This window comes from Schistocerca cancellata, chromosome 6, assembly GCF_023864275.1.
Source record: "Schistocerca cancellata isolate TAMUIC-IGC-003103 chromosome 6, iqSchCanc2.1, whole genome shotgun sequence".
NCBI classification, from domain to species: Eukaryota; Metazoa; Arthropoda; class Insecta; order Orthoptera; family Acrididae; genus Schistocerca; species Schistocerca cancellata.
In genome coordinates this window covers 44,907,501-45,195,858 of record NC_064631.1, presented here as the reverse complement: position 1 = coordinate 45,195,858, position 288,358 = coordinate 44,907,501, and the positions used below count along the sequence as shown (strand labels likewise).

General features: G+C 42.6%; 1 protein-coding gene across 1 annotated transcript; it reads right to left on the bottom strand.

Annotated features, from left to right (window-relative positions):
• Positions 1 to 84,144: 84,144 nt before the first annotated feature.
• On the bottom strand, positions 84,145 to 212,251 carry LOC126191218 (WW domain-containing oxidoreductase). The gene is made up of 8 exons (XM_049932020.1): positions 212,077 to 212,251; positions 185,681 to 185,745; positions 171,047 to 171,283; positions 159,121 to 159,316; positions 154,105 to 154,284; positions 124,903 to 125,164; positions 121,692 to 121,897; positions 84,145 to 84,507 (listed from the first exon to the last, which is right to left on the bottom strand). The coding sequence occupies exons 1-8, from the start codon at positions 212,169 to 212,171 to the stop codon at positions 84,450 to 84,452; spliced, it is 1,299 nt and encodes a 432-aa protein (XP_049787977.1). The 5' UTR covers positions 212,172 to 212,251; the 3' UTR covers positions 84,145 to 84,449.
• Positions 212,252 to 288,358: the final 76,107 nt, after the last annotated feature.

Here is a 288,358-nt window from a genome sequence, read left to right as displayed (position 1 = left end):
TCATTCTACCATCACCAGATGTGTGAATGAGGTTCAAATGGCTCCAAGCACTATGGCACTTATCTGAGGTCATCAGTCCCCTAGACTCAGAACTATTTAAACCTAACTAACCTAAGGACATCACACACATCAATGCCCGAGGCAGGATTCGAACCTGCGGCCGTAGCAGCAGCGCGGTTCCGGACTGAAGCGCCTAGAACCGCTCGGACACAACGGCCGTTTGTAAATGAGGGTATAAGAAAAATATTTCCAGAATCTTGTGTAGATGAAAGGGTGTTTGTGTTTATTTCAGATGCTGATCAAAGCAGGAAAAGCCATCCGAGTATTTTATCCTAATTTGATTCATGCGATTTGCTTTGCTCATGGAGTACATCGCCTTGCTGAAGAAGTACGTTCCACGTTTGTGAATGTAAATAAACTGATTGCATCCACAAAGAAAGTGTTTCTAAAGTCTGCTGCTCGCATTAAGACCTACAAAGAAACACTACCAAATGTGCCTTCACCTCCCGAACCAGCGGTAACTCGTTGGGGTTCGTGGGTCTATGCTGTGTTGTTTTACAATGAACATTTCGAGGCCATTAGAGGGCTAGTAAACGACTTGGATAGTGCAGAGGCTTTGGCAGTTCGCCAGTGCAAGGAAGCTTTTAATTATTCCGGTATTAAAAAAGACATTGCTGTGATTAGTACTCATTTTTCCCATATACCTGCAAGTATTAAAAAGATTGAAACTCGAGGTTTGGCGTTGAATGAATCTATTCAGTTAATGAATAAAATCATTCTTATTGAAAGATTACGTACCAACAAACTCCGGGCATTGTTAATAATCTGTATTAAAATGAAATGAAGCGCCCAATAGACTGAATGACGAAACTATTGCATGAGTACGCGGTCCCATTATGAAGGATGGAGTTCCGTCTCGGAAATGTTGTCTCCAAGGGAATTAATAACTGTTCATTGGCTGGATTAATGACTGGTCATTATTGAGATGTGATAGGTTGAAATGATAAAAACTTGGAAATGCATCGTCTCAGTCCCTTAGGAGCCACATGGACCAACTGTGCTGTCAGGCCACGTTCCTGTCATAAGTGGCAAGGTCCTTGGTGTGTAGGCTGGGAGGCGTGTGACAGGAAAGATAAAAACTGATGGCCAGCATCTTGTACTGCTGGAGCAAGGGTGGGATGCATGCTTCGCCGGAAACTCAGCGACCCTAATGCGCAACGCTCTCCACAAGGCTACGTTGTGTAGCCCTTGCTGCTTCTGTATCTTGTATGAAGCAGCGTAGGCCCGCTCGTGAGCCGCGTATTCCAAAATGGGGCGATATAACTTGATACAATCGTTCACAGTTACCACAAACATAATTTTAGAAAATTATTGTTTCGTGTTTTGAGCGAAGCTTCGGCTGCAATGAAAGTAAAGTTGAGCAACTTCACACAATTGAATTTAATGACATGATTTTTCAGCCTATTGATTCAAGTCCGATTGCGTTCACTACATAAGATATTAATGTTATGCAAAACGTACATTAAAATTTGTTTTTGTGTGCTCAAACAATATTGAATGGTAGGAAAAAGAATTTATTGAAGGAATAGGGTGTCATAAAACATTACAGACTAAAATTGAGAGCTTCCCAAACCCAGAGATAACATAATTAAGTGTATACGTAGTATGGAGGCACTGTATGTTCACTTATCAGCTGTATTTTGTTTAAAAAACAAGTGCTGGAGCCCCAGCAACTACTACTGTCTTTCTTCTTCTGGCGCTTCTGACTGCACAAGGGCAGAAGGTCTCTTTCTTTATTGTATATTTTATGATAATTACAAAAAGTGATATGCATATTGCAATTAATTATTATTTTTAAATGTTCCTCGTCCTTACTTGTTTTCCAAATGTTTTTTCATCAGTTTAGTGGAGAGCTTGAATTAAATGAGACGCCTTAACACAATGATACCTTTGATCAGTCGTCATTGTAGCAGCGTTAATTGCTTATCGTAATGTCAATCCAAGATCCTGCTGTAACACCTACAGCACCTCTTGGTGTTGAAAAAACAAAAATAGCTCCCAAATTAGCTCCCATGTCCTTAAAATATCAATTCACAAAATGACCCAAGTCCCTCCACAAGTAGTAATTACGAAAAATAAATACAAAACAAATAGAGGGAAATATCTAGTATAGAAAGCAAAGGAAAAGAAAAGGAAAATTTAATTATAAATTTTAGAAACATGGGAAGGGGGAAAAACTGTAGAAAATATTAAAATATTAGTTATTCCAATACGTAAGAAAATCAATATTATAGTCATAGAAAGTAGGTCTGGGACACCAAAGATAGTGTTTATTAAAGTATAAATAGTCATACGTTGTAATTTTGATACTCCAGTCTCTAGTCTGTTCTAGTTCCGGAAGTTATTTAGGACGTACAGCTTTAAGGAACAACAATTGGGACTTTATTAAACGGGGATCAAGAATAGATCGTGACGAGATTGTTTTTGAGGATTGTCAATTCAAGACTTTAATTTGGACATTTATCAGATTAGATAAACGGGAAGGTGAATAGTAATCTCTTTGGCTTTAATGTCAATTCGTGTGAATATTTAAACGCTTTACTGAATTGAGAATTTTAACCGGATTCGGACTTTGAATTGTGATAGTGGGAAACTTTAACTTCGCGCAACTAGTGATCATAGTTCTAATGACAGTTTGTGGATATTAAATAGAAATAACGTATTTACCGAAAGTGACAGGATATTATGTAACATATCTGATGTTAGCGGGAATCCTACTTAGACATCTAATTAAATAACTTCTTTGAATGAGATCGTATGGGTGAACCTATTTATTAATAATTCTTGTCAATAAACTGACGTTGTTAATTTGAAACATAATACAAGGCTTGAACATTAATTTAACTTAAATTAATAAACGTTCAAGGTTACGTGATCTATGCCAAGAACAAACTAGCGATTCGTGACTAAAACAATTGAACGAAAGGTTAAAGTATCGTCGTCTGTAAACATTGGTAGTAAAGCTACTAAAGATTTTTTTTCTCTCAGAGTTTAACATTGGGTTTCAAAAGTAATCAAACTGATACTTAGCCGGGACAATATTAAATAAAAGTAAAACCCTTCAATGACAGTCAATGTGTAAAAAATAAAATCAAACTTTCACCTATTAGACGAAAAAGCGAAAACAGAAAAAGGGCTGCTACACTGCCTTCACTTTAAATTTGCTTTACGAAGTCCGATACGTTTTTAGAGGAACCATTTTTACTACTAGACCGATACTAGCACTGAAACTCTTAATTCACTTTTCACGGTCACGCAAAACCTTAATACGACGGAGCGATAACTACTAGTTACGCTGATTTCATGACATGTCTCCTCATCAATATAACCGCACTTTCCCGATTTGTTTACTTTATCATTCACGATCAACAGTTTTGTCCTCATAATTTCTAAATAAAATGGAAAATGCTTTGCCCCTAATGATATGAAAACCTATAGGCGCTCCTGTTAGCGATCCGCCTGGGACTCGCGCGGGTAGCACAAAGCCTCACTGGTGTAGCGGTTTTACGGGACGCAGCGTTTAAGTTATACTGTACATTAAATTCGGGGAACAACGTCAGTTAACAGAATATCATCCGTTCCATTTAACTTGAAATGCTTTGAGCAGCGCACGCCAGTAAATTTGTCACGCATCAATATTATATTTAATTGGCGTTTCGAGTGAAATGTCGTGGCAGTGATGGGAGCACATCATGATGTACTTGATCAATTTACTACCAATGGAAATATTCAGTGAGAATCATTACTGCAAGTGTGTGTGTGCTTTGATACATATTTTAATTTGTTGCGTATCATGTATCGAAGAATGGCTGAGTGAACCGTGTCTGAATGCCACAAAGAAAAGAAAATGAAAAGTAAGAAAACATACGCCTATTATAAACATAAAGCCTTTGACGGCACTCCTGTTGCAAAGCGTAGTGTGCAGTGATTCGTAGTTCAGACTCATTGCTGCAATTCTTTCTCGCAGCCCCTTTGTAGAATACCTTTTCGCCCTGCCACGCAGAGTAATGTGCCCGCATCTATGTTTGATTGTCCACCCCCGGTAGCTGAGTGGTTGTAGTTGGTTTAGCGTAGTGCGTAGCGTTACTGATAAGTACTCGCTTCGGAGGTACATATACTAAAATTGGAACGATACAGGGATGACAAGCGAAATCGTGAATTGCCGGCACGGTAGCTCAGCGTGTTCGGTCGGAGGGTTAGTTGCCCTCTGTAATAAAAAAACTGAGTTAATCGATCAACAACGAACTTAGACGGATGTCTTACGACGTCCGCCCCGAGCAGATGCAACGAACAAAAGCGAACAAAATGAGATTAAAAACAAAAAAGTGGTTAGCGCGACAGGCTGTCAATCCTAAGGGCCCGGGTTCGATTCCCGTCTGGGTCGGAGATTTTCTCCGCTCAGGGACTGGGTGTCGTGTTGTCCTAATCATCATCATTTCATCCCCATCGACGCGCAAGTCGCCGAAGTGGCGTCAAATCGAAAGACTTGCACCAGGCGGGCGGTTTACCCGACGGGAGGCCCTCGTCACACGACATTTTTTTTTATATGTTTGATTCAAGGAAAGCAGAAAGCTGGAAGTGACATCATTTACTGTGCTGCTGAAAAGATTTCTTTATGTGAACGGAGCGAAGTTGCATGCCACGTTTTCCGGGAAACGTTTTACTTTTGTATAAAAAATTGAAACCACAGATTTTAGATTTGCTTGTTTTCTACACTAGCAGTAGTTTTAAAATGATTGCAATCAACTGGATGCCACGTAGACGACTTGCGCTTTCCTAACTAATAATCCAACTGTAGTGCAACTTCGAGTCTGAATCAGGTTGCGTTTCTGGCGAATCTCCACATTATGGAGAGATATTAAAACATAATGTGGAAAAAAAGGGTCCGGTCGGGATACGCTCTCCCAAAACTTTTCGCTTTTCAGACACGTACTTTACCGTGTTTTTATTTTATTTTATTTTTTAATGAAAGACACTACAACCATTTTTATACCCCTTTTTTGTTGGGGAAGGAAGGGGACGTTGCGACTGAGACGGCAGGGGGTCGCTACTCGAGGCCTGGCACTGTGTCTTACTGGTCACGGGCCTGAAACAGGGATCGAAGGGGGAGATATAAAGGGTTCTTATTCTCTTGTTTCTTATTTATTTATTTTTATTTTAATCACAAAGTAAATATCATACTAACTAGGTAAAGAAAACCCTACAACAGCTGAGCGTGGAGATCATCCAAGCCGTCTTCTTGTATGATGAGCAATACTGTCCCTTCTGTACACGGACTAGAATCGACGTTGAATTATGGATCGTCGTTATCCGTCTCTTCTCGCACCGTGAACACCCCAGCTAGCCGGAGAGTCCATGGACAACGAACCTAAATAGTTGGCAAAGCAGGAACGATATGTCGGCCGGCACTGTAAGTCCCTATGTCTGTCCAGCAGGAAGGACTTCTAAAACATGTTTGTCATCGACGCGGAAGAAACAACACAGAGACATTCCTTCATTCCTTTCATCCAATTGACTACGCTTGTCCTGACGTCTGGAAAGTAGACGGCATCGAGGTGGAACAGACCTTCAGAATCAGTCGGCGCGGGCGGCCGTCCAAGAGTAAGGCTAACACTCGTTGTGGGAGTAGCCAATACGCAGCCCCTGTACCAAATGTCAACCGATGTACGGTACGTCAAAATCAGTTACTGCTCAAAGTGGACACAAAGGCGTGTAGACCAGATGAATGGAGTAAAATCGATGGCGATTAGCGAATTTGTCATTCAATACCACGTACCACGAAGTCCACATTTTCGTGGGGGGAAGGGATAGATGGATCGCACGTCACACTTTCTTCCATCGCACGGCAGGGTAGCGTCGTGAACCTCATCGGCGTGTTGGTGTCTTTGTAATTGGCGATAATAGTCCGTCCTGCGCGAACGCGTAGAAAGCAGGTCATCCAGCAAATAACTATAGTCCACGAGGCACGCCCTGATGTGACTAAACAAGGCTCCAGGCCCCGATGGAATCCCTATCAGATTCTATACTGAATTTGCGGCTGAGTTAGCCCCTCTTCCAACTTCATCATAGATTCCTCGAACGAAAAACCGTGCCCACTTCTTGGAAGAAGGCACAGGTCACACCCGTCTGCAAGAAGGATAGCAGAAGTGATTGCACAAAACTACCGTCCAATACCATTGACATCGATTTGTTGTAGAATCTTAGAACATGACATCTTGGGTTGTCGGGTGTTCTGCCGGATATCAGCGTCGTACTTGCACGATATTTCGGTCACGTAGCTCGTGGCCTTCATCAGGTGCGACCTGAGACTGCTCCTCGAGTGGACCTGGTCCAGTATTTATGCCTATGGCCTTCCCCCTCCACCAACGGCTGCAGGCGCTTCCTCTGTGGTCCGCGCCCATGGAAGCGCCTGCAGCCGTTGGTGGAGGGGGAAGGCCATAGGCATAAATACTGGACCAGGTCCACTCGAGGAGCAGTCTCAGGTCGCACCTGATGAAGGCCACGAGCTACGTGACCGAAATATCGTGCAAGTACGACGCTGATATCCGGCAGAACACCCGACAACCCAAGATGTCATTAGATCGCCGGGAAAGCCTGAAGAGTTACATCTTAGAACATGTTCTGAGCTCAAACATAATGGCTCTGAGCACTATGGGACTTAACATCTATGGTCATCAGTCCCCTAGAACTTAGAACTACTTAAACCTAACTAACCTAAGGACGTCACACAACACCCAGTCATCACGAGGCAGAGAAAATCCCTGACCCCGCCGGGAACCAACCCGGGAACCCGGGCGTGGGAAGCGAGAACGCTACCGCACGACTACGAGCTGCGGACAAGAGCTCAAACATAATGAGATATCTTGAACAGAATTACCTCCTCGGTGCCCCTCCCAACCCGCGTGGATTTCGAAAACATCGATCATGTGAAACCCAACCCGCACTTTTCTCGCACGACATACTAAAAGCTCTGGATCAAGGCAACCAGGGCAGATGCAGTGTTTCTTGATTTCCGAAAAGCATTTGACTCAATAACGCATCTACGCTTATTGTCAAAAGTACGATCATGTGGGGTATCGAGAGAAATTTGTGACTGGATTATCGTGGACGGAGAGTCAAACATGGTTCAAATGGCTCTGAGCACTATGGGACTTAACTGCTAAGGTCATCAGTCCCCTAGAACTTAGAACTACTTAAACCTAACTAACCTAAGGACATCACACACATCCGTACCCGAGGAAGGATTCGAACCTCCGACCGTAGGACGGAGAGTCATCGTCAGGTGTAACAGTGACTGCGGGTGTGCCCCACGGAAGTGTGTTGGGACCCTTGTTGTTCATCTTGTGTATTAATGACCAATATTAAAAGTAAAATAAGGCTTTTTGCAGATGATACAATTATCTATAACCAAGTACTATCTGAGAGAAGCTGCCTAAATATTCAGTCATTTCTTGATAAGATTTAAACGTGGTGCAGAAGCTGGCAAACCTGCTCTAAATGTTCAGAAATGTAAAATTTTGCACTTCACAAAACGAAAAAACGCAGTATCCTATGACTGTAAAATTAGTAAGGCACTGTTGGAATCGGCCAACTCAGACAAATACCTGGGTGTAACACTTTGTAGGGATATGAAATGGAATGATCGCATAGGTTCAGTCGTGGGTAAAGCAAGTGGTAGACTTCGGCTTATTGGTAGAATACTTGGAAGTGCAATGAGTCTACAAAAGAGATTGCTCACAAATCGCTTGTGTGACTGATTCCAGAATATTACTCTGGTGTGTGGGACCTGTACCAAACAGGACTAACAAGAGAAATAGAACGTATACAGAGAAGGGAGGCACGAATGGTCACATGTTTGTTTAATCCATGGGAGAGGGTCGCAGAGATACTGAAGGAACTGAACTGGCAGACTCTTGAACACAGGCGTAAACTATCCCGAGAGAGTCTGTTAACAAAGTTTCAAGAACCGGCTTTAATTGATTACTCTAGGGATATACTACAGCCCGCTAAATATCGTTTACATAGAGCTAGTGACGATGAGATTAGAATAATTACTGCACGCACAAAGGCATTCGAACAGTCATTCTTCCCGCGCTCGAAACGTGAATAGAACAGGGAGAAACCGTAATAACTGTTGCAATGGGACGTACCCTCTCCTGCGCACCTCAGTGTTGTTTGCAGTGTATAATGTAGATGTAGATGTAGACGTAGAGCCGGCCGGTGTGGCCGAGCGGTTCTAGGCGCTTCAGTCTGGAACCGCGTGACCGCTACGTTCGCAGGTTCGAATCATGCCTCGGGCATGGATGTGTGTGATTTACTTTGGTTAGTTAGGTTTAAGTAGTTCTAAGTTATAGGGGACTGATGACCTCAGATGATAAATCCCATAGTGCTCAGAACCATTTGAACCATTTTGTAGATGTAGAATGGCGGGGAAATACGGCCGACAGAACAGGAAAGTGCAGTGATTGTGGTGCCACTTCGTCAGTCACGGTGCCTGTCGAGTTGATGTGCACAGAACGCCATAGTCGGCGTTCGAAGAAACGGTGCCTACGCTCTGTTTCTGACACTGGTCAGATCTACACCACCTTCGTGTGAGGGCAATGTCAAGGTGTCGTAACGAATTTTGAAAACAAGTTCGGCACACACAAAATATCCAAATGCGGCTTGTAGCCTCGTAGCAGTCGTAATGGGCATCGGTAACGCATGGTCGAAATGATTTAATTTTGGAGCTAAGTAGACACTGAGATGCTGTGCACGTTTGAAAATGTCCGTCGTGCATCGCGTGTGGAGTCACACCAGTGCACGCATTCGTTTTAACAGTGGATGATGTGAGACCGCTGCAGTCGCTGAATATGGCCACGAAATATGGACCCTGAACATATGAGCACAGGTACTTCAGGGTGACGGGCACTGTCGTTCACGGGGCCGGCCTCCTGCCCACAATCATAAAATCCATCTTCCGCAGATTGATGATACTGCATCCCACAGTATCGTACTGTCGAAGCCATCGTAGCGACGTCTGTATGCCGTCCCCTGACCTAGCCAGGAATACGACATCGCCGGCATATTTGTAACATCGGAAAGACTATGCAGGGCTGGCTGGAGGGCTACTGCAATTAGAACGGCGGACAAGGGGCGTTCTTGCCTCACGGAACGCTCGACAGAAATGGGTTCTGATAGATACAGGGTGTTTCAAAAATGACCGGTATATTTGAAACGGCAATAAAAACTAAACGAGCAGCGATAGAAATACACCGTTTGTTGCAATATGCTTGGGACAACAGTACATTTTCAGGCGGACAAACTTTCGGAATTACAGTAGTTTACAATTTTCAACAACAGATGGCGCTGCAAGTGATGTGAAAGATATAGAAGACAACACAGTCTGTGGGTGCGCCATTCTGTACGTCGTCTTTCTGCTGTAAGCGTGTGCTGTTCACAACGTGCAAGTGTGCTGTGGACAACATGGTTTATTCCTTAGAACAGAGGATTTTTCTGGTGTTGGAATTCCACCGCCTAGAACACAGTGTTGTTGCAACAAGACGAAGTTTTCAACGGAGGTTTAATGTAACCAAAGGACCGAAAAGCGATACAATAAAGGATCTGTTTGAAAAATTTCAACGGACTGGGAACGTGTCGGATGAACGTGCTGGAAAGGTAGGGCGACCGTGTACGGCAACCACAGAGGGCAACGTGCAGCTAGTGCAGCAGGTGATCCGACAGCAGCCTCGGGTTTCCGTTCGCCGTGTTGCAGCTGCGGTCCAAATGACGCCAACGTCCACGTATCGTCTCATGCGCCAGAGCTTACACCTCTATCCATACACAATTCAAACGCGGCAACCCCTCAGCGCCGCTACCATTGCTGCACGATAGACATTCGCTAACGATATAGTGCACATGTTTGATGACGGCGATATGCATGTGGGCAGCATTTGGTTTACTGACGAAGCTTATTTTTACCTGGACGGCTTCGTCAATAAACAGAACTGGCGCATATGGGGAACCGAAAAGCCCCATGTTGCAGTCCCATCGTCCCTGCATCCTCAAAAAGTACTGGTCTGGGCCGCCATTTCTTCCAAAGGAATCATTGGTCCATTTTTCAGATCCGAAACGATTACTGCATCTCGCTATTTGGACATTCTTCGTGAATTTGTGGCGGTACAAACTGCCTTAGACGACACTGCGAACACCTCGTGGTTTATGCAAGATGGTGCCCGGCCACATCGCACGGCCGACGTCTTTAATTTCCTGAATGAATATTTCGATGATCGTGTGATTGCTTTGGGCTATCCGAAACATACAGGAGGCGGCGTGGATTGGCCTCCCTATTCGCCAGACATGAACCCCTGTGACTTCTTTCTCTGGGGACACGTGAAAGACCAGCTGTACCGCCAGAATCCAGAAACAATTGAACAGCTGAAGCAGTACATCCCATCTTCATGTGAACCCATTCCGCCAGACACGTTGTCAAAGGTTTCGGGTAATTTCATTCAGAGACTACGCCATATTATTGCTACGCATGGTGGATATGTGGAAAATATCGTACTATAGAGTTTCCCAGACCGCAGCGCCATCTGTTGTTGACAACTGTAACTACTGTAATTTCGAAAGTTTGTCTGCCTGAAAATGTACTGTTGTCCCAAGCATATTGCAACAAACGGTGTATTTCTATCGCTGCTCGTTTAGTTTGTATTGCCGTTTCAAATATACCGGTCATTTTTGAAACACCCTGTAACATTTCACCATTAACCTCGAATGCGCTCTGTGAATGAAGCTCAGGACTACATCTACAAATATGTGGGAGAAGGGGGGAGGGGGCATGCGTTCCACGACTGCACGCAGGAAACTACGATCGACGCGGTCAAATGCGTGGTCAAAATCCACCGCAACATGGGCGTCCCGGAGGTTGCACGCCAACACCGGGACAAGACACCAGTGCCATTATGTCCTTATACGATCCCACCGCCTTGTGAACATTGCCCTTTGCCCCAAGGCTCGGTAGATCGGCATGCATTGCATCCTCGACTGTGGAGTGCAGATGGGTACGAAGGATGTGTGTGAAAGCTTACACTAGGCTTTAACAATGATATGGATCCATAGTCCTGTGGACGCCGCCCGTGGCCATGTTCAGTAGCAGGGCTCGTGATGCCTTCGTAAATTCGGTGGGGACTCGGAGGATGGGCGTCAAAAGTTCGGATTGGTGTTGCGCCCATAAGATTGGAGAAGGAGCGGTAAAACTCAATAGGGAGCCAATCGGGCCCAGGTGATTTGTTCAACGTACCAATCTCAAAGGCCATACCTAGTTTGCCCGGAGTAACGTCTGCCAGAAACATGTCGTCGTTCTGCACAGTCTCGGTTGCTTGCATGTTGTGCAGAACATCTGCTAGCCCCATGCCACTTCTTGGGTCCTCAGCATAGAAGTTGCGATAGTATTCGGTGAACACTAGGGAAGTATCTGTTTGTGTCACAGCTTCCGTTCCCTCCGTCGTTTCGACTGTTACAATAAGCGTGGGTCTGCACTGATGTCTTTCTCGTACTATGTGATGCACCGATGCTCGTTCGCCACGAAGACCGCCTTGCATTGTCGCACGGCCTCTGTCGCCTTCCTACTGCACCGCAGTGAGATGGAGCAAGCGGGCTTTGATGCGTTGGACGGCTCGTTGACGGTCTGGTGATGGTGGTTGCATTGCTAGTCCCCTTAATGCTGTGTAATATAATTCAGAAGTCGTCCGTTGCCAGCCGGTATCTCTGCCACAGCCGATAAATGCCCTGCGTATGGCAAGTTTGACACAACCAATCCACCACAGCAATGTGGAACTGTAAGCTCGTTGGCGCCATTAGCATCGGCGCCAAGTACTCTCATTCTCACAGTGACAGGCCTCATCACAGAGGTGGGAAACGTTCCGTTTCCATACTCCCATCCTACGTCTTGTCTGTTGCCGAGGCAAGGGAACGGCGCAGGCATAACGTTGGTGGCCAGTAAAAGCCGTTGGCCCTATCTCAGTGCCGACTCTCGCAATGCGGAGTCTTCGCCATACGTACACCGCATCAGAGCAGCTGGCCGAGTGGCTGGTAAGGTATTTGTACCTGCAATAGTCGGTGTGCTGTAGGATCCAGGTGTCTTGCAGCGCAAGTCCTGTACTGCTGTGTGCAACGCTTGGCAAGGGACGATGGTCAGTTATTGTTCCCAGGAGTGCAGAACATCGTTGAAGTCGCCGCCCACTATATAATGCTCTACAATTCCTTGAAACAACGAGGTCACCTCCTCAGAGTATGTAACACCATAGCTCTAATGCTCTACTCATTTATTTTGCTTTTTTTTCCATTTAATTTTACATCGTTGAGAACCTGTAAATGTTTTTGATTGAATAGATAACACAAAATTGTATACTCTTTTCTTTGTTAAAACTTTGATGTCGTGGTTTGTTTCAATGCAAAGTAGTGTATCTGTACTGTAAATGCTTTGTCCCATTTGGAGGGAACAAAACTTACTGTATATGATTGTAATTTTGTGTGAATAATTTTTTGTAGAGATGTCAATATGTGTAAATGTTTTGTTTTATTTAATGTATTTGGTTGCTGTTATGTAAATTGCTGATCCTCACTTAGGGTTGTTAGTTAATTTGTATGTAAAAGTTGTTGTGGTTCCCCTCGGGAACGGAACTTTGTAGCGCGCGCAAATTGTGGTTGGCTACGTAGAAAAGGTGGAACTGATAGTCAGTCGGGGACGAGCCAGCAGTCGGAGACGAGCTACGAGTCCGTGCACTGCCAAGTAACAGATGCATATTGTGATGGTTCCGAGAGAGGCTTTTCCTGCCGCTTTCAAATGCCTCGGATGGATGGATAAATAGCTGGAACTATTCTGGAATTTGTATCTGTCGTCGCTGCCAAGAAATGACAGAGTCCAGCAATTCTGTCCACGAATCCACCTACCAACATGCAGTTGCCACCACGTTGCGCAATCACTGTAATGTAATACTATAATGATGTACAGTGAAGGATCAGCTTAATGGATGTGTTAGTGTGCTGAAATATATGGTAATTTATATCTGAATTTATGTACCTACCTTGATTTTTCTCCTCATCATAACACCTCTCAGGTTCCTCTCCGTTTGAGCTAAAGTGATATCCGAGTGTCCTTACTAAAAGAACATTTATGACCAATGTTATGCAAATCAATTGCCTCTTGAACTTAGTAAAAAGAAAGTTAAAGTTAATGTGGCAAGAGAGTGAGTTAAAGTAAATATTGTTTGCTGAAAATAATTTTCCTATTAAAACTGCTTATTAAAGTGCTGTTGCCAACTGCAAAATTAAAAGTTCTTAAGATTGAGGCTTCTAAATCATCTGTTTAGCAAATGATCACCTTGACATCTGTAGTAAATTCAAAAAGGTGAGTTAGTTTCTTGAAATTTTGTCAACATTGTGTTTCGCTGTAGTAAAAGTGGAAAACTTCAGTTGTGAAACATTATATGCTCATGTTTGTTAAGTGTATGTCTCTCTTGTGTATTGGAAGTGCATATTAATAATATAACAAGATCCACAGTTTGTCTATTGTATTAATGCTGAGTATCAAGTAACGGAAAGACCACTAATTAGTAAAACCATAATTTATGTAAGCCTGAAAGTAATAGGGTGTTTCGGTATCTCTTGTAAATTTTGCAAATAGTTTGTGCTGCTCCAGTTGTTATTTCAATCTTAAAACATATGTGTGTCAGAGTTCACTGCACTCCCGTGTAACAAAGTATAGGTTGTGTTTATCCACTAAAATTACTAATAAATATTTTCTTGAACGAGAATGTTAATCATTCTCTTGCCTAGTTAGGCTGGCGACCATTTTCTTTATCCATTAAACAGTGCAGATAGGCAAAATTCCGTTTCTTACTGTTCAAATATTTAAGTAATTCTGACTTTCATTTCCGATAAGCCACCTCCGTTAGGAACAACACGGTCAACATAACAAAATTCCTCTCAGAGGGTAACACTGCTCTGTTGCTTTATACCATAATTGTTATAACTAAATAATTCTGTTTTGCAAACTGCCTCCAGCTTCGAGGTTAAGGTGTAGCAGTAACAGACAGGAGTGTTATAAGTAGAAGATGGTCCTTTCTCAGCGCTTCGACGGTCCTGATGGTGCACGAACGCTCATCAAGCCTTCTGCCCAGACTGACAGCGCGACACCACGCGCCGGTGGAAGGTCAGTCACGTGCGACGACTCAATCCCTTCCCTTAACAGTATGGCCGTGGCACGACTACCTCCGCCAATCGGTAAACTATAAAGTCTAATCTTGTGTCAGGGCGCACCTTTTGGAGGAAAACAATATTGTGCAGGGACGCTGGGAAAAAACAAAAATTGTAATGTTTATATTATCTGCCTTTCAACTTCAGTTAACATAGAATACCTGCTTGGAGTTGACCTGGCCTGGCTACCCACCGCGGCCACCTCACGAGCTGTCCACGTGAATGTCACTCAGCTACCCGTGGGTAAAAATGCAGAGTGCATGATGTCGCTACTTCCGCTGTCCGCTCACAGGCAACTACTAGTGTGCGAGGGATGTATGAAGTGAGACACAGCCATGAAGGCGACGTTCTCTTGTCTCTGGCACCCAAACCGAACAGATGCACCTACCGTTGTCTCCCGCACGGCTTCCTTCCAGCCCCACTGTTTCAACACCCCTGTACACCGAATCGGAATAAATTTTCATTATGATTTAACCTGACATTTTGCTTCAAAAAAAAGGAGGGACGCCCCAACCTCGCCTGCCCGCTCCTGACCGTCCTGAACAGTATCCATGTGTGCCGCCCGCAGCGTTTCCCTCAACATTTGCACCTTTACCAGGATGCGAATCCTGTTGATGTCAGCGGTAACTACAAGCGTATATTTGTGGCATTTGAATTAATTAGGTGGGCTGGAAATGATCGCGGAATTGCTGTGACTGTGGATGGATCGTCATCCCGTCACTGGGTTGGTCGACACGCAAGTTAAAGGTCGCCCTGCGTGCGGGACATGTCCGACGCAATGTCGGCGAGAGGAGTAGGCTGATCATCTGTCCCTGCACCACATCGTTCAGTTCCACGCCATTAGCCCAGTGTCTCAGTGAGTATCGTGGGATGAGTTCCGTCCCTTGGCGCGCTGTCATCCTGCTGCATAGTAGCCTCCATCTCGCCGCCATGTGCTCTAGGTCAGCCTGTGACAGCTGTGCATTTAATCCAGCTGCCAATAACGTCTTGGGCTCGTCCTCGTCCTCCGGCAGTGCACCTCCATCAAGCAGCACTTCTTCTGTGAACAGCCATCTATTCTTACACCATTTCGGGGACTTTTGTTTCTACTGATGCGTCTCTGTATTAGAGATGGGGGATCCGCTCCTGAACTGATTCATAGAGTTGAATCTTTCAAAGGAGTGAACAATCAGTGATTCAGAAAAAAAGAACGGTAGCTCCAAACGTTTCCCACGGCAGAGAGAGAGAGAGAGAGAGAGAGAGAGAGAGAGATGGAGCATATCAGCGGCGCCTCTGCTGGTCAGAGCACAGTGCACGCCACACAACACAGCCGGCGCCGGCCTCTGCTCTGCTTCTACCTTGGCTGCCTGCATTGTGCAGTGCCCCATTGGATTTTGTGTTTCACATATGCCGTGCCGTCTCTGTGCGTGCTCTGCCGCGTGCAGTGTCTGGCACAGTTTAACTTAGCATCGCACTCTGTCGGCGATCGTGTCAGTCGCACGTCCTGCCCTCTGGGCAGTTGATGCGAGCAACAGGACAGAGAGCCTCCTAGCAGAGAACGTAAGAACTACTTGCAACAACCTGCTCGCAAGAGAACGGACGATTTGTCTCGGAGCGGGTGACTGGTGGCCGTTCACCACTCCCCCCACCCTCGGAACTCGCCCGCTCAACGCTCACCCCACCGTTCTCGACTCTAGCCAGAGCGTTGAGCAAAGCAACTCAGGTGTCACTCTGGTCTCTGCGGTCTTAGTCACGCAGTAATACAGCTCGCGGCTCGACCTGCTTGACTCAGCGCCTCTGCATCGGAGTTCGTCTCTACTGGATATTGTTCTTCTTAGTAATACCACTATGTATATTACATTATTATGTTATGTATACATCATTTGTTTTTATTTTATTTCTATTTGTTTAAACTGATCAGATTAGGTCCCTGACGACTCCTCTTACTATAGGATTTTTATTATGGACACTCGAATTTACGCTTTAATTACGAGCGAACCGATAAACGTATCGCGAAATGTGATACACCAATATTTTCCTTGTTTTATTCTGCGTAAGGCTATATGCAGCACTTTAGTCTTACAGTCAAATTTATATATATTTTTTTCTTATTCTGGTACGGATTTTGCGATTTTAGGCGTCTTTGGAAGGAAACGTTCACTTTAAAAATATATGGCATGCGATGTATTTCTACGAGGTTAATGAAATTTTAATACATTATAGCCAAATATATTGTTAATGTGAATCTCAAGTTACAACATTTTCCAATCACCCAAAAACCACGATAGTGCAAAATAAATTAATAATCAAAAACTTTGTCATGTCGTGGAAATTTCAATAAACAATACAAAATTCTTACTCATTATCTGTGTTACTTCAAAATAGGATCAAATAAGATCAAAATACAGGTATAGTACTGGAATAAACCAAGTTTAAAGGGCAATGTGCCTTCCATTTATTTTCTATTGTGAATGAGTGGTGAGTCATGAAAAAGAGCTAGTTCATTTCAGGGAGTGAACAGTTCTGATCCGATCTCTGAAAAGAACAGTTTTGCCCATCTCTACTCTGCATCGGACATGGGTCGCGGGTCAGTATAATCCCCCCAAACTGCCGCTTCCACATCAGGAGAAAGGGTCGACTGTGCCACCACTTGTTCCTGACCCTGATGTATTTCAGGGGTGACGGGGCGGAAATACTGTTGGATCAAATATGACTGCTGCAGCGAAGGATAGAAGGAAAACTTACGATCACCTTCGTTGAGGGCTGGTCATTGTGAATGCCCACATCATTCCTCAATGCCTCCACATACGTGAGAGGGAGGGGCGTCGTCTGCGGCCCCGATCTCTGTTCTACATGAGATACCTGCACGAGAACTCTCTGGAGGCAGTCTGAGTGAACATGTCCTTCTTGGCCACAACCGGAGCAGGCCCTCGGCTGTCCGTCATAAATGACGATTGAGCGACATCCACCGATGGACACACATGAAGGTATGTGTTTTCGGAGATCAATACGGTCTTGACATACTCCACTGCAAGGCAATTTCGATAGTCAGGTTGCAGGGCTGCAGCCCTTGGTGAGCCTTGGCTTCTTCAACGATTTTGCTCCACATTTCACGGTTGTTTGCTGCTCTGTTCCACCCCGGACTCGCATACTTGTGGTAGCCACTATTACATCGTCAGTCCATCTTCTTCTAGGTCTCCCTTTTCACCTGGATGAGTGGATAATACTTTTCATATTTTTTTTTTTTTTTTTTTTTTGCATTTCTATCCTCTGCACATTCTCTTCACGTGTACTAGCCATCGAATTCTCTGTGATTTCAATAATTTTACCATGTCCCTACCTTGTATTAATACTTGTAATTTGGCATTGTAGCGTATTCTCCAGCCTTCTTCCTCCTTATTGTATCATAGATGTCGCGTAGTATTTTCCGCCCAAAGGTTCTTAGTTTATTTTTGTCATGTTCTGTCAACGTCTATACCTCTGACCCGTATGTGATAACTGGGCGGAATAGGGAGTTACATATTAGTACTTTTGTTATTGTTGTAACAAGACTGTTTTTGAAAAGTTGCATACTTACAAAGCAGTCTGCGTTTCCTGTTTGTTCTCTTTCCCTTATGCCCCTTCCAATACTGTTATCACTCGTTATTAGAGCTACCAAGTTGTTATGTAAAAGGGCACACTCCTTTGAAGCATTTCCTATTGATGTTTAGTCCTTTAGCGGTTCTTCAGGCCTCAGATTGCGACATTACCATATACTTTGTTTTGTTTTTATTTGCTATGAAGCCAATTTTTAATGCTTTTGTTTCCATTGCCGAGTATGTTTCTTGGAATGTATTGATATTTCTTCCTATTATAGTAATGCATCAGCGTATGCACATTTCTGGCTAGTTTTCATAAATATTGTGCCTCTTTCGTTGATTTTATTTACTACAATGTGCAGGACTATATAGAACACGGCAGTGGAGAGACTATCACCTTGCTTCACGCCTTTATTACAGCCAAAGCTTTCACTTGTTCTGATAAAGATCTTTACTTTTTATCTGGTCCCTGTCAATGTCATTCCAGTTAGTCTTATTAGTTAAACACGTACGCCAACTTATTGCAGTACTCTGCGCAGTTTCTGCTGCTTCATGCTATCAAAGGCTTGTTTGAAGTCGATGAACAAGAAATGCAGATTTACACTAAAGAACCAAGGAAACTGGTACACCTGCTTAATATTGTGTAGGGCCCCTGCAAGCACGCAAAAGTGCTCCAACACGACGTGGGATGGACTAGACTAATGTCTGAAGTAGTGCTGGAGGGAATTGACACCATGAATCCTGTACGGCTGTCCATAAATCCGTAAGGATACAAGGGGGTTGAGGTCTCTCTTGACCAACACGTAGCAAGGCATCCCTGATATGCTCAATAATGTTCATGTCTGGGAATTTTGGTGGCCAGTAGAAGTGTTTAAACTCGGAAGAGTGTTCCCGAAGCCACTCTGTAGCAATTCAGGACGTGTGGAGTGTCGCATTGTCCTGCTGGAATTGACCAAGTCCGTCGGAATGCATAATGGACATGAATGCATCCAGGTGATCAGACAGGATGCTTACGGACCTGTCACCTGCCAGAGTCGTATCTAGAAGTATCAGGGGTCCCAATTCACTCGAACTGAACACGGCGCACACCATTACAGAGCCTCCACCAGTTTGAACAGCACCCTGCTGACATGCAGTGTCCATGGTTTCGTGAGGTTGTCTCCATACCCGTACACGTCCATCCGCTCGATACAATTTGAAACGCGACTCGTCCGACCAGGCAACATATTTCCAGTCATCAACACCAAAGTCGGTGTTGACGATGCCAGGCAAGTTGTAAGGCTTTGTGTCGTGCAGTCATGAAGGGTACACGACTGGGCCTTCGGTTCCGAAACCCCATATCGATGATGTTTCCTTGAATGATTCACACGCTGACATTTGTTGACGGCCCAGCATTGAAATCTGCAGCGATTTGCGGAAGAGTTGCACTTCTGTCACGGTGAACGATTCTCTTCGGTCGTCGTTGGTCCTGTTCTTGCAGCATCTTTTTCTGGCCGCAGCGATTTCGGAGATTTGATGTTTTGCCTAATTCTCGATATTCACACTACACTCGTAAAATCGCCGTACGGGAAAATCTCCATTTCATCGCTACCTCGGAGATGCTGTCTCATCGTTCGTGTACCGATTATAACATCACGTTCAGACTCGCTTAAATCTTGATAACCTGGCATTGTAGGAGCAGTAACAGATCTAAAAACTGCGCTAGACCCTTGTTGTCTCATATAGGCGTTGCCCACCACAGCGCTGTATTCTGCCTGTTTACATATCTTTGTATTTGAATACGTATGCCTATAACAGTTTCTTTGGCGCTTTAGCGTACATCATATTCACAGAACTTTTCCGTCATTTGTCCTATCACAAATATCTGATCAGTTGTTCCTCTGCGTGGTCGAAAGGCACACTCACACGGCCCTAGTATGTCCGCTTCGCACTTCTGTATCCTTCCGTTTAACATACTTGTGAAGATCTTATAAGCTGTGCTTAGGAGTGTTATATCTCTATAGTTTTCACATGCTGTTCTATCCCCTTTCTTATAAATGGGGATTATTATTCCAGTTATCTTACATGGTTTCCGTTTCCTATACATCTGACATTAATGTGTGCAGTTCCTCAGCTTTAGTTACCCTATTATGAAACACCAGCAAACTCCCGAATTCGTAAAGAGTCGCACTTTCAAGTATAAAACAGCTTAAATCTTCTTATTACTTTGTAAATGAGTTGATATTTTAAACATTTGTAAGCGAGAAAATTTTAGAGAAGATTTGAAATTATGTTTAAAAATTTGTTAGAAGTCGCTAAGCTTGGCTGTCTCTCTATCGGGTTGTGAATATTGAATGTTCTTACACGCTCCTTCTTGCAGTACCGATCCTGGACGCTTAAATACTCAAAGTACTCCAAGTGAGGTTACCCGTAGGAGGTGACTAAAATAAATGCCCAGTGAATGCGCAATAGTTAACTAAAATCTTGGCACAGATAAAATGTTTTGCATCTGACAGTGTAAATATGGTGTTCGTCCCTGAACGCAACATGTAAACGTGGCAGTTCGCTAAGCGTATTTATGAGTTCCAAACAGCAACTGACTATTTCTTCACTTCGTTCCTGCTATCAACAGAAATAGAACTGATCAGCCTATTAAACTTCAAAATCAGTACTGACACTGAAATATGCTACCACTTCAATAAGACAAAACTACCAGTCACAATAGTATAACTGCTGTAACACATTCGAAGTATATTGCATTTTCAAATAAACTTTACGCACAGTGCACTGCATTGTTCCCATACTGACGGTCGTCCTAGGGAACCATCACAAAGTACTCATACACTCCTGGAAATTGAAATAAGAACACCGTGAATTCATTGTCCCAGGAAGGGGAAACTTTATTGACACATTCCTGGGGTCAGATACATCACATGATCACACTGACAGAACCACAGGCACATAGACACAGGCAACAGAGCATGCACAATGTCGGCACTAGTACAGTGTATATCCACCTTTCGCAGCAATGCAGGCTGCTATTCTCCCATGGAGACGATCGTAGAGATGCTGGATGTAGTCCTGTGGAACGGCTTGCCATGCCATTTCCACCTGGCGCCTCAGTTGGACCAGCGTTCGTGCTGGACGTGCAGACCGCGTGAGACGACGCTTCATCCAGTCCCAAACATGCTCAATGGGGGACAGATCCGGAGATCTTGCTGGCCAGGGTAGTTGAATTACACCTTCTAGAGCACGTTGGGTGGCACGGGATACATGCGGACGTGCATTGTCCTGTTGGAACAGCAAGTTCCCTTGCCGGTCTAGGAATGGTAGAACGATGGGTTCGATGACGGTTTGGATGTACCGTGCACTATTCAGTGTCCCCTCGACGATCACCAGTGGTGTACGGCCAGTGTAGGAGATCGCTCCCCACACCATGATGCCGGGTGTTGCCCCTGTGTGCCTCGGTCGTATGCAGTCCTGATTGTGGCGCTCACCTGCACGGCGCCAAACACGCATACGACCATCATTGGCACCAAGGCAGAAGCGACTCTCATCGCTGAAGACGACACGTCTCCATTCGTCCCTCCATTCACGCCTGTCGCGACACCACTGGAGGCGGGCTGCACGATGTTGGGGCGTGAGCGGAAGACGGCCTAACGGTGTGCGGGACCGTAGCCCAGCTTCATGGAGACGGTTGCGAATGGTCCTCGCCGATACCCCAGGAGCAACAGTGTCCCTAATTTGCTGGGAAGTGGCGGTGCGGTCCCCTACGGCACTGCGTAGGATCCTACGGTCTTGGCGTGCATCCGTGCGTCGCTGCGGTCCGGTCCCAGGTCGACGGGCACGTGCACCTTCCGCCGACCTCTGGCGACAACATCGATGTACTGTGGAGACCTCACGCCCCACGTGTTGAGCAATTCGGCGGTACGTCCACCCGGCCTCCCGCATGCCCACTATACGCCCTCGCTCAAAGTCCGTCAACTGCACATACGGTTCACGTCAACGCTGTCGCGGCATGCTACCAGTGTTAAAGACTGCGATGGAGCTCCGTATGCCACGGCAAACTGGCTGCCACTGACGGCGGCGGTGCACAAATGCTGCGCAGCTAGCGCCATTCGACGGCCAACACCGCGGTTCCTGGTGTGTCCGCTGTGCCGTGCGTGTGATCATTGCTTGTACAGCCCTCTCGCAGTGTCCGGAGCAAGTATGGTGGGTCTGACACACCGGTGTCAATGTGTTCTTTTTTCCATTTCCAGGAGTGTATTATCAGACATTGGATGTGTATAGCGTGAATAACTTTGGCGCTTCACTTTAGGTAAAAGCTAGTTTTTCACTCATCTCAGTGTTTATAACGTCATATCTCCAAAACTATGCGTCGTACAACGATGTAATTTTGCAGGTACAGTCAGTCGTATACACTATGTGATCAAAAGTATCCGGACACACCCCAAAAGATACGTTTTTCATATTAGGTGCATTGTGCTGCCACCTACTGCCAGGTACTCCACATCAGCGACCTGAGTAATCATTAAACGTCGTGAGAGAGCAGAATGGGGCGCTCCGCGGAACTCAGGGACTTCGAACGTGGTCAGGTCATTGGGTGTCACTTGTGTCATACGTATGTAGGCGAGATTTCTATACTCCTAAACATCCTTTGGTCCACTGTTTCTGATGTGATAGTGAAGTGGAAACGTGAAGGGCGACGTACAGCACAAAAGCGTAAAGGCCGACCTCGTCTGTTGACCATCAGAGACCGCCGAAAGTTGAAGAGGATCGTAATGTGTTATAGGCAGACATCTATCCAGATCATCACACAAGAATTCCAAACTGCTTCAGGATCCAGTGCAACTACTATGACACTTAGGTGCGAGGTGAGAAAACTTGGATTTCATGGTCGAGCAGCTGCTCATAAGCCGCACATCACGCCGGTAAATGCCAAACGACGCCTCTCTTGGTGTAAGGAGCGTAACCACTGGACGATTGGACAATGGAAAAGCGTTGTGTGGAGTGACGAATGACGGTACACAATGTGGCCCTCCGATGGCAGGGTGTGGGAATGGCAAATGCCCGGTAAACGTCATCTGCCAGCGTCTGTAGTGCCAACCGTAAAATTCGGAGACGGTGGTGTTATGGTGAGGTCGTTTCCTTGGGGGGGGGGGGGTAGGGTCTTGCACCCCTTGTTGTTTTGCGTGGCACTATCACAGCACACGCCTACACTGATTTCTTAAGCATCTTCTTGCTTCCCACTGTTGCAGCGTAGCAATTGCTGGACCCCAACATCAGATGAATTACGACAAAAGCGACATATTCATTATTGTACCGTAAAATAAACACCGAAATTAGACAAGAACTAAATGTAGGACTCATAATATCTGTAACTGAAAAATGTAGACTGAACCGGAAAGACCATGTGCAACATATAGTAGGATAACTAAAGCGGAATTCTGTATTGCTAAATGGCTCACCGAAGAGAAAATCCCAGTTGCAGGTTGCGTTCTTATGGGCTTCTGTGTGTAACAAAAACTCGACCATCAGGATTTTACATAGTTAATGACCCAATTTAAAAATTTAAAATCCTGTCATTAAGAGTTATAATCCTATGTTGCGAACAAATTTAGTAGTAAAACAGTAATAAACTAAAACTTGGTGGCTGATGCTGCAGTTTTACTGCATGAACAGCGAAAATGTAGCTTTTTCCTTTTCATCTTTTTCTGGGGTTTGTCACGGAGAAAAAGTTACGATAATTTGTGGAATTATTTCCAAAGTTTGCAGGAAGTCACAAGGTGCTCTCATTCTCAAATACTGCATGAATATGGTCTCGGTTATTTGCGCGCCATGGGTTGGACTGCGTCAAGACAAATACAGAGTTTCTAACTGTAATACTTGACTTACTGTGTTAAGCCTTTAACATAAGGTTGTAGCTCTTAATGCGTACGGTATGACAGGATTTTAAGTTTTTAAATTCGGTCAGTAACTGTATGAAATACTGAAGGTAAAATTTTTGTTGCCCATGGAAGCTCATAAGTAGGTAGCCTGCAACTGGGTCTTTCCCTTCGATTTGCTGTTTGGTAATATATAATTCAGCTTTAGTTTAAGTAAGGTTCCTTTCCGTACGTTGTATTTTAATGTATATTACATGGTTCCACAAAAACGTCTCAGTCTGGCCAATTTTAGCTCTACATCATGACTCAGGAAATTTAAAATTGCGCCCTGTATATTTCAGCACCTATACTTGTTCAGTTACTTATCTATCTATAACAATTTTGTCTCTTATTGTTTCCAATCTTTGAAATGCTTAATTTTTTTATCTGTCGATCATCTCATCCTTATCGGAAATCTGAAGCTTTTCTTCCGGTCTTCCTATTACAAGCTGACCATCAGCAGATAGCAGCGCCGTGAAATTAAAATTATAGCTTCTTAATGTGTCGTTTAATACAATCAACAATGTATGAATCATATCGTCAGTGTAAACATTGAAATGGTTGAGAGACAGCGCGCAGCCTTGTATAATTCCTCGATTAATAGCGGTACATTCTGTCCCAGCCTTTACAGTACGGATACTTCCTTTACTATTTTTGTATAATATTTTTTGTATTGTGTGTAAACAATATTATTTGCGTCACCTGACGACATTAATAGTGGTTCGTTCGCATCAAAAATGTGGCTAATGGTAAGGACAAAGAAGATGAACTACGGGTGAACCATTTGAATAGAGAATGTCCACCCACACTGCAGATATTTTCACCATTGTATCAACTGTTCAAAATTCGTCCGGAACACATTCTCGGTTTCGAATGACGCAACAAAATTTCTAGTACATTTTTAATATACTGAACCATAAATACTTAACACTTTACGATGATTTATTTCTTGCGATATTTTTTTACTACTGTTATTAATGACCTTAGTTGTTCAACTGAAATTTTCATAATTAGCGCCTGATTTAGTTCAGAAGTACATACAGAAAATCCAGGTGAGGCAGAAGCTCCTACGAAAAAATGTCAATCTACAGTCAGAGGAACTGCGCAGTGTGCAACTGTGACTGAGTAGTAAAGCTGGAAAGCAGGTTGACAGCGCAGCAGGCTCGTCCGCTGCATCCAGCATTCCTAGTAAGCCCGTACATGTCAAGCCAAAATACTTTTGATCACTCTGTAACAACTTCCTTCACGACATAATCGTACTAAAACATACAAAACCAAAAACTCACTATTCCACACATGGATGTGTCACAATACTTGAAACCACCGCAGAGTTCGCATATTACAGTTACAATGTGATACTCATATAATTAATGACGACAGTGTCTCTGTTGATGGATTAGTTGCATCTATTACTGTACAAATTTCTTTCATAAATGCATGCATGCATGCACGCATGCCTGAACGAACACATACTACCTTTGACGATTTGCAGCTGTGGAAGTGATGAAATGGATTCCACCAGGAAAGAGGTACACGACTCGTGTTGTCTGTACTTCAACAACGCCTAGAAAGTCAGTACCGCGGTTCGATCGCGTTCGCATTGTTAATTTGTGCCAGGAAGAGCTCTCAACAAGGGAAGTGTGCAGGCGTCTCTGAGTGAACCAAAGCTATGTTGTTCGGACATGGAGGAGATACAGAGAGACAGGAACTGTCGATGACACGCCTCGATCAGGCCGCGCACGGGCTGCTACTGCAGTGCATGACCGCTACCTACGGATTATGGCTCGGAGGAACCCTGACAGCAACGCCACCATGTTGAATAATGCTTTTCGTGCAGCCACAGGACGGCGTGTTACGACTCAAACTGTGCGTAATAGGCTGCATGATGCGCAACTTCACTCCTGACGTCCATGGCGAGGTCCATCTTTGCAACCACAGCACCATGGAGCGCGATACAGATGGGCCCAACAAGATGATGAATGGACCGCTCAGGATTGGCATCACGTTCTATTCACTGATGAGCGGCGCATATGCCTTCAACCAGACATTCGTCAGAGACGTGTTTGGAGGCAACTCGGTCAGGTTGAACTCCTTAGACACACTGTCCAGCGCCGGCCGCGTTGGTCTCTCGGTTCTGGCGCTGCAGTCTGGAACCGCGGGACTGCTACGGTCGCAGGTTCGAATCCTGCCTCGGGCATGGGTGTGTGTGATGTCCTTAGGTTAGTTAGGTTTAAGTAGTTTTAAGTTCTAGGGGACTAAAGACCTCAGATGTTGAGTTCCATAGTGCTCAGAGCCATTTGAACCATTTTGAACACACTGTCCAGCGAGGGTAGCAAGGTGGAGGTTCCCTGCTGTTTCGAGGTGACATTATGTGGGACCGACGTACGCCGTTGGTGATCATGGAAGGTGCCATAATGGCTGTAAGTTAGGTGAATGCCATTCTCCGACAGATAGTGCAACCATATCGGCAGCGTATTGGCGAGGCGTTCGTCTTCATGGACGACACTTCGCGCCCCCATCGTGCAAATCTTGTGAATGTCTTCCTTCAGGGTAACGACACCGCTCGACTAGAGTGGCCAGCATGTTATCCAGACATGAACCCTATCGAACATGCCTGTGATAGATTGAAAAGGGCTGCTTATGGACGACGTGACCCATCAACCACTGTGAGGGATCTGTGGGGAATCGCGGTTGAGGAGTGGGACAATCTGGACAAAAAGTGCCTTGATGAACTTGTTGATAGTATGCCACGACGAATACCGGCATGCATCAAAGCAAGAGGATGTGCTGCTTGGTATTATAGGTACCTGTGTGTACAGCAACCTGGACCACCACCTCAGAAGGTCTTGCTGTATGGTGGCACAACATGCAGTATGTGGTTTTCATGAGGAATAAAAAAGGCGGAAATGATGTTTATGTTGACCTCTATTCCAATTTTCTGTACAGGTTCCGGAACTCTCAGAACAGAGGTGATGCAAAACTTTTTTTGATGTCTGTATATAGGACCGCCGCTGAAGTTATTAAATCTCAGTCATCCTCTGTGAGGGCGGGGCGTGGGGGGTAATGGTAGCATATCATATCTTGAAGAGAAATCCATTACTAATGTAATATACAAAGGCCGTCTGCATCTGCTGTGTGATCACTGTAGTCATCAGTAGGATCTGGACCAAGTGAGGGAACTGGGACACCATGTAGGTGTTAATGAAGGTGACCTTTTGGACCATGGAGGAGATTGTCTCAGATACGAATACTGAGCTCTCTTGAAAGGTATTTTGTAGTTCATCATTATTGTATGGCAGACATATCTCGTAAATAGAATGTGCAAAACACTGAAGTGTATCCATCTACCACAGAGGGGTCACACTCCCCTCTCAGAACCCTCTGCCGATTTCCGTGGAATGTGTCTTGAAAAGTTAATGTTGCTGCCTGCTGTATTCCCTTACCACTCGAATCATCCTAGCGCCTTCCAGATCTTCTCTTTAGAATGGGCTAAAAAATGAGATCGTTCACAGAACCGTGACATTCGAAACAACGCGGGTCTCAGTGAGATAACCAAAAGATGTTTCACTGCAGATAGATATGGATCTGCTACTATTCCATTGAGGATCATTGAGAGGGGACAACCTTGTTGGACCAAACATAAAATTGGGGTAGGTCCTTCCAACCTACCATTAATCATCACCATCAATGAGACACCATGGAGAATGCAGGTAAAGGTAGCAGGGAAGGCCATATGATTAATCATGGCAGTCAGGACAGAATGTCGCACTGTATCAAATGCAAAATCAAAGTCCTCAGAGACCAGTACAGCATGCAACTGAAAGGCTGAAGTTAGGGTAAACACATCTGAAGAGTCGTTAAGGGCCATCTGGATATTATTCTCTTCCTCCCACGACTCCATCCTAAAGACATTTGTTCACATGAAATAACTTGGCGCGATACTCTCTTGAGACGCATCACCAAGATTCTGGTGACGATCTTGAATTTACAGTTAAGAAGGATGATTGGGTGGTAATGTTTGCAGAATAATGTGACCTCCCATAAAAGCCAATCTTATGGGGTCTGCTAATGACAGCAACTCTTGAACTCGTGGTACATCTCCTTAGACCGTGGGGCCATCAGATTCCAATAGTCCAATGGCAATCCATCTGAGCCTTGCGATTTATTAACTGACTTTGGCAAAAGTGTCTGCAACATCATTGCTCGTGATCGATTCCAGAAGAAATGCCAAAGTGTATCATCCAGCGTACAAGTGAGTGTCTGGGAGACTACTGCAAAGGCTGCACCATCATGGTTCACCTCCTAATAATTCAGTGATAGTGATTGATGAATGTATGTGCAATATTAACCTGGGTTGTCACTCTGAGATCCAGAGGGGGCATCAATGTCCGTCGCCTTTATCATTGTTCGGAGGGAATGTGGTACGTAGAGAAAGGTTCTCCGCTGATCCTTATCCTGGCATCTCGTTTGTACCAGAACTTCAAGCCTATGGTGGGCAAAGGTGAGAATCTTCGCTTTGGAGTGACAGATCTCCACCTGGGGATCTGGGAATGATGGGAGCACTGGATACCTCAGCAGTCGACAATCACATGAGGCCTATATGGACTCGCTATTAGTTGCGTACATTCCTGTTCCCATAGGAGTTCCACATTCAGTTTCAGCAATCCCCAAGCACAACATCTCTCTCTGGAGGTTAACTGAGCTCATACATGCACTATGGCTCAAGAAAGCCATGGATCAGTACTTCGTTTCCAGAACTGCCGTCGCTACGTCAGAGGAGACGTACATGCAATCAAGTTTGCTGGTGAATGGCTGGTCACGAGAGCAAAGCCAGGGAAATCACCATGTCATACCGCCCAAGTATCATCATGGTGCAGGTCTTGTACCAAGAGACACAACTGGGGTCTGGAGTATAGTTTGGCTCTTGATCATCCTGAGACAGCACAATAGTTAAGCCTCTGTCAATAATGATGTGGTCATAGTGCTTCAAGAAGAGAGGCATAATTTCTTCTCCATAAAGCTGTGACCAGTTCCGCCTTTTATCTGTCCCAGAAGGAGCACAGACATTAATAATTCGAGTCCCCTTCATACTGAACGCCAGTCCCATCGCCAATGGCAAGTACATCACATTGGTTATCTCTGTTCCATCTCACACAAGAGCAGCCATTCCACTGTCTCCCGTAGCATCAGGGGTAACGTAAGCAGTAAACCCATAGACCTCTGGAAAGGTCTCCAGTCGAACTTCCTGCATTAGTGCAACATCCATTTCTGCTGCCTTGAGCATATCGTACAACAGCTAAAGTTTGATACATGTGGTGATCATGCTGAGACAGATTGAGGAAATCTTGTAGGATTGCGGGCAGTGATATATTCATAACAACATAGGTAGGAGGCGTAATTGCAGCAGCAGATCAACCACATCAAGCTGTCCCTTCACTGCACAAAATATTCTATCGATTCTGTGCCAGTGAAGCAACAGCTGTCTGTGCATCCTCAGCTGAAGATTCTGGGGCAGTATCATCGATTCATGCCATTGTATAAGTGGCAAGGCCTTTAAACGCCTCCCAGGTGGCATGGCAGTTGCAGCAGTACTTCGCAGGACACAAGGCATGATTCATCACGTTGGTCGGAAATCCATAGCTGCACGTCTGACATTAGCGACCAGTGGCTGGCCCAGTGTAAGGACACGCATCACAGTCCAGTGTGGAGGAGTTCGTCGAAAGCTCACTGCGGTGGTGAGAGATCACATAGGCTTGTGACTGTGTCATAGACACACTGGCGGAGGTGATCCGTCACTCCTTATGCGTCCTTGCAGACCACTGTTTCTGAGAATGTGGCTCTGTCAGATGACTGAAGTTAATCTTGACATCCAGCACAAAGGTGGCAGTGGGCACAACTACTGTATCAACTTCCATCCTGACATGGGGCATCTCTTCACCACCTTCCAGAGCTGGCAAAGTAGGGAAGAAACCGTGTTAGGCATTGGTCACCTCTCCTTGTCCCATCTTGATACCGCTGTTTGTGAAAGACCCTGTGAGTGGTCAGGCCCACGCACCACTCTGGTATCCATCCAGAGCGCCGCTCTGTATGTGAGAGCTAAAGATATAAGGGCATTGGAAGACATCATCTGTGGTTTGGAGCTGGGCAGTCCATCACTGCAGACACTCTGAGAAAATGTGGCCCTCTTTTCTGCAACCCGAGCAGGTCTTCAGCTGGTCGTCATACATGATGATCACTCTGTATCCCCCAATGTAGAGGCAGGAGGCAAAATGTTTACTGAGGTCAATGTGTATCTATCAAATTCCATTCAGTACAGGGTAGTTTGTGAAGTGTGCCAATTTCTTCACAATTTGTCCGTGAATCATTCCATAGGGCCAGAGCACAGACACCACATCGTCCACTGGCACTTTGAACGAGAGTTAGAAGATGAAGGTCGTCCTGAGAATGAGACCCGAATGATCCACACTCATTGGACTAATATTGCCATCCAGATGTCAGAACTTGAGCTCATCCTTCGTCTTCTCTAAAATCGTGTCGCACGGAGCATCAGTTACTAATTTAACAAAAACCACGCTGCTCACAATTAAGAGGTGGATTCCAACAAGATCAGTGTAGGGGATCTTCATATCATCTCGAAGCAGCTGTTCTACTTCAAGCGCACTGAACGTGCATGTTCAGTCGAACAGCTGAATTTCAGCGTCGATTTTCGATAGGAATTGGTTATTTACTTCAAAAGACATTCACCTACACGAAGGATACTGAAGCACATAAACAAGTTGAAAGCATGCAATGCAGTGATGGTGTAAGAAGCTCCATCCACACTGTTTTGCAGACCCTTCAAACCTACATATGTCACATAGTCACAATCCAGATGGTCGCACATTAGTGAAACTAAGCATTGGAAGACTATTGTTATTTTCTGTATCGTCATTTTAACCCCATTAGGCGTGATTATATCATTAATGGCAACAGTGTCTGTGTTGATGCAGTATCTACATTGCACATAATAGAGTGTTATTCACACATCCAGCAGACACTGTCTTTAACGACTTGCAGCTGTGGGCATCATGAAATGGATTCACATATAGTGAATACAATTCAGCGTCAGCCACTTAGAACCAATGACAATTTGTGCTAGACACGAACTCGAACCCAGATTTGCCACTTGTCATGAATGGTCGCCTAAACCAGTCGGCTATCCGAGCATGCTCCCAGTGTTAGTCCAAACCTCCAGTCACTATCCAAATGCTCCAAAGTTCATGAAATTTAGCATGAAAGACTATTGTTATTTTTGTATTGTCATTTTAATCCCGCCAGTCGTAATCATATTATTAATGGCGACAGTATCTGTGTTGATGCAATAATTGTGTTTATTACAATACACATGCATGCCTGTCTGAAGGACATCGTATTGTAACAAATGCAGCTACTGCGTCAAAAAAGACACTGTCGCCATTAACGATATAACCACGCGTGACCTGGCTAAAATGACTATATGAAAAATAACACTGTTCCTATGCTTAGTTTCACGTATGTGAATCATTTGTATTGTGACTGTGTGACATGCGGAGGTCTGAACCAGCACTGGGAGAGTGGTCGGATAGCCAAAGTGGTTAATGAGACTGCTCATGACAAACAGGATATCCCAGTTCGACTTCAGGGCCAGCACAAATTTTCATTTGTCATTAGTAGCTGATGCTTATACGTGTTCACCTTAAGGGAATTCATTTCATGGGTCCCACAGCTGCAAATCGTCAAAGACAGTGTCCATTACTTCAGACAAGCATGCATGCCCAGTCTGCCTTTGGCAGTGAAGCTTCATGGTAGTCCTGTTTACATCCCTGCTGTGATAGCTCGTGGGCATGTTTTTGAGTTTTATACTTATCTTCATGCGACTTACTTCCTTCAGTGCACCATGACAAGTTCACAACGAAAATCGACACCGAAGTTCAGTTTTAAGACCGAGTATGCATGACAAAAAGCGTTGCGAGTTGAACAATTTGTATGAGATGACGTTCAGCTTGCTTATCATGAGCTGGTAGGGATTCAGTTTTCCATCGTGAGCAGTGTGGTCTGTGTGAAACTGGTGGAATATGCGGCTTGTGAAAGGATCCTCAATAAGATGGTGACATCTGGATGCACACATTGGCCCTGTGAGAGTGGAAGATGTGGGTCTTAGCCAGAGGTCGATCTGTGTATCTGAGCTGCCATTTGAGGTGCAAGGAGATGGTGATAGCAGGGTTGCGACCCTATAGAACTGTGGTAAGCCATATGGGAGAAACGTGGGTACACTTTACCGTGTATACAATTCTATATGGGATGTACCAGATGCACATAGACCTTACTATACATAGCCTGTCCTACTTGAACATAGGTGACATGTCATCATAATGAATAACGGACAGCTGAAGATGTGCTCAGGTTGTAGGCAAAAGGGACATCAGACCAAGCTGTATGCAATGTTGAATCATGAAACTTCTGTCAGGGGAGGACGCAATATTGTCTGATGTGATGGTGCTCGCATTAATGTACATGGGGGCCCTTTGGTCTGTACCGACTGATCATCGACTGTCGACAAAAGCATTTCCCCCATTGGACCCTGACTAGCCCTCGATGTAGTGGAAGTGCATTAAGGATGGACTGTCCATGCTGCACAAGAACCCACCCCAGCACCAGCCTTGCAATGCGAAGGGAGAAGAGACCCAGAGGAGACGTTGGACACCATAGACTTGGTGGTAGGGACCAACGCTTTTGTCCCCCTATGCCAACGACCCCCAGCAGTTGTCAGATACCAACGATCTTGTCTGAAAACAAATGCCAGTGAATACTGGAGAGGACCTGTTGTTGACAGTGGCGCCCTCTTCGGTTCTCCCACTTCCACCTCTCCAAATGTTCACCGACAACACAGCCTCCTTGTGCCAGGCCTAATGGATTGGCACAATCAGTCTCGGTACCATTAGTTCAAGGATCAATTGCATATATTTCAGGACATGGTGCATGTGGAAGATCTCGACATCGCACTCCTACAGGACGTGCACCTCAACCACTTTCTATTTATCAATACGACTTTCTCCAGGCTCTGTGCATGAACAGTTGCAGCAATGTTACCCTCCTCATGAAAGAAGGTGTTGCGATGGATGGTGTGACCTATATCGTATTAGCACGAGGACTTGCTATCATGTTTTGGGGTATCAGGATCGTGAATGTGTTTGCCTACTCTGGTATGGATAAGAGGAGAGAGACTGCTAGCAGTTTCATGTAGAGGAGATCGCGCGCTTATTCGAGGGATATTATGATCATATCATCCTAAGCTGTGACTTCAGTTGTGTCCTGTCACCAAAGGACCAAATGCCGAATTTTAGCACATTCGGGGAACTGCAATGTCTGATGCAAGACCTTTGGGTCATCAAGACATGACGGAGTATTCAAGGCGTCAGACAGGGGTACACATACGTTATTGGACATCTGGCGAGTCGCCTTGACCAGGTCTACGTCTCCCAGGGACTTATAGCAGAGACACTCGATGCTGAGATATGGCCGAGACCCTTACCAATCATGAGATATGGCCGAGACCCTTACCAGTCATGATGCCTACCTCTGCAACATCTCCCTCTCAAGACAGAGCTTGTGGTGGTTTAGGAGCTTGTGGAAGATGAGTACTGTACTCCTTGAGCATCTAGTGCCAGCAAAAGACAGTGGAACGTGGAGCAACTGGAAATGGCACCCAATGTCTCTTTCTGTGGTCCAGTGGTGGCTCAGTTGCGAAAAACCTACTTTGCGACGTGCTGCGATGCACTATGGTCGAGAGGTAATGAGATAGCAATGGCACACTACAGAATATAATTTTATGCTACTACAGGAGATATCCATCTAACCATCATTGGCAGGATGTCAGGCTGAGGTCTGGCGACTGCAAGCAAAGATCACTGCAGTTACATAACCCTGTCTCGAAGGCACATTTGTTCGCATGTGTAGTCACTACTGGACCAGGAGTGAACTGCTGCCCATCCATCACATTATCTGTGATCCGCATGCTGGATATGCAGGAAGGCCAGCGCCTGACGGGTCAAAAGTATGGAGTGTATCAAAACCAATCATCTGATTAAAAAAAAATCATAACTATTATGCTATTTGAGATATGTGCGTGAACAACGTACTATTGGAAAGAGAAAACTCTTGAGTTTTAAATACACTCCTGGAAATGGAAAAAAGAACACATTGACACCGGTGTGTCAGACCCACCATACTTGCTCCGGACACTGAGAGAGGGCTGTACAAGCAATGATCACACGCACGGCACAGCGGACACACCAGGAATCGCGGTGTTGGCCGTCGAATGGCGCTAGCTGCGCAGCATTTGTGCACCGCCGCCGTCAGTGTCAGCCAGTTTGCCGTGGCATACGGAGCTCCATCGCAGTCTTTAACACTGGTAGCATGCCGCGACAGCGTGGACGTGAACCGTATGTGCAGTTGACGGACTTTGAGCGAGGGCGTATAGTGGGCATGCGGGAGGCCGGGTGGACGTACCGCCGAATTGCTCAACACGTAGGGCGTGAGGTCTCCACAGTACATCGATGTTGTCGCCAGTGGTCGGCGGAAGGTGCACGTGCCCGTCGACCTGGGACCGGACCGCAGCGACGCACGGATGCACGCCAAGACCGTAGGATCCTACGCAGTGCCGTAGGGGACCGCACCGCCACTTCCCAGCAAATTAGGGACACTGTTGCTCCTGGGGTATCGGCGAGGACCATTCGCAACCGTCTCCATGAAGCTGGGCTACGGTCCCGCACACCGTTAGGCCGTCTTCCGCTCACGCCCCAACATCGTGCAGCCCGCCTCCAGTGGTGTCGCGACAGGCGTGAATGGAGAGACGAATGGAGACGTCTCGTCTTCAGCGATGAGAGTCGCTTCTGCCTTGGTGCCAATGATGGTCGTATGCGTGTTTGGCGCCGTGCAGGTGAGCGCCACAATCAGGACTGCATACGACCGAGGCACACAGGGCCAACACCCGGCATCATGGTGTGGGGAGCGATCTCCTACACTGGCCGTACACCACTGGTGATCGTCGAGGGGACACTGAATAGTGCACGGTACATCCAAACCGTACATCGAACCCATCGTTCTACCATTCCTAGACCGGCAAGGGAACGTGCTGTTCCAACAGGACAATGCACGTCCGCATGTATCCCGTGCCACCCAACGTGCTCTAGAAGGTGTAAGTCAACTACCCTGGCCAGCAAGATCTCCGGATCTGTCCCCCATTGAGCATGTTTGGGACTGGAAGAAGCGTCGTCTCACGCGGTCTGCACGTCCAGCACGAACGCTGGTCCAACTGAGGCGCCAGGTGGAAATGGCATGGCAAGCCGTTCCACAGGACTACATCCAGCATCTGTACGATCGTCTCCATGGGAGAATAGCAGCCTGCATTGCTGCGAAAGGTGGATATACACTGTACTAGTGCCGACGTTGTGCATGCTCTGTTGCCTGTGTCTATGTGCCTGTGGTTCTGTCAGTGTGATCATGTGATGTATCTGACCCCAGGAATGTGTCAATAAAGTTTCCCCTTCCTGGGACAATGAATTCACGGTGTTCTTATTTCAATTTCCAGGAGTGTAGATCTGGTTCAGCATGTCTTCCTTTCCTCTTGCTACGTAGATTCACTGGCGTAAAGGTTCCTACATCTGAATAGCAGTGCTTCACACTTAGTGTGAAGGTATCGTTAAACTCAAAGCTAAATTGAGTCGCTTCGCTAAAACGAATGGGATCGCCAGATCTAAATAGTGTGAGTATCGAGATTAATGACTTCAGATCACCCAAATTTCTGAAGTCTTGTCTGTGCATTTTCGTCACAATGAAATTTTTTAGACTAGCAAACTTGACTACTTCTACCCAGTCATCTGGCGTGTATACTATTGGACGTCTGTTTCTCGCATGAATTTCATTGCAACCAAAATCACGATCGCAAGGAAGTCTAATATGACCTAGCACAGAGAAATAATCCTGCACAGATTCAACTATTTTGGTGGCAACGCGAGTCCTTTCCAGGGCAATAAGAGACCAATTATTTGCCTGACCCTTACAGTTATCTGTGATTATGTGGAGATTTTTGGCTTGAGTGTTAGTTACCTCCAAGTATTTTAATAAACAGCTCTCAACTTCATCTGAACCCCTTCCTGCGTCCTTCTCAGTCCACTGAAACATGTATCCCTTATTTGACCCACAATCGTTGATAACGTAGTATTTTTCTCTTGTAGAATGCTGGGCCAGCTGTCAGTTTTGTCGTGGGAAACGTTTATTGCATGTCCATTGCTGTTACATGGTGCTGTTTCACATTCTCTTTAACCAGGGAAGTTAAAGATACGATCATATTTTGTCCGCTATCAGCCTTTCTTAGATGCTTATATGCAACTTATGTTTTTTTTTTTTTGCGTTGTGTAATTTCTTCTGCACATAACTTTGGGTTGCTCGTTGCTGTTACAAAGGCATCACATGTTGAACAGGTGTCGCGTTTCGGCAGTTTGAAGTCTTGGTTAAATTCTGACACAAAAATTGCCCTGAATTTTCTTTGTGATACAGTAGGGTCACCCTTTTCCTTACAGTATTCAGAATAATTGGCCCTAAATATGGGTGCAACTGTGAGATTACATCCAAAATATATATTGTTGGGGTTCTGCTACCTGCTATAGTGACTGTTATATTTTGGTATAGCATTGAGGAAGTCTCTGACACCTTGCACAGCTTCGTCTTAAAATTTATGTGGATGACTGCCATGTTTGCCTCAAAGAAAAGAGCACATGACTTGATACATTACTTCCTGTTATTATTATACTTCAACATTATTTTATTTGCTTAAAATGGATACCTTATTGTAAAATGTAATATACAAACCTCTTCTATCTACTTTTGGAAATGCGCGATCCAACTTCATCTGCTGTTGCAAATGCCTCACTCTTCTTGTGTGGTTCTGTACGCCATGAACCCTGAGGAAAACTTGCTTGCAAATCATGACTTCCATTCCACTTAATTTCACTATGTATGAAAATCTCACAGCTATAGATAAAATTTGCGTTGTAGTCTTTTTTGGATAGCTGTGAAAGAAAGAAATGTGAAGCAGAACAAGGTAATGTAAATTTGTGAGAATTGGTTCATTCGTGTTTTTAAAAAAAAGGGAAACGAACCTTCGCTTTTTTGGTACCAGTTTCATACAACACATTAGTTAAGTATTCTGGGCATTAAAGATTCCTATGTCCCAAAACGAGTGGAAAATATTTTCTTCTTATCCGAGTAATGTCGTATAACACTTATTTGAACAACTACAGGGATTTCCCAAAGATGCTGCCTGAACAGTCTTGTTGATTTTACAAGGCACATACTGTTGACCCGTATTACGTCACCGTTTAGCCTTAAATTTTTTCCACTGATCAATACTACGCTTTCTTTCACTTGAAACGCTTGGTTCCTGGGGTTATACTTCATTTGCTCTACTTATTACAAGCTGTAATATGAATAGAAAAATAGTCACAGAACTTCCGTGAGATATAGTCACAAGCCACACAAATCCTTATATGTCGCTGAAATGGCATTGATAATAAAAATGTTCGTACAAATTTGTAGGCATGGAAACTGTATTATCACCGCAATCAGTGGTCATTAAAATTAGGCTATAAAGGTTTCTTGTTAACAAAGCAAACGACAATCAACTGTGAGAGCAATGTTAAGAGAAACAAAGTCACAAGCCACTGAACAATAATCATAAGTAAAAATAATTTTCTCTACTTACCGAAACATCTTCTGAGCCAGTACTGTTGCTTGATGAACACCAAGAATCATCATCATCACTGTCGAAAGGATCAAAATCCTCATTAACACTACTGTCACTGACATATACGCCTAGAATGTGCGAAGCACCTTCAGATGTACGTGAGCATTGAGCCATTTTGATGTGGCTTGTGACTATGTATTTTCTGAAAAAGACACCAGGTGGCAGAGTATAGAACTACATTACGTCATCACATGCCACTTGTTGGAGAAAGAAGGAACTTCTTCAAACCAAGATGAGGAGTGCATCGTTAAGAATGCCATAGCGTGAATATCTCAATTTCGACATAAATGTGGCTTATGACTATACCTCTCTGACCCCGTCAATTAATTAAAGATATTTAAGGTAAATTGTTGTTGTGTGTATTCCATGTATGTGTCGAGGGCCGAATTATACTTCTGTTTATGTTACAGATTTGTGATCGTCACAGTGTTTCAGAGCCCAAAATATGAAAAATGAACGAATTTATACACTGAAGAGCCAAAGAAATTGGTACACCTGCCTAATTTAGTGTAGGGCCCCCACGAGCACACAAAAGTGCCGCAACGCTACGTGGCATGGACTCGACTAACGTCTGAAGTAGTGCTGGAGGGAAATGACACCATGAATCCTGTAGGGCTGTCCATAAATCCGTAAGGGTAGGAGGGGGTGGAGATCTCTCCTGAACAACACGTTGCAAGACATCCCAGATATGCTCAACAATGTTCATGTCTGGGGAGTTTGGTGGCAAGAGAGAGTGTTTAAACTCAGAAGAGTATTCCTGGAGGCACTCTGTAGCAATTCTGGACGTGTGGGGTGTCACGTTGTCCTGCTGGATTTGACCAAATCCGTCGGAATGCACAGTGGACATGAAGGGATGCAGGTGATCAGACAGGATGGTTACGTACGTGTCACCTGTCAGAGTCGTATCTAGACGGATCAGGTGTCCCGTATGACTCCAGCTGCATACGCCCCACACCATTACAGAGGCTCCACCAGCTTGAACGGTCTCCTACTGATATGCAGGGTTCATGGATTCATGAGGTTGTCTCCATGCCCATACACGGCCATCCGCTCGATACAATATGAAACAAGACTCGTCCGAACAGGCAACATGTTTCCAGTCATCAATTGTCCAATGTCGGTGTAATGGGCACGCGAAGAGTTGCACTTCTGTCACGTTGCAAGATTCTCTTCAGTCGTCGTTGGTCCCGTTCTTGCAGGATCTTTTTCCGGCCGCAGCGATGTCGGAGAGTTGATGTTTTACCAGATTCCTGATTTTCACGATACACTTGTGAAATGATCTTGTGGAAAATCCTCACTTCATCGCTATCTCGGAAATGCTGTGTCCTATTGGTCGTGCGCCGACTATAACGCCATGTTCAAAATCATTTCAATCTCGATAGCCTGCCATTGTAGCAGCAGTTACCGATCTACGACTGCTCCAGACACTTGTTGGTTTATACAGGCGTTGCCGACCGCAGCGCCGTATTCTGTCTGTTCACACATCTCCGTATTTGAACACGCATGCTTGTACCAGTTTCTTTGGCGCTTCCGTGTATGATGGAAAGAAGAAGGATTTAAATTTATGAGAGGAAAAACTACAAATCTGAATATCAGAATACAAAGGACAAGCATAAACAGGTAAAGTATGTAGTGTGGCCACATTAGTCGTGGGTGACTGGCAACATATGGCCATTCTACAAGTAACCAAAAAACTGCTACTGACTATTGGTACGACCCCTCTGGGAAATTTTGTACTGCATGCAAACAACGGTTAACTACATGGGAAACTAACAATTAATGCGATTCTCACCTTCCAGCCAAAACATGTTTATAAAGACTTTGTACTGTAACTTTCTGTGAGAGGACTAAATATTATGAAGTAAAGTAACTGTAAAGAAGTTCAGTACAATGAGTTAGCAAAAACGTAAAAGTTGATGTATCGATCATTAACAGTCACGAAAACTAAACTGATTTGATAAGTGAAGAGCTTCATTGGAACTAATAGTAAAGGAGGATTCTATTGAGAAAGAGCAATTACAACAGTTTGTTGAAAAGAAAGTTGTAAAAGCGGAATGTAACTGTATTATTGATATATGTTTTGTAATTTGTTTGAGGTCACACCACTCACACACTGGAAAGAGGCATGAAAGTGGCACAGATGGCAGATAGATCGAGAGGGCTGGAACTAGTCCGAGGCGTAACGGGCGAACCACCGCTACACAAGCATGCGGCATACAAAACTACGCCAGCCGGGTCGACAGTTGCGACGCGCACCTGAGGGTGCTGCCCGCCAGCTGGGCCAATCTCCCTGCAGGGACAACATGCTCCAGAGTGTACCAGCCCAGTGCTGAATAGGTCCGCGACGCCAGAAAGCTCCCGAGAGACTACCTGAAACACACCACCACCGACCGAATGACCGCACAGCTGGGCATCCTTCAGCCCCACCGCTACACAACAGGCGAACGTCAGCCGCACTGGTTACAAAAAAAATAGTTCAAATGGCTCTGAGCACTATGGGACTTAACTGCTGAGGTCATCAGTCCCCTAGAACTTAGAACTACTTAAACCTAACTAACCTAAGGACATCACACTCATCCATGCCCGAGGCAGGATTCGAACCTGCGACCGTAGCGGTCGCGCGGTTCCAGACTGCAGCGCCTAGAACCGCTCGGCCACTCCGGCCGGCTCACTGGTTACATACGCAGATGATGATGTCATGTGGAACCTTCACGTTGTTTGTCAACAAACCACTGTGTGTTGGCTGAGCGCCATGGTGCAGTGGTTAGCATACTGTTCTCGCACGCGGGAGGACGACGGTTGAAATCCGCGTCCGACCATCCTGATTTGGATTTTCCGTGATTCCCCTGAATCGCTTCAGACAAATGGGTGGACGATTCCATTGAAAAGACCATGGCCGACTTACTTTTCTATCCCTCCCTCATCTGATGGCACCAACGGCCTCGCTGTTTGGTCCCCTCCCACAAATCAGCCAACAAACCAACTATGTGTTGCTCATATGATAAATATACTTATGTCTTCATAGAACACTGAGACTGTGCCTTTACACTTAATGAAAAATGAGGTTGTGTCATCATTGCACACGAATAGGGAGAGATTCTGTGGAGTGAGAGGAGGTCGCTGGTCGCTTCACAATTCACAATGTTGAATGAGTAAAAGGACACTAACAACTCAATGTTTACGTATCTTGCCACGTGATTCAGGAAGAAAGACTCATTGTTTTGACGTCATTTCTACACCTCTACTTAGCGAAATGTTGAGCACTGCTGTTCTTAAATGATTGTAAGAGAGATTGTGGTCACCAGCGCTATCAACACCTGAACTTCTGATTTCGTGTGTGTGTGTGTGTGTGTGTGTGTGTGTGTGTGTGTGTGTGTGTATGTGTGCGTGCGTGTGTGTGTGTGTGTGTGCGTGCGTGCGTGCGACAAGGACAATGAGGAAGGACTCTATACTGAGGACGATCTTGCATCACAAACAGTAAGTCGCCTTGTCAGATGTGCTACAGCAAACCCGACTTATTTCCGAGAACTGCGTACACTGAAAGTAATTGCGTAACTCACGTTCCTAACCAGTGATTTTGCCATTCTTGTGTGACGAACTTGTTCTGTGCCTCAAACTGACGACAATTTTTGAGTGCTTTCCTTTTTTTAGGGACAACTTTTGCACTTTGTTGTGTCTTATATTTTATGTGACAAAGACTGACCTATAGGTCTCGAGATAAACTATATTGATCACGTTTGAAAACTTTTGTGATTTAACTTACGGTATTTGATTTTACGTGGAGAATTAGTATGTGGTAATGTTTGACTCCATCATGCTATATTATTATTCACTTAGAGTTTGAAATATAATTTGCAGATATGTACACCATTTCAAGCACAGTGACACAAGTGTGATTGCTACATGGAAAATTTACTTTGATGTTTTGTGTGCTTAATTTTACACAGTCTTGTGCCTAGTATATTGTTCTATGCGTCTCGTTTTATGGACAACTTCTACCATAAAAGTCTTCTGAATTTTATTTTGTGTTATAATTAAAACGTTGCTTGAATGTTTTGAATTTTTGTGTATTTTGTACTTTGTGTAATCTTGTATGATGATGCGCTTTTAAGGGTTTTTACGATGTTGTTATATATTTTGAGATGGTGAGAGTCTGTGAAATACTGAAAATTGTTTGGAGTGTGAATGAATAAATTCTTACATTACTTTATAAGGTAATTTAGTGTGAATGTGTGTCAAACTAAGAGCTGAACTGCAGCGTAAATCGTAAAGGGGAGTGAGTAAGTCATAAGCTAGTGCATTGGACAAACCTGTAATGTTTGATAAAAGAACTTTGTACCAAAAAAGTTCAGGGCGGTCAGAAAGTTTCTGTTCAAGGGCTGTACAGTCCAGAATAGGTATGCTAGTGAGGCGAAATCGCCGTCAACACTGAGGCAGTCGTCCTACCGGTACAGTACGTAGAATATACCTGTTCGGTGAAACACGGCGTCCTGCTGCGTGAAGAAGTCCGTAGCTCTCTGCTGCACATCCTCGTCGACTTTTCAAGGTCTTTTTTAAGGGACTGAAGACGTGATAAGCTGCGGAGAAATCAGGACCGTAGGTAGTGTGTTTGAATGTCTTCCACTTGAGTTGGTTGAACTTCAGCGCTCTGTGATGGGGACATGTGTTATCATGAAGCAGCAGCAACTGTTGGCGTACTGTTTCACAGCGGTGGTTTCTGACAGACGTACTACCACATACACATTACACATTCCTCATTCTTCAGCAGACGTCTGTGAGTGTTCATCCTTTGACGGCCAAGAAGAAAATATGAAACATGGGACTTACAGAAGGCAGGATTCGGTGTGGACGGGGCCTTACTCAGTTACCGTTGGTTGCTCAGTTTTTTTAAAAATAACGTACACTTTATTTGGAAACAATTGTAAATAAGATTGACAATAAGGAACAATTTACCAAATTTGACTGTTAAGGCACAATGTCTAATAAAAAAATTCTTAAGCAAGTTACACTCAGCTGAAGGCCTTATTGACCAGAAATTCAAATTATCCGTCGGCTGAAAGCCCCAATAGTAAATACTCAAAAACAATTTGACGGCTGAAGGCCTGGATAACAATTTCTTAAGAACAGTTTAACTTCTCCAAGAGATACTAAAATATTTTTTACAAAATACAATCATCAAAATTTCTCTATCAAGAGACAATATTTAATTAAAAATTCTTAAGACAAATTGCATTCACGGCTGAAGGCCTTATTGGCAAGAAATTCAAATTACTTGTCGGCTGAAGGCCCCCAATAGTAATAACTCAAAATTAAAATATGTTTTTAAAAACAATCATCACAATCTGATCAAACCAAGAGATAAGTAGGCATCAGACAGTGCTCCAAGGGTCGGTCTGGGAAAGTCACTCAAGTCGTAACCGCTGAGACAGGCAGCCAAGAGTTGCATTCATTTAACCGTGTGGTACAAATGGCTCTAAGCACTATGGGACTCAACATCTGAGATCATGAGATCATCAGTCCCCTAGACTTGGAACTACTTAAACCTAACTAACCAAAGGACATCACACACATCCATGCCCGAGGCAGGATTCGAACCTGCGACCATAGCAGCAGCGCGGTTCCAGACTGAAGCGCCTAGAACCGCTCGGCGACCGGTGCCGGCTCAACCGTATGACAACTAACCAAGAGTTGTATTCACTTAACCGCATGGCAACTCTCAAACTAGTGGCAATTTATTCAGACCAACACTCTTGCAAAATCTACCTAATGTCTGATAACCAATACAACGATGGAATAACCCAGGCAAGGCGGAACTGGCGGACAGTACTGCGTCTTCAGAATCGGGCGTTCAGAACATCCAGAAGCAGAAGGATCCACTACGACCAAAACAGTCCAACAGAAACAACACATCTGAACCACAATTAATGTGGCTGTCTAACAACACGCCTTACCGGACAGTAGTGGCAAGGCGAGGAAAGGTACACAGCCGCGAAAATACGCTAACTTCCAGGACAGGTAAGTGGGGCGTTAGTGGCCACTAGGCAGAAAAATACCGCTGGTTGAACTTCACCACTAAACACAAGGAATTCAATTATTACAATAAGAAGCGCCAACTCCAAACACTCCACTTGTTGCTCTTCATTTCAGCGACCCTGCGAACAGCAACATGCAAAGAAACGGCGTGATCTCAAAATATTGGAGGTTTCACTACTGGGTTAATGTTCACTCAACTCAAACGTCCTGGGTCCGGTAGACAACGAGGTTGTGGTCGTCGCAACTACAGCCCCTCAATCCGGCAGTGCCTGCGTGCCACCAGTGGCCCCGGCATGTCCTCATGCTGCCGGACCTCACTGCTGCTCCGTCCAAACGAACTAGCCAACACAGCTCGACTCAAAAAACACTTAATGTGCTCCGGAACGCCCTATACTTGCAATGTTAAAATAACGCTTATAAATTACATCTTTCCTCACAAAGTATTTGAGGTAGGAAGTTGAACTTTTTACAGATTATTTATCGGAATATGGGCTACAACTTAACACAGGGATTTTACAAAATTTTAGTTCAGTTATTAAAGATGATTTTTTTTTTCAATTGTAATGAAAATTCACAACATTTTTTTGCAATTTTTTATTTATATATTCAAAAATATACAGTTTTTTGAAAAAAGGCTGTGTTAAATTATGCAGAAGGTACTGTGTAACATTTACTGAAAGTTTGAAACAAATATATTTGGAAGATCCTTAGAAAACATGCAATTAGTATGAGAAAATAAAAGTTTTGGGAATCGAGCGACAAAGATTGGATTAACTTTTTAGTGCATTCCAGGTCCATAGGATCTTCATCCTCTGCAAACTCCTCCTCCAGCTTCCTCTTGTTCCTCCTCCTGTTTACTCTTGCTTCTATTTCTAGACTCTTTACAGCCCTGTCTGCAGCCCGAAGGCGTTCCTTGTCTAAAGCAAGCATCGCTCGTACCATGTTAGAACCTATCTTCATTCCCATATTTCTAAATACCTTGCACCTTACAATGTTGCCATCATTGAAAGTCGCAACAGCAACTTTACTTTTACTCATTATTATACTTCAACAAAACAGAGACTCAAGAAATAGAATTAATTACGAATATTTTCGAGATAACGACAGAGTAAATAAACATGAAACAATCGACAATCACACCAGCGATATATATTGAACCATCACAGGTTAGCCACAACACATACTTTATCTCACATCACTAAAATGTACCTCATGAACACGGACGTTAATAATAATACCATTTGACAGCGTCACAGTGGGTCATGCCCATGTAGAACACATTTCAAAAAAAATTTAAAAATAGTTGTAGTCTTCGGAATTGAATAAATTATATATCTATTAAAAGGTAATAGTCTGCAGATTCAGAAAACGCAAAAAAGTAAAAATTGAACTCTTCATGATTTTGAGCCTTTCCGGAGCCCCTTAAGTTCCTTTCAAAGATGGCACCATGGTACTAGGTATCGATAACCGCTGCTGCTGCCACTTGCAGACAGACAACGCTAGCAAACATAGTGGCGCCAGTAAACACAAGAAGAAAACGAGACGCCACCGTCGCTATTACACGATGCCAACCTACCAACGGCACCAACGCAAGCCATAACACGGCTCACAATAACAGAACGTTGTTCCTGTTAGCGACAAAGCTAATAACGTCGCCATAGTTCACATGTCTGCATTTACCGCACTCATGTTGGAAGGACATGAATGCCACGCTAATGTCTTGCCTGCATATCAGTGCTTATGCACCCACATAGGAGTCATGCTACGTTGCACCAATGCCCTCGAATGGAAACTTTCTGAATGCCCCTTACAAAAGGGTGAGTGGGTAGGGCACATGAGGAATATAATAAATTATTTAAAGGATTGTTGTGTATCCTTTGTAAAATACTAATCCCGAACTGTGTCTCAAATGAGCACTCAATCCTAAAGTCACACATGACAAATTTCTTTGATGAACTTATGCTTAAACAAATGATGAGCACAGCTGCATCTGCATAAATTTAAAAACAGCGGGAAGGGTAGACGTTAGAGTAATGTTTTTTTCCACAACTGTCCCTCAGCTGATATAAACCAGAATTAAACAAACCATTCAAATCAGAATAATTAATCCCAACTGGTTAAATGAGATGTGTACCAGTACCAGTAATTGCCAGTAATCGGTTAACGTAGTTTGCACTTTTATACTGAACTGCATACTTCAACTATATAAGAGGCCACTGAAGGCACACGGAGTAGAGCTGCAAGGTCACTGGTGCGCAGCTAATGGGGGAAGGCAGCCCCTAGGGAGAATTCTCAGAAGGCAGTGGAGAGGGTCAGTGCCATTTGGTCATCTGTCCTTGCTTTGAACAACCGCTCCAGAAGTCACACTAAAGATACAATTTCCCATGCTATAGGGCCATTAACAACCCTAAACTGAATGAGGGAGGAGGTGAAATGCTGTTTTTGGTCGAGGCCCTGAAGAATGTTATTATGAGCAGTACATACACTCCTGGAAATGGAAAAAAGAACTCATTGACACCGGTGTGTCAGACCCACCATACTTGCTCCGGACACTGCGAGAGGGCTGTACAAGCAATGATCACACGCACGGCACAGCGGACACACCAGGAACCGCGGTGTTGGCCGTCGAATGGCGCTAGCTGCGCAGCATTTGTGCACCGCCGCCGTCAGTGTCAGCCAGTTTGCCGTGGCATACGGAGCTCCATCGCAGTCTTTAACACTGGTAGCATGCCGCGACAGCGTGGACGTGAACCGTATGTGCAGTTGACGGACTTTGAGCAAGGGCGTATAGTGGGCATGCGGGAGGCCGGGTGGACGTACCGCCGAATTGCTCAACACGTGGGGCGTGAGGTCTCCACAGTACATCGATGTTGTCGCCAGTGGTCGGCGGAAGGTGCACGTGCCCGTCGACCTGGGACCGGACCGCGCACGGATGCACGCCAAGACTGTAGGATCCTATGCAGTGCCGTAGGGGACCGCACCGCCACTTCCCAGCAAATTAGGGACACTGTTGCTCCTGGGGTATCGGCGAGGACCATTCGCAACCGTCTCCATGAAGCTGGGCTACGGTCCCGCACACCGTTAGGCCGTCTTCCGCTCACGCCCCAACATCGTGCAGCCCGCCTCCAGTGGTGTCGCGACAGACGTGAATGGAGGGACGAATGGAGACGTGTCGTCTTCAGCGATGAGAGTCGCTTCTGTCTTGGTGCCAATGATGGTCGTATGCGTGTTTGGCGCCGTGCAGGTGAGCGCCACAATCAGGACTGCATACGACCGAGGCACACAGGGCCAACACCCGGCATCATGGTGTGGGGAGCGATCTCCTACACTGGCCGTACACCACTGGTGATCGTCGAGGGGACACTGAATAGTGCACGGTACATCCAAACCGCCATCGAACCCATCGTTCTACCATTCCTAGACCGGCAAGGGAACTTGCTGTTCCAACAGGACAATGCACGTCCGCATGTATCCCGTGCCACCCAACGTGCTCTAGAAGGTGTAAGTCAACTACCCTGGCCAGCAAGATCTCCGGATCTGTCCCCCATTGAGCATGTTTGGGACTGGATGAAGCGTCGTTTCACGCGGTCTGCACGTCCAGCACGAACGCTGGTCCAACTGAGGCGCCAGGTGGAAATGGCATGGCAAGCCGTTCCACAGGACTACATCCAGCATCTGTACGATCGTCTCCATGGGAGAATAGCAGCCTGCATTGCTGCGAAAGGTGGATATACACTGTACTAGTGCCGACATTGTGCATGCTCTGTTGCCTGTGTCTATGTGCCTGTGGTTCTGTCAGTGTGATCATGTGATGTATCTGACCCCAGGAATATGTCAATAAAGTTTCCCCTTCCTGGGAAAATGAATTCACGGTGTTCTTATTTCAATTTCCAGGAGTGTATAAAGCAGAGCTCCTTCGAAATGCACCACCCCAACTGGTATCATCAGCAAGCGCAGGGGAACCTGAGAGTTTGATCACCTTTGATAGCATGGCATGCCATCGGACACAGGTCCTACAAAAACCAAAAACACGATGTAAGAACAGCCTACACTGGCTAACGTATACAATTCAGAAGTTAGAAAAACTCGACTGTGCTGCGAAGGTCCCAAGTCATTGGCCACAGACAAAGAGAGAAAGAGACTAGACACAGTTTTTTAGCCAAAGCGTTAGGGAGCAACTACTGGTTAAGTGCCTGAAATAATAGACAGGGAAGGGGGCCGGCTTCTTGGCCATCTTGTTAATGGTTGGCACTTGGAATATTGAAACTCTAGCCAATCAGAATGACGTGGCCAACGAAAGAGTGAAAATACGTGTCTTTCTTTTACGAAGCAGTCGGTACAAAGTCGCTTCACCGCTGGAGCTTTTCATTGCCAGGGCTCTTCACTGTCAGGCTTTTCCCTGCACCTCACCAGCCGAGCAGCTAGGCGCCTCCAAGCAAATGATCTGAGTTGAGCTTAGTCGCAGTCACGACCAATGACTAATTTCTCACCCACTTTAGCCTACACCTAGAGATCTAGCCGCAACAACGAAACGAGCCGTAGAGACAGTCAAATCAGCTTTATTGAGTTTCAGTAACTTCAAGCTTCATATTGAAAACTTACTTGCTGAGTTTACGATCAATATGCTTTCAACTCCAGTCACCGATGCAGCCTACACCCTTCTGTAGCGCTATCTACCTTTTAATACTAATATTTCGGTAATCACGGTAGGATTTCGCGATTATAACTGTTTTGTGCCGATACCTTCTTCTTCATTGGCACTACACCCCTTGATGGACCCTGGCGTCCTCAAAAATCTTCCTCCAAACATCTCTGTTCTCTGCTTTCTTCTTCCATGCTCGGATCTCCGTGTTGATGACATCGACCTTGGCACTGTCAAGTCATCTTCCTCTAGGTCGGTCCTTCCCTCTGGCGGAATACCATCTGCCTTTTACTATTCGTTTGGGCATCCTGTCATCCGTCATCCTCTCCATATGTCCTGACCAGCCGATTATTTGAGACTTAACAAATTTCACTAAATCTCTGCTTGCACAAGCTCTTGTATTTCATGGTTGTACCTTAATCTCCAACCCTCTGCTCTCTCACAGACCCAGACATTTCTCGCGGGATTTTCCTTTCAAATGCCCTTGTTCATATCTTCTTCTGTCATCGTCTACAAAAATGGTTCAAATGGCTCTGAGCACTATGGGACTTAACATCTATGGTCATCAGTCCCCTAGAACTTAGAACTACTTAAACCTAACTAACCTAAGGACATCACACAACACCCAGTCATCACGCATCGTCTACATTTCTGGCCCTTGAATAACAACTGATCGCACATGGAAACAGTGTACTCTTACCTTGGTTGATCTCATAATTAGAGAATTCTTGAATACCTATAAGTTTGTATAATAGGCTGCTTCTATTCTTTCTCTGATACACTGCCTCATATTGTTATCGCAAGTTAAGATGACAGATGACACCTAAATAATGGAAGTAACTGACAGCTTTAAAACATTCATTAGAGATCTCTACGTCATGTGGTGATCTTCTTACCTTAGAACTGGACATTACCATGTATTTCGTCTTGTTTTTGTTTATTGTATGTCCATTTTTCCCTACGGCTTCCATTATTTCGTACAGATCTTTAAAAGTTTTTACATCTCTTGCCACAGTTGCAGTTATCATCTGCATATACGCATATCTGACTGGATTTCCTCATTGTTGTTCCTTTTGTCTGTTTTTTTTTTTATCAGACTATGCAGGTCCGTACATCAATGACTGAAGTGGCGTATCGTGGTTTTACTAACACTTAGTCTTTTGGTTAACCGCTTTGGTTACACTTGATATCCATGCTCTAAGATTTATTCTTTTGTGTAGAAAACACGTTCTCTTGATGAGCTTCTAGCAGAAATCTGGCAAAACGTAACTGTGTACCTTTGCAAATACAAAATGTGCAGTGAGGAAACCATTGAACAAAAGCTTTTACTAAGTCCTTGACGAGACTTCAGGTGATGAAAGTGGTGTATTTGACGACGATTCTGATTACACATTATCTTAAAAAGGTAAGTCTAGATTCGTTTGGCATGCAGTTGTTGCATTCATTTCTAGTATTATTCCCACGAATTGTCCTGTTACGAATTTTTCTCCTATAGGTCCGACAGAAAATCAGTCATGACAGGCTTCTTCTTCTGCATGTAGACAATGGCTATTCAACGCAAAAAAGGTGTAAAAGAGACATAACTCACGGTTTGAAATAGAATGAAGGGCTTGACAAATCAACTGAACTTTTAGACATATTCTTTTATTGCATTGACAACAGCCACGAAAGAACAGGCAAATCGCTATGTAAGGCAAAAACTTGTAATGGTGAGGTCTGATAGTAAGTTTGTACCTAGTTTTAGGCTCAAACTGCAAGATCGAAAACTGCGCCTAAAGCAAAATCCTTTTTCTGTTTTCTTGTATGTGGCAATGACTGAGATCGGTTGGTTGGATGATTTGGGGGAGGGGACCAAACTGCGAGGTCATCGGTCCCAACGGATTACGAAAGGATGAGGAAAGAAGTCGGCCGTGCCCTGAAGCGATTTAGGTAAATCACGGAAACCCTAAATCAGGATGGCCGAATGCGGGCTTGAACCGTCGTCCAGTGTGGTAACCACTGCGCCACCTCGCTCGATCAATAAGTGAGAGACAAGACAAGAATAGTCACTGCAGTACTAGTCCTGTTGTCATTTTTGATTTTTGGACCGCTGTTTTGCCATGGAATAGGTTTATCAACAAATTATCCACGTTTCATTTGAGTGACAACACAGCGGCAAAAAGAAATTTGAAAAAGTGTTTGATGCACTTTATAAACTTACATTTCTTATCTTGCAGCGGAATGGAGGTCGTGGGCTTGCCATGTCTGATCTTCCATTCTGATGCCTCTGCCGGTAGCACAGAGTTCTCTGGTCACTGGTGTGTCGTCTTATACTGCAGCTTGTCGTTTGTTCAACTACAGCTGCAGAAGGCCTTGTCGCTGCTTTAGTTCGTGAACTGTGGCACTGCACAGTGTGCACATGACGGCTAAATGGACATTGACTCCAGTCAGACTTTTTAGAGATTAAAAACCTGACAGTAATGAATGAAATTCACGTACACCACATTGCCAGGAATAAATTCGGCGACATTTACCAAACAGACCAAAGATGAAAAACAACAAACTAATACTCTACAAGGTGTCAGCAGATAAAAAGTTCTGGAGACGTTAATTCATGAACTCTGGAAGTCCCACGGCTTGGCAGCACCACGGATGCTTAACCTGTGGGAATGCCTTCAAAAAAATCAGCTTGCTTCGCGTCAGTATTGAACGACTTGAATCTGAACTACTTATTTATTTATTCGTGTTCCGTAGATCCGGTATACAAAAGAATTGCATGGATATGGAACGAGTCACAATATAAATTATCACAGTAGCCTACTTGTATATGCTGACAAGTGTAAATTGTAATTGGTGTATAAGAAATAAAGTATGTTAATAGTTACAGGCTTAAGCATTTTCTATCAAAAAGAGAGGTATAAGACGATAAAACAATAAATTACAATTTTCCATACTACAAGCTATACATTAGCAGGAATTTGATAGTGCCAATTGCTTGAACACGAATTCCCATACTGGTGTGAGATGTATTAAGTTACAAATTGGCAATAGTAAATATTACAAGTAAAGTATTACATCTAAGTTAAAATGTTACATTAAAGAATTCATTAAGAGAGTAAAACGCTTTTTCCATTTCACTGGTAAGATTTTTTATGTCAGACGGGAGTGCATCAAACACCTTTATGCTTGAGTAGTATACTCTCTTTTGTATCAGACTCAAGTTTGTTCTGTCAACATGAAAGTCATGTTTTGTTCTTGTGTCATAGTCATGATAAGAAGTATTGATTTTGTACATGTGTAGATTCTTAGCTGAAAAGCACATAAGGGGTAGGATATATTGTGAGGTTATTGTTAATATTTTGTGTGTTTTAAAAAAAGATTTCTGCATGAATGATTCCTGTAACTCCACTTATAATTCGAATTGCTCTTTTCTGACTTACAAATAGTTTATTTGCCATTAGTTGGTTACCCCACAATATTAAGCCATAGGATAACAATGAATGGAAATAGCCAATATAAGCAGCCTTAACAGCATCACTATTAGCAGTTTATAGCTATAGTACGTAGACCGTAAGTTGCTGAAATAAGTCTTTTTCTGAAGTCCAAAATATGGCAAGACCAATTTAATTTATTGTCAATGTGGAGGCCTAAAAATTTTGTTGAATAAACTTGATGTATATCTTGATCATTACAGCTTAGACTTATGTCATCCTGAACTTTGTGAGACCCATCGAAATGTATGAACTTTTTGTTTTTTTGTTTTTTAAGATTTAAAGTTAGACCGTTGCATCTGAACCACTTATGGAGGTCATGGAACACCAAGTTGGCAGATGATGCAATATCATTTTCAGGTGTTTTTTCAATTACAAGGGGATGTATCATCTGCGAAAAGAGTAAATTTTATGGAAGCCTTAGAACAGTGAGGAAGGTCATTAATAAAAATAATCTATGAATGAGCTCTCGAATATGGTGGTGTCTCACGCTGATTTGTGTTGTTCAAGCGTGATGCACACCGCTGTGACTGTGTAACGGCACCACTGTTATCGTACTGGCTTTTCACTGCATTTAATACGCAGTTCATGGTAAAGTCCTTCAAAGAGCACAGCACTGCTGTTGACAGTGTATTCGACGTCTGTGGTTGGTAGAGCAACCTTCCCTTGCCATTTAGAATTCCACGAAACTGCTGCTTCAGCTAACTTGAAAATATAGGCAGTCATTGCCATTTACCGAGATGTGATGCCTTTTCGGTGAGTTAGTCCTACACTGACTGTGCCTCTGATGTATCTCATAATTCTTTTGACTGCTTCCCAATGAGTTTTTCGAAAACTGGAGTTGAATCTACTTGCAGTCACATAGCATACGCCGTATCCGATCTTGTGCCTTGAGTTAGCTATAGGAGTGACTCACTAGCCTGCTGATAAGAAATGCGATGTAACACAAGTGCTTCCTCATCTTATAATTTTTCTTCACAGTTTTGTAGCTTCAAACCAAGTTCGAATGGATGTGCAACAAGACTGTAATCTTTCATACCAGGTATCTTCACTATGTTTGCTGCACATTTGCTTTGATCGATGATACTCATTCTTCGTTTTCTTTTTTTTTTTTTTTTTTGAGCTTTTCCTCATTACAGAGGCTTATCCCCAACATAATAATTTACTTGGAAAATACAATACAAACAATAAACGTTCTTAAACTATACTCTCAAAATATTTCTCCAGGTGTTTCGATCTTGCGTGTCCTCTTCCTCTGCGCCCATTCTCCTCATTGTGTGCTGTACATTTTGGAGCCAGGTGGTCACAGGTCGTCCTCTTCTTCTTCTCCCCTCCGGTTCCCACTCCAGTATCAGTTTTGGTATTCTGGCTTCCTCCATTCGTCGTACATGCCCGTACCACTGTAATTTCTTCCTATCCATTACGTCATATATTCTTTCTTTTATTTCCATTCTCCTTATTACTTCGGTGTTCCTTATCTTTTCTTTCCTGGAGATTCTTGCCGATCTTCTCCAAAAGTCCAACTCTAGAGCTTGTAATTTTTTAATGTGCTTCATGTTAATTGTCCAGGTCTCCGTTCCATACAGAACTACACTCTCTAATATGGATTTGTATATTAATTTTTTAGTTCTGCTCATTACATTCCTGCTCCATAAGACTGAGTTAAGCATCCCAATGACCCTCCGTCCGCTACTAATTCTTTTATTGATTTCTTACTCTGATTTTCCCTCGATTTCTAAAATGGATCCCAAATAACAGAAAGTGTTTACCTTTTTGATTTTCTTTCCTTCAATGTATAGCTCATCTGAATCATTAGTCAAGTATTCTGTTTTTTGGTAATTAATCTTCAAACCCCAAGTTTTGTATGCTACTGCTAGTTGATTGCTATTTGCTAGTTGATTTCTATTTCGTTCTATTTACATGCCAAGACACCAACTGAGTTCGCCAAGACCTCTCGTCTTAAACTGATTAATTAATTCTTTGTTCCACCTATTATTTCTATTCGAGAAGATGACCACTCGTCCGCATAAACAGGTAGGATGAGTATATTTAGCTTTTCAGTTTGTAATAAACGCAAAGGTCATATTCTGACTGTTTTAGGATCATTTTGTATAATGTTACATCAAAGTACACTTTCACCATTTGACATTTCTTTTGTTACATCAAAGTACACTTTCACCATTTGACATTTCTTTGACACTGAATCACCATTTAGAATTGATTGTCTATCTGCCTGGTGGTAATTCTGTCAAATTCAAAGTCTTCGTTTTCAAGTAATGACTTACATTCATCGTTTAAAGCTTCCTTCCATTTCCCACAACCGTTACGACACTTTGGTTCTTTACACCTGTTTGGCTCAAAAATATTAGCAAAACAACCGATATTATAGTTAAATATTTAGGATTTCTATTTCAATAACGTGATTATTTTCCAGTTTATAGCTTCAAAGGCTCTATATCTGATTGATCAGTGTCTATGTCGACGTTGTCATTTACTACCCGCTCAGTGTCACTTTATGCCAATTCACGATAAACAGCATTTCTGTCAACATCACTGAGTTGAGCTGATCCTGTTGCCCTTTCAGTGGTGTTGTGTGCTGTGCCATTGTCATCAATTGGATTTCTATTCGTGGTGCTGTTTCCAAGATTTCATTTTGAATTTTCAACGAATTGCACATCACACGTCGTCACAATTATCTTTGGTGAATTTGGATCAGTCAGACGGTACACTTTAGAATCTTCACAATCGTCAGGTTTTTGGATGATGTGGCAAACTCATTTATAACTTCATCATGAAACACGACATAAATACTATTAATAATGTCTTGTTTTAGTGTTCCAGATCAAAAATGCTTCTAAGAATTGTCGTCCTAACAGTGCACAAAGCCTAGCCCCTACACACTTTAAAGCAGAAATATCCTTTCGCGTATTATTTTTGTAAATGCAACAATCAGCAAAGTGCAATATGCAACATTGACCTTCCAGTATGCACTAATGTGTAAATTTTAGCTTACTGAGACAACAGTTTGCAAGTACCAGGCACAGAATTTCAACAATCATGTCTCACCGAAACACAAGTCATAAACTCTCTTCCTGATTGTTATCTGCGTATACGTCAAATTTTAAGAAAACGGCAGCTAATTTGTTTGAGAAAAGACAATGTAGTTCTTTCCTCGTGCAGTGTGTCTCAGGCCTCAGGGTCAGACTTGTTATGTATGAGTATGATGAACTGCATTTACCTTTCACTCCTTTTACAGATGTTGAAAGAGAAGTACAAAACCTAGCCTTGAATACATGATCGATTATCCGCAGGAAATAATAGTGAACTAAAAACATCAACAGGACTACTAATAGAACTGAAGCTCCACAGATGTTCTGCAAAGACAAAAACAAAAGATGGACTGAGAAAGGTTGGTAACAAGTTGCATCATCACAAACCAGCTCACCTGCCCCGCCTCAGCGCTCGACAGAGGTATGTGAACGCCATGTTTGTTTCGTTTAGTACTCATTAGGGACTGCATTACTTTTGAGGTAGGTTGAGGCCATGTTTTTACTTTCGTCAAAGTAAGTAAAGACTTATTAACTAACTGTTCGGTATGCTGTAACTTCATAGGCTTTCCCTGCGTAATAAGTCTTGAAAGTCTCTTCAGGTTTGCTGCCGTATCCAAAAATCAATTCGATTCAATATTTCTCAGCGATACTCATCAGCAGAACCAGCGTTCTCCTGAAGTTCTCCGCGGGACTGAGCAGCAGAAGCAGAGATCTCCTGAAGATGGCGAACAGTTGGACCGCCGAAATACTGAATCGAGTTGATTTTCGGATCCGGCAGCAAACCCGAAGAGACTATTCGGTGTGCTTTTGAAAACAATTCAGTGTTTTAATTTTTCCTCTTTTTCATTTTTTTTCTTATTTTCTGAGTTTTGTTGCTGTTCTATTTGAAATTAATTTTTGTCGCCCTAGGCAACAGCCCTGGTCGATGTCCGACATCTGATGTTTACTGCTCTACTTACTAGCTCTACCGCCGAATCTGTAGTTTCGTTTGTCGAAGCAAATTGCAGTTTCGTTGATTCTGCTATTACCCGCTGACTTATTAAATCCTTAGCTATTAATATTGACCCTTGAACTCTCAGTGAAGGGTTTGAAATACACTTAGCACGATGCAGCTACGAAATCATTTCTTTTTCTTATCAGTACTTCGAATTTGTTGAGTAACTGACTTACTTTTCGACAAATAAGCTTCCATATTTTGCTTGGAATCCAGTAGTCCATTCATCAAACATTGTAGCAGTCCAATATAAATAAATAAACTCTATCTTCGAATGCAGATTGTATGGCTAAATTTTGCCATGCTTCTTTAGCAGTCTTTGCTCCACGAAGTTTTGGATGTACAAATGAATTTACAGTTATTTGTACCTTCTTCGGATTTTCATTAGTGCCAGCAATTGTTTCCCATAGTACCTCATGTTTTAGGTACCAGTACCACACATATCAAAAGTAAATTTCCAGTCTTTGTAGTTAGCCATACCAGTCAAGTTTTTCGAAATCAAACAATGGCTGTCCATCCAAAGCTATCTTAAAAAAACCTACGTCCAGCAGGTCCACGCAAATAAATCTTCAGTTTATGTTAACAAAAATACGATATCACCACGTAGAACACGCGAGAAATACGGTAGTGCCTAACTCACGACTAAAAATGATATTCGCAACAGTTAACGTCACGTAGATACTTGCGATCTTCATTTATCGCTCTCTGAGGAGAAGGTAATTTATAGATGTGGAAATTTCTCCAATCCCTTACTGGACCTACAACCTACTGGATACAGACTCCAATCAGTCCTTTGCGAGGTTAAGGTATAAAACTGACTTAGTAATGAATGCAGTTTAAGTGCCATAGGTACAGCATATTGTCAGGACAACAGATTATTGTAATTGTTCATTCAGAGGTATCTACAAAACAGATCAAAGATGACACACAACAAACTACTACTAAACATGGTGTCAGCAAAGAAAAAATGGAATAGTTCCTACCAGTGGAGGATACAGAAAAACGTCAGGAGGCGGCGCTAAAGATATCTTGAGCTACCTTTACTTCCGCCTTAATAAAAAATAATCAAGTCACATGCAAAACTTAAAAAAGTTTTACTTAAACTGATTATATACAAGACAATGCCATCTTTGTTGTTGTTGTGGTCTTCAGTCCTGAGATTGGTCTGATGCAGTTCTCCATGCTACTCTATCCTGTGCAAGCTTCTTCATCTCCCAGTACCTACTCCAACCTACATCCTTCTGAATCTGCTTAGTGTATTCATCTCTTGATCTCCCTCTACGGTTTCTATCCTCCGCACTGTCCTCCAATACTAAATTGGTGATCTCCCGATGCCTCAGAACATGTCCTACCAACCGATCCCTTCTTCTAGTCAAGTTGTGCCACAAACTCCTCATCTCCCCAATTCGATTCAATACTTCCTCATTAGTTATGTGATCTACCCGTCTAATCTTCAGCATTTTTCTGTAGCATCAGATTTCGAAAGCTTCTATTCTCTTCTTGTACAAACTATTGTTATGTCAGATGGCCACTTGTTACGACTTCCGCAGTACTTGTTAGCCGTTTGCTACTTGTTACGACAGATGGCCACTACTTGTTAGCAGCGGACACAGTGGCTGCGCCAAAGACTGAGACGGCGTAGAGTTTTACAATTATTTATTGAGCTTCCTTTACAATTTCTCCCTCGTCGTCGCTGCCCAGCCCTGCGGATCCTTCCGCCTGGCTGCTGCTGCGTAGATTCTCCGACAATGCGCGCAACGCTCGCCACCAGTGCTCCACTGAAGTCAGGATGCCCTGTGGTTGAGGTGAACTCGTCGCTGCTCGACAGCCCAGTATGGCACCCCCAAGGAGCCGCGTCGCCATGAGGTCAGCTGCCGCCGCCTGCTGCACCGGCGGCTGGGAAGCCGTCAGTCGCGATGTCCGCGAGCTCCTGTCACGGACGGACCATGCGCCGTGGGGCCGGGTTGCCGTGGAGTCCGGGCGTCAATCCCGGGCGACGCCTGTACCCAAGACCGCGCTGCGGCCGGTCCTGCTGGAAGTTCTCGCTGTAGTTAGTCAGCCATGGTGCCGACCGAACTCGGGCCGACCCCCCGAGCTGAAGCAGACGTCTGGTGGCGAATGGATGACTCCTGCGAGCTGGAACAGACTTCCTGAATCGTCACCTACGAAGATTGAACATTTGGACACGGACCACGTCCGTCCTCAGATCTGAACTGCTTCCCAGTGGCTTCTGTCCATTGCTGCCTGCGCTCCACTATTTATATCCGGCAGGAGGACGTTTTGTTACCGTCGGTGGCAGCTTCTTATTATTACTCCCGCAGCATAATGCAGCGTAACTTTGCGTGCTGGCCTCACTTCCCTTACTCAGCACTCTCCAGGCTTCGCTCGGCGCTTGGTCTGCGTGCGTCCTTGCGTCAGCCGGTTGGTAGACTACAACTGTCAGCAAGGGTATCTGTGCCGCTCCTACTTCGCAATGCCGCGATCGCCGGCTGCCTCTGTTTTGCCATTGTCCACTGCGTGAAGCAACGCTTACTACATATGGCCGCAACACTATTTATCGTCCATGTTTCACTTCCATAGATGGCTACACTCCATACAAATACTTCCAGAAACGACTTCCTGACACTTGAATCTTTACTCGATGTTGACAAATTTCTCTTCTTCAGAAACACTTTCCTTGCCATTGCCAGTCTACATTTTATATCCTCTCTACTTCGACCATCATCAGTTATTTTGCTCCCCAAATAGCAAAACTCCTTTACTACTTTAAGTGTCTCATTTCCTAATCTAATTCCCTCAGCATCACACGACTTAATTCGATTACATTCCATTACCCTCGTTTTGCTTTTGTTGATGTTCATCTTATACCGTCCTTTCAAGACACTGTCCATTCCGTTCAACTGCTCTTCCAAGTCCTTTGATGTCTCTGACAGAATTACAATGTCATCGGCGAAATTCAAAGTTTTTATTTCTACTCCATGGATTTTAATACCTACTCCCAACTTTTCTTTTGTTTCCTTTACCGCTTGCTCAATATACAGATTGAATAGCATTGGGGAGAGGCTACAACCCTGTCTCACTCCCTTCCCAACCACTGCTTCCCTTTCATGTCCCTCGACTCTTACAACTGCCATCTGCTTTCTGTACAAATTGTAAATAGCCTTTCGCTCCCTGAATTTTACCCCTGCCACCATCAGAATTGGAAAGAGAGTATTCCACTCAACATTGTCAAAAGCTTTCTCTAAGTCTACAAATGCTTGAAAAGTAGGTTGGCCTTTCCTTAATCTATTTTCTAAGATAAATCATAGGGTCAGTATTGCCTCACGTGTTCCAATATTTCTACGGAATCCAAACTGATCTTCCCCGAGGTCGGCTTCTACCAGTTTTTCCATTTGTCTGTAAAGAATTTGCGTTAGTATTTTGCAGCCGTGGCTTATTAAACTTATAGTTCAGTAATATTCACATCTGTCAACACCTGTTTTCATTGGGATTGGAATTTTTATATTCTTCTTGAAGTCTGAGAGTACTGCGCCTGTCTCGTACATCTTGCTCACCAGATGGTAGATTTTTGTCAGGACTGGCTTTCCCAAGGCTGTCAGTAGTTCTAATGGAATGTTGTCTACGCCCAGGGGCTTGTTTCGACTCAGGTCTTTCAGTGCTCTGTCAAACTCTTCACACAGTATCATATCTCCCATTTCATCTTCATATACATTCTCTTCCATTTCCATAATATTGTCCTCAAGTACATCGCCCTTGTATAGACCCTCTATATACTCCTTCCACCTTTCTGCGTTCCCTTCTTTGCCTGTAGGCTGTATCTATCTTACCCCTAGTGAGATAAGCCTCTACATCCTTACATTTGTCCTCTAGCCATCCCTGCTTAGCCATTTTGCACTTCCTGTCGATCTCATTTTTGAGATGTTTGTATACCTTTCTGCCTGCTTCATTTACTGCATTTTTATATTTTCTCCTCTCATCAATGAAATTCAATATTTCTTCTGTTACCCAAGGATTTCTACTAGCCCTCGTCTTTTTGTCTACTTGATCCTCTGCTGCCTTCACTGTTTCATCCCTCAAAGCTACCTATTCTTCTTCTACTGTATTTCTTTCCCCCTTTCCTGTCAATTGTTCCCTTACACTCTCCCTGAAACTCTGCACACACTCTGTTTTAGTCAGTTTATCCAGGTCCCATCTCCTTAAATTCCCACCTTTTTGCAGTTTCTTCAATTTTAATCTACAGTTCATAACCAATAGATTGTGGTCAAAGTCCACATCTGCCTCTTGAAATGTCTTACAATTCAAAACCTGGTTCCTAAATCTCTGTCTTACCATTACATAATCTATTTGATACCTTCTAGTATCTCCAGGCTTCTTCCATGTATACAACCTTCTTTCATGATTCTTGAACCAAGTGTTAGCTATAATTAAGTTATGCTCTGTACAAAATTCTATCAGGCACCTTCCTCTTTCATTTCTTACCCCTAATCCATATTCACCTACTACGTTTCCTTCTCTTCGTTTTCCTACTATCGAATTCCAGTCAGCCATGACTATTAAATTTTCGTCTCCCTTCACTATCTGAATTCAATTTCTTTTATCTCATACATTTCATCAATTTCTTCGTCATCTGCGGAGCTAGTTGGCATATAAACTTGTGTTACTGTAGTAGGCATGGGCTTCGTGTCTATCTTGGCCACATTCACTATGCTGTTTGTAGTAGCTTACCCGCATTCCTATTTTTTTATTCATTATTAAACCTACTCCTGCATTACCCCTATTTGATTTTGTATTTATAACCCTGTATTCACCCGACCAAAAGTCTTGTTCCTCCTGCCACCGAACGTCACTAAGTCCCACTATGTCTAACTTGAACCTATCCATTTTCCTTTTTAAATTTTCTAACCGACCTGCCCGATCAAGAGATCTAACATTCCACACTCCGATCTGTAGAACGCCAGTTTTCTTTCTCCTGATAACGACGTCCTCTTGAGTAGTCCCCGCGCAGAGATCTGAATGGGGGACTATTTTACGTACAGAATATTTTACCCAAGAGGACGCCATCATCATTTAACCATACAGTAAAGCTGCATGCCCTGGAAAAATTATGGCTGTAGTTTCCCCTTGCTTTCAGCCATTCGCAGTACCAGCACAGCAAGTCTGTTTTGGTTAGTGTTACAAGGCCAGATCAGTCAATCATCCAGACTGTTGCCCCTGCAACTACTGAAAAGGCTGCTGCCTCTCCTCAGGAACCACACGTTTGTCTGGCCTCTCGACAGATACCCCTCCATTGTGGTTGCACCTATGGTACGGCTATCTGCATCGCTGAGGTACGCAAGCCTCCCCACCAATGGCAAGGTCCATGGTTCATGGAGGGAAGAATGCTATCTTATGATATAATGATATGATCTTATGATCATAATGCCACCTTATGATATAAAAAAGTTACAACTGGGGTTCTCTTCCTTAACTGATTAATTCTATGCGCCTATTCTTCCTGGCAAATTGGTTAATTACATCGTCTATAGGACAATCAATGTCAAAGAGAGTCTTCAACAGAGCTAAGCCATTAAGTCGATCCTCCTTTAATGTTTACCTCAGCTATATGTTATGCTCATAATGTCACTCAGTGTGAACACAGTGATAATAGACTCGCAGTTAGAGAGAGAGTCCAAATGAGAATGTTGGCTTTGGCAGATGTTGTTCTATCCCTCCAACACTGTATTTCTTTCACAACTTTGCAAAACTGTTCCGAGATCAGCTACGAATAAAATAACAGCATCATGTCCCTCAACCCATCTCGTTTGAAAATGTGGCTGCAGCGAGTGTTCTAGGTGATTCTTCAATGTTGCGAACTGATTCGTAGACACTGTAAAGAACGATACTGCTTCTCAAATAATATCGAATAAGTTTCTCACACCTGTAACTTTGCAACTGTGGGAGACAGAAGGGTTGAGTTGGTGCCTTTGAGACCGTGGTACTTGCGTATTGATAGCTTTCTTTTTTTGATTGATTTTTTTATTGTAGCCACAGCTCCTTTCAGTTCTGACTTATTAACTGAGCAACCATCACAGTGCCGAAGTACCGTTATCCAAGATGACGGCCGTGACGTCAGCTGATGATGCATGTACTGTTACCCAAGATGGAGGATTTTGGCGGGAAGATAGGTCAATTGGGCTACCTCCACTAGCCTAACCCCCTCCCCTCCCCCAGAAAATGGCGGGAAATTCAAATTCCATCAAGACAATGCAACACACCACAGCTACCTCCACTAACCTAAGTCACTGAACCACCACCTCTTCGTAGGAATAAGTGGGAAAAGAACTCGGCCTGTGCTGGATGATGTAAGTCTTTTGTTTTGCATGCAGTCTTTATTTAAACAAATAGTGGCAGTACCACCATCAAGTGTGTTTGCCATGGAGTCTGAAATCCAACTGACCCAGTACACAGTACCACCACCAGAGGGCACTATCATCCCTTCCATGACATAACCCAAGATGGCAATCTTGGATGGGGGGGGGGGGAAATGGCGGGAAAAGGACTCAACCTGTGCTGGACATATGCCTTTATTCAAACAATTCGAGGCAGTACCTCCATCCAGTATGTCCATCATGAGGTCTGGAGTCTAACTGAACTAATACACAGTACTGCCACTGGAGGGCACTGTTGTCCCTAGGAAAAAGGACTGAAAAATGACTCAGACTGTGCTGGGCTGCTGGAGAGAGGAAGAAGTGTACTTACTTTATTTTTGAGCAATTTATTTAGTGGCGGATTTCACATAGTTTATTTATTACACTGATACAAAACACATGCTCTGACATACTTGGGGTCTAGCCACACAACCTACAAACCTGCAAACTACTCGTAAAGTACCGAAATAACGCATATTAAACGCAAGCAACTCCTAAACTACCTAAATAATGCACTAAACAGCACATAGATATGAAAACTACCTGTAAATAATGCAATACACTGATGTGCAAACACGAAATCTACTCGTAAATTGTCAAAATAATGCAGTACACAGCATACAGACTTGCAAACTACTCGTGAATCACTTAAATAACGCAGTACAATGATGTGCAGACCTGCAAAATACTCGTAAATCACTGAAATAATGCATATGTAATGTTCTGCCAACACACTCACAACGCTTAAACAGCCGGAAATAATGTAGTGCACCAACACTCATTGCACATAAAAACACTTTCGAACTGTCGTCAACATATCAGAGGTTCCAAGTGCGCCGTGGGCGCGCCAGTGCAGATGCCGCCGCGAGCCACCGCCAGATGCAAGCCAGCACAAGCCATCACTCTCACGCCGCTGCCGCCTACAGCATGCAGGTGTAAGTCGTATCTATTTTCGGGTACAAAATTAGAGTTCTTAAAGTGTTATACTGATGTCACACAACTCCAAGGCGCACTCACTCCGGTCCCATACACGAAACGCCTCTGGATATGTGTTTACCGTTGCTAGCGCGACACCTGTGGATGCTGATGTCACAGATCATGGTACAGAAACCTGTTCCAGAACAGCACAGGCTGCTTTCTCCCTCGCGATCCTAACAGTACATACAAGCTGCGTCTAGCCATGCACACGTGCTTACCTCCCCAGCGAGGCTGATGCATCTCTGCGAAATGGCTGCATGGTCACTCACCATCTAAAAGGTACTCATTGTTACACTGACGTCACATGGTTATCTAAAATAAGAGCCAAGTCGTCTTTTGGAAATTTTATACTGTTCCAGAAATAGTTAACAGTCGCTTTTGTAGCAGCTTTTATGATGTCTCAGCTTGTCTCCATGGAAATTCTTTTCCTAACAGAACCTGCTTACGAAAATAGTGCAGAATAACGCCGAATGCATTCCTCCTGATGGTCCTAACATGGCACCCCGTCCATCACGTGTTACTCTTCCTGGAAATCGTTAAGTCGTGCTTTCAACAAACATCTCTGAAACGCAATCGTTCTCACCGCTGTGCAGAGGCTCCTACATCCCAGCACAAGGGATGTCTTGTGAAATGAATGGAGCATTATGATTGGTTCTTATTGCATTTATCTGCCAAATTACTGATTCCGTTGGTGTGGAAGCATCTTTCTTATTTTCTTTCTGCAGACGAGATTTTCAGTGGCAAAAAACTATATTGTATCGATCACCATATTGCACCGACAATTAGACCTTGGAAAGTGGCCTACAGATCGTCAAATACACTGCTGTGCCACTAAGGACAGGAGCTTGAATATTAGAGTGTGAGAAGGTCACCATTTTTACGAATAAGTTTGGCAAACTTCATTAGTGTTTCAGTACCAAGTTTCTTGGCGATAATGGATTTCTTTCCTCCAAACATTTTATTATTCACGAAAGTTGAACAGTTAATGCAAAGAAGTCCCTTTCTAACTTGTGAGAACACCAGCCATGGATATTGTTTGGAGTGATTATCGTGCACTTGTCTGCGTTCAACCTGTCCCCTCTTGTGATCAAAGTAGAAAAGGTATAACTTTTTTCAGGTTTCCTTGGAGCTGTGGGTAGCTTGTGTTTTATATCATCACTAATATTTCCTGACGCTAATATATCCAAATAATTGCTAATATCCGTGGGATTAAAGGAATCAGTGGCTGAATCTTGTTGTGGAAGTTTCGGCGAAGTGCTGGGCTCCGCCTGTACATCTGGCAGTGTTTTTGCAGCTGAATGGTGACCGGTATCTTCAGATGTTTCTACTTTACTTTTTATTACTACATAACGATCCATTTTATTATATTGTTACGACGTCGGAATTAGATACCAATTATTCTCAAATGAACACTTTATTGACACTGAAAAATGCAGCACTAGTCCACTTAGCACTAATACACACAAGGTCACACTCCGGGTATTTATAATATCACTAAGCACAACATTGATTTAAGTCCGTGGTAATAGCCGGTAATCGCAGTTGTTCACTTTTTATCACGTCGAAGTTATCGCGACGATTGTAACTTTCAAACTGACTACCTGTCAGCGACTCTGCTTCCCCTATAGACGTGGCTCGGTTGTTTCGAGAACATTTGCTGCCAGGCTGTTCGTTTCCAGACTTTTATGGAGTGTGAACAAATACCTACCGCGAAAGCGACAAAGGCAATCTGTACCTTACGACGTATAATATAAGTGCGAGTTCCCAATGATGACGTCATTCAGCAATTTATGTGTGTGTAACTTTTATTGTCGATTCCGTTCCTTTCTAGTGCATTTGAAGGAGCGGCTATGTAGTAACAATGCATTTTTAGGTCTCTTCTCGAAAGTCACTACTACCCCGAGATATACGCATCAATAGTTTGTAACTTTCAAACTGACTACCTGTCAGGGAAACAATTGTTACGCTATTAGTAAAAATATTGTTACGAGTCTCGTAACAATATTTTTACTGAGAAATTACTATGAATTACTATTATTAAAACTTCACAATCAATTGATCACTCTCACTCTTGACAAATCTTCACACTTGCACTTGCTACAACTAGGACATTTACTTATTCGTTCTTCAGTCTTAATATGTCTGCTTCTGAATGTAAACTAACTTCCTATTTGGCGAATAGTCCGTATTCATAACGCTACGCATCGAAGGTTCTCTGTACAAGAAAGCAGTACAATATTGGCGATTTTACTCGAACAAATGCCAGACAGAATAACGTATCGAGATCACTAGACTTTTCTCATAGCTATGTGTTAACTATCTATGTACCAGGCAGAAACGTATAAAATATGATGATGCGGACACGCGGGCTTTATAGGAAAGTACAATTACTCGATTGAGTCGAGTCGACTGACGAAAGAAACGAACGAACAGCGTGAGGGCTGACTGGCCAGGGTGGCAATGCGGGTGGCCCCACCAATTGGGGGGGGGGGGGGCAAGGCCGGAGGCCCCCCCCCCCCCCCCCGATATGAATCTGCCACTGGTTCCTATCATATTTAGTTGTCTTACATCTCCGTGGTAGTATGACAGTCATAATTAGCAGCACACTTGCTACATCTCGCTAGACTTTGGCAGTATTTTCCTGTGTGTGCTTCATGTGTCGTTGGAAGAAGCTTCACCATGATGTGGAAGCTCACGAACTTATTCAGCTCACACGCTTTGCCTCATCTATTCTCAGCACAGATCTTTCGTACTACTCCATCTTCTCAGCTTGACTGCCCTTCGCCAAATCGGGCATATGGTAACCATTTCTTCAACACACGAACATGGAAACCCCTGGAGGAATATTCTGACCATTGACAACTTTTGTTTCCTGCTATGTCTTGGCAAGTGCTGAAACAATGTATTTGGGTACCAGGAACTCGATGGCCTTTTAACTGTACAGGTTCTTTCTCTGTTATTTCTAGGAGAATGTCATTGTCCAGACAATTGACACTGAGCTCAAATGGTGTGCATCCCAGAGAGAGCTCCTTGTCAAGCTCTCTCTATCCCTGCATTGAATGTGCAGAGGAGGAGCAATGTTCTTCAACCATTTGTGACATACACCCCATTGTCTACGTGGACAAGAGCAAGCATATTCATATTATATTGGTGTGCATGTAAGAATCCAGGTCGAAGGGTGGCTAGGGTCACCACCTGATGCTCCAACCAATAGTGTCGGTCTGCTGCATGTATGTGCTAAGTGAACATCATGGTGCACATAGAACATTTAGCATAGATTTTCATGTTATTTCAGCTATAGTGAAGGTACTAAGCCTTTGTAGTGATCACTGTGGTGGCATAAAGTAAACATGAGATGTATTACATTAAAACGTGAGAGCAATAATTTTCCGATCATACAATTTTTTCTAAGGAGAACCAGAAGCAGAAAGACGGATTCAGTGTGACACTCATCTCAATATTTCCAGTTACCAAGGTAGACAATGGCATGAGTATGTGATGTGGGACAGAGACAGGAACCACACTGCCAACACAGTCTTTCTACTTGTGTATCTCCATGGTCCTCATGAATGATCTCCCCAGCAGAAACGTTCTATCTTGTTTCTCAAGGTTCATCAATTGTAAGCCAGTGGACCAGAAATTGCAAAATGAGTTTGTTGCTCAGTCAGCTCAGTAAACAGAACTGCCAAGAATCCAATCACTTCAATTGGTGTCACATTTGTTCTTGCCTATGCTACACACCAGTAATGACATTTTAACTGAATTTCTGCAGCACAAATCTGTATGTCTTCTCTCCCTTGTGAAAGAGACCACTTCACAGAAAGTACAACCTCGTAAAGTCAACCTTACTCACGGTTTAGGTCAGCAAGCCAAGCAGATAACTGCCTGCCACAGTCAACAAGTAGTGCTAACCCCAAACTTAAAGAGAGAGTCTTGGAGTACCATATGCACCCTTTCCTTTGTCTCCTGTGTCATCCAAAGCTACATCTTTATTCTGCAAGTCACTACCAAGTCCAAGGCATAGTTATGCGATGTTATACCAATATTATTAAACTTACAATTCCACGATGAACCATCTGGCTTTTGTCTGTTCAAACTAATGCTTTCTAAACTGACTGAACATGGTAGTAACTAGAAAAGTCATGATACTTTTCACACTTAGATGGTACTGTTGTGTATTAACATCCATGTCTCAACCAAAATTGCTGTGCACAACAGTGAGATGTTTATTACACCCTCTATTCAAAATTGCCACATGTGGTGTTCCATGCAGGCTACACACCTTGCTAAGCATGTTGCATCTACTACAAATGACAACATCTATGGCTACTTTAGAGTAAAATGGTAGCACAGACAAAAATAAATTAGCACATATTGGCAGTGGATACACACTCCTTTTTTTCCAAATAGAATGTATTAAAAATGGTCCAAAAGAAAATGTTCTCTTGTGCAAAGCATTGTAAATGAAATAAACAGAACTGTAGAAACTGAAAGTATCCTCTGAAAAATTTCTTTATTATCATGAAGTTGTCCATAAATTGCATTCCCCAGGTACTATTAATTCTCATCAAATCATTGAATATTTTGCTTTATTTGTTCCCTTAATGAATTAACATGGGACAGCTTTGGAGAATTAAAACTGAGGATACAAGGCAGGTGCATTATGCTGGAAATATTACTTGACACCATTTGAATTTAATTCATAACCAACAATATTAAAAATAAAATTATTTCTGAAACTTACTGGCAGATTAAAACTGTATGCTGGACCAGGACTCCAACTTTGGATCTTTTATTTCTGTAACTCAAAGACTGAAAAAATATTCGATCAGTGCTGGTTACATGCTTGGTATTAGTTATAAGAGCAAATGACTATTAAAATTATATTTCTAGATATTGTTAAATCTATAAAATAATTAATTCTTTATTTATCAGCAAGGGGCATGGTTGTTTTGCTATCCTTGACTTATTTCTCAAGACACTACCTACTGCTATTTGTCAGTATAGTTTTGTTAATTATCTATTGAGGATATGTACTCTAAGTGACATCTCCTAGTTGTATATGTATATATATAGAGGGAAACATTCCACGTGGGAAAAAATATATCTAAAACAAAGATGATGTGACTTACCAAACGAAAGCGCTGGCACGTCGATAGACACACAAACAAAGCGAAAGCTAGAATTTTATGTTTTTGTTTGCTTGTGTGTCTATCGACGTGCCAGTGCTTTCGTTTGGTAAGTCGCATCATCTTTGTTTATATATATATATATATATATATATATATGAAGGCTCCCTAATATTTGCACATTAAAGCAGTTTTCACTTCACAAAAAATATAAAACAAATTAGAAATTCCTTCTATGACACTCTTAACAATAATATTAAACGCAAAATATTGGCAAAATGAATTACTATTATGAAAATCAGTAGCGAGCTTTTCAAATGGCACACACCTGCTGCTGATGTTACAGCAGATAGGGTATATTCATTATTATGCTATGGGCTGTATAAAGACAAATCATCTCTCTGGAATCAATTATTGTTGTTGGTGTAACATTTACAGTTGCACATGGAGCTATGACATGTTTGCTTCTGGTATCTAAATCAATCCATGTGGTTGCATTTTGTTTCCTCCTCCCCTTCTGGGAGTGTTATACAATACTGTTTGGAGAGATTTATCCTTCTGTCCTCATTAGTGGCCATTTCCTAAAATAAATTAAGAAAACTAACTACTACAATCATATTATCAATGAAATTTATTTCAAATGACTAGTTTCAGCACATTACTTGCACCATCTTTAGCTCTGCTATAAACCAAGGAGTGCTTTCATTCCTTGGCCCATGTATCATAGAAACCATATAGTACTAGTTGCCATGGACTGCAAACATCAAAAGTGCACACTCACCACAGTGAAGGTACTGGGCAAATGATCAAAAATTTTTGTCACTAAATATTCTGAGCCTCTGATAAGTTTTACTCTCTAGTGTTGTAGACATAGACATCACTGTTCTTCTCAAATTGTGATGAATTTCATTAGTGAATATCTGTATTGTGATGGTGCAGTTAAAATGCTCAACCCCTTGAAGAGGAATCTGTGTGGTGAAGATGGATGAACATAATGTATTATCCCAGATCACGTAAGAAACAGATTGACCGTCCTTACGGCGGAACAGGCAACCGTAAAAATAGTTTTCCCGTCGGTCAACAGATGTCGCAGGCGACGCTACAATGCTAACTGACCTGTCCATGTCGCGGAATTGGCAACGCTGTATCTTCGGTGACGTGAATGACGCTAATTTGTGTTCGGCTAAAGCATTGCGCGCGAAATGCATTCGTCACACAGCTGACTGTAGACCATGATCGGCTATGGCTTTTCCCGAGTTTTCAATCGAAGAATGTAAATTAGCTCCTCTAATTCTACAAACCAAGTTTATTTCTACTGTAGGGATACTTCTCACAATCATATGCGAAATGAAATAAATGAAAAGTAACACACAAATATTTATCGTGAGTTACTGTTTAAATGCAGACTGTATTGCAGTCGCATAGGTTTTACACTCGCTGTCTATTTCCTCTTTGTTATACAGCTCTTCTGGTACGGATTATGGGGGTAAAAAAAGATCTCCACGTGCAGGTTAACACTAGAAAGTTTTCAAAACCTTCTCAACGTCTTTGAAATATAATCCGATAATTTACTGACAAATATTGCACTGAGCAGTGGGTTTCGCGTCCTGACATTACCGACATAATTATTTATTTTGCATAGAGTATGTATTGGGATTAGGTGAGTTATAACGACAATATATTTTTCACATTGAGACTGTAAATAAGTTTAAGAAACAGATTTGCTTCCTTTTTAAGTATTTCTGTAAGCGTTCTTAAGTATAACCACATTTTGCATTTGATTACAGTTTGTTGTAAACGAATATAATTTCATGTACGCACTTAACAACGATATCTTCGAAAAAAATAAATATTGTGAAACTTTAAATGTCGTAAGTAAAAAAAAAAATCTGTGATGATAAACATCTTAACTTTGCGGTCAGCACATCTACTATTGTCACAAGCAGTACTGTTTTGCTCAGATTTAACACATTACTTCTTTCTAGTTAAACGTGGTAGAACGATCAAGGAAAGGCAACGAAACTTATTTGTGCAGCCTAACGGAGAATCTTTATTTGGTACTTAAATTCAATATGAATAAACTACATATTTTTTTATAATTTTCAGTTTTGAGACAGTTCTACTACACTTGTCTTTGAACATTGTTCTGCAACTGAAATACAATTTACATTTCACAAGATGATTCAAAATGAAAAGTCTGTGTTCTCCACATTCCTCATCGTCCAACCAGTGAAAGTTTTCAAGTTTTGATTTGATGTGATTAACAATCCTAAACTTTATATTTCTCTTATAAATCAACTGTAAAAAACAGGACTCATATGCCTGTAAAGACATTTCAATAATGTTGCTAAACTCAACAGTTGGAGCGCTGAGTCCCACTGAAGAATGACACAAATTCCCAGTTGCGTATTTTTTATGGAGAATAAATAATTCCCTCTTCTCTTGAAGCTCACTGCTACAAGTAAGTGTCTCCTTACATTTCAAACAACCATACCTTTTGATGCATATGTGTGCTAAGTAGCCAGCAAAATATGCCACTGAACACTGTTCAGAGGAAAGGTCTTGCTGTGAGGAAGACAAATACTCGTCGCTCTTGATGGTACTCCCTTCTTCATCCGTAGAGGAACCAGGGGTGTTCGGAATTCCGACCTTTCCAGAGCTCTCCAACAGCTGAGATTCATCACCTTCTTTTTGCAACACACAGTTGTTCAGTAACAGCATCTTGTCAGTGTCATTCTCACAATTTGAAGCATCAGAAGGCTTCATTAGTGAGTTAACAGTGCTTGTTCGGAACAAGCACCTTAGTGCTCTGACTGTTGGATTACGGTTGTAGCCTCCTTTCTGACAGTACACAGAAAATAAATTATCAAGAGCGTCTTGATTCAATCTGCTGGTCAGTAAAAATTTAATGCCGACAGTTTGTTCCTCAAGGAAAAACTGAGCAATAGCATTCACAGTCTGGATTAAACCCGTAATGCATGGTGGTGTCGTTATTTTACCTGTCTTTTCTTCAATTTTATTTATGGTACTTAAGACATCTTTTGCATTCTGTAGCGTTTCCATTACTACTGGACATTGTTCTGATAATGCACACCTATATGGATTAGAGGAAAATGCTGTCCTGCTGTTCAAAACGTCAAACAAGTTGTTCATAAATTCTATAACAGTAGCTGTGCTCTCTGCTGTACCACTCTGCAATTCTTTAGTCGCTACACAAGTTCTGATAGCTGCAGCAACAGAGTGGCTGAGCACCTGGACTGCCATTTTTACATTCATTTTCTGGAATGAATCAGGTTGCAAATGACTATCAGTGAGTTTTACCAACATTCTGCTTTTTTTTGTTCTTCTTATCAATGTCATATGTTTTCCTGACATCTTCGAATGAAACAACAGCATTGTTGAAAATGAAGTCGCCACTAAGCAGATTGTTTCGTATGCTTTTGAATAAATGTGGGACATCATAAATGTAAAACAAATTCTGTCCATTTACAATAAAATAAGGTTTTTCAGGCGTAACATGTAAATGCTTCACAACACTTCGATTACTAGCTCCCTGATCACAAACGACTAATTTTGGCTCTAGGTTTGCATTTTGCAATAAAATAATTAGTTCTTGTAAGAGTCCCAATAAATCCACATGTTTTACTCCTGAATAAGACAAAAAATATGAAACAGGCAATTTACAGTTACTGTAGATGCCTCTAATCATAAAAACAAGTGCATAATTTGCAGGAAGTGGTTTCCTTCCCCTATCACCCAAATCTTCTAGACCTTCTACTAAATCAAGATCTTTTGCATATTCCAGATGACGCATTATCGACATCTCATCAAAAGATACTACACATGCCTTTTCTAAATAAGTTTGTGCCTCAAATTTCTTGCTAAGTTGACTAAAAAGGTTTTTATTAAACCCTGGTAGAAATTTTGTGACGCCAATCCATCGTCTAATTGTGGACAGTCCAGGTAATACGATACCCAATTTTCGCAAAAATTTATATGCTGCAGGAGATTTGTAAAACAACATCAGAGAGAGATTTTTCTCGATAGAAGACCACGGGCGTTTTTTGCTCTTGCACTGCATTGCAGCCAGTGCCCTGGAGTAATCAGATGGGAAGCAGAAACTGCTTAACACATGGGCAATATTATTTGAGCTCCTATAATGCAATAATCTACTCTTAACTTTTGACAAGTAGGAAGTTTTGTTTTTCAGTGATCTGTTCATGTTATGTATTTTCTGTTTCAGTTTTTGCTTTCTAGGGGTATCCTCATCATCACGACGTAGCATACAGAGTTTTCTTTTAACTTGTCTCGCAGGCATTTCTATTTCTTTCAGGTCTGGAAATGGTTCACACTTTTGTGGTGTTGCGTTTGTTTCAACCAGAAGGTGACTAGCTGCACTGTATGTTCTCCTTGGAATGTTCACTTTCAGTTCAGGTGATGACAAACAATTCTTATCACTAGTTCCCTCACATACTGCTGAAGAACCAGTGTTAGATGTAAATTTTGTAGGAACTGCTGTGTGCATAAGCCGTTGTCTCGTACTGTTCATGAATGACTTTTCATCAAAATGGACATCACACAGGAGTCTATTGTGCAGTTTTCCTGGGTCCATATCCAGCAGTTTGACATTGTCTGTAACAATAACTATCTATCAGAAAAATACGATATATGTATATACCATTAACAGATTTAGTAGCTCAGTCTACATTAGCATGATAGAAAGGAATCTTTCATTAAATATTTGCTAAGAGGGATCTTTGTGTGCAACCTTTTTTGGACTTTAAATATTATGATTAATTCTGGGAATGTGGTCCTATGGCGTTTTAAGCCTGGTCAACACTGAGCGAACTAAAACAGGAAAAACAGCATTCTCATATGTGTAGACGAATTTGAGCAAACGTCATTCAGTCGTGTTTGGTTCGTAAACTTTACTCGGTGCCCACAGTGCCTCTGAAGTTCCTGCAAAAGTTAAGAAACACTTGATTTCTAACCTCTTCTGCGTGACATTACTTGCTTCGTAATTAAAAAAAAAACGTTGCCTATAATGTTGTTTCCCCATTTAGTGCTTAGCTTTTCACAGTGAGAAACAATTAAGTAGCGAAAGCATAACATCAATGTTTGCAAGTGTTTGCGTGATGAAATGCTGATTCTGTAGTGTTCAATTCCATTCACCACTGCGAGACAATAACATTCAGTCTTTTTCGGTATGCATTCGGTAGTGTTCAGCTGGCTGTCAGTTTTGAAGCAAAGCATCAAAAGAAGTTTGCCTCGTGTCCCCTTTGGCGTTACCAGCACGGAGAGTACTCGTCTTCTTGCGAACTGCTTTATGTTGCTGCTAGTAAATTTCCTCGTCAGGTGTAATGAGGAGCCAGCGAAAGGCGTCAACCGACATATATGCAAAATTCTGGAATAAATCTAAAGAAGGCTGGAGCTGCAATTCAGTGTTAAGTGCACTGGCACTACTTCCAAGCGTTTCACATCTACGTAACAGATTAAGCCACCAACATATTTATTTTCCTACGCCACTTTGTTTGCTTTGTCAAAACCTTCGGGCAAAATAATCTTACCTCAATATCAAAGATTGACATCGTAGCTGTAACTAGAAGTTTGCGCGGACAGGAAAAGTGCCGTCGTCCGTATGTGCACCGCATCCACAAGATCATTATCCACATCTGCCAAGTTGCGTATCCGCATTCTCAAAAATTAACGTTTAGTAAAGCTGTTTAACCCACCATTGCTCTGAAAAGAGACTTGTGCCTGGCCTGAAGTTTTGTCTGCTGATGCCCGCACTCAGTTACGATGCGAATTAAGGCTGGACGTATTTCAGTGACAGTCATTTCAAATTTAAATTCGTTTACTTTGCCTGTAACTTATCGTAAATGATATAAGAGTGGCACAAAACGATTAATTTTGGATTGTTGTTGAAAGGGGGCTGCAAACGCGGTAATATACACTCCTGGAAATTGAAATAAGAACACCGTGAATTCATTGTCCCAGGAAGGGGAAACTTTATTGACACATTCCTGGGGTCAGATACATCACATGATCACACTGACAGAACCACAGGCACATAGACACAGGCAACAGAGCATGCACAATGTCGGCACTAGTACAGTGTATATCCACCTTTCGCAGCAATGCAGGCTGCTATTCTCCCATGGAGACGATCGTAGAGATGCTGGATGTAGTCCTGTGGAACGGCTTGCCATGCCATTTCCACCTGGCGCCTCAGTTGGACCAGCGTTCGTGCTGGACGTGCAGACCGCGTGAGACGACGCTTCATCCAGTCCCAAACATGCTCAATGGGGGACAGATCCGGAGATCTTGCTGGCCAGGGTAGTTGAATTACACCTTCTAGAGCACGTTGGGTGGCACGGGATACATGCGGACGTACATTGTCCTGTTGGAACAGCAAGTTCCCTTGCCGGTCTAGGAATGGTAGAACGATGGGTTCGATGACGGTTTGGATGTACCGTGCACTATTCAGTGTCCCCTCGACGATCACCAGTGGTGTACGGCCAGTGTAGGAGATCGCTCCCGACACCATGATGCCGGGTGTTGGCCCTGTGTGCCTCGGTCGTATGCAGTCCTGATTGTGGCGCTCACCTGCACGGCGCCAAACACGCATACGACCATCATTGGCACCAAGGCAGAAGCGACTCTCATCGCTGAAGACGACACGTCTCCATTCGTCCCTCCATTCACGCCTGTCGCGACACCACTGGAGGCGGGCTGCACGATGTTGGGGCGTGAGCGGAAGACGGCCTAATGGTGTGCGGGACCGTAGCCCAGCTTCATGGAGACGGTTGCGAATGGTCCTCGCCGATACCCCAGGAGCAACAGTGTCCCTAATTTGCTGGGAAGTGGCGGTGCGGTCCCCTACGGCACTGCGTAGGATCCTACGGTCTTGGCGTGCATTCGTGCGTCACTGCGGTCCGGTCCCAGGTCGACGGGCACGTGCACCTTCCGCTGACCACTGGCGACAACATCGATGTACTGTGGAGACCTCACGCCCCACGTGTTGAGCAATTCGGCGGTACGTCCACCCGGCCTCCCGCATGCCCACTATACGCCCTCGCTCAAAGTCCGTCAACTGCACATACGATTCACGTCCACGCTGTCGCGGCATGCTACCAGTGTTAAAGACTGCGATGGAGCTCCGTATGCCACGGCAAACTGGCTGACACTGACGGCGGCGGTGCACAAATGCTGCGCAGCTAGCGCCATTCGACGGCCAACACCGCGGTTCCTGGTGTGTCCGCTGTGCCGTGCGTGTGATCATTGCTTGTACAGCCCTCTCGCAGTGTCCGGAGCAAGTATGGTGGGTCTGACACACCGGTGTCAATGTGTTCTTTTTTCCATTTCCAGGAGTGTATAAGTGAAAGTGTGTTTTTCGAGCATATTTTGGCGGTGTCAACTTTTTTAAAGATAACCCGCAAATATTCGCAACAGACGTACGCTTTTATTGCAACACAGTAATTACTAGGGATATCCGCACTCGCGCAGACCTGTAACTACAGGGCTATTACAAATGACTGAAGCGATTTCATAAATTCACTGTAGCTCCATTCATTGACATATGGTCACGACACACTACAGATACGTAGAAAAACTCATAAAGTTTTGTTCGGCTGAAGCCGCACTTCAAGTTTCTGCCGCCAGAGCGCTCGAGAGCGCAGTGAGACAAAATCGCGGCAGGAGCCGAGAAAGCGTATGTCGTGCTTGAAATGCACTCACATCAGTCAGTCATAACAGTGCAACGACGCTTCAGGACGAAGTTCAACAAAGATCCACCAACTGCTAACTCCATTCGACGATGGTATGCGCAGTTTAAAGCTTCTGGATGCCTCTGTAAGGGGAAATCAACGGGTCGGCCTGCAGTGAGCGAAGAAACGGTTGAACGCGTGTGGGCAAGTCTCACGCGCAGCCCGCGGAAGTCGACGAATAAAGCAAGCAGGGAGCTAAACGTACCACAGCCGACGGTTTGGAAAATCTTACGGAAAAGGCTAAAGCAGAAGCCTTACCGTTTACAATTGCTACAAGCCCTGACACCCGATGACAAAGTCAAACGCTTTGAATTTTCGACGCAGTGCAACAGCTCATGGAAGAGGATGCGTTCAGTGCGAGGCTTGTTTTCGGTGATAAAGCAACATTTTTTCTTAATGGTAAAGTGAACAAACACAATGTGCGAACCTGGGCGGTAGAGAATCCTCACGCATTCGTGCAGCAAATTCGCAATTCACCAAAAGTTAACGTGTTTTGTTCAATCTCACGGTTTAAAGTTTACGGCCCCTTTTTCTTCTGCGAAAGAAACGTTACAGGACACGTGTATCTGGACATGCTGTAAAATTGGCTCATGCCACAACTGGAGACCGACAGCGCCGACTTCATCTTTCAACAGGATGGTGCTCCACCGCACTTCCATCATGATGTTCGGCATTTCTTAAACAGGAGATTGGAAAACCGATGGATCGGTCATGGTGGAGATCATGATCAGCAATTCATGTCATGGCCTCCACGCTCTCCCGACTTAACCCCACACGATTTCTTTCTGTGGGGTTATGTGAAAGATTCAATGTTTAAACCTCCTCTACCAAGAAACATGCCAGAACTGTCAGCTCGCATCAACGATGCTTTCGAACTCATTGATGGGGACATGCTGCGCGGAGGAACTTGATTATCGGCTTGATGTCTGCCGAATCACTAAAGGGGCACATATCGAACATTTGTGAATGTCTAAAAAAAATTTTTGAGTTTCTGTATGTGTGTGCAAAGCATTGTGAAAATATCTCAAATAATAAACTTATTGTAGAGCTGTGAAATCGCTTCAATCATTTGTAATAACCCTGTATAAGTAGTGTTGTTTTCAAGCGAAAGCTGTGTGAGGATTATTAGCGCACAGATAAAAAAAAAGCTATGCTCGTTCTCTTCTATTCTCCTCCCTTCATTCCAGTATAAACCCTTGTTCACACGTATAAACGAATGGCAGTGAACATTGGCGAATTATCTATGAATACTCATTGGCAGCAGTGTAAACGAGGTTTTACACTCCTTCATTTCGTTCGCTCTAGTATATACCAGGATTTAGGACCGATGACCTAGCAGTTAGATGACGGCTATTATTCATTTATTTCACTGTTGCGATTTCAGCTCTAGAGCCATTTTCAAGTACCAAGGGAAAGGTCTTGTAAGGTAATGCTTCTTAAATTGTTTACCAAATGTTACCACACTATGCTTTGCATTTTGTTATCCATATCTTATATTGGTTTCGGTTTTCATATTGCACACAAAAATGCCTCTACACCCAAAATTACGATAGTGAAGTGAATAAACAGTTTAAAAAAGTCTACATCGCAGCAAAGATTTCATTTAAAAATTATATGATATGATTCTTGTACAGGAAGGGCTGCCACGTTATATCAGAATATAAGATCGACAAAATTTAGATACGATCGAATGCTTAGGGCTGTTTATTAGTTCTTACTCTTAACTTATTTATTTATTTACCTGAATTTAAAATCCACTCGCGTAACCTTTCTTTATCTTTGACGGGAAATCTGAACAATTTCAATTCAGGATTTGTTCGTCTACTCCTTCCACAGTTGATATAATCGCAGGCCCTCGGCATGACGACTCGATCCACTGCCACTGGTATGTCAGAAACAGCTGTACTTCAGACGCCAAATAGTGGAAAGCTGCACGTGTTCGGCCGATGTTGCCACATTTTTCACAGAATGGAGTGCCATCTAGTGGTTGATTCCACAAGTAAGGGTGTGACGCTGTTGCCGCCTGGTGGCCGTTCCCTGAAAAGGGTTGCCTCCTAGACCAAGCGATGGGGCAATCTGTTTCTTATGTGATCTGGGGTATTATTCTTACTGCTCACTTTTGTGCAATCAGTACTGTCTAAGTGATGAGTAACTCCAAAAAATTATTTCATAAGACCTTACTGAGTGGAAGTATGCAAAATATGTCATGAGGCTGATTTTTTTGTGTCCCAGAATAGCAATTGTATGAAGAGCGAAAGTAGCTGAACTTAACTGTTTGAGAAGCTTAGTAATATGCTTCTTTGAGTTCAAGTTTTCATCAGTATGTAGACCCAAAAATTTGGAGCATCGTGTCCAGTTTACTGACTCCTGTTCATGCGCTACATCAATTTTTAGCATGACTATTTATTGTACAGGATTGAAACTGGCGTTTTTTCTCAAAATTTACAGAGAGCCCATTTTCAAAGAAGTACTTCAGAATTCTTGGCACATAATCATTGACTGTTTCTTGTATTGGTTTCTCTCTAATGGAATTTATTATAACACTAGTATCATCTGCAAAAAGTACCAATTCTGCTTGTTGAATATTTTATATTGATACTGTTCAGCTACAGAAGAAATAGGAGTGGCCCCAAAATTGAAGCCTGTGGGTTCACTTTGTAATTTCTCCCAAGACACTAAAATTTTCTATATGTCCAGCATTGTTTGAATTATTCAGCTAAACATTTTGCATTCTGATTCAGATCAGTTATGTGTAAGGCCATCAATTCCATAAAATTTAAGATTTATAACCATATAACAGGAACTGCATGATCTAATGCTTTGGAAAGATCACAAAAAATAGCAACTGGTGACTTATTATTTAAAGCTTGTAATATTTGGTGGGCAAATGTGTAAATATCATTGTCAATTGAGTAACTCTTTCCTAATCCAAAGTGTGATGTGCTAAGTAAATTGTTCTCACTTAAATGTGAGCCTACTCTAAGAGTACTTAACTTTTTTGTACATTTTGGTAAAAGATGTCACTAAGGCAAATGGATGAAAATTATGAGTCTTTCTTGTTACCTTTCTTACAAAGAGCCTTAACAACTGTGTATTTTAACCTGTCTGGAAAAATACACCTGTGAGAAATAAGGACACTATTTATTAAGTTAGAACAACTTCTCAGAAATCTCTCTGAAGTTCCAGCAACACAACATGAGCCTTTGTTTTTTTACAATTATTATAACTCAATTTCAGTGTAGGATGCTGATGCTACTTCTAGTTGTTTAAAGTTTTGTAGAATACATTTTTAATATATTCTCTTGATGCTTCAACTGAACCACTTAATTCTAAGCAATTGTTGTACTTACAACTTATAAACTAACAGCCAAAACACTATCATTTAGTTTAATTGTTAAGGTATCACATTCACAGATTGGCTGATCAGTCACCCATTTGACAATAGGCCATAAAGTTTTAATCTTATTACCTGCTTTATTGATTTCTGCTAGGACATGCATACTTCTGAGCATTTTACGATTTTCCTTAAAATATAACATAATTTTTTGTTGTATGCAAGTAATGCCAAATATTGACTTGGAAAAAAATTCTAGGTGGTGTGATGAATGGCATTTTACACTAAATGTAGAAAAATATAAGTAAATTCGAATGAGTAGGAAAGGCAGTTCTGTAACATTCGAACACAACATCATTAGGATGTAGCTTAACCAGTCACTTGGATTAAATATCTAAGTGTAACAAAGCAAAGTGATATGAAATGAAAGGAGCACATCAGACTGGTAAGAAGGGAAGTAAAATGCATGACTACATTGTATTGGGAGAATTTTGGAAAAGTATAGCTCATCTACAAAAAAGACAGCGTATAGAATGATAGTGTAACCCATTCTTCAGCACTGTTCAAAAGTTTGGGATCTCCACCAGGTCCGATTAAAGGAAGATATCAAAATAATTCAGAGGTGTGCTGCTAGATTTCTTACTGGTAGGTTCAGTTAGCATGCAAATATTATGGAGCTGCTTTATTAACTCAAATGGGAATCCATGGAAGGAAGATGATGCTCTTTCTGCAAAGCACTATTGCACAAATTTAGAGAACTAGTATTTAAGGCTGACTGCAAAACAATTCTTCTGCTGGAGATGCACAGGGCCATGAAGATAAGATGCGAGAATTTTGGGCTCATACGGAGGCTTTTCGAAAAGTATTTTTCACTCACTCTATTTGTGAGTGCAACAGGAGAGAAAATGACTAGTACTGGTGTGGAGTACCCTCTGCCATGCACCACATCACCACATGGTGGTTTGCAGTGTTGTAGGTAGATGTAGACTCTGGCCTTTATATAAATTTCTCTCGTTTTATCCACAGTTTACTTGTTTTTTTTTTTTTTTTTTTTTTTTTAATGGAATTTCTGAGTAACCTTAGGAAACCTGCTTTCAAATATTGACACATATATACTAGGGAATAAATTTAATTTGATGTTTGCATCTCTTTCTATACATACTTCATCACATATCACAAACAATACATCCTGTTCTCATTAATGTGCCTCACTGCTTTGTATGAACCTGCCACATGAGTAAGAGGTAGTGTTTATTTCTGTTAATTGTGCATCGTGATCAGATAGTGCATTAACAACTGGGTACACATTAACTGTTTCAACTTGAGCACTGTCAACAAAAATTTTATTAATATGGGTCCTTTTATCTTGCTGGACACTGAGTTGGAAAATTAACCTTTGAAATCAGATTGAATAACTCAAATAATGATGCCAGTTAATTTTTCCTGTCTGTATATCTTAAGTAAACTACAACAAAATCTCCACAGTATTAAGTGTTTCTTCTTGTCTGACAGGTAGCTCAACAATCCATCTATATTTCTCATGAATATGTAAGTATCCTAGAAGGGATCTGTAAACTATTACAATTACAAGAGAAGCATTCTGCAATAACTACTCACAAGCACGTCTCCAGGTACTGATCAACATACAAACGGTTAGTTTCAATATTTTTGACTTGCATCCAACTTTTACATATGTTGCATTTCCTCCTTTTTCCATATTCATTCCACACAAAAATGATGCTAGTTTACAATCCCTTATATTTAACTTTTCTACATGATTTTCAGACAGGCAGACATCATTCCATTAGGATTTTCCATGTCTTCTAGGCATAAAAGAAGATCATCTATCTTGTTTTTCAGCCCACTAATGTTCTGATGAAGCAACCTAATTTCACTTTTCTGGAAACTGTTACATACAGTATGGCCCTGCTGTGCTCAAATTCCTTTCAAGAAAGTCTGCCTGTAACCTGACTCTGATATAAAAAATGAGTTCTCTGATTCCATTAACCACAGGGATTTTATCTAGTGTGAATCCCCATCTCCCAATTGCAGCAACAGCTACAGCACCAATATGAGGCTATTGCAGTCTGAAGCAATTCACTCAGCTTTTTGTTAAAATGGCTAACAGACTAACGGCTGGACTTGGCACATCCACAGACGCAACGACTGTGCACTTTTTCTGTACCTATTTCCTACAGATCACCTTAAATACTCTTAAGTTGCTAGCCAGGTTATTTCCTGCTCTTCCTACCGTAAGTACCTGATCCTCTCCATCGAAATCTTTGCACAAGCTCCTACGTTCTCTGTCATCTGGCTACAGTTAGCACTAGGTTTCATGAAGCTTGTGACCTAGTACTCTATTCCTAGCTATTCCTGTAGCATTTCGGCAACACCCATCCCATGGTTGCTTCCTAGCAGCAGGAGTCTTTCCTTTGTACTTCACTTTTCTACTGACCTAGTCCTCAAGTTGTTTCACGAATCTTCTGCACTCTCACTCTGCTCAAAATCTGGTTGAGACTCTTCCCTATTTCAAGTAACAACTTGAATTGATTGCTAACCAGGGAATGAAATGTGATTTCTGAGGTTTTCTCCTTTTGTTTATTACATATATCTTTTTCCCAGGTCATGTTTTTTTCTTTCCCCCTTCAACTTATCAAGTTCAGATTAGGTCATTTCTAATTCTGCCTAATGGGCACAAATCTTTTTTCCCCATTCCACAATTCTCGTCTCTTGTCTAGATAATCCCCTACTCCATGGAAGAGCCTCATCTGACACTTTAATGGCTTCCCCGCTACATTCATCCTAGTGAAACAGCAACCTACAGTTCTGACGAGCACCTCCCATACTAATTAACCTACGGCACCACTCACAATATCTCATATGACACTACTTTTATCAAAAAATTGTAAAGCACTAACACACACTTAAACTGTAGCAGAGTAAGATTTAGTTAAAACTTACCTTACAATGCACTGCACAGCTAACTTCAAGATGTCAGACTGAAATAATAACACATGAAGCGGGGACCAGAGAAGGCAAAAGGATTACACATTTGCACTGGCAGAGTAGACGGTGTGTGTAGGGCTGGCATGGGTGCAGGTAAGGAAATAGGCAGGTGGAGGACAGGGACTAGTGAAGTTTGAGGTCAGGGGTTATTGGAACGAAGGATTGTGGTAAGGAGAGTTCCCACATACGCAATTCAGAAAAGCTGGTGTTGGTGGGAAGAAACAAGATGGCACACTGACATTGTGCACATCATGTTGAGGTGAATGCTCAGCAACTGGATGGTCCACATCTGTCTTGGCAACAGTTTGGTGGTGGCTCATATCTCTGCAACAGACATAGATGCAAGACCTATCCGATACATCCTCAAACTACCACTTACTCCAGTTGTCACAGACATCTCCTATCCAATGAAAAACAAGGGCAACTGTGAAAGCAGCCATGAGATCTACCAACTTAGTGCAACTACTGTGCTGTATTCTAAGAGGACATGACCACTAGAAGGCTATCAGTTCACTTGAATGGCCACTGCCAATTTGTGGCCAAGAGACAGTTAGATTACCTAGTTGCTGAGGATGCCACCCAACATAATGTGTTTGAGTTTGGCGATTGATTCACAGCTTGTGCTGTCAGAATTCTTCCCAACAACATCAGCTTTTCTAAATTGTGTAGGTGGAAACGCTCCCTGCAACAATCCCTCATTCCCATAGTCCCCGGGTCTCAATCTTCGTCGGTCCCTGTCCTCCACTGACCTACCTTTCCTTGCTCCCATAACAGCTATGCAAACACCTTCTATTCCACATACACACCTTCATAGTCCTGTCCTATTCCTTACTTCTCTCTTCTGCCCTTTTCCATCCACAAGTACAGCCTCCTGATGCTGCACATTGCAGCCCAGCCTACTACACTGTCCCATCATGTCCCTCGGTGCTCTCACAGGCAACACTACAGTCCAATCCATGGACGACGACAGTTTGCGCATGTTGAGGCACAACCGGGGATGGCATTGTTGATGATTCCAAGCGACAGTTGCTCTACGTGCATGAGCGTGCTTTCCGCTCAAAGGAAGCATATATCCTGGAAATTATGTCCCTCACTTGCTTATGCAGAATTTACCACTTACCACCAGATCAGCGATAACAAAATGTAACAGATGAAATAGAAATTCACTGAACAACTCGCTACGATCATATTTAATGCTCACATTAGCTACGGCATTCAGATCAGAGCACTCAGACCACTACTGAACACTCACTGGTTGCCGAAGTGTGCGTGACGTAGGTGTGGAGAACAAGCCTAAACGACTGCCTTCATTTGTGACTCCAACTATAACATCTTCTCCTACCCCTACTCTAGGATCCCTTCCTTCCCCCCTACTCTATGATCCCATCCCTCCCCTTCGCACCCAAATGCCTCTTCTGTACCCCACTACCCATGCAACTGAAGATTGCTGTACCACCTCAGACACTGTTGGGAATTAGTGGCCGGAGATGGCATTGGCCATGTGTGTGCTAGCTGTAAATGTGTGTATGTTTTGTTTTGCCTACATCTGATGAAGGTCTTAGTCCAATAGCTAAATGTGCCTGCCTGCCACCCAACACCTCTATGTGGTAAATAGCAATGTAACCTTTCCACATCATTATCATCACTCCTGGATTTTCCATTATTTTATTTGTATGAAACTGTTTTACCAAGCAGATAAAGAAGAATCCATGAAACAAACACCATTGTAATAAAACAAAAAAATTGGAAATCATGTTTTGATTTGTACATAATAAAAGTAATATATTTTACATCAATTGTATAAAGTAGTGCTTCTGTAACAAACAACTGAATCCATTTCACATAACTTCTCCAGACATGATAATATAAAATGTACAATTCATTTAAATCTGGGTTAACTGAGCTATGATTTAATCTACTCTTAAACAAGAAGTCATGGTTAAGATTTAGAGAAACCACCACATGATAAGCAAACAATTAATACCAAATGTATATACAAAAATTGAGTATGCTTATATAAGTTTAAGTCTATCACAGCCTGCATATTACAAAACACATGTTTATAAATTCTGGCCCACGTTTGTTTCATCATCAGAAGAAGCCTGTTCAAAGACTGGGCTGCAACAAAGAAGTAATATACATCAGTCTGTTTATACAAGTTATATGTATGATTAATTTTAGCAGTGCTCTCTAACTCTTTTCTCTAAAAGTTCAGGTCTTTAATGTCATTACCTGAAGATTATTGTTCCACTATATGAGTGAAATACCAGATAGTTCTCTCCAGTTTCAACTTTATGATTTCACACAAAACTGTAAATTTCATTTTGCATGTTGGCTTTTGTCTCAGTATCTTTGGCTGACATTCTTTTTAAGGTCACCTCCATGCTGATGGCAGATTGGAGTCAAGTCCACAGCCAGAGATTGTGTGTTCCTGTTGTGCCAACATCTGAAGCCCTTTCGTTGGTCATTACTGTTGTGGTTCTGCACTTATTTGTTGCAACTGTCATTTACTGCAGCACAGGAATCCAAAATCAACTTACCTTGAGATTTCTTCTTTATTATTACAACTATTGTCACGTTTATGAATTTCAAGTGCTTCCCTGAACAAACAAGTGTAGCAGCTCTCCTCCTGCAATACTGTTTATATTCAATGACCCTGGTGTTAACGAATCATCTGGTTATTACAACACAGACTATTCCACATGTCCATGATATACAGTACCAATATACTCCTAACATTGTAAGTGGCTGTCTTTTGTCCTATACGCTTCTGACATAGTCTCCGATCTTCTTTGTCAGTTTAAAAATAGACTTCACTATATGTTTGTGCAACATATGACCAATTCTGTCTGTCAACTTAAGAGACAGATGGCCATATCTGATATTTCATCTCTCAATATGTCACTTTGCTGAGTGCTGACTTTCATATAATAATATGATTGGTGGATTACACATAGTTCCTCACAACACAATCCCAGATGTCCTTGAAAATCATTAACATGGGGTAAAAGGGGAGTACCACAGCAGCAATGACCAGGGAAAGGCCTTCAGACACTGACATGACAGGTACATTTAAATTACGCCTTGATTCCAGTCCACCATTTATGCTGCCAAAGCATCAGAAAAATCAGTATATATTTTGAGATGAAAGCCAACAGTCAAATCATCAATAACTGACCAAAAAGTTTCTACAATTTTATTCATGTCACTGTTGGGAACAAATAATGGTTCTTCACTCTTTAATAGCAAAAAGTTCTATTAATATAATAGAATATTTGCAATCCATTCAACTATCAGAGTCTGTTAGGCATTCAAAGTTTTTGGAGGAAGAATTGAGAATCAAATATACATTTTATAAAAAAAGACTGACAGATGGCGCATGTCTTTTTCAGATGGATCACCTGAATTTTTACATAAAATCATAGTTTTGTAAAATCATAAAGATTTCATAAAATTATCATGAACAAGAACATTCAAGAATGTGGCTCCTCAAACTAAACAGGGTGAACATTAATAAAACTGATAAACTCCAGGGATGGATTCCTGACTGAAAATGGAAGGAAAAATGTCCTGCGCACGAAAATGCCATTTTTCAGGTGGTCATACCTCAATTTCTACTCATCACAGATATATGGGATCAAGTGCTTTGGAAAAGCCTTGACCTGGCAATAATTTGTACACCTAATGGAAGAACAGGCATATTATAGCTATCCTTCAGTAGAAGGTCAAAATTTAAACACTGCACACTTTCTCCAAGCCAGTAAATTGAGCAAATCAGTTGGTTATTTTGTGTTAGGTGTGGTCTAGGATGGGCCTTGATTTTATAAAAACATCATTTGTTCACCAGTAATTCCTGAGAAAATCCTGATCTTTGGGTATGAAAAATACCAATTGTGGGGATTGCAACTTCTATAATTTCTACTTATAGCAGATTGTAGAAAATTTTACCATTTCTTCTTTACATGTCACTCATGGGAAATCTTGAAACTTTCTTTGAAATCATTATCAGTCACTGACGACCAGAGGTTCGAAGTTACCGAACTTACACAGAAAACTGCAAATATCTATTTTCAGCCATTTTTGCACCATGGGTCACAAGAATCTAAGTAACTAATCACAGCAAGAAGCTCAAAATTTTACTGTACATTCTTTAGAAGTTCAACTATAAACCTCATTTTTGAAAATCTATACCTGTTATGAAGATTCTCTCTCTCTCTCTCTCTCTCTCTCTCTCTCTCTCTCTCTCTCGCAAACATTCCACATTCCACGCGGGAAAAATATTTCTATCAACATACCAACACTTTCTCGTTTGGACACACACACACACACACACACACACACACACACACACACACACACACACACACACACACAATTCGAGCTTTCACAACCCACGGTTGCTTCATCAGGAAAGAGGGAAGGAGAGGGAAAGACGAAAGGATGTGGGTTTTAAGGGAGAGGGTAAGGAGTCATTCCAATCCCCGGAAGCGAAAAGACTTACCTTAGGGGGAGAAAAGGACAGGTATACACTCACACTCACACACATATCCATCCGCACATACACAGACAAAAGCAGACACCTGTAAAGGCAAAGAGTTTGGGCAGAGATGTCAGTCGAGGCGGAAGTACAGAGGCAAAGATGTTGTTGAATGACAGGTGAGGTACGAGCGGCGGCAACTTGAAATTAGCGGAGGTTGAGGCCTGGTGGGTAACGAGAAGAGAGGATATACTGAAGGGCAAGTTCCCATCTCCGGAGTTCTGACAGGTTGGTGTTAGTGGGAAGTATCCAGATAACCCAGATGGAGTAACACTATGCCAACATGTGCTGGCCAGGCACTAAGGCATGTTTAGCCACAGGGTGATCCTCATTACCAACAAACACTGTCTGCCTGTGCCCATTCATGCGAATGGACAGCTTGTTGCTGGTCATTCCCACATAGAAAGCTTAACAGTGTAGGCAGGTCAGTTGGTAAATCACGTGGGTGCTTTCACACATGACTCTGCCTTGATCGTGTACACCTTCCGGGCTACAGGACTGGAGTAGGTGGTGGTGGGTGGGTGCATGGGACAGGTTTTACACCGGGGCGGTTACAAGGGTAGGAGCCAGAGGGTAGGGAAGGTGGTTTGGGGATTTCATAGGGATGAACTAAGAGGTTACGAAGGTTAGGTGGACGGCGGAAAGACACTCTTGGTGGAGTGGGGAGGATTTCATGAAAGATGGATCTCATTTCAGGGCAGGATTTGAGGAAGTCATATCCCTGCTGGAGAGAAACATTCAGAGTCTGATCCAGTCCCGGAAAGTATCCTGTCACAAGTGAGGCACTTTTGGGGTTCTTCTGTGGGAGGTTCTGGGTTTGAGTGGATGAGGAAGTGGCTCTGGTAATTTGCTTCTGTACCAGGTCGGGAGGGTAGTTGCGAGATGCGAAAGCTGTTTTCAGGTTGTTAGTGTAATGGTTCAGGGATTCCGGACTGGAGCAGATTCGTTTGCCACGAAGACCTAGGCTGTAGGGAAGGGACCGTTTGATGTGGAATGGGTGGCAGCTGTCATAATGGAGGTACTGTTGCTTGTTGGTGGGTTTGATGTGGACGGACATGTGAAGCTGACCATTGGACAGATGGAGGTCAACGTCAAGGAAAGTGGCATGGGATTTGGAGTAGGAACAGGTGAATCTGATGGAACCAAAGGTGTAGAGGTTTGAGAGGAAATTCTGGAGTTGTTCTTCACTGTGAGTCCAGATCATTAAGATGTCATCAATAAATCTGTACCAAACTTTGGGTTGGCAGACATGGGTAACCAAGAAGGCTTCCTCTAAGCGACCCATAAATAGGTTGGCGTACGAAGGGGCCGTCCTGGTACCCATGGTTGTTCCCTTTAATTGTTGGTATGTCTGGCCTTCGAAAGTGAAGAAGTTGTGAGTCAGGATGAAGCTGGCTAAGGTAATGAGGAAAGAGGTTTGAGGTAGGGTGGCAGGTGATCAGCATGAAAGGAAGTGCTCCATCGCAGCGAGGCCCTGGGCGTGCAGAATATTTGTGTATAAGGAAGTGGCATCAATGGTTACAAGGATTGTTTCTGGGGGTAACAGATTGGGTAAGGATTCCAGGCGTTCGAGAAAGTGGTTGGTGTCTTTGATGAAGGATGGGAGACTGCATGTAATGGGTTGAAGGTGTTGATCTATGTAGGCAGAGATACATTCTGTGGGGGCTTGGTAACCAGCTACAATGGGGTGGCCGGGATGATTGGGTTTGTGAATTTTAGGAAGAAGGTAGAAGGTAGGGGTGCGGGGTGTCGGGGGGGTCAGGAGGTTGATGGAGTCAGGTGAAAGGTTTTGTAGGGGGCCTAAGGTTCTGAGGATTCCTTGAAGCTCCGCCTGGACATCAGGAATGGGATTACCTTGGCACACTTTGTATGTAGAGTTGTCTGAAAGCTGGCTCAGTCCCTCGGCCACAAACTCCCGACAATCAAGTACCACGGTCGTGGAACCCTTGTCTGCCGGAAGAATGACGATGGATCGGTCAGCCTTCAGATCACGGATAGCCTGGGCTTAAGCAGTGATGTTGGGAGTAGAATTAAGATTTTTTAAGAAGGATTGAGAGGCAAGGCTGAAAGTGAGAAATTCCTGGAAGGTTTGGAGAGAGTGATTTTGAGGAAGAGGAGGTGGGTCCCGCTGTGACGGAGGACGAAACTGTTTCAGGCAGGGTTCAATTTGGATAGTGTCTTGGGGAGCTGGATCATTAGGAGTAGGATTAGGATCATTTTTCTTTGTGGCAAAGTGATATTTCCAGCAGAGAGTACGAGTGTAGGACAGTAAATCTTTGATGAGGGCTGTTTGGTTGAATCTGGAAGTAGGGCTAAAGGTGAGGCCTTTGGATATGACAGAGGTTTTGGATTGGGAGAGAGGTTTGGAGGAAAGGTTAACTACTGAATTAGGGTGTTGTGGTTCCAGATTGTATTGATTAGAATTTTGAGATTTTGGGGGGAATGGAGCTGGAAGTGGGAGATTGAGTAGATGGGAGAGACTGGGTCTGTGTGCAATGAGAGAAGGCTGAGGTTTGCTCGAAAGGTTGTGAAGGGTGAGTGAGTTGCCTTTCCGGAGGTGGGAAACCAGGAGATTGGATAGTTTTTTGAGGTGAAGGGTGGCATGCTGTTCTAATTTGCAGTTGGCCTGTAGGAGGATGCTCTGAACAGCCAGTGTGGATGTGGGAGAGGAAAGATTGAGGACTTTTATTAAGGATAGGAGTTTGACAGGTGTGTTAATTGGCTGAGTTGATGTGTAGGTGAAGGATTAGGTGGGTGAGGGCAATGGATTGTTCAGTTTGGAACTGGTATAGGAACTGATGGAAAGAAGGGTTACAGCCAGAGATGGGAACTGTAAGTGTGAGGCCTTTGGGGGTAATGCCAAATGTCAGACAAGCCCGAGTAAATAAAATATGGGAGCGTAATCTGGCTAGGGCAAAGCCATGTTTGCGGAGGGAATGTAAATAAAACTTAATGGGGTTGTAGTGGGGATGTTGTGAGGGTGACATGGTATTAGATGGTGGAAAGTGTAACATGAGGCTGAAATGAAAATGAAAATAAAAATATATGGGGAGAGATAAAGGTGAACTAGAAAGCAACTGGAGCTCTGGTGTGAAAAAAGTCGAAAAAGTGTTGGTTAAAGCAGAGCTATGTTGATCCTGTGGTGAACTTGGGTTGGTAAACAACGATGTGCGCAAAGGTTAGGTGGTTGTGTTGCCGCCAAAACACGTTAAAGAGTGGAGAAATTTGGGAAAATTTCGAAAAAAACTGCGTGTAAATGTATTAAAAGGAGTGGTTTTGTGGTGGCAGATTATGAAAATGAGGCTAACAATTCTCTGACAAAGAAATAATGACGTTAAAATCTGTGGGAAGCAGCTAAAAATGATCAGTGATGTGGGAAAAACAGAAATGGAAATAAAGCGAAAGTTATTAGAACTAGCCGAAATGGTTGTTTAATAGGTGAAAGGAACTGTTTGTGAACTGGAAACGGTGGATTTTATAGCAGCGGTAGTTTTGAAAGCGGAGAAAAAAAAATTTTTTTTTTTTTGTTATGGTTTGGAAGTGGGTTACGTATTATTGAGTATATATAGGCGGGAAAAAATTGTATGGTAGATTACGGTAAAAAGGAGAAGGTCAATACAAAGTGAAACTACTTGCAAAAACAGAAGGAGAAAGTAAGATGACAGAAAAGATTTCGAAATGCAACAGTGACAATAACAAACGTAATTGTTGGGTTCAAATTAATGATATGAATATAATAGAGGGAAACATTCCACGTGGGAAAAATATATCTAAAAACAAAGATGATGCGACTTATCAAACGAAAGCGCTGCCATGTTGATAGACACACAAACAAACACAAACACATACACAAAATTCGAGCTTTCGCAACCTAAGGTTGCTTCATCAGGAAAGAGGGAAGGAGAGGGAAAGACGAAAGGATGTGGGTTTTAAGGGAGAGGGTAAGGAGTCATTCCAATCCCGGGAGCGGAAAGACTTACCTTAGGGGGAGAAAAGGACAGGTATACACTCGCACTCACACACATGTCCATCCGCACATATACAGACACAAGCAGACATATGGGAAGGCAAAGAGTTTGGGCAAACGAATCTGCTCCAGTACTGAATCCCTGAACCATTACACCAACAACCTGAAAACAGCTATCGCATCCCGCAACTACCCTCCCGACCTGGTACAGAAGCAAGTTACCAGAGCCACTTCCTCATCCAATCAAACCCATAACCTCCCACAGAAGAACCCCAAAAGTGCCCCACTTGTGACACGATACTTTCCAGGACTGGATCAAACTCTGAATGTTTCTCTCCAGCAAGGATACGACTTACTCAAATCCTGCCCTGAAATGAGATCCATCCTTCATGAAATCCTCCCCACTCCACCAAGAGTGTCTTTCCGCCGTCCACCTAACCTTCGTAACCTCTTGGTTCATCCCTATGAAATCCCCAAACCACCTTCCCTACCCTCTGGCTCCTACCCCTGTAACCGCCCCGGTGTACAACCTGTCCCATGCACCCACCCACCACCACCTACTCCAGTCCTGTAGCCTGGAAGGTGCACACAATCAAAGGCAGAGCCACATGTGAACGCACCCACGTGATTTACCAACTGACCTGCCTACACTGTGAAGCTTTCTATGTGGGAATGGCCAGCAGCAAGCTGTCAAAAATGGTTCAAATGGCTCTGAGCACTATGGGACTCAACTGCTGAGGTCATTAGTCCCCTAGAACTGAGAACTAGTTAAACCTAACTAACCTAAGGACATCACAAACATCCATGCCCGAGGCAGGATTCGAACCTGCGACCGTAGGGGGCTTGCGGTTCCAGACTGCAGCGCCTTTAACCGCACGGCCACTTCGGCCGGCCAAACAAGCTGTCCATTCGCATGAATGGACACAGGCAGGCAGTGTTTGTTGGTAATGAGGATCACCCTGTGGCTAAACATGCCTTAGTGCCTGGCCAGCACATGTTGGCATAGTGTTACACCATCCGGGTTATCTGGATACTTCCCACTAACACCAACCTGTCAGAACTCCGGAGATGGGAACTTGCCCTTCAGTATATCCTCTCTTCTCGTTACCCACCAGGCCTCAACCTCCGCTAATTTCAAGTTGCCGCCGCTCGTACCTCACCTGTCATTCAACAACATCTTTGCCTCTGTACTTCTGCCTCGACTGACATCTCTGCCCAAACTCTTTGCCTTTACAGGTGTCTGCTTTGTCTGTGTATGTGCGGATGGATATGTGTGTGAGTGTGAGTGTATACCTGTCCTTTTCTCCCCCTAAGGTAAGTCTTTTCGCTTCCGGGGATTGGAATGACTCCTTACCCACTCCCTTAAAACCCACATCCTTTCGTCTTTCCCTCTCCTTCCCTCTTTCCTGATGAAGCAACCTTAGGTTGTGAAAGCTTGAATTTTGTGTGTGTGTTTGTGTGTCTATAAACATACCAACGCTTTTGTTTGGTAAGTTACATGGGGGGGGGGTCAGAAAAAGTACCAATTGTTGGGATGGCCACTTCTGTAATTTCTATTGATGATAGACTGGTGAAAATTTTATCATATGTTCTTAACATGATATTCTTAAGGAATTGTGAAACTTTTATAAATATCATTATCCGTTACCAAGGTCCAGAGGTTCAAAGTTATTGTACTGATACTGTAAACTACGCACATAATATCTGGTCCGTGATGTAAATGTTGTTTTAACTGGTGTAATGAACACATGGCAAGGGTTCTAGGGTCACTGCTATGGTTCTGAGGTCACCGAACTATGGTTTTAGTCATTTTTTCATCAATAAAATTTTATGGTGCAGTGTCTTTGTATAATGAACACTTTATGCCTTCACAAATATGCTTTAAGTGATACTGCTGTAACAAGAAACAGGCTAAAAAGGTATCACCATGCCTGAAAAGAATTTAAACTGACTGCCACAAATTATGGAAAATGGGAAATTCAGTAAAATATCTTTAATTTTTTATGATACATATCATTAGCTAAAAACAAAGATGATGTGACTTACCAAATGAAAGTGCTGGCAGGTCGACAGACAGACAAACGAGCACAAACATACACACAAAATTCAAGCTTTCGCAACAAACTGTTGCCTCATCAGGAAAGAGGGAAGGAGAGGGAAAGACGAAAGGATGTGGGTTTTAAGGGAGAGGGAAAGGAGTCATTCCAGTCCCGGGAGTGGAAAGACTTACCTTAGGGGGAAAAAGGGACGGGTATACACTCGCGCACACACACACATATCCATCCACACATATACAGACACAAGCAGACATATTTAGCTAGGCATTTTCACTGAACTGCTATCATTGAGTTAAGTGTTTAAAAAAATGCATAAAGCAAATGTCTTGTGTTAACCTTGTATTATGCACAGTTATTCGTAGTCATAAACTGATAGCCAAAACATTATGACCAATGTTAACCACGACGTTGGGTGGTACCTGGTTCCATTTCAGACTGTGACATGTTAACAAAAGTATGTAAGTGGAGCAGACACGGATGGGGAATCACCCTAGGGAAGATATGGGCTACAAATGTGCAAGTTCATTGAGATAAGGACTTTGACAAAGGGTATATTATTATTATTATTATTATTATTATTATTATTATGTAGAGCCTGTGAACAAGAATTTCAAAAATGGCGAAGATAGTCGAATGTTCATGTGCTATTGTCATGAACATCTACGGAAAGAGGTAGAAGAGCAGTGCTCAATGGTTGACATCCATGACTCTTCACAGAATGTGGGGTTCAGAGGCTTGTCTGCTCTGTGAAGTAGGACAGATGGTGATCTGTGGCATCTCTACTGAAAGAACATAATGTTGGTGCATGCATAAGTGTTTTAGAGCACACCTTCCATCGTACATTGTTGAACACAGAGCTCAACAGTAGACCACCCCTATTTGTTCACATGTTGACCCAACAACATCAACAATTATGACTGCAGTGGGCAGGGGACCATCGAGAATCATCTGTTGATCAGTGGAAGCATATCGGCTTTTCAGGTGAATCTCATTTTTGGTACACTGGGTCAATGGTCGTCTCCACAAATGGCATCATCAAGGTGAACGGCAACTCGAAACATGCCGCATGCCACGGACACAGGCTGGTGGGAGCAGTATTATGCTTTGGGAGCAGCACTTACGTGGGACCCGTCGTAGTCATCGAAGACACACTGACAGCTGCAAACCACCTGCACCCCTGCACGTTTAATGTCTTCTCCAACTTTGATGTCATCTATCAGTGATATAATTCCCATGTCTTGGAGCCAGAACTGTGCTATAGTGGTTTGAGGAGCATTATAGTGAACTCACATCAATGTCTTGTACACAAATCAGCAGCCTGTCATTTACACAAATTACATGACCTATGTGTAGACATATAATGCCACATACCTTCACTAACCTACTAATAATCTGTCACATTTAATTCCAAACACAGAAAAATAAGTTACTAAGTGGGTAGTCATAATATTTTGGCTCATCAGTATATGTGTCAAGGTATATAAATGTGTTGAAGTACACAAATAAGCTTTCAAAACTTTTCTGACCTACTGAATTTATTTCATATACTTGTAAGCTGCATAGGCTGCTGTAGCAGGAAAAAGAAGGGAGCCAGCAGAAAAATGCTCATGTTAGAGCACAGAAAGGCGAGTATGTTCCTCTTGAAGAGATTCTGACAGGAAAGTGGGGAACCAGCTGCCCCAATCCTCATTCTGTCTTCCTCACCACAAGTTTTGGCATGCAAACGTATCTGCACTTTTTGTGCTAAGAGAGAGTAGTAGATAGACAGTGATGGCGTAAGACAGAGGAGACAGTGACTGATGGAGACAGAAAGTGTCAGTGAAAGAGAATTGGGTGAAGACAATTGCTGTGGGAGCCAAAGAGAAAGGAGATATTGATGGTCAGTGAGAGAGAATGGCAGTAAAATAGAGGGAGAGGATTGGGAGGAGTGGGGGAGAGAAGGGAGAAGGATAAAGAGAGAGGGAGGGAGAGGGGGGAGAGGGGGGAGAGAGAGAGAGAGAGAGAGAGAGAGAGAGAGAGAGAGAGGGAGAGGGAGAGAGAGAGAGAGAGAGAGAGATGCATGCAGATAGAGGCAATGGGAGGAAAAGAGAGGAGACACTGGAAATTAAAATGAAGGATGTGTAGGAGAAAAATTAAGTTGTAACCCCCTGCAAGGAAAGACAAAAGAAGATAGTGTAAATGAGGGGTGGGGGCCAGTGGTTGTGGGACATACTATACTGTAAATCAATGGAAAAAAACCAAGGCAGTGGCAGTGAGACAGACACTGGTAGTGAGAGGGAGATGTTGAGTATGATGGTTTCACTACACAGAGAGACTAGATAAAAGGATGTAGAATGCACTATGTTAAAACAGCACAAATATGTTCAAATGCCAAAATTTTTGGCGAGGAAGGTGGAATGAGGTTTCAGGCAACTGGTTTCTCACTATTCTGTCAGAGGCTTTTCAAGAGGAACATATTCACCTTTTCTGACAGGAGCATTTGTCCACTGGTTATACTACGGTAACATATGTTGCACAAGATATTGCCATCGCAATTCGAGTGAATTAACAGTTGCAATAAGTTAAATCAGAGTATGTGGTAGTATACACCTCTGTATCACTGAGCCACTACTATCAGTACTAACTTCAGTTGCAAGTTGTACACAGTGTAAATGCTATATTACAGAATGTGTGAACATTTGAGGAAGTTATACAGACTTGTCACTGCATTGTATTTTGAAAGCTGATTCCCACAAAGCAATAGTGCAAAGTGTTCCGACACAGAGCAGAAAGTTTATGTACAGGAGTATCAGAGTGTCCCTAATTTTCTCATGTTGCAGAGGACAGAAATGTGCAGATTACTGGTACTTATCAGTATTACAGTGTTTGCAAATGCTTAATTTTCTACACAAAAGCCAGAGCTCACCACTCAGGTCTTAGATGCTTTTGTTTCAGCTGTAATTCTTACCATGGAAGCAACTACTGGGGTTAACTTGTTGTTATAAGTTACAGTATATCTTCTGCGAAATTTATTTACTTAGTTGCAGGTATTATAATATGTAACATTGTTTTCCTACAAAAGCATGAAAAGACAGGCTCCCTAATTACAGAACTGACACAGAAAGTTCAATTTCCTGCCTCCAATTCATAATTTTTTTCCGAGCACATTTTCTACATTCACATGTCTGCTTTCCATCCACATTTTCAATCAGAATTAGACTGTGGCAACTGCAAATTTCAATAACATTTATAAATATATTTGTAATTTTCTTTGTATTTAATTATAATAATTTCACAGAAAGAAAATAATTAGTAGCGCACATGTGTGATGTGCCCTTGCTAAGATCAAGCATTCATTTTGCAATGAAGTCTTTCCAGCACTTTTATTATAATATATAACATTCTTCATCCCAGTGAAAGTTCAAAACGATGCATAACTGGATACTGTTTTATCAAGAAAAATGTTTAATTTCATGCCTTCTATTATTTCAGAAAACGTAATAGCTATTATGATACACCTTGTATAATGTTCTGTTATAGTCAAAATTATTTAGAATTTAGGGGAAAAAAACAGACATCAATCATGTCTCCAGTTTCTCACTGCAGGTTTGAAAGAACTAACACACGAGGCGAATCGTGAATGAGTGTGCAAAGGTAATATATGTTGTGAAAGAATACTAGCACCATCATGCTTTCATGGAGTAGGACACTGAAAGAATTAAAATAAATTGGTAACAAAAGTAATGACAAAGACTTATCAGGAGCCCAAGTGGACGATAGCTCAACCATGGCGTACAATGCAAGGTAGAAAGCTGATACGACTGAGTAACTTACAAGTTCAGCTTCAGATAATACTCAACAATGAATTACTGTAAAATACAGGTATGTTTCATTTATTTTTATTTTTAAATTGCTTTATTTTACTTTCACTCCACTTTAAAACAAAAGACTAAGTATATGTGATTGCAGTCTTTCTCGGCATATTCCAATAATGAATTCTTCTCGGGTTATCAGCCATCATATTGTCGCAACGTTTCAATGAGTTTCATACCCATCACCTTCTGGAGAAGTTGGCTGATAACCTGAGAAGAATTCATCAAAAGACTAAGTCTTATAATGATTTGCTTATTGATGAAATGTGTGGTGCCAGTAACAATGCGACAGGAGTGTTCTGATCTGACTCATTCCCTGGCGTGCCCACAAACTTCAGGAAACAGACATCAGCACATTCGCACGTAAATCCCAATTAGTCAAGCAATGGGTAGCACAGTAGAACCAACTTGACTATAACTTTGTCAATGGCACTTTGCAAGCCTTTTGTTCAGGAAATGTATGAATCACAACATCAGAGTCTAGTTGCCTTGCCTATTATATTCAGTTGTCTAGGTCCCCAAATCAGTGAGACATCAATGATACATAGTTGATCTGAGACAACTTTACAGTCACTGGAAGAGTGTAAAATTTGCACAAAGCTGTGGAAACAAGCTTAAAATTTTAAGCTTTTGTCTCTTATTCAAGGGTTCCAATGGTTCCAAAGTAATGCATTCTAAGTTTGAAGAACGAGTTGTTTTCAAATATTTAATATCATCCTCAAAATCTGTTATGACATCTTTACAATATTCTTTGATAAATAACGGGCATAACTCGGTAATGTGTTCGCTGGTCATCTTTGAGTATTTCCATAAAACCCAAATGTTTCCTCTAAAATCTTAAGTGTTTGATATTGGATTTTTGAGTTAGACACTAGAGTGCCAATAATGGCATAAAATAGACTTATCTTGAATAAATTTCCTGAATTCACACCTGTCACTTCATTAGTGGTTTTATCATGAAATGACTTCCTCTTCTTAAGGTGCACCTCCTGAAATTCAGGACTGATATTAATTACACCGGCAACACCTTTCAATCAGGGATAATGGCGTTCCAATATTCATTAAGATATGTTAATTCATTTAATAAGCTCTCAGAGTGTTCTACCTCAACATCAATGGTAGTGTTTCGAGCTTGTAGTAACTGCTTCTGTAGTCAATTGGCACCAACATATTTAGCTGAACTGATGCCATGATTAAACACTTGAATGATCACACATAACCCAAAACACCCTGTACCACAGAACATGTTTCAGCTGAAAAATTTAAGTTACTGAGAGTCTGAATAATTTTATCAAAGTACGCTGCTGTTGATATTGCAGCACCAGCCTGAGCACTGCAGCTGGTATCAGACATAAAGAACTACTAATACACTGTTTCAGAATTTACCACCATTGTGGACTAATACTGAACAAGTTGAAAAGAAGTTGAAGCAATCTGAAAAAGTATGTGCTTCATGACAGCTCTCAGTTGCATAAACTCCACATAAAACCATGACAAGCACATACAGAAAATTTTGCAACAGGATTTCACTGAATAAATGTGTCTGAGCTGCTTTGTAATATCACTCAATCTAAGAGTGGGCATGTGATCTCTCCCAGGCCTTCACCCTACCTACATTTTAACTCTTCCTGGTGCTGTCTGACTTTGTGTTTATCCTTTTACCATCTGTGTTTCTCTTTCCTTGTGCTTTTAGGCTGGAGATTTTAGTGTGTTGCAGAGTGGCTGGTTCATCCTTTCTAATCCTTGCGATCAGCCAGACCAGGCTATCTGCTATATTGTTTTACCACCTTCTACCACTTTTTTCCTTTCAGTTAATGTTTTCACTTTTGGCTTGCTTCTTTCATTTTCTTCTTCTGTGTGGTTACACAGCTCAGTTCATTTCCCCGATTTCAAGTGATAGGATTCATTTTCTTCCAAGACCTGACAATCCAGCAGTTTAGTCTCTCTACTCCCCAAACCAATCCTTTGCAAGATCTCTAATATTACTTTCATTATCATAACCTTGTCTGCAGCGCCCACTGATAAGAACTGAGTGTTTCACAAGTGTTGATTGAATTAAATGTGCCTCAGCAATTCTCATTTTCTGATTACAATCTATGAATTCCAAACACTGTACATTTATTTCATATTCATCAATTTCTTTCTTGAAGTAAATACAATGCACGATGAATGCTGTCTGTTCAATATGATTTGAATCAGAGTTGCATCAATAATAACATTTCTCTTTCTCTCTCTGTTCTAAGATGGCACCTATGACACGATGCGCACAACTAAAACTAAATTTGTTCTAAGCTTCGCTTGACACATAATGCACTTTTACCCGCTTCCCACATTCTTGTGAGGCTCTGACATTGCTAATGTGCTTTACAAGAAATGGATCACAGTAACTTACAAGCTCTAATATTCAAGCCTCTTTGACCAAGAAATAATATCACATCAAGTAACATGAGAGTTCCCACATAAGTTGGCTGTTCTACGGACAACAGAAGGAGGACATTACCTCTTCACATCAAGAGTACCAGCATGTCCTATGTACCTCTTTCATATTAATTCATTTTTTCCCTTTTATTATTCTTACAGGACCGCTATATACATATAGAAATATTTTATTTTGTGTTTACTGGTCAATGCAAAATATTTTTGTATACTTCTTTTTCGTGTAAAATCACCTTTTGATGGAATAAGAAGTGTCTTATCTCTGATGCTTTTGACAAACTTACCAAATTATAACATTTCATAGCTGTTGCTCTGCACATTTATGGAGACATTTTTTTTGGCAGGATTTTCAAGAATAATGCGGATTTTCAGCTCCATACAAGGTGGTTTTAGTGCACAATATCTACAGAAAATATAGTGCAGTCATCGTTAAACATGAAATAGAATTGTGCAAGATGGTTTTAGTGCACAATATCTAAGGAAAATGTAATGCATTCAAGATTACATACAAAACAGCATTATATGCAACTGGCCTGAGAAACCTAGATTGGTCATGCTGGTGCTGGAGTAATGTTCTTTTATTTATTGTATAATGCAAAGTTTATTTTACAATAGCAATCTGCTATTTGTCAAATTTGCATGTTGGGCGATACGAGATATCGAAAGACTTGTGCCCCACATGAGGCTTGGGCCACTCTTCCCCTCATTGGGTCTGCCAATTTGTGCTCAATTGGAGATAGATCTAGGGATCAAGCAGGCTAAGGCAATGTGTCGACACTGCAATGCATGTTGGGTTACAACTGCAGTATGTGGGCGAGCATTGTCCTGTTGGAAAACACCCTCTGGAATGCTGTTCATGAATGGCAGCACAACAGTTCGAATCACCATATTGACACAGAAATTTGTAGTTAGGATGATGAGAGTGCTCCTGTGGTCATACGAAATTGCACCCCAGACCATAACTCCAGGTATAGGTCCAGTGTGTCTAGCATGCAGACAGGATGGTTGCAGGCTCTCAACTGGCTTCCTTCTGATCAACACACGGCTATCACTGGCATGTTGTAGTTGCAGTATGATGCACCAGTGTCATATGTCGAACACAACTGTCTTCCCTCTTGGTAATGCCACGTGGCCATTGGGAAGCCAGTCTTCTTGAGACTGTACATTCTTGTGATCACTGCTGCCAGCAATGATTATTGGCTACGTATCAGCAAAGTCTTTCTGCCATATTGCACAAGGCACATCCAGCTTCTCATAGCCTTGTTAAAAGTCAGTGATGTGTTGATAATGTTGTCTTTGCCACCTTAAGGGTATTCTTGGCTAACACCAACTCACCATTCACCATGTCGAATTTCAATGGTAATGCTGTTACAGCATGTTTTTAAAGCAAACCTGATTTACATCCTCATATTTCTGCTACTAGCACCACTCTTATGCAACTGGCACAAAATATGAACAGACATCATCTTTCAGATTTAGAAACATGCCTACCAATTTTGTTTATGTTGCACAACACATTCTTGGCAATGCAATTTTTTTCTGTCAGTGTAGATTTAGTTTGTAAGGATGAGTATCTTCATGTACTCAACTACAGCTTCACTTTTTAACCAAGGATCAAGACTGTTGACTAGAAGTCATCTCATCTCATCTCACTGATAATTGTGAGACAAATGTGTATTCAATGGTAGCCATCATCAAGTGCAATTGCTGCAGCTTGAACTTACTATACTAACTTCATCAATCTAAAATTCCAGTCTTCCACAGTCAATGACCCTTTGTGATGCCTGCAAGAAGTCCCATTTAAAAGTAACGCTACAGCTACTTTATGGTAAAACGACAAATTTGAAGGACTGCATTCTTTTGCTGAGGCCTTACAAATCCGTCACCCAGGAATGGTAGGACTGACCCGGCTGCTTGTGGTATTGATGGAACTCCAAGCGAGATGCAACCACGTGGTATCGCTGGGAATAATAGTTAGTTAGCAACACACAGATCTCGTGAAAGGAGAGAGCCACGGGGTCGGCCAACGGTGCCAACTTGCGGAGCAAGAAAAACGTGTCCGGTGAGGCCCAAGACAAGAAGAAATGTTGCTTCAGACGATGCAGGTACGTTTCCCAATCCTCTTTTGTGTCGTCGAATGGTGGGAACGACGGTGGATGTGGGAACGTGTCTGAAAGCGGGGCACCTGGGGAAAGAGGTGGGAGGGAATCCCGTTTATTGACCCTGTCCGAGAGCAACTGCAGTGAGGTCTGTAAGACCTCCAACTGCTGCTGCTGCTGCTGCTGTCGCATGAGCTGCTGCTGTTGCTCTAAGAGAGTGAGTAATTTCTCTTCCACACTCCTATGTTCCGTTTACCTCGTCGCCAAATGTAACCACAACCAACAGTGGGAATGCCTTGGGCTGCGGATCGGAGCCGCCAGGTGGGGAAGCCGCCGGCAGTGCAGCACGCACCACCGGGTAAACACACGACGAGTCGGACGACAGAGCAACGACAACAACTGACCACGACTGACTATGAGCGACACAACAAGGAAGAGAGAAACAACGGAGGCTTGTGGAGACCACAACACCAAACACCAAACGTAAATCCACTCGGAACCAGAGCCAGGCAAATGTCAACAACGAGCAACGACCAGAACGCAGCACTGCTGAGATAGAAACAAAATCCAGAGTGAGTACCAGACTGGATGGACTAGGGCAGAGCGGGTCCCTATATACGAAACCGGAGGGAGTGGCTATAGGCCGCTGTCTGCACGTGGCTTAGCGGTGGCGCCCTCAATGCGCGAGAGCCGCTGCGCGGAATAGCCGCCGCGGAGGCAAAGCCCTCTATGGGCTGACCACGTCAATTTGTTCTGCCGCGTGTTCGACTTCCGCGGCAGAAGGTACTAGACATAGTCAATTCAGGATTGGACAACAGCTCTGTAAAGCTGCAGCAGCGTACAGAGATCTGCACCCCAATTGGTGTTGCTCAGGCAACGGAGGGCATTGAGGTTCTGCCAGCACTTCTGCTTAAGCTGACGAAGATGAGGGAGTCAAGTCAATCGAGCATCGGAAACCAGTCCTAGGAACTGATATGTCTCCACTACAGTGAGTGGATTGTCATTAAAGTAAAGTGCGGGTTCCGGATGAATGGTACGACGCCAACAGAAAGGCACGACACATGACTTTGCGGCTGAAAACTGGAAGCTGTGGGCTAGAGCCCATGACTGCGACTTGTGGATGGCTCCCTGGAGGTGCCGCTCAGCAACAACAGTACTGGAACAACATTACGAAATGCAGAAGTCTTCTGCATACAGAGAAGGTGAGACGGAGGGCCCGGCAGCTGCTGCTAGACCATTAATGGCCACTAAAAATAGAGAGACACTCAATACGGAGCCCTGAAGGACTCCATTCTCCTGGATATGGATGGAACTATGGGAGTCATCAACTTGGACACTGAAAGTATGGAGTGACAGGAAGTTTTGGATAAAAATTGGGAGTGGTTCCCGGAGACCCCACTCATACCATGTGGCAAGGATATGATGTCGCCAAGTCATGTTGTATGCTTTACGTAAGTAAAAAAAGATAGCAATCGGGTGTTGCCGTCTGGAAAAGGCTGTTCGGATGGCAGATTTGATGGACACAAGATTATCAGTGGTAGAGCGACCCTGGTGGAAGCCGCCCTGACATGGAGCCAGCAAGCCACATGACTCCAGGATCCAACCCAACCATTGACATACCATACGTTCTAGCAGCTTACAAAGAATATTGGTGAGGCTGATGGGGTTTTTTTTTTGTTTAGGGTGCACAACTACTAAGGTCATTAGCACCCAGTCACAAACGTTAGTACACTAATAGCGTAGAGAAACGCAAGGGGGCACCACCAGGAAGTATTTACAAAGACGCAGAGAAACAGAATAAAAGAGGTAGATCTTTTTGGACAAGTCCGTCAGTGTAATATAACTAAGGACACGAGCAGTTGCTCAAGCGTCATCAGCTAAAAGTTCCTGTAAGGTAGACGGCAGACACAGGACAACACGAGAGTGAATAAAACGGGGACAGGACAATACAACATGGCGCACTGTCAATGGATGACCACAGGGGCACTGCGGGGCGGGGTCACCGGACAACAGGTAGCAGTGGCCAGATATACTGAACAGCCTGATAGAGAGCAAAAAGCTCAGCTGTAAAGCTTGAACACTGGTCAAGGAACTGGTATTGAAAGGTATCATCCCCAACGACAAAGGCACATCCGACGCAAGCAGTAGTCTGGGAGCCATCTGTGTAAATAAAGACGTTATTAGTGAGCCTCAAATGAAGTTTGACAAACCTCGAGCGGTATATAGAATCCACGGTCCTCTCCTCTGGGAGAGAGCTGAGTTCAAGGTGAACGCAAACCTGAGCCTGGAGCCAAGGTAGTGTCGGGCGCTCACCCACTCGAAAAGTCGTAGGGAGGGTAAAATCAAGTTGCTGAAGCAGGCCACATAAGCGAACTCCAGGAGGTAACAGGGCAGAGACATACAGCCCGTATTGGCAGTCAAGAGAGTCGTCAAAGAAGGAGAAATATGACGGATGGGCGGGCATTGACATCAGCCGGCAGGCATACCGACAAAGCAACATATCACACCAGTAGTTTAGCGGTAATTCAGCAGCTTCAGTGTACAGACTCTCAACAGGGCTGGTGTAGAATGCTCTAGTCGCCAGACGTAACCCCCGATGGTGGATAGAGTTTAGACAGCGTAAGATGGACGGCCAGGCAGAAGAGTAGACAAGGCTCCCATAATCCAGCTTTGATCGGACAATGGACCGATATAAGCAAAGCAGGACCATTCGATCTGCTCCCCATGACGTACCGCTGAGAACACGGAGGACATTTAGGGAACGGGTACAACGGGCAGCCAAGTAAGACACATGTGGAGACCAGCAAAGTTTCCTGTCAAATTTAAGACCTAAAAATTTTGTTGTCTCCACAAATGGGAGAGCAATGGGACCGAGATGTAAGGATGGTGGAAGAAACTGTTTGTAACGCCAGAAGTTCATACAGACTATTTTCTCACCAGAAAAACGGAAACCGTTAGCGACAATCCAGGAATATAGACGATCTAGGCAACGCTGAAGACAGCGCTCCAGGAGACATGTTCTCTGAGCACTGCAGCAGATTGTAAAGTCGTCTACGAAAAGGGAGCCTGAAACGTCAGCTGGAAGGCAATCCATTATTGGATTGATAGTTATGGCAAAAAGGGCTACATTCAAAATGGAGCCCTGGGGTACCCCACTCTCCTGGCGAAAGGCATCTGACAAAACAGAACCCACACGTACCCTGAACATTCGATTAATTAAAAATGCATTAATAAGAAGAGGGAGGCGACCGTGAATGTCCCAAGTGTGCATCGTGCGGAGAATGCCCGCTCTCCAACAGGTGTCGCAAGCCTTCTCCAAATTGGAGAATACAGCCACCATCTGGCGCTTATGCAAGAAGTTGTTCATAATGAAGGTCGACAAGGTAACTTGGTGGTCAACAGCAAAGCGGCGCCTACGAAAGCCACATTGGACATTGGTAAGGAGGCGTTGAGATTCAAGGAGCCAAACCAATTGAGAATTTACCATGTGCTCCATCACCTTGCAGACGCAGCTGGTAAGGGAGATGGGGTGATAACTGCAAGGAAGGTGTTAGTCCTTTCCTGGTTTGGGTATGGGAACAACAATTGCTTCATGCCAGCGTGTGGGAACATGACCTCCAGTCCAGATGCAATTATAGGCATGAAGAAAAAAGCCTTTACGTGCAGGAGAAATGTTCTTCAGCATCTGAAAATGGATACCATCGGGCCCCGGAGCAGAGGAGCGGGACCGGGTGAGTGAACTTTCAAGTTCACATATAGTGAAGGTGGCATTGTAACCTTCACAATTCAAAGACTGGAAAGAAGGTGGCCGTGCCTCCTCTGCTTGTTTTCGAGGGAGGAAGGCAGGGTGGTAATGGGCAGAGCTTGAAACCTCCACGAAAAAGCAGCCAAAGGCATTTGAGACATCCTCAGGATCCACAAGGACTTCATTCGCTACAGTCAGGCCAGAAATCGGGGAGTGGACCTTGGTGCCAGATAGTCGGCGCAGGCCACCCCAGACAACCGAAGGAGTATAACTGTTGAATGAGCTGGTGAAAACCACCCAGCAAGCCTTTTTGCTTTCTTTGATAACACACGACATTGTGTACGGAGTCGTTTGTAACTGATACAGTTCGCCATTGTAGGGTGGCGTTGGAAGGCGCGTAAAGCACGTCACCGAGCACGAATAGCATCGCTGCATGCTGTAGTCCACCAGGGGACTGGGACTCGACGTGGAGAAGAGGAAGTATGAGGGATGGAATATTCAGTAGCAGTGAGAATAACGTCCATGAGGTATGCGACCTGACTATCGCAGCTGGAGAAGTTTTGATCATGAAAGGTCGCCAGGGAGGTGAAAAGCCCCCAGTCGGCTTTGGAGATGTTCCAGCTAGTGGAACGTGGAGAAGGGGTGTGATGCAGGAGATGGATTACGCAGGGGAAATGGTTGCTTGAGTATGTGTCAGACAGAGCATACCACTCGAACCAACGTGCAAGTTGGATAGTGGATATTGAGAGGTCCAAGTGGGAATAGGTATGCGTTGCGTCCAAAAGGAAGGTAGGTGCACCGGTATTTAAGCAGACTAGATTGAGGTGGTTGAAAAGGTCTGCCAAGAGGGAGCCTCTCGGGCAGGATGCTGGAGAGCCCAAAAGGGGATGGTGGGCATTAAAGTCTCCAATCAACAAAAATGGTGTAGGAAGCTGATCAATCAGTTGTATCATGTCTGCCCTAGTAAAGGCAGATGATGATGGAGTGTAAACAGTATAAATGGAAAATGTGAAAGTGGGGAGAGTAATTCAGATGGCAACTGCCTGCAGATCTGTGTGCAACGTGATTGGATCGTAGTAGACATCATCCCGAACCAGCAACATGACCCCTCCATGAGCCAGAATACCTGCCACAGGGGGTAGGTCAAAACACACGGAGGTATAGTGTGCCAGGTCAATACGATCGCAGGGGCGTAACTTCGTTTCTTGGAGACCTACGGCAAGCGGGCAGTGCATTCAAACGAGCAATTTCAATTCCTCTCTGTTGGACCGAATGCTGTGAATATTCCATTGAAGAAGTGCCATTATGAAAACAAAAATAAAAGAAGAAACAAGAAATGGTCACCTTGATGGCCGCTGAGGGCCTGGCTTCAAGGGAGCACTGCTGCTGCAATCGATAGGTAGTGATTCATGGTCCATCAACTCAACAATTGCACCTGCCACCTTCCTGAGCTTGTCAGGAGGGGCAGCTTCCTCCGCTGATGAAAGGCCAGATGATCGGCTACCAGCGGTGCGGCCTGGCGAAATTGAAGATGGCCTGGGACGGCAACGGCTGGGTGGCGCACGAGAAGAAACGCACCTCAGCAGAGATGCTGTGAGCCTTCTTTGAAGAATTACGTATTGTCGAAAGAACAGTTGATGGCTATGAAGTTTGTGTACGCAAGAAATCTTCACATGTTGGTTCTTTTTTGAAGGTCCGAGCATCTGATTTAGAGGTCCTCATCTTAGCAGTAGCAGATGATGACGTTTGAGCCTTAGGATTGGTGGGAAGAAGGGGAGACATTGATCGGGCGATCGTAGCACTGGCCGCCCATCTGACGACCGAATAGCTAAATGCTAGATCGCATGTCTGTGTAGCTACCTCACTGGTAGGCCGAGGAGAGGTGAGAACGGTACTGTATTTACCCGCCGGAAGCACAGTGGGCTTTCTGCTATTGAATAACTTGCGAGCAGTCAAGGTCGACACCTTCTCTTTCACTCAAATTTCTTGTTCATTTTTCTCATCTTTGTAGGCGGGGCAGTCGCAAGAGGAGACAGCATGGTCGCCCATACAGTTAATGCAACCGGGGTACGGAGGTGGACAGTCACCCTCATGGGAGTCCCCCCTGCCACAGGTAACACATTTAGCCGCACTTGAACAAGACTGCAGTGTATGGTTAAACCACTGACATTGGTAACACCTTGTAGGGCTGGGTACATACGGCCGAACAGAAATGATCTTATAACCCGCTTTAATTCGTGAAGGCAGTTGCATATTGTCGAATGTCAGGAATATGGTTTGGGTCGGTATGAGGTCCTTGTCGACCCTTTTCACGACCCGATGGATGGCCGTCACTCCCTGATCAGAGAGGAAGGGCAGAATCTCCTCATCAGTTAGTCCGTCGAGTGACCTGGTATACACCATGCCACGTGACGAATTCAAGGTGTGGTCGGCCTCCACCCATACAGAAAATGTGTGTAAGAGAGGGGCTCAAAGTAATTTTTGGGCCTGGAGGGTGCGCTCTGCTCCAACAGCAAGGTACCGTTGCGCAACCGAGTACAAGATTTCACTGGTCCTACAACTGCATCTACACCCTTCTGAATGACGAAAGGGTTGACTGTTGAGAAATCGTGACCATCAGATCTTGTGACAACAAGAAACTTCGGTGCTGGTGGTAGAATTTCTGGAACAGGAGTTTCATCTAGATTTCTTTTTTGGGCAGAAGACAGGGAGAATAGGGCAAGGAGAATGAGGCAGAGATAGAACGAAGGGCATGAAAGCAAGGAGAAGAGTGAATGTGGGGAAAGACCAATAGACGAAGAAAGCGTGAGGATGGAGAAAAACAAAGGAAACAGGATCTTGGAGTTTTCAAACGTCCGTGTCCGGACAAAGGCTCGATACATTACTCCCAAGAAGAGGAAGTGTGAAAGGGTGGTAAGGGGGGGAGGGGGGGGGGGGGGAAGGATTGGGGACGAGGAGGGATGGGGAAGGGCAGCCTGGAAAGGAAGGAGAACTGCAATAGCTTGGGGCGCCGTGCTCGCCACGCACGTATCCGCAAAAGAGTTGTAGACCTCCGGGGGGAGGGGGCGGGGGCTGATAGCTATCCGCATCAAGCGGGTTTTTACCGCCATTGCGAGGGAAAGACGTCATCACACCAGAGCCGGTTGAAGATGACGAGAAGATGTCGCTTGTAGTCTGATGAGAGACGTTTAATCATCTGGCTGTGGATGCAATCAGGCCCAGGAGCTGTGTCAGGGCAATGTGCAAGGGCAGTGAGGAGCTCCCATTCTGTAAATGGGGCGTTATAGGATTCATTGCAGCATGTAATGAATGAGAGGACGTTCCCTTCCAGCTGCCGTTTGAGTGTGCGAAAGGCTGGGGGTTAATTCTCCGATGCAGAGGCTCGAAAAAAGTGCTCAGCAAAGTGCTCAGCAATCGTGTTTGCCATTTATGGTAACACCGTGGACAGCTGTTGAGACCCGGTACCTGAAAAGACATTTGATCTTTGCCCAGACTTACGAAGGTGACGTGTGGCACCCAATGGTGGAGACTTATCTCTCCCTACACTCCTCCTTCCGTTGTTTGATAAGGCAGCGAACATGGGCACGGAGCTGTTTAAAGGCTACGAGGCGCTCCAGGGAAGGGTGCTGCTTGTGCCGCTGTGGAGCTCGCTGACACTCCTTAATCACTTCAGTGACTTCCGGTGACCACCAACGGATGGCCTTACGCCTCGGGCACCCTAAAGAGTGAGGGATCACATTTTCTGCAGCAGGAACAATTGTGCTAGTTTCCTGCTCACCCATCACATCAATGTTACCGTGTGGGGGAGATTCAGCAGTGACAGCAGAGGTGAAAGTTCCCCAGTCTGCCTTGCTCAAAGCCCATCTGGGAAGGCGTCCGTGTGCCTGATGCTGGGGCAGTGACAGGAAGATGGGGAAGTGGTCACTACCACATGTGCTCTCCAGAGGATGGATGGGTGAATTCCTGGGCTGCAAATTGATAAATCATGGCTGAGTAACTACCACGAGACACACTGAAATGTGTGGCAGCCCCAGTATTTAAGAGGCAAAGGTCAAATTGCAACAGTACAGTTTCGACATATCTGCCTCGGCCAGTAAGCATGGTACCACCCCAGAAGGGGTTATGGGCATTAAAATCTCCCAGAAGTATGAAAGGTTTAGGGAGTTGATCGATCAGTGCAGCTAATACATTCAGGGGTATTGCAGCATCTGGAGGAAGATATACATTGCAGACAGTTATTTCCTGTGTCATGCCTATTCTGTCAGCCACAGCTTCAAGAGGGGTTTGAAGGGGCACACATTCACTACAGACCGAGTTTAGAACATAAACAAAAACTCCACCTGACACTTGATGATAGTCACTATGGTTCCTGTAATATCCCTTATAGCCGTGGAGGGCAGGGGTCCGCATTGCTGGGAACCAAGTTTCCTGGAGGGCAATGCAATTAGCAAGTGTAAAGCTTAACAGCTGCTGTAGCTCAGCCAGGCAGTGAAAGAACCGCTGCAATTCCACTGGAGGATGACATCATGAGACTGGGAAGGCATGAAATATTCAATGAGGCAGTTTATGCATCAGAGTCACCTGCTGCCACCGATTTATTGCCTGAGCAGTCTATATCCACCGTGTCTGTGAGTCTGGTGAGATCTAGGTCTTCAGCGGACGCCAAAATCACCACCGTATCCTCAGCCGCAGAGCATGTAGGTAGCGGTGGTGTGGGTGCCACCACATTTTCCTTGGTCTTAGGGGTTTTCTTTGTGCATTTCTCTTGCTGCTCCTTGGGTTTCCCTGTCTGGGAGGACTTCACTGGCTCCGTCTCCGGGACTGAGGATGAGCGTGAAGCCCTACGACCAGCTGCTTTTGGGCTCTTCAGTTACTGGTGGGTGTCGTCTTTCCCACTAGAAGAAACATGGGAAGGGAGTGACCCAAGGGACCCCTTCCTAGCGAGAGAAGCTGAAGAAGACTTAACGCTTCTCTGGCTCAGAAGTGGGGATGGACATCTGTAGTGGACTGACAAGACAGCCAGTCCACAGTGACGGGTAACCGAAGGCACGCGTACACACACGCCGACTGGTGTGAAGTCTGGAACAGGATACTTTGTGAATGCTATAGAGAAAAGTATGCAGCTCCTCAGATACTTAACTTTATTCCATCATTGTGGTACATCGCTATTGTTAATACAAGTGAGACTGTCTCCAGATATGGTTAATGGCGCCTTGCTAGGTCGTAGCCATGGACTTAGCTGAAGGCTATTCTAACTGTCTCTCGGCAAATGAGAGAAAGGCTTCGTCAGTGTACTCGTTAGCAAAGTCGTCGTACAACTGGGGCGAGTGCTAGTCCGCGTCTCTAGACCTGCTGTGTGGTGGCGCTCGGTCTGCGATTACTGACAGTGGCGACACGCGGGTCCGACATGTACTAATGGACCGCGGCCGATTTAAAGCTACCACCTAGCAAGTGTGGTGTCCGGCTGTGACACCACAACATCCCCGATGGTTGGGGAGGGGGGGGGGGGTGCTCCCAAAGTAGGTGGTGCAGGAGCAACAGGGAGGGAAATGCCCCCCACCATCAAGAGGACAGGTGTAGTCTACCAGCTCTGAGAAGTGACCTGGACTGGCGGAACTGACGGTGCCAGAACTGTTGTAGCGGCGGCATAAGACGATGTCATATGTACAGGATGCAGGCGTTCAATTTTTCTCATAGCCTCAGTGTAGGTCAGTCTGTCCAGGGTCTTGTATTCCATGATTTTCCTTTCTTTCTGGAGAATCCTGCAGTCAGGTGAGCAAGGCGAATGGTGCTTCCTGCAGTTGACACAGATGGGAGGCGGGGCGCATGGAGTATTGGGATGTGATGGGCGTCCGCAGTCTCGGCATGTGATGCTGGAAGTACAGGGGGAGGCATACAGCTGAACTTCAGTACTTGAAACACTGCATCAGGGGAGGGATATAGGGCTTTACATCACACCAGTAGACCATCACCTTGACCTTCTCAGGCAATGTATCACCCTCAAAGGCCAAGATGAAGGCACCGGGGGGCAACCTGATTATCCTTCGGACCCTGGTGGACATGCCGGACGAAATGTACACCTTGCTGCTCTAAATTGGTGCGCAGCTCATCGTCGGACTGCAAAAGAAGGTCTCTGTGAAATATGATAACCTGGACCAACTTTAAGCTCTTACGGGGCGTGATGGTTACAGAAACATTCCCCGCTTGTCACAAGAGAGTAACTCCCATGACTGGGCAGAGGATGCTGTTTTGATCAAGACTGACCCAGATCTCATCTTGGACAAACCCTCCACCTACCCGAATGTGTCCTCTAAATGCTCAACAAAAAACTTAGGCTTCATCGTCATGAAAGATTCCCCATCAGCTCTTGAACATACAAGGTACTGAGGTGAATAAGATCCGCTGCCATCCTTAGCCTGACGTTCCTCCCACGGTGTGGCCAGGGAGGGGAACGATTTGGGGTCATACTTCCATGCACTGAATTGAGCTCGTGATCGCTTAGAGACTGCTGGTGTTTCACCATCAGCAAGACACGATTGACTACGCTACATTGCGTGTCATCCACCATGATGCCACCCACTCTGACCAGGGGCCCTCCCCACAGGCGCCACCCAGCCAAAGCAAAGGCCACCGGCAGGATGGCCATTGCCGGGAGTCCCTATGCCCCAGGGGGATGGGCATCTACCCCTTGGCATACGTGGGAAGTTAACAGCGCAGGCATCAGCAGAGCAATCCGTGTGTGGTCAGGGGGCTACAACCAATGGGGTACAAGGCGGCCCCACCACAACGGACTGGCTACCATGCTGGATATCAGGTGCAAAGAAGTCCATGGTCATCGTCGACACAGAAATCGACACTGCATAGTACACGGTGGAAAACGCACCCAGAATTGTTTACTCGCCCAAGAGATGGAGAATGGGCAGGACTGCAATGCAATGACAAGAAAGTGGGCTAATGATCTCAATGCACTATTGACATGATGCACCTTGTAAGGTGCTCTACCCCAATTGGCTCGCTCTTCGGGAAAATTTTGAAGAACGGAGGCCAAACCCTATAGGGGACCATCACATAAAGGCTGAAATGTGTGAAACTCCTTTTAGTTGCCTCATACGACAGGCAGGAATACCTCAGGCCTATTCTAACCACTGGACCCGCAGGGGGGCATGGCTCATTGAACAGACGCACACACAGCTATAGGTGTGTAGCTCTGATGATGGCCAGATGTAGAATTTCAGGACACATTTTATGACCTTCCTGTGTGGGAAACATCTCCTCTGCAGATATTGAGATACGATTCCACAAAAAACAATCGTGTGAAACCCAGCTTACTCTGTATTTCCACAAGACCTAGAAGTCAGCAGATACCGACACCCATGTTGATGTTGCATTTCAGAAGGCATCCGATACAGTTCCACACATTCACCTAATGAACAAAACACAAATATCATGCCAGCTTTGTGATTAGATTGAAGATTTCTTAGAAAGCAGAACACAGCATGTCATTTTTAATGGAGAGAGATCTTCGGAGTAAAATTAATGTTAGGCATATTCCAGGGGAGTATAATAAGAGAGACTGTATACAGAGAAGTCACAACAGTAGAAAATTGTAGTGAAATGCAGGAAGACGTTCAGAAGGTTGATATTTGATGTGGAGATTGGCAGATGACCCTCAATATGAACAAACATAACATATTGCATATAAATAGGTGGGAAGATCCATTATTGTATGGCTACATAATTGACAAACAATTTCTGGAAGCAGTACATTTATTAAATATTTGGGAATCTGCATATAAAGTGATTTAAAGGAAATAACCACATAAAGCAAAACCACAGTTAAGGCAGGTGCCAGAATGAGATTCATTGGAAGAATCATCAGTAAGTGTACTCCATCCAGCATTAAACATTCTCGGCTGACCAATATTTTCGATATTACTAGTCAGTCTGGGACTCAAACAAGATAGGATTGGTGGAAAAATAGAGAAGATCCAAAGGCAAGCAGCATGTTTCATCACAGCTTTACTCAGTGAGTACAAAAGTGCCACAGGGATGCTCAATGAACTCCAGTGGCAGATGCTACAAGAGAAGAGTTATGCATCACAGTGTGCTTTGCTGTTGTAATTCCAAGACCATTATTGCTTCCTCCTACGTACATCTCAAGACAATGTCATAAGCTCACATGGCTGCTTACCAACAATCATTCTTCCTGCACACCATTTGCAATTCTGCAGGAAAATGAGTAAGTGACAGTGGAACTCAAAGTGTCTTTCACCACGCTCTATAAGATGCTTGCAAAGTATATATGTAGATAAAAGCTCCACATCATAAACCATGGACATTAGGATGATTCCTGTACCTCAACAATACATACAGCCAAACCATTGGTGCAACCACAAGCATACCGGTGGAGAAGCCAGTCTAGCTTCTGGTTCTGGAAGATGAACAGCAGCTTTTACAGTAGTTACACAGGCAAAAGTCTGGATGACTGGCTCATCTGGAACTGTCACATTACCGTATTTACTCAAATCTAAGCCGCACTCGAATCTAAGCCGCACCTGAAATATGAGACTCGAAATAAGGGGAAAAAAAATTCCCAAATCTAAGCCGCACCTGAAATCTGAGACTCGAAATTCAAGGGGAGAGAAAAGTTTTAGGCCGCACCTCCAAATCGAAACAAAGTTGGTCCATTGTAATATGAGACACAATTTAGGTCGAATGAATGACGATACAGCCACAGTCCAACATAATGTTAGACTGTGATACAGCTACAGTAGTTTGGTTAGAGTCGAAAGCTTAGCAGTTAAGCTTTACCAGGTAGCCATTGCTATGCATCAGGCGCTCCATCCGTATTTATACGGATACCCTTCCTTTTTCACGTGCTTTGTCTGGTTTGAATCGATTGCTTATTTTGCTTTGATCTGATAAGTGCCGTTTTCAATGTTATAGGTGTTTACGTCAGTCACTCTAAGCTGAAAATGCATTACTATACTGTGTCATGAATTGTTTGTCGCATTCTGATAGTGCGTGTTTACGGCCTGTCACTGCTCGCGGCATGGCTTGCTTTTGTGCGCGCTACCGCCGCCTACAATTAAAAAAAAAGAGAGGAATCGTCACATTAGCGAAAAAATGGCAAGAGACTGCTATTTGTTGTTACTTACACTGCTGCTTTCTTTGATAATGATCAACAAGAACCAAATAATAGACTACGTATGATATAACATGTTCTGAACGAGAGTTTGGCGAAAATTTTTCTCCGTTTGAAAATCTTTGCGGCCGCTTCTTTAGTACATCAAATTCTACACAGAAATTAGTCATCTTAGATTTAAAAATCTAGTCAGTTGCCGTGCTTCATTTCTGACTGTATCACTATTAGGCATAAGAGTAATACGAATATAAACATGACACGATACGTATATTCTTCCGCGTTTGCTGTTGTCTCACTCTAGTTTCGTAGTTTATTTGGCAGACAGGATTTAAATGAGACAGAAGCAAACACAAAAGAATACATGGCAAAATGTTTATATTTGTATTATTCTTGTGGTGAAGAGAATACTGCATGTGATTCAAATTTCATCAGGTTCCTATTAGCAACCATCTCTTGCCACAGGTAGGAAAAAATTCAGAACGTAGAGTTGGCCATATTGACAAAAATCCCAGTATTACCAGTCGGATTTTCGTAGTACATTGAAATTCGAAGTAGAACAATACGGAATTTGTATTTACTTCGTTGGATAATGTATGAAAATGCAGTGGTCGAAACTCGGGCGGAGAAAAATGCTCGTCTTCCAATTTTTTTTTAATTTTATTTACTGACGCAGAGGTTTTGGCACCAGTATTTATCTTTGTGCCTACAAAGGATGCCTGTGTAGCGCTACATACATTCGACGGCAGAAGTTAGTTGTGGCGGCACCTATCAACATTTTTCAGAACTTCCGCTTGCTTTGCACTCGATTCTAAGCCGCAGGCGGTTTTTTGGATTACAAAAACCGGAAAAAAAGAGCGGCTTAGATTCAAGTAAATACGGTAGCTAACATGGTATTGACATGCTGGTACTGCAAATGGCTGAAAACAAGTGGGAAATGACAGCTGTTATTTTTCCCAAGGGCATGCACTACTGTATGATTAAATGATGATGGCATCCTATTGTGGAAAATAGTCCAGAGATGAAGTAGCTGGGAAGGAACAACTCTACAGGATGTCATCACACAAAAAAACAAAACTATCATTTTAAGGATCAGAGCATGGGATGTCAGCTCTTTTAATCATGCAAGTAGGCTAGATAAATTAAATAGGGAAATTGATAAGTTGAGGTTAGATATGGTGGAAACACACAAACTCAGAAAGAACAGGACTTCTGGTCGGGTGAGTACAGGGTTACAGATACAATATCAAATATGGGTAATGAAGGAGTGGATCTAATTATGAACAAGAAAATAGGAATGGGAGTAAACTTCTATGAACCATATATTGAATGCATTATCATAGCCAAAACAGACACAAAGCCCATACCCACCACAACAGTATTAGCTTATAAGCAAACTAGTTCTACAGATGAAGAAATTGAAAGAATGTATTTTCACATAAAAGAATTTATTCAGATAGTTAAAGAAGGCGAGAATTTAAATGTGGTGGGAACCTTAACTCAATAGTTGGAAAAGGAAGAGAAGGAAAAATAATAAAGAACACTGATTGGAAGAAAGACATGAAAGAGGAAGCTGCCTGGTAGAATTTTCTACACAGGATAATTTAATCATCATTAATACTTTGTTTAAGTATCAGAAAAAAAGGTTGTATATGTGGAAGAGACCTAAAGACAAAGGGAGAGTTCAAATAGATTATACACTCCTGGAAATTGAAATAAGAACACCGTGAATTCATTGTCCCAGGAAGGGGAAACTTTATTGACACATTCCTGTGGTCAGATACATCACATGATCACACTGACAGAACCACAGGCACATAGACACAGGCAACAGAGCATGCACAATGTCGGCACTAGTACAGTGTATATCCACCTTTCGCAGCAATGCAGGCTGCTATTCTCCCATGGAGACGATCGTAGAGATGCTGGATGTAGTCCTGTGGAACGGCTTGCCATGCCATTTCCACCTGACGCCTCAGTTGGACCAGCGTTCGTGCTGGACGTGCAGACCGCGTGAGACGACGCTTCATCCAGTCCCAAACATGCTCAATGGGGGACAGATCCGGAGATCTTGCTGGCCAGGGTAGTTGACTTACACCTTGTAGAGCACGTTGGGTGGCACGGGATACATGCGGACGTGCATAGTCCTGTTGGAACAGCAAGTTCCCTTGCCGGTCTAGGAATGGTAGAACGATGGGTTCGATGACGGTTTGGATGTACCGTGCACTATTCAGTGTCCCCTCGACGATCACCAGTGGTGTACGGCCAGTGTAGGAGATCGCTCCCCACACCATGATGCCGGGTGTTGGCCCTGTGTGCCTCGGTCGTATGCAGTCCTGATTGTGGCACTCACCTGCACGGCGCCAAACACGCATACGACCATCATTCGCACCAAGGCAGAAGCAACTCTCATCGCTGAAGACGACAAGTCTCCATTCGTCCCTCCATTCACGCCTGTCGCGACACCACTGGAGGCGGGCTGCACGATGTTGGGGCGTGAGCGGAAGACGGCCTAACGGTGTGCGGGACCGTAGCCCAGCTTCATGGAGACGGTTGCGAATGGTCCTCACCGATACCCCAGGAGCAACAGTGTCCCTAATTTGCTGGGAAGTGGCGGTGCGGTCCCCTACGGCACTGCGTAGGATCCTACGGTCTTGGCGTGCATCCGTGCGTCACTGCGGTCCGGTCCCAGGTCGACGGGCACGTGCACCTTCCGCCGACCACTGGCGACAACATTGATGTACTGTGGAGACCTCACGCCCCACGTGTTGAGCAATTCGGCGGTACGTCCACCCGGCCTCCCGCATGCCCACTATACGCCCTCGCTCAAAGTCCGTCAACTGCACATATGGTTCCCGTCCACGCTGTCGCGGCATGCTACCAGTGTTAAAGACTGCGATGGAGCTCCGTATGCCACGGCAAACTGGCTGACACTGACGGCGGCGGTGCACAAATGCTGCGCAGCTAGCGCCATTCGACGGCCAACACCGCGGTTCCTGGTGTGTCCGCTGTGCCGTGCGTGTGATCATTGCTTGTACAGCCCTCTCGCAGTGTCCGGAGCAAGTATGGTGGGTCTGACACACCGGTGTCAATGTGTTCTTTTTTCCATTTCCAGGAGTGTATAATGGTAAGCCAGAGATTTACAAACTGGATTTTAAACTGCAAAACATTTCCAGTGACAGATTGAGGACTCTGACTACAGTGTAGTGACTACGAAGTGCAAAAAAACCGAATAAATCGGTAAAAGTTAGGAAATTAAGGAGATGAGACCTGAATAAATTAAAAGAACCATGTGTTGTTGAAAGTTTCAGAGGGAGAATTAGGCTAAGATTGACTGAGATAAAGGTAAGGAACACAACAGAGGGTGAATGAGTACCCTTGATATACGAAATAGTGAATGCAGCAGGGGATCAAATAGGCAAAACGACAAGGCCACATAAAAATACTTGGATAATGCATGAGATATCGAACATAACTGATGAAAAGAGAAAATATAAGAATGCAGAAAATGAAGCAGGCAAAAGAGAATATAGGCAACTAAAACTGAGAATGACAGGGAGTGCAAAATGGCAAAAGAGGAATGGCTACAGAATAAATACATGAATATATGAGGGTTGGAGCTTTAATAGTGGCAACTATTTATTTACAGCTCGTACAATATAGATATGTACAGTTGTAGGTTGTGTTCCAAAAGTGAACAGCATAGAGACATAAGTGATGACACTTTCTGCAGGACCTGACCATCATTTTGCAGGACAGTGCTCAAGCACGTACAGTGCAAGCTGTTGCTGATTTGTTTGACTGATGGGGCTGCTAAGTGCTATACCGCCTACTGAACTCGCCTTACTTAAGCCCTCGTGAGTTCAACTCAATGTCTAAACTGAAGGAAACACTTCACAGCATTCGCTTCAGAACTGCTACAAATTTGTTGAGCAATAGACTGCGCCACTCAAACTGTCAACACAACTGGAACTGCTGAGAGTATCCTATGACTTCCACATCACTGGCAATGGGCTATACACAATGGTGGTGACTACTTTGATGGTCAGTAAAACTTTGAAACACATACCTATTTTTTTGTACGAGCTGTAAGTAAACAGAAACCACTATTAAAGTTCCAACCCTTGTACCAGCATGCATAACTAGGCAAGAGATAGGAAAATTAAAGAGAATTATGGAGAAGAGGGGCAGCAGCCTTTTCAGTAGTTGCAGGGGCAACAGTCTGGATGATTGACTGATCTGGCCTTGTAACACTAACCAAAACGGCCTTGCTCTTTTTTTTTTTTTTTTTTGGGGGGGGGGGGGGGGGGGGGGGGCTAGGACGTTATTCTTGTTCCAGATTCTTGTCACAACAACTATCATTGCTGTAACTACAGTTCCCTGAATCATCAAAATATTTCCTATTGCTTTTAATGTTTTTATAGCTTTTATTTCAATGTCAACAAGATTTGAATGAATGTCCAAGAAATTAAAAGCAAATCATGCATATGTAGGTCTTGATTTTAATTGCATACCACATGCTTCACATTTCACCTTTGAAAGACTGAGAATATTGAATGATTTCTACACTACTGTGACACCCAGGAACCTGCAAAGATGCTCTTATAAGGCATGGGTGAAGGAAATTCAATGAATATTAATCCAGTTTGAAAGCCACTCCTACTCTGGGTTAAAGGAGTGTTTGAGTTAATTGGGTGTCAAAAGTTCTAGGGATCAGACTTGTAAATTATGATAGACTAGAGGGAAAAGAGGGGGGGGGGGGGGGGAGGGTTGCAGGGTTATGCACAGGGTACACATGTCAATTTATATCAAAGTTCCTAACCACGTACCTACTGCCACATGTCCTATCGCAACTACTACTATTTCTGTTCATAGCTTCACACTGAAATAATTAAATATTTTGGAATTATGTTAAAACCATTTCAATGAACACCCGATTTCTTGTTCTTTACACACAAGCAATGTCCCTATGTGTCTTAATCTCACTTACTCTATGGTCACACTCAGTCACTTTACACAATTCAATTTCAGTTTCTATTGCTATTCAATTCCTTGTAGTCACCTTTAAATTCAAATGCTTTTGCCAATCACCAAATTAAACCCATTCTTCAAATTATGCAATTTTATACCGCAATATCATGCACAACTCACCCTGCAACCCACTTGGCATGGTGACTAAAGCCACACTGATATATGCGCCGAAGATTGGTTGGCATAACGAGTAAGGGCGGATTCAACCTGTAGAGTACAGAATCAATATCTGCATCCTTATGAGCTTTCTCCTCCACTGTTAACATGTACAAATACTGTAGCAAGAACTGGTAACTATTGTTATTTATGGATATTAAATGGGTTACAAATTCATGTGTGTAGTAAATGTGGACAGTTGTGCCGAAGAAATTATCATGGAAATGGAAGTTCATCTGACAAACTACGACTAGGGAGTGTCCTGTTATCTGTATACTGATGCACTCTCAGCCAGGGATTTGTGCCAGCTGTGCTGCACTTGCACAGTGTGTTCGAGCTCTGTTAACACTACACATTTCTCCAGCTGCCTGATGGCCAACAGTGATGGCAATTGTCAACAGTTACTTTTTTAAATGTTTGTAGAGTGTCTTTATCAGATAAACTTTTATCAGCACATTCATTTTGTTGTATTTTGCAAAACATTTCACAGCAGATATCAACAAGTCTGATGAGATCAATCTCTCATTACACTAAGCAAACACAAATAGTTTAGAACTTCAGAATAATTACTTATTAATGCAGTTTTTAAGAGCTACTTCACTCTGCTAGTTAACTCTTGAGTTATTTCACATCCTGCAGGTTTTACTTCAGGATGGGAACTACAGAAACTACAGATATATGAATGAATAGCAGGGTGTGAGGGTGTGTTTACTTCTGAAGGACATGGCATAAAATTTTGTAAGAGTAGCAGTGTGTGTGTGTGTGTGTGTGGCGGGTGGGGGGGGGGGGGGGGGGGGGCTCACATGCACATGCTTGTGCGTGCATGACAGAAAATGTGAAACTGTCCTGCTTGTAGATGATACAAGAATAAGAATAAAAATATAATACCAAACATCCTAGTGAAAGGGCAGCTAATGAAATCTCTGCAGGATAGTGTGCACCGATTTGAAACTTCCTGGCAAATTAAAATTGTGTACCAATTGATGACTTTAAGCTGGGGCCTATGGCGTTCACAGGCAAACGCTTCACCTATAGAGCATCCAAGCACAACTCATGACCTGATGAGGAACTGGTGGTAGTAAAGCTGTGAGGACGGGTTGAGAGTCATGCTTGGATAGCTCAGTTGGTAGAGCACCTGACTGCAAAAAGCAAGGTCCTAGGTTTGACTCCTTATCCAGCACACTGTATTAATATCCCAGGAAGTAAAATATCAAAAAATGGTTAAAGTCAATGGATTATCATTAAATGTCAACCAGACTCTGTACATACAGGTCAGAAATTCTCATAGTCATAAGCTATAAAAATAGACTTTTCAAACAACGAAGTACAAGAAGTAGAAAGGGATGAATTTTTGGAAATGTAGATAGATCACAGTCTCAACTGGATAAACACATACTAGAATTAATGAAGCATGTTAGTTCAGCTACATTTGCAGTACACATGATACTGCCATAGGTGATGTAAAAATGAAGAATCTTGTTTATTCTCAATATTTCCTTTCATTAATGAGGTAGACAATCATTTTCTGGGGGGAACTATACTTACAGGGATAGATTTTCAGAATACAGAAGCATGTTAAATCAATTATATATTATCTTTATTCTACAGCATCCTCTAGATCTCTCATTCAACTCATGGAAATAATAAATTGCAAATGCTTACGTGGAGTGAAGTAGTCTATATGCACTTGAACATGACTGAAAATAACTGTTGAGCTTTTGGATGATATCTTCCTCCACAGCTCACCGGCATAGAATTAACATAAATACACATTCATACCTATTGTTGTCCTGAGTAACTACTTTGTGCTGATACTGTAGCTTGACTGGGAGGAGAGGTTGTACTAGGTGGAGCAGAGAGTTTGCCCTGCAGCAGACAGTGGGGCATGGACAAGGAGATCAGATGGTTTAGGCCAGCAGGACTGCAGGATATGTTGTAAGAACAAACCTCATCTGTGTAGGTCAGAGAAGTTGGTTTTTGGATGGGAGGGATACATATAGCACAGGTTGTGAAGCAGCCACTGATATCAAGCATATTGTACATGTTCCACTACTGGGTTGTCAACTCTGTTCTTGGTCACAGTTTGGTAGTAGCCACTCTCATCTGATGAAGGACTTCATCTGAAAGCTGATGTTCCAACAATCTAATTTTAAATGAGTCTGTCTGTCACTCAATGTCTCCTCTATGTTTTGAATGGTTGTAAGTCAAACTGATATTGTTATTCCATTCCAAATTTCCCATTGCCTTAAACATGCTATTGACTATAAGGAGCAATACAAACCTCTTACGCATTGGTAGAACCATTGCAGACCTTCCCATTGTGTCTCCCACCATTTTCATGGAAATTCGCCATAGTTCTTGAGCCAAATCGTAATCTTGAGCAGCTTCACTGGGTTCACACCGACAACAGTTGTTAAAGTACATTCCTGAGACTGAATCTAGGTCTGGAGCTGTTGCACAGTATACAGTTGTTGCTGCTGCTTGTTGCTGTGTTAAAAATTAAATAAATAATGAATTACTTTCTCTGTAATTTAGTGTGTTGATTGTCTTAAATTATTTTAAGACAGAAAAAATGCAAATTACCTGAAGCTGGTGCTCTGATTTAACTGCAATGCCACTTTAGATTTCAGAACTATTAGTTCCTTCCTCAGTGGAGAAAGATGGATAGACTGAGAAAGTTGGAAAGGAGGGCAGGTCACTCAGATCCCGGGATGAGAGGGAGGCACTTGTTGTGGACAGGTAGGCACTCACTACCCAAAGATAAGTTGTGACCAACCCAGGGCCACTTCAGGAACATTTTCTCACACACCTGACTTATCATCTAGTGCCCTCCTTTTCCCCTTTTCCTTTGTACAATTTCACGTACATCAGTTTTAGCTACGATCTGTGATACAAACTGTACACAAATCTTGTACCTGGGTGCCCCTCTCAGCACGGTGACCCAAGTGGCTGCTACTAATTATGGTATGCCTACATAGAAATAACACAGTTATGGTGACTCTGGTGTCCCTCTCAGCTTGGTGCCCCAAGAGGCAGTTTACATAGCTTGGGCCTTGAGCCATTCCTGGGCCAACCATTGTCTCATTATGATTTTACTGTTTTCTCAATTTCTTTTCCTTATATTTTCATGCATAATACACCCATAAACAAACACACTAATGAGCCAAAACAAGATGTGGCAAGAAAAGTATATATGTCAAACAGAGATGAATGATAAATCCATTGACGTAAACGATTTTGGCAAAGGGTAGATTGTAATGCCTATAGCTTGGGCACGAGCACCTCAAAAATGGTGAAGCTGGTCTGCTGCTATAAAGTTTTACTGTCCTGGGCATCCATGGACAGTGGTTGAGCGATGGTGAGCCCATGAGCAGATGACAAGTATTAGCTGTTCATGCCTCACAATAAAACATGGATGCTGGAGGTTTGCCCGCTGAGTAAGAGAGATTAGTGGCAAGCTATAACAGATCTAATGACACACAACAGTGCTAGTGCAGGCACGAGTGTTTCGGAGCACTCTATTTGGCATGCACTGTTGAACATGGGATTCCACAGTAGATGACTCTCTAAGTTTCACATGGTGACCCAATGACAACAGCAAATGTGATTAGCCTGGGCACAGGATTAGTAGGATTGATTGCGGCTCTATTGAAACATGGTTGGATGAATTACATTTCTTGCTACATCATGTCAATGGACGTGTCCAGATTAGCTGTCATCCAGGTTGACGGCTGTTCAAAACCAGCACTACACCAAGTACACAGCATGGTGGGGCCAGTAATACTGTATTTACTCAAATCTAAGCTGCGCTTTTCTTCTGGATTTTGTAATCCAAACAACCACCTGTGGCTTAGAATCGAGTGCAAAGTAAGCGGAAGTTCTGAAAAATGTTGGTAGGTGCTGCCACAACTAACTTCTGCCGTCTAATATATGTAGCACTATACAGGCATGCTTTTCAGGCACAAAGATAAATACTGGCACCAAAACTTCTGCGTCAGTAAATAAATTTTTTAAAAAAGTTGGAAGACGAGCTTTTTTTCTACGCCTCGAGTTTTGACCACTGCATTTTCATACATTATCCAACGAAGTAAATAGAAATTCCATATTGTTCATCTTCAAATGTAGCAGCCTTTCAAATATTCGTAGCAACAAAAATAAATTTCTTTTAGGATTGTTGCACGAGTTGATACGCTGTGACTCATTAAGATTTCACATAGCGGCACCTATTGCTTCGTGGAATTTTGTGAAGTGCTTGTTGGTGTTAATGAACCATAATGAAGTGCTTACATTATAGTGCCAAATTCATTTCCTTATAGTGCCAAATTCAAGAGGGGAGTTATTTCTTTTGCGGAACAAAGTCCTAATCACGCTGCAGGTCTTCGATACAGGATTGATGAGAGCAATGTCAGGCGATGGTGACTGCAGTGAGACAAATTATTTGAATGTTCAAGTAGCAGGAAAGCATTTAGTGGGCCAAGTGTGGCTGATATTGTGCACTAGCAGTGATTTTAAATGAATTTGTTAAGGTACAGCATCAGAAATTCCTGCCTCTGAACACCGAAATTTTAAAAATTAAGGCACATGAAATCGCTAAAGAGCAAAAAATTGAAAATTTTCAGGCTAGTTGCAGCTGGATTGGTCTGTTTATGAAGCGCTGGGGTTTTTCACTTAGGAGGCGAACTTCAGTTGCACAGAAGCTGCCAAAAAATTATGAAAAAGAACTTGTGGAATTTCAGTGCTTCATAATTAGGCGGCACACAGAAAAACAATATCTTCTTGGTCAGATAGAAAATGCTGACCAAACTCCCCAATATTTTGACATGCCATCAAATTATATGGTTGACGCCAAAGGAAAGAAAAACATAAGTGTTCTTACATCAGAACATAGATTTGAGTGCAGCTTAGATTCGAGTAAATACGGTATACTATGGTGGACACTGACCTGGGCTTCCATGACACCTGTGATTGTAATCAAAGACACTACGACAGTGTGGACCACCTGCATCCCTTGACCCTTGATGTCTTCCCTGATGGGGATCTTTGTCACACAGCCAGAAAAGTGCTACAATTGTTTGGAAAGCATCATAGTGAACTTGTGTTGATGTCTTGGCCATCAGTTTCACCTGTTCTGAGCCCAATGGGACACATCTGGTATGCTTTCAGGTGGCAGCTCTGCGCTCACAAAAGAGAAGCTCAGCATTTACATGAATTGTGTGACCTGTGCATAGACACCTGGTGTCGCATACGTCTGGAAACCTGCCAAGGACTTTTTGAATCCATGCCACACATAACTGCTGGTGTATTACATCCCAAAGGTGGACTAACACCCTAATAAGCAGGAGGTCATAATGTTTTGGCTCATCAATGTACATTACGATAAGTTTCATCAGAAAAATGTTTTTATCTCATTTAAAAGCTGTTATGAGTTTATGAAATTCTGTGATGTTAAAGAAGTCTGCTACTGGGAGACAATGATTTTGAGTAATACTCACCAATGATTTTGTAAATGGCCTGACTAAGGTAAACAGAAGCCGATAAAACCACCAGTGTCGAGGTAAATCTGAGCTCACTAAGTTTCCAGGATGCAAAGAATTCACACATACTCCCTTATCTAAGCATCTGCGGGCCAGTTCATTGGCAAACAGAATGTTACAGAGTTTTGAATGATTATAAGCCATCAAAGACCAATAATGACTCCCCGAACTGGGAGACAATTTACTTTGTGAAATATTGTTGAGAGACAAATCCGAAGACCTGCAAAAGAAACTTCATATCAGTTTCTGTCTTACAGTGGATTAAGACAAATGAGTACTTAACACATTGAAAAAATCATACAACTGGACATAGCCGAAACTACAAAGCTTTAAAGTAATGGAATGAGGAGATGAAACTAACTAAAGATGGTACTTATCACACAAAATTAAAAATATGTTGTACTTCATTTTTAATCACTAGACAGACATTTTGTGACCATTACTTATAAATATAATAATTCTCCGCGAAAATTCACCATCAGCACATTAAGATACATGGAAATACTGTTACTGCTACTTGTAACTTGGAGAAATTAGAACTTCACAGACCATGAATCATTCCATTAAAAATAATGAGTTTTGTCCCCAGCTTTTAATACTCTGTGCTGTTGCAATGACCAACTTTTAGAACAGCATGGGGAAATTGCAAAGAATGAAACAAGGTCACAGCAACAACAAAAGGACCAACACATGACTCAGTCCTGAACAGGATTGTATCAGAAAAATGTTTCACACATCACATTATTCAGTAGCCTTTCTAATCATATAAAAAAAATATAGTTTTCTTTAAAGTTGTTTCTCAATGACAATAGCTTTTACTCAGTTAAAACATTTCTTCAGCTCTGAACCATAGCATCTGAAATTTGTAGTATATATGCTCTTTCTGGCTCTTGATCTTTCTTAACAAAATCTTAAAATGACATATCTGATATCAGATATACTTATGTCAGATTATTTCAATAGAAGGCCAGAGTATGTAGTGTTTCGGGGTATTTGTAAACACATCACTGGGAAGCCATCGACAAGAGATGCTCGTGAGTAAGTTGAATAAGGATAAATGTAGTGGGAAAGAGAAACTGTGTGTTTTCCTTTCTTATATGCAGTGAATGTGGAGCAGTGGTGGAGCCGGCAAGACGGGGACCAGTAAAAATGATATTGCAACCATTGGTCATCTGGGAGTCATTTGGGCCATGATGCAGCAAGTGCCTGAATACAAGAGCCATGGAGTAAATGACGCACCAACAAGGGCATAATGAACATTTGAACAGCAGTAGTTTTTTATCTGTGTTTTGTTTGCTCTCTCAGGTCCTAAAGTATGCACGTACAGATGTTTTTCAACGTACTCAAGAGGGTGGTATTACCGTAGCAATTTTTTGTTGTGTTGTTAAAAGAAATAATGAAAATGTTTGGCAAAATATACCGCTGTTTGTGGGAAGTGTAGCTATTTATTTAGTAGCGCAGTAGAGAGAACTTGCGGAAGCATTCTAGGAACCTTAACTGCAGTTGGATCGACAGGGAGGTGGCACGGAAGGATCCGGACCACCAAACAACTACTCCCAGAAGAGAGGATAAAGGCAATACTACTTTCATCTGGTGGTGTATTAGGGTCAGCAAAATATTGCCCAGTTATATTGGCCAGGGACACAACTTCCCACTAGTGCGGATATAAGACCCACCGCAAACCCTACAAAATATACATCAGCAGGAGAAGAGCGAAAAATACACCCCAAATAGGATGGTGCAAAATGGGAATGACGTACTGTTGAATAGTTCATATACTTTCAGTTGGCAAGAACTGAATGGATATGGCAATGAAAAATACAGGAATACCTTCTGTTAGTGAAGACATAAAACCAGCTTAGTCCTATGGAGCATTATATCCGAATAAGGGTACAGTAACATTGGGAGTACAGTAATGTGGGGGTGATTACACCCTATAGGGTAAAATGAAATTTTCTGAGGGGTAGAAACAGATGGGTTCAATTATGTTTCGCTCAAAAATTTTGATTATTTTTGAAATAACTGTACTATTATCACTATTTCATAAGATTTCTGATTACATAAGTTGCCAATAATTACCTTTTTTCCAAAAACTAATGTAATGCATGACACAATGTAGTGAAGGCTGCAGCTTGTGAAACAGATGTATGAATACATGGTTCCTCATGTAGTCCACTCAGGACAGACATACTTTACAGTACTTTGTATCATGAATCTACGACAGTAAAATTAGAATACATACGTCTCATATGTTTAAACATCTTAACAAAATTATCTTCTCCATGTTGTAGGTAGTTCCCGCAATGGACCAGAAATTGCTTCATTATGCACTTTGCAACAGATTCACAAACTAATGGACAGCATAACACAAGAGTAACTATGTAATTGTTACTGGACTGTTGTAGAGAATGCGTATTATTATTTTCGATTATTCCCATTTAAAGAGAGTGTTTGAACTTGAATTCCTTTATGATGATTGTATATGTTTTTTCTGAGCCCAAATTTTCTTCATGTTTTCACTGTGTTGTTTCTTTCACTCCGCTGTCCATTTGCATCCTGGTCTCTTTTGTGTTGTGGTGTCAAATTTACGTTTTTTGATGATGTTCCTGAATTCAGTTCTATTTTCTGCATTGTTTACTGTTATGTGTGCTTGTCTGAGGTCCTCTTCAACTTCTTTTATCCATTTTGTTTTTCCCTGCCTGAGTTGATGACTTTAAGAATTCACTTTGAAATTCTGTTTTCATTCATTCATCCTGTGGATATGTCCGTAGAACTGCATTCTTCTTTTCCTTATTGTATCCGTAATCTTGTCTGTGTATTTATACAATTCTGATGTTGGTCTCTTCTTCCAGATACCTTGCTCTTGTATCAGGCCAAAAATTTTCTTGAGAATTTTCCTTTCTTGTTTCTCTATTTCTTTGATTTTAGTTTGCCCATCTATTTGTGTTGTTTCAGATGCATACAATGCCTCCAGAAGTACGACAGTGTTGTAGTGCCTCAATTTTGCATTAATGGATATGGACATTTTGTTATAATAGTTCCACGTGAGTTTATATGCTTTCTGTAGTTTTTTTATTCTTTCCTCATTGACCTTTAGGTTGATCCCTGATGGCTGGATGATTTCTCCCAGGTACTTAAAATGTGGTACTTGTCTGATTTTCCCATGGGTTGTCACAATAGGAAATTTGTCTTGTGGCACTCTTTCTATGTACTGGGTTTTCTCATATGAAATTTGCAGGCCAGTTCTTTGTGTAACTACGTGTAACTTCTTTATGGTGTTAGTGGCTTCTTTTCTATTATTTGTGAGGATTGCAAAATCATTTGCAAAAGCTAAACACTTCACATTGAATCTATTATCTTTTCTAATGCCAATTTGGATTACTTTGACTTCTTTTTCCCATGTCCTGATAATTTTTTCAAGAATGATAGTAAAGAGTAATGGTGAAAGCCCGTCACCCTGTCACACTCCAGTTTGGATTTCAAATGGTTCAGAGATATCCCACACAAATTTAACCTTGGAGACTGTGTCAGTTAATGTTTGCCGAATTATTGCTCTTGTCTTTCTGTCAATGCTGAATTCTTCCAGCATACCTATTATTATTATTATTATTATTATTATTATTGACTTTTTTTTCTCAGACTTAAGTCTGTTTAAAAATGGAACGTGACGCGGACCTCGGTCAAGCGTGACTTCCTTGTAACTGTATGGTATATGTTATATTGCATTTAGGAACTTTCGGGTAATTGAACATGTATCAATAATTACAGATTTTTGTAGTTGTATATATATGTTTGGATGTAGCTGTATTGCATTGATGTACTGGTGAATATTGTGAGGTATGACTTCTGTAGTTGATAGTATAATTGGGATAATGTCGACTTTATCCTGATGCCACATGTCCTTGACTTCCTCAGCCAGTTGGATGTATTTTTCAATTTTTCCTCCTGTTTTCTTCTGTATATTTGTTGTGTTGGGTATGGATATTTCAATTAGTTGTGTTAATTTCTTCTTTTTATTGGTGAGTATGATGTCAGGTTTGTTATGTGGTGTTGTTTTATCTGTTATAATGGTTCTGTTCCAGTATAATTTGTATTCATCATTCTCCAGTACATTTTGTGGTGTGTACTTGTATGTGGGAACGTGTTGTTTTATTAGTTTATGTTTCATGGCAAGTTGTTGATGTATTATTTTTGCTACATTGTCATGTCTTCTGGGGTATTCTGTATATGCTAGTATTGTACATCCGCTTGTGATGTGATCTACTGTTTCTATTTGTTGTTTGCAAAGTCTGCATTTATCTGTTGTGGTATTGGGATCTTTAATAATATGCTTGCTGTAATATCTGGTGTTTATTGTTTGATCCTGTATTGCGATCATGAATCCTTCCGTCTCACTGTATATATTGCCGTTTCTTAGCCATGTGTTGGATGCGTCTTTATCGATGTGTGGCTGTGTTAGATGATACGGGTGCTTGCCGTGTAGTGTTTTCTTTTTCCAATTTACTTTCTTTGTATCTGTTGATGTTATGTGATCTAAAGGGTTGTAGAAGTGGTTATGAAATTGCAATGGTGTAGCTGATGTATTTATATGAGTGATTGCTTTGTGTATTTTGCTAGTTTCTGCTCGTTCTAGAAAGAATTTTCTTAAATTGTCTACCTGTCCATAATGTAGGTTTTTTATATCTATAAATCCCCTTCCACCTTCCTTTCTGCTTAATGTGAATCTTTCTGTTGCTGAATGTATGTGATGTATTCTATATTTGTGGCATTGTGATCGTGTAAGTGTATTGAGTGCTTCTAGGTCTGTGTCACTCCATTTCACTACTCCAAATGAGTAGGTCAATACTGGTATAGCATAAGTATTTATAGCTTTTGTCTTGTTTCTTGCTGTCAATTCTGTTTTCAGTATTTTTGTTAGTCTTTGTCTATATTTTTCTTTTAGTTCTTCTTTAATATTTGTATTATCTATTCCTATTTTTATTATTTTTATTTTTATTATTTTTATTATTTTTATCATCATCATCATCATCATCATCATCATCATCAGCAGCAGCAGCAGCAGCAAATTCTTTCAATAAATGGAAGACATTAAGCAAATAAATCTGTCAGCTTTTCTTTAGGTTCTTGTTCTTCTCAACATGCTTTTATTCTTTCCGAGAAGGCTTGTTTACGTTCTTCTGACCACTTTGGTCAGTACTGCTTTTGTTTCGTTTGCTCTGACCCAACTTCCCATTTGTCTACTTTGTGTCTGAAGGTGTGTGTATCTAAAATGCCAGTTGGTGTCATATTTGAATTTTTGAGGTTTTTTCAAATTTCGTTCAGCCAAGGCATTGAGTTCTTAAGTGATGGTACATTGTCTATTATACTTTTTGTCAATTGCTTTTCTGGTAGCTGTTGGGATGTCCAAAGAGTTTCATTTGCATTTTTTTAATGTCAATTTTGATGTTTGAAAATTTTTCTGTTAATTCGACTGATTGTAGCCTGTAACCGTCTTGGGTATGTCACATTCCTAACATTTTCCTAATGATCTTTCTCTCTCCTTCTTCGATTTCTTCATGTTCAAGTTTTCTATTAAGTGTCAGTGATTCACTTGCATAGAGAACTGTTGGTTTTATAACTGTCTTGTAGTGCCGAATGTCTTGACATGGATATTTTGATGCAGAGGTTTTAGATTAGCTATAATCTTACTCCTTTTTGGAGGTGATTTTGCTGTGAGATTTTTTCTAGGCCTGTCAGTTTCGTGAATTCTCTGAGATATTTAGAGCACACGACCTTGTTGACTTTACTGTATTTTGTTTTCAGGCTCACAATTTCTGTCTTCAAACATAAGAATTCAGTTTTCTTGAATGTGATTTGAAGCCTTGTTTTTTCTGCTAAGTATCTCAAGATGATTCACGGCAAGCTCTTCGTACTCTGGAATTATGGCCAAGTCGTCTACAAATATGAGGAATAGTATGAACAGGTTGTGTTTGGAGGAAGCCCAGTAGAACTGGCTTCCACAACCCAGGTTTCTTGAGTTCTTTCTCCCATTCTTCAATAACCTTGTCTAGGACAATGCTGAACAGAACAGGAGAGAGTCCATCTCCTTGCCTCACATCTGTACGAATGTCAAAGGTTTCTGACATCTCCCTCATAAATTTTAATATGGATTTCGTGCCATTCAGTGTTTATTTTATGAGACCTTGTGTTTTGGTATCTAGTCTCCCACCTTCTAAAATTTGGAATAGTGAGGGCTTGGCTATGTTTTTGTAATGTACATATGTTTATACTAGAGGTTTTTGTCCAAGAGTTTGCATTTTGAGTATGGTTTTGTGATTAAAAATTTGTTCTGGGCATGATCTCTGCGGTCTGGATCCAGCTTGATATTCTGCTAATATGGGTTCTAATCACTTTCATGCTCCAGTGAAGAGACAAGCTGATAAAATTTTGTACGTGACTGGTAAGAGGAGAGATAACTCTATAGTTGCTTACATATGATTTGTTGCCTTTTTTGTAGCAGATGGATTAGAACAATCTTGCAGTCAAGAGGGATTTGCTCTCGTTTGCCAAATGTTTCAGATTATTTGAGTGAGTTCACACCTAGCTTTTTCAAGAGTTCAGCTGCAATTCCACCATCCCGTGATGCTCTGTTGTTTTCTAGTTTCATGAAGTGTAAACAACTACTTCTTGTGTTGGTGGTGACGAACTTTCTGTTGGGACTCCTGGCTGTATTTTCAGGAATCTCTCTTTGGGTTTTAGGCAATTTAAAGGCTGTGAAAAATATATGGTTAGTTCTTGGCAACTATCTTTTTTTTGTCAAGGTTAATTTACCATCTTGTTTTTGAAACCAGAGACAAAAGTCTTGTAGAAGTTGTGTGTTGTAACTTTTTAAGTTGTCTTTGGTTGACTCCAGATGGTCTTTGATACATTTCTGTTTATTTTGTCTTATAACCTTGGACGTTTGTTTGTGAACTCTGAGGAATTTCTTACGCGTTTCTTCTGCATTTGCAATTTTGAAATGCCTTTTTTCTTTCTTCTAGTGGGTTCTCACATTTTTGCCCTACCAAGGATATTTTGGTTTTTTGTGAAGAGGAATCAGATCTTTTGTGGTTTTTATGATTTCAGTTTCAAATTTCTCCCAGTCTTCTGCATGTTGTTCTTTCCATTTTTCTGTTATTTTAGAGCCTTAGTGGAACAAATTTTGGGATCACCAGAGTATTCTTGTTGAATTTTCTTTTGGATGTGAATTTAATTTTGATTTCGGTTAAATGATGATCCGAATTTCTGTTTGTACTCTGCATACTTGCACATCACGAATTTCTTTTTGATAGTCACATGATATAGCCACATGATCAATCTGAAATTCTTGTAAATGATGGATGGGTGATCGCCATGTCTTTTGGCTTTTTTGGGCTTTTTGCAAAGTGAAGTCAACATAATTTTTAGGCTATTTTGTTGGCATACCTCACCGAGCCATGTGCCATTCTTACTGGTCAACTTGGGTGGAGGATAGTCTCCCACTGTCCTCTTGTATTTGCGTCCCCTGTCAAATTTGGCGTTAAAATCACCGAGTAGATTTTCGCATCATCTTCTGGAATTTTGGCCAACTCTGTTTCAAGTTCTTCCCAGAATCTTTCTGGTTTTTTGAGCTCTCTTTTATTGTTACCATTTGCTGATACATGCACGTGAATAAAGATGTAGTTTTTGTTTGTGTGTTTGATTCTTAAAGTCATAAGTCACTTATCAATGGGTTTCACTTCTTTTACTGAATGCAGAACTTTTTTTGCCTAAATGAAGGCAATCCAAACAGTGCTGCTCCTTTGCCAAATTTTTTGTTTGTTCCACTTTTTAAGATTCTGTAATTATGGTAGTCAATCTTTTCTGAATCTTTGAAGTGTGTTACTTGAAGGGCAAGAATTTGGATTTTCTGTTTTGTGAATTCTGTAGTTTTCCTGCTCAACTGAGTGAATGTAGAAACTGCCAATCTAAGTACTTGCTTTTTGTGGAAGTTTACCAGAAAACACCAACTTGCTCTGTTGTGTAAGTCTAAGCTCCCCAGAATCCAAATGCTTGGTTGCCACTTTGGAGTGTGTTGTTTGCCCACCTGGTGTAATTCTGTCTTCACTTGTATGGGTCATGTTTGCTTGTCATGAATTTTCTACCTTCTGCTAGTGGCGTAGAACCACAGATTGTGAGTTCCTGGAGCACGTTTACATCCATACCTCCTGGTGAACAGACACTGATTATACTGCTCCAAGTCACAAGCAGCATGGACTTTGGTTATAATTTTGGTCTGCGGGTGGTATTTGATTTCCGACTTACCCTGCATATCTGCCAAATCTTTCCCTATCTGCCCTCTGGGGACACAACAGATGGGGCTGATAAACCCCACCCTGGACTCATTATTATTATTATTATTATTATTAGTGGCAATGATTAGACACAAAGCATTAGCATTAGCAACTTTAAGTCTTCTAGTTTCTGTCAGTTTAGAAGTAAGAGGTCTAGCAGTCAAATCATTATAAGTATGGTGCTCATAATTTAATTGGTTGATTTTAAATTAGGGTGCACAGTGTGGGTGAAGCAATTGTTGCTAGGGAGAGGAGAGATGCATAGGAAGCGTGTTTTGTAACAAGTGTCTACTCATGTCTACCCTTGACGCGAATCGTTGGCTTTCTTTTCTGTGACGTAATTGTAGGTAGCAATCACAATGTGTTGATCATAGCTTCATCATCATTATATATGTGGCAATAAGCAGTATCAACTGTTTGTTGACGAGGTGATGAGGTTTAGTTAATATGTGGTTTGCCTCAAGAGTAATGGTCTCAGAAAGCTTGGGAACTACTGTCCCCTATTTCTGCCTGCATGTGTTGACTCACTAAGGCAGAGGTGTGGGTATCTGACACTTGCCACTGGTGAAAAAAATTCTGTTACGTGGATATGTATTTCATGAGGCATAGTGCACTACTGTTGATTTATGTAATTTAGTAGTCCACTGACCCTATACTCTATGGTCAGTAGTTTTGTTGAGTTAACTAATATTCCCTGTGGGTCATTAATACGATGTATTGCAACGAAATGGAATGATTTGCTTTACAAATTATTTAATACAATTTATATTTAAGTATGGCTGAATGTATTATATTTATACAACTACTTCTGCTTTTTCCTGGGCATATCCCCAGTCTTCATGGGGCCAGCATGTTATTCTGGATTTCGCATTGCATGTTATTCTGGATTTGGCATTGTTAGTGGCAGAGAATGGCTACAACACATTCCCCTCCAGCAGTCAACCCCCCCCTCCCCCAATGACGAAATTCGTGTATGCCATCCGTCTTCATCTAGTATTATTCCATGTGAAAGTGCAAGAATGTTTTTCAATTTGAAATATTTGCAAATTGCTTAACAAAGGTGGGATACAGGTACCAGCCTGGTGTTCACCTAGTCAGATGTGTCTAAACACTTGAAATCACATCTGGGCTCACTGGCAGACTGGCCCTCATTAATCCATGGGACAGATTCTATCTAAAGTTGTGCTTCTCTGAATACCACAAGCAGTGTGGTAATGCCTACAGTTAACTATGTGAGTCTAGATGTACTGATAGAACAGTAACAAATGCTTAATTTAGTAACATCTGTAAGCAAGCTCATGAGACAAATATTAGTTAGCACCTTAAAAAGGAATTGGTAATTTTGGAGCTTGGCTTAGAACTGGTGCCCAAAAGTGATGAGACCCTGCACCACTGATGTATGTCATGACACTGAAATGGCATGTACATGGCAGTTGGCTGTATGGAATCAGTGCTACAAGAGGTGATAATGTGGGGACGTGACATAATTACAGAAATGAGCTACCATGTATAGATGTGCCCATGACTATACAGTGAATAAAGTCACCTGATTTATTAGTGTACCAATGTGGGCAGTTGATTCTGTGTACAAGGAATGGGGTGCCACTTGCAGCCATGTAATACAGTGTAAGAATAGTGGCAATAAAGAGATCCTAACTGACAAAGGGACTGGATACAAGTGTCATGTCTTCTCAATGACTTTTCTTTTGTTCCTGTCAGTGAGTAAGGGTCCACCTCGAACATTGTGAAGGGAACACAAGAGATGTTACCGTATTTACTCGAATCTAAGCCGCACTTTTTTTCCGGTTTTTGTAATCCAAAAAACCGCCTGCGGCTTAGAATCGAGTGCAAAGCAAGCGGAGGTTCTGAAAAATGTTGGTAGGTGCCGCCACATCTAACTTCTGCCGTCGAATATATGTAGCGCTACACAAGCATGTTTTGTGGGCACAAAGATAAATACTGGCGCCAAAACTTTTTTTTCTCCGCCCCTTGTTTTGGACACTGCATTTTCTTACATTATCCAACGAAGTAAATACAAATTCCGTATTGTTCATCTTTGAATGTAGCAGAATTTCAATGTACTACGAAAATCCGACTGGCAAGACTGTTAGGGATGTTTGTCAATATGGCCAACTCTACGTTCCGAGTTTTTTCCTACCTGTGAGAAGAGATGGTTGCTAATAGGAACCTGATGAAATGTGAATCACATGCACTATTCTCTTCACTATAAGAATAATACGAAAATAAACATTTTGCCATGTATTCTTTCGTGTTTGCTGCTATCTCATTTAAATCCTGCATGCCTAATAAACTACGAAACTAGAGTGAAACAACAGCAAACGCGGAAGAATATACGTATCGTGTCATGTTTATATTCGTATTATTCTTATGCCTAATAGTGATATAGTCAGAAATGAAGCACGGCAACTGACTCGATTTTTAATGTAAGATGACAAATTTCTGTGCAGAATTTGATGTACTAAATAAGCGGCCGCAAAGATTTTCAAACGGAGAAAAATTTGCGCCTAACTCTCGTTCAGAACGCAGTCTATTATTTGGTTCTTGTTGGTTATCAAATAAAGCAGCAGTGTAAGTAACAACAAATAGCAGTCTCTTGCCATTGTTTCGCTAATGAGACGATTCCTCTTCTTTTTTTTTTTTAAGCGGCGGTAGCGCGCATAAAGCAAGTCATGCCGCGAGCGGCGACAGGCCGTAAATACGCACTATCAGAATGCGACAAACAATGCATGACACAGTACAGTAACGCATTTTCAGCTTAGAGTGTCGTAAACACCTATAACAAAGAAAACGGCACTTATCAGATCAAAGCAAAATAAGCAATCGATTCAAAACAGACGAATCACGTGAAAAAGGAAGGGTACCCGTATAAATATGGACGGAGCGCCTGACGCATAGCAATGGCTACCTGGTAAAGCTTAACTGCTAAGCTTACGACTCGAACCAAACTACTGTAGCTGTATCGTCTTTCATTCGACCTAAATTGTGTCTCATATTACAATGGACCAACTTTGTTTCGATTTGGAGGTGCGACCTAAAACTTTTCTCTTCCCTTGAATTTCGAGTCTCAAATTTCAGGTGCGGCTTAGATTTGGGAAATATTTTTTTCCTTTATTTCGAGTCTCATTTTTCAGGTGCGGCTTAGATTCGAGTGCGGCTTAGATTCGAGTAAATACGGTACTCAGAGTGGCACATAGAGCTGCATGTCTTCAATTCAGAGGTGAATAAATCCTGTTCTATTCTATTATATTCTAAATTCGAAAGCAAACAGAGAATGATTCTTCTGGAAAATTACTGTTCAATAGAAGAATAATTATTTATAAACTTTCCTCGATAGTGGCCTCGTTCAGGCATTGAAGATTGTCCATAAGTTTCTTCAACATGAAAACTGAACAGCAGGTAATTGAAGGAGTATAGTGTGGTACGACAAATCACAATATTGCCTTTTTTTCAAATTATGCAAAGTGTCAAGTGCACCAGTGGGCAATAAGCCATTTAACTCATAGTGTGTGGAGTGTATAATGCAGACCAGAGGAATAGTATGTGATATTTTGGGGATGTTTTTCATACCACAAATTGAGCTCACTGATTCAGGTTACAGCGAACGTCAACCGGGATGTTTTTTTTTTGACAGTCTCAGTGACTAAGAGTTGCCCTTTATTTTACAGCTTCATGATGAGTATGCTGTGTGTACTTCCTCTCCTAAGATTACAAGAGCTATGTTCAATGGCAGACATGGTCGCAGTTTCATGAACACTCAAGCACTCTATCATAGCTCGACTGGGTTGTTAAATCCCCTGATCTTAATCCCACAGAAAGTGCCTGGAACCATTTAGAATGATGGATGAAAGATAGCAGCCAATATTCCTCCAATTTGGCAACTCTACTGTGTCTAATTATCAGAGGATGGCTTTAGCCAGAAACAGCATACTTTAAGAAACTTGTGGACACTCTTCCTTGCCTAAACAATGCCACTATCAAGGCACAGTAGCTCTTTAGAATAATCTTCCTCAGTTTGCTTTCAAACTTAGAATAAAATAGAACAGAAAAGGATTTATTCACATTTGAACATGTTTGAATGTAACTGGTGCCATGAAATTTATTTATTCTGGAAACTGTGTTAAGTAAAGTTAGTATGAAAACTTAAAAAATTGTCATTCTACACTAAATTTGTATGCCACAACAACTAATTATTCATATCACATTAAATGATGGTGCATGCTGTTACAGCCTGTTGTTAAATGCCATTCATCATCATTAAAATTCCATGTCAACTACGAGGGTCATTCCAAAATCAAAGTCTCCTATTTTCATTAATGGAAACTATAGGAGATACATAAATCATAACAGCACAGCTAAATAGAGCAACATTTCAGTTACACACTGTCATTTTTTCACAGTCACCATCATTCGTTATGAACTTTTGCCAACGATGAACCCGAGCCTGCATGCTGTGCTTGTAAAAATCAGAACCAACTGACACTAACCACTTCCTTACAGCTTTGACAACAGCATCTGATTCTTGAAAACAGTCACCACCTAGTCTAGCTTTCCAAGGCCCAAACAGATGGAAGTCTGAAAGCCCTAAATCGGGACTGTACGGTAGATGTGGTAAGATAGTCCTGCCAAATTTTGCAATGAGTTGCATGGTCAGAAGACTGGTGCGGGCCCCAGCTTATTGTGTTGCAGGTGAAAGTTAGTCTCTTTCTCTCGCCTTACCCTGGAAATTCAGACTTTCAGCTCAGTCAGTGTTGTCTTGTAGCATGCTTAATTAACAGTTCTCCAGGCTCCAGGACATCCGAAACAACCACACCCTGGCTATCCAGAAGACTGTGCACATCGTTTTGCCTGCAGACAACAGTGTCTTGAATTTCTTCTTTGATGGAGAATTCACATGTTGCAATTCCATGGTCTGTCTTTTGGAGTCCAGCTCGTAGTCGTGACACCATGTCACATCTCCGGAGAGGATGCTATTCAGAAGATTGTCACCTTCAGCTTCATATTGTTCCACTATGTCCTGACAAATTTCCATTCGATGAGTTTTTTGCTCTTCTGTAAGCAATCACAGGACCCATCTCGCTCAGACTTTGCAATAACCAAGATGTTTCAACATTGTTTCCAAAGCATTACAGCCAATATTCAGCTTTGCACACAATTCTCTGGTCATTATCCACTGATCGGCACAGATGAATTGATCAAGATGAAATTCATTGCAAGGGATGAAAACTGTGCAGGTTCAACTGGACCACAGCTAGTCATGCACATCCTATTCACCACCTTGAAAATGCTGTACCTATTGCCTCACATTGGTCATGTCTATTGTATCATCTCCACACACCTTTAACAAGTGTTGATCAATTTCGATTGGCACAATTCTTCAAAAGTGCGGAATTAAATCACACATCGCTGGTTTATACATGCATCCATATCAGACTCCATTTTGGAATACTTCTCTGCTGATGCCAACTACTGCAAAACAATGGAACCAGCTACAAATGAAAGGAATGGCTACACCAACGATGTGTAACGCAGACATCCTGAGTCACACACACACACACACACACACACACACACACACACACACACACACACACACACACACACACACACACACAAAAAAAAAAAGGGGAGGCATTACCTTCAGAACGACCTTCATATTATATGGTCCTTGAATACTAAAACTGAAAAATGTGCCTTGCTTTAAAACTATTTAGCTACTCTTGTTTTCAATTCACTCACAGACGCTGAAAAGGCTCTTCTAAATAGTCTGTTAAAGAAGGCAGGGTCAACTACTGTGAACTTTTGCCAACTTAACATGTAACACATCAATCATATGTGTATTCCGCGTGTTGTGGTGTTGTACTTTTAGATTAGATTAGATTAGTTTTTTGTTCCATAGATCCGTGCTGAGGAGATCCTCATGGATGTGGAACATGTCAATATTTTTTTTTTCTTTCTTTTTTTCTTTTTTCTTTTTTCTTTTTTTTTTTTAAGCTGAAATAACAATACTAATAGAGTGAATATATACAATGCAGCTATATAGCTGGATAGAGTGATTGCAGAGGAGCAGTTCGGATTTAGAAGAGGAAAAGGAACAAGAGATGCTGTTGGTCTGCTAAGAACTATAGGGGAAACATGTATGGAAAAGGGTAGAGAAGTCTTTGCTGTTTTTATAGATTTAGAAAAGGCTTTTGACAGAGTTCAGTGGAACAAGCTGATGGATATCTTGAAAAGGAAAGGAGTAGATTGGAAAGAGAGACGACTGATACAGAATCTATATTTACACCAGAAAGTAAGGATAAGGGTTGGAAATGAAATGTCAGAAGGAAGCAGCATCGGACGAGGTGTTAGTCAAGGTTGTTGCCTTTCACCACTGTTGTTTAACATATACCTTGAAGAGATTCTTATGAAAAGCTTAGATTGGAAAAGAGAAATATGTATTGGTGGAAAGAGAATAGAATGTGTAAGATTTGCTGATGACATGGTATTAGTAGCAGAAAGTGAGCGGACAGTGAATAACATGCTCAAAGATCTGAATGAAGCTTGTGTGGAATATGGGATGCAAATAAACACAGCAAAAACCAAGAGTATGGTCACCAGTACAAGACGCAGACTGTCCAATATTAAAATTGGACAATCTACCATTAGCCAAGTAAGTGAATTTAAATATCTCGGAAGCACAACAACTGAAGACTTGAGATGTCACCAGGAGGTGAAAACTCGAATTGCCACAGTGAGGGAGGCATTCAACAGAAAGAAGAGACTCTTATGTGGCAAATTAGATAAAGGACTAAGCAAAAGGCTAGGCAAATGTTTTGTCTGGAGTGTGGCACTATATGAGGCAGAAACATGGACACTGAGACGAGAGGATGAAAAAAGGTTAGAAGCATTTGAGACGTGGATGTGGAGGAGAATGGAGAGAATAAGCTGGATGGAAAGATTGAGTAATGAAAGAGTATTGGAAAGGGTAGGTGAAAGAAGATGTCTGCTGAAGGTTGTAAGAGAAAGGAAAAAGAACTGGTTAGGACATTCATTGAGAAGAGAGTGCTTGCTTGTAGATGCTTTGGAAGGATCGGTTTGTGGGAGAAGACTGAGAGGAAGAAGGAGATACAAGATGATAGATGACATAAAGGGAAGAGGAAATTATGCAGACCTGAAGAGGATGGCAGAAGACCGGACAGCTGGGAGAACTACTATGTGAAAACCTGCCTTTAGACAGAACACTGATGATGACCATTTGTTTCTATTTAAAAAATGGAGTAGAAGGAGTTGGCCACTAGTAAGTCTTTCAGACTCCTTTTAAACTGATCTTTATTTGTAACTACATTTTTTATGTTTGCTGGCAAATTATTGAAAATGAGTGTTCCTGAGTAGTGGACCCCTTTTTGAACTAAAGTGCTTTTAAGTCCTTGTGCATATCATTTTTGTTCCTGGTATTGTATGTATGAACTGAGCTGTTTGTTGGAAAAAGAGATATATTATTTAGGACAAATTTCATTAAGGGGTAAATATACTGAGAGGCAGTAGTTAGTATACCCAGTTCTTTGAAGAGGTTTCTAGAGGACGTCTGTGAATTTACTCCACAAATAATACGTATTACACGCTTTTGGACTCTGAAAACTTTTGTTTGACTTGGAGAGTTACCCCAAAACATTATACCATATGACATTATGGAATGAAAGTAGGCAAAGTATGCAAGCTTTTTTATTTTTATGTCACCTATGTCTGCTAACACTCGAATTGCAAACACAGATTTGTTAAGGCGTTTCTGCAGTTCTGTGGTGTGCTCCTCCCAACTGAATTTATTATCAAGTTATAATCCCAGGAATTTAAGACTGTCAACCTCTTCTACCTGCTCTTCTTCATACTTTATGCATATGCTGGGTGGAAACCTCTTACAGGTTCTGAATTGCATATAGTGAGTCTTTTCGAAGTTTAATGTCAGTGAGTCGCCTTTAAACCATTTATCCATGAAAATATCATTAGCAGATCTTTCTAGAACTACACTTGACATACTATTTACTGCAATACTTGTGTCATCTGCAAACAAAACGGACTCTGCTTCTGGCAGTGTAACTGATGAGAGATCATTAATGTACACAAGAAAAAACAATGGCCCGAAGATGGATCCTTGTGGGACACCACATGTGATTTCTTCCCATTCTGATGATGACTTAATAAACTAGTCCCTTGCACTGACACCCTTTGTTTCCTGTTAGCGAGGTATTACTTAAAGCAGCACTGCCTGTGACACAATAGAATTCTAATTTATTTAAAAGGATGTTGTGGTTCACACAATCGAATGCCTTTGACAAAATCACAGAAAATACCTGCTGCTTGTAACTTGTTATTTAATGAATTAAGTACATTTTCACTGCAAGTGTAAATAGCCTTTTCGATATCAGAACCCTTCAGAAATCCAAACTGTGTTCTTGATAATACGTTATTTGTGGTCAGATGGTTGAGAAGCTGCCTGTACATTTTCTAAAATTTTTGACAATGCTGGCAAAAGTAAAATTGGTCTGTAGTTTGATGGTATCTCTTTATCCCCTTTCTTGAACAGAGGCTTAACATCTGCATATTTCAGCCAGTCAGCAAATGTCCCAGTTATAATTGACTGGTTACACAAGTAACTTAGAATTGTACTAAACTCACAAGAACATGCCTTAATTAACTTTGTTGATATTTCATCGTAACCATTAGAATGCTTTGTTTTCAAAGATTTTATCATGGAAGTTATTTCTTTTGGTGAAGTGAGTGACATATTTGTAGTAACCACAACCAACAGCGGGAACGCCTTGGGCTGCTGATCAGAGCCGCCAGGCGGGGAAGCCGCCGGCGGTGGAGCACGCACCACCGGGTAAACACAGGACGAGTCGGACGACAGACCAACGACAACCGACCATGACCGACACAACAAGGAAGAGATAAACAACGGAGGCTTGTGGAAACCACAACGTCAAACACAAAACGTAAATCCACTCGGAACCAGATCCAGGCAAATGTCAACGACGAGCAATGACCAGAATGCAGTACCGCCGAGATAGAAACGAAATCCAGAGCGAGTACCAGACTGGCTGGACTAGGGCAGAGCGGGTCCCTATATACGAAACCAGAGGGAGCGGCTATTGGCTGCTGTCTGCACGTGGCTTAGGGGTGGCGCCCTCGCTGCACGAGAGCCGCTGAGCGGAATAGTCGCCGCGGAGGCTGACCACGTCCATTTGTTCTGTCACGTGTTTGACTTCCGCGGTGGAAGGTACTAGAATATTCATGTACCTGAAGCTATTTGTAAAGGCTAGTTTCAGATATTCAAGGGCATTCTTTACTGATCCTGACAATCCCATTCTTTCAGTAATGGATATAAAGTACTTGTTAAATAGATTTGCCACACTATGACAATCGGTTACTAATGTGTCATCTACCCTTAGTGCTATTTGCTCCTATTTCTTTCTGGTTCTACCAGTCTCCTCTTTCACTATATCCCATATTGTTTTTATTTTGTTCCCTGACATTGATATCTTCTTCTTGTAGTGCATTTGTTTGGATGTCTGAATTACTTATTTTTAATATTTTACAGTATTCCTTGTATTTAGCTAAATAATCAGCATTGGAGCTATTCTTGGTCAACAGATACATTTTCCTTTTTGTCTTACAGGAAATGTCTATAAGGAGTACTTCCGGAGCACTTCATCAACATTATAAGAAACTGTGTCAGAAACTGTATGCACACCTGCTCTCCATAACACTGTCACATGTGGTAACCATTACCTCATTTGCTTAACCTGCTACCTACAAATAGAGAAAAAAAACTGCCATATTTTATGAAAGGTCATCAATATCAGGAAATGAATCTTTTTAAGCAAATTGGAATATTACAGTGTAACAGGAAATGCTGCAAAAATGGTTCATATCCTATATCTCTGACAGAAAACAAAAGAGTGTCAATAGGAAAGATATGTGTATTAAGCTATCAGGCATCACCCAGCTGGAAACCAATAACATGTGGTGTCCCCAAAGGTTCCATTTTAGGACACTGTTGTGACAGTGCCACGAGATTTAAAAGTGCCGCTACGTCAGTACGCAAACACGGCGATAGAGGCGCTCCGCAGCTCGGCTGAGCGCGGGAGTGCCACCTAGCTATGAATGGCGCCGGCCGCATGTCACGGCACGGCAGTTGAGTGACAGATACGGAGTTGGTAGTATGAAACTCACTATTGTTTCTATGTTTGTATATCCACGCAAATTATTAGTGAATTAAAGGTTATAACACTTTTTGGCGACGAGGTCGGATATTTTTTTCCCTGCGTTGGGGAATTGTGCATTCGTGTCTGGGCAGACATGGAACAGCTTCTGCAAGCGCTCATTGAACAACAAACACAGCTGACGTCTTCTATTCAGGCGTTGCCGACGTCGCTTACTCATCGTCTGTCTTCCGCTTCTCTGCCTCCGTTCCCTCCTTACGATGAGGCCGCTGAAGACTGGGAGGATTATGAGAAGCGTTTGCGGCAACACTTCTTGGCTTAAGGCGTTGTCGACGCTTCTATGTGTAAGTCGTTATTTCTATCTTGGATTTCCCCACGGATCTATCAGCTGCTATCTCAGTTAGCCCCTCTGCGGGAACCCGTCTCTCTATCCTTCCAAGAAATGTGTGACTTATTGTCTAACTATTACCAAAAAAACACCCACGTCATTGCCGCCCGCGTGGCGTTTTACCGGTGTCGTAAACAGCCCCACCCATCTTACTGGGCTTGGGCGGCAGAACTACACGGTCTGAGTAGGAAATGTCAGTTTGTCACGGACACTCATCATGAGTCTTATGCTGATTCAATGGTTAGGGATGCTATTCTACGGCTTGCTCCTGATAAAGAAGTTCGGAAACGTGCCCTACAACTGCCAAACCCGTCGTTGTCAGAAGTTCTAAGCATCGCTCAATCCTTTGAAGTGTCTCACGCTGCTGGCGCGCAAATAGACGTGTGGTGTGATGTAGGCGCTGTACAGTCAACTTTCGACACGGACAATTTGCCTGTTTCCCAGGAGAACGAAGATGTGGCGGCGGTTCACTCGCGTAAACAACGTCGCGTTGGGCCGCAACGCTCGCAGCGAAAACAGCAACCACAGAAACAGGTTCGTTCCGCCCTTCCTTCTTGTCCACGTTGTTTCGTACAGCATGACAGGGCCACGTGTCCAAAACGTTGGGCCACGTGTAATTCATGTAGGAAAAAAGGCCACATTGCTTCTGTGTGTCAGTCCCCTAAAGTTCCTGTCGACGAGGACGAGGCATCGGACATGGATGTTAACTGTGTGCTTTCTCAAACAAATAAGTTGTTTGTTACTGTTCGTGTTCTGGATAAAGACATTCGCATGCAAGTGGACACTGGCTCTGCAGTAACTCTCATTAATTCTCGCACGTGAGTTGGGCTTCCCTCCCTTGTCTCCAGTTATGCGAAATTTAACTTATAATAAGCAGAAAATCCCTATCGTTGGCCAGTTTGATGCTTCCACTGCCTACAAGTCTGTTGTTAGGCCCCTCACGTTTTATGTGGTGGATCATGCGGGCACTGAAAATCTGTTCGGTTATGATGCTTTCCAGTTGTTTGGGTTCTCCATTGATGATGATGTGCACCTCATATCCGAGGATATTCCGTATCAACAGCTGGATGGATTGTGTTCTGAATTCTCGTCCGTGTTCTCTGCTGGTCTGGGTCGTGCCAAGGATTTTGAAGCCCACATTACTCTTAAACCTACAGCTCGCCCTAAGTTTTTCCGGGCACGCCCTATCCCGATGGCGTTGCGTGCACCTGTCAAGGCTGAGATAGACAGGTTAACAGCTTCAGGGATTCTCCTTCCTGTTACCTCCAGTGAATGGGCATCGCCAATCGTGGTGGTTTCTAAACCAAATGGGAGTCTGCGATTGTGTGGCGATTTTAAAGCCACTGTCAACGCTCAGAGCCTCTTGACACTTATCCTCTTCCCCTCCTGAGGAGTTATTTACCAAGCTCGCTGGGGGCCAGTTCTTTTCCAAACTTGACTTATCGGAGGCGTACCATCAGTTGCCGTTGGATGAATCCTTCCAAGGAATTTCTCGTCATCAACACTCCTTGTGGGTTGTATCAATACCAGTGGTTACCTTTTGGTGTCGCTAGCGCGCCGGCCATTTTTCAGCGGTTTTTGGAACAGCTCACGGCTTCCGTTCCTGGCTGCATCAACTACCTGGATGACATTGTTGTCACGGGGGCCTCCACTGAGGAGCACCTTTGCAATTTGCGTTCCTTATTTCGAGTTTTGTATTCAGCTGGGTTGAAGTACAATCTGGACAAGTCACAGTTCTTCCAACCCTCCATTGTGTATCTTGGTTTCCACTTGTCCCGTGAAGGTATACGTCCTCTACGTCAGCACGTTGCGGCCATTACCGTTCTCCCCCGGCCGTCTACGGTCAAAGAACTACAGGCGTTTCTAGGCAAGATTGCTTATTATCACAAATTCATTCCATCCGTGGCGGCGGTGGCTCATCCTCCGCATCAGCTGTTACGCAAAAATGTTCCTTTCTGTTGGTCCGACGAGTGTGAGCAGGCTTTTGTCCGCCTGAAGGCTCATTTGCAGTCGGCGCCTTGCCTTGCCACATTCCGTCTGGGTCAGCACTTGGTTCTGGCGACTGACGCGTCACAGTATGGCCTAGGGGCTGTTCTCGCCCATCGGTATGAGGATGGGTCGGAACGACCCATCGCCTACGCTTCCAAGACCCTCAACGATGCCCAACGGCGTTACTCTCAAATCGAAAAGGAGGCGCTCGCTATCATTTATGCTCTAAAAAAGTTCAGCATTTTTTTGTATGGTTCTAAGTTTCACCTCATCACCGACCACAAGCCGCTGGTCTCTCTGTTCAGCCCCTCGGCGTCGCTTCCAGATAAGGCAGCTCACCGCCTGCAACGTTGGGCCTTATACCTGTCTCGTTTTCACTATGAGATTCACCATCGCCCCACGGCCCAGCACGCCAACGCTGACGCGTTGTCGCGTTTGCCGATGGGCCCCGACCCGGTTTTCGATCGAGATGAACTACTCTGCTTCCATATTGATGAGGAAGAACGTCGTGCGGTCGAGGGTTTTCCGCTTACAGGTTCGCAGGTCGTGTCGGCTACTGCACGGGACCCGGTCCTGCGTCAGGTGATCGGTTTTGTTCAACGGGGTTGGCCGGACAGGACCAAGGACCGGGCATCGGATCCCCTTCGCAACTACCATGCCTTGCGCCTTCGTCTGTCTGTTCGTGATGGTGTTGTTCTTCTGGCCATGGATGGCGCATCTCCACGGGTCGTGGTGCCAGCTTCTCTTTGCAAAGATGTTCTCAAACTATTGCATGAAGGCCATTGGGGGATTTCTCGGACTAAGTCCCTGGCCCGCAGGCATGTTTATTGGCCCGGTATCGATTCGGACATATTCCACATGGTCGCTGCGTGTGGTCAGTGTGCTCAACAACTGGCTGCGCCCCGTACAATGCCCTCTCCCTGGCCTGATCCGGCGCAGCCATGGGAACGGGTGCACGCTGACTTTGCCGGCCCCTTCCTCGGCACTTATTGGCTACTGTTGATTGACGCCTTCTCGAAGTTTCCGTTTGTGGTTCGATGTCCGTCGCCCACCACTGCGGCGACGACGCTGGCTTTGTCCAAGATCTTTACGCTAGAAGGTCTTCCATCCATGATTGTCACGGACAACGGCCCTCAGTTCTCTTCGCAGGCCTTCCGTGATTTTTGTACTGGACAAGGGATTCATCATGTTACAGCGCCGCCCTTCCATTCCCAATCGAATGGGGAGGTCGAGCGCCTTGTCTGCACTTTCAAAAGCCAGATGAAAAAATTCCTTACTGATTTTTCTACCGATGACGCTCTGCTGCAATTTCTGAGTTCTTATCGCTTCACGCCTCTGGGTGATCGCAGCCCTGCTGAACTCTTGCATGGCTGCCAACCGCGCGCTCTACTGCACCTGCTTCATCCTGTCAGGCCTAGTACTATGTCCCCTAGAGCGGGAAAATACTCGGTGGGCACTGACGTGTGGGCACGAGGGTATGGATCTCGCCCTAAATGGATTCCGGGGGTGGTCAAGGCTCTTCGCGGCCGCCGGCTTTGTGAAATACATACGGACGACGGCATGGTTGTTCGCCATTACGACCAGATGCGCCCACGAGTGGTGGACAAGCTTCCGTCCTGGACATTTTCGACCATATTCTCGTGTTTCTCCGCGGGATCTTCTCGGGGTCTCCCAAGAGGCCATGGATGACTCCGCACTGTCCGTGTCTCCAAGGAAGTGAGTGTCCTTTTTTTTTTCAAGGGGGGAAAAGTGTCGTGACAGTGCCACGAGATTTAAAAGTGCCGCTACATCAGTACGCAAACATGGCGATAGTGGCGCTCCGCAGCTTGGCTGAGCGTGGGAGCGCCACCTAGCTATGAACGGCACCGGCCGCATGTCACGGCACGGCAGTTGAGTGACAGATACGGAGTTGGTAGTATGAAACTCACTATTGTTTCTATGTTTGTATATCCACGCAAATTATTAGTGAATTAAAGGTTATAACAGACACTTACTTTTTCTTGTGTATATCAATGACCTTTCATCAGTAACATTACCAGATGCTAAGTTTGCATTATTTGCAGATGATACAAACATTCCAATAAACAGTAAATCAAGTATCACCTTAGAAAGGTCAGCTAATGAAATTTTCATGGACATTAATAAATGGTCCCTAGCCAATTCTCTGACATTAAACTTTGAAAAACATACTACATGCAGTTCAGAACCTGTAAAAGATTTCCTGACAGTATATGCCTAAAATATGACAACAAGCATATAGAAGAAGCTGACAATGTTAAATTTTTGGGATTACAGCTTGATAGTAGATTTAACTGGGAGGAGCATACCACAGAACTGCTGAAGCACTTAAACGAATCTCTGTTTTCTATGCAAATGTTGTCAGAGGTAGGTTATATAAAAATAAGAATGTTTTCTATGCGAATGTTGTCAGACATAGGTTATATAAAAATAAGAAAACTATCATAGTATGCTTACTTTCATTCCATACCGCCAGACGGGATTATTTTCTGGGGTAACTAATCAAGCCAAACTAAAATTGTCTGAACCCAATACAAATTATTTCTGGTGTGAACTCAAGAACATCCTCAGAGGGCTGTTTCAGGAATTGGAGTTATTAACTACTGATTCCCAACATATTTATTCCTTACTGAAATTTGCCATTAAAAATATATCTTTTTCTTCAAACAGTTCAGTTCATGGAATAAATACTAGAAATAAGAATAACTTTCACAAAGATTTAAAGTAACTTATTTGGTTCAGAAAGATGTTGACTATTCAGCAATACACATTATCAATAACATGTTAGCAGCCATACAAAGTTTAACTAATAATCAAGTTCAGTTTGAGAATAGTCAGACCTGACTGTTGTGTGCATGTTGTTAACAATATTCAGGGTTGCAACAAGTTTCCCCAAGTGAAATTCCCTGATATTTCCCTGATTTCCTGACAATTTTTAGCATTCTACCCTGACAAATTTTGAGATCTCAAGGGTAAGTAAGAGAGAGAGAGAGAGAGAGAGAGAGAGAGAGAGAGAGAGAGAGAGAGAGGAGTAGGGACTTCTGTATTTCTAAACATGTGAGCAAAAATCTTAAGTACTAACATCAACATCTTTTGTAATGAACTGTTTCTAGATAGAGAAAGCAAGCCAAAAGGTATATATGTTTTGTTAAGACCACTGATGTTATTTTATTTCAATAAAGCAAAACATATTTGATGACAAAGACACACATTTTGTTGGAGTCGGAAGACAGATTTAAAATACTTTCATTGCTTTCAGAAATAACCTCAGAAACAAGTAGGCACCTCAAAAGAAATGTATAAGATGGGGAAGAGTTGTGTAAACAAACACTATAGGTGACCACCAATAAAATGTAGGTTGTACTATGTATGAGGGTTGTCCATAAAATAAGGTTCCCATGGCGCTACATTCCCGAAAAGCACTGTTACGGTGGATCCCACGATTCTTTAGTGTACCTTGGTTCCCCCACTCCAAATTCCCTCCCTAGCAAGTTGCGTGTGGAGCTCAGTCTTGGCTTGGAAGCCAAGCTATCGACAGGGGATCTCAAGTTGATTCCGTATTTCTAGATTTCCGGAAAGCTTTTGACACCATTCCTCGCAAGCGACTTCTAATCAAGCTGCGGGCCTACGGGGTATCGTCTCAGTTGTGCGAATGGATTCGTGATTTCCTGTCAGGAAGGTTGCAGTTCGTAGTAATAGACGACAAATCATCGAGTAAAACTGAAGTGATATCAGGTGGTCCCCAGGGAAGCGTCCTGGGACCTCTCCTGTTCCTGATCTATATAAATGACCTGGGTGACAATCTGAGCAGTTCTCTTAGGTTGTTCGCAGATGATGCTGTAATTTACCATCTATTAAGGTCATCCGAAGACCAGTATCAGTTGCAAAGCGATTTAGAAAAGATTGCTGTATGGTGTGGTAGGTGGCAGTTGACGCTAAGTAATGAAAAGTGTGAGGTGATCCACATGAGTTCCAAAAGAAATCCATTGGAATTCGATTACTCCATAAATAGTATAATTCTCAAGGCTGTCAATTCAACTAAGTACCTGGGTGTTAAAATTACGAACAACTTCAGTTGGAAAGACCACGCAGATAATATTGTGGGGAAGGCGAGCCAAAGGTTGCATTTCATTGGCAGGACACTTAGAAGATGCAACAAGTCCACTAAAGAGACAGCTTGCACTACACTCGTCTGTCCTCTGTTAGAATATTGCTGCGCGGTGTAGGATCCTTACCAGGTGGGATTGACGGAGGACATCGAAAGGGTGCAAAAAGGGCAGCTTGTTTTGTATTATCACATAATAGGGGAGAGAGTGTGGCAGATATGATACGCGAGTTGGGATGGAAGTCATTAAAGCAAAGACGTTTTTTGTCGCAGCGAGATCTATTTACGAAATTTCAGTCACCAACTTTCTCTTCCGAAAGCGAAAATATTTTGTTGAGCCCAACCTACATAGGTAGGAATGATCATCAAAATAAAATAAGAGAAATCAGAGCTTGAACAGAAAGGTTTAGGTGTTCGTTTATCCTGTGCGCTGTTCGGGAGTGGAATGGTAGAGAGATAGTATGATTGTGGTTCGATGAACCCTCTGCCAAGCACTTAAATGTGAATTGCAGAGTAATCATGTAGATGTAGATGTAGATCTCCCCCTCGCTTCGCCCGCCAGGTGTGAGCTGCGCCCGGTGATCCATTTCCTGTCTGCCAAAAAACACTGCGCCGGCAAAAATCCATTCCCAGCTATGCGAAATCTATGGAGACAAGTGTATGAGCGTACAACACATGTGCAAATGGTGCAGAGAGTTCAAGAACGGGCATACTGGTGTCCATGGTGAGGAACGTTCCGGATGACCATCTGTTTCTGACGAAATAATCACAAAAGTGGAGGCAGCGGTGCTCTCAGATCGAAGAGTGATGGTTTGTGAGCTCTCCGAAATGATCCCTGATGTCAGCAAAACCTCTAGTGACAAGATTTTGATGGAGCATCTAGAGTATGCTAAGGTTCGCACGAGGTGGGTACCAAGAATGTTGACCAAAGGCCAAACAGCAATGTGTTGAAGTGGCCCAAGAACTACTTCAAGATCACGGAACTCATGGCGGGGATACCCAGACTCCATTGTCACTGGAGATGAAACTTGGGTGCACTACCGCAAACCTGAAACCAAAGAACAGTCCAAACAATGGAAGCAGCCATAGTCGCCGAGATTGGGAAAATTCAAACAAATGTAAAGTGTCGGCAAAGTGATGGCAACAGTGTTTTGGGAGAGGAAGGGGGTATTGTGCAAGTTCTTGCCCAGCAGTACAACAATCAATGCTGCCGGGTACTTCGAGACACTATAAAAATTGCGCCATGCAATTCAAAACAAGAGGAGGGGTATGCTGTCCAAGGGGGTGCGTTTGCATCAGGATAACACTTGACTGCACACCGCTAAAGCCACCAATGAGCTCATCGCAGAATTTGGATGGGGTATTGTCAAACACCTGCCCTACAGCCCGGACTTCGCCCCAAGTGACTACCATCTCTTCCCTGACATGAAGAAACACCTGTGTGGATCGCATTTCAGTGACAGAGAAGAGTTGGAAGAAGTGCTTCTAAGGTATCTACTCGGTGGCAGATTTTTTTGACTCGGGCATTCAAAAGCTCGTACACCGCATGCAAAAATGTATTGAGCACAGTGGTGACTATGTAGAAAAATAGGTTAAAGTCTGAACTTTCCAAAAATGTATGCATTCATGAAATAAACATGTTTTACACTGTGAAAAAAAAATTGGGAATCTTATTTTACAGACACCCCTTGTATGTTATTTTGGTTATTATCCACTGTGTTTTGTCTATTATTCTACAGGTATTGTGTGATTTTTCTTTCAAGAAATACACGACTACATAGCTTACAAACTGCCAGCAACTGCCACAATTTTCTTCTTCTTCTCGTCCATACTTTCTAATATATAAACCACTTTCGAAGTGCCAAAATTTACTAGAATAAATAAAATGTCTATAAAATGCCACACTGTACAATGTACTTGGGATGAGACAGTCTTAATTCCTGAAATCCATCGCCCATGGTCTCAGTCCTGCCGAGGAGCACCACAGTCCTGGGTTCATGGATAAGCCATGAAAATTTGCCACATTACGGCACAGATCAGTGAGACTAGATCCAACAGGCAGGGCCTGCACATTAGTGCGAAACTATGGGCTTCAGATTGGCAGGCCCGATCCATTAGAGATACCCACAGAAATGGCCTACAGTTTTGGCCCATCATGGAATTCCACTCGTGTGGCCAGCTATCGACGTGTCACAGACACCATGTTGATGCAGTGGGACCATGGTGATCACCAACACAACAGATATCTTGTACAAATACTCTGAGAATCAATACTAATGAGGATAGGTAGCAACTCACTGTAAAGATGATCGCTGAGCCACAAACAGGCACACAGAAAAGACAGTCACACTCTCAACTAAATTTTTGGCCATAGCATTTGTCAGAAAATGACATCACACACACATTCACAAAATCATTGTGATACAACTCATGCACACATGACCGTTGTCTCCAGCTGCTGCTTCAACAAGCTCTGAGAATCAGACCTACACAAACTATTCCTCACACCCGCACCCCTGCCCGTCATCGGCAGCTGCTAGGCTAGCAGCAAGGAGTGGTGGCAACACTGACTGCAGGGGGGGGGGGGGGGGGGGAAGTGGAGTAGCAATAAGAACGACAGAATATGGAAGCAGTGCACATACTCAGACGCGCCCAACTAGTGATGAAGGATGACATCTCAGTAAACAAACAATTTCATGCTACACAGAGAAATCGAGATTTTTTCAGCGTCCCCCCCCCCCCCCTGATACGTTTGAAATTCCCTGATATTCACTGATTTTCAGAACCTGCAGCAACCCTGATATCAAATAATGTGAATATTATCTACAATCTGACTTCTGTACAAGTTTTGTGCAGTAATGTAATCATTGTAAATAAGTGCCGTGAAACATTTTTTTAAATTTTATTCTTTTATTTGATGATGTGTAGCTACAATAGCCAAAGAATTATCATATGCACCAAAGTGTATTGAACATGTAATGACCAGTTTTATATCCTTTTGAATGTAAATATGCTTAAGATTTTCCTTGACTCATTCCTCATCACTAGAGGAATTTCTTTTGGTTTCTGTGGAAGGTACATTAACATACCTGTTATTATTTTGTAAATATTTATTGTGTATTCTTGTTTCACATCCCAAAGAATCTCCTCACTATGGATCAATTGGAACGAAAAGTCCGTCTAATCTACTTCAATCCAAAAATGGAATCCTACAGCACGCCTCACTACTGGAATCAAATTTGACCCTTATTTGTTGATGCCTGAGGACAACCTTCTGCTTCCTGCATTCTTGATAATAATGGAATAATTTATGAGTACTTCCCTAATTTCATTATGTACTGACTCATACAAAGTGTACCCTACCATTTAGACCTGTTAATGCCTTACACACAAAAGATTAAACTATCCTTCCTCTCAATGCTACTTTCCCGAATCCAAGTCTGACAACAAATTGCATGTTTTGTGATTGTGAACTTCTATTCACAGAAAATCTTCTCAAAAATCTTCAAAAACTTTAGTAATAAGACAATCATAATGTAATAGTCCCCATTATCTCTTTTTCTCTTTTAATGATAGGGTTTTTCTAACTAATATTTTAATATGTTTGGAAACTGACTGTACCTGAAAGACGCATTGTACAAATGGCTGGGTGCAGTAACTCATAGTCTACTTGATATTTCATTGTGCCTATGAAAGTAATTTCTCTTCAGTGATTTAATAATGGATTCACAATCTTTGTTGTTTCCTGCTATTTCTCATGATCTACACTGCATCTGCAGGCTGCTGTTTGGAACCTCATTTCCACATAAATGTCTCCCAACACTAGTATGAAATCTCTAGAGTATCTTAATCAATTAAATTTGCCTCTGAAGTAGCATGCCCAAGATAATGTGATCAGGTAAGAATTCTTGATTCTGTGAAACACTGAGTGTACTGCACTCAATGTACTGCAATCAACGTACGAGCAGCAGGAAGACAGAAGAACAGAGTAGAAGGATAGAGTTGAAATATATGATATGACTATGTGATTATGAAGAAGTAAGAAGGACATGACAAACAGGATTGGGACATATTACAAACCCCTCCAATGGATAATTTGCAGTAACTTACCTGTGGGATTCCGAAGACACAACAATAACTCTAGATGATGAATGCAGCGATGACAGAAGCAGCAGTGTGAGATAAAAGTGACTCAAGTGGTTTACTTGAAACAATGTTTCATATCCATCCCCCGTCAATGAGAATGGTAACCCAATAACCCCTGCGTTAAGAATGAGATAGTCCAATGACCTGCGAATACAGTAACAGTTTAGTATCAAGTAGTACATGCAATCATTTCATAACAATAGAAAAATACCAAAATCTGAAAACATAGGGCAATGGCAACACCAAGAATGGTCAAATATTTCTTTTTATACTGAAAACACATTACTATTTTAAAAAAATTTAATTAATTACTCAAAAGCCTTTCTTTCTTTACATTACCAAATAATAAACTGCAGATAAATTCTGTTTGTTAATGACATTATGAATAACTTGCTTATTTCTTTCAGTGTGTGGCAGTTATAACTCAATGGGTGGTATGAACTAAGACAGGAGATACATCCTGTGCTTAACAATGCCTGCCACCAGTGACACCCTTCTGCTATTTCTTATGATCTGAACTGCATCTGCAGGCTGCTGTTTGGAACCTCATTTCCAAACTATGTTGTCAACTTTACCCTTTGGCATTTGGCAACTCAGAAGCATACATCTTCAACAGCAGCACTCATCTGCAAATTCAGTTCATTGATCATTGAATATGGTCAGATTTGGAGATAAGTGATATGCTGTGTTAAAGCTGCGGATTCAGAAGAACCCCTGATAGTCAAGATCGCAAATGTAATTTTATCAGTTACTACTTTTGGCTTATCTACAAGCCATCTTTAGATCTGTAATATGCAAAATAATAGGCTAAGGCTCTCTCTTCCAATTTTGTCTTTTCACATACAACCCACATTACATTGTATATGCAGATCTGAGGCTACAAGCAACTTTTGAGTTCCTTGTGTATACCAACATCAGATGACTAACTGTCAGTCAATATCGACGTACTGTATTACTTTCATAACTTTTTTATGAGAAGGAAAGTCGCTACTCACCATATAGCGAAGATGCTGAGTCGCAGATAGGCACAACAAAAATATTTTTACACTTAAAGCTTTCGGCCAATGGCCTTTGTCAACAATAGAGAGACACACACACACACACACACACACACACACACACAAAACTGATACCACACTGCGAGCAGCAGAACCAGTGCATGATGGGAGCGGTGATTGGGTGGGGGGGAAGTAAGAGGTTGGGGCAGGGAGGGAGAGGGATAGTATGGTGGGGATGGTGGACAGTGAAGTGCCGCAGGTTGGGTGGCAGGCAGAGGAGAGGTGGGGAGGGGGGGGAGGTGACGTAGCGGAAAAGGAGAGAAAGAGAGATAAATAAATAAATAAAAAATAAATAAAAATAAAAAAATAAAAAGACTAGGTGTGGTGGTGGAATGACAGCTGTGTAGCGCTGGAATGGGAGCAGGGAAGGGGCTGGATGGGTGAGGACAGCGACTAACGATGTTTGAGGCCAGGATGGTTATGGGAACGTAAGATGTACTGCAGGGAAAATTCCCACCTGCACATTTCAGAAAAGCTGGTGTTGGTGGGAAGAATCCATATGGCACAGGCTGTGAAGCAGTCATTGAAATGTTCAGCAACAGGGTGGTCTACTTGTTTCTTGGTCACAGTTTGTCAGTGGCCATTCATGCGGACAGACAGCTTGTTGGTTGTCATGCCAACGTAGAATGCAGCACAGTGGTTGCAGCTTAGCTTTTAGACCACATGACTGGTTTCACTGGTAGCCCTGCTGACTGACATCCTGGACCAGTAAGTGCGACATACAGAGTGGAGCAAAATTGTGTCACGAAATTTTAGCTCTGGATAGCTGATGCCAGTAGGAACCAAAATTACTAATGTTTTGTAGGTCAACAACACACAATTTTTAAACTACAGAAACTTGGCGCCATCCGCTCCGATTGGCAGTGGGATTGCCCTGTTGCCAAATGCTCTGGACAATGCATGACCACGAATGATTTGCCTGCCGGAGATTGCGACGTATCCAAGCCTTCCGCTCTGGGAGCCAATCCGCCGGGATCCCTGACACATCCATTGTAGTTTCATGGTAAGACATACCAGGAACAAACCCGTCAACAGCTGTTAGCACACATACCAAAAGCCTTTTACAAATTATGTCAGCCTTTTGTAGCTAGGAAATTGTTTACTTAAAGCAGATGCTCGAACTGGCACACTCTGACCACCCTTGTGACTCAGTACCATCCAGGACTGCAGCAAATGAATTACATTCTCTGCCAGGGTTCCGGTTACCTCTCATCGTGCACTGAAATGGGAAATGTCCTGCCCACTATCCTTCCCAATCCTCTCACAGTGGTATTCCGCCATCCACGGAACCTACACAATGTACTCGTCCATCCTTACACAACTCCTGCTCCCAATCTCTTACCCTTGTAATAGACCTAGATGCAAGACTTGTCCCATACATCCTCCCACCATCACCTACTCCAGTCCGGTCAATAACATCACCTATCCCATCAAAGGCAGGGCTACCTGTGAAACCAGTCATGTGGTCTACAAGCTAAGCTGTAACCACTGTGCTGCATTCTCTGTGGGCATAACAACCAACACGCTGTCTGTCCTCAGGAATGGCCACCAACAAACTGGGCAGGAAACAGCTGGACCACCCAGATGCTGACCACACTGTCCAACATGACATTCTTCATTTCATATAGTTTTAAACATAGGAAACACACAGACAACTGGGTGCAAATAACTGTTTGGTACATTAACCTAGATTTTGATCATCTATGGATGTCTTCATCAGAATGAAATTTTAAGAAACCATAAAGTTACATTGCGAGAAGGTAGAGTTTCAAGCAAATATGTTTAAGTCAAAAATTTAAACTAAACATGTTCCAGCCTTTGCCATGTATTTCAATGACTGCTTCGTTGTCTGTGCCATCTGGATCCTTCCCAACAACACCAACTTTTCTGAACTGCACAGGTGAGAAATCTCCCTACAATATATCCTATGTTCCTGTAACCTGCCTGGCCTCAACCTTTGTTAGTCATTGTCCTTTACCCAGCAATCCCCTTCCCTGTTCCTATTCAAGCAACACATCCCTTTATTCCAACAACAAACCCATGGTCTTTTTACTTCTCTCCTTTTCCACCCTCCCCCTCCCCTGCCTTCCATCTAACCTTCTGACTGCCCTAGCTGCTCTACCCTCTCCCAATCTTGTCCCTGTATGCTCCCACAAGCAGCACTTTACTGTCCTCCACCCCAACCTTGAATTCCTCCCTCTCTCCACCTAAGCCTTCCCTTCTTACCCCCAACACTCAGTTTGCATCTCCAATCATGTGCTGCTGCTCACTGTCCGACCTTGGCAACCAGAGATTGTGGCCGTGTGTTGTGTGTGTGTGTGTGTGTGTGTGTGTGTGTGTGTGTGTGTGTGTGTGTGCGTGCGTGTGCGCGCGCGCGCGCGCGCGTTTTGTCTAATTCTGATGGAGGCCTATTTGGACAAAAGCTTTGCTTACCTTTCTGCGGCTCAGCATCTCTACTATACGGTGACAGCAATTATCCTTTTCTAGTTTTCTAATTAATATTGTCATTTTTGTAAGTTATTAATAAACAGAAACTGGATTTTCTGGAGATTTGTAACCATGTGTGTGTGCACATGAGCATGTGTTTTTGGTTTTGTGTTTCATGCAATGCTGAAAATTTTGGTAGTTTAAGTATAAAGTACAAACTACACAATTTGAGAGTATATTTGAAGGACACTTTGAAACACTGCATACATTTAATGAAAGATAAAATTCTTATTGTTGATGTTCTACCTTCTGTGATGACTGCACATTCTTTAATCTGTGAGATCAGTTGGTAGCAAACAGCTACATAAGAACAGTCAGTGAAAACTTCCAAACCTAACTGCTTGATGAGATAAGTATTGTAACAGCAATGATCGATACGCTTTGAGCAATGTAGAGCTATAGAAAACACAATTTACTTTGCGCACAAATTCACTTTTTTAAGCAGCTACTATACTAATACAATGAAACAAATAAATATGCTGTGGTTTTTTTCCTTGGAGGCTATCATAAACTGCTACTGTGGAATACAGTTCGAGAGATTGCTTTTCTGTAGCAGTGTGCTTTTCACAAATACAAATCTTCCTATTAGATGCAGAGATTGAGAGCATTAGAAAAAACTGTTACCACAATATTCACCCTTACTGCAAATACATGGAATGGAATTTCGAGGATGTTGTCAGCTCCTTTTGCCCTATGATGTTATGAACTCCACAGCAGTGTCTAATTTGTTGCAGACTACTTGACCCACCTTCTGGTACATGTGTAAATTCTGCCAACTTATGGAAGATTTTGGATTCATTTTGTTTTGTACATATATAGCAGAAACTTTACCATTACGAGCAGTCAGCTGTTTAAACTCCTACATACAATGAGGTTTCAAAAGCTGTCACTGCTAAGGATTACAACTCAATTGACACAATTTGAAAACAGAGCATTTTACTCCTTTATGATGTTCTCACAGACTCTGAAGATCTGTGCCCATAGTATGTGGAACAGAATTGAATGTGAGCTGCAAGTTAAGGTACAGCATCAGTGGTAGTGACTTATGTATCGGCTTAAATAACTATCATAAGGAGGGGGTTACTACTATTCCCGAAACTAAAATGATTTAGATGAAGATGGGCAACGCTGATGGTTGCTTTAATAGACCACCTGATTCAAGTTTTACAGTAACAGAATACTTCACTATAACTTAAAATATATTACACACAAATTTCTCTTAATGATTTCGACTTTTTAGCTACAGAGCAGAAGACACACACGGAACAGGCAGCAGGGACATAAGCATGTGTTGTGTGAACCTGTTTCATGCTACAGGGACCAACTTGCTGAAGCAGTGAGACACTTCTTATGGCCAAATTGGAATCATAGCTTTCACTCTCAGTCTCTAGGTACTAAGAAATGATTAAACATAAAAGTACAGAATTAAACTTACTGGTATATGTGTCTAAAATTGACGACAAACATCTTCACACTTGCCAGTGAACAAAGATCTAACTCAATGAAATTACACCGAGCATTTGGTCTTTCAGCTTGAATTTTTGCTATAGCTGCCTCAGCCCTCGACTGACTGCGACAAGCAAATACTACGATGCATCCATGGAATGCTAATGATCTTGCTGTTTCATAGCCTACAAAAACAAAAAGCGCAGATTAATATTTAAATACATGACACAGACACTAATACAGTGTGCCTCAAACCTTTTGGGTTAAATTGAAACGGGTGATAGTGGATAAAAAAAGTGATTTTATTGAGACAGGGAACCAACAGTTGGAAATGCATACTTATTGTGTTATGGACATACATAGCATACACCGTATAACAACAACATAGCTCATAATAATTGTTCAATGTGACGACTGCCAGTCTCAATGCATGCATGGCAACGGTGTATGAAGTTCTGCCGCACTCTTTCAAGATCCCTAATGTCTGTTGTACCAGGAGACACAAAGCTTGGACCCTATTGCAGGTCTTCATCCACTTCTAAGGTGGTTTCACACACCAATGCTTGACATAACCCCAGAGGAAAAAAATCCAGAGGTGTGACACCCAGTAATCGTGCAGCCCATGGAACAGGACCTCTCCTTCCAAACCAACGATGAGAGTATGCATTGCTTAGGTACTCATGGGCATTAACATCAAAGTGGGCTGGTTCACCTTTGTGTTAAAACCATATCATTATGTGGACAATAAGGGGTACAGTCTCCAAGACCTGTGGCAACACATCTCGCAGGAATACCCGGTAACACGGACCAGTGAAACAGGAAAGCAGCAAATAAGATCCTATTAGGTGATCTTGGACAATACCCACCAATATATTTGGCAGAGAATCGTTGCTGGTGGCCACCAATGTTGGTGGAGTAGGGGTTGTCCTCACTCCAGAAATTGCTGCTGTTACTGTTAAAAACACAATTATGGGTGACTGAGGCCTTCTCTGTAAACAATACAAACTGTACAAAGTTCTGCACTACAGCACTGTGATGGATAAACCATTGACAGAAGTGGCTGCAGGGCTCACTATCTGTTGACCCCAGTGCTTGCACATGTTCTATGATAGGGATGCAATACTTGTTCCACCAGTACCCTACACACTTTTATTTCCAAGTGTGCATTTCATGGGCACATTAATGGGTGCTTATTGCTGGATGGTTGGCCACACAATCCAACACTATGTCCTCAAAGTCTGGTGTCTGGACATGTCTTTGGTGGAAATCTCGGCCAGCTCTCTGATCCGTGAACGATCCCATCTCTTGTAAGTTTGTATCCATGGAGACAGACTTCTTCCAATTAGGACCCCCACTGGGAAAACATTCTCTGTACATTTGTGCTGATTTACAGGCACCACATCCTGCCTCACTGTACATTAAATGCATATCTGCCAACTCTCATGATGAGTAACGTTCCATCTTTGACTGTATACAGTAACACAACTCACTATAGTCACATCACAAACTGTCTGATGCAATGGGCAACTGAAACCAGGGATACTTGTGTGCATGTGGCCAGGTTAAAGCGCTGATGTGATGCTTATGGTCATTACATGACACATGGTATGAGCTAAGTTGTGTACAGTATGTATGTTTGGTGGTTATTGGTGTACGCTGTTTGTCACCCACTGCATGCTCCAGTGTACAAAAGTCACCTGGGGCCTTAGCGAGATTGTGGGAGAACGGCATGCGCTGTTGCAATACATGCATAAGACTGGTGGTTGTCACTTTGAACAATTACTATGAGCTACATTGTTGTTATGCAGTGTATGTCCATAATACGATAAATACTCATTTTTGACCATTGGTTCCCAATCTCAATATAATCAGTTGTGAACCCATAGAAACCTGTGTCAGTTTGGCTCAAAAGATTTGGGACACCCTGTATTTTACTCTTGTCAGCATTGTGTTGATAAACTGTGACAAGTTAAACAGAGTGCTAGATTATAAACTGACTGAGACAACTGATTTTCACAAGCTGTACCAACTGAGCCACCTACCAGAAAAAGAAGCTATTGGGCTGGCAGAAGTATATCAACTTAAGGATGCTCTCCTGTAATGTTGCAGCCCTACTTCTTCCTCGTGGTCTATACTGCCTGTTTATCTTAAACCCCAATATTTTCAGATGGATCTTGCACTCATATTAGAGTGATTTGAAAAGTTCTTGGAATCACCACGAGAGAGGTCAGCAGTAGTGCAAGAAGTTGTTCACATGATATTCATTGGACTGTTGCCTGTAAACACATGCCACATCAGTGCTCTTGGAAGAGAGCTGTGGCAGTGACGTGGCTCTGTTGTTGTTCCCATGTAGCTATTTGCGAAGATAGAAAAAAATCTAGCTTCAAGCAGTGATTAAGTACTTTGTAGATAAAGGTATGAAAGCAAAGGACATTCATGCTGATTTCCAGAATACATGGGGGACTTTGCTCCTTCATATGAATTTAAATTTGGTCGGGAGAAGTTAGATGATGATCCATGCAGTGGTCGGCCAATATGTGTCACTACTCGAGAAATCATTCCAAAAGTGCACAAAATGGTCATGGAGGATCGCCAATAGAAAGTGCGTGAAATTGCTCATGCTTGCCAGATGTCAACTGAAAGGATATATCACATTTTAACTGAAGAATTAGAAATGAAAAAATTATCTGCAAGATGGGTGCCACGACTCTTGACACATGCCCACACACATTCTTGAACAACTTTCCCTAAAACACAACTGAACAGAATTGGGGAGAGTCCATCACTCTGTCAGACACCAGTTTTAACTAAATTAGTTCTCACATGAAAATTTACTTTTGAAAATAGCTGTCTCAAAGCCTAAGACATCAAACAGTACTTCCCAATCAATCAAATAACAGGCTTTTTGGTTGTCGACAAAGACACTACCCGATCCTTCAAGATGTAATTTTCCAATACTCTTTTCAAACTCCAGATATGCTCAAAGCAGGATCCGCCTATCCTGGCTCCAGCTTGATCAAGATTACTGTATGCAGCATGCAAGTCATACTTCTGCCACATGGTTGGAAAGATGTTTATGAGCAGTGTTTTGGATTTGGTCTGTAACATCGCCTATGACAACCAGACCTTTATATCATGACCTAAGCACAATTCAGCAACCTGAAGGTGTTCAAAGAATTAAATCATCATAACACAATATATGTGTAATAATACAGTTGAGGTAGTTAAAATTGACCATTAACAACTTGATAGTCACCTATTTATGATCTAGTGTTTCCACCAATGTAACCTGCAGTGCTTTGGAGAATACCTTGTAAGTTTGGGGTACAACAGAAATGTCATGGTAATTGTTGATGTCAGTTTACTTCAGCATACTCGAACAGAGTTAGCTAATCAAAATGTTTCTTAGCTTTCTCAAGTTCACAGTTTACTTGTTTTGTGTTTTTTTTTTCCTCTCATGTGTTTCTTTTACATCAAGCCATATTTTCATAATACCTTAGAATTGACTTTTATTACATCACAGCATGTGAAGAGCCCTTTCTTATCATCATGGATACCTGTCTAACATTTTGGGCCTAAAAATATAGTCTTCCATTGCCAGGACAGGAACATTTAATCTTTCTGACAGGCTGACCACATGTACGCTGAATTTTGAGTACGTAGTACCAGAAACTGATATGAAATGAGTTGATCTGAAATTCTGTGTTCGTGTGGCAGTTGACCTGGTGCCGTAAGAATTATTACTTTTTTGTTCAGTCAATGATATGTTGGCAGTGAACTCAAACAGAACTGATTTTTGCACATGCACAATTTTTTAAATAGACTGGGAGATGGATGGTAGCCAGTCTGCAACAGAGTGAAACTAGGTTCTCTAATAATGGATTGCCATAAGCATCCTACATCTCACAATGTCTGTATTAGGTATTATACTGTTCATATATACGACATGCCAAAGTGTAGACATAATATTCACAAGACTGGTAACAAAGCTTGGTACACACTGTTAGACATCAAAAAAAGCTAGCATTTGTAATCAGAGTTCCCATCATTTGTTGAAAGAGAGGGAAGTGATGCAACAGAACCAAAAATAGAGATCAAGCAGAAAAATTCAGGACCTCAGAGCACTAGGCAATAGGACAGAATAAACAGAAGATGCAAGTACCTTGTCTTCACTTCAAATTATTATCTTAACAGTTAAGATCTCAAATGGTTTCCCACATCTCATCAACCAGTCCCACTGTAACTTAATTCTCTTGAAAAGCATGGAGATCATCTCTTGTCTTTAAATATTTTCACATTGTAACTATATTCAAGTCCAAATCTGAAAGCAAGGTCATCACTGAAATACAACACTTAACACTGAAAGCACATTTATTACTGTAGTTCATTCATGGCAGGACCCCATCATAGTTGGCCATTCCATTTCTGCACATCTGCATCCTGTGGGTTGTCAGCTCTTGGCCTGCAGGCATTCCTTCTTCAAAGACTGTTATGTTCCTTGCTAGCACATCACTTGTTTGGATTTGGTGCTGACAATGTATATTCTGTTAACAGGCATAATGCTTGCAGACACTACCAGGAACGATTATCATCGCTCGTAGGCAGCGCCTACAGCAACAACAGAGGTGCTGCTGCTGCAAACTAGCTTCCATCTGTGGGTCAAACGGTTATCAAGGGCCTACTGCTATTACTCCACTGCAGTGTACTGAAGCCTTGGTGCAACCACCAGCAGCAGCTGTAGTCACAGCTGTGCTTCAGGCCATTAGTGCTGATCACCAACGGCCTCCCATCTGTTGGGATTCAAGTGAATCTGCAGCACATGGCATCACTCTACTGTGCCACCTAGCAGCCAGCAGCCATCTTTCTGGGGACTTGGTGCTACTGTGTAGTTGTTCTATGGCAATTACTGAACAGATGTTTCTTTGGACTGTGAGTTACTTATGTCTCACCAAGGGCGATCATTTCTGTTATGTCTGTCTTATGAGAGATTTTACTTTTCTGTGACGATGCTACAATAACTGCACACTGTCGGACTACTGGCAAATCCTCCTCCTTTGTTGTACTGTTCACTATCCTCATATTGGGCCGCATCAGAGATTTGGATACACTATGCTATTTGGATTTCCCTGTTGTATTCTGTGTCATCTTATGCTTGGCTCAGTATACAAGTTAACTGTTCAACCTTCTTTTGTACTGTGTGCTGCATTACAATTAATGATGAGGATTATTGGTATTGAATTGTTTTCTGCAGACCGATTTAGTGCTTCTCAGTCACCTATCTTTTGTGCACTTCAGACTCTGGTCATCATAACTGACAACTGTGGACTCAGCTTACATGAGCACCACCTACAGAACCTTGAACTTTGCATGTGCTCCATCACTCAGACTGTGACAATTTTTGTGCAGTTTTCAGAACTGCGAACCTTTCTTGAGTACTATAACTGTGAATTCTTTGACAGGTCAGTACCTGGACTGTGAACTTCTCTGTGATCTGTGGACCTTGGTCCTCTGTGCTTTGAATAGCAAACAGTACTTGTTATTTCTTCCTTTCAGTCACCACGGACAAACCATCTCTGGCAGCCATTCTGCAGCACCGGATGAAGGGAAAGTCAGCTCTTGGGTGGGGAACTGATTCCAAAACAGGCAGCCAATCCTTTGGCAAGGCCCACTGCCATTCTTCTGTTTGAGCAGCTTAGTGTTCTGGATGTTGCCCCTTCACCATTATGAATGCCACAACTTCTGATGCTTCAGGTTCACAAAGACACTTTGGAGCCAGGGTCCACCATCCTTCATCAGCTTTTGTGGTCTCTGTCACCAACAAGGCTGTCACAAAAAAGTTCTTCTTCACATCTGGTCTGGCACTTTGGCTTATTGCCTTTTTCTGTCCCTTAATCCTGGAGTTCACCTTTTTTCCTTTCTTACACTCAATTTTGGGAACAGCTCATGGCTCATTATGCTGCCCCCACTGTCTCTCATGCTTCTGCACCCCCTTCCTCTTCCAATGCATCTTCTCTGTCCTCTCTGGGCTCCCAAGCACCTTTGTTACAGGCTCCATTGCCTGTTGCCACTGGCTCCTTCACGGCCGGCTCTGCTACTACCCAGGTGTCATGTCAGACTCCTGGAGAGTTGCCTTTCGCCCATCTTCCACTGGCACCTATGGCAAGTTTCGATGAGTCCTGCACTGTCAACATGGCCCTCTCTCCAGTCAACATGTGTGGCCTCCAGCACCGCCGGCCCCAACACAACCTGTCCTTCTGCACGTGTTTTCCTTCTTCCGACTTCCATTTCTCCTTCTGTTCTGTCCTTGTTTTTGGCTTCTTGCTTCCTTGTCCCCTTTATTCCCTCTGTACCCACTTGCCTCCACAATACCAAGCACACTTCCACATGCCTCGAAACACTGTCAGTACCTGCTGCAGCCAAATGCGCGCTCGGTCATTCTCTCTTCCTGCTCCTTGCAATTTATGTTTTCCACACCTTTCAGTGTGCCTTCCTTGCTGCCTTGATGCTGTGCCCCCTCCCTTGATGCCTCTTGACCTGTTCCTCATCCTGCTTCCATAGCTGATTTTCTGTGCTTCCTTATACATAGCACAATCTGCATCTTCCTCCACCCCCTCTCCTGACACACCACCCATGGCGGCCACCACCGATTCCACAAGGACATCCACTGTTGTGGCCGGCTCTCCTGTCGTTTCTGGTCCAGACAATGCTGGCTCTGTCACTGCTGAAGCCAGCCCTGTAACCAATGACGTAGCCTCTCTCATTGCTGACCCATTTGTGGCCGGCTTGGTCCGTCTTGCCGCCACCCTTCCTGCCACCACTGCAGTCGGACCTATAGTCCAACGCGAAGTTCCATCAGGCAGTGATGTGTACACCTGTGAGCAATTCCACATGTACCATGATACAGTCCCAAGAACACTTGCAAATGGTGTTTTCATTGTTTTCCTCATGCTCCCACACTATGCCTCATATTCAGCTTTTCTCATTCTGCAGGTGGTGCCATCTCCACTATGGCCTGGTTCTTCTGCCACAGCTGCCCTTGTGCTGCCTGTAACCTTCCTGGTAAGGCCCTCTTTTATTGGAGGGGGGGGGGGCGGTATATACAGGGTTGGGCCCCCGCTTAGTCGGCCATTCTGTTTCCAGCACGATGTCTATGCCCTGCAGGCTGCCTCCTCTTGACCTACTGCTACTACTACTCCTTCTCCTTTGGACCTGTTATATGCCTCACCATTACATTGTGTGTTTGGATTCAGTGCTAATTCCAAATATTCTCTTTACAGGCGTAATTCTTGCAGGTACCATCGGGAACCACCATTATCGCTCACAGGCAGTATGTGCAGCAACAACAGAGACTACTTGCTGTTCATAGGACATATGGTCATCAAGAGCCCATTGATAGTCCTTCAATGTAGTATACTTAAGCCACAGTGCAACTACCAGCAGCAGTTGTAGTTGCAGCTTCGCTCCAGGCCACTTGCGTCATTTGGCTATGGAATCCTATTTGTTGGAGCTCAACTAAATCTACAATAATCCGCATTACTCCACCATGCCACCCAGCAGTTACCAGCCTACTTCCTGGGGACTTAGTGTTACTGTGCAGTTTTGTTACAGTGATAACTGAACCGAAGTTTCTTAGGACTTAAGCTATATTTACATCTGGTCAAGCATGATCATTTCTGTTATGACTGTCTGTACAATAACTGCATACTGTCAGACAATTGCAGACTACTCATTCTTCGTTGTGCTGTTCACTGTCATCACACTGGGCTACGCCCTATGTTTGGATAAACTACGCTGTTTGGACTTCCCTGTTATTGTATTCTGTACCATCTTATGTTTAGCTTAATAAGCAAGTTAACTGTTCAACCTTCCTTTATGTTGTATTCTACAATAGTGATGAACACCAGCATACATCCAGAACAGAACTGACTTCCTGGATGGACAGTGCAGATACTTGTAAAACACAGAATATTTTCAGACTCCTGGTATTCATAAAAACATCAATAATTCCAGAAAACAGTAACATTATGAACACAAAATATTTCAAGAACCTTCCAGAAATGATAAACACTAAATTACAAATAATGGCTCATGGTCAGTTTTGAACTGGCAACATGTAGCAGAGCAGCCAGTGACACTAATCACTACATCACACTATTGCACCACAGCTCACAGCGGACCCTTTCCTGAAAGTTAGCATGCTCTTCTCCTCTCAGTGTTAGAAGGGTACATCAAATGAAAAATATAAATATCCAGTAAAAAAAGTGAAGATGGTATCAGCAACCTGTAAGTTTGCAATCATATTCTAGATAGTGTGCTCAATATTTGTTAGGTGGCAGTGTTATCAAGCTGTGCAAACAATAGCACAAGAACCATAGGAACTTGCTTCAGGCATAACAACATCTGATTCCTCATTTATAATTTATAAAATTATTTTAAATTATGATCACACTATCCTTTATTCTTCCCATATCCAACATCAGCAACCCATTTCCTTACTGCACAAATCATATCCTTGTTACGGCTCTTGTTCTGATACTGATTTTGTGCACCCTTCTCTACTGTGGTGGACATTGGTTCATTGGTAGGATGCTGGGAAAATGCATTTAATTTACAAAGAAGATTGCTTGTAAAAATCTGAGTGCAAAACAAAAACTGTATGTCATCTCTCATTTAGAGAAATCATAATGGCATGAAGCACTCAGGATGCTGCAACCAGAGCCTCTAAATATCATTCCATGGATGTTTCTAGCATGTTTCTTCTCATGATTTACAGGCTATCACCAAGGCATCAATAGAGACTGCTGTGGGATTTTGGAAAGCTAGTTTCTGACCATCTTACAGATATGTGAGATGAGAAGTCAGAGAAACATGTACGCCAAACACCAGTGGCACTAGCCATTATCTGAAGGAGGATTGCAATTCTTCATCACATGAGGCCTAGTATTATTTCGCTGAAGTGTTATGTCTATTCAATATGGCAGTCAATAATGCTGACTGCTGGTCATAGTCATAATGGTAGTGCTAACATTTAGCTCAGTAATAGTGGCTTTCACATGCTCATTTCTTTATGAGATGCTTTTGGTCCTGAGCAATGGAAGTGGATGCAATGGCATGTATAGCACCAGTCTAGTTCCTATACAACAGCACCAAACCATCAATGCAGATAGGTTCACTTTTTTTTGTAGTGGTCCAGCTTCAAGCCAACACTGGACAAATCTGCACATTTCACTGCAACCATGGAGGCATGATGGTAATCCTCCCATGGTGCCAAATTGTGAAGTACAGCAGACAATCATCACAGCCGTCATAGTACGACAAATCTATTCCCTAGAGACCTATCTTTCTTACCAGTTGAAACTTGCTCAGTCAGTCTAGTATTGCTACCTTTGACACCGCCTAGGCATCCAGGCACTTGCTATCACATTCCCACTCTGGTGGTTCTTCATAAACCAGACTCAGTGTTACAAATGTTTCTGATCACACAGGAGAGATAACTGCCTTGATATATATGTATATTATTTTCTTGCAATCTTCATTAGTCACAATTGGTACACCATTCCATATAACCTTCAAGTTTTAATTAGTTTAGGCCATTATTTCTGAATTTTGTAATGTCCACAAATGTTGGGGAACATCTTACTTAAGTTCCATTTTTTTGGTAATTTTCCTTAGAGATAATTACCTAACAGTATTTCATCAATATGTGTCTGTAGTTTTGTAGAAATATAATCACTTCACCGAGCTGCCAAGAAATGCAAATCAGTATTCTGCAGAACTGTAAGACTTCCTTTCAAATGCATTTCAAACAAAGACGATCTGAATACGTTCGAGGCAGTGCCTGGGTCTCGTTTATGCACTGGCATAGCCAGTACCCTAGTGAGACTCTGGTGCCATCTCAGAAAGGGTTAACATTTTAACAAACCGAATCATTCACAAAAATAGATTCACCTTCATCATTATAGTGTCAGAATCCCTAGAAAACACTGTCACTTTATACTTCTTTATAGGTCTAATGATGTCACTCTCACTCGAATCATACTCCGAACAATAAAAACATTCATTCACAGTATCATGCGGATCTTCAGTTACCACTAGAAATCATTGCCAAAAATAACTGAAAGTACTCGAGAATCATTAATTTCCATCTGTTTTCTGAATAGGGCCATTTCTAAAAGCAGGAGGAACTTCAAGATGGAAATAATAAATATTTGAAACATCAAAGGATAACAACAATTTTAATAAGCAAAAATTACATGAAGACAATCAAGTCTGATACACTGACTGATGTATATACACTTAAATAAACAAAGTATTTAAAATTATATCAATGCAGATGGCATCTACAAACAGCATGCAGAAAACACAAGTTATCTACAGTGTGTGAAATGTGAATAAGCTCGAAATCTTTTGTGTTTATAAAAACACACACAAATCAACACATATTGTAAAATTACAGACAGTAGCTTTCAGAAGCGAAAATCTAGTACAGTGGAGACTTGATTATCTGGACCTCAGTTGCACGGATTCACGATTATTCAGATAGTCAACCATGAGCAATTACCTTCATAGTCTAGTCCATGCATGCATAAACATGTTGACTGTCACCACTGCACCTGCAGCCCATGCAATCTTTGCCCTGTGTGTTTAATTACTGTTTGAGTTAGACAGTTGCCAATTGCTGCACCGCTGCACCATGTTGCATCTTTGCTTTGAAGTGGAAGAGAGTACTATTATCACTTAAAGACAAAGTAAACATCATTGATTCATTTAAAAAGGAGAACTTGTTGCAAGTTAGCTGATAAGTACGGTGTAGATACTTCTACGATAAGCGATATTAAGAAGAATACTGGTGGAGTTTTGAAGTACATCTGCAAACTCGATAGTGAAGATGGCAGTAAACATTGAAAAGTGATGAAGAAATGAAGTTTTGGAAAAAGCTGTACATTGTTGGTTTTTACAAAAATGATCAACTAATCAATCAATATCTGGTTCTTTGCTCTGTGTAAGGCATTACAGTTCTATAGGTTATGGTTGTTCATCAAAGTGGCAGTTATCTTGGAAGCTCCTTGTTCTTTGTGCTTGTAGTAAAAAATCATTCAGGTGAGAGAGGTGCACTACCTTCTTTTTGCTTGCTGCTCCATGTATTGTCTGTATGGCAGCTGTGTTTTCTTCTGCTGGATGATATCATGTACATAAAAAGATCTTTGGTGTCCTTATTGTACGTTGCTTCTGCTTCCTGGCGGCTATCAATAGGCGAGTTTACATCTGGAGCTGGCAAAAGTTGTGCTTCATTCAGCGTAGTCCTTTGTTGTTTAAACCACTTTGTAACTTACATCAGACTTGCAACTTGACTGTTTGCTTCTGTCCTTTTCAGTTTAAACCACTTGGTTATTTGCATCTGACTGATGACTTTATTGTCTGCAACTCGCCTGAAACACTTTGTCATTTGCATTTGTTTGCCACCTTTTCCATTTTCCACACTGTTCCTCAAAATATGAGTCAATGTTTTGTCAACAAGTAACTCCTTTCTTGACGAATTTAAATGAATATTGTGGACTCTATGGAACATTCACTCCGAGCTGCTTACGTCTATAGTATCGACATTCTTGAAGTGAGTACATATTGTGGCAATACACTTGTTTGCAACACTAATTTTGCACTTCACACGTGAGCAGGATACTAAATCATGATGATGCATGATATTCACAATCAGTACATTTGTATGGATTACATTATTTAAACATTTCCTCAATTCTGTGCTGATGATTTCTGTGAAGCCAAAACCAATTTTCCGTTCCAATAAAATATAACTAACTAATATAATGAAGTCTATGATCCATTAACATACCTATGGCTTTGATTTTCTTTAAAGGTAGAAGCTGCCTTATTTCATGAATATAAATCTTCAATCTTACCTATTCCTGTGTTAGCACCTGTTATTACAGCAACTTTTCCTGTCAAATCTCTGCCATGTAAAATCTGTAAAGCAGTAGTTGATCCATCATATCGTTGACGAAAGTCGTGTGGATGTTCCTTCTCTTCTGTTGCAAATGCCAGTCTCGGGTCAGTATATGTTGTACGACGATTTACATGATCGACATAAAATATTTTTCCATCTTCAGACACACATTTTTCCCATCCAAATGGAAGATCTGCAATAAATTCATCTTAGTATTAGATCCCTCAATAATAATTCAATAAAACTGATATGTGGAAATTGTTAGTTAAGACATATATACATTACCATAAACATTCTTTTTGCTAAGAGAAGCTTTCACTAAATAAATATGTAAAAGAAATGATGAAAAAATAATAGAACTCTACAGATTTGTGTATAAATTGTAGATGTCTTCCCTGCTCTTTTCTCCCACTCATTATATCTTTTATGCCCCAAGACCCACCACAACAGGGAACTTCACTTGTCCAAGTTGGGCCACTGTGTCTGTAGGGATGGGTTGGGAAGGAGGAAAGTGATAAAGGGGAGCAGGGTCACACGTATTTCCTAGTTCTATAAAGGACTGTGGAAGTTCAGGTTGTAGTTATCCTGTTATACAAGCTTGTTTGATGCTCATGTGAAATGTGATCCACCAATTTTATTCAAACTGACTTATCACACTGTAAGTAGTGAAGTGACTAAATATCCAACACTGTTTCCTACTTAGGCCCATTAGTATACACAATGATACAATATGGAGTAAAAGGTTTGTTTTGAAACATATCTGGAGCACCTGCCTTCTCGGACTTTATAAAATTCAAGGACAGCCTGTGCTTCACGATTTATCCAACTCTGTGAGTAAGGAAGCATTTAACTTCATCACTCCTATGTTACTGAGGTGTTCCATCCCTTAGATAACAAGTGGCCTGTTGGTTACCCATTTCACTGTATCTGGCACCAGTGCTGCGGTGATGAAAGTTGTAAACTTGTTGCACCACAAACAGTAGCCTTTTGACACAAGGATGCAGCTAACTAGGGAAAGGATTAAGAGCTCAAACTGTAGCCATCAATCACCAGCCTTTGCCATCCACAGTGTACAATGATTAGTATTTGTAGAGTTAAATCAGTCATAAATAACAGAGACACAGCCAGGTGGGACAAAGTAAATGTTTCATGCCACTGCAACATCTGGCACCTGCCTGCCTGCTAAGTTCTATGCTAATACATACAAGGATGTTTAATCTCCTTCCTTTAAAAACCTTACAAATGTGATAAAATGAGTTTCTCACCAAATCTGCAACTCCGGGACTTTGTCAACATGTTTCTGCCAACAATGGTGTCCCTCAAGTTCAAGTACAATAACTTGTAAGATTTTAGCAGTAAATTAGATTTGTGGACCATCTATTTTAGAATCCAAGTTGGAACTGGCCCTTTCTGACCAGTCCTCTGTTCTCTGAAGAGTCAACAATAACTGATGTGCTTAGTTAGCAGTTTGGAGGGCATGGTGCAGAAATGGAAAATTACCCAGATATAATGATCAATATACCAAGTTTTTTCTTGTGGGTATTGTGCTCCTTACTGGAACAAGAAGCACATTTGCACTTAAAATATTTCTCAGATGAAGAACACTTCTTATTTGGGAAAATTTGTATGAAATGGATCTTCAGAGTTCATGACAGACAGAAGAATAATCTAGCCAAGAAAGAGCACAGAAAGCTGGCACATATCCACACAAATTACCATAAGCTTTGTCGCTGTTGTCAAAAAATTATGTGAGGTAACATTTGTGTAATAAAGTTTCTCATATTAGTACCTTCAATACACTTCGGTTATCAGGAGTTGAATGGAACTTCCTGAATCCCAACATTTGAAGCAGTTGATGGTTCTCCTTTTCTCAAGAACACAGGATCGATAATAATACATCATCTTGTTCGTAAGTCGTCTTCACACAGCTCACTACAATATCTTATGGTAGAAAATTGGTGTTGAATGTCTTCTGAATGAACAATAACATATTTTAGTGTACTATAATGAATGGGGTCTTTCTCTTGCACTGTGTCACCAGCCACAGACAAATGGAATTCTCGTTTCCACCTGCAGAAAGGGCAATTGTGTGGTTCTTTATTGGTGGAAATGAATGTATGGTTCATATAAATAAATGCAATTCAGTCTATTCAAGACATCAACCACTCTGTAGCATCCTTGTGTTTTGGACAGGAAATATTATGTATTAAACAGTTGTTTCCATAGTTATAAAAGTGGTGGTAAGAATTCATGAAATTTGCAGGTGTAAGTTGTTCTGTTCCTATACTTTATAATAAGAGACTTCACTGTTACAAATGATCAGCCAATGGAATTTTAGTCTAATTGGTTTCTTTGTTATCTACATAATGAGGTGAGTGTAATACACATTCCTGTGTATGTTGGGGCCACAAATACACTTACCACATTGCCCTCTCATATGACCTTTTAGTTTGCTTGTTTTCTTAAAATTTAATTAACAAATTATTATTTTGTAAAATTTTTTGACACTTTGTATATTTGTGCACTGTAATGGATTTATATTTAATACTGTTGTGTGTGTTGCGTATAGCACATCTGAAGATGAGATTGTTTACTTTTGAAATCAATCAAGCAAATTAAATAGCATACATAAAACCCAATACAGAATATTTATTGAATGATAAACATAACTTCAGCATACCCTAAACTAACAGAGATACTGTAATGAACTACACCAATGACAAATGACACCACAAGAGGTACATCGCAAACAACAAGAATGCCACTAGAGCTGTCCATTCTAGCAAGCAATTTGCAACTAGTGTAACAAGTTTAGCCACACTGCTCTTGTATGTGAAAGCAAAAGTAAAACAAAGGATCATCCTAAAGAGCAAATTGATTTAATATCAATACTCAGACTCGCAGACACAATTTGAAATTTGTATTCATGGATCTTGGATCAGGAAAGTACATTTTGAACAAATACAAGAGCAGCTAGTACTTAACAAACATACATGAGTTAGGAGTTCCACAACTGTCCCTCACAAAACATGGTCTATTCTAAAGCTGTCCAACATACGGCCTGCAGGCCACAACATGGCTCCCAGCCACGAAGAATATGGCCTGCCATAGCATGATGAAGTAGTTGTTTTCTCAGACACGGTAGCGAGGACAATTTTTAAAATTAACTTGTTTTGTTGATTGTGTATGGGCACAAACAAACATGCATATGAGGTGAGGGGGTGGTTGCCTACCTGCTAATCTACTAACTGTCCTCTTCCTTACTTGCTACCTACTGCACATTTCCCAACCAGTGACTCATTCATGTGCTATTTGGGCCACATGGGCAATGAGTGAAAGTGTCCTCACCTGCCCTCACTTGCTTTCTTTGTTTCCGTTCAGTCAGTCAGTCAGTCAGTCAGATACACTCTACGCTGTTGCAGTGGCTGTGCGCTGCTTAATAGTCAGCAACCAAGGAGATTAAAGGTACATAATAAATATATGTAATCTGCCACACACAAGCATGATTTTTCTGGCAATGTGTGGTCAGAAGTAGCGCCATAGGACCATAGAGCTGAGTTGCCTGGCTTGTGTGTGCATGTTTCTGGGATTGCTGTGAGCTGTTAAGATGACGCCTAATATGCCAGCCATGTTGGCGGTGATATCGCTCGTTCGGTGAACACTTGTGGTAACTATTGTTTATTAGCCACTCTTTTGCATATTTTTGCCTCTGTTGCACATTTCATGGTGGCTTCCATGATTTAGTATGAAACAGATGGTGGAAACATTGCCCAAAAACAATGCTCATGCCCAAGCTCCATAGCCTCTTAAACTGATAGTGCACTGTATCCTTGTGAACTGGTGTCAAACTATACATACATACATCCCTCTTTGATGTGTACAGGTTTAGGAAAGAAGAATTCAATTTATTGTAATTCAGGTTTCTTAGAGACTGACTTTGCCTCTCAACTGCTTGTTTACCTACATTTTATTCGAGTTTTGACTGACCAATGAGACTAATGAGAATATTCATAATTTTGTTCCAGAAGACACACATGATTATGAAGATTGTTATATTTGTTGGCTGGTCAGCACGCCATGTATAAAATACCAAAAGAAAACTCAGAGACTGTAACAAAACTAAGCTTTAAGGCAACAGAAGTCATTGCCAAAAAGAGGAAAACCTTTATCTGATGGAGAATTCATCGAAGAATGTTTGGAAATCTTTGCATCAGCATTACATCCAGAATGGACATTATTAGTGAAGAATACAAGCTTGTCACATCAAACTATAGCACTGAGTTGATAACATAGCAAAATATACTGAAATTTCACTCAAAACACAATTAAAGTAATGTGTGCTTTACAGCTTAGCACTTGATGAAGTGCTGATGTTTCAGATGACAGTCTTTGTAAGAAGAGCGACAGAGAACTACACCATAATCAAGGAATTATTTGACTTGCATTCAATGAAATGTAAGACAATGGGACATGACACATTTGAAGAAATAAGTTGTTTGGAAAAGTTTGACCTTCAACGTGAAAATCTTTCTGAGTTAACAGATGGTGAGCCACTGATGACTGGGAGAACAAACAGATTTGTGGCTTTGATGAGTAATCGCATGACACACACAATTGAAAAACACTACTACATTATTCACAAAGAACAGCTGTGTACCAAAGATCTTGATTTGAAGAATGTGATTAAAAAGGTATATTGTCTGTCAATTTCATATACACAACAGGACTAAATCATACACAATTTCAGACCTTTCTGTCAGAAGCAGGCCCAAGGCATGATATCATATGGCTCAGCAGATCAGTAATGCTCACACAATTTTATTCTCTGTTGGGTGATAAAAAACCTTAATGAGACCGACAAAGGACAAAATTCCAGGTTTTTGGAGAATGAACAATGGTTGAATGATTTGGCTTTTTTAGTTGACACGACTACATACCCCACCATCCTAAATATAAAGTTCCAAGGTAATATGTGTAGAAATGCATGGACATATTCAAGCATTTATTTAAATGCTTATCTTGTTCAAGAGAAAGGGAAAAGACAGTTGGGTCACTGGGAGATCTCGTCTACATGAAATCAAGAGATACTGGATTTCAACATGTATGTGTCTTTGCTGCAAATAATAAGGAATGAGTCTGATGATAAATTCACAGATTTTAAAAATCAAGAGCCCTATATAAAAATGTTCCAAAATCCTTTTGAGGTTAAGAATGAAGACATCATGTTACACATATAGACAAAGTTGACTGAACTTAAAAGTAATGAAACCCTTAAGACAACCTATCAGAGTTGCCTGCAGAATGGACTGATATAATTTTATATAAAAATGTATCAGACCTGATAATCATTCCAATCTATCCAAGTTAGCACTTCAACAGGTACCCATACTTGGAAGTACATATATCTGCAAGCAATTTTTTTGATGAATGACAAACGTAAAATCTAAAACAAGATCTTCAATGACACATGGCCATCTCAGCATAATTCTCAGAACTTTGGTGTCAAATATATCTCCAAATAATGAAGACCCATGGGGAAAAAAAAAGGTTTTTGCTCATTGAATATTCTTTTTTTTTTCATTTGGGCAGGTAAAAGACTGTTTTTACTTGGTGTTTCTTCAACATGTATCCAGTTTTTCATGATAGTTGATAGTGTGCCAGTGTGCAGTATAAAAGCAGAAGCTGCCTCTCCCTCTGTGACTTCTTCTGTTTCCGCAGGATATATTGTTTTGGTGGGGCGAAAAGTGTGCCTAATCTACCATTCTAAGTACTCTGGGAACACCTCATAACTGTATTATGGAAAAAAAACAGGTACCCAGAATGGTAGATTAGGTGCGCTCTCTGCCCCATCGTAACAGTAAAAGCTATGGAAGTGGAAGGAGTCATGCAGGAAGAGGCAGCCACTGACACTGTACCACTTGGAAAAATTGGACACATATTGAAGAAGCACTGAGTAAAAACTGTCTTTTGCCTACCCTATAAAACACCAGCATTCTTGGGAAATGTCAAAGATGATCTCGGTCTGCAGAAGGCCGCTATATACCAGATTCTGTGTCAATGTTGAAAGACATATTGGACAGACAGTGTGCACCATGAAAGATCATTGCCAAGAACACTAGAGGCACCCTTGACTGATGTAACCCAACAAGTCATTGGTCGCAAAGCACTGTTTGCCTTAGAACCACGCGATTGAGTACGAAAGCACTGAGATTGCAGCTACAATCTTAGCAAGGCTTGAGAACCAGTACTGAGTTTAATTAAGACAACTCTCAGGAAACAAAATGATCTGGCGACTGAGATAGTGTCTCCGCAGTCGCAGGTGTAGACCATGGAGGGAATGGTTCGTGGGGGGCATGGGATGCAGCTCAGCTGCATGTCCTCAGGAGATAGCTCAGTTTTTCTCAAGTAACATTATCAGACAAGTCCTTCCACTCCTAGAGCCTTCAACGTACACCTTCCACCTATCTGCACTTTCCTCTGCATTTGACAGTAGAATTCCGCTTGCACACTTAATACTGATTCCTTGCCTTTCAATGTTACTGCAAGTTGTTTTGAATCAGTCCTGAATTTAAAGTAACAGGGATATTGTTCGGTTTGATGTGGAAAGCATGAAAAATTATTTGTGAATAATGAAACACATCTGTCCACATAATGATGAAACAAATTACTGGCTTTCGCCATTTATATTAAAATGAAACATTTACTTACATAAAACTTGCAGTGCCTCGCAAGTAACTATAGTTTACATATTGGGAGGGCTGTGTGCGTATTTCTTTATCTGCTTTTGAAACAACTGCTACACATCTGATCTTCATTTTCAAATAAAAATATACAGCTTTCCTCAGTCTAAAAGTTGGTATGAACGCCACAGTGTTTTACAAGGCATCATCCTGTAGGAGGTGGAAAGCCCTTTGCCTTCTTTCAACCTTAGAAATCACTCACCAAGCCAGTTATGGCAGGGGGTGGGACCTAAATTTTAACAGTGTAATGTGGATTTGGTGACAATGTTCATCTTTGCATTTTTCACATTAACAAATCATTGCCACTGCTGAAAGAAGCAATAAGTGATGGGGAAAATGTCTCAGGAAAAATTGGAAATTGAACACCAGACCTTTGGATTTGGATTGTGACAGTTATTCACTGGGCCACTCCATCTGAGTTTATATTTCGTGATTAAATATGCAATAGTGTTATCAGAATAAATGCTGCTTTATCTGACATACATAGCAACACAAAGTGTGAATGCCCATTTCCACTTTTTCATCAGCTGGAAGAGGCCTTCCATTTTATCACAGCCTCCTATGACAGTACTGGAAATACTCACTGGGAGCATGTGAGTGAGTAAGGTCACTTCTGCTCCACTCAAATGGCTACCAAGATGAAGCAAAATTTATGGTCCAGGTGCATACTATCCATGGAAATTCCAAAATCTTGGTCATCTTAATGAAATGACACTCGCAGTACTATATCCACGTTCATGCTGACGCCTTGGGAAATGCACAAGGTGCCACTGCTATCACTGAAAAACAAGGCCATCAGCTGAGCTGCCTGCCTAAGTTATGATGACAATGAAATGCCACCAGCTGCTGGAAGCCCAGGAAACTGCACTCATAAGGAAAAGAACACTGCCAAGGATATGATAAAATTCAAGGACACAGCTGACAGCGAGATGTCATAGAGTGTTAAACCAACATAGTGGAGTGATGTAGTGGCTCTGGCAACTTTACCTCATCTGCCTTGATTCTAGCTGGGACATTTCAGACCCTATTGCCACTTTCAAATGGGAGTACTGTTAAGTATCAGGAAATCTATGTTGTAATGACAGAGGAAGCAGTTCATCTAAGGAGAACACTGTCATAGAATTTAATCAGTACCAAAAGCTCCAATTGTGGCACATCAGAATAAGCCACAACTCACACAACACACAACACACTGCCATTAAAATATGGAGCACAAACTGGTCTCTTCACGTACTGGTATTTGTTTATTCTGTACTCATAGCTTTGCTTGTAAGAACACTTCATGGCAGACTACATGATTCTAAGATACTATACACCAAGGATTATAACAAGTTGTGCTGTAGACACCTATTAGTAATAATGCCAGACAGTACCTTGGTGAAATTCATATTTGTGACTGTAATCCAAAGTGATCATGACAACAGATTGGACATTACACACAAGAATAGATGTTTTCTTTGGTTCCTGTTAGAAATGCTTCCCTGAAGTACAATCTTTGCCTTATGACACACTAGTATAGCAATTGGGAGAAGTGTTCATGGTGTAGCTGTATCAACTATCATTAAAAAAGCTACACAGAGTTACAGAAACAAACATAAAGGTCTACATGCAGAGCAAACTAGACATGCATGTATTTTTATTATTTCTCATACAGTATTCAGAATCATTAAATTCAGGTTAAGGGGACATAACTATGACTTGTGTTCAGGCAAACAGCTGACCGAGGTGTAGGAAAATAAGCACATAGCAGAACAGTTGAAGACTCCGAATCCTCCAATGTTTGTCAATAAGGTTAGGCATAATACTTTCTCTGGTGGTTGATCTGTACGCATTTTATATTTATAACATGTATTAGTTGTAAGAATGCTGTTCCATGGCTTAAGATACACCCACAAGAATTTGGCATTTCATTCGTCTCAGCAAAATTGACAATAAAATATGCAACTGAAGGTTCTTCTTATACAGAAGTATATTCATATTGTAACCACTGAAGCACTGGCTTAACAATTATCCATTAGGAAGTATACTATCTCTCAACATGCAGCAAAGTAATCTCTGACAGTGACACACACACAAATGGTTAGAGCTTCAGAAGCAAACGACCAAATTATGGTTCAAGAGGGAAAAATAAAACAAAACAATACAGATTGAACTGAAATGAGAATTAATGTAGACAACATTAAATAAATAAAGGGCACACAGTTGCCAATCTGGTGCATGTCTTGATATCTTTCGCATGTTTCCGACAACACAGCAAACTGCTTTGATCAAATTCCACAGTTCATTGATACTTCTGATACAGAAGTCAGCCATCAGCCTCTGTTGTTGAAGCACCAGGACACTAGCAAGTTTCATATTTAGCTTTTCTGTTGTGTTCACAGTTTACTTCTTAAATACTTTGTGTGCTTTTATGTGCCTCCAAGTTTAATTCATAGATTCATGTAATTGAGAGGTGTTGTATTGTGTTTCAATAATGGTAATGTGTATATTCGTGCAGTCTGCAGCACAGTAGTCATTTGTTTGTTCCTTCTGGATGGCCAGTAACTATTTGCCACAACACAGTCAGCTACCAGCCTTCATTGGTGAAGCTTCAGTAAACTCGCAAGCCAGATATTTAGCTTTTTCTGTTTGTTTCACAATTTAAATCTTAAGTTAGTAGGACGGGTAGTGTGTGTGAATGCTGTGGGTGGGTGCAGGAGGAGCTGGGCACAGTATGCGAGCACAGATGGAGACGCTTATGGCAATGGTCAGCCACCTGCAGGCTGCTGCTTCTGGGTATAGCGGTAGCAGAGCATCTGGTGCATTGCATGGGACAACTCAGGTGTCACTCGTTTCGCTCACGGGCTCTGCTACCAAGGCACCTTGCGGTGTACCCATTGCAAGGGATTCATGCTCACCACAGGATGAGTTGCAGGTTGTAACATATTCATGCTTATTATGGTGGATAGCCAATGTGGAGGCTGGCTGTCTGGCCTGACCTATTCATTCAGTGAGCAGACAAGTGGCCATTCCTACAGCAGGCTCTGGCTCCAAGTAGGCACAAGGGGGAGGGCTCACTAGTTATCAGAAGCTCCAATGTTAGGAGCCCCTAAGGAAAATAGGGTCCCAGGCTGGCACTCAGTATGTCTGCCAGGGGCCTCATCGGAGATTTGGAGGGGCCCTGCCTGCAGCAATCAAGCGTGCAGGGCGCAATTGTCTGCAAGTTGCAGTTCGTGTTGGCACCAATGACATCTGTCGCTTGGGCTCCAAAGCCATCCTCAGTTCGTACAGGCATCTAGCAGAAGTGGTGCAGACTGGTGGCCTCGCATGTGGGGCGCGAGTGGAGCTCACAACTTGCAGCATCATTCCTAAAGCTGATTGTGGTCCTTTGGTTTGGAGCCAAGTGACGGGTCTCAACCATGATGGTATTTGCTGCAGATTTGTAAACTCATATTATGTGGTGAAGGATTATAGTATACCCCTGATAGATTAGGGGTACACTACACAAAGGAAGTAGCTACTTGGTTAGCAGAGTACTTGTGGGGTGCACATGTTTTTTTTTTTTTAGGCCAGGTGGTAGTTTGAGAGCCTCTGATGAAAGCTCACCAATCAGTTTACAGAGAGTGAAATCAGAATGCTTACAAAGAAGGTACACTTCAATGTCAAAATTTTAACAGTCAGTTGTTAAAGTATTCATAATAAAGTTCTTGAACTTACTGCTCAAATTATTCTAGGAACTCTAAGTGGAAAGGTCCAAAATATTTAGTAAGGCATAGAGTGTACATCAAAATGACAGATTCGATGCCATAGGAGGGGGAGCATTGATTGCTGTTGAAATAATATTCTCTCTATCAAGGTCGAAATTGACTCTGATTGTGAAGTCATGTGGACACAAGTAGCAGGCCTAGGTAAACTCAAGTTAATCAATTGGTTTCACCATCCACCTGATTCCTATGTGACACTTGTAGGATCATTCAAGGGAAGACTACACTCAATAGTGCGGAAATACCACGATCATGCAGTACTAGCTGGAGGTGACTTTTAATCTACCTAGTATAGGCTATATCACAGACACAGTCCCTTTGACTGTTCAGAGATGTCGCTAAACCCACCCAAAGATGTAAACAACCATGCATGAGCAGCGCCTCTTAGATGAAGGGGGTCAGACGGCCGATCAGTTCCAGTCATTCCACCAGGAAGGAGGTACATGCCTCGTGTTGTCTGTAGTTCAATCATGCCTAGAAAGTCAATACCACGGTTTGATCACATCTGCATTATTATTTTGTGCCAGGAAGGGCTCTCAACAAGGCAAGTGTCCAGGTGTCTCGGAGTGAACCAAAGTGATGATGTTTGGACATTGAGGAGATACAGAGAGACAGGAACTGTCGATAACATGCCTCACACAGGCCGCCCAAGAGCTATTACTGCATTGGATGACCGCTGCCTAAAGATTATGGCTCAGAGGGACCCTGACAGCAATGCCACCATGTTGAACAATGCTTTTCAAGCAGCCACAGGATGTCATGTTACAACTCAAATTGTGCGCAACAGACTGTATGATGTGCCAACTTCACTCCCAACATCCATGGTGAGGTCCATCTTTGCAACCATGACACCATGCAGCAAGGTACAGATGGGCCCAACAACATGCTGAGTGGACTGCTCAAGATTGCCATCACGTTCTCTTCACCGATGAGTGTCACATATGCCGGTCGGGCTGAACGCCTTAGACACACTGCCCAGAGGGTGCAGCAAAATGGAGGTTTCCTGCTGTTTTGGGGTGGCAATATGTGGGGCCAACGTATGCCACTGGTGGTCATGGAAGGCGCCGTAACGGCTGTACGATCTTGAATGCCATCCTCTGACCGGCAGCATATTGGCGAGGCATTTGTCTTTATGGACGACAATTCGTGCCCCCATCATGCACATCTTGTGAATGACTTCCTTCAGAATAATGACATCACTCGACTAGAGTGGCCAGCATGTTCTCCAGACATGAACCCTATTGAACACGTCTGGGATGGATTGAAAAGGGCTGTTTATGGATGACGTGACTCACCAACCACTCTGAGGGATCTACACTGAACTGCTGTTGACGAGAGGGACAATCTGGACCAACAGGGCCTTGATGAACTTGTGGATAGTAAACCACAATGCATACAGGCATGCATCAATACCAGAGGACATGCTACTGGGTATTAGAAGTACCGGTGTGTACAGCAATCTGGACCATCACCTCTGAAGGTCTCACTGTATGGTGGTACAACGTACCATGTGTGGATTTCATGAGCAATAAAAAGGGCAGAAATAATGTTTATGTTGATCTCTATTCCAATTTCCTGTACAGGTTCCAGAACACTTGAAACTGAGGTGATGCAAAACTTTTTTTGATATGCATATTTTAGACCCAGTAGCTACAAACAATCCAAACCCAATTTCCTGTATAGGTTTCAGAACACTCAGAACTGAGGTGATGCAAAACTTTTTTTGATATGCACATTTTAGACCCAGTAGCTACAAACAATCCAAACCTTATCGACAGGGATTGGTGATCATGCTATCATAATGATGACTGTTAATAAATTCATCAAGAAGGCTACCTGAGTATTTATGCAAGGAAAAGCAGATAAGCAGTTGATAGCATCCCACTTAGACATCACTTATTTCCTGTACCATGGATGTTGATGAAGTTCAAACTGTCGTGCTTTGGAGGTGTATACACAAAGTAAATGGATTAAGGGTGGGAAAGACCCTCCATGGTTTAATGATCGAACTCAGAAAATGCTAAGGAAACAGAAATCATTGCACTCTTGGTTCAAGAAAGAATGTGCAAATGTTGAAAGGCAAAAGTTTGTAGAAGTTCCTGAGTCCAAAAGACAATGTATGTGGGAATTATACAACAGCTTCCACTATCATACCTTAGCAAACATCTTGCTGAGAAAATTCTGGTCATACATAAAATCACTAAGCAGATTGAAGGCTTACATCCAGTCACTTGTCGACCAGTCTGAAGGCGGAAGGCAGCAAAAGGAAAGCTGACATTTTAAATTTCGTGCTTAATCATTCACACAGGAGAGTCATACCAATAAACCATTGTTTGATTGTCACACGGACTTCTACGTGGAGGACATAAAAATAGGCATTCCCGGCACAGGGAAGTAACTGAAAGTCCTCAAAACAAATAAGTTGCCAAATTCAGATGGAATCCCAATTAGTTTTTGAACAGAGTACTCTGTGACACTGACCCCCTTACTTAGTGTTCATTTAGTGCAATTCTCTCATACCTTAAGAGCTGTGAGAACTTGTTTAGAAGCGAAGATGAACAAGTGCTCAAAGCTCTTAAGGCATTTTAAAGCACATGTTTACTAAAGCTTTTTGCTTTGGATGATTGCGGCTGTTATACCTCTGAATACTGGCTACTCCTCCTGGGGTACCCTGTAAGCCATGAAATGATATGTTGCACTGGGTACTTGGTGTACCTAAATAATTTTCCCAGCTTGTAATTATGTTCAAACATTAGGAACAGAAAGTATTTATTTTCCTTTAGCTTGTACCTAAATTTCTCTACTTTCACCATAATGGTCATTACAAGAGATAAAGTAATGTTCTGCATCTCATACAGGAAAGTGGAACATGTTTTCCAAGGGAGTTCATTGAATGTTATTGACACTCTTGTATTGACTAAAACTCATTACAAAACGTGTAATTCATCCTTGAAAAGTCTATTTCTTCCATTACTCCAGCTTATTAAGCATCCCAGACCAGGACAGAACACTTGCACACTCACTGACTGCAACATCCATCAAATGTGAATCACATTTCCTTCGGATTCTTCCAATAAATCCTAACTCGGCATCTGCCCCTCCCCATGGCTACATTTATGTAGATATTCCCCTTCAAAAGACTCAGGACAGATACTACCCAATACTTGACAAATGTCACTGACTTCAGAGACTACATGTCAATTGCATAAACTACCAATGTGGAGCTTTATGTTTGTTTACATGTAACACATTACACTTATTTGTTGTTGAGGGTTGGCACCTACTATGAACAGCCTCAATTAACTATATATCTACTTGCCACATCCTTTATATAAATGGTGAACTAACCACACTGAGGTACAATGGACACTAACAATGTAATCAGAACTGTTAATCAATTTATTGTCACATGTTTACACTTGCTTATTCTTAATTGTAGATTATGGAAAATAAGTCTTATCATGGTATTTCAATCATATGCACCATGTAAACAAAATGAATTATTTTGTATAAAGATGTTCATTTAGTACAACACATTACTTCACAAGAGCAATAAATAGTTGAAGAGTTTCAGAAGCTGCAACAACATGACAACATACAGCATGATGAAAACATTGTGCATTTCTGAAACATTGTAATGATTTGCTTTTGGCAATGGTGAAGTATGTAAGCGTGAAGCATAAGTCCGAAGAGTTGAGAAATACTTTAAACCATGCAAACACTTAAGGAATACAAGAAGTAATAACTCAAGTAACACTCAGAACGAAATCCGTCCTTGGTACCTACGAAAAAGAAATATCTTCAATTTCTGATTCAAGCAATATAAGGACTGTCAAGAATGTGCAGAGAAATCAATACAACAATTTCAGGCTATTACAATTAAAAGAATAAGCATAAAGAATATTACATAAGCAGAAGATGACAGATCATAATGGAATACCTGTATGTCTTACACAAAAATGTGGAAGAGTAAGAACTGAAAACACTGCAGTAAGCATAGTGTAAGTGAAGAGAGCAATAAAGAAAATGACATTCTTTCTTCACTAACACAATACAAGACTACTGTAACACATTTTTCCACAACATGATGAAAACAGAGACACTAACCTCCTGACACAACTTTCTTCTTTCCTGTCCTTGGGTGTGTCCATTGTGTTCCTTTTGTTGCATGGCTGCATGAAAAAATTATATTACAAAACCAATCCAAACACAATAAAACAACAATATCTTAAGTGCACAATATTTATCATGTACGTAAGAATGAAGACAGAAGATTTATTTTGTTTTCAACCAGACATGTTCCACCTATTTGTGTTAAGCATTATCAGGAAAGCAGATTGCTACTAAAATGGGTTAATACCATATTCTGCATGTGTCAGGCACGCTGTATTTGTATTCTTTCTCAGAAAAGATGTCTCTGAGATTATTCCTGGAAATTACATTTCAGTCAAACCTCAAGGTCAAAGCTGTTGGTAGATTCTACGAGAAAATTAAAGTCAACCACAGAATTTCAAATGGGAAGTTACAAAAACCTTACACTCATTACACCGAGCTCTCAAAACTGAACACTTCTTTTTAATGCTTTATGATATGTCACATCAATTTGATAATGTCACCAAAGTTCTTTTTCAGTTTGAAAAGTTCAAAAACATACAAGGGAAGAAACAGGATTTTGCAAGGTAAAGGACATTAGACAGACCTTTACCTTTCCAATGTCGGAGAGAGGGGTAAAAGATCTCACATAGTGAGAGAACAAGAACTGAATCTCCATTTTTCAATATTTTATTTAACTAATTAATTATTTATTGTGGAGAGAATATGGGAGGAATACCTTCACAGACACCAACTGCCAACAGTGTTCTTCTGTGAGAGAAGAATGAAACACCAAACATTTGGGTAGCATGCTGGTTTTAACAGCTACAGAGACAATACTGTTCTATTAGTTTCAGACTTCACAGAAGCTGCCATGCATATCTTACTGGACAAGTACCTTAGAAAAAAGGATAACACAAAGAAATGGCTTAGTACAGCCTAGAGATTGTTTCCAGAATTAATCTTATGAATGATGCCTCAGCGCAGTTTTAATTTGCAGAAAGTTTAAAAACACCATGTACTTTGCTACCAAGTAAAAGGTTCATTCAAAAAACAATCACTAACCAGGGTGTAATTCTTTTATTATCAATATTATTAATCCAGCAAAGTATGCAGGAGAGCATCTAAGAAGCCTAGAAAGTAAAAGAGAGGTACTTGCAGGACAAGCTGTGAAAGCAGGTCACAACTCGTTCCTGAGTTCAGTCAGTAAGTCATGAAAGGCACGGTTCTGGGTTCATGTACCAGTCTGACACAATTTTAACCTGCCAGGAAGTTTCAATACATTGCACACACTGCTGCAGAGGAAATACTTTGGTGTATATGAAGGGGTCAAATAATTAGGAGCTCACCTGTATTTAGAAAAAATGAAGAGCACTTCAAAACACTTACTCAACAATACCTAAAAGTTATAATGTTTGTACTGTGAAGTGGCCTCATATCACACATAATTTCATTTTGCATCTTCAAACATTGATTACTTCATTCCATAAAGCTGTTTTGATAATCCAGCAATGGGACTAAGACTCCAATTTTTTTTCAGTTTTGCGAATTCTATTCAATGGTGACAATTTGCTAGTATCTTCCCAGTTACAACTGATTAAATTACAAAAAGTGCACTTTCCTTTTCTTTTTATTAGCACAATATTTAGCTTTTAGCAAGGATGAGAATATACACAGTAATAGATGGAAATATTTATTTATTCATCCAGATATCATCTGATGATGATATAGAATTTGTCAACATAAAAGAATGAAAATAACTAGCTGAAATGTACACAGACATAGAATATATCTGGACGAGGACATGACAGGTGGATGGCCATAGTGCTTCTGAATGAACCATCTTGGCATTTGGCTGAAATGATTTAAAAAACCACAGAAAAACTACATCAGAATGACTACACAGAGAAAATTTCATTCTCTCAAACATGCGGTCAGAGTCTTAATGATCCTGTGGTGTCACCGCCAGACACCACACTTGCTAGGTGGTAGCTTTAAATCGGCCGCGGTCCATTAGTACATCTCGGACCCGCGTGTCGCCACTGTCAGTAATTGCAGACCGAGCGCCACCACACGGCAGGTCTAGAGAGACGTACTAGGACTCGTCCCAGTTGTACGACGACTTTGCTAGCGACTACACTGACGAAGCCTCTCTCTCATTTGCCGAGAGATAGTTAGAATAGCCTTCAGCTAAGTCCATGGCTACGACCTAGCAAGGCGCCATTAACCATATCTAGAGAAAGTCTCACTTGTATCATCAAGAATGCTGTATACAAATGATGGATTAAAGTTAAGTATTCCAGCAGCTACCTACTTTTCTTTATAGCATTCATTACGTATCCTGTTTCAGACCTAAGCAAGCCGGCGTGTGTAAACGCGTGCCTTTCGGTTACCCGTCACTGTGGACTGGCTGTCTTGTCAGTCCACAACAGTTTGGCGACGAGCTAAATCGTGTTTGTGCCAATTGCTGCACTAATTTACTTGTGTGGTGGCTTCGCCACATTCTCCAGATGTACTGTCCGAATTTTATCGCTTGCAGAATCAGCAGACGCAGGCCTTATTGGATGCCCTTGGACAGCTCGTCCAGGGTGAACGTGCACTGCAAAACGATGTGGCCGCCGCTGCTTCATCGCTACCGCAGCCACAACACGCAGTTGCACCACCGTTCCGTTATTTTCAGCCGGCCGAGGAAACATGGACGGAGTGGTCACGCCAATTTGGATTCCATCTCGCCGCCTACAGAATTCAAGGTAATGAGCAGCAGCCGTTTTTGCTTTCGTGTGTAGGTGTGTCCACCTACCGTGTGATAGTGAAATTGTTTCTCCGACGCGACGTAGCAACTCTGTCCTACGAAGAAATTTTGTCTGCTTTAGATGTCTATTTCAAAGAAACAGTCAATGTAGTTGCAAAAAGGTATACGTTCTTTCGTACAAAACGTACGGCCGATCAGACTAATAGGGAGTGGGTTGCAACATTGCAAGGCCTTACAAGGGATTGTGCTTTTGAGTGTGAATGTGGACTCCCTTATTCAGATACTATGGTGCGTGATGCAATTGCACAGAATGTTTCTGATGTTCGTATATGGGAACAGATTTTGAAACTAGTCAATCCCTCCCTTCAACAAGTGATAGACATATTGGATCGGCAAGACACACTTGACTTTGCTCAGGAATCCTTTGAAACTTCACCAGCTGTGTGTCACATTAACCGGCCCGCCGGGCGAGCTGCACGGAACTGTAAACAGCCCTCGCGCATGTCCGCGCAGCCATGTGTCCTGCGAAAGCAAGCAAATGCAGTGAAATCATGCCCGCGGTGTGCAACTAGACATTCGCGTGAGAATTGCCCGTCACGCCAAGCTATTTGCTTTTTCTGTAATAAAAAAGGACATGTTCAAAGTGTTTGCCAGAAAAAGCTTAGATCGGACACTCACAACCATTCCCGGCCCTTTGCTTCACGCCGGAATCGACCCAAGAACACTCAGGCTCGTGAACCTTCGCCCATGGACATTCATGTAGTTAATTCCACACCGTCCAGTGCTACTCTCTCTAACAGTGCCTGTGTTAGTCCCACACACAGTGTGCGTCGACGTCGACGGAAATCCCGTCAAGTCGCCAGTGCTTCTGTCCCAGAAACAGTTCACGTTGCACGAGACAGTCGCTCTTGTCGTCAGCAGAACAATAAACTTTTTGTTGACTTGGAAATTAATGGCAACGTGATACCATTCCAGCTCGATACCGGAGCTGCAGTTTCACTACTCAATCACGCCACGTACAAACAACTGGGCGCACCTCCGTTGCATGCCGCAAATGTTCAGCTCACTAGTTATTCAGGACAGCATATCCCTGTGTTAGGACAGTGCAGCCTTCTTGCAACATACAAGGGACAAACAAAACTTGTGTCATTTTACATTCTTCGTTCTTCTTCTACAGTGACCTTGTTTGGTTTAGATTTATTTCAGTTGTTTAACTTGTCAATAGTCAATCAGGTCCTATCAGTGAACCAGACTGTGCCTTCCGCCAGTGTTTCTCGTCTATGTGAAGAATTTGCAGACATTTTTGCACCGGGCCTTGGTTGCACTAAGAACTATGAAGCACATTTGGAACTGAAAGTAAACGCGCAACCGAAATTTTTCAGAGCGCGCAATGTTCCCCACGCATTGCGTGATGAGGTCGCAAGAACATTAAATGATTTAGAATCACAAGGTGTAATTGAACGTGTGCAGGCTTCTCTCTGGGCCTCACCCTTAGTAATTTTACAAAAACCTTCCGGAAAATTGAGACTTTGCGTGGACTTCAAGGCAACAGTGAATCCACAACTAGTGACTGCTACTTTTCCTTTACCCCGCCCGGAAGACCTTTTTGACAAACTGTGCCCGGGTAAATACTTTTCAAAGTTGGACCTCGCAGATGCGTACTTGCAAATACCGGTGGACGACGAATCCCAGCACGTATTGGTGGTTAACACGCATCTTGGATTGTACCGATTCAAAAGACTGCCATTCGGGTGTGCATCCGCCACTGCGTTGTTTCAGCGATATTTACAACCTGTTTGTGCGTCGGTCCCTACTGCAGCAAACTATCTGGACGATATTGTGATCTTCGGAAAGACAGCAGAAGACCATTTAATCAATCTATGAACATTATTTCAGGTCTTGCGACAGAATGGTCTTCGCTTGAGGAAGGACCAATGTGTGTTTTTTGCCCGTGACTTACCATATCTGGGACATGTAATCAATGCCCAAGGCATACATCCGAGTCCAGAGCACCTCCGTGCTATACAGGACTTGCCTTCGCCGCAGAATTTGAAGCAGCTACAGGGTGTGCTGGGAAAAATTAATTATTATAACCGTTATATCGCCCATGCCTCTTCCATTTCAGCTCCGCTTCATCGCTTACGCCGTAAAGGTGTTCCGTTCGTCTGGTCGATGGAATGCGAACGCGCCTTTCGCCAGTTGAAATCGGCGTTGCTTTCAAATACTTGCCTTACGCCTTTCGATCCCCAGAAACCCCTTTTGTTGATGGTAGATGCATCGGATTTCGGGATCGGTGCTGTGCTTGCGCACAAAGATGGTTTGCATGATCGCCCTATTGCCTTTGCGTCTAAATTGCTGTCGTCTGCGCAAAAAAATTATTCCCAGATAGAGAAAGAAGCTTTGGCTCTCGTGTTTGGTGTTACCAAGTTTCATGATTTCTTGTATGGTCATCACTTTACCATCAGCACAGACCACAAACCTCTGACATCGCTTTTTCATCCAAACAAGCCTGTACCTCCACGTACAGCGCAGAAATTCATTCGCTGGTCTATTTTCCTCTCGCAGTACCGCTACGATATCTTGTATCGGTCCTCTGCTAAGCGCGGAAACGCCGATGCGTTGTCCCGTTTGCCTGTTGTTGAGGATAGAGCATTCGATTCTTCTGAACTTGCTTGCATGTTCATTGATGCGGAAACCGATGACGTGGTCAAATCGTTTCCGATTGATTTTCGTCGTGTAGTTGCAGCCACAGCTGCCGACCCTGTCCTTGCTACCGTTTTGCGTTTTGTTGCTACGCAATGGCCCTTGTCCAGGTCCCGGATCGAGGATCCGTTGGTTCGCCGATTTTTTGCTTACAAAGAGAGACTTTTTGTCCGACATGGTGTTTTGCTGTTGCGTTCTGATAATGAACAGTCTAGGGTCGTGATCCCATGTTCGTTACAGTCCTCTGTCTTAAAGCTTCTCCATCAAGGACATTGGGGTATAGTGCGAACGAAACAACTTGCTCGTCAGCACTGTACTTGGTTCGGAATCGATGCTGTGATTACGCATATGTGCTCTTCTTGCATGGCGTGTGCCGAACAACAATCCGCACCACCGCGGAAATTCTTTGCATGGCCGAAAGCCACTTCCCCTTGGCAATGCTTACATATCGATTTTGCTGGTCCATTCTGGAATGCTCGATGGTTGGTTGTTGTCGATTCCTTCAGTAATTTTCCTTTTGTTATCCGGATGTCTTCCACGACATCATCTGTCTCAATCCAAGCGTTATCCGCTATCTTTTGCATTGAAGGTCTTCCACAGACTATTGTTTCCGACAATGGCCCACAATTCATGTATGCAGAATTTCAGTCATTCTGCAGGGCCAATGGTATTCAACATCTGACATCCGCGCCGTTTTCGCCTCAGTCAAACGGTGCCGCTGAACGATTGGTCCGGACTTCCAAGTCACAGATGTTGAAGTTGAAAGAGTCGCATTCTCGGGAGGACGCGTTGTTGCGCTTTTTGTCCTCGTATTGCTCTCAGCCCCGAGATGGTCGCTCGCCGGCTGAGTTGCTCCATGGTCGTCCTCATCGAACCTTGACGTCTTTGCTGCATCCGCCGCATCAGGTTCCTGTGCAGCGGCAGACTCCTGCTTTTGCTCCAGGCGACGTTGTATTCTATCGCAACTATCGCGGTCCACGGTGTTGGCTCGCAGGGCGCATTCTTCGCTGCCTCGGCCGCGCGATGTATTTGGTTTTGGGGGCCTCTGGTGAGGTGCGTCGGCATCTCAATCAGCTGCGCCTCTGTCGTCGCACGGGTTCTGCCGCTCCCTGTCTGCTTTCAGCGACGGTGCCGTCCGGTCAGCGCCCTGGGGACCAATCTACTGGCTCGCCTCATCCCCAGGTGTTACCGACGATGCCTTCCATTTTGCCCCATGGCGACGCGCCGCCGCCGCCGCCGCCGCCTATTCTCCCGCCGGCGCCGCCCGCAGTGGACGCTTCGCTGCAGCCGCCAAGCGCCTCCCTGGGTCACGCGCCGCCGATCGCTTCCCGTGACCAGCTGTCCTCCGCCATGGAACTCTTGCCCGCTCCGGACCACATGGCGTCATCGCGCGTCGGATACCCCGACGCAATGGAGGTCGACCCTTCGGCCCCTCCTGTCTCTTTACGGGAGCATCCACCGCATGTTGACGTGCACCCTGGACTAGGTTTTCAGGCGTTTCCTAGCTCCCCTCGGACCGAATGGCCGGGTGCGGGTGGCACAGCCTCGCCTGTTGTTAGGCTCCCCATCTCATCACATACGTCAAAATGGGGCCCTCCCCACGGCGGGCGGAAGCCTTATAACACGACCGTTCGCCGATTTGCGGGGGAGGAATGTGGTGTCACCGCCAGACACCACACTTGCTAGGTGGTAGCTTTAAATCGGCCACAGTCCATTAGTACATGTCGGACCCGCGTGTCGCCACTGTCAGTAATTGCAGACCGAGCGCCACCACACGGCAGGTCTAGAGAGACTTACTAGGACTCGTCCCAGTTGTACGACGACTTTGCTAGCGACTACACTGACGAAGCCTTTCTCTCATTTGCCGAGAGATAGGTAGAATAGCCTTCAGCTAAGTCCAAGGCTACGACCTAGCAAGGCGCCATTAACCATATCTAGAGAAAGTCTCACTTGTATCATCAAGAATGCTGTATACAAATGATGGAGTAAAGTTAAGTATTCCAGCAGCTACGTACTTTTCTTTATAGCATTCATTACGTATCCTGTTTCAGACCTAAGCAAGCCGGCGTGTGTAAACGCGTGCCTTTCGGTTACCCGTCACTGTGGACTGGCTGTCTTGTCAGTCCACAACATATCCCACTACCTCAAGTTGGTCTGTTATACAGCATTCTTTTGTTTATACACAATTTCAACAAGATAACTCAACACACACACACACACACACACACACACACACACACACACACACACAGTCAGGAGGGTATTTACGCGGGTGGACTGATGTTGCGATTGTGTAAAGAGCAATGGGTAGAAGGAGAAAAAGGTGGGACGCAGGAAGAGGGGTTGGGGATGGGCAGCTAGCAGCTCTGAGAGGGGCAGCAGATGTGCTGGCATGCAATGTTGGAGAGAGGGGCGACAGGTGCACGAGCTAGACATTAGATACACAGTATCAGAACTGGTGTGGTGCATCATACAATGAACATGATTTGGAGGTGTGGATTGGGAGGAGGAGACAGTACAGAGAAAGGGGAAAGTGTTGGATAGCGGGTGTTGGGCCAGTGGGATTATGGAGACTAAGGCCAGGAGGATTATGGCAGCTGCAAAAATTCTCTCTCTCTCTTTCAGCAAAATATCAGGTCCCATTTCAGTATGGCCTCACCACCTTTGACGATATCAGTGCAGTTGCTGCTATTACAGGATGCCATTGCTGCCACTTCAAGCCAAGCCCATTATCAACCTGCTGACATCCACCCAGTGCATCAACAGCTAGCAAGAACCACCAGTCCGTCACTTTCAGTTGAGCATATCAGCTTCTGCCAGCATCCCACCTGCCTGTTGCGTGACGCAATCAGCTCCTCCGCAGCCACCCTTGTTGCTGCACTGGTGTCATGTAGGGACCTGAAGTGATGCTTTCTCCTCTGGTGTCTCTGATGCTGTTTGCAGGTTCAAATGAGTCTCTAGCCACTGTCCCTACCACCATGTTTCCAGCTGCAGCCAGCCTTGCTGCTCCAGGCTTCTTCGTTGCCATCACTATCGATGCGACGGTGTCAAGTTGGGCGCCTGTGGAAATGCCTTTTTGTCCGTTGCTCCTAGACACCACTGGCAGGTTACGAGTTATTGGCCACCACTGCCACCGCCAGTCTTCTCGACATTAATGTCACTTTTTCTGCAACACTTCCTTCTCCCTTTCCTATGTTTTCACCTCTGCCATATCACTCTTGGTCGAGGCATTGTGCCCATGTACTATCCTTTTCCGGTGGCATATTCTTTGAAGCTGCGATGTAAAATCCTGGGCCACACCTGGTTGTGTCTCCGACACAGCCTTCAGACAGCTGGTTTCCCTTCCTCAATGATGAGCACCCTGCCTGTCTGTTGTTTCCAGATCCCAAAACATGACAGCCTTTCGAGTTGTCCACATCAATGCCATACTGGATGTCTATCCAGCATTGGCATGTCTAGGGTTGCCACCAATAAGCACTGTCCCCTCATTGGTCGCCAACGCATGCTGATGGTGCTTCTGCCCCACTGATCACATGGCATCTTCTCCCACTGGCAGCCCCTTCACCTTCGAGATGGCTTTTCCACCTCTTTTGTCCCCTGGGATCCACCAGTATGCAACACAGGTCTGTACTACAGGCTGCTGCCCCTCCAGGCTGCTAGCAATACTTACTATGGAGATGCAGGATAAATGGTACAACCGTAACATAAGTACACCACTTCTGTTGTCAACTGCACCTCCCGCACTCACCACGGTAACACATAGCAACACCTTCACTGCTAGAGGCCCTACAATTAGTGCTGTCATCGTGGGCATCAATTCTTCTACCACAGATCACGTGCCTCTCAATCACGACAGTGGGATTTTTCCACCGGGCAGCTGTAATGGACGCCATCTAGCTGACCAGGGCTAGTTCACATTGCAAGTGGGAAAGTGCTGATCATATTTTGCCTGTCCGTGAATCGGAGCTCCCTTTGTCCAGAACAGCCTTTGCTCTGAGTCGCATCCAAAGCCGCCACTCCATGTCTAGCCCAAGTTCTCCACATCTCGCCCGAGTTCTTCACACCAGCTGCTCAGGTCTTTGCTACAAGCTGTGCCCAAATCTTCACTCCACTAGTCATTTGAGTTCAGCATACTGGCCACTGATGCCTCCATTCCAAGGTACATTCCTAGCCTGTGTCTTCTCCAAGATTTCCATTTTGGGCTCAACATCAGTTGCACCGATAGCTTGCTAGTGCACATCTCAGTCACACTCCCGGATTACGACAGACATGTCCTCGGCCCAGCTGATGGAGCTCATCTCTCTGCAGTAGCCACACTACCTCCAACGAGCTATGAGCTTCTGCTTCACTGGGACCTATCTTCTGGACTGTCCTCAAGCCCTACCACTTCCCACTGATATGGTTGCACTGACAATACCCTTGTCATGATGCCTTCAGAGGTACATCAGTGACTATCAGTGGATAGGAAATAAGCAGTGTTGATAGGAGTCCAAATGATTGTTTTGTTGTGTTCTATTTATGAGTGTAAATAAAGTTCATTTATTATTGCTAGCTGGGGCACGTTAAGTGGCATGGCTCTCAAGGCGACAACACAAAACACAGCTTTTGATGAAGCCACTGAAGCTGAACATGTGCTCAACTGCATATTGTGCTACTAGGTGGTCAAATTTGTTTTCGGCCACGGTGTGGAGCTGATCAAAGGATTTCTTCCAAAAGCTAGCAAAGTTTTCAGTCCCTTTTGTGTGTGCCTACAACAAGTCAACGTTTATGCTATTTGGTGAGTGGTTTCCTTCACTTCTAAATTATTTACATTCTGCCAGAACTTTCCTTACTCTATTTACAATATAAAAAATAGTTTTTCTTTGTTTCTTTGTCTCTCTCTGCACTACCACTGCTCACACACTATGAACATGCGCTGGTAACTTCATGACGACAAACATGTACCTAACCCCTTTGCACTCCCTTCAGTCCATCCACAAAACAGTCCCCTCAGGAGAATGATAAGGCTTTAGTATAGGACATGACTGACTTGTAAAAAAAATACATTGTGATCAAGTACTGAAAGATGACAGGGTGTCATAACTGTTATCTTCTATTATTAACTCCCACTCTTGGTCCTTTTTAAACAGATGTATATATAACAAATCTTCTAGGAAAATTTATCATATAATTTTATTCCATGATAGAAAACATTATTTCAAGTTTTTTGTTCATTTCTCCTTGGTAAATGTGGGTCCAAGCTGGATCCTGTTCTGTGATTAGGTACAGAACAATTACTGGAATCACTTACTTTTTATGTCTTCCTTCACATGCACAACAGATTAGTAGATGCACTCGCTTGGTGCATACTAATACTCAGATTCTTAAATAATCCTTTACGATGAGCCTGCCTGCTAACTTCAGTTATTATTATTGTTGTCCTTTCTGCAGTTTGAAAACTGCTTCCATGTTTTGTGACTTTGACCCTCAAAAAAGAATCACATACCTACATAAATAAGAACTGAGTGGACATAGGAATAATATGTCACCACAAGACATTGGCTGTTACACACTGATGACATTATTTTTGCTAGTAACTTTGTTTGTTCATTCCATATTAACTAACAGTGAAAATCATTCTTAATTTATTTTTCTTTTTTTTGGGGGGGGGGGGGGGAGGGTTTAAAAAAACAAGTAAGGTGATATGCATCTATATCAGAACCTTAGAATACTAAGATGAAAAAGGAGTAAAAAGCGATTACATGTTACGCCCAATAGACAGAAGGAAAGACAGCTAAAAACAAGGACTTCCTCTTTGATAAAGGTCCATAAAATACACCATTGAGACAGCGAAGGTCCTGAACTAATGATTAAATGTCCTTTACCATATAGCTATGATGGATAAAAAGTAAAACACAGTTGACAGCCAGTATGTCATTCACTAAAACGGCCGATAACTCAGATGGCAAACATCAATTAGAATAGTGGTTAAAAAAAGGGCATTCAGTCAGGAACTAGCAAATCATCAAAGGCTGATGACAATGAGCACATAATGTTGGGGATTGCCACTTAACAAATGGCGATGGCCAAAACAACAGTGCCCAATATGCAACTAGCTAAAATGATCTCCTCATTGCAAGAGGGCAGAAAGGAGGTCAGGCAAGCAGTTGGGAGAGGTGTAATTCCCAGAAGCTTGTTCCCATGAAGGGATGCCAAATGGACACCACCTGCTGACAGTCTGCAACACCGAGATCGTGGAAAGAAATGGAAGAACTAGTTGGCCGAGATAGGAGGGCTGCAGCCTTGGCAGCAGTGTCAGCAGCTTTGTTTCCCGTCAGACAGACATGACCAGGGACCCACATGAACTTCACAGTGGTTCCATCAGGAGGGAACAAGTGGAAGCTTTGTTGGACCTGTTGCACTAAGGGATGGACTGAGTACAGCACATAGAAGCTCTGAATGGCACTAAGAGAATCGCTGGATGTATTGCATGGCCTGATACAGGGCAAAGAGTTCTGCTGTAAATACAGAGCTGTGTTAAGGAAACTGATATCGAAAATAGTCGGGGCTCATGATGAAGGCACATCAAACACCATGGTTAGTTTGAGAACCATCAGTGTACACAAAGGTACTACCGCTAAGTTCCATGTGACGGACAAGAAACTTATGAGAAATCGGAGCAGTGTCCTTAGGGAGTGAATGAAGTCCAAGACGAACATGGGCCGCTGCACAAAGCCAAGGTGGTGAGGGGCTCACATCTATCAAGAAAGTGGCAGGTGGTGTGAATTTGAGTAGCTGGGGCAGTAGTTGGAAGTGAACTCCAGGAAGTAACAGAGATGAGGGACCCGCCCCATACTGGCAGTCAAAGGAGTCATCAAAGGAGGAGGTGTAGGATGGGTGGCCAAGCATGGCAGACAAAAGGCATGCATATCTGCTGAGGAGAACATCACATCAGTATGACAGTGGTAGTTCAGCAGCTTCTGCATACAGACTCTCAACTGGGCTAGTGAAAAAGGTGCCAGTAGCCAAACGGATGCCACGATGGTGGACTATATTTAGATGGCATAGGATCGATGGATGTGCAGGCGCATAGTCTATTTTTGAAAGGATAGTTTCAGTGAATGGTATAGCAACAGGCCCAAGAAGTAAAGATGATGAGAGAAACCCATTGCGCCACCACAAATTCATATAAATGGTTTTGTCAGGGGAAAAGGAAAAGCCATTGCCAATGCTCAACAAGCAAAGATGATCGAGACACCACTGAAGACACTGCCCATGGAGACAGCCATGGAGAACTGCAAGAGATCACAAAATCGTCAATGTAAAGGGAACTGGAGATGCCTAGCAAGAGACGGACCATAACAGGGTTAGCGGCAATAGCAAAGAGGACGGTGCTCAGAACGTAATCCTGAGGGGCACACACTTTTCCTGGGTGAAGGTGTTCGACAAGGCAGAACTCATATGTACCTTGAAAACTCAGTCTTTTAACAATTCCTGAAGGAAATGGGGTAGGTGGCTTTGGAAGCCCCACCTGTAGAATATGTAGGATGCCAGTCCTTCGACAGAGGTCTTAGGCTTTCTCCAAATCAAAAAACATTGCCACAGTCTGGTATTTCCACAGAAAACTGTTCATGACATGGGTTAAAGTGATGAGATGGCCTTCAGCAGAATGGCACACTCAAAATCCACACTGTGCAGTGGTTAGTAGATTACGAGACTCAATTCACCATACCAGCCACGCATGAATCATATGATCCATCACCTTGCAAACACAGCTGGTGAGAGAAAGGGGGTAGTAGCTAGAAGGAAGGTGTTTGTCCTTACCAGGCTTAGGTATGGGTATGACAGTGGCTTCATGCGAGCATCTGGGAAATGTGCCATCTGCCTAGGTATAATTATATATATGAAGGAGGAAGTGCTTGCCCTTAAAAGAAAGGTGATGCAACAACTGAATGTGAACACCATCCGGCCCTGGGGTGGAAGTTTGGGAGGAAGTGGGAGCATGATCTAACTCCTGCACAGTAAATGCAGTGTTGTAACATTCACAATTCTGAGAGGTGAGGGTTATCAGCCAAGCTTCCTCCACTCGTTTCCAATGGAGGAAGGCAGGATTATAGAGGGTGGAGCTCGAAACCTCCACAAAATAGTAGCCCAAGGTGTTGGAGATAGCAATAGGGTCCACTATGACATCATCTGCTATGATCAGGCCGGATACTGGGAAATGGACCTTGCCCCCAGAGAGCTGTTGGAGGTTATTCCACATGACTGAAGAGAGAGTGGAACTGTTAAAAGAAATAGTTAATGAAATCCAGCAAACCTTCTCACTACCTTGAGGAATGCTACAACTTTGGGCTTGCAACTGTTTATAACAAATGCTGTTTGTCATTATAGGACGATGGTTAAAAACATGGGGACTTGATTGCATTGCAGCACGCCTCAGTCCACCAAGGGACCGGGACATGGCATGGTAAAGGTGAAGTGCACAGAATGGAAGGTTCTACAGTGATAAGAACAATTTTTGTAAGGTATTTTACTTGGGGATCACAACTGGGGAAATGTTCGTCGAAGGTGCCAGCGAGGAGTAAAGCCTCCAGTCGGTCTTAGAAAGCTGCCGACTGGGTCTGCACATAGGTGGGGTAGCAGTCAGCAAATGGATAGCACACAGGAAATGATTGCTTGAGTACGTGTTAAAGAGAACAGACCACTTGAGATGATGGGCAAGCTGGGCAGTGCAGAACGATAGGTCCAAATGGAAATAGGTGTGGCTGGAGTCTGAAAGGGATGTGCATGCTCAAGTGTTAAGGCAGATGAGGTAGAGTTGACTGGGAAAGTCAGCCAAGAGGGCACCTCTCTGACAGGTCCTGGGAGAGCCCCAAAAGGGATGGTTTGCATTAAAGTCACTGAGCAGCTGAAAGGGGTGAAGGAGTTTCCCAATAAGCTGGAGGAAGTCCAGCCTTGTGACACCAGATGACAGAGATGTAGATGGTACAAAGAGAAAAGGTGAAGTGAGGAAGGAAAATGTGGACTGCAACAGCTTGCAGGCAGATGGTCAGTGAGATGGTTCTTCTACGATCATCATCCCAGATGAGCAATTTTATTCCCTGTAGGCATAAAACAAGTGCACACTGTGATTCCAAGACCAGCAGTAATTCCTCCTTGTTGGATCTAACACTGTGAACAATCCATTGGTGGAGAATCATGATGGGGAAAGGGGAGGAGGGTAAAAAAAATGAAGAGTTGTCCCCTCAGCAGCTGCCGAGTGCCAGACTTCAAAAACTCAATGCTACAGGGTGCAGAGGCTAAAGGATCCTTCTCCAAGAGATCTACAGAGGTGTCAGCACTCTCACAGGGTTGGGCAGCAGATTCCAGGGTATAGAAACAGTTGGTGGTGTGCACTGTCTAAATGGAGATAGGCCAGGTGAGGGTACAACAGGAGGACACTGTCATAGAGGATCTCCGAGTTGGTGAAGGAGAAGACCGTTTGTTTCGTTTTTTGCAGTCTTTGCAGTTGGCAGCTGAAGACTCACGTGTCTGTTGGCTGTAGGGACGTAAAAAGTCTTCGTGGGAGTATTCCTTCTGTCCTTTCTGGCCTGCCAGATGTGTAGCAGGTGATTTCACTGCCAGAAGTGAAAATCTGGTGAGCTGGTACACAGTCAGAGAAGAAGATGGGGATGATACAGTGACATTGGGTGATTTTAAAACCATGGTGCTGAATTTGAGGTCACAAGTCTGTGTGACTGTGTCCTTCGTGGAGCTAGGCGTAACAAGAACAGTACAGTAAAATGCATGGCTTCTGAGTAACCAACAACTTGTGAGCAACAGGATAAGGCACTTTTCCATTCATGGGAAATTCTTGGAATGAGGCTGCATGGTCGTCATTGTAATTGGTGGAGCGGGAAGGAGGAGATGGTCAATCGCCCTCGAGGGCATCCCTACCACAAGTAACCCATTTGGCCGGGTTTCAACAGGACATTTGAATGTGGTTGTAATGTTGACACTGGTACCAGAGAATCAGGTTCGGAATGTACAGTTTTTATGTTTTTTGTTTTGTTTTGATGTTTGTTACACAATATATATGTTTGTCATCTATGCTTTATGTGTCAAGTTGTTTTCCTTCTTTATGCTGAAGTCCATGCCATCTGTTTTCTTATGTTGAATGTTAGCCTACTACATACAGCCCAATTTGTAAACATTCTCTAGGGTTTCATTTGACTTCTCTATTATGAGCTCTGGCATTTTATCAGTGACTATGATAATGTTGTCAACAGATACTAGAATTCTTCCCACGTCTATTATAATAAGAATGGAACTGGATCCAGTGTATTACTCTCAGGAAGACTTATGTTAGTATGTTTCTTGCCTGACAATTGTTTACTAAAAAAATATCACAAAGAGAAGTGTGAACTACGTCAACTTTTTGCCTATTACTATCATTTGCTATTCTTCTTGCACCTAGCGCTTTTGGTGTGTTGAGCTGTATTTTATTGTCAGTAGTGTCAAGTCTAAAAATATGTCTGTGACACAGTCAGCTTTGTTACGAGCTTCAAGTACCACATTTGAAAGCTTTAATGGCAGCAATTGTACATGCAAAGTTTAGCAAAATATTTGCTGTAGTAAACAAAGTGAATGGGCAGTGCTTAAGATATAGCTGGATTAAAAACCTATAGGGGTGTGAGATGTAAATAATTTGTTGTGACTGACTGTCTTCTTTTCATAGGTAATCTTTCAGTTCCATTAGTATTATTCCATAACAATCAACTGTCTGTAATATTTCTTTTATTTATACTTACTATTCTGTAAATGAAATAGCTGACAAAGTGAAATAATAATAGGGTTAAATAAAAAACTGTATTGTTAACATAATTCATATATTTTTCACACAGTGACATAGAATTTTGGAGACATATTCACTGGAAAGGTAATTCTCACTAATCAATATTTTAGTTGCCTTAGGGAGAAGAAGTCCAAAGAAAAAAGAAATAAATTAAGACACACATGTAAAGCTTGGTAATTTTGTCAAAATCAAGGGGGAGGGTTGATAAGAAAATCATCATCCTAATTGTGTTAGTCTAAATTGTCAAGCAAATTTTAACATGAATCTGGTAGTGAAATCATTTGTTATCAAACTGATAATATAATAAAAAGAAAGATGATGAGACTTACCAAACAAAAGCGCTGGCAGGTCGATAGACACACAAACAAACACAAACATACACACAAAATTCTAGCTTTCGCAACCAACGGTTGCCTCGTCAGGAAAGAGGGAAGGAGAGGGAAAGACGAAAGGATTTGGGTTTTAAGGGAGAGGGTAAGGAGTCATTCCAATCCCAGGAGTGGAAAGACTTACCTCAGGGGGAAAAAAGGACAGGTACACACACACACACACACACACACACACACACACACACACACACACACACACACACACACACATATCCATCCACACATATACAGGCACAAGCAGACATTTTGTCTGTTTGTGCCTGTATATGTGTGGATGGATATGTGTGTGTGTGCGCGCGCGAGTGTATACCTGTCCTTTTTTCCCCCTAAGGTAAGTCTTTCCACTCCCGGGATTGGAATGACTCCTTACCCTCTCCCTTAAAACCCAAATCCTTTCGTCTTTCCCTCTTTCCTGACGAGGCAACCGTTGGTTGCAAAAGCTAGAATTTTGTGTGTATGTTTGTGTGTCTATCGACCTGCCAGCGCTTTTGTTTGTGAAGTCTCATCATCTTTCTTTTTAGATATATTTTTCCCACGTGGAATGTTTCCCTCTATTATATTGATAATATAATAACTTTAATAAAGAAATGAACACTAATCTCGTTTACTAATTTCCAGGATTCTGGGAGGCATGATGTCAACAACTGTATGATCTACCAAATTACGCAATAAGTTGCTGAGAACCGTCAAAGTTGCAATATTAATTTTCTTTATTACTTGATGATTTGTTTCAAGCCTAAGTTCATTATCAAATCATCCACTAAGCTATGCAATAACATGCAGCATGCAATTAGGTGAATGAACTTCAGCCCTGCACTAATTTACAAGATACGTTTAACTGGAATGAATAGTCGTGTGGTTTAGGCTCAGTACTAATCATCAAGTAACAAAGAAAATTAACATTGCAACTTCGATGGTTCTCTCCAGTTTATTGCATAATTTAGTACTAATTGCATTGTTAAAAGGCTATACAAGTGGCTGCAGCTCCCATAACAGGATCAGCATTTGGTCAGATTTTACTCAATCCTGGTTTAATGATAACAGAATTTGTTTGACTCATTTTTTGTAAATAAATGTGAAAAATTAAAGTACTATGTGTGCTGGATTTTTTGAAATAAAAATTAAAAGATTTACATAGGAAAGCAATGTGGGAAACCAAGAAACACTACAGTGAAGTATCTGATACTGGGATTGATGTACATCCCAATCTATAGGTAGCAAATACAACAAACGCCTCGTGAATTTTGTTAACTTTGTAATTCTTAATTTTACGAAAACACGAGTCTACAAATGTCATTACACATAAAAAAGCATACTTTTGGATGTCAACTTAATATTATTCTACATAAAACTGATTTTTTTAGATCATTCTGGAAAGTTTAAAAAATTATTGGTTCTCTTTAATAGCATTTCCAAACTGTACATTTCGAACACAACTGTTAAATTATTAATCATCAAAACAAAAACCTATGAAAATGTTAGTATTAAAAGAGCAAATTTAACTAATGTGTAAATTAGAAATTTTCTCACTTAATTGCTCCAGAAAAATATCATTAAAATTTGTACTAAAATGTTGGTTTTCCAGGATTTTGTTTGTATAAAACATACCAATGTATTTAGAAATGTAGTACCTGTCAGTTTGTGTCAGAATTGACGTATTGTGGTAAGTTATATTCAACAGTGTCAAAATTTATTAAAAAACAACCAAATGATGGTGATTATTACCATGCATGAAAGATACTTCACACATGAACACCTATTGTGTATTATCTGCAATGAAACAATTATGACAATCACACTGATGACAGAAGATTCAGAAGTTATGTAAGAACATTGTCACCATTCACTACAATTTTTATGAACAACTGTAAAAAGCTTCAGAAATTATTTTGAAGCAAATTACAAGTTAAAAGTAACATCAGCTTCTTGTACAATTTCTAGTGGGCTGTTACAACACATCCAAATGAACAAGATACACACAAATTCTTCAACAAAATGACTGCTGCTCCAAAAAACATCTTATTAATTGCTTGACCTACATGAAAGTAGGAACATTTCAATACCTATATAAGATCTCCACTCTTGAAGCCCAAATCTGTGTCATATCATGCTCATTTGCTTTGCCAACTTCTGCCTGAAATGCCACTTGCCAACCTAGACCTTGGGTTATATTACAGGCCAAACTGTCACCACAACCTCCACCCTGAGAGAAAGCTGCTTTTTATGTGACAAATTCATTGTCTTCACCAACTCACAATTAAATTACAATTTCGGTACTATGAATACATTTCTTTTTTTCTTACCACTCATTAGTTATGTAAAACTATCATTCCATTGGTGTTGAGAAAATGAAACTTTGGCAACGTAGAAGCAGTACAGAAACAGGCCCAGATCTAGATTTGAGCCCTAGCACACATTCAACTTCATTAAGCACTTAAATCAATTCCTGTTCGCTTTCGGTCATGACTGTTGCTCTGACTCATGTCAAGACAATCCTCTACTTCTCCCACTGAATCTGCAATACATAAATTATAAATCAGTTATGAAAACGAGTAACCTAGCCTCACACATTTCCTGATTTTAACCTCTTCTACCATTTCACCAGTGCCAATTTCTCCATTCCACTTCACCTGAAGAAAATGATTAACCTCTTACCCATATAGTTGACACCACACAACCTAAGAGTAAAAAGATTTGATTCGATTGCATTTTAACAAAAGTCTTCTTCAAAGCTACAAATACAATGCAAGTTTCCTTATTTATACTCAATTTGTTCTTTTACAGTCACAGTGCTAAAACTGCTTCTCAAGTGTCCCTCATTCTCTTGAGATGAAATTGGTTCTCTTTGATGACATATTCTTGTGAATATTTATGATGTCTTTGACACCAGACTTACAGCACCAGTAATTCTTACATCTAAAAATTATATCTTCTGTACCACCTTCCTGCGCATTGCCCCTATCCTAATCAGCCAAATTACTTCTTAGCAGCTACAAAATGTCTGTTTGAGCAGTTGCCAGACAGTGACAGACAACAGGCTGTACTGTGCATGTACAGCTACAATGATGTAGGCAGCCTGTGCTAGGTGCTTGCTCTGGTAATACCCTTTTCGTTGCGTTTCTGTGTGGAATTTCGTACATGGTGGGGCATCACATGATCATGTGCAGCCCTGTGGCATGTTGTTGAGAGGAGCTAGGGAGATGTATGTGGAGCAATTGTTTTATCAGTTCTACCCAGATAAAGAATGCAAAACTAGACTCCACAGCTCAAAGTACCATAACATTTTGCTATGTGTTGACTTTGACAGATTTTTTTTTTTTTTTTTTTAATTCTTACTCTGCAATATTGTTATGTAGCATTTCCAATCAGGTTTACATCTACACAGCACTGCAAAAAGCTAGTATGATGGAATACAAATTTCTTCCAAAAAATTAAAAAAGAAATGTTTCTTGTGAAGCTAACATCAGAATAAAGGACAATAAATTTCATGAATATTTTAAAATGTGTAAAAAATTAACAAGGGTGTCTGTGAGGCAAAGAAACTGTACAACTGACAGTTTATATTCTACTCTAGGAATAAATATAAAGCCACGTGGGGAGTTAAAAATGATAAAACATGGTATGCTGGAAGTCAACAATTTAGCATAGAATGGCATTCTATAACTTTAAGATGTAAACACAAATTAAGAAATAACTTCCGGCCTAGAGGAAGTACTAAAGGAGTGCCTTGTGATCAAAAAACACTGTTTCACATAAGGCAGATTTGTAAAATTCTGCTGCAGCTGTCAGTATATTTGAAACAAAACATTTAGTTCAAAACTACTGACCAAATTAGCCCACTTAGTCAGCTTCAAGTCAATGGTTACATATGTTCGTACATATATAGCATTAAGACATCTTACAGTGTCATAAAAGGAACAGGGCCTCTAGAGACTTCTCCAAGAGTAACGGGATTTCGTAAACCATACTAAAATGCTTAATTCAGGTTACAGTGCACATTTGTATATTCAGATTCACTGTGAAGTACCTGACATTCAGCTTTTATGTATGGTTTTTGTGATACCAATTTTCTTGGTGGTCCAGTACTGTAATCTCAGGTTTGGTTCTTATGGTATAATGTCATTCGTCCCAGAAAATGAAAATTTGCACTTGAAATTGAACAAAGTTGAAAGTAACCAATAGCGCAGAATGAAACACTGTTTCAAATAAACTAACTGCTTCAGCGGAAAAAATTAATAGAAGCAAATTTCTCTACAAAACTGATAGAAATAGACATTAATGGTTGATTGCTAATAACATGGAAATAACATAAAATCAGAAAATTGAAACTACTAACTTATTTGGGTCTTTTATATTTATGAGAATGTATATTAATTCACTTGATGGCTCCCAGCCACAGAAATCTGTTTTGTTTTTATTTGACGTGGGAGCTGTAAACGAAGAGACCAGCAATATCACCAAACATATACATGGGTCACGTGGAGAAGGATCCTCCCCCCACTATAGCTCAGCTTGCTCTGCACATGCTGAATCTGGCAGCTTGGACGTGCTGGAAAAATTTTTCCAGGTAGCATCTTGCTACTTGCTGCTACTGCTCATACGGCAATGCTTGAAGTAGCCAGAAGCAGGAGAAGGCACTGCTCATACGCGAATTCAGCTCTGTACATGCGCACGAGCCTGCTGGAAACTGCTCAAATGAACCTAAAGTCTTTCCCAATGTGTATTTTGTGCCTCCATTCCCCAATTCTCTTTTTCGTCCCTTACCTTTGTGCTTTTAACATGACTGTTCATTGTTTTGCATGCAGCATCTACATTTTCCTGTTTTTATTTTGTAACTATCCAATACTATGATACTCTTCAGTTTTCCTATCATCTGCATCTGTGGTTGACACGTACAATTACAATGTCAATTACATATCCAGTCAACTTCATCACTGACATTCTTTTTGTTTGCTGCAAATAATCCTTTTCTCTATTGCCCGATTACATTATTATACCTACCATTGATTTACTGTTATCAAATTCTGTTTCATCCTAGAGGTATGTAGCAGTTCCTCTATCAGTCACAGCTGGCAACTGTTTGTTTTCTGCAGTCTTCTGCCAAGATGACTTAATTGCTGTAGTACTGCAACGTGTAGGATAACCGGAAACTATCACATTATCTTGCCTAAAGACAATGAAATTTCCTACCAAAAGTATCATGACAGCTTCCTCCTGGATAAAATATTATGTAGGTTAGATAGTCATACATTTGAATGTCCAGCCACAGGAAACTTGAGAGAAAAGTTTATGCATTCATGAACCATGGACTTTGCCATTGGTGGGGAGGCTTGCGCGCCTCAAGGATACAGATAGCTGTACAGTAGGTGCAACCACAATTGAGGGGTATCTGCTGAGAGGCCAGACAAACGTGTGGTTCCTGAAGAAGGGCAGCAGCCTTTCCAGTAGTTGCAGGGGCAACAGTCTGGATGATTGACTGATCTGGCCTTATAACACTAACCAAAACGGCCTTGCTGTTGTGGTACTGCGAACGGCTGAAAGCAAGGGGAAACTACAGCCATAATTTTTCCCGAGGACATGAAGCTTTACTGTGTGGTTAAATGATGATGGCGTCCTCTCGGGCAAAATATTCTGGAGGTAAAATAGTCTCCCGTTCGGATCTCCAGCCAGGGACTACTCAAGAGGATGTCGTTCTACGGATCGGAGTGTGGAATGTCAGATCCCTTAATCGGGCAGGTAGGTTAGAAGATTTAAAAAGGGAAATGGAAAGGTTAAAGTTAGATATAGTGGGAATTAGTGAAATTCGATGGCAGGAGGAACAAGACTTATGGTCAGGTGAATACAGGGTTATAAATACAAAATCAAATAGGGGTAATGCAGGAGTAGGTTTAATAATGAATAAAAAAAATAGGAGTGTGGGTAAGCTACTACAAACAGCATAGTGAATGTGGCCAAGATAGACACGAAGCCCACGCCTACTACAGTAGTACAAGTTTATCTGCCAACCAGCTCCGCAGATGACGAAGAGATTGATGAAATGTATGGTGAGATAAAAGAAATTATTCAGGTAGTGAAGGCAGACGAAAATTTAATAGTCATGGCGCACTGGAATTCGAGAGTAGGAAAAGGGAGAGAAGGAAACATAGTAGGTGAATATGGATTGGGGGTAAGAAATGAAAGAGGAAGCCATCTGGTAGAATTTTGCACAGAGAATAAATTAATCATATAACACTTGGTTCAAGAATCATAAAAGAAGGTTGTATACATGGAAGAATCCTGGAGATACTAGAAGGTATAGATAGATAATATAATGGTAAGACAGAGATCTAGGAACCAGGTTTTAGATTGGAAGACAATTCAAGGGGCAGATGTGGACTCTGACCACAATCTATTGGTTATGACTGTAGATTAAGACTGAAGAAACTGCCAAAAAGTGGGAATTTAAGGAGATGGGACCTGGATAAACTGACTAAACCAGAGGTTGTACAGAGTTTCAGGGAGAGCATAAGGGAACAATTGACAGGAATGGGGGAAAGAAATACAGTAGAAGAAGAATGGGTAGCTCTGAGGGATGAAGTAGTGAAGGCAGCAGAGAATCAAGTAGGTAAAAAGACGAGGGTGAGTAGAAATCCTCAGGTAACAGAAGAAATATTGAATTCAATTGAGAATGGAGAAAATATAAAAATGCAGTACATGAAGCAGGCAAAAAGGAATACAAACGTCTCAAAAATGAGATCGACAGGAATTGCAAAATGGCTAAGCAGGGATGGCTAGAGGACAAATGTAAGGATGTAGAGGCTTATCTCACTAGGGGTAAGACAGATACTGCCTACAGGAAAATTAAAGAGACCTTTGGAGAAAAGAGAACCACTTGTATGAATATCAAGAGGTCAGATGGAAACCCAGTTCTAAGCAAAGAAGGGAAGGCAGAAAGGTGGAAGGAGTATATAGAGGGTCTATACAAGGGCGATGTACTTGAGGACAATATTATGGAAATGGAAGAGGATGTAGATGAAGATGAAATGGGAGATACAATACTGCGTGAAGAGCTTGACAGAGCACTGAAAGACCTGAGTCGAAACAAGGCCCCGGGAGTAGACAACATTCCATTAGAACGACTGACGGCATTGGGAGAGCCAGTCCTGACAAAACTCTACCATCTGGTGAGCAAGATGTACAAGACAGGCGAAATACCCTCAGACTTCAAGAAGAATATAATAATTCCAATCCCAAAGAAAGCAGGTGTTGACAGATGTGAAAATTACCAAACTATCAGTTTAATAAGTCACAGCTGAAAAATACTAACGCGAATTCTTTACAGACGAATGGGAAAACTGGTAGAAGCCGACCTCGGGGAAGATCAGTTTGGATTCTGTAGAAATGTTGGAACACGTGAGGCAATACTGACCTTACAACTTATCTTAGAACAACGTTTAAGGAAAGGCAAACCTACGTTTCTAGCATTTGTAGACTTAGAGAAAGCTTTTGACAATGCTGACTGGAATACTCTCTTTCAAATTCTAAAGGTGGCAGGGGTAAAACACAGGGAGCGAAAGGCTATTTACAATTTGTACAGAAACCAGATGACAATTATAACAGTCGAGGGGCATGAAAGGGAAGCAGTGGTTGCGAAGGGAGTGAGACAGGGTTGTAACCTCTCCCCGATGTTATTCAATCTGTAGGCCTATATTGAGCAAGCAGTAAAGGAAACAAAAGAAAAATTTGGAGTAGGTATTAAAATCCAGGTAGAAGAAATAAAAACTTTGAGGTTCGCCGATGACATTGTAATTCTGTCAGAGACAGCAAAGGACTTGGAAGAGCAGTTGATCGGAATGGACAGTGTCTTGAAAGGAGGATATAAGATGAACATCAACAAAAGCAAAACGAGGATAATAGAATGTAGTCGAATTAAGTCGGGTGATGCTGAGGGAATTAGATTAGGAAATGAGATTATTAAAGTAATAAAGTAGTTTTGCTATTTGGGGAGCAAAATAACTGATGATGGTCGAAGTAGAGAGGATATAAAATGTAGACTGGCAATGGCAAGAAAAGTGTTTCTAAAGAAGAGAAATTTGTTAGCATCAAGTATAGATTTAAGTGTCAGGAAGTCATTTCTGAAAGTATTTGTACGGAGTGTAGCCATGTACGGAAGTGAAACATGTACGATAAATAGTTTGGACAAGAAGAGAATAGAAGCTATCAAAATGTGGTGCTACAGAAGAATGTTGAAGATTAGGTGGGTAGATCACATAAGTAATGAGGAGGTATTGAATAGGATTGGGGAGAAGAGGAGTTTGTGGCACAACTTGAAAAGAAGGAGGGACCGGTTGGTAGGACATGTTCTGAGGCATCAAGGGATCACAAATTTAGCATTGGAGGGCAGCGTGGAGGGTAAAAATCGTAGAGGGAGACCAAGAGATGAATACGCTAAGCACATTCAGAAGGATGTAGGCTGCAGTAGGTACTGGAAGATGAAGGGGCCTGCACAGGATATAGTAGCACGGAGAGCTGCATCACACCAGTCTCAGGACTGAAGACCACAACAACAACATAATGGCTTCCTTGCCAACTGCTTTTATCTTCCTTCCTTCTACTATCTTAGAATGCTGTGGTAGTGTCAGCTCAGACTAAATCTAAAAGTAGAAATGGAGGGGATGTAGCCACACATTTGAGAAAATGGTGAATAAGACGGGCAGATTTGAGGAGTGACTTCCAAGATGCTAAAATGATACAAGCCCAACAAAGTTTAGAAACATTTTTCAGATCCAACATATAACAATATACGAATTTCTCAGGGCAGCACTTTAGAGTCAATATTATTCATATACAATAATGACTTTCTGCACAATATCACATACAAAGAAGAAAGTCTTTGCTGATGACAGGAACATTATAATCACAGATAAAATACCAGATCTGCTGGCACAGAAAAAAAAGAATGGTGTTTTTAGTGAGTTGGAAATTTTAGCTGGCCTATGTGGATAAATCTATCAGTTTATCATGCAGATTAATTGCTACATCGTCAGCTTTACCTGTGATTGTGGGGCAAGAGTCAAGCTGAACTGACACTTCAGAAATAAGTTTCATTTTAAGAAGAAACTGCGTGAATAACAGCTACAGCTGTTGCTGCTACTACTACTACTACTACTACTACTACTACTACTAAACAATGCAGCAGGACAGTATGTTACACGTAACTATTGGAATGTGAGATCTCACCCATACATTAAGATTTATTATCTCTCTCTGTTGACAATAATATAACACGAGATAGCGCACTTACCCAGGTGGGCCTAAATAGCTCACAGCATTTATCTGAATTAATTTTAGGGAAAGAAAGATAACCAAGATAATATACGAATACATGAATTTGAAGTGAAAGCAAGGGCATAACAGAAATTTGACGGCATCATTGATTAATATGCTTCTCTTTCTTTTAATACTGCAATAGTTTTGTGATAGATAACTCTCATTGTCATCAGAAATCCAATTTCATAGTACGTATAGGATCTACACAAATTTGTTACTAACAAATAGATAATACTCTGCTAGGTACTCATAATGGAACTAATACTTTTGCTTCGCTAAAACATCTCTTTTCACTCTTTCTGCTACTTATCATCGGAGTTGATCTTCTACGACGTGTATAACACATATTCCTATGGGGCTTCACGGACAAACTAGTTTGTCAAAATTTTCGACACATCAAACTCTTTAAAGTATTTTGCTACGAGTGGATCGTAGTTCGACATACTTCACATAGTAAACACTGCCGTCAACCGTGGTCCTTTCTTCCCATCCCGGCGGTAATTCGTCTTCGCTATCAGAATCTGGCAGAACAGCAGCCATACTCGTAACATAAACTTCGGAACATGTGACAAGTAGCGGTATTTATCGATAGGAACACTCGTTTCCTAGGCAACAGAACGAGTTGTAAACATGGATGAATCGCTACTTCATGAAGTTGCTCTTCTCCTGCCATCTATCGTCCCTTCATAGAAGACTAAACTTATCCCGATTGACCACTAGGTGGCAGCGGATAACACTAGGCTTACAGAGACGATCTCTACCTGGCTGTGGCGCATTGTACGAAAGCTCGTGTATTGGTCGCTTCAGAAATACGCTGTTTTAGTTCAAACACTGTGTGAAGCAGATAAAGTTAGCATCCAAAATATCTTTTGGTACTGAATGACAAAACTATTGATAAAAAGTCTATATGGCTAACGGATAACGCGGTTCATGGCCCCATCCCAATCGCTGGTTGCCTATCAAACGGCTTCCACGAACAAAAAAAATTTTTACAAACAGTATTATATAGAGTTAATGACCAAATTTAAAAATTTTGAATGCTTTTATAATCTACTCACTAAGAATTATGTTACAGGTTGAACACAGTAAGACAAATAATGCTGTTAGAAACCGTTTATATATATTGAGGCAGCAAAACGGCGCGGAAATTACTCAAACTGTATTCTTCCAGTATTTGAGAATCAGAGCCCTTAGTGACTTGCAACAGACTTACATAAAACTTCAAACTTTCATGAAATTTTTTTCTCGTTGACACTTCTAATAAAATGATGAAACGAAAAAAAGTTTATCGCTTACTACATTTTCGGTGTTCGTACAGCAATGCTTCCGTATCAGGCATTGCGTTTTAATTTATCACTCAATTTATATACTGTATCCACAGATACTACTGAATGTAACTGCAAAATTATACCACTATGTCCCGAACGACTCCTGGTTAACACTATGAGACGCCATAAACATTTAGATGCGTGATAAACTAGTTTTGTCTTAAATCGGAGAGCAAATTAGCCAGACTACAGAAATTCAGTTTTTCATCTCTTCGCAACTGCCAACGAACTTTAAAAATAATTTGTTTTTCCAAACTTTTCCTCGCTTACAGCCTTAACGTCAAATATTTAACACTTTAACTTGTGGCAGTGATATTTTTCATGTCTGGTGCAAAGTGAGATCAAAAGTGCGCGAGAGTTTTTTTTGGTCATGTGTTGTTTTTTATCTTTGCCGTAAGACTATAGGATCTCCTAGTTTTTGTTACTTCTCTGTTGTTTTTAGTTTCTTCTCATTGTGAGTTTTCACGAATAAATATTACTTCGTTAACTCATTATACCGGACGGCTATGCAATTATTTGTTGTAGGCAAGTCGCCTACATAATTGGTGACCTCCGATTAAGGAACTTTAAATCTTTCGTTAGCTACGTCGAACATTAACTGCAAAAGCAATGACCGACGACGGCAAACGATACGGTTCGATAACGGAAGAAATTCATAGGCTTCAGAATGAGATAGAAACTTTACAGTTGCATATTTCGAAAGATATGAACTTAAAGCATATACCGGACCAAAGGAATGACATTGGTTCAACAACCATGGCAGCACAACCACAGCAAGTAACAGCAACGGAAGTTCCCGCTGATTTCAACGCTTCACCAACTCAACGGTTGCAATTACGGGCGCCCCCATTCATGCCTTCTCAGCCACACACATGGTTCGCGGTAATGGAAAACATGTTTCTACAACAAAGAATATTCAGTGATCACGAGAAGTTCACCTTGGTGATAAGTAATTTGGACCATCAGACCTCGGTTTTGATATCTGACATTATAGTGAACCCGCCTACTGAAGGAGCATACTGTAGACTGAAAGAAGAATTAATTTCTCGGTGTGTGAAGTCAGTCGACATCAGAGTCAAACAAGTACTGTACCAAGAGAAACGGGGAGATAGGACCCCGTCAGATACTGGCGTCATTTACGCAGCCTGGTAGATAGATCGACAGTCTCTGATAGACTGTTACTCCACGTATGGCAACAACAGTTACCGATGCAAGTAAGACGGGGTTAGCGATTTTCTCTGCCTCGTGATGACTGGGTGTTGTGTGCTGTCCTTAGGTTAGTTAGGTTTACGTAGTTCTAAGTTCTAGGGGACTGATGACCATAGCTGTTAAGTCCCATAGTGCTCAGAGCCATTTGAACCAGTTTTTGCAAGTAAGAACTACACTAGCTACATACGACGAAAGATCAGTTGACGAACTGCTGCTCGCTGCAGACAGAATCTACGAGACGCACGAGCCTACTGCAACAGTCGCAATGACGTCGACAGATGCCACGTACGGTAACTACCATTACCAGCAAGACCAAAGTGACGATATAACAGTAAACTTTGCCGCGGTCGCAACGCGACAAACAACAAAAAGTTCAAACGAAATTAGAGATTTAAAAACTGCAATAGAGGATTTGCGAGCGCAACTACGCACGCTACAACGACCACAAGTTATCTTAAAGCGCAAGAGAGACCGGGCTGGGCGTGAAACACGAAGTCAGCAAGAGGACGAGCGTAAGGTGTGTTGGTACCATAAACGTTTTGGGAGAGATGCTACAAGATGTACATCACCATGCGCCTACTCAGACAACCAAGGTATGTACAGAAACAGTGCAGTGTTTTCATGTCAGCGACAACAGTCGTCAATACATATGCCTCCTGCTTCGAAAAGATTGTATGTATCAGACGTACTTACGGGTACAAGGTTTTTGGTGGATACCGGGTCAGACATTAGTTCGCTTCCTGTCAGCCATGCGCCACACAACGAAAAAGACATACAGCCACGTTTGAAGGCAGTGAATAACTCGGTGATTAACACGTACGGATGTAAAGTGTGCAAGATTGATGTGGGTTTTTCCAAACAGTTTACCTAGTCTTTTGTGATAGCTGGTATATCAAAACCTATTTTGGGCGCTGATTTTCTGGCACATTTCGAGTTGGCGGTCGACTTACAAGGAAAACGTTTGTTAAATCTGACGGACAACGGTGCAATATCAAGCACTAAAGGGCATACAACTTGTGAGAAGCTACAGGCGATTGGCAACTCTGTAGCCGAAGAGCTACATGACGAAGAGAAGATTCGGAGATGTTCTGACGGACAGACAAAAGAAGTTAAACATAGTACGGTTCACTATATTCGTACCACGCCAGGACAACCAGTTTCACAACGAGCACGTAGAATCGCACCAGAGAGATTGACAGAAACAAAGGCGATATTCGAGGAAATGTTACAGGCGGGAATAATTCGCCGGTCAGACAGTCTGTGGTCTTCACCCCTACACTTAGTACGTAAGAAAGATGGATCATGGAGACCGTGTGGGGATTACCGAGCATTAAACTCAAGAACCATTCCAGATAGATACCCAGTACCTAATATACAGGACTTCACATGTGCTTTGGCCGGCGCGAAAATTTTTAGCGTCCTCGATTGCAAGAAAGCATACAACCAGATACCGGTGGCTCCAAGAGATGCTCAGAAGACAGCAGTGATTACACCATTTGGATTATTCGAGTTTTTATTTATGACTTTTGGCCTTAAGAACGCAGCACAGACTTGGCAGCGATTTATCGACGAGGTGATAAAGGGATTAACATTTTGCTTTGCTTATCTTGATGACATTTTGGTTTTCTCTCCGATTAGTCAAACACATGAACAGCATCTGTGTCAACTTCGCAAGCGTCTATCTGACTACGGAGTCGTTTTAAACGAAAATAAATGCGGCATGCACAAGAACCAAGTCACTTTCCTCGGCCATACTGTGTCAAATGGCTCTGAGCACTATGGGACTCAACTGCTGAGGTCACTAGTCCCCTAGAACTTAGAACTAGTTAAACCTAACTAACCTAGGGACATCACAAACATCCATGCCCGAGGCAGGATTCGGACCTGCGACCGTAGCGGTCTTGCGGTTCCAGACTGCAGCGCCTTTAACCGCACGGCCACTTCGGCCGGCCAGACTGTGTCATCAGAAGGTATATTGCTTCTGCCAGAGAAGATGGTGGCGATACAGGCCCTTCCGAAACCGACAAACTACCAAGAGCTACGGCGATATATGGGATTAACACATTTTTATAGACGTCACCTACCAGCAACGGCTGCGGTGCAAGCACCACTCACTGATGCACTCAAGGGACACGACGCCAAAGGTCGACGAATAGTTAAGTGGACACAAGAAATGGACAAAGAATTTAATGATCTTCAAGCAAGCCTCAGCAAAGCAGTGTTGCTCGCTCACCCGGTTCACTACGCACAATTAGCTATTGTAGACGCAAGCCAGTCAGCATAGGGGCGGCGCTGCACCAGCGTGTAGAAGGGCAATGGCAACCACTACGGTTTTTCTCTAAAAAGTTACAGACTGCACAACAGAAGTTGAGCGCGTATGACAGAGAATTGTTCGCGATCTACGAAGCAATTCGATACTTCCGCCCACAAATAGATGCTAGACCAGTGACTGTGTTTACAGACCACAAACCCATAACATCGGCTTTTAAAAAGACCAGTGATAAATGCTCACCAAGACAGTTCCGTTATATTGAGTTCATAAGTCAGTTCACGACATATATACGCCATTTAAGAGGCGCAGAAAATTTAGTGGCTGACTATTTTTCACGTATTTGCGGGATTTCAGAAATGATAGGCTATGATAAACTTGCAGTGGAACAGACCAAGGATGCAGAGCTACGACAGCTGTTAAACGACCCGTCTACAGGTCTGAAGTTCGAGCAAATTCTGGTGCCTAACTCCAAGCGGAAGCTGTGGTGCGACTTTTCTCAGGGCAGATCAAGACCATTCATTTCAGAAATATTGCGCAAGACGGCATCCGACAGCGTCCACACACTATCGCACCCAGGAGCCAACGCTACAATAAAGCTGCTGACAGACCGCTATGTGTGGCCTTCTATGGAAAGAGACGCGCGCCTTTGGGTACGTTCCTGCATTCCTTGTCAACAGAGTAAAGTAGGACGACATGTGCGTGCTGATATTGGAGATTTTCTAGGTACCTCTGCTAGATTCGCACACGTTCACGTGGACCTGGTTGGACCTCTCCCACAGTCAGAGGGTTACAGATATTTGTTTACGGCCATAGATAGGTGCACAAGATGGGCAGAAGTAACTCCAATAGTCGATATTTCAGCCGAAACTACTGCTAAGACGTTTCTGTGTACGTGGGTTGCCCGTTTTGGATGCCCCCTTCATGTCACAACTGACCAAGGACGTCAGTTCGAATCTACGTTGTTCCTCGAGCTATCCAAAATGTGCGGTTTCCAACGCCACCACACGACTGCCTGTCACCCTGCCAGTAATGGTATGTTCGAACGATGGCACAGAACACTCAACGCAGCATTGATGTGTCATCAAGAGAGATGGACGGAAGCATTACCATTACTGTTGTTAGGCCTGCGGACAGCTCACAAACCCGATATTGGTGCATCAGTTGCCGAGATGGTTTACGGCGAGCCGCTACGGATTCCTGCAGATTATTTAGTAGCAACCTTACTACCTGGATCAGAGGGCCTCACACACTGGGTGCAGCAGCTAAAACGTCACTGCACAAATATACGTTGCCCGCCACCTTCTCGCCATGGTAACCGTAAGGTGTTTGTACACAAAGACTTGTACAATTGCTCTCACGTAATGTTGCGAACAGACTCAGTCAAATCGCCTTTACAACCACCATATACGGGCTCACTTCAGGTGCTGAGTAGAAATAAGCGTACCGTGGACATAATGTACAATGGTGTTCCGACAAAGGTATCGATTGAACGTGTCAAGCCAGCATGGGTTTTACCCTCTCCGACCTCTGACACCACGCCTGTGCATCAACACTTGATGGACGCAGAGCATACCAAAACACTGCTCAGTACATCGTCCGAGACAGGTGAATCACCACCACAAACAACAACGTCACCGCCCCCGAGACACCCGACGCACACCAGAGCTGGACGTCGAATAAAATTCAAGTATCAACATATCCCTGGGGCTCCGCACTTTAAGGGGGGGGGGGGGGGGCTGTGTGGCAGTGATATTTTTCATGTCTGGTGCAAAGTGAGATCAAAAGTGCGCGAGAGTATTTTTTTTGGTCATGTGTTGTTTTTTATCTTTGCCGTAAGACTATAGGATCTCCTAGTTTTTGTTACTTCTCTGTTGTTTTTAGTTTCTTCTCATTGTGAGTTTTCACGAATAAATATTACTTCGTTAACTCATTATACCGGACGGCTATGCAATTATTTGTTGTAGGCAAGTCGCCTACAAACTCATTTGTAATGTGTGATTCTGTTTTTTAGTCCGGAGTTCGATTCATTAAGGAACGGGGTCAATAGTGTTCGCCTACAGAAATACGGGGTTATAATGAAATAAAGAATAATTAATTTTATGAAAGTTCGTAAGCACTGAAGTCTAAAAGTATAAAGCGTGGATCCGCGACATAAAAGAGAGGATAGGCCTGCTAACTCTGAAGGATGCGGCTTTAAATATACGCCTAAAATCGAAAAAAAAGTCCAAGCTGATACGCAAGTAGATATCACATCTTTCATTTAAATCTTTTTGTGCATTTCCGATGCAACGGCTAAAATGTTTATTACCTGGGACCCATCCAATACGATAAGTGAATCAGTATAGTTTTTATAATAAAAGAGAACGTGGTTACGAAAGGCTTGAGAAAATTATTCGTAAGGCATAATCAAGCGAATTAAAGCCATCGCCTTTTTAATGAAAGGGTCAACAGCCCTGTGTCTGCTGTCATTTAATTTATAATGGTGATTGGAGCAGCAGTTTTCATTTTATTTTTGTTCTCTCTCTCTTTGTAAAGGGACTGGCCTGGACGGATATAGAGACTTCGACACAAGTTCTGAACGTCTGTGGCAATTCTGTGTTACAAATCGAATAGAACTGCAGTCATTAAGGTATTCAACGTGATTTATACGAGATGATAAAATAAGTATTTCAGACAGGAAAATTTTGCCTATGTTTAATACAAATACATTACTTTAAAAAAAAATTAACGTTGTCTCTATCCTTTGCAAGTCTAGTCAGTTCCAGTCAAATTGAGGTCGAAGAACAAGAAATTTTTTGTTAGCTCTTGGTTCAAATATATTTATACAAATACAGGAATATATAGAAATTCTCTCTTTGGTCTCTTACCTATTTGTTCACTTGAGCATTTCTGTTCTTTTTTACTTTCGTTTGTAATCTACTTCTGGAGCTTCTCTCATGACAGTCCAACAAAAGTCTGCAAGCACATATGAGTTCACTTGTCCATCGCTGAAACGTCTTTATGGAAGCGCTCTTTTTGCTCATCACTCATAGTGCCACTATTGCTTGGAAAGAAGTTGAGGTGGGGGTCCAAAAAGCTGATCTTGAGCGCCATATTACAACCCAGATCTAGATATGTGCGTAGAAGTTCATTAACAGCTACATTTTAATTTGCCTATTTTTGATTTCCGAAGAAATATTCTGGAGGTATGGATGGGATCAAGTAAACTTTTTCCATGTGGTGCTGGACGTGTAGCTGATATCAAAGATATCCACGACGGTCCACCTTTTCTTTCTCCTCATTCCATGTTTAAGAGGAGGCACCATACAAAAATAACAATCACTGACATGATTTGAAGCTTCTCGCCATGTCATGGGAACTACAAATGCCACTGACTTTACTGTCTTGCTTAACGAACAGAGATTTACTGGACATGAATTATAGCAGATATTTGATGACCAAGGTTTAATGTCATCTGTTTTGCAGTTGAAGTAATGGTAATAGGCTGTCTTTATTAATGGAGCCAGTTCACATTTATGAGAAGCAAAAGTCACTTTACCACACATATAGCAAAGGTTATTCACTCTTTTAACACATTTATGTGGCATCTCAGAGCTGAATTAATGTGAAATGCTAACAACATAAATTTGCACAAGAAAATTTAAATTATGAGTATGTCTTTTGCACCCGTGAAGATAAATGAAGGTTTGCGCTTGATTTATTATTTATCTGTGAAAATTTAACTTCAAACACAGAAAATTACTTAAACAGTTGGAGTGTGGATGATGGCTGCAGTAGCGGCTGAAAATTCTGAGTCCAGCTCGGTCATGTATTCTTCTCCAATCAGAGACATCTCTCTCCCAGCAGTAAACTGTCCGCGTCCGGTAGCCGAGTGTTAGGAGCGCCGTGGTCCCGTGGTTAGCGTGAGCAGTTGCGGAACGAGAGGTCCTCAAATGGTTCAAATGGCTCTGAGCACTATGGGACTTAACTGCTGTGGTCATGAGTCCCCTAGAACTTAGAACTACTTAAACCCAACTAACCTAAGGACAGCACACACATCCATGCCCGAGGCAGAATTCGAATCTGTGACCGTAGCGGTCGCGCGGTTCCAAACTGTAGCGCCTAGAATCGCTCGGCCACTTCGGCCGGCCCCAGAGGTCCTCGGTTCAAGTCTTCCCTAGAGTGAAAAGTTTACTTTCTTTGCCGGCACGGCGGCTCAGCGTGTTCGGTCAGAGAGCCGGTTGGCCTCTGTAATAACAAAACTGAGTGGAAGGATCAACCACCGAACTTGAACAGGATGTCTTGCGACGTCCCCAACGACCAAACACAACGATCAATAACGAACAAAATGAAAAAAAAAGTGGGTAGCGGGACAGAATGTCAATCCTAAGGGCCCGGGTTCGATTCCCGGCTGGGTCGGAGATTTTCTCTGGTCAGGGACTAGGTGTTGTGTTTGCCATTTCATCCCCATCGACACGCAAGTCGGCGAAGTGGCGTCAAATCGAAAGACTTGCACCCGGCGAACGGTCTACCCGACGGGAGGCTCTAGTCACACGACATTTACATTTACCAGTATACAGAGGGGTCCAAAAAAATGTATCCACTGTTTAGAAGTCCATAACTGGCAAACTAATTGACGGAGTTGGCTCATCGTTGGTAGTGTAATAGTTTGTAGTTCCGGCAATCGCCACAAAAGCGTTGTATTGCGTTGTTTTGTTTTGTCAGACGACAGTCGACAAATAGTCAGTGTTTTGTTCTTAGTTGCACCTAGTTTCTCGAGTAAACATGGCTGGCGCAAGGCTTACATTCGATGAAAGGAAGTCAGTTTTGAAGTGGTATTCTAAGTACGAAAACATTAATGAGGTTCAACGGCAATGGCGAAATGAGTATCAAACAGAGCCACCGACACGTTTCACGATTCGTCGCATTCGAGACAAATTTGAAGCCGAAGGCTGTGTTAAAGATGTACACAAACAACGATCTGGACGACCTGTAACAGTAACAAGTCCAGCTAACTCCCGTCGTGTGTTACAACAATTCACTCGCTCACCACAGAAGTCCGTGAAACTGTGTGCCCGTGAAACTGGAGTAAGTCGCTCAAGTGTTCGGCGAAGTTTGAAGGCAGCAGAGTGAAAGTGCTACATCCCACGATTGCTACACGCAATGAACGAGGACGACCCAGATCGTAGAATGAAGTACTGCGAGTGGTTTACTAACATGGTGCGCAACGATGAAGAGTTTGCAGAGATGATTGTGTGGTCTGATGAGGCACAGTTCAAACTCATTGGTACAGTAAATCGCCACAATTACATCTACTGGGCCGCCGAAATTCCGAACGTTCATGTAGACAAAGCCGTGAATTTGCCAGGAGTAAATGTGTGGTGTGGGGTGTCTTACCGGGCCTTGATTGGGCCCTTCTTCTTTGACGGCACAGCTACCAGAATCTTCATACATCCATTTTACCTGCCATCCGATGCTTGTATGGAGACGGAAAAGTTTACTTTCAACAAGATGGTGCCCCAGCCCACTAGAGCGTATCTCGACGAAACTCTACCAGGAAGATGGATAGGCCGTAGAGGTGCTGTGGAGTATCCACCACGTTCCCGAGACCTAACTCCTCTGGACTTTTACCTGCGGGGAACGATAAAGGACGTCGTTTATCGACAAAAGCCACGCACATTGGATGAATATCGAGAATCCGTCGTACATTCATGTGCAAATATCCAACTGAACACGTTGCGGTCAGTAGTTCGTGCTGCAGTTCGGAGGCATCAGATGGCTCTAAGCACTATGGGACTTAACATCTGAGGTCGTCAGTCCCCTAGACTTAGAACTACTTAAACATAACGACGTCACACACATCCATGCCCGAGGCGGGATTCGAACGTGCGACCGTAGCAGCAGCGCGGTTCCGGACTGAAGCGCCTAGAACCGCTCGGCCACAGCGGCCGGCTCGGCGGCATCGTTTGTGTGTGGATGTTAATGATGACCATTTCGAACACCTACAGTGGACTTTAAGCTACACTTTCACCAAAAATGAGACAACTCCGTTAATTAGTTTGCAAGTTACGGACTTTTAAACAGTGGATACATTTTTTTAGACCCCTCTGTATTCTTCACTGTCCTTGAAGCAAGCGTACTCTTCGACGTTTATGTAGTAAGTATATTCTGACTACAAAACTTAGCTGGTTCTGCCAACGTCAGAATATTACCAGCGAATTCCAGAAGACCTCTCTCGTTCTGAACAAAAATAGTGTTTTGTAACGGTTAATCAACATTGGTCTGGCGCGGGAAGGAAGGCAGAAACTGTATCCCACTATAAGACAGATTTCCAAACCTGGCCAGTCAAAAGCGTTGAACATAGGCTTGTGTGTGAAATAGTACCTTCTACTGAAATAAGTACTGTGAGCCAGTTACACACTGTTTACTTAAATTCAAATGAACGTTCCTACTTTGCACGCCAGCATTCAGTGTCCAGTCTCACGGTCAGAAGCTCCATGTTTTACACCTCTTATCTATCCAATATGGCTCCTTTTCGCGTCTGACACAATGTAGTTTTAATGGGACATAGCCTGCCCTCTCCTACGGGGACACAGAAAGGCTGCTACTTCCCTGTCCTATACCTGTGCAGGGATGGCTTTCAGTGCCAAACAAGTTTATGACACTCCGGTCCTACTAATTTAACTTCTCTGCCATGAGCCAACTAAAAAGCAGCTCAAGGTTGCTGAAAATAACAGGTCTCCCTCATTGTAATAAAAGAAAAGAAGAAGTAATTAGCAGTGAGTTATTGGCAGTAGCGAATATTGTCTGTAGTTTTCATGCAGCTCTAAGGAACTAACTATGCTGTCTATTGGAATGTGCATATTACAGTATAAAATGTGTTGGGTGATAGTTTGGGCATAAACTGCCAAGTAACAAAATGAACAAATATTTGTGCAAACATTAACAGAGACATAAAAGCCTTTATTTTACACGTTTGAAGTGACATGTGTTGGCTTCAGATAAGAATGCTGAAGCAAAATTAATCTCTCCCTTTTACAACTCCTGTAAAAATTAATGAAATAGAGACATAATAATATCAATGAATAAATGCATACTGAAAAAAAGTTTTGAATACCATCAAATGTGTTTACAAAAAATTTAAAGGCTTGCTGGAGACTGCAACTTCAAATTGTTACAGAAGCAACTGTATATGAATTTGTGGAACCACACTTAGGACTAAATATGTTAAGCAACAGAAAGACTGAATAATAGTTTAAAAAAATTATACATTAAAAACAGATTTAGTTTTGGATTGAATGCATTATTAATGAAAATAAACTAATTGCCTTTGGCGGGAACTTTCAAGTGTCGAGGCAGTCCGTCAGCAGCAGTTACAATGCTGCTTTATTACCGTGTGACATCTTGAAGGTGATGTCGTCGTTCTACGACGGCAACGAGCGAAGTGGCGCAGTGGTTAGCACATTCGGGAGGACGACGGTTCAAATCCGTGTCCGGCCATCCAGATTTATGTTTTCCGTGATTTCCCTAAATCGCTCCAGGCAAATGCCGGGACGGTTCCTTTGAAAGGGCAGGGCTGATTTGTTTCCACATCCTTGACACAATCCGAGCTTGTGCTCCGTCTCTAATGACCTCGGTGTCGACAGGACGTTAAGCCTAATCTTCTTTCCTTTGGTAAAACTGCGCTTATTCTTGGTGAAGAGATTCGACAGCTTTTCTTATTACAACAGCGGCAGGAGATATAAAACTAGGCAACCCATGGCTTCCAACCCCCGTTTGAATGTACACCTATATCGCCAGCAGCATTTAACAAGCCCAGTGATGTCGTGAAAATGACCTTTCGCAGAGGCGCCTTCGAAGCGATACTTAACCTTAAAGAAGAATTAATAAAATAGAGGAACTTAATAAAATAGAGGAACAGAGAAGTGTTCTGCCAACTAGACGAAGTCTTTGGTTCTCCTTCCCTGGAACATTTTCTGTGTGATCGTTCCATTATCATTTGTTCGTAATTGTAATCCCTAGGTATTTAGCTGAACTGACAGCTTGTAGATTCGTGTGATTTATCGTGTAACAACAACGTATAATTCCTTTTAGTAATCGTGTGGCTGAGCACACAGTTTTCATTATTTACAGTCAAGCGCCGCTTTTCACAACAGACGGTAAACGATAGCATCATCGACAAAGAGTCTAAGAGGGCTGCTCAGATTAACTCCTAATCGTTTACACAGACTATAACAGCAGAGGGCCTATAACACTTTCTTCGTGTCGCTCGAGATGGAGCGTCAATGTAGAGGCTGGCCTTCCGACCTCGCCCATTCACCCTGTGAATGGACTTCAGCAGGTCTGAGCTGGCACACGAGAGGAACGGTTTGCTTGTTATCGGGAGCTCCAATTTTAGGCACCTTATGGAACCCCTTCGGGAAACAGCGTCCAGTGCTGGAAAGAAGTCCAATGTCCATTCGGTATATCTGTCGGGGGACCTCGTTTGAGACGTGGAGGAGGCCCTGCCTGCGGCTATTAAGGGTGCAGCAGTCTGGAAGTTGTGGCTCATGTCGGCGACAACGACGCCTGTTGCTTGGGTTCTGTGGCCATCATCAGATCACACGGATTTCTGTTGGTAGTTGTGAATACTGTTAGCCTCGCTCGTCAGGTGAAAAACGAGCAGCATCGTATCGAGAATTCACCGGGGTCGTTTGATTTGGAGCCGAATGGACGGAATCAACCAAAGGTTCCGTCGATTCTGTGACGGGTTTAGCTGCAGGGACCTGCGTTATGGGATAGAGAAGTGTAGGGCTCCTCTTGATAGATCAGAGAAATATAACACAAAGAAAGCACTTATTCAGTTAGCAGACACTTTGTAGAAAGTAAAGAAACTTCGATTGTCAAAATTTTAACGGTAAATTGTCGAAGTATTCGTAACAAATTTCCTGAATTTGTTTCCATCCAGCAAAGTTGAAAGTCGCGAGCTCTATATGTTCTTATCTCGTGTTTTCTACTGAAAATCTCGTGCTTGTACTCTTGTTACTTTATTTACTATTACAAAGATCGCCTAAACTTTATTTTATTTATTTTTTATTGGTCCTGTGCGCAACAAATAACTTACAGGATGACACAGTTTGACAGTGTTGGCAGACTCAGGGACCTCGTGTCCACTGACAACCACACGTCACTGCGTTATTGCATAAGTACCTCCTCAAACTTATATAGTACAAGTCTCGGTCGAGTATTTCTCTATACTGAAAACGTCATATTTTATAGAAAATAGATTAGCCAGCCGCGGTGGCCGTGCGGTTCTAGGCGCTCCAGTCCGGAGCCGCGCTGCTGCTACGGTCGCAGGTTCGAATCCTGTCTCGGGCATGGATGTGTGTGATGTCCTTAGGTTAGTTAGTTTTAAGTAGTTCTAAGTTCTAGGGGACTGATGACCACAGCAGTTGAGTCCCATAGTGCTCAGAGCCTTATAGAAAATAGATTCTCCCTTTAAAATACGATATCTCTAACCTAATTACAGAAATGAAGCAAGGAATGATATCATATAAACAGGCTTGTGAGCTCTGAGCTCATTTAAATGTTTTCCTTAACTCTATTGCCACAGCAAATACAGATTTGTGGCATATATCTCAAGACATGAATAATGTGAGGCTCACCACATGGTGGCAAAGTCAATTTTCTTTAAGGGTATACGGAACGCCCTATGCTTACAATGTTAAATTGAGCTAAAAGTTAGGAACATTTTCTCATTTGTTATTTAGACGATACTCTTGATTTTTTCACAGAACACAGAGATATGTTCTGCTTTTATGCTGAATTATTAATTTTGAAAAAATAATGTATAGTTTTTCAGATATTTTATTTTTTGTAAATGTTAAAAAAAGTTATACATTTTAACAAGTATTTTAAAATTTACATCCATTAATAAAAAATAATTCCACATATCTTTTAATCCAGATATATTAGAAGGTCTGCCGTGCAGTTCTAGGCGCTACAGTCTGGAACCGCGAGACCGCTACGGTCGCAGGTTCGAATCCTGCCTAGGGCATGGATGTGTGTGATGTCCTTAGGTTAGTTAGGATTAATTAGTTATAAGTTCTAGGGGACTGATGACCTCAGAAGTTGAGTCCCATAGTGCTCAGAGCCATTTTTATTAGAAGGTCTTAAGGAACAACTACAGAAAATTTCATCTTTCTACTATAAATAGGCCCTGAGAAAATGAACCTTATACACAAAAAAACTGAAGTTACGGGAAATTAGCTTCAAAGTTTTTACTTCAGTACAAGCCTGCTCCATAGCTTGTATCATCAGAATCGTCCAACAGCTTCCTCTTGATGGCTCTACTATGCTGTCTAGCCATCTTTGAATATACTTTTATGGCATTATCTGAAGACCTGAGCCGTTCCTTGTCCAAACAAAGCATAGCTGCGGCAGTTTGTAGTCCTACACAGAGCCCCAACTTCTGCAGATCTTTGCACTTTGTTATATTGCCCTGATTGAATGATGAAACAGCATCATAAACGCCAAAGTGAAGTGTGTTTATACCCACAAACACAGTTTTAGGTAGTCTATTCCATATCACATGGTTCACACACTCATTTGGATTTAGAGTCCGGCCGCGAAGACATTTCTTTAGTAGACTAATATCTGCGAGGTCTCGGAATATTGGTTTTATTTCATTCATTATGGCAGGTGGCAAGTGATTGTATTGTTTCTTAGTTACCTTGCCTCTGTTGTACTTGCACCAACTATCGTCTCCTTTTGGACATAGTCCATGTTGGGGATTCTCATTGTTTGAAGCTGTATGAAAAAACACGAGCCCAGACTGCTCTTCTCATTAATTCTGCATCTGCTGTATTCTGTCTTATTGCTAGACCATAGTGCTTCTGAACATGATCTATTGTAGCATCTGTCAGTCAGTCTATTTTTCCCATCTAAAGTTTTTCCATCGCTCAATTTCTTGCCTTTCATGCTAGCCTTGAGCCGTCAAAGTCTTGATCCCATCCTTTTCTGAACATGGCCAACACACTCCAGTTTGGAAATTTTCACATCGTTACCATAGGGTCTCAGTTCCTCAATTTCTTTGAAAGCCTTTGAGTCACCATCTCCAAGATAATTTATGTATCTAACGTTGTACCATTTTACTGAACGTTGATAAATACTTCTTACACCAGCAACTTCTGTACCACCACTTGACCCATAGTAATTTGCCATGCACTCCTCTTCATGTTTATTTTTCATTTTCTCCTTGCATCTGCAATGCTTGGAAAGTATTGCCACATCAACTACCTTACCAGTGTCCACACTTATAGCTGTTACTACACCATTCAGAGATGTGTGGCCTCTCTTCTGCCAGCTTCCATCAAAAGCTATGGACAAGTAATTGCTATTATTATTTTCAACAACTGCTTCCTCAACAGCATCTTTCATGTTTTCCTGTGCCACATCTTCTACAGCAGAGCCTATTGCAGTTATGTTTGTTAAATTTTGAAGGTGGAGGAGGGAGGTTCATCACACCACACAACATGGCACCTGCAGCCCTGCCCTTTCCTATACACCGTAATCCATAAACCAGTCTAATGTTTATATCGTATAGTTTACCGGTATCTGCAGTAACATGTGAGGAATTGAAGAAAGTAACACTGTGTTTGCAATAACTGCACATCAACTCTAATTCTCAAGCAAGTCCTACATGTAAGTTTGTTTTCAATGAAACACCACATTTTCCACATTGTTTGCAGCACACATTGTTCTCCAAAACGTCTGATAATAAAGAGACGTTAATTACCTCATATTTTGTAGTCCCAGCATTTAGTTTCTTGTATTCTTTTTCAATTCCAGCTAGTTTTCTTCTTGAAGCACTTTCCGGTGCAGTGGCAGCAGCATCACTCACTGTATCACTACCAGTGTTGAGGTTCATCTACATCTACATCTACATTTATACTCCGCAAGCCACCCAACGGTGTGTGGCGGAGGGCACTTTACGTGCCACTGTCATTATCTCCCTTTCCTGTTCCAGTCGCGTATGGTTCGCGGGAAGAACGACTGTCTGAAAGCCTCTGTGCGCGCTCTAATCTCTCTAATTTTACATTCGTGATCTCCTCGGGAGGTATAAGTAGGGGGAAGCAATATATTCGATACCTCATCCAGAAACGCACCCTCTCGAAACCTGGCGAGCAAGCTACACCGCGATGCAGAGCGCCTCTCTTGCAGAGTCTGCCACTTGAGTTTGTTAAACATCTCCGTAACGCTATCACGGTTACCAAATAACCCTGTGACGAAACGCGCCGCTCTTCTTTGGATCTTCTCTATCTCCTCCGTCAACCCGATCTGGTACGGATCCCACACTGATGAGCAATACTCAAGTATAGGTCGAACGAGTGTTTTGTAAGCCACCTCCTTTGTTGATGGACTACATTTTCTAAGGACTCTCCCAATGAATCTCAACCTGGTACCCGCCTTACCAACAATTAATTTTATATGATCATTCCACTTCAAATCGTTCCGCACGCACACTCCCAGATATTTTACAGAAGTAACTGCTACCAGTGTTTGTTCCGCTATCATATAATCATACAATAAAGGATCCTTCTTTCTATGTATTCGCAATACATTACATTTGTCTATGTTAAGGGTCAGTTGCCACTCCCTGCACCAAGTGCCAATCCGCTGCAGATCTTCCTGCATTTCGCTACAATTTTCTAATGCTGCAACTTCTCTGTATACTACAGCATCATCCGCGAAAATCCGCATGGAACTTCCGACACTATCTACTAGGTCATTTATATATATTGTGAAAAGCAATGGTCCCATAACACTCCCCTGTGGCACGCCAGAGGCTACTCTAACGTCTGTAGATGTCTCTCCATTGAGAACAACATGCTGTGTTCTGTTTGCTAAAAACTCTTCAATCCAGCCACACAGCTGGTCTGATATTCCGTAGGCTCTTACTTTGTTTATCAGGCGACAGTGCGGAACTGTATCGAACGCCTTCCGGAAGTCAAGGAAAATGGCATCTACCTGGGAGCCTGTATCTAATATTTTCTGGGTCTCATGAACAAATAAAGCGAGTTGGGTTTCACACGATCGCTGTTTCCGGAATCCATGTTGATTCCTACATAGTAGATTCTGAGTTTCCAAAAACGACATGATACTCGAGCAAAAGACATGTTCTAAAATTCTACAACAGATCGACGTCAGAGAGATAGGTCTATAGTTTTGCGCATCTGCTCGACGACCCTTCTTGAAGACTGGGACTACCTGTGCTCTTTTCCAATCATTTGGAACCTTCTGTTCCTCTAGAGACTTGCGGTACACGGCTGTTAGAAGGGGGGCAAGTTCTTTCGCGTACTCTGTGTAGAATCGAATTGGTATCCCGTCAGGTCCAGTGGACTTTCCTCTGTTGAGTGATTCCAGTTGCTTTTCTATTCCTTGGACACTTATTTCAATGTCAGCCATTTTTTCGTTGGTGCGAGGATTTAGAGAAGGAACTGCAGTGCGGTCTTCCTCTGTGAAACAGCTTTGGAAAAAGGTGTTTAGTATTTCAGCTTTACGCTTGTCATCCTCTGTTTCAATGCCATCATCATCCCGGAGTGTCTGGACATGATGTTTCGAGCCACTTACTGATTTAACGTAAGACCAGAACTTCCTAGGATTTTCTGTCAAGTCGGTACCTAGTATTTTACTTTCGAATTCACTGAACGCTTCACGCATAGCCCTCCTTACGCTAACTTTGACATCGTTTAGCTTCTGTTTGTCTGAGAGGTTTTGGCTGCGTTTAAACTTGGAGTGAAGCTCTCTTTGCTTTCGCAGTAGTTTCCTAACTTTGTTGTTGTACCACGGTGGGTTTTTCCCGTCCCTCACAGTTTTGCACGGCACGTACCTGTCTAAAACGCATTTTACGATTGCCTTGAACTTTTTCCATAAACACTCAACATTGTCAGTGTCTGAACAGAAATTTTCGTTTTGATCTGTTAGGTAGTCTGAAATCTGCCTTCTATTACTCTTGCTAAACAGATAAACCTTCCTCCCTTTTTTTATATTCCTATTAACTTCCATATTCAGGGATGCTGCAACGGCCTTATGATCACTGATTCCCTGTTCTGCACTTACAGAGTCGAAAAGTTCGGGTCTGTTTGTTATCAGTAGGTCCAAGATGTTATCTCCACGAGTCGGTTCTCTGTTTAATTGCTCGAGGTAATTTTCGGATAGTGCACTCAGTATAATGTCACTCGATGCTCTGTCCCTACCACCCGTCCTAAACATCTGAGTGTCCCAGTCTATATCTGGTAAATTGAAATCTCCACCTAAGACCATAACATGCTGAGAAAATTTCTGTGAAATGTATTCCAAATTTTCTCTCAGTTGTTCTGCCACTAATGCTGCTGAGTCGGGGGGTCGGTAAAAGGAGCCAATTATTAACCTAGCTCGGTTGTTGAGTGTAACCTCCACCCATAATAATTCACAGGAACTATCCACTTCTACTTCACTACAGGATAAACTACTACTAACAGCGACGAACACTCCACCACCGGTTGCATGCAATCTATCCTTTCTAAACACCGTCTGTGCCTTTGTAGGTTAGTCGCTACTGGGACATCAGATTCTGATGAAGATGAATCAGACGAATTTTTAGTACACTTTACTTTCTTGCGCCAATGTACACGCTTTCTAAATACCTTCAGACTAGGTCTTGGCATGTTGAAGGAAAGAAAACTCAATGACTTCTCCACATTCGACTTTCACAACAATGACATGGATGTACTCACAAAGGAAACAATACAAATGGTGCAGAATCTATTGTCAACGGTCTAGCAGTGTAGCCAACAGAAAAGTAACTCTCTTGTGCTCAATTATATCTCTGGCAAGGCTGTCTGTATCAGGTATATTTCGCGTCTCATATACAAGGTGCGGAACATCTTGTGTCGAAATTATTTTAAAAAATTATTTAAAATAGTTCTATTCACGTCATCCAAATATTTTATACATGGTATTAAACGGGAGAGTCTAAATTTTCCGAAAATGCATTTACCCGAAAATCGATTTTTTCATCGAAAAACTCATTCCGTATATCCTTAAATTTCTCGCCACAGCAATCACCGATTTGTGGCATGTATTTTTCAATTCAGTCATAATATGAGGCTCAACACACGGTGGCAAGTTAATTTTCTTACGATTAGTTTGGCCAATAACAGTGGCAAAGTTTTGATTGTGACCACGAATCATTACAAATGTGGCACCAACCAAAAATTTTTATTTTAATTTGTTACAATAATTATTATGTACATTTTGGTTATAAAATATTTAAATAATACTGCAAATAGAAAAGTAATTCCATAGTGATGCTATTATATAAACAATCATTTAGAAAAAGTCTGGCCAAAGGCTTGCCAAATCAATTCATACATATATGTAAAAAATTTATTGAATGATTACGTGACTTTGCGTCAGAATTTTTACACTCTAATTACTAAGTTATACCAAATTTAAATTATCAATCTGTAATGACTGTCAATATTTCTGATGTCTAAACGTCAATGTCTGTGGTATAGCGTCTCAATCGTTTTTATATGGAGTCCTCATTGTCTCTGTTTGGAGGCCTCCCTAGTCTTTGCATGAATCTGTGTGGCCATACCTTGGACGGTCACAAAGAACAAGAAAAAGAAACCTACAAAGTACATAATAAAAAAAATAGATTATTTACAAAAACAACACGCAAAACCCCTCCATCTGTGCAGTGGAAACTGAAATAATATTTACACATTCATAAAATATGGCAGATACTCTCGCCTCTTGGTGTAAGAGTCATTCCACTCTGGAAAGAGAAAAGAAATCATTTAATGCACGACATAATTATCTAGGTCATAGCTCAGCGTTTTTGTCACGGCCGACTGTTTCTGGAACGTCTTTCATCTCGCGACCCTTAACGGTAAGCGTGCTACGCTACGCTCCGATCTGAAAATATCGTCTACTACACAAAATTACGTCACGTTAAGTGCTTCCGTTTCTGCAATGGAGAAAACTTCCGTTGCGATCATTTTTCCTGCAAGAAATGCAATAAAGTCAACCTTAACAACAATCATAAGAGAAACAACACTATCATTCTTAACATTCCACAATTTCACAGAGCAAAAAATATTCTTGGCGCTCATTCATCACATAATTTAACACTTTGTTGTGTATTTGTATCAGAACTCCTTTCGTGACTCATAGCTGTCTAACTTTACTGTGACTTAGTTTAAAGTAAGTGTTTCCTCTACCTTAACATTACTGTGACTTAAATTTTACGCAAATGTGTATACGCTATATCTTCCACCATAGAATGCCGTTGTGAGTTTCTTCATCTTTCTTATCTTTTCTTGTTCTATAAATGTCTGCAAAGTGCTTCCTCACTGTGTCACACTATTCATGAGTGGTTCATAAATCCTAATACACCTTACCTGGCAAACTAATAAATACGAAAAATTCACATAAATCATCACTCTTCAAACTACCTCATAAATCAGAACAAGTGTCAGTTAGAAGGTTTCCTAATTATACTGTTGTTGTTGTGGTCTTCAGTCCTGAGACTGGTTTGATGCAGCTCTCCATGCTACTCTATCCTGTGCAAGCTTCTTCATCTCCCAGTATCTACTGCAACCTACATCCTTCTGAATCTGCTTAGTGTATTCATCTCTTGGTCTCCCTCTACGATTTTTACCCTCCACACTGCCCTCCAATGCTAAATTTGTGATCCCTTGATGCCTCAAAACATGTCCTACCAACCGATCCCTTCTTCTAGTCAAGTTGTGCCACAAACTTCTCTTCTCCCCAATCCTATTCAATACCTCCTCATTAGTTATGTGATCTACCCACCTTATCTTCAGCATTCTTCTGTAGCACCACATTTCGAAAGCTTCTATTCTCTTCTTGTCCAAACTAGTTATCGTCCATGTTTCACTTCCATACATGGCTACACTCCATACAAATACTTTCAGAAACGACTTCCTGACACTTAAATCTATACTCGATGTTAACAAATTCCTCTTCTTGAGAAACGCTTTCCTTGCCATTGCCAGTCTACATTTTATATCCTCTCTACTTCGACCATCATCGGTTATTTTACTCCCTAAATAGCAAAACTCCTTTACTACTTTAAGTGTCTCATTTCCTAATCTAATTCCCTCAGCATCGCCCGACTTAATTTGACTACATTCCATTATCCTCGTTTTGCTTTTGTTGATGTTCATCTTATATCCTCCTTTCAAGACACTATCCATTCCGTTCAACTGCTCTTCCAAGTCCTTTGCTGTCTCTGACAGAATTACAATGTCATCGGCGAACCTCAAAGTTTTTACTACTTCTCCATGAATTTTAATACCTACTCCGAATTTTTCTTTTGTTTCCTTTACTGCTTGCTCAATATACAGATTGAATAACATCGGGGAGAGGCTACAACCCTGTCTTACTCCTTTCCCAACCACTGCTTCCCTTTCATGTCCCTCGACTCTTATAACTGCCATCTGCTTTCTGTACAAACTGTAAATAGCCTTTCGCTCCCTGTATTTCACCCCTGCCACCTTCAGAATTTGAAAGAGAGTATTCCAGTTAACATTGTCAAAAGCTTTCTCTAAGTCTACAAATGCTAGAAATGTAGGTTTGCCTTTTCTTAATCTTTCTTCTAAGATAAGTCGTAAGGTCAGTATTGCCTCACGTGTTCCAACATTTCTACGGAATCCAAACTGATCTTCCCCGAGGTCGGCTTCTACCAGTTTTTCCATTCGTCTGTAAAGAATTCGCGTTAGTATTTTGCAGCTGTGACTTATTAAACTGATAGTTCGGTAATTTTCGCATCTGTCAACACCTGCTTTCTTTGGGATTGGAATTATTATATTCTTCTTGAAGTCAGAGGGTATTTCGCCTGTCTCATACATCGTGCTCACCAGATGGTAGAGTTTTGTCATGACTGGCTCTCCCGAGGCCATCAGTAGTTCAAATGGAATGTTGTCTACTCCCGGGGCCTTGTTTCGACTCAGGTCTTTCAGAGCTCTGTCAAACTCTTCACGCAGTATCTTATCTCCCATTTCGTCTTCATCTACATCCTCTTCCATTTCCATAATATTGTCCTCAAGTACATCGCCCTTGTATAGACCCTCTATATACTCCTTCCACCTTTCTGCCTTCCCTTCTTTGCTTAGAACTGGGTTGCCATCTGAGCTCTTGATATTCATACAAGTGGTTCTCTTCTCTCCAAAGGTCTCTTTAATTTTCCTGTAGGCAGTATCTATCTTACCCCTAGTGAGATACGCCTCTACATCCTTACATTTGTCCTCTATCCATCCCTGCTTAGCCATTTTGCACTTCCTGTCAATCTCGTTTTTGAGACGTTTGTATTCCTTTTTGCCTGCTTCATTTACTGCATTTTTATATTTTCTCCTTTCATCAATTAAATTCAGTATTTCTTCTGTTACCCAAGGATTTCTATTAGCCCTCGTCTTTTTACCTACTTGAACCTCTGCTGCCTTCACTACTTCATCCCTCAGAGCTACCCATTCTTCTTCTACTGTATTTCTTTCCCCCATTCCTGTCAATTGTTCCCTTATGCTCTCCCTGAAACTCTCTACAACCTCTGGTTCTTTCAGTTTATCCAGGTCCCATCTCCTTAAATTCCCACCTTTTTGCAGTTTCTTCAGTTTCAATCTGCAGTTCATAACCAATAGATTGTGGTCAGAGTCCACATCTGCCCCTGGAAATGTCTTACAATTTAAGACCTGGTTCCTAAATCTCTGTCTTACCATTATATAATCTATCTGAGACCTGTCAGTATCTCCAGGCTTCTTCCAGGTATACAACTTTCTTTTATGATTCTTGAACCAAGTGTTAGCTATGATTAAGTTATGCTCTGTGCAAAATTCTACCAGGCGGCTTCCTCTTTCATTCCTTCCCCCCAATCCATATTCACCTACTATGTTTCCTTCTCTCCCTTTCCCTACTGACGAATTCCAGTCACCCATGACTACTAAATTTTCATCTCCCTTCACTACCTGAATAATTTCTTTTATCTCGTCATACATTTAATCTATTTCTTCATCATCTGCAGAGGTAGTTGGCATATAAACTTGTACTACTGTAGTAGGCATGGGCTTTGTGTCTATCTTGGCCACAATAATGCGTTCACTATGCTGTTTGTAGTAGCTAACCCGCACTCCTATTTTTTTATTCATTATTAAACCTACTCCTGCATTACCCCTATTTGATTTTGTATTTATAACCCTGTAATCACCTGACCAAAAGTCTTGTTCCTCCTGCCACCGAACTTCACTAATTCCCACTATATCTAACTTTAACCTATCCATTTCCCTTTTTAAATTTTCTAACCTACCTGCCCGATTAAGGGATCTGACGTTCCAAGCTCCGATCCGTAGAACGCCAGTTTTCTTTCTCCTGATAACGACGTCCTCCTGAGTAGTCCCCGCCCGGAGATCCGAATGGGGGACTATTTTACCTCCGGAATATTTTACCGAAGAGGACGCCATCATCATTTAATCATGCAGTAGAGCTGCATGTCCTCGGGAAAAATTACGGCCGTAGTTTCCCCTTGCTTTCAGCCGTTCGCAGTACCAGCACAGCAAGGCCGTTTTGGTTAATGTTACAAGGCCAGATCAGTCAATCATCCAGACTGTTGCCCCTGCAACTACTGAAAAGGCTGCTGCCCCTCTTCAGGAACCACATGTTTGTCTGGCCTCTCAACAGATACCCCTCCGTTGTGGTTGCACCTACGGTACGGCCATCTGTATCGCTGAGGCACGCAAGCCTCCCCACCAACGGCAAGGTCCATGGTTCATGGGGGGGCTAATTATACTATTACCCATCAAATATACCTTCTCAATTCAGAGCAACTTATACACTATATTTTACCTGAAGATAATGTCAATAGTTTCTGTTATTTCATGTTATTTCTCCCTAAAAAACGTACATAGTTATTTCTTGCATTTTCCTTCAAATAAGTCACGAAAATTTCATTGTTTCAGTGAACAGTCGGAAGATGTCAACAGCTGGTATAATCCTCTCGTCAGAAATGTCCCTTTGCAAAGTTCTCATTCTCTCAAATAATACAAATCATTCATAATCATTCATTCTTGTTCTTTCATACAGGATAGTTTTAGTAAAAGATTAATAGATAAACAGGTTAGTCAAAGATTATGAAACAGTACTGAAAATTAAAATCGGAAGAATATACTGTAACGGCTGGGGCACCTATGCTCGCCAGACATATATTTACTAAAGATCAGTAAACCCCCTAGGGCCTTATTCCTTGAAAATTTTAATGTGTGATAAGTGATGAAGACCTCGCGATTTATGTGTTCGTATTGTCTCAAGTTCCACAGCATCTGTGTGTGCAGTGCGTCGTATACGGAAGGGTCCTTCATACACCAAGATAAGCTTCCTACTCAAATATTTTCCCTTATGATATAGTCGATGTGATCTAAGCAATACTTTTTGACCTACTTGTAAATTCTTGACGTTGACTCGTGGATTATGCAGCTTCTTTCTTCTGTCTGCAACTTTCTTGATGTTTTGTAATGCTATAGTTACCACTTCATGGTGTTTTTGCAATAGTTCATCTAGAGTCTGTGGTCTATCGGTTTCACGTTGGATTACAGTGTTAATTTGTCTGGAATTGAGAACCAGTCTAATGGAATTATCCCTTTTCTTAACCATGTGTAATGGGCTATTCCATGAAATCACAGCAGGTTCGATGATTCCCTGCTCTAATATGGATTGTATTTCCTGTTTGACTTTGTCTCTGTATGTCAATGGGATGACGTATGGTGGTAAAAAAAAATTATTATGTTCCTTGGCCTTGAATTCATAAAGAAAGTTACGTATTGTTCCTGTCTTGTGAGAAAAAACTTCACAATTTGATTGTAATATTTCAAGTAACTCATCAGTGCCTGCATTAGGATCTACTTCGTCTCGGTAAACTTTCCTTTTAATTAATTCTTCTGTACTAATTGGTTGTTCTGTTTCACAGTAAAACGTAGTGATGTTATCTGTGCAACTATTAGACAAATTCAGTGATTGTTGTGCCTCCAGCGGAAAGAGAAAACGCAGATAATTCACTTCCTCATCCTCCTTTGTTAGCCATCCTTGAAATTTAAGCGTGACAAGCATTTGATTCCCCCCAAGAACCATGGACCTTGCCGTTGGTGGGAAGGCTTGCGTGCCTCAGCGATACAGATAGCCGTACCGTAGGTGCAACAACAACGGAGGGGTATTTGTTGAGAGGCCAGACAAACGTGTGGTTCCTGAAGAGGGGCAGCAGCCTTTTCAGTAGTTGCAGGGGCAACAGTCTGGATGATTGACTGATCTGGCCTTGTAACACTAGCCAAAACGGCCTTGCTGTGCTGGTACGGCGAACGGCTGAAAGCAAGGGAAACTACAGCCGTAATTTTTCCCGAGGGCATGTAGCTTTACTGTATGGTTTAATGATGATGGCGTCCTCTTCGGTAAAATATTCCGGAGGTAAAATAGTCCCCCATTCGGATCTCCGGGCGGGGATTACTCAGGAGGACGTCATTATCAGGAGAAAGAAAACTGGCGTTCTACGGATCGGAGCGTGGAATGTCAGATCCCTTAATCGGGCATGTAGGTTAGAAAATTTAAAAAGGGAAATGGATAGGTTAAAGTTAGATATAGTAGGAATTAGTGAAGTTCGCTGGCAGGAGGAACAAGACTATTGGTCAGGCGAATACAGAGTTATAAATACAAAATCAAACAGGGGTAATGCAGGAGTCGGTTTAATAATGAATAAAAAAATAGGAGTGCGGGTACGCTACTACAAACAGCAATGTGAACGCATTATTATGGACAAGATAGACACGAAGCCCACGCCTGCTACGGTAGTACAAGTTTATACGCCAACTAGCTCTGCAGATGAAGAAGAAATTGAAGAAATGTATGATGAAATAAAAGAAATTATTCAGATAGTGAAGGGAGATGAAAATTTAATAGTCATGGGTGACTGGAATTCGGTAGTAGGAAAAGGGAGAGAAGGAAACAGTGTAGGTGAATATGGATTGGGGCTGAGAAATGAAAGAGGAAGCCGCCTGGTAGAATTTTGCACAGAGCACAACTTAATCATAGCTAACACTTGGTTCAGGAATCATAAAAGAAAGTTGTATACGTGGAAGAAGCCTGGAGATACTGACAGGTCTCAGATAGATTATATAATGGTAAGACAGAGATTTAGGAACCAGGTCTTAAATTGTAAGACATTTCCAGGGGCAGATGTGGACTCTGACCACAATCTATTGGTTATGAACTGTAGATTAAAACTGAAGAAACTGCAAAAAGGTGGGAAATTAAGGAGATGGGACCTGGATAAACTGACTAAACCAGAGGTTGTACAGAGTTTCAGGGAGAGCATAAGGGAACAATTGACAGGAATGGGGGAAAGAAATAAAGTAGAAGAAGAATGGGTCGCTTTGAGAGATGAAGTAGTGAAGGCAGCAGAGGATCAAATAGGTAAAAAAACGAGGGATAGTAGAAATCCTTGGGTAACAGAAGAAATATTGAATTTAATTGACGAAAGGAGAAAATATAAAAATGCAATAAATGAAGCACGCAAAAAGGAATACAAACGTCTCAAAAATGAGATCGACAGGAATTGCAAAATGGCTAAGGAGGGATGGCTAGAGGACAAATGTAAGGCTCTGGCTGGCTCTGAGGACTATGGGACTTAACATATGAGGTCATCAGTCCCGTAGAACTTAGAACTACTTAAACCTAACTAACCTAAGGACGTCACAAACATCCATGCCCGAAGCAGGATTCGAACCTGCGACCGTAGCAGTCGCTCGGTTCCAGACTGAAGCGCCTAGAACCTCTCGACCACCACAGCCGCCAAATGTAAGGATGTAGATGCTTATCTCACTAAGGGTAAGACAGATACTGCCTACAGGAAAATTAAAGAGACCTTTGGAGAAAAGAGAACCACTTGTATGAATATCAAGAGCTCAGATGGAAACCCAGTTCTAAGCAAAGAAGGGAAAGCAGAAAGGTGGAAGGAGGATATAGAGGGTCTATACAAGGGCGATGTACTGAGGACAATATTATGGAAATGGAAGAGGACATAGATGAAGATGAAATGGGAGATACGATACTGCGTGAAGAGTTTGACAGAGCACTGAAAGACCTGAGTCGAAACAAGGCCCCGGGAGTAGACAACATTCCATTAGAACTACTGACGGCCTTGGGAGAGCCAGTCCTGACAAAACTCTACCATCTGGTGAGCAAGATGTACAAGACAGGCGAAATACCCCCTCAGACTTCAAGAAGAATATAATAATTCCAATCCCAAAGAAAGCAGGTGCTGACAGATGTGAAAATTACCGAACAATCAGTTTAATAAGTCACGGATGCAAAATACTAAAGCGGATTCTTTACAGACGAATGGAAAAACTGGTAGAAGCTGACCTCGGGGAAGATCAGTTTGGATTCCGTAGAAATATGGGAACACTTGAGGCAATACTGACCCTACGACTTATCTTAGAAGCTAGATCAAGGAAAGGCAAACCTACATTTCTAGCATTTGTAGACTCTGAGAAAGCTTTTGACAATGTTGACTGGAATACTGTCTTTCAAATTCTGAAGGTGGCAGGGGTAAAACACTAAAGGCTATTTAAAATTTGTACAGGAACCAGATAGCAATTATAAGAGTTAAGGGACATGAAAGGGAAGCAGTGGTTGGGAAGGGAGTGAGACAGGGTTGTAGCCTCTCCCCGATGTTATTCAATCTGTTTATTGAGCAAGCATTGAAGGAAACAAAAGAAAAATTCGGAGTAGGCATTAAAATCCATGGAGAAGAAATAAAAACTTTGAGGTTTGCCGATGACATTGTAATTCTGTCAGAGACAGCAAAGGACTTGGAAGAGCAGTTGAACGGAATGGATAGTGTCTTGAAAACAGGATATAAGATGAAGATCAACAAAAGCAAAACGAGGATAATGGAATGTAGTCGAATTAAGTCGGGTGATGCTGAGGAATCTGATTAGGAAACGAGACACTTAAAGTAGTAAAAGAGTTTTGCTATTTGGGGAGCAAAATAACTGATGATGGTCGAAGTAGAAAGGATATAAAATGTAGACTCGCAATGGAAAGGAAAGCGTTTCTGAAGGAGAGAAATTTGTTAGCATCAAATATAGACTTCAGTGTCAGGAAGTCGTTTCTGAAAGTATTTGTATGGAGTGTAGCCATGTATGGAAGTGAAACATGGACGATAACTAGTTTGGACAAGAAGAGAATAGAAGCTTTCGAAATGTGGTGCTACAGAAGAATGCTGAAGATTAAATGCGTAGATCATATAATTAATCAGGAGGTATTGAATAGGATTGGGGAGAGGAGACGTTTGTGGCACAACTTGATGAGAAGGAGGGACCGGTTGGTAGGACATGTTTTGAGGCATCAAGGGATCACAAATTTAGGATTGGAGGGCAGCGTGGAGGGTAAAAATCGTAGAGGGAGACCAAGAGATGAATACACTAAGCAGATTCAGAAGGATGTAGGCTGTAGTAGGTACTGGGAGATGAAGAAGCTTGCGCAGGATAGAGTAGCATGGAGAGCTGCATCAAAGCAGTCTAAGGACTGGAGACCACAACAACAACAACCACAATTGTTAAGACCATAATTATCACGTGGGCTCGATGCTCTGTATTTTGCATGAGCACCGCGTTCGGAATTGTAATTTGCGTGTCCGCGCCAATTTCCGTTGTCTCTACCGCGATCATTTCTTCTAAAATAATTTTCATTTCCATAACGCCTTTGCTCTCGCGGTCCGCGATCTCTGAGAGTTCGTATGACCATAAAAAATCATTTCTCTGGCGTCTATGATCTGTGTAATTTGCGTGTCCGCGGCAATTTCGGTTGTCTCTACCGTGAGCATTCCTTCTAAAATAATTGTCATTTCCATAACGCCTTTGCTCTCGCGGTTCGCGATCTCTATTGCTGTACTGGTAGTTCCTATGATCATAAAAATCATTTCTCTGGCGCGTATGATCTGTGTTATACGGTTGATGCCGCATATCGCGCCTATCTTCTTGCGCCTTGTACTCGTGAGGTTCGCCCGAGTTCCATACGCGTTTACGGTTACGCCGCGGATTAGTATTTTCCCAATACTGATGACTATTATCGCTTTGTGTGTTTTCATAGTTGTCAAATTCTAATTCTTGCAAAAGAGCTTGGAATGACTCCAAGTCTTCTTTGCACCTACCTGCCAAAATTATGTGGCGTAATCTGATCGGCAGTTTTGTCAAACAGATACGAATTAATTCCGACTGACTGTACGGATTCGTTAAATATCTGTTCATGCGCATCATGTTTTCAAAATATTGCACTAGACTTGGCCACTGTTTCTATGTTTCGATACAGTGTATCGATACCTGGAACTGTTTCAGTGCTTCGGAACGGCTATGGTTCACTGTTTCGAAACAGTGGTGTTTCATTCCGCCCCTGTCTCGGATCTCGAGCCAGACACAGAAACTGTATCGTTGTTTCAAAATAAGACTGTTTCAGTCCACCTGCGTCTGGAACGGACTAATTGTATCGAAACAGTGATGTTTCATTCCGCTCTGTGTCGGACGAGATTCGGGCTCGGCACAGGTACTGAAACACAACATACCACTTCATGAAAAAGAGTGTCGAAATCTTTTGATAAGCAATAGCATGAAGCTTAAGATATCCGAAAATAAAGCTTCGTTTCTAGCTGACTGTCCTATTCCGAAATGGCGTAACATCTGCTTTATAAACACTAACCAAACAATAAAACAACGCATACTATTCGCATTCAAAATAATAAATATGTGAAAATCATTCAGTTAAATTACACTTTTTTTATAACATACTCTTCTCTGTTCATGTGCAGTAATCATATTAAGAAACGCAAGTAAGACTACAACATTTTAAATAAAAAAAGGCGTAGAGTGACAGTTATTAGACATGTACATAAATTTGATGTAGGTATAATTGCAAGCAATCTGTTTGACATATCACTGATAGTGTAATGGTGAACGGGAAGCATTGTAAATTTATAGTAACGGTTCGAAACACCTTGAAACACAAAATTTTTTTCTGTTATATTTTGTTATTTATTCGAATTATTTGGCGTTATTTGTGAGTATATAGTCACTGTGCCTATTATCCACAATGGTTCCCTTTGTGCAGATGGAAATTATCAGGATGGGTATATTACCCATGCTAACGGAATGTGGGAATCCCAGTAGCATATCTGTTGTTTCTGCAGTTTGCTCCCACCTCCAGTTCCGTTCGTGGTGGGTCTTCTGTCTTCAGCTAAGGCTTTCCTCAGCCAATTGAAAAGTATGAAAGTCACATGACACAAAAGCAGCGCATTTGCTGCAGGAAATACGAAACTGCCAAGACGCCTAAGTGATAGTTTCATACTTTCTGTGTTATGATTAGAGCTCTCGCACCTCATTTGTGTTTATATGGACATACTTATACAGTAGACATTCAAGATGATAAAATGTGTAGGTTTATTAGATTACAAAACACAAACTGTTTCATTGTTTCGAAACACCGTATCGAAACATTACATTGTACTGTTTCATTTGTTTCGAAACATTTACGTGTTTCAGTTTGCCCATCTCTATATTGCACTGGAGTTGAAAATTTCGACTGCTCATAACTTAGCATCTTAATGATGTAATGTTTTACACGATCTTTTGTAGTCTCTGACCAGTAAGCAGATAAGAATGCGTGATAAAAATCACCATGTGTGTGACATTCACGTACTATTGAGCTCATTGTTGTTGCAGGCTCTCCTTCAAGATAACTGCAAATGAATTCCAGTTTGTGGCCAACTGGCGCTGTTGGTGGTAAAGAATTGTCAAATTGTTGTAACCACTCTCGAGGGTGGATTTCGTGACTAGCATTTCGAAAAATTTTAAATTTCCTAACTGTCAGAAAATGCTTATAGTCAAACTCGTCATTTTTCTTAGCGGATGAATTTTCTTTTACAGCAGTTTCCTTCATTACGTCGCGCAAACGTATCATATTCACGAGAAAAGTGGTCGGCATTTCCATAATTAACGCGCTCATTGTCGTTACCAATTTGGTAATTATCGGACCTACCAGTGTCATTGCTGCGATCGATCTTTTCTTCGCCGGCCGCGGTGGTCTAGCGGTTCTAGGCGCTCAGTCCGGAACCGCGCGACCGCTACGGTCGCAGGTTCGAATCCTGCCTCGGCCATGGATGTGTGTGATGTCCTTAGGTTAGTTAGGTTTAAGTAGTTCTAAGTTCTAGGGGACTTACGACCACAGATGTTGAGTCCCATAGTGCTCAGGGCCATTTGAACCATTTGATCTTTTCTTCGATGCTGGCAAGCTGTTCATGTATATTTTTTACGTCACGTTTGTTTTGCTGATTAATTGTTTAAAACGTTGCAGAGACTGAAATTCTTCGGTATCCGCGATCGGTACCGGCTGAGTGTCATCTGACCTCGTATCTAACCCGCTACTCAGTTCCGTCACTTTCATGGATAATTCATCTACCTGTTTAGCTACTGTCGTTAATTGAGTTTCTATCTTTGAAACTTCATTGGTGGTCTGCAATTGCAATGACTCAACATTTTTCGCTAATTCCTCTACTTGCAGTTCTTGTTGTGACGTCTGTCGTTTCACTTCAACAATATCAACATTTTGTACGTGATCAAGTCGGGATACAAGATTGTTAATATTTGATTTGAATTCTTCACGTAGCTGACTTTTTAACTGACTGGTCATTTCTTCAAACTTACTATTTAAATTGTCATTCACCTCACCCTGAAACAATGTGAGATTTTCGTTAATTTCGTTCTGAAGCGATTTGAAATTCTTTGTATTATTGTTGTTAAATTCAGTGAGTTTACTCTCCTGTCTGTCATTAAATTCAGTGTTTACTCTTCTGTCTGTCATTGAATTCAGTGAGTTTACTCTCATTACTGGGGGCAGGGAGTACAACGTTACTCTTCTCTATTAAAGCAGAAGCAGTTCCTGCATTTCCACTAAGAGAAGGAAAGGCAAAATTACTCCGCTCTATCGGAGTGGCACCAGACCTGAATTTCCACCGAAAGTGGGAAAAACAAAATTACTCTGCACTTTTGAGGCGGAAGCAACGCTGGAATTTCTCATAATGAGTTCGGTTTGCGTCACTGTATTGTCATGTCCTAAGTTGCGTGTAGCACACAGTTGTTCATCACGCATTGTTGGCAAGTGATCGCCTACATTCCGATTCTCCGCAGTATTGTTCGAAAATCCCCGGATCTCAATATTCTCAAAAGAATTTTCTACTCTCTGTTCCGAATTTTCGGAAACTGCGTTTGAAACCGATCCTATATCCATGTTCGCAACTGTATCTACGTTCGCGTTTGCAGTAGCATCTGCATTATTTTCCATTTTCTTTTGTGCTCGCGTCCTCATTGTCGCAATACGAACGAAAACATGTCACTAAAATACACCGCTATCCTAAAAATTCGACTGTTCAATTAACTATTACACAATGCACCAACAAATTCAAAGACAAAACTGCTGAAATAAAATTTTGTGTTAATACAAAGCAGTGCGCAAGCGGTCAAAATGCTGTGCCTCCACTAATGATTACTGTTGCGTAAGCTTGCAGTTGGCAGTAGAAAGACGAAGCATATCTAACTACGACTCATAATTTAAAAAAAAAAACAAAAAAACGTATCTTGGCAGGAATGTCGACAGGTGAAAGTCGCGAGCTCTATATGTTCTTATCTCGTGTTTTCTACTGAAAATCTCGTGCTTGTACTCTTGTTAATTTTACTATTACAGAGATCGCCTAAACTTTATTTTACTTATTTTTTATTGGTCCTGTGCGCAACAAATAACTTACTTGGTCTTTCTGCTGCCACTGCTTGATCTGCTGCATTCCATTATTTAACAAAAACATAAAAAAACATATTATTCATGAGTGCAATGCATGTTCTGTATGGCGGCTCCTGCTGTTGCTGCGGCTGCTGCTGCTTACTACAACAACATATAATTCAAGAGAAAGGGTTTGGTCAAATCTAAACTCGATAAATGATAACCCAAACAAAAAACTATATTCTGAAAGCGATTCTTTCTCATTCAATTAACAAAACGCTAGAAGCTCTTTGAACAATCGCTTCGTTTGTAAATCTGCCTCCAGTGGCATTAAAGCAATATTACAAATTAATCAAACTCTTGAGACAGACTGAAATACTTCTCAATTGAATACATAGTGAAACAATTCCCTGACAATTACAAAAAAAATCAATGACAAAAATCAATACTTAATCTAACAATGGTTTCCCTTAAGAATTCAACTCCTATCATTATCAAAATTACCGTCTGCTGCTAGGCACATACACAAACCCTTTTCTTTAAACTAATAAGCGTGCTGCAAATTATAAAAAATATCAACTAAATACCAAATCCTGCGTCGCTGCTGGCGGACACGGCAGAACGGCAGCTCGGCGACGACCCCTCGCCCAGCACACGTGCGCACCACAGTAGGCGGGCTCCTACACTGGCCTCCAAACTGCCACTAGTTAATCCGTGCGCTGCGAAGCGCGACAACAGTATCTTAGATTCCAGAGCTTGCGTATGCAGGGTGTATACGTGTACAAGGAAAAAAAATTCCCGGATTATTCCCGGATTTCTCCCGGATATCCCGTTTAAAAAAAATGCTTTTTCCCAGGCGAAAATACACTTTTTCTGTTCTAAGTGACAGTAGGTTTTCCGTAGATTTTCCCTCGGAACTGTACAACTTATCAATCCTTTGAATGGTTAACGTTTTATACAATCGCATAGAACTTCCCGAAAAAAAAGAAAAGACGGGGCAAAGAAGTTTTGGAGAGACTTTTAATAAAAAAAAGGAGAGAAGTTTTGGAAAGACCTTTGATTTGCAGCAAAATATACGTTGCATATTTTCGTATTACGAAAGTATAAATGCGAATTGCACCAAACAGAGGGCGTTAGTTTCCGGAGCGTTGAAACCGAGGTTGCGATGTTCTTTTGTAAGCGAGTCATATCTCAAGCCACGAGATCTCGTCAGCCGATGACAGCAGCTATTCAGAGCATAGGACACGTGTTATAGTCAGCCAATAGCAAGATCACTGGTTATATAGCGCGAACACGCAAGAGGAAAAGTTAACGGTTTACTTTAATGTACACAGTACCGTATATCTACAAGAAAAGCTAAGCTTTCACATATTATGTTAGTCTCTAAGATTAACACGCTACAACAGAACCTAAGTTTTCACATGTAATATTGATCTTTTTTTGCGTGTGTTCTACTTTAAGACACATCACACAAATGTGCCAAAAAAATTTAAAATTATGACATAAATGTCTCGGCTCCAAATTCTTGCAAGTGGCTGGTCCTCAAACTGTTCAGTTTCGAACGCTCTGTGATTTAGATATCCATCCCACTTTCTCACACGTAACACAATTCATCTTGCGTAAAAAGAAATTTACTTTGAAAGTAACGCTTTTCGAACTACCGTTCGTAATACTATCCGGAGACTGTTAGAAATAGGTTCGATTTACCAGTTGCCAGAGAGCGCCAGAAAACAGGCATTATTGTGCGTGTGCAACTGCCGTGGTATAGGAAGCCCGTATGTTCGTGTGTATAAAGCACTAAGAGAGCTTACATTACACCATAAAAGAAACAGTGCATCAGAGGATACTCCAAAGAGCATCGGAATTTCATAAACCATACTAAAATGCATAATTCGGCTTGAAGTGCAAATTGGCTTTTTCCAGATTCACAATGAAGTAGGTCCCATCTGATACTAAGCTTTTCAGTGTGGTTTTTGGGATGTAAATTTTCTAGGAGTACCAGTATTCTACGATCTCATTTTTGGTTCTTTATTACGGCATAATGCCATATATGGCAGAAGATGATAACGTGCACTTGAAATTGCACTTGAAATTCAGCGAACAGTTGGAACTAGCCAATACTGTGGAATGAAACACTTCGTTTCAAATAAAATGATTGCCTCGGCGGAAAGATTAATAAAGCCAAATTTCTTTAGCAAACTTGCAAAAATAACTTCACTGTTCTGCAAATGCTTCACTGCTACTAACTTGGAAACAAAATAAAATCATAAAACTGAAATTAATAATATACTTTTGCCCTCCGTAATTATGTGAATGTATTTTAATTCGCTTGATAGCTCCCGGCCACAGAAATCCGTTTTGTTTTCATTTGACATGGGAGCTGTACACGAAGAGAAGCAGCGAAATCACTTAACCTTAACACAGCTAACGTGGAGGGTAACCCCCTCCCCACTACAACTCAGACAAATCTGTGCAAGCGTGAATCTGGCAGCTAGGGCGCGCGGAAAAATTTTTCTCGTTTGCATTTGGCTGCTTGCTGCTACTACCGATACAGCTAACAGCCAAACTTCAAGTAGCGGGAGAAGGTACTGCTTAATACTCGAGTCATATGCGTATGTGCAACAGACCGCTGGCTGGTCAAACGAACCTAATGTGAACAGTTGTGACGTCATGCTCATAGCAAGCAGTTTATTGTTACGAAGAATTACAGTCTGCGCCCTACGGCATTTGACATATTTTTGCTATTTGCAGACGCTATGCGTGCACGGTTTTTTGTTGTTGTAAATTGCACATTTCCTTTGCCACTAACGTTTTATTTTTTTCCCTCTCGTTTATATTTTATTGTTGCAGTGTCATTCTCCAGTAGCAGGATATAATAACATTCTTTGCTAGAGAATCAATTCTGCAGTCAAAATTACAAACATTTAACTGAAAGCTAAAACAATGGGAAATTCCCGGAATTCCGAAAAATTCCCGGGTTTTTCCCGGTTTTCTCCCGGATGAAAAAATTCCCAGATTTTTCCCGGATTTCCCGGTTGTCCCGGGTCGTATACACCCTGGTATGCGCGCTGAAGCAAACCTTTAAATCCTAAGAGAGTACTGCCAACTCTCAAAGTAATCGCACTCAAAAAATTATAGGAGAGCTGGCTGAAATCATAGTAGAAAGCTCCCAAATGTTTAGAGAGATAGGGAACGTATATTGATCTGCCAAAACATTACGACCACTGTCCACCGCGACGTTGGATGTCGTCTGGTGGCTTTGTGGGCACGTAAGGAGGTAACGTAAGTGTGTATGCGGAGCAGACAATGGCGGGGACCATCATAGCGAAGATATGGGCTGCAAATGGGGGAAATCCATTGAGATAAACGACATTGACAAATGGTAGATTATTATTACGCAGAGCCTGTGAACTAATATCTCAAAAACGGCGAAGCTGGTCGGATGTTCACGTGCTACTGTTGTGAGCATATATGGAAACAGATAGAAGGACAGTCAAACTACCACTAGGCGCTAAATGTTTGGACTTCTACGACTCTTTACAGAACGTGAGGGTTCTGAGGCTTGTCTGTTCTGTTCATCTACATCTACATTTACATTTACACTCCGCAATCCACCCAGCGGTGTGTGGCGGAGGGCACTTTACGTGCAACTGTCATTACCTCCCTTTCCTGTTCCAGTCGCGTATGGTCCGCGGGAAAAACGACTGCCGAAAAGTGTCCGTGTGAGCTCGAATCTCTCTAATTATACATTCGTGATCTTCTCGGGAGGTATAAGTAGGGGGAAGCAATGTATTCGATACCTCAGCCAGAAACGCACCCTCTCGAAACATGGACAGCAAGCTACACCGCGATGCAGAGCGCCTCTCTTGAAGAGTCTGCCACTTGAGTTTGCTTAACATCTCCGTAACGATATCACTCTTACCAAATAACCCTGTGACGAAACGCGCCGCTCTTCTTTTGATCTTCTGTATCTCCTCTGTCAACCCGACCTAGTACGGATCCCATACTGACGAGTAATACTCAAGTATATGTCGAACGAGTGTTTTGTAAGCCACCTCATTTGTTGATGGACTGCATTTTCTAAGGACTCACCCAATGAATCTCAACCTGGCACCCGCCTTACCAACTATTAATTTTATATGATCATTCCACTTCGAATCGTTCCGTACGCATACTCCCAGATATTTTACAGAAGTAACTGCTACCAGTGTTTGTTCCTCTATCATATAGTCATACAGTAAAGGCTCCTTCTTTCTATGTATTCGCAATACATTACATTTGTCTATGTTAAGGGTCAGTTGCCACCCCCTGCACCTAGTGCCTGTCCGCTGCAGATCTTCTTGCATTTCGCTGCAATTTTCTAATGCTGCAACTTCTCTGTATACTACAGCATCATACGCGAAAAGCTGCAAGGATCTTCCGACACTATCTACTAGGTCATTTATATATACACTCCTGGAAATGGAAAAAAGAACACATTGACACCGGTGTGTCAGACCCACCATACTTGCTCCGGACACTGCGAGAGGGCTGTACAAGCAATGATCACACGCACGGCACAGCGGACACACCAGGAACCGCGGTGTTGGCCGTCGAATGGCGCTAGCTGCGCAGCATTTGTGCACCGCCGCCGTCAGTGTCAGCCAGTTTGCCGTGGCATACGGAGCTCCATCGCAGTCTTTAACACTGGTAGCATGCCGCGACAGCGTGGACGTGAACCGTATGTGCAGTTGACGGACTTTGAGCGAGGGCGTATAGTGGGCATGCGGGAGGCCGGGTGGACGTACCGCCGAATTGCTCAACACGTGGGGCGTGAGGTCTCCACAGTACATCGATGTTGTCGCCAGTGGTCGGCGGAAGGTGCACGTGCCCGTCGACCTGGGACCGGACCACAGCGACGCACGGATGCACGCCAAGACCGTAGGATCCTACGCAGTGCCGTGGGGGACCGCACCGCCACTTCCCAGCAAATTAGGGACACTGTTGCTTCTGGGGTATCGGCGAGGACCATTCGCAACCGTCTCCATGAAGCTGGGCTACGGTCCCGCACACCGGTAGGCCGTCTTCCGCTCACGCCCCAACATCGTGCAGCCCGCCTCCAGTGGTGTCGCGACAGGCGTGAATGGAGGGACGAATGGAGACGTGTCGTCTTCAGCGATGAGAGTCGCTTCTGCCTTGGTGCCAATGATGGTCGTATGCGTGTTTGGCGCCGTGCAGGTGAGCGCCACAATCAGGACTGCATACGACCGAGGCACACAGGGCCAACACCCGGCATCATGGTGTGGGGAGCGATCTCCTACACTGGCCGTACACCACTGGTGATCGTCGAGGGGACACTGAATAGTGCACGGTACATCCAAACCGTCATCGAACCCATCGTTCTACCATTCCTAGACCGGCAAGGGAACTTGCTGTTCCAACAGGACAATGCACGTTCGCATGTATCCCGTGCCACCCAACGTGCTCTAGAAGGTGTAAGTCAACTACCCCGGCCAGCAAGATCTCCGGATCTGTCCCCCATTGAGCATGTTTGGGACTGGATGAAGCGTCGTCTCACGCGGTCTGCACGTCCAGCACGAACGTTGGTCCAACTGAGGCGCCAGGCGGAAATGGCATGGCAAGCCGTTCCACAGGACTACATCCAGCATCTCTACGATCGTCTCCATGGGAGAATAGCAGCCTGCATTGCTGCGAAAGGTGGATATACACTGTACTAGTGCCGACATTGTGCATGCTCTGTTGCCTGTGTCTATGTGCCTGTGGTTCTGTCAGTGTGATCATGTGATGTATCTGACCCCAGGAATGTGTCAATAAAGTTTCCCCTTCCTGGGACAATGAATTCACGGTGTTCTTATTTCAATTTCCAGGAGTGTATATTGTGTTAAGTAGAACAGATGATGATCTGTGGCATCTCTACCGAAAGAGCACAATGCTGGTCCACGCACGAGTGTTTCGTAGCACACCGTTCATCGTGCATTGTTGAACATGGAACTCCGCAGCAGACCGCCCCTACGTGTTCACATGTTCACCCAACGATACCGCCAATTACGATTGCCGTGGGCACGGGAACATCGGGATTCGACCGTCGATCGAGGGAAACGTGTCGTCTCTTCGGATGAATTACATTTTTGCTACACCGAGGTGAACGGCGGTTCGAAACGTTCAGCGCACCACGGACGCAGGCTGGTGGCATCAGTATTATGCTATGGGAGACATTCTTCTGCGTTTGCACTTTGCCTATGGTAGCAATCGAAGACACCTGACAGCTGTGAAACACCTAAATCCCTTCATGCTTGATGTCTTCCCCGAGGGCGCTATCATCTATCAGCAGTATAATTGTTCATGTGTCAGAATCAGAGCCGTGCTACTGTGGTTTGAAGAGCATTATAATGAACTCTCGTTGATGTCTCGGCGACCAAATTCGGCTGACATAAATCCTATGGAACTCTTCTTGGTCGCTTTCGGCCACCATCATCGCGTACGCATATCAGCTTCAAGTTATTTACCCGAATTACATGACCTGTGCGTAGACATCTAATGTCACATATCTCCACAAACGTACGAACAAACTGTCGGATCCCTGGTACGCAGAATCAGCGATGTATTTCGTTTCAGGACGGACATACACTCCTGGAAATTGGAATAAGAACACCGTGAATTCATTGTCCCAGGAAGGGGAAACTTTATTGACACAATCCTGGGGTCAGATACATCACATGATCACACTGACAGAACCACAGGCACATAGACACAGGCAACAGAGCATGCACAATGTCGGCACTAGTACAGTGTATATCCACCTTTCGCAGCAATGCAGGCTGCTATTCTCCCATGGAGACGATCGTAGAGATGCTGGATGTAGTCCTGTGGAACGGCTTGCCATGCCATTTCCACCTGGCGCCTCAGTTGGACCAGCGTTCGTGCTGGACGTGCAGACCGCGTGAGACGACGCTTCATCCAGTCCCAAACATGCTCAATGGGGGACAGATCCGGAGATCTTGCTGGCCAGGGTAGTTGACTTACACCTTCTAGAGCACGTTGGGTGGCACGGGATACATGCGGACGTGCATTGTCCTGTTGGAACAGCAAGTTCCCTTGCCGGTCTAGGAATGGTAGAACGATGGGTTCGATGACGGTTTGGATGTACCGTGCACTATTCAGTGTCCCCTCGACGATCACCAGTGGTGTACGGCCAGTGTAGGAGATCGCTCCCCACACCATGATGCCGGGTGTTGGCCCTGTGTGCCTCGGTCGTATGCAGTCCTGATTGTGGCGCTCACCTGCACGGCGCCAAACACGCATACGACCATCATTGGCACCAAGGCAGAAGCGACTCTCATCGCTGAAGACGACACGTCTCCATTCGTCCCTCCATTCACGCCTGTCGCGACACCACTGGAGGCGGGCTGCACGATGTTGGGGCGTGAGCGGAAGACGGCCCAACGGTGTGCGGGACCGAAGCACAGCTTCATGGAGACGGTTGCGAATGGTCCTCGCCGATACCCCGGGAGCAACAGTGTCCCTAATTTGCTGGGAAGTGGCGGTGCAGTCCCCTACGGCACTGCGTAGGATCCTACGGTCTTGGCGTGCATCCGTGCGTCGCTGCGGTCCGGTCCCAGGTCGACGGGCACGTGCACCTTCCGCCGACCACTGGCGACAACATCGATGTACTGTGGAGACCTCACGCCCCACGTGTTGAGCAATTCGGCGGTACGTCCACCCGGCCTCCCGCATGCCCACTATACGCCCTCGCTCAAAGTCCGTCAACTGCACATACGGTTCACGTCCACGCTGTCGCGGCATGCTACCAGTGTTAAAGACTGCGATGGAGCTCCGTATGCCACGGCAAACTGGCTGACACTGACGGCGGCGGTGCACAAATGCTGCGCAGCTAGCGCCATTTGACGGCCAACACCGCGGTTCCTGGTGTGTCCGCTGTGCCGTGCGTGTGATCATTGCTTGTACAGCCCTCTCGCAGTGTCCGGAGCAAGTATGGTGGGTCTGACACACCGATGTCAATGTGTTCTTTTTTCCATTTCCAGGAGTGTATAAGCTATTAATAAGGTGTTCATAATGTTTTGGTTCCTCATGTGCATCGGAAAAACAGGTTAGGCGCTATAAGAAGGGAGTGTTCATGCAGTCGACAAAAGTGTTATGTCAACCGAGGTCGAAAATCAGTCTGTGAAGTTACCTGGACGAAAGCGGCAGCCCTGGGTGAACTCAACTTAATTATCCGATGTTATAGAACCATTCAAAGAAAGTTACGCTGAACATCGCGGAAATACCCAGATGATGCAGTATTAGTTGGAGGGGACGTTAACCCAACGAGTATAGACCGGAATGCCTGTGGATTCTGTACAGGTTGTACTGACAGACAGTCTTGTGAAGTAGTTTTGAACAAGTTTTCCGAAAACTGTCTTGAGCAATGGAAATATTTTTGACCTTGCAGGTAAGAACAAGCCTGACTTATGGCAGTGTCTGTACAGATACAGGGATTAGTGATCATGATGTTATCATAGCGACGGTAAGTTGATAAACCCATCACAAAAGCTAGGGGAAAACTTTTGCTAGAAAGAGCAGATAAGCAGTTGTTAGCTTTCCGCTGTGGCAACGAATGGGCATCTTTAGTTCTAATATGCTGGACGTAGAGGAATCCTGGGATAAGTATAAACTGACTGTAAATTCTCGCTCTGGAGAATTTTGTAACGGGAAAGTGGATTTAAGGCGAACAAGGCCCGCCGTAGTTTAATCAAAAAATTCGGAAAATGGCGAGAAAGTAGAGACCTTTACACTCTCTTTTCATAACGGGGAGCGCAAATGTCGACAGACAAAAGTTAATAGAAATTCGTGCGTCTATAAGAAGATAGATACGCGACGCATACAACTTCCACCGTCATACCTTAGCAAAATGTCTGACCGAGAACCCGAGAAAATTATGGTCCTACGTGAAATCGCTAAGCAAGTCGAAGGTTTCTATCCAGTCACCTGTTGACCAGTCTTATGAGACAATAGAAGACATCAAAAAGACAGCTGAACTTCTAAATTCGAGTTTAACCAATCATTCGCGCAGGAGGATGCTACAAACACGCCACCGTTTGACCGTCGCACAGACTCCCGTATGGAGGGCATAGTGGTAATAGGCATCCCCGACGTAGAGAAGCAACTGAATGAGTTGAAAAGAAGTAAGTCGCAGGTCGGGATGGAATCCCAATTCGCTTTGACAAAGAATACTCGACGGCATTCGTCTTTTATTTTCGCTGTAGCGCAAAGTTTCAAGAAACTGGAAAACTGCACAGGTGACTCCTTTGTATAAGAAGGGTTAAAGACCAGACCTGCAAAATTATAGACCAATATCCTTAACATCGGTTTGCTACAGAGTGCCTAAACGTGTTCTGAGTTCGAATATAATAAATGTTATTGAGCTTTTGTCCACATATCAGCACGGCCTTAGAAACCTTCGCTAGGGCCAAACTCAGTTGGCCCTTTCTCACATGATGTACTGCGAACTACGGATGAAGGGCAACAGGCAGGTTCCACATTGCTAGATTTCAGAAAGCGTTTGACACGGTGCCCCACTGTAGACTGTTAACAAAGGTCCGGACATACGGACTGGATTCCCAGATATGTGAATTACTCGAAGGCCTGTTAAGTAATAGAATCTGGTACGTTGCCCCCGTCGGCGAGTGTTCATCAGACACAAGGCTCTGAGCACTATGGGACTTAACATCTGAGGTCATCAGTCCCCTAGAACTTAGGAACTACTTAAGGGGAGTCGGAGGTGGTCAAATCCAAAAAATTACGATTTATTTTTTGCTACCGAAAATTAATTGGAACATTCCTCTTTAATGTAAACTTTGAATTATTGTTCTACTCGCCCTAGAAGTGGAGTTATTACCATTTTGCCCCCACGCCTGCAGAGGAAATGGGCGGCCGCTGAATGCATCTAACACCCTCTCGTGACTTCCTGGCGAATTGCTTGGGATTTTCTCGACCTGTTACGCATACAGCGCCTTATGTTACGCATACAGCGAGTGTGCAAGGGTTGGCTACATTGGTTTCTGTGACAAATGAAGCACTAAGAGCGCGGAACATCGTCTCTTTGCTGTTTACCGTTTCGAATTAGTTCAGTGTTGCGCCTGTTGTTGGTAGTATTATACTTCTTGTGTAAAGCGTTGTTCTGGTTACGATGCCACGTTTTAGTAACCGTGTATATAAGAAGAGGAAGAACGTAGGGAAAAGAAAATTAACACTAATACCAAGTTGAGATACTACAATTACTGAAACAGTGCGTTCTTCTGCTAAGCAACACATGGCCAGCCATAGCCCTGTGACATCTTCTAGCAAGAAGCTGACTGGTGGAAGTGACAGATTTCGTGAATATGTTAGTGTCTGTGATGATATTAAAGAAGTACTGAATATTGGATTATTATCTTCTGTGCTGAAAGAAAGTGTTCTGTGCGAAATGTGTTCAAGTGTAGGAGTGGGACTAGAGATAACAAAGCACTTTGGTTTAGCTTGTGAGATGAAGATAATCTGTGCATGTTGCAAGTATCAAGTGACTTTCTACAATTCACATGCCAGTCTCTTTGGTGAAAATGGACGATCTAGAGTATTTGATGTGAATGTTCGACTTGTGTATGGGCTTTGATCCATTGGAAAAGGGTCTGCTGCTGGTAAACTGTTTTGTGGTATTATGAACTTGCCATCGCCTCCAAGCAAATTTGGGTACTACTGTGAACTGGTAGGATCCTCTGTTGAAGATGTGGTTTTGAAAACCGTGAAGGAAGCAGTGGAGGAATCTATAGAAATGAACGGTGGTTCTAGGGATTTGGTAGTGGCATTAGACGGTTCTGGCAAAAGAGGGGACATAAATCCCTGAATGGGGTTGTAACTGCTACTTGTGGTGATAGTGCAAAAGTGATAGATGTTGCAATATTATCAAAACATTTTAGGTGCAAAAATAAAATCAAAGGAGAGCACAGTGGAACCTGTGAGGCAAATTTTAGTGGATCAGGTGGAGCAATGGAAGTGGATGGAGTGAAACAAATTTTTGAACATTCAGTTCCCAGATACAACATTAGGTACAAATACTACCTTGGGGATGGTGACTCCAAAGGTTTCAAGACTATAGAGGAACTGAAACCATATGGAAATGAATTTGTAGTTGAAAAGTTGGAATGCATTGGGCATGTGCAAAAGCGTATGGGTGCACAGCTTCGAAGGCTCAAGCAGACTTTGGGTTCAAGTAAGCTCAGTGATGGAAAGACAATAGGAGGGAGAGGCAGACTTACTGATGAGGTGATTGAACGTCTACAGAGATACTATGGGTATGCTATAAGGCAAAATACTAGTAATGTTAGTGACATGCGAAAAGCAGTGTGGGCATTGTTCCTTCATACTGTCTCTTCCAATGAATACCCTCAACACAGCCTGTGCCCAAAAGATTCCTGGTGCAAATATAATGCAAAAAAGGACTATGATCACAAACATGGTTTGCCAGCAGCTGTGATAAATGCAATAAAACCAATTTTTCATGACTTAGCACAGCCAGAATTGTTACACAAATGTCTACACGGAAAGACGCAAAATCCTAATGAGAGCATAAACAATTTGATTTGGAAAGTGATTCCTAAAAGGGTGTTTGTAAGCATAAAAACACTGCACTTTGGCATTTATGATGCAATAGCAACCTACAACCAAGGGAACAGTGTGAAGTGTGAAGTTCTGAAGGCATTAGGATTTACAGCTGGGGTGAACACTGTACGAGCACTAAGAAATATTGACAGAGAAAGGAAAAGAGGAGCAGAAAGAAGAGAAAGGCATATGAAGTATGATGGAACAACAGGCCAGAAAAGAAGACAGAAGAGGAAGTGTTTGGAAGATGAAGAAGAAGACACTGATTATCCATCCTATAGTGCAGGAATGTATTGAGAAACTTTGATAGCCATTCCCCATAAATTAGAATTTTTCGAATATAAGGAACATTTTCTCAAAATCCACTCAAGCTAGAGAGATGAAATTTTTATACAGCACTCCTAGTGGTCAAACTTACATTGTAACGCAGCCATTTGGCAATATGTTCAGTAGTTTCATTTCAGTTTAATTATAAAGCAATTATTTCTAAAAAAATTTGGGTCATTAATAAAAAAAATAATTGGAAGGAAACTAGGAAAGATACTCCAAAATCCTTCTGTCATAAGTGCAATACTAAACCACTATATATGAAAAAAAAAATTCAAATTTTTCTCCTTGGTAGTTTATTCATAAATGTTCCTCAAACTTAGTGATTTTAACATGGGCAGCATAGGCACCTCCAGCTCCCCTTAAACCTAACCAACCTAAGGACATCACACACATCCATGCCCGAGGCAGGATTAGAACCTGCGACCGTAACGGTCGCGCGGTTACGGACTGAAGGGCCTAGAACCGCTCGGCCACAGCGGCCGGCTCAAACACAAGGGTATCGTCAGAAGTGCCGCAGGGAAGTGTGAACAAGACTGATTTCATTGACTATATACAGAAATGATTTGACGCAAAGGGTAAGTGGCAGTCTGTTCGGTGATGATTCTGTGGTGTATGGGAAGGTATCGTGTTCATAGACTTGTAGGAGGATACAAGATAACTTAGATTTAATTTGTAGTTGATGTGATGAATGGCAACTTGCTCTAAATGTAGGAAAATGTGAGTTAATGTAGATGAGTATCAAAAACAATCCGATGATGTTCAAATAAAGCTTTAGTACTTGCTGCTTGAAACAATGCTGATGATTAAATATCCAGGTGCACAGCGGTATGAAATAGAACGAGCACGCCAGGTTGGTCAGGTGAATGCTTGACTTCATTTTGTTGGGAGACTGTTACGAAAGTGTATCTCATCTGTAAAGGAGTCGGCGTATAGAACACTAGTACTAGCTAACTATTCTTGAGTTATGCTCGAGAGTGTGGGATCCCCACCAGGTCGGATTAAAGGAAGACATCGAAGCAATTCAAAGGCGTAAAGGCGTGGCGCTACATTTGTTACCGGTAGGTTCGACCGGCACGCATATATTACTTAGATGCTTCATGAACTCAAATGGGAATCCCTGGGGACAAGACGACGTTCTTGCAATGCTGAGACAATTTAGATGAGCGGCATTTTAGGCTGACTGCAGAACGATTCTATTGCTGCTAACGTACATTACGCACAAGGACCACAGAGACAAGATAAGAGAAATTACGCATCATACGGTGGCTTGCAGAGTCTGTATATAGATGTAGATGGGGAACGCCAGATATGACTTACGTTCTACTCGATGACTTTCAGTCAGTTACTACGAACTGTGACCTTTCTGGCAGGAAATCACGAATCCACTCGCAGGACTGAGACGATACTCCGTAGCCAGGCACTTTGATTAGAAGCTTGGGAAGAACGGTATCAAAAGGCTTCTGGAATTCCATAAATATTGAATCAATTTGGCATCCCCTGTGGAAAGCACTCATTACTTCGTAAGGAATAAAGAGCTAGTTGTGTTACACAAGAACGATATTTTCTGAATCCATGCTGGCTGTTTGTCAGTAAATAATTTTCTTCGAGGTAAATCATAATGTTCGAACACTCAATATGTTACAAAATCCTCTTGCAAATAGACGTTAGCGATATGAATCTGTAATTCAACGGATTACTCCTATTTCCTTTCTTGAGTATTGGTGTGACGTGTGCAATTTTGCATTATTCAGATAAGCATCTTTGGTCGAGCGAGCGGTTGTATATGATTGCTAAGCATGACGCTGTTATGTCAACATACTCTGGAAAGAACCTGACTGGTACACCGTTTGGACCGGAAGACTTGCTTTTATTGAGTGACCTGCACTGAGGTAACAAAAGTAATGGCGGACTTCTCTTTGCTCAGCGTAGTGACGCAGTTCGACGTGGCATGGTCTCGCAGAGTTATTAAGCTACGGTGCCTCTATAGCCGCCCATAATTGCGAAAGTGCTGCCGGTGGAGCATTTTGTGCACGAACTGACCTCACGATTACGTCCCATAAATTTTCGATGGGATTCGTCTAGGGCAATCTGGGTGGCCAAGACATTTGCTCGAATTGTCCACGATGTTCTTCAAACCAGTTGTGGGCCATCACATGGTGCACTGACATCCATGAAAACGAAATTCGAGAATGGCTGCATATGGTGTCCAAGCAGCCAGTCAATGACCTGTTCGGTCCATACCATATAAACCCAGCCTAGACCATTATGGAACCACTTCCAGCTTGCGCACTGCCTTGTTGATAATTTGGGTCCACGGTTTTGTCGGTCGCGCAGTGAAGATAGTGATTGTGTCTTGCCGCTGGTGTACTTTACGTATAACCAGAATTTGTTCGGAGTTTCTGACAGATTTCGATACAAAGTTTCGTTGCGTGAACTATCACAAGCATCTCACATTAAAGTCAGCGCGAATTTTCGAGTTTCTGTAGAATATCGCCAATCCTGGAGATTTTTGCATTCTTTTAAATGCGCTTTCCTTCTTGCGGTTATAAAATTTGTCACTAGATGGAAACAAAGACAAGGAAACGTCATGTGTCCGTAGGTACACTATCCTGAAAGTAGGACACTCTTCCCTACTAAATGCATGATTCCAGAATGAGATTTTCACTCTGCAGCGGAGTGTGTGCTGATAAGAAACTTCCTGGCAGATTAAAACTGTGTGCCGAACCGAGACTCGAACTCGGGACCTTTGCCTTTTGCAGGCAAGTGCTATAACATCTGAGCCACTGAAGCACGACTCGCGCCCCGTCCTCACAGCTTTACTTCTTCCAGTATGTCGTCTCCTACCTCGCCCGCGAAAGGCAAAGGTCCCGAGATCGAGTCTCGGTCCGGCACACAGGTTTAATCTGCCAGGAAGTTTCTAAATGCATGATGTTTTTTTTTATTTTTATTTACGCCAAGCTTCATTACAATATTCGTAATACTACATGTGTGTGTGTGTGTGTGTGTGTGTGTGTGTGTGTGTGTGTGTGTGTGTGTTTGTGGGTGATGTATAGTGTAATGTTTGTGTTGTATGATGACGATCACGATGAGAGAAGGAGAGAGTGGAAGGCGGTGCCCGCTCATAGCTTGTTTTTCGTGAATAGCACCCAAGGGAACCCCCATGCCAAACGTCCATACACAATGGACGTGTCACCGTCAACAGCGTCACATGCCCTCACTTCATGAGACACTGCGGAGAGGTTTGGTATTTAAACGAGGACATTGTCGCAAAGTCTGGTGACGAGGAACTTTAAGCCACCACATCTCCTGCCTTTGCCGGCCACATACTGGCAGAGAAAAATTTTTACACCACAAATGCGTGGTGCCGAATTCAGAATAAAGTAGGTTTACAGACTTCTTTAAGTTATCTGTTCAAAAAGTTTATTACCTCTGCAAAAGATGGTTATTACGTTAGTATACCATACACTCACACACACACACACAGACACACACACACACACACACACACACACACACACACACACAGGCAGGCACACATATGCACACAAACTTTTGATTTCTGTCTGGGACAGTGGACAGGGCAGGCTTCAAGGACCAAGCGGCACAGACCGTCGCTGGAGGCGCCAAGGCGAGGAGGGTGCCAGAAGCGCCACAGCTGAAGATTTCTGTACGAAATGCGTCACAATTAGTAGCGGCCCTTTGTGGCTCCAAGCTGGGAGGATTGCCAAGCGGTGCCTAAGTGCAACAGTTGTATACAGTGCGCATCACAATACTAATAGCGAAAACTGACTCGCGTGAATGTGTACGAGGGGAAAGGGGGATGGGAGCGTGCCAAAATAATATGTCGCTTGAGTGGGGAAATGTTCTGGAACCGACCATGTGCATGGCCCAAACATTTAAATTTAAGAATATGTGTCCTATATATGTATTCCTTCTTAATATTAGTGGCAACTCTGGCTTCAACTTTACTTTCGACAGTGGCTCGTGTTTCTGCATCTACATCTACATCAGTACTTTGCAAACCACCGTGAGGTGCAATGGCAGAGGGTACGTCCCACTGTATCAGTTATTATGGTTTCTTCCCTTTCCATTCACGTGTAGAGCGCGGGAAGAACGACTGTTTGAATACCTCTGTGCGTGCAGTAATTATTCTAATCTTATCCTAACGATGCGTATGTGACCGATTCCTGTGAGATTGTAGTATATTCCTAGACTCATCATTTGAAGCCGGCTCTTGAAACAAAACTATTGGTGGCCACTTGTTGACAAACTGCCTATTGCCGGCCGCGGTGGTCTCGCGGTTCTAGGCGCGCAGTCCGGAACCGTGCGACTGCTACGGTCGCAGGTTCGAATCCTGCCTCGGGCATGGATGTGTGTGATGTCCTTAGGTTAGTTAGGTTTAGGTAGTTCTAAGTTCTAGGGGACTGATGACCACAGCTGTTAAGTCCCATAGTGCTCAGAGGCATTTGAACCATTTTTGAACAAACTGCCTATTGGCTCCTGTTTCGGGTTCTTCGGCCGACGTTCATCCAATGATTTTACTGACTTTTCACCAGCACGAGTGGCTGGTATTGTCAAAGCTTCACCCTCCATTGGCGGTGGTGAACTGGAGCCGAGCTCGCGGCCGCAGACTATATGTACCTGGCACGCCAACGTCCGAGGGCTTCTCCGCGGTCATTTCCGGTGCGGTTCTCCTCTTGCTACCTGCGACGGTCGTTCGCTGCAGTACGGGAAGCCAGCATCTGTTTACCTTAAGGCTTTCCTCTTTTTTGTTGAAATTGTTCGTGTGTTTTTGTATTTCTGCAGCTTCTCTGAACAAGCGCGTGTGATAGTGCTTCTCTACAGCCAGAACTTCCGTGGCGGCGAATTTTATTACGTGGTCGGTCTCACTCAGTGCGCGCTCTGCCACGACCGATTTCTCTACCTGCCCCAACCTGCAATGTCGCTTATACTCTTTGATCCTGGTGTTAACTGATCTTCCACTCATTCCGACATAAACTTTTTCGCATGTGCATGGTATACGGTATATTCCCGACACTGCAAGTGGGTCCCTTTTCTCCTTCGCCGATCTAAGACACTCTTTGATCTTCTTTGTCGGTTTGAAAATCAAAGAAAACTGGCGAAACGTCAGTAAAATCATTAGATGAACGTCGGCCGAAGAACCCGAGACAGGAGCCAATAGGCAGTTCGGTTCCTGAAACTTTGTTATTACAGTTTCTCGGGATAGTCTTCAAGAATCTGCCAGTTGTGGTGTTTCAGTATCTCTATGACACACTCCCACGGATTAAACACATCTGCCCTCCTCTGTACAGATTCGTTCGATATCCCCTGTTAGTCCTGTTTGGTACGGGTCCCACATACTTGGGCAATATTCTAGAATGGGTCGCACCAGTGATTTGTAAGCAGTCTCCTTGTAGACTGACTGCACTTCCCCAGTATTCTAACATTAAACCGAAGTTACCATCTGCTTTACCGACGACTCAGCCTATGTGATCATTCCATTTCATATCCCTACAGTTAGATCCAGGTATTTGTATCAGTTAGCCGATTCCAACAGTGGTTCATTGATGTTACGGTCACAGGATACTACGTTTTTTCGTTTTGTGAAATGCAAAATTTTACATTTCTGAAGATAATTTGCCAATCTTTCCACCTCTTTGAAATTTTTTCAAGATCTGACTGAATATTTACGCAGCTTCTTTCAGACAGTACTTCATTATAGATAAGTACACCAGCTGCAAAAAGCCTGATGTTACTATTAATATTGTCTGTAAGGTCATTAATACACAAACTGAACAGTAAGAATCCCAACACACTTCCCTGGGGCACGCCCGAAGCTACTTCTACATCTGACGATCACTCTGCATCCAAGATATCATGCTACGCCCTCCCTACCAAAAAGTCTTCAACCCAGTCACAAATTTCACTTGATACCCCATATGATCGTACTTTTGACAATAAGCGTAGGTGTGGCACTCAGTCAAATGCTTTTCAAAAATCAAGAAATACAGCGTCTACTTGATTGCCTCGATTCAAAGCTTTCAGTATTATATGTGTGAGAAATGCGAGTTGGGTTCCACATGATCGATGTTTTCGAAATCCATGCTGGTTGGCATTGAGGAGCCCATTCTGTTCAACATACCTCATTATGTTTGACCTCAGAACATGTTCTAAGAATCTACAGCAAACTGATGTCAAGGATATTGGACGGTACAGGGTGATTCAAAAAGAATACCACAACTTTAAAAATGTGTATTTAATGAAAGAAACATAATATAACCTTCTGTTATACATCATTACAAAGAGTATTTAAAAAGGTTTTTTTTCACTCAAAAACAAGTTCAGAGATGTTCAATATGGCCCCCTCCAGACACTCGAGCAATATCAACCCGATACTCCAACTCGTTCCACGCTCTCTGTAGCATATCAGGCGCAACAGTTTGGATAGCTGCTGTTATTTCTCGTTTCAAATCATCAATGGTGGCTGGGAGAGGTGGCCGAAACACCATATCCTTAACATACCCCCATAAGAAAAAATCGCAGGGGGTAAGATCAGGGCTTCTTGGAGACCAGTGATGAAGTGCTCTGTCACGGGCTGCCTGGCGGCCGATCCATCGCCTCGGGTAGTTGACGTTCAGGTTTCATAACTAACCTTTTTCGTAGGACTCTCCATACAGTTGATTGTGGAATTTGCAGCTCTCTGCTAGCTCTGCGAGTCGATTTTCCTGGGCTGCGAACAAATGCTTGCTGGATGCGTGCTACATTTTCATCACTCGTTCTCGGCCGTCCAGAACTTTTCCCTTTGCACAAACACCCATTCTCTGTAAACTGTTTATACCAACGTTTAATACACCACCTATCAGGAGGTTTAACACCATACTTCGTTCGAAATGCACGCTGAACAACTGTCGTCGATTCACTTCTGCCGTACTCAATAACACAAAAAGCTTTCTGTTGAGCGGTCGCCATCTTAGCATCAACTGACGCTGACGCCTAGTCAACAGCGCCTCAAGCGAACAAATGTACAACTAAATGAAACTTTATAGCTCCCTTAATTCGCCGACAGATAGTGCTTAGCTGTGCCTTTTGTCGTTGCAGAGTTTTAAATTCCTAAAGTTGTGGTATTCTTTTTGAATCACCCTGTAGTTTTGTGGATCACTTCTACTACTCTTCTTGTAGACGGGTGTGACCTGTGCTTTTTTCCAAGAACTGGAGACGGATTTTCGTTCGAGGAATCTACGATAGATTATAGTTATAGTATAGTTTCCTGAGTTTCTATGAAATCTTATGTAAAGTCGTTACTCTCCATGTGCATAGGGAAACGAAACAAAACTATATCATCACGCTTAATAACTAGACAGACGAGTCACAGCGAGGCAGCGGTACTAAATGTGGCATATTACGACACATGACCAATCCGTCGCATGCAATTCCTCAGATTGCTTGGGAATTACGAGCGATTAGTGATCGATTGCTGTGATTTGCCCGCATAGGAGCAATCTACGGATAAATCCCGCGACGTGGCGACTGATTGCTTGTGTGTGGAGCCATTGAGATGATTAAAGTAAATGCTTCACGCTGTATACTGTGCAGTATTGACATTAAAAGAAAATAGAAGCTTCACTGAGATTGACTTAGTAATACGTTGTACGGTGGTCGGTGGGCGGTAGAATGTTTATCTGTGCTGTGATGCGTGTACCGCTGCTGCGGCCGGCGATCGCAGCGCCGCCCGGCCGCTGCGGCCGTTCCATTAACGTATTGGGTCAGACGGTGGCGCCGCGGCGGCAGCCCCCACTTAGCGGAACCGCTGGGGTGGGGAGCGCCTGATAAGCGCGCAGAACGAGGTCGTAAAAATGCAGGGGGCGGCGGCGGCGAAGGCGGCCGGGGCGCCCGCACGATGTGCGAATGAGTTACTGCGCGAATTTGTAGCTTTTAATAATCATTATCCTATAAAGTGTAGATTACTTTTCTGCCGAGATCACGGCCACAGCAGGAATGAATATTGCGTATTAGGCTGCGAGAGGACTTGCTATCTAACCCGCACAATTCATTTCTAGACGCAAAGAAACTTAGTCCCGGCGGAGGAAAGAGTGCTGGAATGGACCTCCGTGATGGGAAACCGACCGCTGCAACCAGATTGTAGGAGATGACAAGGACTAATTCCTTTATAGTTGTGTATGTTAAAAAATATATCGACTCAACCACTTCTTTATAGTGTAAGATTGACGTTTTTCCGAAGTCAAGCTTCCATCATCAGAATAATAAAAAGTAAAAGAACCTGTTAAAATTCCATAAAATGGAATATGCACCAGAAACAATAAAATTGATAGTAAAATTAAAACATCGTGGCTACTTCCCTTGTTGCAGCCGTCTCTTGCAAGGTACATCTCCACACAGTCGTCAAAATATAAAAAATCTCTAAAATGGTGTCGCCTATGGTGTTCAACATCTAACCACATGGCTCTCTCCTCTATCGTCGTAAACCGCCCGTGCGTCTTCGTTGGTACCACACACCACGTAGCCAAACACGACACTGAACCGCGAGTGAGCTCACGCGCAAGTAAACAAGGAAGTCACAGAGATGTCTATACAAACAGATAACGTATACATGTTCCAAGGACCTCATGAAATGATGGTATCCTGCCAATTGCTAAAATGTAGTTACTAAAAGAAACAAGTGAAATGTTTGAAAAAGTTATATGTATCATGAGATGTTCAATTGACTTTTATTAGAACATGTTAGGCGTTTCGGGATTACACCCCATCTTCAGACATCTGTTACAAAAAGGTAAAAAACGTAAGTGAACAGCACACTCAACACGTTTCGTTACAGAAAATGAGATCTGCTCATATGAGTTACATACCACAAAATTCAACTCCTTCCTAACTAACCAGGCGTACGGCCTTGACAACTCACAGAAAGTCTCGAATAACATGTGACTGCGACACAAGCAGTCTTGAAGCAGAGCTTATACTGACGCTAAACAAGTCAACTAGCAGCGAAGCGCCTCCGGTAGGGGGCGCTGCATAATCATATGCTCCATGCGTTCACATGTAATTTAATAATAATATACTCAGCATATAACATCTAACAGGGTGTAATTACGACTAGCAATCGGAATAGTACTTCCATACACGTTAACACTAAAGGATTTTTTTTAAACTCCAAAATTTTTTATATTGCCATACTATGCCTATAGCCAGTAGTGGCACTAAGCACAACTCAAACCATATGTCAGTATAAAATAAATAATAGGGGGAGGGGGGGAGTTCCTTCATGAATAAACCTTTCAACCCCTCAAATCTCTAAAAGAATACCACCAAATTAAATATAACCAACATTATCCGTCATAAACTAAAACCCTGTGATCAGCTCCTATACGCAAACGTGTTAGGCGCTATCTGAAAAGGCAACGGCAACCACATCGGCGGTAGCCATTCGCCTTTCGAATTGCAGCCAAGTGATACTCATGGGCCATGATTGCCCAAACAGAAGCCTTCAAACAACAACTTTACCACTCTACCACATGCAAAAAGTGAGAGGAAGAGCATTTTCATAAAATCCCAAAACACACGTGGGTTATACGTCATACATTCTTTATATAAACTAGTGGCACCACATTGCCCGAGTCCTACTTATGCTATCTGGATACCACAGAACTCTAGATTTTTAAAAAAACAAAAAACAAAACACTAAAAGTGTTAAAACTTTAGAGTCTAAAATCAATAAAATAAACCCTTGCGTCACCAAGGACTACTCAAAGGCTACGGTGGTGAATAAGTCCATATATGCCAAGCTATCTGCCCATGTAACTTTCCCCGTACGAGGTTAAACTAGCCAACCAAAAATGGCTCTGATCACCATGTGACTTAACATCTGAGGTCATCAGTTCAAAATGGTTCAAATGGCTCTGAGCACTATGGGACTTAACATCTGAGGTCATCAGTCCCCTGTAACTAAGAACTACTTAAACGTAACTAACCTAAGGACATCACACACATCCATGCCCGAGGCAGGATTCGAACCTGCGACTGTAGCAGACGCGCGGTTCCAGACTGAAGCGCGTAGAACCGCTCGGCCACACCGGCCGGCTGAGGTCATCAGTCCCCTAGAACTTAGAACTACTTAAACCCAACTAACCTAAGGACATCACACACATCCGTGCCCGAGGCAGGATTCGAACCTGCGACTGTAGCAGTCGCGCGGTTCCAGACTGAAGCGCCTAGAACCGCTCGGCCACACCGGCCGGCTGAGGTCATCAGTCCCCTAGAACTTAGAACTACTTAAACCCAACTAACCTAAGGACATCACACACATCCATGCCCGAGGCAGGATTCGAACCTGCGACCGTAGCGGTTGCGATGGCGCCTAGGGCATATTGACTGGATTGACTGGGAGTGTGGTCACCTGCTCTTCACTGGTGACACTGCACTGAGTCTGCGTAGTGTTTGTAGATGTACCCTTAGACAGCGAGAGGTGGGAACACGTAATGCACCCAGGAGCGTTTCGAACTTAATCGTCTTCGCAGTGCAGCTGTTACGGTGCTGTGTTGTATGACTGTACTGACCTCCGAATCTTTGAACACGGTACACTCACCGTTATTGTGACATTTTACTTCTTTCCCATGTTCGTCTTTTCACTGGTGCATTCGGCACTGACTTCGTTCTTATAGATGACATTGCACGATCGCATCGAACTGCGCATGTGGAGGACTTGTTGGAACGAGAGGATATTCGACGAATGGGCTGGCCTGCCAGGTGCCCACACTTAAATCCAACCGAGGGCGTGTGGTATGCATTGCGGAGACGTTCTGCAGAGTGGCTACATGCACCAACGATCATTCAGCAGATGTCAACTGAGGCGGAGGAGAAATGGAGCGCTCTTCCACAAGAACTCCTCACCAACCTTGTGGACAGCATGGGAGTACATCACAGGGCACGCGCTGCCATCTGTGGTGACCACATACCCGATTAAGAACTATCACAAGCCGCGATGACTTCACTGTAATGAAATTCTCAATTGAATGAAAGTCTCAGTTGTGTTCGTCTCATTGCGTATTTCTTTAAGTTACCTTCAGTACTACGCTGCAGCAGTCCTTTGCATGTGTGGCCCATATTTCGTCGAGCTGTGTTACTTGGCAGTGACACATCAAGTGGACGTTACTTTCGTCCTTAAGTTTTACATACCAGAGCACTGAGAAAATAACAGTGCTGCGAAAAACGTCTGTCGAACTGTAGGAAATGAAGCCAAACATGTAACTGAGGTGAAACTTCCTGACAGATTAAAACTGTGTGCCCGACCGAGACTCGAACTCGGGACCTTTGCCTTTCGCGGGCAAGTGCTCTACCAACTGAGCTACCGAAGCTGAAGTAAAGCTGTGAGTACCGGGCGTGAGTCGTGCTTCGGTAGCTCAGTTGGTAGAGCACTTGCCCGCGAAAGGCAAAGGTCCCGAGTTCGAGTCTCGGTCGGGCACACAGTTTTAATCTGTCAGGAAGTTTCATATCAGCGCACACTCCGCTGCAGAGTGAAAATCTCATTCTGGAAACATCCCCCAGGCTGTGGCTAAGCCATGTCTCCGCAATATCCTTTCTTTCAGGAGTGCTAGTTCTGCAAGGTTCGCAGGAGAGCTTCTGTAAAGTTTGGAAGGTAGGAGACGAGGTACTGGCAGAAGTAAAGCTGTGAGTACCGGGCGTGAGTCGTGCTTCGGTAGCTCAGTTGGTAGAGCACTTGCCCGCGAAAGGCAAAGGTCCCGAGTTCGAGTCTCGGTCGGGCACACAGTTTTAATCTGTCAGGAAGTTTCATATCAGCGCACACTCCGCTGCAGAGTGAAAATCTCATTCTGGAAACATCCCCCAGGCTGTGGCTAAGCCATGTCTCCGCAATATCCTTTCTTTCAGGAGTGCTAGTTCTGCATGGTTCGCAGGAGAGCTTCTGTAAAGTTTGGAAGGTAGGAGACGAGGTACTGGCAGAAGTAAAGCTGTGAGTACCGGGCGTGAGTCGTGCTTCGGTAGCTCAGTTGGTAGAGCACTTGCCCGCGAAAGGCAAAGGTACCGAGTTCGAGTCTCGGTCGGGCACACAGTTTTAATCTGTCAGGAAGTTTCATATCAGCGCACACTCCGCTGCAGAGTGAAAATCTCATTCTGGAAACATCCCCCAGGCTGTGGCTAAGCCATGTCTCCGCAATATCCTTTCTTTCAGGAGTGCTAGTTCTGCATGGTTCGCAGGAGAGCTTCTGTAAAGTTTGGAAGGTAGGAGACGAGGTACTGGCAGAAGTAAAGCTGTGAGTACCGGGCGTGAGTCGTGCTTCGGTAGCTCAGTTGGTAGAGCACTTGCCCGCGAAAGGCAAAGGTACCGAGTTCGAGTCTCGGTCGGGCACCCAGTTTTAATCTGTCAGGAAGTTTCATATCAGCGCACACTCCGCTGCAGAGTGAAAATCTCATTCATGTAACTGAGGTGCTCAAAATGTTGTTGACCTCGATCACTGATACATGGACAGACAATACTACATGTTGAATTTCATCTGGAACCTTGTTATAAGGCATTTCGTGTCTTTGGCCAGATATAAACGATAAACATTAATTAAATACGCCGGAAAATTTGGCGTTGATGTAACTTTACTCAAAACACTGTCATCTGTCCATATTCTGACAAAGTCAAAACCTGTTTATTACGGACATTAAGGTCGACCGAAACTGATATCCCTGAACCGAAATATTCTGGTAAAATATAGCTGGAACGGCAAATAAGGAACTAACACATCCTCATCTGAAAAAATAAAACAACTGACGATCCAAATGTCCTGATACCATTTTATTCCGAGATCCCCAACAGAACTGTATACGCACATTTTAGCGTTCAAGCTTCATCTGATCCACAGTATAAAATTTACGCGGATAAAGATGCACGCTCTTGTTGATAATATTCTGACGCAACAGTCTTTTATTTCATACCTGCATCGTTAAGCGGCGGAGCGATTTTGTCGGACTTTTCATTTGAGGTATTTTTTCGATGTATTGACTTGTTTCCCATGGTTTCGTAATAAGCACTTTGCTGTATAAACTTTATTGTCATGGAAATCCGAAAATACCTTTCGGGCCAGTGTTAGATTACGTAGCTACTTGCATGCACATCACTGCCGCTTCTGGGGCAAGGACGTTTCACATAGTTAACATCGCGAGGCCAGATCTGTATTTTCGGCACCATATGGAAAGCGTGTGCTGAATTATAGAAGAAACAGAACATCCTGATCATCAAAGATAAACGACAACCCACTCATCTCGGGCGTAACTGTATTTCCAAAATGGTTCAAATGGCTCCGAGCACTTTGGGACTTAACATCTGAGGTCATCAGTCCCCCTACTTAAACCTAACTAAGGACATCACAGACATCTATACCCGAGGCAGGATTCGAACCTGCGACCGTAGCGGTCTCGTGGTTACAGACTGAAGCGCCTAGAACCGCTCGACCACATCGGACGGCCAACTGTAGTTGCTGGGGCGGAGTTGGACTCTACCAACAAGGGACTTAGCAAACGGAGCATTTAATGGCCTTCGTTTCCAAAAAAATTCGCTCTCCGTTTGCCGTTCCGGTAAGTTCTTTTCTTTAAAAAAAAAATGTATATAGTGGTGCATTGTTCCGTATATGTGTTTCCCCAAGAGCCATCATCGGAAAGCTGAAAGGTCCGAACAAAGGAGTCTCTGATTTTAAAATTAAATAACAAGAAAATAAAGATCGAGACAAGAATACAATAAACGGTATGTTCATAAATACACTCGTCCTCTGCAAGCAGTCTTTGCAGTCACATCACAATCTTATCAAAATATCCATCGCTTGCAATACAGAGGTGGGGCAAACGAATAATGAAATTAATTAAATGTATTCGCAACCGTGAATGTGGACAACCATCAGCTGTAGAATGAAATGATGACAATGAAAATTTGTGCCAGACCGGGACTGGAACCCTGATTTCTCGCTTATCGCTGGCGGTCGCCTTACCATTCTTTTTTTTTTTATCTCATTTTGTTCTATAGCGTTCGTTGAGTTTGCTCGGGGCGGTCGTTCGAGGACAACCGATCAGGTTCTTCGTTGTTAGATTCACTCTGCTTTTATATTGCACAGGGTAGCTAATCCTCGGACGGAACACGCTGAGCTACAGTGCCGGCTGACCAGTTAGCTCTCCGTACACGACTCACAGCCATATCCAAACTTCCGGCGGCCGGAGTGGCCGTGCGGCTCTAGGCGCTTCAGTCTGGAAGGTGTTACGTCCCATAGTGCTCAGAGCCATCTAAACCATCATCCAAACTTCCAAATGTCGTCAGCCATGCATCTACAACCTGTATTCGTGTATCCGTTACGTATATCCCGGACAGATGAGTCACTTGCCCGGTATCGGAGGATAAATACGATATTGCAGTGCCTGTGTTACCCTGTATACGATGAAAAGTTCAAATGTGTGTGAATTCCTAAGGGACGACACTCCTGAGGTCATCGGTCTCTAGACTTCCACACTACTTAAACTAAATTATGCTAAAAACAACACACACACCCATGCCCGAGGGAGGACTCGAACCTCCAGCGGGAGGGGCCGCACAATCCGTGACACGGCGCCCCGAACCGTGCGGCCACTCCGCGCGGCTGATGCAAATTTCCTTTTTACATGAATGCATGTATAAAGGAACTATGCATTGTATTCAGAGTAACACGGGCACTGCAACATCGTAATACTGAAATTTGCAATTGCATCTTGTAGAGCCACAACGTAACTGGATTTATTTGCCACACACATTGACGAATCAAGCACGTCCACCGTGGTGGGATAGTTGAGGTAGACAGAATCTTTGAATGTGCCGCCAAAAAAAGTAATCATAGTGAATCATATCGGGTGAATATGAAAGCCAATCCTTGCCTGCACCAGTAAACCTGGGATAATCCAACACAATAACTCTATTCCCGGAGTATCACCAAGAAACCTAAACGCGTGTTCGGTACGCTGTCGGACTCCGTCATGTTGTCAAATAAGCCAAGGTCATTAAAAAGAAGTGACGTCACTGTTGGAGCACAACGTCGCAGCGGTTGGCTGAGCAAGCGGCTCTTAAGTACAAATAACTACTTGTATCACTGCAGCAAGTTTTCAAAAAAAAAAAAAAAAAAAGTTTAAAACAGTTTATTTACCTGTTTAGATGTTTGTAGTGGATGAAGAGCTCCATTGCTTTTTGCTTCCATACTGTTGCCGCCTTTTGCATTTTCATCTCCATATTGAGGAAGTGCGTGCGAATGTAAAGAATATAGTTGGACGACTTCCGGTGAAAAAATCCGTACATCTGGTTTGGACAGTAGCGTAGATCGTTTTTACTATATTTCTGTCCTTCGAAATACTTTTCAAACCGTTAAATTCATTCAAAATGAATCATATTTGACTCTATTGTCTACATTCATTTCGTCAAATGAGAGCACGCACGTTCAACTTTTGGCAGTACAGATGCCTCGGCTCCCACTAACTGCAAAACATCTGTAAACAGGGGCGATTCTAGAAGTCGTTCAAGGGGGGGGGGGGCGGTAATGTGGGGTTGGGGTTTGGGCGAATGGAATATCGCTTAACAAAAGGAGAGTTGGGGTCCTCTAGCGACAAACTGGTAAAATTTGGTGTTGCTTAAAGTAGTTTTTGGTAACTGTTTTGGAGTTCAGGTAAAAAATTTGTTTTAATAAATAATAAGACGCCTATTTTAAGTTAAATGATATTTATTGGTTTAGATAGGAAGCGATTTGCCACTCTTATACTTTTGCTAGAAATGTATTTGAAATACAAGGTATATTGCTACATAATTATAAAAAAAATGATTGAATCTGTTGGAGTAATATATTCGCTGATTTCTGAAGCCATTTTACCCAGTGTAATATGGTATTCCATGGTGGGGGGGGGGGGGAGGGCTGTAGCCACCGCCTCTGTCTGTAAATACACCAGGAATGCATCTAGAAGAGCGTGATCTCCGATCTTTTCAGTGTTGATAGCCTTGGAAATGGGAAACCTACCTAATTTCTTAAAAACAGACAACACTTCCTGGGTACAGGACGAAGAGTAGCTGCACTACAAATGTCTTCTCTTTGCCACTATGCTCATTCCTTTCCACTCAGCTAGCAGTTTATCTGCGTTCATGAAAACGCTTTGCGTAATGTTTTAGTCACCTTCTCCGGCACTCCCTTCTTTTGATATTTTTGTTGATGTTTTATTTCCTCAACATGAGCTTTAACTTTTAGTTTCCGACACTTCTCACTGTATCACATGTTTGCACACATAGCTGTCATTCTATCGTTCCTATATTGTAATTCTTCTATGCATTTACGAAGTCCATTGATTTTATTACTGTCAGTCTCGCACCCATCTGTAGCTGTTGACTGCTCCATTTTTCTTTTTCTGTGAAACACGTTAGCCCGGAGCTCAAGTGCAGTTTGCATTATCTTCCTTGTCTGCAGCCGGTCTGCCCTACTTGAAGATCCTGCATCATCTGCCCTCCAGGTACCACCTACACTCGAACCACTTCCTGGAGCCTACTGCATCTTGTTTGAGTACTTTCCTAGAGTGGTTGATTAAGAAGTTTTGCTCGCAAGTCACGGACATAATCACCAGGCGCGAAATGTAAAGGACCCCTTTTCTTCCCCCGGAATTTTTATTTTAGTGCTTCGCCTGACTGGTGGATGGTTTCACTGTGCTCTGTGTTTTTATGAAACAAGGGACCGATGACCTTTGCAGTTTGGTCCCTTTAATCTTTAAGGGGCTCCGGAACGCCCTATACTTGCAATGTTAAAATAACGCGTATAAATTACATCTTTCCTCACAAAGTATTTGAGGTAGGAAGTTGAACTTTTTACAGATTATTTATTGGAATATGGGCTACAACTTAACACAGGGATTTTACAAAATTTTAGTTCAGTTATTAAAGATGATTTTTTTTCAATTGTAATGAAAATTCACAACATTTTTTTGCAATTTTTTATTTATATATTCAAAAATATACAGTTTTTTGGAAAAAGGCTGTGTTAAATTATGCAGAAGGTACTGTGTAACATTTACTGAAAGTTTGAAACAAATATGATTGGAAGATCCTTAGAAAACATGTAATTAGTATGAGAAAATAAAAGTTTTGGGAATCGAGCGACAAAGATTGGATTAACTTTTTAGTGCATTCCACGTACATAGGATGGATTATCTTCATCCTCTGCAAACTCCTCCTCCAGCTTCCTCTTGTTCCTCCTCCTGTTTACTCTTGCTTGTATTTCTAGACTCTTTACAGCCCTGTCTGCAGCCCGAAGGCGTTCCTTGTCTAAAGCAAGCATCGCTCGTACCATGTTAGAACCTATCTTCATTCCCATATTTCTAAATACCTTGCACCTTACAATGTTGCCATCATTGAAAGTCGCAACAGCATCATACACACCAAAGTGAAGTGTTTCTATTCCAACAAATACAGTCTTGGAGATTCTCGACCATATAACACTATTTACACTTTCATTGGGGTTTTGAGTTTTTCCGTGAATACACTTTTTCAACAGTTCAGGTGCTGCTAAGTCTCTGAAAATAGGTTAGCCACAACACATACTTTATCTCACATCACTAAAATGTACCTGATGAACACGGACGTTAATAATAACACCATTTGACAGCAGTTTAACAGCGCCACAGTGGGTCACGCCCATGTAGAACACATTAAAAAAAATTTAAAAATAGTTGTAGTCCTCGGAATTGAATAAATTATATATCTATTAAAAGGTAATAGTCTGCAGATTCAGAAAACGCAAAAAAGTAAAAATTGAACTTTTCATGATTTTGAGCCTTGCCGGAGCCCCTTAAACCAACCAACCAACCCACTGTTGATGTCGTAACACTGAAACAGTCTTTTCGGTGGCTCTTCATAATCCAGACTTTCTTTAATTGAGTGTCTTTTGGGAACGAATCATATATTATATCCGAGTCGTTTGTCTTCATGCTGTACAACAGGCATCCGGTTACAGCACGGCCGGGCCTTTTAGACAAAACTTTTATCAAACACCGCAAAGCACCACAGACAAAAGCAAACAACGCAACTCTGTTACGTGCTTCGGTACACAATCGAGCTGCGCGCTCTTATCGTGACGACATGCGCCGAACGACAATACGTTAAGCGAACTGAGTATTCCATTTGTGCGCCCTTGAAATAAACTGATCGCTCGGGTCTTCGGAGTACTATTTATAGACACTACGTGTTGCGATTACAGCGCCAGCTGTTAGCAACCTTTGTAATTACTATTTCGAAACTTCTGGGTAAAACTGTTACAGCATTTACATCTACATCTACATCCATACTCCGCAAGCCACCTGACGGTGTGTGGCGGAGGGTACCTTGAGTACCTCTATCGGTTCTCCCTTCTATTCCAGCCTCGTATTGTTCGTGGAAAGAAGGATTGTCGGTATGCCTCTGTGTGGGCTCTAATCTCTCTGATTTTATCCTCATGGTCTCTTCGCGGGATATACGTAGGAGGGAGCAATATACTGCTTGACTCTTCGGTGAAGGTATGTTCTCGATACTTTGACAAAAGCCCGTACCGAGCTACTGAGCGTCTCTCCTGCAGAGTCTTCCACTGGAGTTTATCTATCATCTCCGTAACGCTTTCGCGATTACTAAATGATCCTGTAACGAAGCGCGCTGCTCTCCGTTGGATCTTCTCTATCTCTTCTGTCAACCCTATCTGGTACGGATCCCACAGTGGTGAGCAATATTCAAGCAGTGGGCGAACAAGCGTACTGTAACCTACTTCCTTTGTTTTCGGATTGCATTTCCTTAGGATTCTTCCAATGAATCTCAGTCTGGCATCTGCTTTACCGACGATCAACATTATATGATCATTCCATTTTAAATCACTCCTAATGCGTACTCCCAGATAATTTATGGTATTAACTGCTTCCAGTTGCTGGCCTGCTATTTTGTAGCTAAATGATAAAGGATCTATCTTTCTGTGTATTCGCAGCACATTACACTTGTCTACATTGAGATTCAATTGCCATTCCCTGCACCCTGCGTCAGTTCGCTGCAGATCCTCCTGCATTTCAATACGATTTTCCATTGTTACAACCTCTCGATACACCACAGCATCATCTGCAAAAAGCCTCAGTGAACTTCCGATGTCATCCACCAGGTCATTTATGTATATTGTGAATAGCAACGGTCCTATGACACTCCCCTGCGGCACACCTGAAATCACTCTTACTTCGGAAGAGTTCTCTCCGTTGAGAATGACATGCTGCGTCCTGTTATCTAGGAACTCCTCAATCCAATCAAACAATTGGTCTGATAGTCCATATGCTCTTACTTTGTTCGTTAAACGACTGTGGGGAACTGTATCGAACGCCTTGCGGAAGTCAAGAAACACGGCATCTACCTGTGAACCCGTGTCTATGGCCCTCTGAGTCTCGTGGACGAATAGCGTGAGCTGGGTTTCACATGACTGTCTTTTTCGAAACCCATGCTGATTCCTACAGAGTAGATTTCTAGTCTCCAGAAAAGTCATTATACTCGAACACAATACGTGTTCCAAAATTCTACAACTGATCGACGTTAGAGATATAGGTCTATAGTTCTGCACATCTGTTCGACGTCCCTTCTTGAAAACGGGGATGACCTGTGCCCTTTTCCAATCCTTTGGAACGCTACGCTCTTCTAGAGACCTACGGTACACCGCTGCAAGAAGGAGGGCAAGTTCCTTCGCGTACTCTGTGTAAAATTGAACTGGTATCCCATCAGGTCCAGAGCCCATTCCTCTTTTGAGCGATTTTAATTGTTTCTCTATCCCTCTGTCGTCTATTTCGATATCTACCATTTTGTCATCTGTGCGACAATCTAGAGAAGAACTACAGTGCAATCTTCCTCTGTGAAACAACTTTGGAAAAAGACATTTAGTATTTCGGCCTTTAGTCTGTTATCCTCTGTTTCAGTACCATTTTGGTCGCAGAGTGTCTGGACATTTTGTTCTGATCCACCTACCGCTTTGACATAAGACCAAAATTTCTTAGGATTTTCTGCCAAGTCAGTACATAGAACTTTACTTTCGAATTCATTGAACGCCTCTCGCATAGCCCTCCTCACACTACATTTCGCTTCGCGTAGTTTTTGTTTGTCTGCAAGGCTTTGGCTATGTTTATGTTTGCTGTGAAGTTCCCTTTGCTTCCGCAGCAGTTTTCTAACTCGGTTGTTGTACCACGGTGGCTCTTTTCCATCTCTTACGATCTTGCTTGGCACATACTCATCTAACGCATTATGGACGACGGTTTTTTGAACTTTGTCCACTGATCCTCAACACTATCTGTAATATTCACAATAAAAGTACAGTTTGTCGCGTACCTCTATAGTTTTTTGTTTTCATTTCATTTAATCTTGAAATCAGGGACACCCTGCATGCAACGGACGCAACATGGCGACCATGCTTTCAGTGGGATGTGTGATGACGTGCCTACGTGTCCGCAAACCGACGATCTCGTCGCCACCGTAAGTGGACTCTCAGCAGTTGAGCAAGCAAATTGTGCATTTCGTGGTAAAACGAGTACGGAATTTAACACTAATTCTGAAACTTCAGACAACAAAACCGCGACGTGCTGCAGTTCTCAACAATGTGGGGATCCCTGAAGCAGTACGCGCCGTTGCGTAGCATCAGTCTGAGGCGAGACAACTGCCGAGCGACACGGATGAGAGCGTTCGCAGTCAGCGAATTTGAAGAACATCGTGAATTTCAGTACGAGCACGGAGCAGCGACAGCAGTCACAGGGTAAGTCATCAACAAACACGTAAGTTGTGCAAATACGTGAAATCCGAAACAGTAGCATCAAATTGGATGCATTTTTCGGGTCTAGTGCAGCAGGGGATACAACCCGTCGGCTTTGAACAATGACGTCATTCCTTAGTCATAGATCGTAATGTCTTCACTTCGAGGCATAGATAATAAAGCAGTTCTGTGTTCTAATAAGCACTATCATTAAAATAATTGAATGTAAATCTAAAAGCGATCGCTTGATGTTGGGTGCATCATTTTACTGATTGATCAATGAAGTAGGATCAGTTTATTCTATCTCGTGAGATTTTTTTTTTTTTAAAGCCAAAAAACTCTTATTACGTACTAAAGGGAGCTGGAACACTAAGAAGAATCGCTTCTCGGCTTTTGACAAGATATTGCTTAATAAAGTAGGATCAGTTTATTTTATCTCGTGAGATTTTTTTTAAGCCAAAAAACACTTATTAGGTACTGAAGGGAGCTGCTTAATAAAATAGGATCAGTTTATTCTATCTCGTGAGATTTTTTTTTAAAAAGTCAAAAAACACTTATTACGTACTGAAGGGAGCTAGAACATTAAGAACAATCGCTTCTCGGCTTTTGACAAGATATTGCTTAATAAAGTAGGATCAGTTTATTCTATCTCGTGAGATTTTTTTTTTAAAAAGTCAAAAAACACTTACGCTTTTGACAAGATCAATGTTTATCTCTCTCGCATTCCTTTGTTTCTCAACATTCTCCTCAGCTCTTACGTCTCTGTAATACATGCTCTCTGGCGACTTGTGACATCATTGTTCAAAGCCGACGGGTTGTATCCCCTGCTGCACTAGTCCCCATTTTTCTGTGGATGCACAAGTTAATAGGCTTACACGATGAACATGGAGATCTTTAACGCGGCATTTGCATTCAGGGGTACTTGCCATTCTTCAAACCAGTCACCCATACTCTCTACCATGGCTTGTCTGAAAGTGTGTGTGCTTGAAAATCCTGAATTTTATAGCTTCTAATTACAGGAAAATCGGAATACTACAAGCTATGTACACTTCTAAATTCGCTCGTATAGAAAATTTTCGAGAGCTCGAGTGCGTCACAATATCGTCTTGAAACACGTTCTCTTGCATGGAGATATCGTAATAATCAATATAGTTTAATAAATATTTCTGAATCATTATAGACTGAATTCATGCATTAAGCTATAATTTTGCCCAGAAACTAAGTTGCAGAATATTCAGTACACCTACGTCCATAGGCTTTTTGAAGTCCATCCTCTTCACTCTGTAAGAAGAGATACTACAGTCGATGAAAAGCAGCGTTGAAGAAACACGGACTACTACCTACCTAACAGAGGTCACATAACTCCAGCTAGGTGAAAGTTCGTAAGAAAATATCGGGCGTTCGGGATTCTATCTATTTGCATATAAAGGTTTAAAGTTCAGTTAATTTTGCTTTATTAAATCACTATCAAGTCCTCTAGTAATACCGAAAATACTGTTGCGCTACAAATCTTCACATGTATTACACATTCAACCAGAATATGTTCCACGATCTAAACAGTTACTGACCCACAATCTGACAGCTGTTAGCAAGTAACTTCATGCAGTTGTTCAGTGATGATCTTGAAAAGAAACGCTCGCCATAAAATTTACGTAACATGTCACGCAGAGTTGTTAAGCGACCAGGAATTTCACACACAAGTAACTAACTTCCAAGTAATTTCACTTAGAAAACCGAAAATTTCAAAAAATGATTTCAAATTTTATTACCTCCACTTTTACGGTAAAATAACCGAAAGAATGGATAAATTTCTACATCTTAGTCGAAATTTGTATAGTGCAGCTACACATGTAGAGTCAGCGCAGAATGACCGTGCGGGGTGGCGCAGTGGTTAGACACTGGACTCACATTCGGGAGGACGACGGTTCAATCCCGCGTCCGGCCATCCTGATTTAGGTTTTCCGTGATTTCCCTAAATCACTTCAGGCAAATGCCGGGATGGTTCCTCTGAAAGGGCACGGCCGACTTCCTTCCCAATCCTTCCCTAATCCGATGAGACCGATGACCACGCTGTCTGGTCTCCTTCCCCAAAACCAACCAACCAATCAGCGCAGAATGCCGTAGCCGCTAGATAAGCAGTCTGCATGCACCGTGAGAGGATAGTGGTGAGAGTAGCAGGCAGGCGCTGTAGGGGAAATGCCGAGCGCTGCAGGGTTGGTTGGTTGGTTTGAGCAAGACCACCTACAATATATCTGACCACGATACAGAAACCAAGATGGCGGCAGTCTTGGGCCAAGTATTTCAGCGGTACCCTAATACGAATTATTTACAAACTTCGTGAATGGAAAGTAGATTCTAAATTGCGTAAGAAATGTCGTATTGTTATGTATTTTTCTATATTCAAACTTAAATAAAAAGTTGTACTAAAGTCACAAATTACGTAATAAGTACTATGACGACGTAAAATAAATTTGGACATGCAGCCCAAAATCAAATCCAAACAACTACTACACAACACATGCAAATGGCATACTTGGAAGCTAGTAATAATTTGCAAAGCAGAAGCTACATAGCAATAATAAGTGTGTGCTGCTAATCAGAACTTGAAAAAGTTTATATATACTACAAAACAAGGAAATCATTATAGAAGAAGGACACTTTACCCCCCATGATTCAGTTGGTTGAATTAGGAAAGGAATTCATTGGTTTGACACTGCAACAAAATTTCATCCTCTGTCTGTAACTTTTCTTCACAACCTGAACATTTTCCACCTTTTTGCAGCTTTTCAAGCACTGTTTTCCTGGTGTAGCTAGCAATACAAACCAGAACTTTCCAACCTTCATCCATCATGGGAGTGTTTGCTAGTTCTTCTAGAGCAGGTTCTAATTTATCTAAATTTTCATACATTTGCTGTTTTATGCCGTAATTTACTTTTTCTACAAAATCGTTTAAAGTAAATTCACCATGTTTAGTAGATCTGAGCTTTAGTAGACTTATTACTTTGAGTTTCGTCTCAGATTCCAAGATCTGCTTGACTGAAACATTATATGTGCAGCCACTTAGCCTTCTATAAGCTCCAAATCTTGCTTCTAAAGCATCAATGTCTAATTTTGCTGTAAGAATGTAGGACCAGTTGTAAGTGTTAAAAATATATCTGCATAACTGAAATGTTGTTGCAAGTGTGTAAGAGAAAGCACTATATGTTTCATTGGTTAGTTTTCCATGAGTAGGCAATGCATGCCAGATGTCAATATATGTTTTCAAATTTTCAAGAAACAGAAGTTTGGAGTCAGTAGATCCAGTAAATAGTCTAGCATTATCATCTGATATGTATTTGCCTTTGCCAGCCGGAGTGGCCGAGCGGTTCTAGGCGCTACAGTCAGGAACCGTGCGACCGCTACGGTCGCAGCTTCGAATCCTGCCTCGGGCATGGATGTGTGTGATGTCCTTAGGTTAGTTAGGTTTAAGTAGTTCTAAGTTCTAGGGGACTGATGACCACAGCAGTTAAGTCCCATAGTGCTCAGAGCCATTTGAGCCATATTTGCCTTTCATGGGATGCTGCACATTAGAAACTGTCCACCATTTAATGATTAATTTTAAAACTGAATAGTGCTATCAGAAATCTCAATCCCCTGACTTTTCAAAATTTCTAGTACTGCCACATTTTTAGAATCAAAAACTCTGAGAGCAGGGGTAACATTCTGTCACTCAATAGAAGTAGGATATACTGCCTTTCTCACTGTTGTTGTTGTTGTCTTCAGTCCTGAGACTGGTTTGATGCAGCTCTCTATGCTACTCTATCCTGTGCAAGCTTCTTCATCTCCCAGTACTTACTGCAACCTACTTCCTTCTGAATCTGCTTAGTGTATTCATCTCTTGGTCTCCCTCTACGAGTTTTACCCTCCACGCTGCCCTCCAATAATAAATTTGTGATCCCTTGATGCCTCAGAACATGTCCTACCAACCGGTCCCTTCTTCTTGTCAAGTTGTGCCACAAACTCCTCTTCTCCCCAATTCTATTCAATACCTCCTCATTAGTTATGTGATATACCCATCTAATCTTCAGCATTCTTCTGTAGCACCACATTTCGAAAGCTTCTATTCTCTTCTTGTCCAAACTATTTATTGTCCATGTTTCACTTCCATACATGGCTACACTCCATACAAATACTTTCAGAAACGACTTCCTGACACTTATATCTATACTCGATGTTAACAAATTTCTCTTCTTCAGAAACGCTTTCCTTTCCATTGCGAGTCTACATTTTATATCCTCTCTACTTCGACCATCATCAGTTATTTTGCTCCCCAAATAGCAAAACTCCTTTACTACTTTAAGTGTCTCATTTCCTAATCTAATTCCATCTGCATCATCCGACTTAATTCGACTACATTCCATTACTCTCGTTTTGCTTTTGTCGATATTCATCTTATATCCTCCTTTCAAGACACTGTCCATTCCGATCAACTGCTCTTCCAAGTCCTTTGCTGTCTCTGACAGAATTACAATGTCATCGGCGAACCTCAACGTTTTTATTTCTTCTCCATGGACTTTAATACCTACTCCGAATTTTTCTTTTGTTTCCTTAACTGCTTGCTCAATGCACAGATTGAATAACATCGGGGAGAGGCTACAACCCTGTCTCACTCCCTTCGCAACCACTGCTTCCCTTTCATGCCCTTCGGCTATTATAACTGCCATCTGGTTTCTGTACAAATTGTAAATAGCCTTCCGCTCCGTGTATTTTACTCGTGCCTCCTTTAGAATTTGAAAGAGAGTATTGCAGTCAACATTGTCAAAAGCTTTCTCTAAGTCTACAAATGCTAGAAATGTAGGTTTGCCTTTCCTTAATCTATTTTATAAGATAAGTCGTAGGGTCAGTATTGCCTCACGTGTTCCAACATTTCTGCGGAATCCAAACTGATCTTCGCCGAGGTCTGCTTCTATCAATTTTTCCATTCGTCTGTAAAGAATTGGCGTTAGTATTTTGCAGCTGTGACTTATTAAACTGATAGTTCGGTAATTTTCACATCTGTCAACACCTGCTTTCTTTGGGATTGGAATTATTATATTCTTCTTGAAGTTTGAGGGTATTTCGCCTGTCTCATACATCTTGCTCACCAGATGGTAGAGTTTTGTCAGGACTGGCTCTCCCAAGGCCATCAGTAGTTCCAATGGAATGTTGTCTACTCCGGGGGCCTTGTTTCGACTCAGGTCTTTCAGTGCTCTGTCAAACTCTTCACGCAGTATCATATCTCCCATTTCATCTTCATCTACATCCTCTTCCATTTCCATAATATTGTCTCCAAGTACATCTCCCTTGTATAGACCCTCACCTTTCTGCTTTCCCTTCTTTGCTTAGAACTGGGTTTCCATCTGAGCTCTTGATATTCATACAAGTGGCTCTCTTTTCTCGAAAGGTCTCTTTAATTTTCCTGTAGGCAGTATCTATCTTACCCCTAGTGAGATAAGCCTCTACATCCTTACATTTGTCCTCTAGCCATCCCTGCTTAGCCATTTTGCACTTCCTGCCGATCTCATTTTTGATACGTTCTCACTAGCTTTGGGGAAAGTTTCAACAGTTTTTTTTTCCTCAGAATGAAACAGGTTCCTCAAATCTGAAAATTTTGCTCCACTGACATTATATTCACATGCATCATTCCCGTCATCACTGTACAGAAAGGTATTGATGAATGCAAATGTATCCTCAATATTTGGCATTATGAATGATTCATTTTTCCATTCAACCAGTTATTTCTGATACACTTCAGCAAGTGCACACTGTCAAACAGAAGAAAGAGAAATTTGGATGGAGCAATTGTATTTGTAAGACACGGCTGTAAAGTGCCACCACACATAAGATGATACATTTTCCTATTAGTGCTATGGTTATCTGTTACCAGCCATATAACATCATATCCAAGCTCATGCATTAACTTTAATAGATCAATGGTCATTTTCAGTAGTGTATCAGAATTAACATTTTTATAGGAAAGAGAACTATTACTTCTTTGTAATCAGGATGTAAAGATAATGCCACGAATACTTGCATTGTAGCCGGCCGGTGTGGCCGAGCGATTCTAGGCGCTACAGTCTGGAACCGCGCGACTGCTACGGTCGCAGGTTCGAATCCCGCCTCGGGCATGGATGTGTGTGATGTACTTAGGTTAGTTAGGTTTAAGTAGTTCTAAGTTCTAGGGGACTGATGACATCAGATGTTAAGTCCCATAGTGCTCAGAGCCATTTGAACCATTTTTTGTGTCAGTTGTCTCCACGGCCAGAGGGCACATTGTACAGACGCTTTGTAGACGTAGACACAGACGCAGATACTGACACAGACACAAAACGGAGAACGCAACACTGCCTGTTGCCTATCAGCTGGCCACTTCGCTCCCTATCGAGCAATGACCGGCCCCACAACCCCGCGACTTGCCCCGCGCGACTGCCGCCTCGCTGTGGGCGATGCGGCTTGCGGGCGGCGAAATTCCACAGCGGCAGACGTTCTGTTCCCGTGTGGATTGCAGCATCTGTCCCGTGCGCCATAGCGGTGCGTCTGTTTACCGCGCAACTGACGATCCGCATATATTGCGCTCGCAGCCCCGGATCCACGATATTTCCTAAGAGCATTTGGGATAGGATGTCATAAATTTAAAAAAAAAAAATCGATTTTTCAAAAACATGTTTATTTTGTAGCGCACATCTTTCTGAAGAGTTTGATATGCAAAACATATATGTTAGAGGAAATGTAAGACATGTTATTTGGTCTTAAGTGTGCCAAAGTGCAGTGCCACGCCTCTTCTCACGGCATTCTTTTATTGAACGTCACTATATTTCAAATGGTTCAAATGGCTCTGAGCACTATGGGACTCAACTGCTGTGGTCATAAGTCCCCTAGAACTTAGAACTACTTAAACCTAACTAACCCAAGGACAGCACACACATCCATGCCCGATGCAGTATTCGAACCTGCGACCGTAGCGGTCGTGCGGTTCCAGACTGTAGCGCCTTTAACCGCTCGGCCACTCTGGCCGGCTCACTATATTTCACTCGGTGGAATTCAAACATGTGTATTTTGTAATAGAAGCCGTCAAACCTACAGGGTGTTTCAAAAATGACCGGTATATTTGAAACGGCAATAAAAACTAAACGAGCAGCGATAGAAATACACCGTTTGTTGGACAACAGTACATTTTCAGGCAGACAAACTTTCGAAATTACAGGAGTTACAATTTTCAACAACAGATGGCGCTGCGGTCTGGGAAACTCTATAGTACGATATTTTCCACATATCCACCATGCGTAGCAATAATATGGCGTAGTCTCTGAATGAAATTACCCGAAACCTTTGACAACGTGTCTGGCGGAATGGCTTCACATGCAGATGAGATGTACTGCTTCAGCTGTTCAATTGTTTCTGGATTCTGGCGGTACACCTGGTCTTTCAAGTGTCCCCACAGGAAGAAGTCACAGGGGTTCATGTTTAGCGAATAGGAAGGCCAATCCACGCCGCCTCCTGTATGTTTCGGATAGCCCAAAGCAATCACACGATCATCGATATATTCATTCAGGAAATTAAAGACGTCGGCCGTGCGATGTGGCCGGGCACCGTCTTGCATAAACCACGAGGTGTTCGCAGTGTCGTCCAAGGCAGTTTGTACCGCCACAAATTCACGAAGAATGTCCAGATAGCGTGATGCACTAATCGTTTCGGATCTGGAAAATGGGCCAATGATTCCTTTGGAAGAAATGGCGGCCCAGACCAGTACTTTTTGAGGATGCAGGGACGATGGGACTGCAACATGGGGCTTTTCGGTTCCCCATATGCGCCAGTTCTGTTTATTGACGAAGCCGTCCAGGTAAAAATAAGCTTCGTCAGTAAACCAAATGCTGCCCACATGCATATCGCCGTCATCAATCCTGTGCACTATATCGTTAGCGAATGTCTCTTGGGCAGCAATGGTAGCGGCGCTGAGGGGTTGCCGCGTTTGAATTTTGTATGGATAGAGGTGTAAACTCTGGCGCATGAGACGATACGTGGACGTTGGCGTCATTTGGACCGCAGCTGCAACACGGCGAACGGAAACCCGAGGCCGCTGTCGGATCACCTGCTGCACTAGCTGCGCGTTGCCCTCTGTGGTTGCCGTACGCGGTCGCCCTACCTTTCCAGCACGTTCATCCGTCACGTTCCCAGTCCGTTGAAATTTTTCAAACAGATCCTTTATTGTAACGCTTTTCGGTCCTTTGGTTACATTAAACCTCCGTTGAAAACTTCGTCTTGTTGCAACAACACTGTGTTCTAGGCGGTGGAATTCCAACACCAGAAAAATCCTCTGTTCTAAGGAATAAACCATGTTGTCTACAGCACACTTGCACGTTGTGAACAGCACACGCTTACAGCAGAAAGACGACGTACAGAATGGCGCACCCACAGACTGCGTTGTCTTCTATATCTTTCACATCACTTGCAGCGCCATCTGTTGTTGAAAATTGTAACTACTGTAATTTCGAAAGTTTGTCCGCCTGAAAATGTACTGTTGTCCCAAGCATATTGCAACAAACGGTGTATTTCTATCGCTGCTCGTTTAGTTTTTATTGCCGTTTCAAATATACCGGTCAGTTTTGTAACACCCTGTATATTCAGGACAGTGGAAGTTGAAATGTGCTGTGGTGCCTCTCCTGCTCCCAGTCGGTCGGTTTGACATCTTACCCCTCTTTTAAAAAATAAAGCAATCAATACTGGGTGGGATTACTTGTGACCGGGGGAATAAGAACTCTTCAGAAAATTTGCACTCTTTATTGCCCATTAGCTAATAACTTCCTCTTTTGTGTGACATAAAATTAAAGATGGGAAACAAAACCAGTAAAAACAAGAGACAAGCAAGACAGCAGACATTTCTTCAATCCTTAGGTCGCAGCATTTTTTTCTCGCTGACCTTGCTACAGTTTTCCACGGCGTGCTTACCTTTCTGCGAAAGAATTTATTACGTCATCAAAGTACCTGAAACGTTTTGCTACATGAAAAATCAAAAGGTCGTTGTCTAATACCGGAAAAGCTCTTAATGCGAATGGTACCAAAGACTGGTGTGGTTTCTCGATCTGATTACGTCTATTTTGACACTGTCTGCTAGGTAAAACGAAGTACGCCTTTTTAATATTGTAGCAATTGTAACACACGCCAAAGAAGTGAGACTCTTTTGGCATAAATGATCATTTTTATCTATCTCATTTACATAAATAACACGACAGAATATAATTCACGAAGCAGGAATACCAAATGCCTTGTAAGCCTACTACAAGCAGAAAGTTTTATGTTAGGAAATAGTTTCACATTTCATTCGTAAAGTCCATTTCTCAAGCATGAGTAGTAGCAGTACGAAATTTTTATATAAATTTGAAATCATATTCTCCATATAATTAGTGCGATGTCCCTGTCCCTTCTCCTTCCTTGTTCTAACAAACAATCTTGTCATAATTGATTCTGTAACTATTCCTGCCATTGTCAAAACTTATTCTCTGGTTAAGTTTCACTAACCCTCCCATAATCACCACTTTAGTTATCCCTCTGTTATTCTCCGGTTAGGCGTTATCATGTGTTCCTACAATGCGTTTTCCGCGCTATTGCGAGAACAGAACTAAAGGAACTGCTAACAGGGGACTGTAGTATTGGCTCTTAGTAGTGTAGCGATCTGGCAAAAATTTTCTGTCAAAATTTCATTTTCTTGGATACAGCGAGAAGATAATATGTAATCTTTCTTACCCGTTATTCCTGTTAGTCTTTTATTTTCACTCCGGTAGTCTGAATGTACGGATTTCGCTAATAATTATAACAAAGCTTATCATTTGCACACCCAATCAACCACATAAACAATCAGCGATTGGAATTCGCCCGTTCAGATTCATTCGGCTCAGCTCTTATAGTCCCGTCCCCTTTTGTCTGCGGGAAAGTATTTTTTTTTTAAAATTTCTAGATGCGACGAGGATTCCCCTGGAAGAGACATCACGTACACTATGCACGCATTCAAAAACCATCATAACATCGTGCACTTGATGCTAGGCGCTTTGCGAAACAAGGTTTTTTCTTCAAGAATATGAATTTGGTTCCCCCTGAAATTGCCGCCCTGGGTAGATACCATTTGAACCATTTTGAACAAGTCATCGTCGGCTGCTAAAGCCTTTGCGGTGCGTCTGTGTTCGTACAGCGCCCCGGTAGAAATGGGTTCCTGACGCCCCACATTCAAATCCGTGGTGACGGCCCGAGGAGGCGACGAGACGTCCGTCCATCAGACACTTGTCGTTGTGCTGTGCGGAGGTTTGAAACGTCCCCTTAGAAAATTGT

What these genes read in the sequence shown, in the direction of transcription:
- LOC126191218 (XM_049932020.1), bottom strand. Translation starts at nt 212,171, where the DNA reads ATGGCTGCTGTTCTGCCAGATTCTGATAGCGAAGACGAATTACCGCCG. An exon ending in GGCAGTGTTTACTATGTGAA is followed by an intron (nt 185,746 to 212,076) that starts GTATGTCGAACT and finishes TTTTTCATGCAG; the next exon opens with CCATGCAACAAAAGGAACAC. An exon ending in GGCCATTTACAAAATCATTG is followed by an intron (nt 121,898 to 124,902) that starts GTGAGTATTACT and finishes TTTTTAACACAG; the next exon opens with CAACAAGCAGCAGCAACAAC.